General features: G+C 37.1%; 3 protein-coding genes across 10 annotated transcripts; 2 read left to right on the top strand and 1 right to left on the bottom strand.

Annotated features, from left to right (window-relative positions):
* Nucleotides 1-48,414: 48,414 nt before the first annotated feature.
* Nucleotides 48,415-148,125, bottom strand: WRN (WRN RecQ like helicase). Of its 8 annotated transcripts, none has more exons than XM_087814152.1 (37): nt 148,108-148,125; nt 128,210-128,326; nt 127,261-127,373; nt 125,182-125,327; nt 124,550-124,698; nt 123,657-123,806; nt 122,367-122,436; nt 116,385-116,499; nt 111,414-111,801; nt 109,279-109,359; nt 106,535-106,667; nt 105,164-105,239; nt 103,598-103,665; nt 103,200-103,319; nt 102,547-102,655; nt 101,898-101,966; nt 100,536-100,618; nt 97,174-97,280; nt 92,296-92,483; nt 88,891-89,065; nt 84,295-84,476; nt 83,074-83,175; nt 82,693-82,785; nt 78,394-78,535; nt 73,038-73,247; nt 71,445-71,615; nt 71,273-71,367; nt 70,393-70,468; nt 69,518-69,591; nt 68,054-68,129; nt 67,704-67,816; nt 65,636-65,750; nt 63,221-63,352; nt 60,814-60,976; nt 54,017-54,231; nt 52,253-52,342; nt 48,415-49,639 (listed from the first exon to the last, which is right to left on the bottom strand). In XM_087814152.1, the coding sequence occupies exons 2-37, from the start codon at nt 128,300-128,302 to the stop codon at nt 49,520-49,522; spliced, it is 4,602 nt and encodes a 1,533-aa protein (XP_087670278.1). In that variant the 5' UTR covers nt 128,303-128,326; nt 148,108-148,125; the 3' UTR covers nt 48,415-49,519. The 8 variants fall into 8 exon arrangements, with proteins under 8 accessions (XP_087670278.1, XP_016064568.2, XP_016064574.2 ...); XM_016209082.2 differs by lacking the exon at nt 148,108-148,125 and adding an exon at nt 146,733-146,873; XM_016209086.2 differs by lacking the exons at nt 73,038-73,247; nt 148,108-148,125 and adding an exon at nt 146,733-146,872 and having other exon boundaries at nt 48,416-49,639.
* On the top strand, nt 147,886-178,975 carry PURG (purine rich element binding protein G). Its single transcript, XM_016209081.2, has 2 exons — nt 147,886-148,752; nt 178,086-178,975. Exons 1-2 carry the CDS (start codon nt 147,886-147,888, stop codon nt 178,188-178,190), a joined length of 972 nt encoding a protein of 323 aa, XP_016064567.1. The 3' UTR covers nt 178,191-178,975.
* Nucleotides 178,976-241,254: 62,279 nt separating this feature from the next.
* On the top strand, nt 241,255-288,062 carry TEX15 (testis expressed 15, meiosis and synapsis associated). Its single transcript, XM_016208990.2, has 10 exons — nt 241,255-241,324; nt 248,027-248,177; nt 252,490-252,655; nt 259,836-260,073; nt 263,309-263,455; nt 264,569-264,734; nt 272,463-279,754; nt 281,695-281,753; nt 284,266-285,500; nt 287,930-288,062. Exons 2-10 carry the CDS (start codon nt 248,039-248,041, stop codon nt 287,968-287,970), a joined length of 9,483 nt encoding a protein of 3,160 aa, XP_016064476.2. The 5' UTR covers nt 241,255-241,324; nt 248,027-248,038; the 3' UTR covers nt 287,971-288,062.
* Nucleotides 288,063-288,358: the final 296 nt, after the last annotated feature.

The following is a 288,358-nucleotide window of genomic DNA, read 5'->3' as shown; positions in this document are numbered from 1 at the left end:
ACAGAATTTGTGAATGACAGAAATCACATGATATAAAAAAAGAAAACCTCTCCTATGTCCGATATTGACCATAAATCATGCAAATACAATGTTTTTCTCCTTTCTCAGACTTCTCCATGACCTCATTGTACTTTCCCCTTGAAAATAACTGACCTTTAGCAGCATTCCTTCTGAGCATGCAGGTGGCCACATGCAACTTTATTCTCTAGAACTAATGAATCTCTCTGGGAGGCAGGGGATTTGCTCTATTCCAAGGGCTTCAAGCAATGAAAGACAAGGCACTCCAGTGAACTTGAACTTTCTAAGTAAGAAAACACAGAAACATTATTTCTTCTCATAGCTAAGTCAAAATTTTTTTGTCCTTGACAATAAAACTTAAGCAGCTGCCATGGTGTCAGGCATGCGTCAAAATTTCTAGTGTTGGGGAAAAGTGAACTGATGATTCACATGCAGAAAATGACAAATGGTAGCATAGGAAACTAGCGTTTGAAAGGCCAGAGGCATGAATCTATAGACTAAGCCAAATAACTCCCTTAGCCTAAGTCTCTATCATTAAAAATCAGCTCAAGATGTACAATTATAAACTTGATGATTTTTAAATAAGAGAAACTGATCAATGTTTTCATTTTTCCCATTTAACTGACAAGAACGACTCATTCAATGGAGATAAAGGCAGAAATTAGGAAATTAACCCAAATAGTGTCTCGAAGCTGCACTATAGGCTAACAAAGAAGGCAAACCTGCTTGAGACTTTCAAAAGCACATTTTACTTACCAGCCCATCAAGCTAAGCAGAGAATGTAAAGATGGCTAATGAAGTGAAAGGGGGAGGATGGTGTGTAAAGAAAATAAACTTACTTATGAAAACAAAGCTAAAGTCCCACACTTTTGCTTTTTCCTGAGTCCTATTGGTATAAATATCTGATGAGACTAAAATTTTTTATATGTCTCCGTTTATTCTTCTGTAAAGTGCCTACAGAGGTCTTTTGTCCATTTTTCTACCATTTATCTTTTCTTACTGAATCATAGATGATATCTATATATGATGGTTTTTTACAAATAGTTATAAGTGCAGCCCTACAACAGTAACCTCAGCAAAGTTAAATAAATTTTTCTGAACCTCAGTTTTCTCATTGTAAAATGGAAGTCATTATACAAGCTTTTAACATGGTGCCTGGAAAATAGTAGGAATTCCATAAATATTATTAAATGAAATAATAAATATACACATTATGAGCTTGTTGAAAGGATTAAATTAGATAATATAAGTATCTAGTACAGTGCTTAGAACATAGACTCGCCCAAAAATTGGCTGCTCCTATCATCTAGATGGCACCATTCTAGATGCTTTTTGTTGTTGTTGTTAATCCTCAACTGAGGATACATCTTCCATTGATTTTTAGAGTGGAAGGAAGGGGGGGGAGAGAGAGAGAGAAACATTGATGTGAGAGACACACATCAATTGGTTGCCTCCCGCATGCTCCCTGGGGGCGAGGGAATGAACCTGCAACCCAGGTACATGCTTTGACTAGAATTGAACCCAAGATCCTTTGGTGAGTGGGATGATGCTCTAACCACTGAGCAACACTGGTCAGGGCTAGATGCTTTAATTAACTAATCAAAGCATGTAGCCCAAGAAGCTTTAAAATGTGAGAAAGGTAACATAAAACATTAGAACATATCCAATAAAGTCTGCAATGGTAAAAGACCAAATGTTCTTTCTTTAAAGCACCTAACTCTGTGTTGAACTCTAGCCAAACTGAACTAATTCTATTCATGAGTAATATACTAGCATAGACTTCACTTCGGCTTACCTCACAAGGCAAAACCACTGACTGCTGGGCAGCCCTCTCAGGCTCACCATCTGTCTAATGATAATCCCTTTGAATTATGAAGGCCATCATCCACACTGTGGACCCTTTTTGGGTTCATTTTGTTTTTGTTTTGTTTTTTAGTTAAATGCCATAATTAGTAGAAAGATATCCGAAGTAGGCTCCACTCTGACACCTCTCCAACTCTCTTGGCTACCATGTGTTTCTCTGAGCTAAGAAACTATAGTATTAAACAGATTGTGCTCTCTGTGGTCAAAATAACAGCTGACTACAAATGAGCTCCCAACAATTATGCTACTCCTCTTTTCCAGAATTTTTAAATTATTAGTTCCTTGGCACTGCCATTTTTTTTTAATATATATATATTTAAATATATTTTTATTGATTTCAGAGAAAGGAAAGGAGAGGGAGAGAGAGAGATAGAAACATCAATGATGAGAGAGTAATTGATCGAGCTCACAACCTGGGCATGTGCCCTGACCGGGAATCGAACCCCGATCGCCTGGATCCCAGGTCGACGCTCAACCGCTGAGCCACACCCGGCCGGGCGACACTGCCGTTTAAATAAAGTTTTGCGGGTGACTATTAACATAGCCTGACTGTTATTACTTGCAAATTCATTTAGTTCTAAGAATTCAAATTTTCAAAGCATTCCTGAGCACACTCTATGGTACACAGTACACAGCTGACTAAGACAAGTCTTTGCCCTTAAAAAAACTGGCCATCTAGTTGAATAATCAGATGTCATTTTTTTAAATTAATATACAGGTGTGGGCAAAAGTAGGTTTACAGTTGTAACACAAATAATACAATAATTAATAAATAATAATTCAAGAAGAAACTTTCACATACTCACAGCTGTAAACCTGCATTTCCCTACTCCTGCATGCGTTACCGCATGATGTCTTCTACATAAACGCAGACTTGTTATTCAAGTAAAATAAAATTCAAACAATGTTGCCACTTGGTCATAAAGCTCCTATTATATTTAAGGAAAGCATTCATTGACAGTCTGACAGATTATCATATTTTACTCCCTAATAGTATCAGCTAAAAATTCAGAGGATTTACAGAGCAAGGGCACAGCCCTGTCGGGAACCAGAATTCAAACTGAGCCAAAATGGGCTTCCTGATATCACAGGGGGAGCCTGCAACACAGCCTCCCAATCGCTAAGCATTAAGATGATTTTTACATTTTCTCTTCTAAAGAGAAGGTCAAAGCATTATTCTCAGGGTGAAAATTATATTCCACCTTGGAAAAGTAAGTTCTTAAAATGATACAGAAGTCATTAACTTGGGGATGCTTAATAGCATAATTAGATTAATTAAACTATGGTATGCTAATAGCACAACTAGATTAATTAAACTATGGGAGCTAGTATCATACAAAGAAAGTGATCAGCCCTAGGAATTTTGGGGACGTTTGAAGATTGGTTAAGAATATTGTGTGAAATCTTCAAGGAATCTGAACTCTCTTCGGGCCTCCAGCTTCCTCCTGATGCACCCCGCTGCCCTCACTTCTCGTGGACCCCCTTACTTTACTAGGGATGACAGTGGGGGGCTCCATTCAGGTGTATGCCCGCATAACTGTGCTTCAGAAAACTCAAGCTGTAAGTGAAGGTCAGTGGGACTGATGGAGCACAACAATTACAGCTCACAAAATACTTACTTTGCTGCTAATAGTTTCGTTTCTTTATTGGCGGGGTGGGGTGGGGTATAATTTCTTGGAAACTTAAATGAACTTCATGGGAACATTAAGAATTTCCAATACTGCAGACAAAACCACAAATACACACTCTAAAGCCGAAAGCAAGTAGTATGAGGAGGGTAGAGAAGCCTAGCAGGGAGGTTAGGAGTAGGGGAGGGAAGACTGTGCCAGGCAGAAAATAGCACATGCCAAGTGGCAGAGACAAGGTTGAGTGAGCATTACATGTGCAAGGCCCTGAGAGAAGCGCGGGAGGGCCAAACTGAGATAGGAGAGAGTGGCATGCGTTGAGATGGGGGCTTGCAGAGCCTTGTAAGCTCTAGGCAAGAATTTAGACTTAATCCAAATGACCAAGAAAACCACTGAGGATGTTAAGCAGGATATGACATAACCGATTTCATTGTTATGTTGTTGCTTAATATAAAAACAATATAAATTTTATACAGTCACACCCTACTATATCCATTTTCATTAGGAGGAACCAGCTATCACTGGATTAAGGAGCATTTTCCAGGTTTCTCAACAGCAATTTGAACCAGATAACTGACCATTTGAACCAGGCGATTCCTTGCTGTGTCTGGGGACTCACCTATTGTGTTGTAAGATGTTTAGCGTCATCCCAGGTCTCTACCTGCTAAATGCCGGTAGCACCCCTGCTCCAATTGTGACGGTCACAGCTGTATTTGGACGGACATTGCCCAGTGTCCCCTGGTTTCTGAGAACACTGCCCTGGACCGGTGGGCGAGGCGGTGAACGCAGTAGCCGCACTAGGTGGCTTGGCCGGAAGGGGTGACAGAAGGAATGGGGAAGAGTGCAGTAGGCTGAGAAGTATTTGGGAGGGAAAAGCCCCTGGGTGGGTGACAGATAGGATGTGGGAGATATCAGAGGGGAAAGGAAACGAAGTTGATGACCAGATTTGCAACACGACCAACTGCATGGCACCGTCTATCAGGTTAAAGGGTAAGAGGAGGGATAGGATTGTGGGGAGTTGATGAAAAAATCATGAATTTAAATATTTCGTATTGATTGAATTTGAAGTGACAAACACATCAAAATTAATAAATCTTGTTAAGAATTAGAAGTTTGGGGTTAAAATTTTCAAACTCCTGCCACATGCCTGAGCCTGGACAACCAAGCTTTTCCCCTCCCCCAGTGGACCCCATCCTTTCAACAAATGCCACCCCCTCTACTCACCCACACACACCCCCAGCAAGTCCAATTGGCTCAACCTGCAGAGCCCATCTAGATTCTGAGTACTTTTTAGGACCTCCACCACCACCACCACCTTAAACAAGACACCGCCATCCTTTACCGGAGTTTCCTCACTGGACTCGCCACCTCCACTCTTGCTTTCATCGAGTCCATTCCCCTCGGGGAGCAGAGCGATCTTCATAAAACATAAATCAGAGAATATTTTTGTCTACCTCTCTCCTGTGTGCTCTTACTGAAAGCGAACTTCTTACATTAGAAGACCCACACGTCGGCATCCCTGCCCCCTCTGAATTCCCCCTCTAGCTCTGTGGCCCTAACGCTGGTCTGCGCATCCGTGACCATGCAGGCTGGTCCCGCCCTGCAGCCTTCCCAGCTGCCTTCCCTCAGCCCAGGCCTCTGACTCTAGGTCCTTTATGACTGGCTTCTCATGGCTCAGGTCTCTGTTCAAAAGTCCTGCCCGGCTGGTGCTGCTCAGTGGTTGAGCCTCGACCTATGATCCAGGAGATGGGGGTTCGATTCCCGGTCAGGGCACATGCCCGCCTGTGTTATGGGCTTGATCCCCAGTCGGGGGCGTGCAGGGGGCAGCAGATCAGTGACTTTCTCATCATTGATGTTTCTCTCTCTCTCCCCCTCCCTTCCTCTCTCTGAAATCAATAAATAAAAGTTAAAAAAGAAGTCCTAGAAGACCTTTCCTGACCACTCTAACAGCTTCTTCATCCCACTCATTCTCTTTCCATTAGCCTCTTTTATTTTCTATTTGGTGCTTATTAGAATCTGAAATTATTTTTTTTCTGCCTGGTTTTTGTCAGTGTATTTCTAACTAGAAAGCACGCTCCATAAGAGCTGGAGCCTCAACTGTCTATTTTTTAAAACCTCTATTCCCAGCGTCTAGAACAAGGTATATCATTCATTCATTTGTAAATAAATCAATATGCCACAGACAGTTCAGATTCCACAGTTTCAAATTCATCTCATTTTTTTCTTGCCTATACCAATATTGTTCATCAGCCTAATGCTCTGTTTCAGCTAAATGGCATAACCACCCACTTGATGGCTAAAAACATGAGTCATCTTTAACTGCTCCCTGCTCTCGATTCACATGCATTTCTCAAGGCACTTTTATTATTCCTTGAAACTATCCATTGAGCCCATACTCTCCCTTCCCTTCACAGGGTCCCAAACATTTAAAGTGACCTCCTAAGGGGTCATGCTCTACCTGCTGTCATTGATTCTCGAGGCTACCCACAGAATTACCCTTCATAAAAGAGAAAATTTGCAATGTTTCTTTTCTTCTTAAAAAATATTCCAATTACAGGAAAAAACATTAAAACTCCTTAGCATGGCTTTTAGCAGGTCTTCCCAACCTGGCCCTCTACCTCCTTTTGCAGGTGTGTTTCTAGTTAGCTTTTAGACCTGCTCCGTGTGCTCCTTGAGGATGAACCTTCTTCCATTCCTCAAAAGCATCGCACACTTTATAAGGTTTATGTGCCTCGTTCCAGCTATTTCTGTGAACTGGAATTTCTCCTTTCTTCTCCCTTCCACGGAGTGAAATCCATTTATCTACTTCAAATCCAATGCAAATGCCCGATCCTCTGTGGAATCCCCTTATCCTATCTGTCAGAAATTAGTCATTCCTTCCACAGCCCTGACCTAAGCCTTTTTATTACAGCCCTTAACATCGTCTGACCTAGATTAAAGCAACTTTGTGCGCCATCCTAGTAAATTATGAGCGTCTTGAGGGATAGAAATTGACAGGTTTGTCTTCCGAAGTGTTCCTTGAAACCTAGCAAATTCTCTGAATAACAGGCTTTTGGTAGATGTTTGTGGAATTAAAATCAACATCTGAAGAAGCAGAGAAGCCTCTGGGATGGTCTCAGCCAGAGACTTACAGGCCTGCTCGGGTAGCTTTCCTGTGGCAGGTTCCCGCCTCAGCCTCAGTCGCCTGTTCACACCCCACCGTGACATCCTGTCAGCTTCTACCATCCCCATACTGATTACAGTATTTGAACATGCTAATCATATCATATAAGGTGCCTCAAATCCTTGCTCAAAGTACCTTTCTCAAGGTATGTGGGAGTAGAGGTTTATTTCGTTTGAAATCTCTGTTTAATGTGGCTCACACCTCACTGTAGCAGGCAAGTGGCTGACAAACGGTGAGGTCCGAGGCTCTGTGAGCTCCTTAGGGACTCAGGCTGGATTTTTAAAGGTTCAAATAGAAACAGCCAGACATCGAGGGCCTACTGATGTGGTGCAATCAGAAGCACACAGGCCCGCCGGTGTAGTGTTCTTGCTCAAAAAGTTGAACTTGAATCTAACAGATTCTCTGGACTAACTCCTGTTATAGAAAATACAGGGAACAACAGGTTGAGTGAAATAACATTAAAAAGAAGACAAAGAAACAACAAAAATGGGATAAATCCTAGGCCCATGAATTTAATTTTTGTAACATCAATGAGGAAATGTGGGGGGGGGGCAGGGATTTCTATTTTTTTTAAATAGTGTAAGAAGTTAGAAAGCAGTGTCAAAAAAAGAGAAAACATTAGAGCTTCTGGAAGGAGAAATCTATAGTGAAATGGGGGTAAGGGCCTGTGGAAATCAAAGAACACCTGTCTACCTCCTTGACTCGGGGACCCTGCTTGCCTGAGCTGTGGCCTCTATCAGAGGGAAGTGAGGGAATCACTAAATTTTCCCTGGCTTGGCCACTAACCTTTGGCAATTCTGCCCGACTTTCTGTACTTTGGTTTAGTTTTGTGCAAAATTGAGACTTTGACAATAGCTGGTGGAATAAGGGAAAGTGGGCTTTTCAGTGCACCCATCTGATTGAAATGACTTTCCTCCAAGCAGGTGACAACGCCGGTAACAGACTCCGTTAGAGTGAGTGAACTAGCGCCTGGCTCACTGTTAAGGAGCCAAGAGCAGCCCTCCCGACTCACCTCACTGTTACAGTGTGTGACTGAGAAGTTTTTAAAAAGAAACGAAAATAGTGGCTGCAGAGGACTCCCCCCAAAAATGTCCCCCATTAACTGACCATCCTGTTAAAAAATGCAATGTCTCTCTGGCTGGTGTGGGTTGAGCTTGGACCACACACCAAAGGGTCTCGGGTTCAATTCCCAGCCAAGGACACGTACCTGGGTTGCAGGTTCGATCCCCAGCCCAGGTTGGGGCGTGTTCAGGAGGCAACCAATTGATGTGTCTCTCTCACAGCGATGTTTCTGTCTCCCTCTGACTCTCTCTTTCTCCCTTCCCTCCCTTCCACTCTCTCTAAAAATCAATGAAAAAAAATATCCTCATGTGAGGATTAACAGAACAAATTTTAAAAATGCGATGCCTTCCTTATCATCACCATCTTTCTGGGCCCTACTGCTGTCACCGTTTACCAGCTCTTGCTTTTTTCATGATCTATCTGGATGCCAATGTATTTAGCTACGGAAGAGCAATCATGTGCTAATAAAAATTAAAAATAAAAAAAAGTGGAGGGAGATTGCTCTTTATTCCCCCAGCCTTCACCCTTCCACCCTCAGACAGTGCTGCGGGAAGAGGAAGCATCTTCCCTGTGCTTCCGAGCACGCACAGAAGAAATACACTCAGCTAACGTCGCAGAGGGAAATGGGACCACTGAGGCTGCTCCTTACTTCTAGGTGTCGCTGTGATGCAGCTCCACACACAAGCACACGGCTTGCAAGCAGCTGTGAAGTGGAAGAGCAGCGGGCTCCGGGGTTTGCCCCCAGAGGAACCTGGGGTGAGCAAGCTCTCGGAGCCACCCTGAGCGGGAAATCAGGCAGCCCGTCCCGCGTGGAAATCGGGTGATGGACGTGACGGCACTTGGTAGACTCGAGCTCTCTCAAATGTTAAGAATTTCTACTATAAGGGCTGTTGCCTCCCAGAATATGAAATGCAACCATAAAGTTGTATTTGAAAAAGAGACTCCTTAATATTGACCATGCACTAGATGAAAAGTCAAATCCCTATCAGTCTAGCAGTCAAAATGCTTAAAACGGAGAATGCTCCTGGCATGTGGACTTCATAAATTTGTCAACTACAATTACCCTTAACAACTGAATAAAATCACCTATCATATTGGTGAGCAGAATGCACTCGCCCTGGTGTGGGAGCCTCTGTAGATTGTTAATTCTCTGAAAGATAAAAGGTACATACTCATTTTCTTAATCAAATGGAAAAATACTGAACCCTATTAAGTAGGCCAGCATGGTCACTCTTAACAGTAAATTAGGACCCTAATTTTTTTTGTTCTAACAGCACCTGTTGCTAAGTGTTATCATACATCAGGTGAAAGTGAAAGGAAAACCCAATTTTTTATTCTATTTTTCGCAGTTGCATTTTCCTCTGACATCATAGTAATAATATCATCTGCATATTATTATTAATAATATAAGCACATGTGTAGACACTATTCTCTTTTCCACACATTAAATTATTTGTATTGTATACATTGACAGTAAACAGCTTTTATATCTATTTTCATTAACTTGGATTAATTTTCTCTTTATCATTTCATATTTTATCTACATCTCAGTTCTGAGGGTGAGTGTGAGAAACTCCCACCTCCTATTGAAATGGGGTTCCGTTGATTATAAGTTGGTGCAGCCACTATGGACAACAGCATGGAGGTTCCTCAAAAAATTAAAAATAGAACTACCATAGGATCCAGCAACCCCACTTTGGGATATTTATTCAAAGAAACCCAAAACACTAATTCTAAAAGACAGATGCACCCCTGTGTTCATTGCAGCATTATTTACAATAGCCAAGATCTGGAAGCAACCTAAGTGCCCATCAGTAAGGCCAGTGGGTAAAGGTGTGGTGCATATATACACTGTCATATTACTCAGCCAAAAAAAGAAGGAAATCTTGTCATTTGTGACAACATGGATGGACCAACAGGGTATTATACTAAGTGAAATAAGTCAGACAGAGAAAAACAATTACCATATGATTTCACTTATATGTGGGATCTAAAGAACAAAATAAAAACAAAACAAAATAAAAACAAACTCATAGATGCAGAGAACATTTTGATGTTTGCCAGATGGGAGGGGTTTGGGAGACTAGGTGAAAAAGGTGAAGGGATTAAGAAGTACAAATTGCCAATTACAAAAATAGTCACAGGGTGTAAAGCATAAGCAATATGGTCAAGAACATTATAATAGCTATGTTTGGTGTCAGAAGAGTACTAGACTTAGGGTGACCACTTCATAAGTTATATAAATGTCTAATTACTATGTTGTACACCTGAAACTAATATAATATGCCAACTGTAATTGAAAAGAAATCTAATATTTTTTAAAGGGAGTGCCCCAATACAGTGAAATGACACATATTTAAATGAATTCCAAAGGACTACAAGTTTATTTTAATTTATCCCCATCATAGTATATAAATTAGTTAATTGAGCTAAAAATATTACATAATTACTGAATCGAAATTTCTGAAGTAGGAAAGTTTAAAAATGGATGTCTTTCTTTATATAAATAGACAAAAAGATATTCTACTTCTAATTAATAGTTCATATCCTAGTTTTTCTTCCATAAAGTTAAAAATCTATAAGAAATTCTCAATAGTTTAAGTTCCAAAAAGATAAATAATCTCTATCATTTAATTTTCTAATACATATCTCTACTGAGATTAGTCAGAGTTTCAGGGTAATTAAAAAGAAGTGGGCAAATGTAGGTGGTTTATAATATCCACCAAAACCAAGAAGTGCATTCTATACCCAATGAAAACCCAATAGAAAACCCATGTCACCCTGGCTGGTGTTGCTCAGTTGGTTTGAGCACGTTCCGGTGCACTGAAGGGTCGTGAGTTAAGTTCCTGGTCAGGTCACACACCCAAGTTGCAGGTTCAATCCCCAGTCAGGGTATGTGTGGAAGGCAGCCAATTGATGTCTCTCTCTCACATCAACACACTGGGCAGAAACATGCCACAGCCCCCCACCCTCCCTGCACAAAGGCTGCTATAAACCAGGAGCTGTATTTGTTTCTCCAAAAGCTCTGAGCCCATTAAGAAAGGCACAAGGCACTTGGTAAATACTGTGCTTAGTAGGTTACATGTAATCTCAATAATTACATGTGAATATTTCATACCTAGGAAATAGTCACAACTACTCTATTCCACAATGAAGGAACTGAGACTTAGATGACTCAACTACTTTACTGAAGGTCACAGTAAAAAGCAACGAACTAAAACAAATGCAAGTCTGATTCCAGAGACCACTGTAACCACAACACTATATTCCCTAAATGTGATGAACTCCAATATAGAAAATTGTAACTTGTGTATTGACTGCCTAATTCAGGTTACTGATGCATCTCATTTTACAGCAGAGTGCATCTCACATTATACAGAATTATTCATCTTTTGAGATAATTACTCAAAAAATGTAAATCTCTGAAAATCTCTGCTGATTCTGAAGTTATGTGTATCAAAGATAATGTTTATACCAACTACGCATTTTGATTGCTGTTGTCAGCAGTAGTAGCATTACTTATGTATTAGAACATTCAGTTATCATTTAAATTCATGAACAATATGCAGCTCTAATTAAGTTCTAAACAGCTCTATAAGAGTCTTGCTAAATATTTCTGCTGTTTTCTTGATGCTATTTTTAAAGATTATCTTAATTTAGTGTTTCGAGTATCATACTGGAATTTAGAAAACTAGGTAGCCCTCTTCAGCTCCATGACTAAATTCCTCCTAAAACATGAAGTAGTTCAGTTTAAATGCCCTGAGCATTGAGAAATGTAACTGACAAATAAGTGGACTCGTGTGTGTGTGTGTGTGTGTGTGTGTGTGGTTTAAAGTGATTTCTAAATAGCATCATTTTCATTGTTAAGAACATATGGAACTAATAATTTCTACAATAAAAATAAATTTGTCTTAGTAACTGTTCGATAAAAAAAGGCACTTATTTACATACTTACTATCTACATAGCTGATTCATTATATACTTTTAAGTTCCCCTCACATGCTAAAATCCCTGATCCCTCCCTGTGAAAGCATGATGAAAATTCCAGGGTAGCCTCAGTTGGCCAACAAATACAATAGAAAGGATGCTTTGCAGGTGCAGGAAACCCAGTCTTGGAAACAGTTGCAATCCTGAGTTTGTCTTTATCTCTAATTACCTATCCCCTCATGAAAACGATGACATGGGTCAATTATTGCTTACTTATTTCCATGACACTAACTGTTCACCTCGGTGATAAGTCTCTCTACAAAATCTTTAGGTTTAGAGTTCCAGAATTGGGAGGAAAAATTGTAGGCATCACCTGTACACACCAACTGGCTCATTTTATAAATTAAAAACTGAGGTCAGAGGATATGATTTGCCAGAAGTCACTCCATTTATAAATTTGACTCTATTTGGTAGAATAACATGAGAACTAAGCTGCCAAAAAGAATCAGTGTACCCTTCTGGAGAAGCCCAAATTGTGGAAATTCTATATTAGCAAGAGGATCATGTGTGAGTTTTGATTATGGTTCCATCAGTTTCTAACCTTGGGCAGTTCATTTAAATTAATGGATCTCAAGTTTTCTAGTCTATAAGATAAGCAATTAAATGCCCTTGAAATCTCCAATAACCTAGAGAAGGTAATGATGTTTATGATTGTTGAACACAGAAGAAAACTTAAACACTACATTGAAGGCATGAATTAGACTATAATAACTAACACTTATTATTTACTATGTTCCAGATACTGAGATAGGCATTCTACATGTTTATTTTACTGAATCCTTATAACTTTGTAATAGATCGTACTACTACTTTCATGTTGCAGGTGAGGAACTGAGACTTAAAGAGGTTAAATAACTCAGCCAAGTTTCCACCTATTAGGTGGAGCAATTAGGATTTAAATGCAGGTTTGTCTAACTCTAAAGCAATGCCTTTTAATACCGCAGTGCCCTTTGGATAAGTCATTTTGCTGTCATATTTCTTAACCAGTCACCTTTCTGAACCTTTTTTTTTTTTTTAGAGCAAACGTTCTTCTCCATGACTCCAGATAAAACCCAATTCCTAGCTCTGTGGGCAGCCATTCACTCCATTTCCGTTCCCGCTGGCATCTGTAAATTAGCCTCTGGTAATTATCTGTGTAGGAAGCAGCAGGCAGTGTACAGAACAATGTAACTGTTGGTCAGATTCCAACATGGGAATTGAGCATCCTTGAGTCATAAATCAACGGACCATGGCCCAACTTGAGGATGTATTTGCTCAAGCTTTAAAAATAGGCTTAACTGCCATAGCTGTGGGCAAATACAACTCCATATACCTGAAACAGTAAACCTTCCATCTGCAAGAAACAGGTGTTCACAACTTGCCCTCAAAGACAATTGGTTCCCACTGTGTTTGACCAGATGGTGATATAATTTTAGGGCATCTGTCCTCCCTTGAGAATGTCTTGTCTTCAGTAACAAAAGTCATATACAGGGCCTAAAAATGTAGCCCTAGAAATAACTTTCACTCAAAAGTTAAGATTTAGATTCAGTATCAGGTGAATAACTTGCTAAGGGACCTAAAATTTCACAGAGTTGTGGGGGTGGTTTACATGCCTACACCGTGAAATACTCACTATAATTTATTTTAATCAGTGTTGTTCTTTAGAGGCACTGGAGCACAGGGGAGAGATGAAACTAAAATGACCCAAGAGAGTAGGTAATCTTGGGCTTAAACCAGGGGTTAGCAAACTACAGCCTGTTGGCCAATTCCCCTGCCATCTGCTTTTTAAATAAAGTTTTATTGGAACTCAGCCACTTCCATTTGTTTCCATATAGTCTATGGCTGCTTTCATGCTACCACAGCAGAGTTGAGTAGCTGCAACAGAAACCATATGACACATAAATCTTAAAATAATTATCATTTTGTCCTTGATAGAAAAAGTTTGCTGACCACTGGCTTAAGGCATGGTGCATTGAAAATCTTAGTGTACTTACTTCTTTAGAAGTTTCTTGCAAGAACATATGTATAAATGAAAAAGCAGAAGTGCTCATCGGCTTACCTATTTTACCTCACTTAAGAAACAGCAACCTAGCAATCTAGTATCAGCCCCTCTAGCATCACTTCCGTTAGCAGATGGTTACTGTGATGCTCCTGTAATGTCATACTCTACCATCAAAATGGCTCAGTCCTCCTGGTAGAGGGCTCTCTCCATAATCAATTAAACTTAATGAAATAATAAGGAAAGGGAAAGGAAGGGAGACTGACGGGCACAATGGACAACGCATCTGAGGGCAGAAAATATACTTCATTTATGTCACAGCTATTCCTAGGCCTGGTCATGCTATTCTGTTACAAAGTGTGTCAAAAATAGAAGACCATGTAAATGAAGTCTAGAGTTCTAAAGCAAAGAGCAGAAGACATGGTAGCTGATCCTTTGGTGTAAGTAGAGCTGGAAGACAAGTTCAAATAAATAGCACCTAACAAAAGTGAATCAAAGTAGCAGCACCCAACATAAGAGAACCAGATACTGAGAGAAATGATGGCTATCATTTTCTACCGAGGATCTAGTCTTCCTCTGGGACTCCTATATTCCAAAATACCTGTCTCTTCTATTCCTGAATGATCTTGGGATTCCACTGAGAAAGTACCAACACAAATTAGAGTGATAGGCCATTAAGGAAAAATCTAATTAATGTTTTAACTTCAAAACAGTAGACTCTCAAAATTCTAAAATTTAAAAGTTTACTGAAGCACAAATTGGTATGGCATACTCTGTAAAGTTCGTGAACCGAAATGAGTCATTTAAGTAATGAGCGCAGCTGACAGCCCAGCTCCCACATCTCCAAAGAGCTTTATAGTTCTCTGTTGGCCTTCTAGATGAAGCAACATTCATAAAGTGATTATAAAAATGGTGCCTCAAGGAAAGCCACCTGTTAGTGATCACGATAAAAGAGAAAAAGAAAAACACCAAGAAGGCTAAGAAAATGAAAGTCCTAAAGCCACAAAATAGAAAGCTTATGGATACTTTATGGAGACATATAGTGATAGTCATGAATGTGAGCTTTTCAAAGTCCTACTAGCTATGCTCCATGCTCGTGTCAGGGAGGGAGCAGAGCAGGGTGGGTATAAAGACAAGAAGAAATCTAGTCACGATCCTGTACATTTTGGAACTTTCTGTGTGTCCTATATACATTGGTTTGAAGTACCAAAGAACTGAGCAGTGGGTGTTGGATGCCCCATGGTAGAGGAAAACATACATAAATACCTGCCAGGTCCTAGGGGGGAATCAACCATAAGTCAAGTGCAGAGAGTCGGGGCAAGTGCAATCTCTACACACTGTATGGGGGCATCCAGTGAAACTGAAAGGATTCAGCACATTTGACAGCCAACAAACAGAAAAAACAGCATGAAGGCCATGAGGAAAATATAGCAAGGCAGTGAAGGAAATTGTCCTTCTGAAGGATCAAATGAACAAATATCTGGAAGTTATTCACTAGAGGGTCAAGCAAGAAACTTATATAACTACTTGGCATTCTCAATAAAATATTTAAATGTCCACTGTAAAATAAGAGAGTCCTGCTATATGGAGAAAATGGATCAGAATTAAAATTAAATGTGATGACACAGAGATGGGTCGGCGGGGGTTTAGGTCTCCACTGTAAGAACTCACTGGGACATGTTATCTGCTCACCAATTTTCATAATTTATTTTTATTACTATTTTTTTCATATCATTTGATGAAAACATGTATGCATCTTGGGGGTGTATACCAACTAATGGGTCATAGGGTATGTGCATATTCAGTATTAGTAGACACTGTCAATTTCCCAAGTGGTCATACCAATTTATACTTCCATCAGCGGTGTATGAGAATTCTGATTGCCTCCTATCCCCGCCATCCTTGACAAGACTTACCTCTACAGTCTATTTCAATGTAGCCATTCTACTATGTGTGTGTATATGTATGTACCACATCGTGATTTTAACTTGCATTTCCCTGATGGCTAGTGAATCTGACCAGCATTTCCTATGTTTCTTACCTTTTGGATATGCACTTTTGGGTTCACATCTTTTAGCTGTTTTCTATTGGTCATTCTGCCTTTTTCTTATTTATTTGTAGGCATTCTTACATATTCTGAATACAAGTCCCACCTGAGGCTTGCCTGTTCAGTTTCTTAATCATTCTTTTGATGAACACATTTTGAATCTTAATATGGTCCAATTTATCAAATTTTCCTTTATGGTGGCCCTTTCTGTGTACTATTTTGTGTACCATTAAGAATTTGTCTTAGACTCCTCTCCTCCCAGATTATAAAAATAGTCTATTTTTTTCTAAGTAACTTACTGTTTTACTCCTCATGGCAAGATCTGTGATTCACCTGGAATTTATTTTTGCGCATCATGTTAGGTAAGGGTCAAGATCCATTTTTCTGTGTTGATACCCAATTAAACCAACACTATTTATTGGAACTTGAATGGAGAACCTTAGCCTACTACAGTGGTCAATGATATATGGGTCATAATTGGCATCTCTCGGATGGTGAGTCTCCGTATCTACTGGTTCTGACCTCAGGCTAATTCTCGTGGATCCAGAGCACTCTTAGCGCAATCTTCAAGTCAGGGATGGAGTTTATGAAAGACATGTGGCAAATGGAGTTATGACCTAAGTCCCCCTAACATGATTAGTTCAATGGAATGCTAAAGCTACCCCAGGGATATTTTTCTAGTTTCTATGTATGTGATTGGAATAGATATATTCAGCAACTGACAGAACATCTACATTGGCTTCTTGGCCCACTGAGTAAGAATTATTATGCTAAGGGCCAGGTGAAAGTCCCTGGATCTACCTTCCCTACCAAAATAGGAAACCAAAAGTAATACTATATCCTTGTGGAAAATCCTGAGTTTAGTGCTCACTTTGGCAGCATATATACTAAAATTGGAACAATATAGGGAAAATTCTGAGTTTGATGCTACCAAGAATAACTTGAGAGATACAGGATTGGTGATTCCTTTGACTCACCATTTGGTATATTGCTTAAGACAACTGATTCTTGAAAGATAGCACTGAATCATTGCTAACTTTAATTGGAGCTGCTGTTCCAGATGTGGCCTCTTCATTGTGATAGATTAACAAAGCCCATTTTATCTAATAGCAGATATTGTTCTGAGAAACACTTTTTAATCTATCCCTCAAAGTAAAAAATACCATGAGCATTTTGCTTTCATTTGGCAGGATCAGAAGGATAACTTTTCAAAATTTTGACACAGTAGTACTTCACCTCTCCGAAATTTAATGTTTTACCATCCCATATAACATTGCATCTGTTTACCACACTGATATCACACTGATTGAACCTACTGAACAGGAAGTAGCTGGTAACAGATACATGCATGTTAGCAACTGAGAAATAAATCCAATTAAGAGGTTATTTCAATAAAGTTTCTGGGAGTCTAGTGGTCTGAGCCATAATAGGTTATCTCCTCCACTATGAAAAACAAGCTGTTGCACAGTAATCTCACCAATGAAGCCTTAATTAATTTTTATGCTTCACTTCAATTTTATGGAATATACACCTTACTTGGGTGGGCTACACTGGTCTATTCAGTGAGTGGCTCAAAAGTCTATCAAACATGAGTGGGGTAGGAACAAGACAAGGCTCTCCAGCTGTCCAGTTGCAGAGCAAGCAACTCTGCCACTTGAGCTTTGACCCAACAAATTCAAGTTCTCAAATGTGCACAGTCAGCCATGATGCAGTGTGAAGATTGTAGCAAACCACAGTGGAAAAACCAGAGCAAAGTCCTATAGAGCTTTAGCAAGTAACTATTCTTTTGATTAAAGCTTTGAGGTGGTTACTAGACCTTGGTGGAGAGTTCATGATTGACCATGAAACATCAAATGAACATGCAGCTGGAGTGACCCATCCTGGGTTGGGTAGTATCTGATCCCCTAAGCCATAAAGACTAAAGTGCCCAAGAGGACTCTATAATCAAATGAAAGAGGTATAAATGGGATTGAATTCCAATAGATATTAAGGCACAAAATGCATAAGTTTGCTTTCCTTCCTCAATGTACTTATTCATACTGTTCTACCATGTTGCCATCAACACATTTATGGCCTCATAAGGAGGTCCCTACATTAAGTTGATGGAGAAGATAAAAATATTTTTTCCTGGTTTACAGATAGCTCTGAATTATATGAGTAAATCAGACCTTCCAAGAACATTTGTTGCCCACTTTGTTGCGATGGAAAGACTGCCTGAGGTATGAATCTTTCTCAGTTCATGAGAAATGGCTGATGGTTTGGCCAGATGGTAAGGGACTTGGAAGCAACTAAATGGGAAAATTGACATAAAAAGAAGGCTTGGAGAGGAGTTTGTGGGTACAGAGTGTAGACTATTTGTATCACTATAAAATGCTAATCAAAAGGCCCCTTCTGTGAATGAGTCTCTCAAGGAGGACCTTAATATAAAATAGTTCTTATGAAAAGCTCAGTAAGGAAAACAAAGTATAGATAGGATAAAGGTAAATTGCACATAAATTGTTAAAAAACATTTAGGGAGTACATGATAAATATATAAGAGATGCAATAAATGAGTCTTATACATATGCATATATGTATATATTATATTTTATATATGTATATATATTTAGATATATATTATCATCTATATTCTATGTCTCTTAAATCGCACCCTCTCTACTTTTAATTCCCTGGGGTTTAGGTCTGGCTTCCCCCATGGGGTGCGGGATGTGGTCAGACTGTGTAACACAGAAACTCTCAGGCGACCCTCCCACCTGTTTTTAGCTTCCTGGCTCAATCTCATCTCCGTGGTACCTGTGTCGTCAAATCCTGGCCAGGCCTAAATTCTCATCAGCAGTAAACCAAGCACACCCTCTTCTGTTCTACATTCAGTCTTCCACAGATGTGTTGACACCTCCTGTCCACTGTTGCCTTTTCTCCTATTCTCTAAAACCTCATGGTTTTACTTATTTTACCATCAATTCAGTGAGAACTGGGAATGACAGAAAAATACATTAATGTCTTCAGCCCATCATTTAACAGCACTTCCATCCTTACCTTTTCCGTCATATCCTTCTAGCAAAGGTACCTTTTCTATACAGTTCTTTTCTCGGGTCCCTATATTCCTACTTGTTCCCTTTCTAGTCCACGTAATCAGCTCCCATTTTTTTCTTCTTGCTTCCTGCTGCTCTTGATCTCCTATTAACCTTTATCTGTGGAAAATGTCCTGGACATCAGATTCTAATAAAGAATTGACTAGACAAAGTAAAGTTGAGTGTATTTTGAATTTGATGGTGGTTCTCTGAATAAGTCATCTGGCTCCTTCCCATGAGGAGAGGCTACTAATCAAAGTCCTAGGGAGAAAGTCTGCTTTGGTTGCCAGCCCCTCTCTTATTTAGGGCTCCCAGGTCACAGTTAGGTCCAGTCAGCTTACCATTCCTGGAATGTTAAAGTCTCCATGGTAACTATTTCCAAGGTTTCTTACTTTTTCCATTGTAGCCATTTCCTAGAGTATTGAAGACTGCAAACTTTTCTGTAATTCTCTCTGAAATTTTTCTGCTTCAGGACATTATACTAATCCCATCATACATCAATCTTGAATTGCTAAAGGATTCTTTGGACATGCATACAACACAGTACCTACATATATACATATATTCTCTATCTGCCCTCACTCCCCAGGTGTTCTCACCTAGTATATGGCTTTAAAAACTATCTCTTTGCTGCTGGCTTACATATTGATTTTAAAATTCTGGCCTCCGGTTGTGTATATGCAACTGTCTACTCCACATATCTACTTAGTTGCCTAGTAGGTATGTCTTACCATGACCAAAAACAAGCCCCCAATTTTTTAAAATTTTTTTAAAAAAATATATCTTTATTGATTTCAGAGAGAGGAAAGGAGAGGGAGAGAGATAGAAACATCAATGATGAGAGAGTCATTGATCGAGCCCGCAACTGGGCATGTGCTCTGACCAGGAATTGAACCCCGATCGCCTCGATCCTAGGTCGATGCTCAACCGCTGAGCCACACCGGGCCGGGAGAAGCCCCCAATTTTAGACACTTCCTCCAACCTATTCCTCTCATAATCTTCCCTAAATTGCAGCTTCATCTTTCCAGTTGCCTGAGCCAAATATCTTGGAGTCTAATGAATAAAGACAATGTGATAGATACAGATATGAATATGAATATGAAGATAGATGATAATGGAATACTATTCAGCCATAAAAAAGGAAATCCTGCTCGGCCGGGCGTGGCTCAGCGGTTGAGCATCGACCCAGGATCCAGGTGATCGGGGTTGGATTCCTGGTCAGGGTATATGCCCAGGTTGTGGGCTTGATCCCTAGTCAGGGGCTTGCAGGAGGCAGCCGATCAATGACTCTCTCATCATTGATGTTTCTATCTCTCTCCCTCTCCTTTCCTCTCTCTGAAATCAATAAAGATATATTAAAAAAAAAAAAAAAAAAAAGGAAATCCTGCCATTCATGATAATATGAATGCATCTTGAGGCCATTGTGGTAAGTGAAATAAGTCAAAGAGAAAGGCAAATATACCATATGATCCCTCTCATGTGCAGAATCTAAAAAAATGAAACTAAACCACCCCCTTATACCATACACAAGAATGAACTCAAAGTGGATTAAAGACGTAAATATAAGTCATGAAACCATAAAAATCCTAGAAGAAAACATAGTCAGTAAAATTTCAGACATTTCTCGTAGCAATGTTTTTGCTGATATATCTACTTGGGAAAGGAAAACAGGAAAAAATAAATGGGACTACATCAAACTAAAAAGTTTTTGAAAAGCAAAAGAAACCATCAACAAAATGAAAAGACAACCCGCTGAATGGGAGAACACATTCATCAATGATACATTCCATAATGGGTTAATATCCAAAATTCATAAAGAACCAAGACAACCTAACACCAAGAAAACAATCCAGTTTAAAAATGGACAAAGGACCTGAATAGACAATTCTCCAAAGGGGCCATACGGATGGCCATACAGATGTGTATTCTATTGACACCATGGAATACTATTCAGCTGTAAATAAGAAGGAAGTCTTACCTTTTGGATTAACATGAATGGACCTGGAGAGCATTATGCTAAGTGATATAAGGCAGTCAGAGGAAGACAAATACCATATGATTTCACTTATATGTAGAATCTAATGAACAAAGTAAACTAACAAACAAAATAGAAACAGACTCATAGGTACAGAGAACAGACTGCCAGCTGTCAGAGGGGAGGGCGAAAAAGGTGAAGGAATTAAGAAAAAAAACCAGACACAGACAATGGTGATTGCCAGAGGGAAACGGGGGGGGGGGGGGGTGCGGAGGTAGAAGGAGGCAGAGGGGGGATAAATGGTGATGGAAGGAGACTTGACTTTGGGTGGTGAGGGCACAGTGCAGTATGCTGATGATGTATTACACAGTTGTACAGTTGAGACCTGTATGGTTTTATTGGCCAATTCATACCAATAAATTCAATAAGTAAAGTAAAATGGCCAAAATTAAATACATAAATACATATCTTTATGAAAAGAAGAGCTCACGGTAGAGTAATCTTCCTACTCATTAGATCTAAAACATACATAGCATTCAGACGCCTGAGAATTCTTTCTTGCATAGTATGCAGAATGGACCAACGAACTTTGTGTGACCACGTGTGCAAATAGATAGCAAGCACTTTGATGAAAGGCAATATAAGCGTTAAGAGTAATCACACCTAGATGGCTGGGGAACCAAATAAGGAGAGGAAAGCAGAGGTTCCTGTCATTCAAGCCAGGGACCGAGAAGCAGCCTCCTTAATGCTCAAGAAGGAAAATGGTAGTAACTGATTACTAACAAAGTGTGCAGAGTTTTCCCCCCAACATCTAAGAAAGAGATGAAATGCAGAACTTTGACCATGGTCTGAAACACAAATCTCTTGATATTAACAGCACTCAAAATTAAAACAAACCATCAGACTCCCTCTATATAAACCCTAAATGCTCAATAGGAGACTCTTAACCATTGGGGTTCATGTAGGTGTTCCCTAATAACTATTCTCCTTTGGTAATAAAGAGGTTGACTGGACCAAGCAGAATAAAGGGAAAGAGGAGGCAGTGGCAGCCTGGGAAAAACATGCAACGTGCTGAGGTAGGAATATAAGGTTCCTAACATTGGACACCTTCCAGTGATTATCAGATAAACCCATCTTGCTGGAGTCTTGTGGGAATGAGGTAATCAAAATTATGCTAGTGTTTATTATGCATAGAATGATGAACAGATGTTTTCAATCTCTGAGGAGCCAACAAGTAGGAAAGGGCACACACTGCAGCGTAAAGTATGTCATAGTGTTTCTGCAACTTTATTGTGTATCAGCATCACCTACTGAATCAGAACCTCTTGGGGGCGGGGGGGGACAGAATTTGCATATTAGCCAGCACCATGGGTGATTCAAATAGAGGTGGTCTATGGACTATATTTTTATAAACCCTGCACAGAAGTGAACCAGAAGGGAAAACTACCTAGAAGTTGAGGGGGTGTTAAATCTCTGGAGTGAGATACTGGTGGGAATTAAACAAGGATCCTGCTTTCTTAGTGACCTGTGCCAAGTTCCGAAAAGCAAAAGGAAGGAGATTTTGAGGTAAAAAAAAAAAAAAAAAAGTTCTTTTTTTTAGAATAAAACCTCATTGGGAACATCAGCAGAAGGTCAGTAAGTAAAAACGAAGAGGTCTAGACTGAACACAACATGGTTTAGTACATCAACAAATCACTTTACTCTTTGTACTTCTTTGGGCCTGGTTTTCTTCATGAATAAAATGATGTTAGCTTAGAATTTCTGGGTGCCCCTGTCTTAGTTTTCTATTAATTCATAACAAATTCCCACAAACTTAGCAGCATGAAACAACACATGTTTATTAGCTCACAGTTTCTGGAGACCAGATGCCAGGCTTGGCAAGGCTGGATTCTCTGCCCAGAATCTCACCGAGCTGAAATCAGGTGTTGGCCTGGGCTGCAATTCTAATCTAGACTTCAGGGTCTCCTGTCATGGACTGAATTATGTCCCCACAAAATTCATATGTTGAAGCCCTAACCTAGTGTACTTGGAGGTAGGGCCTTTAATAAGGTAATAAAGGTTAAATGAGGTCATAAAGGTGGGGCCCTAATTTGAGGACTACTGTCCTTATAAGGAGAGATGACAGAAATCTCTTTATCCCCCTACACACACACCCATCACATTTCCCCAAGTTCACCCAGAGAAAAGGCCATATGAGAACATAGTGAGAAGGCAGCTGTCTGCAAGCCAGGAAGAGTTCTCACCATAAACTAACCCTGCCAACATCTTGACTTCCAGAACTGTGAGGAATTAAATTTCTCTTGTTTAAGCCACCCAGTCTGTGATATCTTGTTATGGCAGCTTTGGCAGACTAATATATCTGTCAAGCTCACATGGTTATGGCAGAATTCAGTTCCTTATGGTTGTAAGACTGAGGTGCCTGTTTCCTTGTTGAATGACAGCCGGGGGTTATTCTCAGCTCCTAGAGACCACCTGCATTCCTTCCCATGTGGTCCCTTGGTTCTTCAAGTCAGCAATGGAGAAATTCTTGCACACTGAATCTCCCCCATGGTTCAAATCTTTGACTTTCTCTGTCTCTGACCTCTAGACCCAGATTTAAAGAGCTCATGATGTTAAATCAGGTCTATCCAAATTGTCTCTCTACTTTAAGGTCACTTGATTTGAATCTTACTTACACCTGAGAGAAGGTGTATCCTCAAAGTACTTTAACCTAAAATCCTATACACTGTAAAAATGACATGTAAAAGTGAAAATTCAATAAACCCAATTTGAAGAACCAGAAAACTGAAAGTATTTATCACCAGCATACCTACAAAAAAGGAAAGCAGAAGAAAGAGAGAGAGAGAAAACTTAGAATAGATTGAAAAGATATAAAACAAACAATAATATATAGGTTTAAAAACAAATATTTGGGTAATTACAATAAATTTAGCCTTACTAAATAGTCCAACTAAGAGCCAAACATTGGTAGTTATTAACAAAAATAACTTAATTCTATATTTCTCATAAGAAACATGCATTAAATCTAAAGACACAAAAAGGCCTTAAGTAAAAGTTGGAAAAAGATGCACTATGCAAACATTAACCAAAAGGGAGTTTGTGTACCTATACTGATTTCACACAGAGTAGATTTTTTGGCAAGAAGACTTACTACAGATGAGGAGGGATATTTTATAATGATAAACGTACCATTTTAGAAGGAAGTTATAACAATTTAAAATGTACACACGCATAATAGTATAACCTAAAAACAAATCAAGGAAACATTGACAGAACTAAAGGAGAAATAGGCAACTTCACAATCATACTGAGAGAGTTCAACATACCTTTATGAAGAGTGATAGGACAAGCAGACAAAAAACAATCAGTTAATAGGAAAAATTTGAAGAACACAAAACTGATCTATTCGTATAGAACACTGCCCCTAGCAACTGCTGAAGACACATTCTTTTCAAGTATATATGGACAACTTACCAAAATTAACCATATGTTGGGCCACAGAGTAAGTCTCAATACATTTCAAAGGATCAAAACCATTCAGAATATTATCTGATCATAATAAAATTAAACTAGAACTTAATACTAGGGGTATAAGAAGAAATTACCCACATTTTTCCAATTAACCAATACATTTCAAAACTACCCATGGATCAAAGAAGAAGTGACAAAATTAGAAAATACTTTTAGCTAAATGAAAATGAAGGTATAAGCATGCTAAAATTGGGGCAGTACAGCTAAATCTCTATTTAGAAGGGAATTTCGTCTCTAGGAACTATATCTAAAAGGAAAGACGGCTGAAAATCAATGATCTTATCCTAGTGAAGGTACCAGTCATTGAACTTGGGGCCCGCCCTGGTCCTGTCTGACCTCGTCTTAAGTTGGTTAGTGCTGCAAAGACCCTGTTCCATCCAAATAAGGTCATATTCATAGGTATCAGGATTAGAACGTCAGCATAACTTTTGGGGGAACACAATTCAACCCACAACACTAAGTATTGAAGATATGGCCTTTCTACATTTGCGTATAGGTTTCATGCTAACTCGATCAAAACCAAGGTAGATTTGTTGTGGAAATTGATAAGCTGAACCCGTAATGAAGATGAAAATAAAAGGGTCAAGAATAGTCAAGGCAATTTTGAAAAAGAAAAACACAAAGTCGAAGGACTCACACACACTCCAGCATGTCTAAAGTAAAAAGACCAGTATTGCCAAGAAGGAAAGCAATCGCAACTCCCCTACACTCCTGTTCAAAGGATAAATTGGAGCAATCACTGAGAAAGATTATTTGATAGTGAGAGAACACCAAGAATCAGAGCTCTTCCCCCATATCAACCAGTATTTACAAGGATACAGGTAACTGTGACACACAGACAAAGCAAGGAGAGACTGGTGGTCCCCAATCCACTCTCCACATTCTTTCTCGCCCCCTGAGGAGGCTGCAAGCCATGCGTATGGGCATGATGGGGTCACGTGTACCGATGGGAGCTCTTTCAGTTGTGAAACATCAACATTTTCTATTCTGATAATTAAATAACTTAGATGACATTTCTTGGAAGCCGTATCCCATAAGGATACACATTTCTGGTTTATTTACAAAGAGCAACATAAACTCTTCAAGTATGTGCTGCTAAAAAGCATTCCACAGATAAGAACTCTCATAGTAGTAAATACCATTAGTGTATCTGCCAGCAGGTCTTTCATTAGCATGTTTATAAGAGGGTTTACCTGGGTCATTTTTCTTTCTTCCCCAGGCATCCCCAATAAAGGGAGAAAATTGATTGCAGGACTGCTGTCAGATCTTTCCTTCCCAGGCAATATATCTGAAAACCGAACACATGTATAAACTAATGCACAGCAATTCAACTCCTATATTTCTATCCAACAGCAATGCACTATATAGACAACAATAGACATATAGCAGCCCTACTTGTGATTGCCCAAACTGGCAACAATCCAAGTGTTTATCAACCTTAGAAAAGAAGAATAAATTGTGACATATTCATAGGTGGGATTCTATATAGCAATGCAAGTTAATGAATCACTTCTATACCCAACAACCTGGAAGAACCTTGCAAACACCATGTTAAATAATAAAAATCAAGCATCAATGAGTTTTACATTATATACTACATGTGTAACTCCAGTCAAACAAAGTTCCAAAAAAGGGCAAAATGAATCTATTTTGTTAGAAGTCAGACGGCGGTCACTATAGAAAGCAGCTGCTCGGTGGGGGCATGGGAAGGGCTTCAGGGGTGCCGTAATGGTCTATGGCTTTAAAAATTGTGGTTACATGTGTGGATTCACATTGCAATCATTGGCTGTCCAGTACAGTTACAATCTGTGCACTTTTCTCCATGCATGTTATAATTTCATACTAAAAGTTTTGCTTTAATTCCTTACTACATATCCCACCCAAACACTCACCGCCTCATCAGAGTGAGTGACTTGGCTTATACTTCAGAGAAAATAGACGTCGTGGGTGAGAATGCTTCGCCCCCTGCCCTGCCTGACTGGCCGGCCCCCCTCCCTTCCAAACTCTCCCGCATCTAACCCTAAGCCCGCCTTCCTGCCAAGGGCAGTGGGGAGCGAGCCCACCCCCGCGCAGGGCAGGCCCGCCGTCCCTTTGCAGGATTACCCCCTTCAGGCTCATGCCACCAAGTACCCTGCTCTCACCTCGCTCCCCCTGCTGTGTCCTTCCCAGGGACATCTGCATTTCTCATTATGAAAAACCGAGCTGTGGTCCCAGGCCCCTCCCATTATTGCCCCCTGTTCTCCGGTCCTAGCGCCTCTGCCTGGGGGATTCGAGGGCTGAACCTCTGTCTGCTGTGCTCGCTTCACCTACACGTCAGCTCACCTTTACTACTCACGTCATTACAAGCCGACTTTGACTTTGTCCCTGCCGTTCCAGCAAACGTACCCTAGCCACCCGATTGCTAGATAATAAAATGAGAATTCCTCAGCCCTTATTTACTTCTCTAAAGCAGTTGGCTTCTTTCTCCCTCCTTCAAGCTCTGCACGCTCCTCTCTCTGGATTTACTTGAGCGTCCCCGGCTGTCCCTCCCCTGCGTAGGCAGTTTACAGTGTGACCGTTTCAGGGCCAGCAGAACGTCGGCCAGGCCCACCCAGGACAATCAAAGCCAACCAGTCAGGACTTCAGTTACGTCTGCAACATCCCTTCAGCTTTGCCATACAAGGTAAGGTGATCCCGGGAGAGCTTGCCCACACTAACAGGGCTGGGTCATCCAAGAGCATGAGTCACTGGGGGTCATCTTGGAACTCTGCCCACCGCAAGGGTCATGTCAGGAAAGGGCTCCTAGAGAATGGACGTCTGAAGGGGAACTTATAGGATTAATGTGAGACTTCACCAGGAAATAAGAAAGGGGATGCACTGATTCCCCACCCAGCTAAGGGGTCATTTCCTTGCCTCCCTTAAAAGCCACTGGAGGCCCCAAAGGTCATTGGCCCAGGTAGGAAGTTCTGCTCCAGCAATGGCACCTCCGAATGTGAGATTTTTCCCCTGAAGGCAATGTCCAAATGCGAGTAGAAGGTGGACAGAGGGGCAGAAAATCAAAATCTTGAAAGGAATATGAGGGCTGTTTTTTTACATTTATTGAAAGGAGTCAGGGCTTTGAAAAACTGAGAAATGTTGCGGTAGATATCGATGCACAGACAATGAACGCATGCTCGGGTCTAGGTAACGGGAGGACAGTGTGAAAGCAAGTGCAGGAGCCTGAACAGGCAGATCTGCCGTTTCCTTCCCCAGGTTCTTCCCCCATGTCAGGTTCGGGGTCCCAGCCTATGGGTGATGATGGTATCACCTGCTGGGCTCTGAGTTCCTGTGAGTAGCCCTGTCTGCACACAGAGCTGGATGCAGGTTATCTTAGCCTCGCAGCAACAGGAGGTAAATCTGACCTTCCGCTCTCAGGCGAGGAAACTTACAAAGCACATTGTTCAAACAGCCTGGCTAGTGAGTGGCCAAGCTGGAGTCAGGCCAAACTGTCTGACCCCAAAGGCTGCACTCTTAACTAGGATGCTTAACCCCCAGTAAATAACCCCAAGCACCAGCTCTGTGCCAGCTCTGTGCCACACAAGGCTCGAGGCTCTGTAGGCATCATCTCACTCGCACCTCAGACAGCCCCATGAGGAGGCGTCAGCTCTGATTTAGAGATCAGGAGAAAGGCTCAGAAAGCACTCTGCCCTAAGACATGTGTCAGAGCTGAAACTCAATTCTGGTCTAAGGTTCAAGTTTGGATTATTTCCCTTTCTAAGTATATCTCTTTTGCAAGTGAAAACAAACAAACAAAACGCTACAAAATCTGAAGCCTGCAAATCTGGACCAGGGGATAACTTATCTTCTTACCCCTTCATTCTCTATACTTCATCACCTTTCCCCTTTCTTTACTACCATCACCCCCACTCTGTTTCCTTGAAGCATCTACATGTAAAAGAATCCATCTTTTATACTTCGGGATGGATTTAAGACAATACGTTACCTAAGGATATGTACTTTTTAAAATTGATTTTTCGACAGAGGAAGAAAGAGAAAAAGAGGGAGAGACTGATTTGTCGTTCCACTTATTTATGCATTCATTAGCTGATTTTTCCATGTGCTGTGACCAGAGATCGAACCCACAACCTTGGCATATTGGGATAACACTAACCAGCTGAGCTACCCAGCCAGGGCTAGGGATATATACTTTTAAGTCTCATTCCAAGCTGTGAAATCAATGGCCTTGTCCCCAGTTAATGAATTTTAGCAAACATAGGCAGAAATTGGCAGGGGAGAAGACTCCAGGAAATTTGGCCATAGGTTGTGAGTTCACTTTTCCCTGGCTATATGCAATTGGATATCAACTAACTTCCTAAATAAAAATTATATATATGTGTGTGTGTATGTGTGTGTGTGTGTGTGACATTATACATGTGATACATATGTGATATATATTATGACATATGATATATATATATATTTTATATGTCAGAAGTTTTAGGGTTTTTTGTTTTAAGAGACTTGGGAATATTAAGAAAAAGATCCTGTTCTTCTGTCTTAGAGCTTCTTCAACTCTCCAGTTCTTATAATTCAAACAATCTTGAAATGTTAAATTCTGTTCTTTCAAGGCCACAAATCATATAGAATTACTATCCCACCTTATGACCTCCTGTCACCTTAATTATTTCCTAAAAGCTTTATCTCCAAATACAGTCACAGTGAGGGGGGAATGCAATTCGGTCCAGAGCCAGGACTAAGGGGTCTCGGAATGAAAAGCAGCTGGTCTAGTTGAGGAGCAGAATTTGATCATTACATGATTGTAGCACTAGGTTGGCTAAATTAATCTTTATTGATTGCTTTCTCAAATCAAGTTTCTTGGAGGGGCAGGAAATAAAAAAGCAATAAGCTTCTTTAAGGCACGCATCAAGCAGTAAATGCCCAAATTGATTATTCAATAGAAGGATTATTTTTTTAAGTCTTATCTCAATTCCACACAGCAGCCAATCTTGACATCTGTGAATGTCTTCCTGTTGTTAACTAAGTTAGAATCAGGAACTTCTGGGGGCAGAATCTGCGTTTCTGTGAACTGAGCCCGCCATCCAGTGGCTAATGTAGAAACTGCAGGCACACACAGGCCGCCCGCAGGACTTGTGCAAATGAGGGCCCCACAGCCCCCCTGATGGCCCCAGCAGAGGTCTGACCTGGCTCAACTACCCACTAACTTAACACTGAGGAGTCAAAAGACCGAAAACCAGGGAACTCAGAGCAAGGAACCTTCCTATATAACGCCTGATAGGAAGGCCTTAGAGGAAGAAACCATGTCATGCCTGAGCAGTGACCTCTAGCAGATTTAACCCCCTCTTCTCAGAAAAGCAGAATCCAATCAACAGTTTAGCCCATCCTCCCTGAAAGCAGGAATTGTGGGGAGAAATTCTCTTCACAACAGGCAAAAATAATAATAGAGAGGCCTTCCCTGCACCACAGAACACACCCCATTCCCTCTCTCTTGCACACACACACACAGCCTTTACTCTTTAACCTCAGTGCTGGAACAACCAAGTTCATAATGAGCTAGGAGTGTGGCGCTCTCTCTCTCAGGAAAGAAAACCTGTAGCTTGTCAGAGTAGTTTTGCTTCCACTTCTATGAGACCTTTCCATTGACACCTGTTACTGCTCTTTTTGTATCTTCCTTGGGCTCGTGTGGATGAGATTTTTGTACCTAAAGGCTCTGAAATGGCCAAAGTTGAACATTTAGTAAATTAACTTGCAGGCCAAACTGCACCATGAGCCAAGATTCACTCCCTACCTATTTCCCATCTCCAATTATGCCAGCTGCACTGTATAATGAGCTCACCAAGACATGTGCAAGGAGCACAAAGGAGATTTTAAATCCCCAATTCTTCAGAAATACTAATATGCACCAAATTTAAACAATCAGTATCCCCTCAAATGCTAAGTGTGTAGAGAGAAATTGGACTCCAGAAATAAAATCCTCTTATATATTATGGCTGAAAAAAATTAATCCCGAAAATGTTCCCCTCCCAAATTATTATTTTGCTTAGTCTTAGAGACTCTCACCTCGATGCCCCACTCGAGTCAGGCCCCTGCTTCAGTAGCCCTAGCCTAACTTTCACGGAATGAGCAGCAGCATCACCTCCCAAGTTAAATTAACCAAACTCAGATCTCTCCCTTAAACAATTGTCCAAAGAGTCAGAATAAAAAGGGATCAGAAGACAGGAAGCCTTAGCTCCCAGGCACAAAATGTAGAAACCAGAAACGACCAGCTCCTGTAACATAGTTACTCCAGACAAAAATATCTCCTCCAAACCCAGTATTTAAAACAACCCGGAATCACATTAGGAGAAAGAAACTATCAAAAAGGAAAATAATTCACTTACTCCGACGGCAGCCTCTCCCAGAAGGTGCATTTGCGACGCCTGCCTTTAGCATGTGGGTTCGCAATCTCGGGAGCTTCCCGGGCGAGATCTGAAACCGTTCCCCTTGGCAAGGAGAGGCCAAAAAAGAGACAGACCATCCAGATTGGGGGGTGGCAGGTTTAATAAACAAGGGAACTTACTTGGGAGACTTGTCTTGGGCGCCACAAGATGAGTAGATCTCCACACCCACCGACCCGCCAGAATCTTAGTTTATATAGAGGTCTTAATGGGCTCCAGTCACGTAGAACATCCACGTGGTCTCAATAACACTTTGCTCTCTCAAGGCTGTGTCCTTAAAAATGGCTCTGGCTGTGGGAATGGAGGGTGGAAACTACATTCCAAGGATCAGGAAGAAATGGGGAGCCTCTGATTGCTCAGGTCCAGTTCCAGGGTCAACTAGAAGTCACGTCCTCTCATGATCTCTTCAAACACAGCAAAAGAGAGAAATTTGCAAGATGGTGCTTCCAAGTCTCCAGGTTTTACCTGAGATTCCCTTTCTTCCCTGGGGATCCATTCCACATATTTTAAAGTCTTTTAATGTTCAGTTTCCCTTTCAGTTTTATGTTTCTGGGATCTTCATACTTAACTAGAGTAGATGGGAAAGAGTGATATTATAAACTGGATCTTCCTCAAACAACTGAACAATTTACTAACAATCATAAGAACCCTTCCTAAGCTCGATCCTGAAAGGAACACAGATCTGATATATTTCATATCTGTCTGATCTGACCCCTAAGATCTCAGTCTTTTTCCTAAATAGGTTCTCGTCTCCCTCCAGCTCAATTAACAGCCTTTTTATAGTTCGTTTTCCTTTCACTTTCCAAGTACAGACAGACTTGTTTTATTGTGCTTCATTTAATTGTGCTTGACAAATGTTGTGATTTTTTTAAATTGAAGGCAAGACCCTCCCACCAGCAAAAAAAAAAAAAAATAACAAGTCCCTTTATTGTGATACTCCCTTTATTGTAGTGGCCAGGAACCAAACCTGCAATATCTCCGAGGTATGCCTGTATTCCTACCCTGAAGTCAAACTTAAAACCTGATTTTATCAATTCTGTTCCTCCTTGAGTTTCAGAACAAACCTGATTCTTAGAAGTACTTGTATTCGAAGTACAGGCCCTTCAATTTTCTTCTAAATTCAGAGTTTAGCATAATTTAAATAAATTTCTTCTCAATCTCAGCAACAACCACAAAAAAAGAGGTAATAAGCTCACATTGATGACCCTTGAATTTACAACATTTGATACTCAATAGTTGTAAAATGCAGAGCTAACAGAACTTGAGGGTCCTATATGGGTTTTATGAGACCCAGTTTTTCAGGAGGTAGTTCTTTGCTCCCCATACATCAATACAGAGATAGTCTCTGGGACTGTGATTTATCTCATAAGCATATTTGTACTCTCTCTCTTCCAAGGCAGGGTTAATATTGTCCCCCTCTTTTATTACCAGCTTCAAGACACTGTCCTTCATGGATAAACCCGGAATCACATGGATAAAGGGCTTGGTGATTTAGGGAGCTCCCATCTGTCTCCTGACAACAACCACAAAAATCCCACCCCTGTCTGCGATCGTGACTCTGATTCTTGCTGCACAAGACACAGAGTCCAGGGTCGGGTTTCTGCCCAGGCAATAAGTAGCTGTGTGACTCTGTAGAGTGGTTTCACTTCAGGATCCTCTCTTGCCTCAGTTATAGAATAAAAGCACTGGACTGGACTCATCTTCAGCATCGCTTACAGCTCCACGTTGCCAAGTCTTTTTTAGATGAAGGGTGTATTTTGCCCATGTTAGGATATTATATGTGTGGGAAGAATGTAAATAATTAGGTAACTAACATACTAGAATTAACTTGCCGATTGTCCCATTATAGAGCAGTTAGCAGAACCTCAAAATGTGTATGTCATTAGACTGGTAAAATTTTGAGTTCAAAGTAGGAAATATCAGAGCATGAATCTTGTCCTGATATTAGTGCGCATCAGTAGAGTCCTGATCAACCAGTAGGCAGTCCGAGGCCCTCAGTGTGTCAGAAGAGGCCTCCAAAGGGGCAGGAGGCTCTCAAAAGAAAGTGACACCCGGACCTGGCTTGTCTGCATCTCCATTGCTTGGCCCTACAGAAAGCAAGGAACTGAACCGATGGTTTTACGTCCAATATGACCCAGGAAACCGTCTTTACAGATTCTTTTCCTTTCTTCTTTGGGCAGGTCAATCATTCTTTGGAAGCTGTATTTCTCTCTCAGGTTTCTGCACATTGCTGGGTCTGACTATGGCCTTTGGTCCCATTACTGTCCTCAATGTTTCAGCCCACAGTGGAATCCTGCATGGAGCTGAATTCTCTACGTGTACCACACACGGACACACTGATTCTATGGGGCTCCTAAGACTGCATTCTGCGTCCTTGAACTTTCCAAACCCCCTTCCCTGATGAGACTACTCCCTCCTTTAGTATATGACAGGTGTCACTGCATTTTAAAATGTGAGTTCTGAACACACACAGTGACAGCACACTGTCCATTTAAGACATCAAGGGGGCTATTTGGAAGAAAAGCTATTAGGGGTTACTAGAGGGCCTGACTCTATAAAACAGCAGGGTTAATGGCACATTTATCCAACAGCTAAGATCAGGAATTAAACCTTATTTCTCTAAAGAATAGCAAATAGAAACTGGGTCCCATTTAAAGAAAAGTTGTGTATCACCACTGAGAAGTGAAAAATAAATCAGTTCTTCAATCATATTTGCAAAGTTTCCTAGGGAGAAGATTCTGTGGCTTTTTTTTTTTAACCTACAGACTCAAACTCCACCTACCCTACTCACTATGCACATACCTGAGTTGAGGGTTCAATCCCTGGTTGGGGTAAGTATGGAAGACAAACGATTGATGTTTCTTTCTTACATCGATGTTTCTCTCTCTCTTCCTCTCTCTCAAAAATCAATTTAAAAATATATAGAAAATTCTACTTCTTACAACTAAAGATACAAGAGGAGCTTCCTCTGGAAAGTGCCATCACCCCACTAGTAGAAAAGCAGACCATTCTGAGCTGCAGGGAAACTGAGAGATCTGAGGCTGCAAGAAGCTAAAAAATGGAAGGTTATGGATTTCCTACCCCCTCACCTCTTTTTGTGGCTGCTAAAAAAGGAGCTCCTTAGGAAACCTGTCCAATTTCAGCCTTTTTAATTATGTTATTTAAAGCTTTTTAGATCACTGTCCTAAGGAAGAAAACTTGTTTTCACTGCTCTGATGCCCTGAAACAACAAAGGTGACCTCAAACCCTGTATTGTTACAGATCACAAACTCTGGTCCTGTAAGTCATGGGCATTTTCAACAGATGTCCCAGTTTCTCTGGAGACATAAACGCAGGTGGTCTAACTCCCAATACGTGGCTATACCACCGTGAGGGTCGAGAGACACTTTAATTCAATAAGACCGAGCCAATAATTCAAGTTTCAAGAAGGGAGACAGAGACAAACATGAAGCAAATCACACAGGGTTTATTTACCAGTTCCCAATGGTTCTTGGCACCAGCAGGCCACCCAGAGGATCCGCTGAAAGACACACACAAGGTCTGGGGGTGCGGCCGCGACGGCGTCGGTCACTGCCGCCCTCTGGGAGTTCTCCTAGAGAGGTGCAGGGCAAAGTAAGGCAGGGTCAGCTTTCCCGGAGCTGGGGATGAAGTCTGTGGAGGGCAGACAAGCATCCAAAGATGTGGCCGAAAAGCCCCTGCTTTTAACAGCTGGGTTGAAGGTGTGGTGCGTCTTCAGTGTGTCTTATCAGGGTCCTACAGAGCGCGGGCCTGCTTGGAAGCCAGGGCTACAAAGTGTTAATCTTATCGTGGCACGCAGGCCTCACAATTACACTCGGTCACACAAGGTGAAGTTACTTATTTCAGATCTAATACACACATCAAACTTATATTCCTGACTCTAATACACACACAGATCTATTTCTATAACACAGAAAGCCTTAAAGCAGAAGGCCTGAGCAACATCACACCTGGTGAAAACTTTTCTAATAAATGAACTCAGAGACATCCAAGTATTACTGGAGAACCACCTGAGTCAGAGGGGGCTCTCCCTTCCTCGGCTCTTATTATGCTCCTGAGAAAGAATTCAGATGAGTGACAGAAAGCAGTGTTGAAGCAAAGCAAGTGAATTTACTAAGGAAGCAAAGCAAATGAATTTATTAAGAATACATTTGGCATAAAGCACAATCAGACAACTCAGCTAGTCTGGGCATGCTGCCTGGTAGGGGTTCAAGAGTTTTATACCTTTTCCCACTATAGGTTTCAGGGTTCCCCTGCCAGACAGACTAGATTTAAGGTCCCGCTTTTACACTGTTGTGGCTTTCCCCAGAATTTATGAGAACATCTGGCAATTTTTCCTTGGCAAGTCCCAACACTGCTGACTTCTTTGTTCAATTGGGTGAGATAAACTCCCCCTTTTGTACCCCCCTTCCCCTCCTCCTTCCCTATTAGCTATATATCCTGCACAATAAAGAGAAAAATAAGTCCCAAAACCCTTGGAAAGTGAATCTTCTGGTGACTCTGCGTGGACACTAAAATGGATGTTTGTTCTGAAGGCAGGTTATCTTCTCAGTCTCTTCCTTAGGGCCATTACCCTGGGAGTGTTTGGAGGTTGGATTGATAAGAACAGGTTATCAAATAATCAGTAGATTGAAAGATGTGGAGGTTGGCTATTTACCAACATCTGAGAGAACTTTAGATGATTCTGCATAAGAAGAACTCTAGCAAATACGAGAAGTCCACACAGGATGCCCAAGGAACAAGCATTAAACAGGCAGAAAGCTGCTTCTCCCCAGGAAATGGAAACTAGTTTGAAAGGAGTGAGTAATTCAGAAATAAAGATGAATTTCATATTGAGTCTGAAGGGGTTCCCCTGGGGTCCTTTCAAGAAAGCTTGAGTTCTTTAAGAGCAGACTGGGAATAGCGAGTGAGTCACTCATTTCTCTCACATATTAAGCACAAGCCTCCAGGAAGCCAGACACTGGCAGGCACCATTTCACATGACAAAAGGCAGAAAAGCCTCAGTTAAATTCAGCCCTAAAGGGAGGCAGGTGGCCAGCACTTCATTGTCACAACACCCGGCTGTCACTGAGCGTGAGTCAGACTCTGAGCCCAGCTAGGAAGCAGCTGAGGGCCCCCTGAAACTGCATTTCTTCAGAAACCACAATCTGGTCAAGTGGTACCTTCCCAAGGTATACTTTTGCAACCCCTTTCGGCTCCTGAGCAGAAGCGGAACATTATCCCCCCTCCCCTGAGATACATGATTCTCCTGGTTTGTCTTATTGCTAGGACCTTTCTGAAGAGAATTAGTGTAATCAGCACCTTTCTCCATGTCACAAGAATATTTCCAAACCCAGGACCCAAATTCGCATCTCCAGGTTGGAACTCTCTCCTGAATTCCATTCCAGAAGTCATTCTTCTCAACATTGCTATCAGCACATTTCAGAAGTACCCCTAAACTCAGTAAAGATACAACTGAGTATCTTCTCAACCCAGCCCTACTACACCTCCAGTACCCTGCTTTGGTTAAAACACCACCACCCAACCACTCACCCAAAAAAGAAACTGGACACCATTCCAGGTTCCTCCCCTAACTCCAAAGCCTAACAATCATAGCATTTTTAATATCTTTAAAATGTGTGTCTTTTCTCTCTTCCCCATCACCTCATTGCTGGTTACAAAATTGAAGTTATTCCTTTTAGTTGTGATTTTTTTTTTAATATTTGGAAGGTTAAAAGGTTAATAATTTTTACATTGGGAATTAATTATTTCTATATTAAATGTGAAACAAATGAGGCTTTGTCTGGAACTATTGAGAAATGCGACCACTACTTTGGTTAGTGTCAGTAGCTAGTTAGTATTAATAAAGGAAGGGAGCAAAGGGAATCAGCCATTAAACATAAAAAACTACAGAGCTCAGTCAGAGGATTAGCCTGCTTCCCCAGGAAGCTGCAGCATTCATAGGCTCCCCAGGGGACCACTGCCTCCTCAGCTCTGCAGGCTAACCCGTGAAGCAGGCAGGAAGGATCTTCTCTGGTCATTAGCCAGGATTACCGAGGGAGGAATAAAAACAATGAAGGGGAAAGTCCTCTCTGTGGGGGCACATGCCCAGTAGGAGCCAAGATGGCTCAGGGGGAGTCCTTTTACATATGGACTGAATGTTTGCTTCCTACGTTGAAGCCCTAATCCCCAATGTAACTATATTTAGAGATAGAGCCTCCAAGAAAGAAATTCTGGTTAAATGAGGTCATGGGCTAGAGCTTGATCCAATAGGATTAGTGTCCTCATGAGAAGAGACCCCAGAGAGCTCCATGGCTGGCTCTCCTTCCACACTCACTGAGGAAAGGCATTCAGAGGACATAGCTAGAGGGCGGCTGTCAGCAGGCCAGAAAGAGTTCTCACCAGAAACTGAGTCAGCTGGAACCTTGATCTTAGAGAGCGAGGCTCCAAAACTGTGAGTAAATGAATCTCTCTTGTTTTAGCCACCCAGCCTCTGGTACTTTGTTATGGCATCTTGAGCAGACTAATACAGATGTGAATAATTCATGTACAAGAGAATGAAAACATGTCCAACTATGCAAAATCTCAAAACATTAACTGGGCCTGTACCTTTTTTCAAGAAGTTTCTGGGGGATGTGCTCAACCAAGTATGGGAGTAAGTTAAGAAATAAGAAGGTATGGAATCCAATTCAGGGAAGAAGCAAAAAGAATTTCCAGGATTATAGTGAAAGGAAAACCAATATTCTGAAACTCTCTTGGAGAGAATCTACCCAGATCAGGGCAGGAGAACTCACAGCTACAGAAAGTCGTCAAGGAAAAAAAGAGAGAGAGAGAAAGAAGTGGGGAGCTAAAGGGAAAAAGAGGAAGGAAGGAAGGAAGGAAGGAAGGAAGGAAGGAAGGAAGGAAGGAAGGAAGGAAGGAAGGAAGGAAGGAAGGAAGGAAGGAAGGAAGGAAGGAAGGAAGGAAGGAAGGAAGGAAGAAGGAGGAGGGAGGGAGGGAGGGAGGGAGGGAGGGAGGGAGGGAGGGAGGGAGGGAGGGAGGGAGGGAGGGAGGGAGGGAGGGAGGGGGAGGGGAAAACCAAGTGAACAAACAAATAAATGAGCAAAAAGATGTAAAGAAAGAAAGGAGAAGATGATCCTATGTGTTTAAATGTATTGAAATGAAGTTTATATTTCTTAAATATGTAGTTTGGGACTAAATTAAATAGATCAATAGAAGAGTTAGAAAATTTAAAACAAATGATATATTTAATACATAGAAACAAAAGTTGTATAAAAGGAAACAAATTTACAGTAAACTACATAGCTCAGCTGAGAACAAGGTTTCCATAGTTATAATAACATAAACATAAATATTGACTTATCAATGATATGGGATGACAATAGTAGGATGGGGTGTTATATGTGTGGAGGGATGGGTAGGGTATGAAAGAACTAAATTCTCATCTTCTGTAGTGGAAATTAGGGAGGGGCAAATCAATAAAGAGAGATATAAGTACGTTATTTAGAAATATGATGGTAAATAACAAAAGGAAGAGCTAAAAGAGTCAAAAGCAAGAGTTAGAGTGGGAACGACTAGGACCTTGTCAAATATTTTACTTTGTGTTCTCTGTTTTATTGTTTTTTAATTTAAGAATAATTATTTTAGGGCATCAACAAAAGAGTGCCTTGCTTCAGAATTAGTAAACCACCATTTTTAATATGAAATACAGGTTGTTTTTATTTGTCTAACAGCCTGTTAACAGAAAGTACATAGTCAATGGCATTTTTAAAAGAGTAACCCTTTGATTCATGAAGATTCCTTATTTAAGTAAGCAATAAAATCAGCTTTTATTTCTTTTGTTTCAGATGTTTAAAATCGCCACAAACACCTTTTTTTAAAAAAAATGGAAAGAAAAATGAATTCTCTCATGAGTTGTGTGGCTTTAATGCCACAAGCCATGAGTGGCAATAATATATACCTAATCCTGCTACCTAATTGCAATCTGCAGTTATTACTTAGATCAACTATTCAAAAATCAAATTTGGAGGTTTTGGTAAATGTTACCCAATACTTAAGTACTTAGAAACCCCCACATTGTGAGTCGACTTGGTTACTGAGGGGTATATAATACAATCACTTGATCTTAAAGGATTCACCAAAAATTAATATTACTTAAATTTAGATGCCTTTTTGTCTGTCTATATTGGAAAGCCTATGAATATTGTGACTATGCTATGTTGTATAGAAACTTGGACTACATTGTCCCATTTGTTTTTGTGTTGGAAAAGCTCCTGCATTTTTTTTTATAAAAATAACATAATAAAGTACAATTAAAGTAAAATAAAATAAACTGTGCTTTATTCATTTAAAAAAAAACTTAAACTTTTCTGAACATGACATTTGACTACCTCCAACTCAACTATCTAATAAAGTTTGTGTGTCTGCCCCAAATTGGAAACTTAGAACATCAATCCAGAATTGCTGAGAGTATAACCTCACAGTTCTGCCATCCATGCCGATCAAAAGCTCAGGTTCAAAGCATGATTTTATGGATAATTTTGCCTGATGATAACAAGACCATTCTTTCTTGCAATCAGGGAGCTATATACCGGGACCACATCATTTTCAGTCCTCACGGAATGGCTTATGCTGAGTTAATCTGTGACCTTGTGCCAGCAGCCTTCTGGCATCCCCCACCTAACACATCCCTGATGATAACAGATTTGCTATCAATCATCTTGTGATGGTTAATTTTATGTGTCAACTTGACTGGCCAAAGGGATACCCAGATAGGTAGCAAAATGTTCTTTCTTTTTTTAAAAAAAAATATATATAATCTTTATTGATTACAGAGAAAGGAAAGGAGAGGGAGAGAGAGAGAGAAGCATCAATGATGAGAGAGTCATTGATCAAGCCCACAACCCGGGCATGTGCCCCGACCAGGAATCGAACCCCGATCCCCTGGATCCCAGGTCGACACTCAACCGCTGAGCCACGCCTGGCCAGGAGTGAAATGTTATTTCTGAGTGTGCCTATGAGGGTGTTTCTGGGAGAGATTAGCATTTGAATCAGCAGACTGAGTAAAAAGATCCCTCCTCACCAATGTGGGGGATCATCACCCAATTCACTGGGGACCAAAATGGAACTAAGTGGAGAGGAAGGGAGAATGCCCTCCTCTCTTCTTGAGTTGGGACATTCATCTTCTTCTGCCTTCAGATATCAAAGCTCCTGGTTCTTGGTCCTTCAGACTCCAAGACTTACACCATCGCAACCCTGGTTCTCAGGCCTTCAGACTTGAATTGTACCAACTTTCCTGGTTCTCCAGCTTGCAGATGGCAGACTGTGGGACTTCTTGGCCTCCATAACTGTGTCAGCCAATTCCTGTAAAATATAGATGTGTATATATATATCTATACACATATAAAAATATGTGTATAGATATATATATATCTATATATATACATATGTATGTGTATATATATACATATATATGTATATATGTATATGTGTGTATATATATAGTTCATATATATATAATTAATATACAGAGTGTCCCCAAAAATGCACACACACTTAACAGCTGATAGCTCAATTGATGTTTTTTTCTTTTCAGATTTAACCCATTGGAATTAATAATTATTCACATTGTATATACATTTTTGGGACACCCTGTGTATAGTTTATATATATAATTAATGTATATAGTTTATATATATATGTATAATTAATATATAGGGAGTTCTGTTTCTATTGGCTGTTTCCCTGGAGAATCCTTACTAATACACACCCGATTCTGAAATGTTCTTCTAAAAAGATATAAAAGACTTCAGTATATAAACAACTTCCGTGTGGAGTTTATATACTTACTTGATGTTCTGCATGCTATAATACATTTTGGGGCATTCTTGATGACTCACAGTCACCTGTTATGTTAAATGGTCCTTCTGTCTCCAATTTTGCTGTCACCTGTCACTAGCAGTTTCTTTTCTCTTAAAATGTCCCTTCTAATTTACTACAAAGCACCTGCCTCCTTAGCACAGCAGGCAGCACGTCAGTCTCATAATTTGCTACAAAGCTTTATTTTAAGGAATCAATTCTACGAGCTGGTTCTACACAGATGGATACTCCAGCAGGCCTCCCTGAGGAAATGCTCGCTCCCAAATGGATGGTGGTTCTTAAAGAGATTTAGCTGTATCTCCGAGCCCAGCCTCTTCACTGTCAAACCCCTCCCCTGATTCCACAGCTTTCAGGTCAAACTGTCACCTTTTTAAACTACTTCTAAATACCTCCTGCCAATCCCTCTTTGAGTAGAAATCTGTTCCCCACACTTCCTTTTTCTTCAGCTGTTAAGTGTTTATGTATTATTGAAGTTATTTCCTTCAATATCAATGAATCTTCTTCCAATGAAGGGTTGATCTCCCTTTCCCAAGGAGCTGCCTGGCTGACTTCCCCGGCCAAGGCCAAGTCCTAATGCCTTCATTTCAGAGTCTAGCCTCAGTGCTCGCTGGCCCACTGTTGGGTTGCTTGTATAAGAGATCAAGTTCTCCAACGAGCATGCAACTAAGCGCACATGGTCTACCTGCTTTTTTACCAAAATAGAGGTGCCAAATCCTGGAGGCTGTTGGGTGAGGAGCTGGAAGATTGAGTAGAAGCAGGACATCCTAGGTGATTGGCTACGGGCATGTTTGCCTTTCTCTTGTTGGTCCTAAGTTGGAAGCAGAGACAAAATTTAGAAGAGCTGTCAGTTATGGTTCAAACCCTGGCTGTTTGAGGCCAATTGTTAAAGGGGTTATTATTTGTCTTCCTGGACTGTCTGCTAGAAATCAAGGTTTGACTTCCCACATGTCTTCTCACAGCACTCTCAGCACCTGGGAAACGAGTCCGTCCGGGACATGAAGGGGAATTGGTGTCATTGTAGAGCATGTTCATGTACTGAAAATATCATTCTTAGGGAGCAGAAGCTCCAAGAAATTACTCCTCAGAAACTACTAACAATAAAAATAGGTTTTTTAAAGTGCTGATTCCAGATGCTATTATGTTGGCTGCGCTGAGATAGAAGCAGCTGAGCCAATGGGGAGCAGCCCCCCAAAGGCTGATGTGATGACTGTCAGGGTAAGTGAACCATTAGAAATACATACCCAGAAATGTCCGAGTAAGTGGGGGTGGCTAGGTGGCTTATTGTTGGGTCCCAGCTTCATCCTCACTGAAACCACAAACTTCAGCTTCCTTAAGTTAAGACACCAGTGTAAATGCGTGAGACCTGGTTCCTGAACTGGAATTAGACCAGAGCATGGGCCCATCAGTAAGTTCCTTTGGATTTGAGAGCAGCTTCTCTAGTGTTCTAGGCTGAAATCTCATGATCCCTGGGCCAGGGGCCTCTCCCTTGAACTCTGACCAACTCTGGAAAGGGGGAGGATGCCGCCACAGTGTCCTAGGCAGGGTCCCACGGCCCTCCCCACCTACCAAGGCTGATTTCAGATTGGAGCATAAAGCATCGTTCCACCTACCCATGTTGTCCTGGGGGACACAGTAAAGTTTTATTACATTTCCTCCCCATCGCTTCCAGCAAATACTCTACAGAAAGACACAGCTCATGCACTGAAACCGAGCCCTCCCACTCAAAAGGAAGAAAGTGGGCGAGGGACAAAGCCGGGAAGAGTGACACCCAGTAATAACAGAGTAGTGAAAGCTGAAAGCAATCTTTTCCATTTACACTCGAAGTAAGACTGTGAAGAGGAAGCATCCATTTTTCAAGTGATTGGCTCTTTATAACAAAGTATTCAATGCAGAAAAATGTTTAACAGTTCAGAAAATAGCTTTAAAAGTTCACATACAGGAGCATCTTCTCAACATGTTTCTCCTATAAAAAGATTGTACACCATTTGTGGGGAAAATAGGCTATTTTCAAAGGTCGAAGAGCCAAAAGAAAGGCATCTCTAAGATTTTCTAAATGCCGTAACGGAAAATCCTCTTTCTTGCCCTGAAAGTTCCCTTCAGAATGTGAAGCATACATTTACTCCGAGAGTGGACTACTTTGAGATTTTGAGTTTTCTACTTTTTTTCACAGTTCTCTTAGCAAAACATTGAGGCTCTCCTGGCCTCCTCTGACTCAGACAGCTGAAAACTTTGATAGATTAAGGTGGGTTTTGGAAACTTGCTGTTTTTGACTAACAGTACAGTTAATCCCCATATTAATTTTTAAGAAGTCATTCTTACACAAATTTAGCTAAAATTCAGGTAACCTGAACCATACTTACAGGAAGGATTCTATGACCTATAATCCTTGTGTGACAACAGGATTTCTTTGTTTCATCATTTGGAATTCAGCCTAGAGAAGCCTAGAAATACTACATGAAATGATTAACACTAATTAAGATATGTCATCGGTGTTCGGAAGCGAATTAAGTATTAGTTTTACACACCGAGTTGTGCGTAGCTGTCATTTCTGGAGAGAAGGTTCGTTTCACTTTGGTTTTCTTTATTTTGATGTTAGAAAATCCTACTTTTTGCAAGGGAATATTGTGTTGTTTTGTTTTGTTGCTATTGAAGTTTTTTTTAACCTACACAAACTGGAAATTTCATTGAAGAAATTGAGAAGGTTGAACCATTTAGCCAAGAATATGCTCTAAGTTTTCACTGGGCACAGGGGATGGGGTGCGGGGTGGGGGACACACTTCATAATTTCCTTTCCTTCTTAACCACACTCTGTTTCTAACACCACCATTGAGGCTGCCACAACCGGGGATGACACCCACATCTCTAAATGTGGCATATTTTACTTCTTTTATTTACTGTTAGGTGACAGTAATGTTGCTATTCCCATAGATATTAAAAAAAAAAATGGGTTCACTTAGACAGACATTCCCAGCCGCCATAAAGTAATTATACAAAGCAAAACCCCAGTTCCACGGGCATTCTGGGACCCAGGGATTTCAGAGTCATTGTGCCTCCAATTTAGTGACTTCTCTCCACCTCAACAAGGTTTGAAAATTTTCTATGACCTGTTTCTGTGACTGGCTCCATTTTATGCAGGATTATGGATCCCCAGGCAGGCATCGCTCGGCAGGAAGGGGCTCTGAGAGCAGAGGGAAGCGTCAGGCCGCAGCTCTTCAGAAACCGCAGGAATAAATTGATGCGCGCCTTCGGTCACAGGCAGGACGGGTACATAAAAAATTATCACTTCAGCTGTGCTTCTGTTTCCTAAACGAGAGTCTTGGAGGCGGCGGACCCTGCTGGGATGGCGAAGGTGACAGTTCACAATTTCACAGGCCCCAGGGCTAAGAATTTAATTTTCTTTTCCATCCAGTTTTGAAGTGGCACTGCTCTCCTTTCCCCGTGAGCACAGAGAGACTGACATAGATGCAGAAGACAGAACAGGTTTGCTTCAGTGCTGGAAAGTTGCCTTAGTTCCGCTCAGCATAGGCTTCGGTGAAATGCTAGGTGCAGTCTATGTTGTGCTAAACCAACAATATAACTCAGGTGCTAAGAGGGTGTAGAGGAGTCAGCAGAAGTCTCCACTTGGGTGGAAGCTTCGTGGTGGAGATGCCACGGGCCTGGGCCTTGAGGGGAAAGCAGGGCCTCGCTGGACGGAGCATTCTAGGAAGACAGCAGCAAGAAGGTGCTGGGCACCCATGGTGGGCGTGGGGCTGGGTGCAGGTGCACGTGACCTTCTGAACTCCTGGAAGCCAATAAAACATCCTTCAGTCACTTTTAGTCCTAAAAATAGCCTCAATTCAAAAACTGAAATACTCAGTCCCATATAATAGTGGAAGTTCCAACATTTAGCTTAGTGTTATATGTTCGTCCTTCAGCTTTCCGGCCCCAGGTCAGAAGTGGGGAGGCAGGTGTGCGGTTCTGCCCCCTGCTCTCTCCCAGCTGCTTCTTCCCATAGGGAGAAGCTGGAATTTCAGACCCCTCCTGGGGCGGAAGCAAGGGACTCCCGCTTCACTAGGATTCCCACGCGGGTCTGGCTGTAAGCTCCGTGGGCTGTGGGGGAGCCTTCCATGGGCCCATCACAAGGCCCTGGAAGTTCCCATGACCCCAGGGGCCTCAGCAACTCCCTTTGGCACCCAGAGGTAGTGTGACCAGCCTCCTCGTGCTGGGTTTTCCTCACTCCACCAGTCAGCCCTGTACAACAGGCCCCCAGGAGGCCTTCCACCAGGTCTCTCCCCCACTTGGCCCACGTGTGTCCACAGGAAGCAACACACATCCTGTGTCCCCACACATTCCAGGGGAGCAGGCTGCTCCCGGCACAAGCACCTCCCCTGGCTCTGCCACCACAGCAGCTATTAGTCCCTCCCCCACCCTCTGGATTCCCATGCAGGTGTCAGACCCCAGGTCCCCCCACCCCGTGTCTCCCAGCTGTGGGGAGCATGCTTCAAAGCTATCTGGTTGCCCCATGGAAGCCCTTGCAGCAAGTTGAAATTCGAATAGCACACCCTGTCACCCCTTTTCCAAAGAAGGCCTTTGTCTGTGCATGTGGATCCATCCACGGATGCATGGATAGATAGATAGATAGATGATGGATGGATAGAATAAATGACATTTATTTAATAAATGGGGTCATATCACTTTTAATAAAATGTATTGAATTTCACTTGAAATTAAAAAATGTAAAAATCAAATTGATCTTTTCTTCACAAGAGATATTATTTCTTAAAATATCCTTCTAAGGATAAGAAAAACGATTGATGAAAACTTAGTTTTCAATCATTAGTTCATTCTTACACGCTTCAATTTTTGACACAATACTACCACTCTGATACAAAAGAATGTTTTCCCAATTCCTTGATTTTCTTACGTTATTATTTAACATGGCCCAGGTTCCTGCCATACACTTTGTATTCCGTAGACATCATTCTTAGAGGTTTTAGTATGAGATCTCTGTTAAAATGGATTCAGTGCACCTCCTGTCATTTTATTACAGCATCGCTATGCTTATGTCCTTTATTTTGACTTGTCGACTTTTCCTAGATTCATTAGCAAAGAAATATTCATGAGTGTTGTATGTCGTGCATTCTTTTATATTCAGCAATGTGTGCCAGAAGCCAGTGCTGAAGGACTTCTTCATTGGCTATAATACTCTTGGGTGAAAATTTGTTTCTCTTAGAATTTTGTAGACATTTTCCATTAAATATTGGGGAAGTGAGGGAGCAGCAGAGGACAGTCTGATTTTCTCCCTTGTAGTTGATTTGCTTTTTTCTGTTAGGATACCTGAGGATTCAAAGTAGAAACTAAAACAAACAAACAAACAAACAACAGAGTTATTGCAGGACCAAGTGTCCTCTGCCTGTTTTAATCACCCTCCCTAAGGAGGAGCAAAGGTCTGCAGGCACATCCCCCTCTCCCCCCCAGCAAGGCGGTGCTGCTCAGATCCCTGTGGCTGGTGGGACAGCCCAAATAGAAATGTGCCTCTTTCCAAAAGTTCTAGCACAAAGAGAGTATTTTAAATAGAATTTAAAAGGAAAATGAAGGTTTCTATAAAGGAAAATCTAATCTCTCTCAATCAGAATATTCAATTAGTCAGAACAGTACAGTCTAAACATTTGGGACAAGTCACTAGAGATTAACCAAAGAATTTAAATGCATGCATGCATAGCCCAGGGGCACACACAATAGTGTGGTGGTGTGGTGAGGGCCTGGGGAGGGGTCAATAGGGGATAAAAGGGGGACCTCTGTAATACTTTCAACAATAAAGATACATTTTAAAAATATAATAAAATAAATTTAAAAAACTAATGCATAAGTTTTCCTTTTGGTTCAGGCTTGATTAGAGGAAAATCATTAATATATACCAATATGAGCCTAAAGTTTACCAAGTACATTTGACTTATGGGGAAAAAATGAGATCTAGGCACTAGTCATCTTTAACAAGGTTTATAAATTTAAATATTGTAACAAGTTTCTAATACTGCTTAAGGGGGGAATCAATTATGATTAAATAAAAACTGATTCAATATCTAAAATGACAAATTTATCTTAAAATAATTATAAATTATTACAGTACAAACTTTTACCGAAAGAGAGCTTTTACCCCCTTCTAATTGTTTTAACCCCTCGAGCTACTGCCCTCTGAAGTGATTATAATTCGGCTACTTGGAATATTTTGCGAGGACTGAATACATCTTCACTCACAAGACTCTTCCCACTGAGATTATTTCTATCAAGACCACAGCAACAACTAGATTTTACACACTAACAAGCGAACAACAGCAAACCTCTAACTGAAAACCAGAGTTAATTCTGGGGGGGGGGGGGGTTATAGGAATTTATTTTTCTAATTGCATATCTTTTTTTCTAATGAACACGCACTGTATTTGCAACTTTGCTTTTAAATTTTGTATAAGGAAAGTTGGTGCCGAGCTGCAAACAGCCTCGTGTTCCAGGCTGAGGTTTTTAAAGAGCCCTCAAAAACGCAGGCAGGGCATTTGCAAACATCAGGAGCTTACTCTTGGCCTGATTCTCCTCCATCCCCCTTTCCAGTGAGTTCAGCATCTCCTGAATGTGGTCTACATAGGGAAGAAATAAAACCTCAGGAACCCACAGAATGTGTGTGAATGGGAAACACTGCTCAGAGAAAGGCTGTTTAAATGGCCCACTATACAGGATAAATGTAAACAATGAGAGACTCAAGGTGTTTTAGTTTGCTGGAGCTGCCATACAGTACCACAGAAATTTGGTGTAAACAAAAGAAACTTATTTCTCACAGTTCTGGAAAGACAGAAATCCAAGATTGAAGTGTCAGAAGGTTTGGAGTCTTCTGAGGCCTCTCTCCTTGGCTTGTAGATGGCCGTCTTCTCCATGTCTTCTCCTGGTCTTTCTTCTGCATGCATGTGTCCTAATCTCCTCTTCTAATTAGGACACCAGTTATGTTGAATTAGGGCCCACTTTAATTTCCCCTTTAAAAGCCCTATATCAGAAAACAGATTCTGAGGCAGTGGGGGTTAGGACTTCAACATATGTACTTGCAGGAGGAGGGGGGCACAACTCAGCGCACAACACATGGTTATCCTGGGACTACAGTTATCACAGGTGGGGATGGTGGCCTGAAGGTAGGTCCCATCCAGGGTGGTAAGCAGTAAGATACTTAGCATAGGCTTCAAAGGTGCTCTCTACAGGAATTCAATTCTACCTTCAAGACGCTTCAAATGCAGGTTTGGACACTAGATATAATCATGAGATTTGTTAAATGAAGACCAAGCATTGCTCTCATGCCATCTATGAGACTGTGGATTGAGTTCTCTATGTTGTGGGGGTAGGGTAGGTGGAAAGAAAAAAAAGTTTAAGAAGCTCCTTTCTGAACTGTAGGGAGCCACAGAATGTTCTCAAATCAGGTCAAAGGAATTTTTTCAAAGGAAGATTCCCAGTTGACAACAGAGAAGTAAATCCTATTATGCCCAGCACTTAGGAACTAGAGAACAGGCTTAGATTTAAATTCCTGCTGCTCTATAAATAAACGAACAGATTCCAGCTTCTCTGTGGTCCACAGAAACTGGCCCAGAGTAAATACCTCTCTCCCTTCAAATCCTGATGCATTAGCCACATACCTAAAACCAAAACCAGAAACCAATGGTCTCATTTCCCTGTGTACCATATAACCTGAAATTACCAAAACGACCAGTAGAGGGTGGTGTTGAACCAGTGAAGAAAATGTTCCTTTAGTTACTCCCAGCATGGAAAGGAGCCAAAGGAACAAAAGGAAGTCTTTCTTGTTCATTTGTTGTTTTCAGTTTTATATCACACACAATGCAATGCAATGTACAGATGATGAATTATAGAATTGTATATTTGAAACCTATGTAATGTTACTGACCAGTGTCGCCCCAATAAATTTAGTAAAAATTTTTTAAAAGAAACTGATGGCTTCTTGCTAGACGCTTTAAACTGTATAAAACTCAAACAATAAAAATAATAAGGGAGGAGTATTTTAATAATATTTCCAGATAATTGAAGACATTATTCTTTGAAACTACATCCGGTGTGTAATCTGAAACTATACCAATGAATTTTTTCATACTCTGCTGTGTTAAAATCCTTTGGTCCATTGTGAACTCTAAATGGATCATTTACCCATGCGTGATTTTATAAGATCGTGTATTAATCATCTGGAAAATATTGGTTCATTGAGTTATGCAAATCTTCTAAATGTTGATAAAAATCATTATATAATGTAAAAAAATTAACACTGCCCATCTCGTTAGAAAAGTCAGTATGAATAACATTTTTAAAGTTTATTATTTAAAAAATGATAGAAATAGTGTAGAAAATACAATTTTCTAATGCAAATGGTCTCCTTTGTTGTCTTCTTTTTTCCTATTTACATGGAACCAAAATGTTTCATTTTCGCGGCTCTGGTTCACTAATACCATTTAACAACGTGTACAAGCATTGTTTAAAGATAGTAAAGACAATGTGTAAAATCACTGTTTTCTTCATGTACAAGACAGAATCTGGGTAATATAGCAATGTTTTACATCACATACACATCATCACTGCTCACCTACCACTCTGTTATCTGTACCGTATTACCACACAGTACATTTTCCAAATATATTGTTGAAATAGAGGTTAGAAAACAGGGCAATACAAGTTTCTTAAAGCAATCTTAAAGAGTCAGCATTCTATAACGTACTCCCTCAGAAGACTCAGCTTTATGGGAACTGCACAAGGCTGTTTTAAGATGCCAGCTGATTAGTGATTAGAGTAATTTTTAACTCAAATATTACTCCCCACTCTTTTCAGAAATAAAATATAGCACCTCTCTTATGGTACAGCAAGACAAACATAATTTTTCTGGCAGCTGCCATTTTAACTAAAAAGACCCTTCGGTTTTGTTTTGGCCATTGATTTCTTGCTGGTATCAGCTAAGGTCTCATTTCCTTCAGCAAACCAAACCGGCAATTTTCTCCTCGAGGTTGCGGATGAAGTCTATAGGGAAGAAACAGAAAAGGAAATATTTGTACTGTTGAAAATGGGTGTCAGAAACAAAACTAACATAGATTACTGAATATACAACTACCACCCTTCCCTTGCCAAATAAAACAAAATAGTGAGATCTATAAAATTTATTTCTGGATCAAAAAGTAAATAAATAAAAGAGATACAAATTCACTGTATCACTGCTTTAGGGCCTAAAATTTAGGCAATTTACTTGCCATCCTGTTGTGTATTCTTAGACACTCCAGTGTAGACACTCACTTATTTCAGGTCTATGTCCCATGGTGTATGTGCTTTGAGATAACCAAAACGGTGAACTTAATGCTCTGAGGAAGATATCTGCCTGGGCGCGCGCGCACGCGCGCGCGTGTGTGTGTGTGTGTGTGTGTGTGTACACACACACACGTACACACACACACACACACACACACAGTTATAGAGTTATATCAGGCATCTGAAAAAGCATATAACTTCTATATCTATAATGGTAGGCAGACTAGAAGAGTGGCTCAGTCATATCAGTACCTTGCAGAGTTATTGAGACATAGCAGATATGCAAATAAATTTGCTGAATAAATTTTAAAAATTGTTTTTCATTTCATAGACTCGAGACTCTGCTAAGAACTGGAGATCCACTTCCAAGAAAAAAAGACAAATGTACCCACGCACAATACTTTGCACAATTTTAGGGGCCCGTGCACCAAATGAAGCCTCAGGACCCTAAAAGTCCCTGAAAAAAAATGTTTTAAGAACCAAAGGCAGTGATTGTATACTAAATAATCTGCACATGAAAAAAATAAGTTTTAATAGGTGTTTCATAAGCCTAAAATGGTATTAATTTGTGTTGTCTTGGAGGATCTGGTCTTCAAACTAACATGACAGAGAAATCACCCTACTGTTGGTACTCCTTGGAACCCGACAGTTAGCTTAGTTATTGGAACTATATGAAGGGCTTTATGATAAGGTGGCCTCATCTAAGTTTTAATGTCTGTTAGCCTAAGGCACAGAAGTATAATTTATTCCACTTCAAAAATGAACACTGTATCTATATATTCTTCATTAACTGCTTGCTATTTTATTATGTTTTCTATGTTTAAAAATGGTTTTTAAATATTTAAGGATGGAGGGGAGTAAAAGATCCTTGGCAGAAAACTCTAAAACCTTATATTAAAAAAAGGTAGAAAGTGTCTTGGCGGGTGTGGCTCAGTTGGTTGAGTGCTGTCCCTACACTGGGAGGTCGTGGGTTCAATTCCTGGTCAGGGCACATACCCAGGTGGCAGGTTTGATCCCCAGGTGGGTCACATGCAGGAGGCAACTGATCAGTGCTTCTCTCTCACATCAATGTTACCCTCTCCTTCTCCCTTTCTCTCTAAAAATCAATAAAGGTAATAGCTTTGGGTGAGGATGAAAAATAAAATGAATAATAAAAGTTAAAAAGGTAAAGACTGTTCACTGTTCCATCTAGATTAAAGAAATCCAGCGTAGGACTACTCATACTTCAGCAAAAGCTAAAAAAACCTGGTTAAGATATCACCTTTCCTCCAAAGTATTTGTCTCCTCACAGGGAAGAGATGACCAGGAGAGGAGATTATTAGATTTACTACAATGTTTGCCTTAGAAATAATAAATATTAGGGATATAAAGTAGCACAGATAAAAGGCATCTGGATGGACATAAAATTGGGCCCCAAATATGTATTCTTCCCTAAAGACCTCAATATCAACACCCCTTGCAGACACAGACAGCTACAGGTGCTTACAATTAGAGCTGGACCCTGAGTGCATTAGGGGTAAGATTATAACGAAACCTAAATAGTGTGAAATCTAAACGGTAAGAGCAGAGGAAGAAACCCTAAGTCTTGTTGCAGCCAAATACCATGAAATAAGTAGGGACTTTGAAACCAGACAGAAGTAGGTTTAAGTTCTAATGGAGTCAGTCACTTGCTAAGTGTATGACCTTATGAATGTTATTTAAGCCTCAATTTCTTCACACAGAAAATAACAGTACATAACATGACTAGATTATTTGGAGAATTAAATGAGATTATATGCAAAATATCAAAACACATTCTGATTTACTCATTACATTCTTTAACTGGTAGCTAATATCCTTTAACATCTTTTATCTTCTGTAACATTTCTATAGAATGTGATCTTCAGCATTTTGCCTGTAATTATAATAATGATCTTATTTCATTGAGAAAGGGGGAGGAAAACTTACTTATATTGAGTGTCTTTTGAGTCTCAACAATAAGTACCTGGGGAGACTTTAATTATGAAGTCTAGGTCACTGAACAGGAACAATGCCTGTCCAAGAGGACTTCCTCCATCAGTAGACTAAAATCCCCAGCAATCATAGTAACATTTTAAGGTGACATTTACATCTTTTTGATACTCTAAATTCTAATAACAAACTATCATCATTAAGTTGAGGATACAAAACATTAACTCATTTGCTGATTATATGTGCACATGTATATGTAAGCAAATAGAGTGTATGTTATATTCGTATTTAATTTCATCTAACACGAAGATATATATAAACAGATTAGTGTTCAAGCCTAATGTATTTGTCACAAAAACTATTTTACTAAATCAATTTTACCTGTAAGTGAGAATCTGTAAATAAATCTTCTACTTCTGGATTACTGGATGGTTGACTCCAAGAAGTTAGTGAATTTCTGTGACTCTTAACCTTCAGTGAAAAATCACAAGATGTTTTGCATCAATCTTTAATATTTTTAAGGCACACAAAATAGTTACAGCATGTACTATTTTCTTAGGACAACACTATGCCTAAAAAAGCAAAGCTTAAGAAAATTCTTACTGAAATACTGTCACGGATGGATCTTAAGAATATCACACTAAGTGAAATAAGTCAGATGGAAAAAGTCAAGAACCATATTATTTCACTTATATGGGGGATTTAAACTAAAAGCAGCAAATGAACAAACAAGAAAAACAAAAACAAAACCTCACAGACACAGATAGCAGTACGGTGGTTCTGAGGGAAATGGGGACGGAAGGATGTAACACTGGGGAAAGGGGTCAAACACATGGTGATGGAAGGAGGTGTGACTTGGGATGGTGAACATACAATACAATATACAAATGATATATTATAGAATTGTACACTTAAAACCTATATAACTTTATTAACCAATGTCACCCCAATAAATTTAATTTAAAAAGAAAATTATTATTCTGAAGTATTGAATTTTAACAATGATTGCAATAATATTACCCATAAAGCATTTTTCTGAGTATCTTAAAATAGTTTGTAAGTAATATTGTATATTTTAATTTATACTGAAACTCAGTGGCAGGGCAGGAAATTCTCTCAGGAAGTCAAGAAAAATAAGAAGTAATAAAGTGATACAGGAGAAGAGGATTCTGGGAAGATGGGAGAGCAGCAGTATAGTTTAATTCCTCTGAATCCCAGCACTAAGACAGATAGAACTAGATAGAACAAAAATTCATCATCTCATCATCTACATTTACAACGAAAGAAAGTTGAAAGGTATCCTCAGGAAACTGAAACTATAAGGAGTTTAACTGTTGGAAAGCCTATAAAGATTACATCAGAAAGAACTGAAATGGAGTTCCTAATTCTCCAATATAAATATTAGCAAACGCCTACAACCATGCTGAGTTTATCAACTAGGAACTAAAATAATTTTTTAGTTAATTAGTAGTTTTCACAAACACTTATCATGGAGTTATGTCATTTTAGATCTGGAAGATATTAAAGGCCAAATTTTCAAATTTATACAGTCACTTAACAGAGTCACATTGTCAAAGAATATCATTTTTCTCACACCAGACACAGAGAAATAATTTTCAAAGCACTGGTTTTAATAAAACATGTCATCTAAAATAATATTAACTCATGGTCTTTCTCTGATTATGCAAAAGTGCACTGAGATATGCTCAGGACTATGAGCTACAATTATCCTGTACCTGAGACCCTATAACAGCAACAGAGCATGATGAATGAGAGAATGAAACACTAACCAGCCGGGGAGGCATTTATAAGGGAATCTGTTCTTATTGTCACTAATCACATGAACTGTCATATCCTTAATTACACCTATAAAAGAAAGATAATTTCCAGGCTATATAACATGAGGAAGAGAAAAAAATTACACTAACATTCCACACAATAAGCTAAAAAGACTATATTCACCTTTTGTCATTTAAAAAGTCACTTTTCTCAGCTCAGAGTGATGAAAAGCATCAGAAATATAGCACACAAAAAGTAACCTTCCATCAGAATGTATGACAGTTTAAAAAATATAGCATTCAAAGGGTTAGAATATGCAAATTGAACAAGCTGGCATTTTATGAAAATTCTACATATAATTAACACCTTGGTATCCGGGCCTACTTCTCCCTTGCTTCTCTTAGAACTTGAACAGCTCGCTTCGGAGTTGGGGAAACATCTCTTTTTGTTGGAATCACATGAAGGTTGGCATGACAGTCTGTTGTCACAATCTTTTTCCAGGATCTCAATTGCCATATGGATAAGGTACGTGTCAATGTTTTCAGGAACAAACATTCTAATGAGTTTAATTTTATTCAACTCTGTAAAGGATGAAAAAATAAGATTTAAAAATAAATTACAGAGAACATTTGAGAAAACCTATGAGCTAGAAATGGTAAAATATTTTGGAGAAAAAAAGGAGGAAGGTGGCCGAAGGTGTTCCTCTTTAAAATGCCGCTAGTCCTACAGAATGGAAATGGGTTCAAATGTGTCTCTTGCTCCTGTACCACCTACACCCTTTAACTACAAGATCCAAAATCAGGTCAGTGCCATCAACACTGCATAAACTATATTTCACACTGAGAATCGAGGCCACTATTCCCAAAATTGTTTCTAAAAGAATTATGTACACTTCAAATCCCAAATATCAATTATAAGTTAATCTTTTGAACATAATTTATTCTTAAAATAGAAGCTAATCATGCCTATATAAATAAGATGCCAATAAAAGGATCCTTTCGATGGATACTGTAGCATAACAAAACACTTGAATTACTGTAAATGCCTATTAGTAACTAAACGAGTTTCCTGGCAGAGATATATCTTATTTTCAGAATCAAGGAATTTTTCATTTTTGTAATTTAACAGAGTTGATTTGGACTGTGTCAGTCTCTTCACCTTTACAAATTGTGTAACCACGACCCACAAAGCACTCTTCATGCTTCGAGTACTTCCTCCCAACATCACATTCATCTGCAATTCTCCAGAATATGGTAAAACTAAGTAGTTTAGAACCTATTCACTCATCTTCATGTGGTTTACAAAACTGGTATCCAGCATTTCTGACACCCAATTCACATTGACAATCAGAAACCAAGTATTTCTAGCCCTGGCTGGGTGGCTCGGTGGGTTGGAGCATCATCCCGTACACCAAAAGTTTGTGGGCTCAATTCCCAGTCAGGGCACACACTCGGGTTTCCAGTCCAATCCCTGGTCAGGCTACATTAGGGAGGCAAACAATCCATGTTTCTCTCTCACTCTGATGTCTCTCTCTCTCAAATCAATGAAAATATAGCCTTGGGTGAAGATTAAAAAAAAAAAAAGAAACCAAGTATTTTTAAATGACATTCTGAAAAGAGTAATATAAATTAATAGTAATATAAACTTAAATTACTAGTTTTCAGGTTTACATTCTCCTTCCTTCCAAAGTTCTTATCTTGCTACTCCAGGGCTTCCCAAATAAAACTGCAGATTAAAATAAATAAATAAAGAGGAAGAGAAGATAGCACAGCTAATAGATGTTAGGACAGTGGGCTATCTAATTATTTGGCATATATTGTTTCTAACTTTAAAGTTTTAAAATGTAAAACTGATGATAATCTAAACCTTGAAGAGATAAGATTACCTCTAAATGTAAAAAAATCAGCAATGTGATTATCATATCTATCAACCAAACTAAAATTTTATCTGTCCCTTGGTCATTATACCACGCTAATGCCACTGAAATTCTGCCACTTTTACCACTTCATCAATTTAGCATCAGAATTGAGAAACGCTGTGAATATAAACTACATACCTGATTTCAGAGCCTTAGTACAAAAAAGTCTCATTAACAATTTTTGTGTTCGTTAAATGTTGAAATGACAGCATTTTTAATACATTGGGTTAAATTATATGATTAAATTCATCACATCTGTTTACTTTTACTTTTTAAATGTAGATAGCAGAAAATTTAAAATTGTATATGTGGTTCACATTATATTCCTTTCTGGATAGTGCTGCTCTAGAAAAACCATTCAAATTTTCCCATACTCTAGCCAACGAATACACTACATTGTACTAAATTCATTTTTTTTCTGTGGATATTTAAATATTGGATGACCTAACTATACATCCTAGTTTCATCATATTGTAAATGTAAAATTTAGAAACCAGTTTTTTGGGATACAGCCATACAATCTTGTCCTACCATAGCATCACTGACTAAATTAATTATTTTGAAAAGAACAAATAAGATATTTTATTCCATTTGAAACAATTTATTTCTAAAATTAGAATGTCTTCTTTTCATAAAATTATGACATATATACATTTGCCTTTGGTATTAAACCACTATTAGTGATTTAATAAATATACAGTTGTTATACCATAATTATAACTTCAAGATATAATTAGAAAATTCATATATTTATTTATACATAAGTACTTTCTATATTTTTACCTTAAAGTCATCCTATAATACACATATGCAAATAAAAGTCACCCTATAATATACATATGCAAATAAGTGGCATCTAGCTTTAAAGATGCATATTACTCTGCCCTAACTTTCCATGCAGGTAAGTGCTGAATAGTGAAATAATAAAAACTGGCTGTACTCCTTCATTGCTTTAAAAGAGATCATATTACCCCTACTTTTGTGGCAGGTCCTTTGGAAGCCATCCCTAATTTTCCAGGCACATGCACACAAAGAATGGGAGAATGAAATTATTCAAAATAATATCCAGGCACCTCATTAAATGTCTTGCTTACTTCATTATTAAGCATTGTTAGAATCTCAACTCCATAAAAGAAGCTTAAAATTATATAAATATGATAAACTATAAAAATAAAAAGGTACAGAATTCCTTTAAATATTAATTTACAAGGTCAAAATCTACTTAGCAAATTAGACATAATTTACCAAACACTCTATTTTTAGGTATAAGTTTATGCCATAATAAAATATAGAAAACTCTCAATTCAGGATTGTGTGAAATTTAAATGCCAATCAAACTTGTTCATTAAAACACTGAGTTAGAAAACATAACTACAGGTAAAGATAAAAATAATATCTCTGAATCATTAGTATACTATATATATCCTCATTTCTTAATATAATTTATAACACATTTCTGCAATGAAAGAACAAATAGTTCTTATCAAGGAAAAAAGCAAATTCAAAAGTAAAATTCCTTATCAACAAATAATGTCTTACAGGCTATAAATGTACAATCAAAAGAAGTAAAATTTAGAGCTCATGGTTTTTGCAATCATAACTTCCTCAATTTTGGCTCTGTCAGTAAACTACAATATACTTTTTCATATTTTATGTACAACCTATAGACAGTATATTGACAGAAAGATGAAACAGGTGTTTAAAAGGATCCTACATTGTTCTTTGGAATTTCAATTTAATATTTATCTCTGAATGAAAATTTATTTGCAATAAGTATACAGTAGTAAAGACTAATGTTTTAGTCACTGATAATTACAAGTGTTTTTCTCATCTCCCTGATATTTGTTGAACCAGGCTGTGCAATTATAAGTAGAGAATTTTTCATGTTTATATATTCTGCCTGATTTTAATATTTCTCAATTTAAAAAGTTGTAACATAAGAAACTAAAATTTCTAAATTCAGAATGTAGAAGATACTACATATAGTAGAAAATATTTAAAAATACTAGATATATAAGGACAGTAAATTGAATATAATTAGGTACATTTATTTTACTCATCAATTAGAGGTTTATAAACCCCAATGCTCCATCAGGATTAGAAGCTGCATATTTCTTTCCTTTCAATAGTCGGCAGTACAACTTTGACATGGTATAGTAAAAAGGAAAACTTGCTCTGTCATTACCCTTGACATGGATTTGAAACAATTTGCAACTCTCTAGGGTTCAGATTGCTCTCTCTGAAACAGGGTGGGAGTAGGAAAATGAAAATATAATGATTTCCAATTTCCTTTCCAAATCAAAAATTCTATAACTTTATAACTATGTGATTTAGAAAGCAAATTTGCAGCCCCTCGAATCTTCTCCATTACCAAATAAACTAGATGTTGTCGATACTTGGCCCATAATGAAGTGAAATTGGAACATCCATTTTATGTCATTAAAGAATATTTGCCCAAGAATTCAATACCTGAAAAAAAAATAATTATAATGTGCCTGAATTATTGAAGTTATTTGTAAAATATACAGTTTTGAAACTTCCCTTCTGCTGTATTTATTTACTAACTTCATATTTTCTTAATTAGCTTCTAAAAGAATAGAGTATTAAAGCAATCATAGAGGGTATATTTAAGAAGCCATCATGTCTTACCATCTTCTTCTTCAGTCATCACCATGTTCACCATCACTGCCACCACCACCATTTATAAAAGAGTTAGCTGTTCCTGGTATGGGCCGAGGATTGGTTCCAGGACCCCACGCTCAAGTCCCTTATACAGAATGGCACAGAATTTGCATATAACCTACACACAACCTCCCATATACTTTAAATCGTCTCTAGATTACTTGTAACGCCTAATGCAATGCAAATACTATGTAAATAGTTAGTATACTGTATTGTTTAGGCATCAACTTTCTAGAATTTTTTTTCCAATATTTTCAATCTGCAGTTGGTTGAATCCACAGATGGAAACCCGTGTATCCAGGTGGCAAACTACTTACCAAGCACCAGAGCACTCTCTGCAGTATCTAATTATTTCTCACAATTCTGTAACAAAGACATATTACTCCTCCCCGTTTTAGAAAGGAGGAAACTGAGGCTTAGGGAGAGTGGGTAATTTGCCCAAGGTAACAAAGCTCTGAAATGGAAGAGCCAAAACAGAGTAGCTGTTTTTGCTCTTGTCAAAACAGATTAGCTGTTTTTGCTCTTACTGACTAGGCTAACACCATCCAACAGTCTTCAGCGTTTAAGGAAAGCAGCTAAATGATAGCAAACATGACTGTCAATAGGAAAAACTGCCCCTTCCAGAGAATACTGCCTACCATCCAACAACTTATCAGACACACATTTCTCTTGAGTTCTGAGAGACCATATGTGTGTGTATGTGTGTGTGAAAAAAATAACCTTTGACTATTTCACTTTACACTGGAGAGGGGTATTATATAATCACAATTCTAACCCTACAAAGTGACTACTGTTTTCCTTCCTCTGTCTTATTTCTAGTAAAATGGCTGCTAAAATTAGAAAGATTGGAATGTGACCAGGAGAGCTGTTCAGTTTGCTCATAAGATGTTTCACAGCTAAATTACCTTGAATATTTTATCACAGCCCAAAATCTGGCCCTCACACTTTCAGAATTACAAACCTAATTTAACCTTAATAGATCCAAATTAACCCAGTTCACAAAATGCCAATTTATTAATTTACAATTATGAATTCACAATTATCACATAGATAAGTACGCAGATTAGCACAGCCAGTGTATATTTTCCCTGTAGGCAGATCTACATGAAAGATCAAACGATGCCAAGTGACAGAGAAACAAAATTTGTTGTTAAGATGGTTCATCGAACAAAATTTGACATAACTTTTTGATAGGCCCTTAATATACTTGAAGTCTCATTGACCAGGATTAGAAATTGCATATTTCTTTCTTCTAAACAGCTGGCAGTACAACTTTAGCATGGTACAGTAAAGGGAAAAACTTTAGTTCCCTGGAATTTACTTAGATGACTACTGCCAAAACTTGCCTGTGTCTCCTCTTCCTGTGCTTCCACAGTGGATCAAAGGAAGGGATGGAGGTGTTCTTTCTTAGACCTTCAGTCAAGTCCTGCTCAAGCCTAGAATTAACACTGCCTTTTAAGGCGACTTGCATATCTTTGTTCTGATCAACTTGGTATTGATTGTGCTTTTAAAAAATGATCTTATTCCTCTCATTTCCGAATGTTTGGAGGAAATCATATAGTTATTCCCAAGTGGGAAAGAATTTGAGATAATAAAAAAATCTGCATTGCAGCTTTGGAGATAAGCCTTTTGGTATGACCACTGCTCTGTCTAACAATCTGAGTAAACTTATCAGATTTATTGAGTTATTAACATGCCAGTTTATATTGATACATTTAGGAGGGGAAATCGTCTAGTGCACCTCATCTTTACTTCTGTAAAAAAAAATGGACCATAATTTAAAAATACATTTAAAAATGTATGCAGGGTAAGCAAAGTGAGCACAGTTGAGGTTCTGTAGCAAAGTGAGACAGGAAACCCTTATATAAGGGCCTAGAGAACTTGGTCCCTCCCTTCAAGGTCACAGTGATGATTAGAAAGGCTACTGCCCTGGCAGTCTGGCTCTCTGGTTAGAGCGTCCGACTGCAGACTGCAGGGTCCCAGGTTCAATTCCGGCCAAGGGCACGTACGTACCTCAGCTGCGGACTGGACCCCCGGCCCTGGTCAGGGCTCATGCGCGAGGCAACCAGTCGATGATTCTCTCTCTCTCCCCACCCCTCACACTCTCTGAAAAGCAATGGAAAAAATATCCTCGAGGGAGGATTTAAAAAAAAAAAAAAGGCTACTTAAGTGAAACCTAAAACAAAGAATCAGAAAGATTTGGGGAAAAACTAGGAGTCAGTACATTTTGGCAAATGACTATAGGAAAAAACTGGGCTTTTGCCCCAAGTGCTGAGGTAGAAACTGGTAAAGGTCGCGAGCGCACTGTTTCTGAACGGGCGTGTGAGTCGCCATCTGATGCTGGAAAGAAAAACAAGAATTTCTCAGACTCAGACTTTCCCGAGTAATAATGGGAGGAAAGATTGTTTTTCTAGAACAATAAAAATCCTTACAAAAGTACAGTTTTCACAGTAGCATAAAGGGTTGATGTTAACATGAAAACTACTGGCGGGTTGCTTGTTTACTTCATCCGGGTTCAATGGCTCAAGTCATTAAGGCTGCAGACTAGGGTGGCGGTTATCACCTGAGTTGATGGGAGGGTTTCGGATAACATCAGTAATAATCTTCTGAACCTCTGGAGTCAGGCCTGCTCGCTCCATATCGACTGGGTAGCCAGCTTTCATCGCTTGGGATAAGTGTATGCCAACTGCTGCGAGAGGCAGGATCCTGTTCTCAGCTACGCTCTCCTGGAGAAACAGCAGCAAAACCACCAGTGAGTTTTATAAAGTCTCCACTACACTGTATGAAAACACCATGTCCAAAACCTTCAGGTAATAAATGTTCACTGAGAAACAATGTACTTAACCTTCATTTATAATTTTGATTTTAATAAACAATTTCTTTAAAACGACCTACATTATAGAACTCCACAGATTCTACTTTTTACAATTATTACATTAAATACAACAAGATCACCCAGCATCAGCCAAGACATCGATCCTCATCTTTGTAATTATTCACTTTGAAAACCTATTAGTGACAGAAAGCAGTCATTCTATGTTCAGTCTAAAAGCTGCCGCAACCTTTGAAGATAACCCTTTAATCCAATAATTTATATACCTGAAATAAATCATGTGCCTGGAATTGAATTAAACATCAATTTTGTTAAATTTAGGACAATGTTGCATATTTCTGTGGCTTTTAAACAAATGTAGCTCCAAATCCATTTAAGATATGTATTAGATATAACATTCTTTCAAACACTCCAAGAGTTTAGTCACTCAGCACTAAATTATTTCATAATACTCTCTTTTAATGCATCCTGAAAGTCTGAATTTAGATTGTATTTGTGTAAATGTTGATACTTCCATAAACTAGAGCCTTTAAAGCAATATTTTCATCCTTCAAAGGTAGGTTTTAAATTACTTTCATTAAATGTCTACCCTTTCTACTCGACAGTGTGCACCATGTGTGCATAATATCAGAGTTATTTGATACCAGGCATCAAATTACCTAAAACTAATTGTATTATTGCTTCTGATTAATTAGTCCTTAGGCATGTTTAACTTTGTGGTTAACTGAGAAGACCGTCTTTCACTCCTGGGAAATAGAGATAATTACACCATAATACTACACAATAATATACAACCAAATAACTGCAAAAGACATAAATGAAGATATGATTCTCTTGACATTTTTAATCATGAGTATGTAATATAATACATAAAACCTCATATTGTGGCTCAGTATTAGCATGCACTTTATTCAGAAAATTTGAAGGCTATCCCAAATTTTCTTAGAAACTATATTCAGTTATACCATACATGTAGGGGCAAATTGTGCATATACAAGCACACTTAACATGTACACTTAAGTTACTATTTAAGAGGCGAACTTAAATTCCTATTTATCATGTAATTTGTTTCAAATATGGTACACTGGAATTATTTGGTTTCCTGTGTAATGGATTCTGTACTTTTAATTAAGGAATTTGACTAATTAGAACATCTATTAAGTAATTAAGAAAAGCTATGAACTATTTATTCTTATTTATATTTGACCTTAACCAGTATAAAAAGTGTGTAATGCAGCCTAGTGGATGAAGACCCAGACTAGAAAACCAGGCACTGGCCCATTTGGCTTGCTCTAAATCAATTTATTGTCAGAGAGGATAGGAATTCAAGTTAGTTAAATTTCACTGGAAGCCTCAATCTGTCCTTATTCCACTAAGACTCTCTAGTTTGTACAGGGTGGGGCAAAAGGAGATTTACAGTTGTTGAAATGGAAAATAATACAATAATTAATATATAATATAAACTCTGTGTTTCATGTACTCACAACTGTAAGCCTACTTTTGCCCCACCTTGTATATTAAAAAAATATTCAAAGGCCCTAAGGATTTATGCCAGAACAGTGAAGAAACATTAAATGTGGCTATTTTTCACAGCAATTAGATTTTTTTCAAAGAGCATCAGGCATGGTTAAAAAATAGAACAGCACTAGAAGATAGAGTGAAAAGCAAGTCTGGTGAACACACAAGCATGCCTGTGTCACAAACACATTTATGTTATTTGTTTTTCACACTACTCTACATCTTTTTTTTTTTACTTAATGTATCTTGGAGATTATTTCTTATCAATACATATACTAATGGTTTTTTTAACTGTTAATCTGGTGTTTTTAAATGGTCTTAAAATATGGCTTCTCTAATATGCCTGAGCTATAAATGTGTTTATCAGTCCCTCTGATGTAACCTCTACAAGATAATCATGGTCAAACTATACTTGCTGTTTTTACTTAACTGAGAGGTAGGCTGAGCAGGAAAAGAGAATGACATTCTGTTCCAAAATTAAGTATAAAATGAAACAATATAAAATACTGTAGGATTAGAAGAAATTTATCCCAAGTAACAACTTTGGATATGGAAAAGCTGATAAAACATGTGCTTAGATAAATTTTAAAATTCCCTCGAATGTGAGTGTAACACTTACCAAAGACATCTTCTTTTCCTGGAATAAAGAATATGTGATGGCTGTGGACAGAGGAAGTGAGGCTTCTTTGTCTTTCGCCACCACACTTTTCTCATGTTCTTCTTGAGGTTTTGTACTTGAAAAGAGGTCCGTCTACAAAATTTTAAATGTAGCACAAATGATGACTAATAATATCAATATGATGACAGAAATATCAATATAATCAGTAGGCAATGGGAAAAAAATAATACAAATAAAATCTCTAAGGAACAAAAACTCCCTTTTTATGAGGAGCTCCAAAAAGGTTTTGGGTTTGTTGTTTTTTTACATATTAATTTTAAAAGGCAAAATAAGGCTAGAGGGAATAGTTTTTAATAAAATATTTGTAACAATAAACATGGTTGTAGAACTAGAAATTCCCTTTAGCCAATAAGAGGGAATAAAAAATGAACTATAATGTAGACCATTCTGCCTCTAAATATTAAGTCCCCTAAAACCCCTGGAAGTGAATATTAAATGAATGAATAAAAATAATTAATATTCAAATTTAGGAACTATAACCACAAATTCTGCTAAAGTATCTTAAGGGAAAATGTCACAACTACATACATATAGTTTAAGATACATACAAACTATGGCTCTTGAAGCATTATGTAAATTCTTAAATATGATTCATTAAGACATTTAAAAGAAAAAAAAGGGAGAAATGCCTAAAAATAAGATTTACGAAGAAATGCCAGAAAGGTTTGGAAAACACTTTTTTTGCCTTGGGTCAGATAATTCAAATTCTAAAATCAGGCACCATATATATGATGCCACATAGATGAAAAAGTCAACAGAAACATTTCTATTTTTCACCAAGGAGTAAACCAATATTCAACTAATATAATTTTTAATTATAATTCCTAAATGATAGGATATAGATACAAAATTAAATTTCTTTCCCAAATAAAAGCTCATATGCTTCCTCATGTATTTATATGTAATATAATGAACCACAAAGATAAATAAACTTATCAAAATGATTCCAATATTATTCATCAAGGGACTAGGCTCTTTAACTTTTTACATTAGTTGTTACAGGTTTCATGATGACTACAGTATGTGGTTTCTATCTACTTTTTATGTATAGTTAAAAAAATAGTTATCTATGTCTTCTTAGGATTTTTTAAGTAGCTGGACATTTTAAAAACATCATAATTCTCATAAAATGTATTTCTACAAAGTGATTTTAACTTATTTTTCCTAAATGGCCATTCTAATGGGTTTAATACCCAAGTCCTCATATTTATAACTTTTTATTTGTATTATGACAGTATTTAAGTTTTGCTTCAGAGTTTTTAAATATATTAAGAGCTTAATGAAAGTGGTGAATAGCAAAGCTCACTTAGTAAACACTAAAGTTTGTTAAATTTATTTCTTTAGTAAATGGTTTCAATTTGTACAATAGTGCAGGCATAATTCCTAACCACCAGAAATTAACAATCATTTTCTCTATCTAGAAGGTTTAAAAGAGTTTCATACCTGTCGTTTGAAGCACTGATTTTTTTTGCCCTACTTCAATTTACTCTTCTGAAGAGGGCTTGGGGGATAATTCATTCATTACAAAATAAAACCACTAATTCATGAAAAAAGATCCTACCATCAAGTGTCCAAAGAGAAAAAAACATATTCAATTACCACTGGCATGGTATTCTTTATCACATTGTTAAAAACATCTACTGTGAAATATAAGGAATTTTCATATGATGTCTTGTATAAGCATATGAAAAAAAAAAATTTAAGTTACCTAAAATAATCTATATTAAAAGAGCAATATGTTACATACAAAAAGCAGAAATTTTCTACTTAGAGATAGATTTCTAACATGGGATCCAGTCACCTCCGGTGCTGGAGTCTGCATGTGGAGTTTAAAGAAGAAAACCCACACAACTCTGTGGAAATGGTCATATATGGTGGAGCAAGAAGAAATAAAAGGACATGAAGAAAGCGCTATTAAGATGGAGAGAATGCCATGAAACCTGCTTAATATCAAAAGACAGCATGACTGGCAGGGGAGAGTAATTAGGGAACACAACAAACAGTAAGAAAAGCAGTGGCTGAGCCCCTTAACAACTGATAGCAAGGACAACTCTGCAGCTTTAACGTCTATCTTACATTAGAAAGTAAAATAATTTATCAACCTAAAATACAGTTCTTATTCAAATTTAAAAATAAAACCTCCCAACAAAATAGAAAGACATGAATAGCCTGGATAACTACTTTAGTATCATCTTAAAAACTAGGTAACTGACATGTTCTTATTAACTAACTTACTGTAGAAACAATCTGAATTCACTTTCTAAGTATCTGGTGGGAAATGGAAATAAAGGGAGAAAATGCTGCCTTTGAAGGGTGTTTCTGAAATCGTGAAAAATGTTTATTCTTTCATTTTACCTGAACACTATTCATCTGACAGAAGTGTTTGATGACTTCCAACAGAGGGGGCAACATAGTAGCCTTGCCTTCAGAAACACCATCGATCTTTGTCACATTTTCAACTGTAGTAGGTCTGTCATTTTTAAAAGATTTAAGTCAATAAATCGCTGAAACATTATCACTCCAACAACATAGTTGATACTTAGCTGTTTTAGTAATTTATGAATAAAAGCACCACCACCACCGTCACCACAAAAACACAGTACTAACTGGTAAACAGGCCACTATCATAAATAGACTAATGTTTTACTCTATTACTGATCTTATCATTATTATTATTTTTATAGACATGAAAAGAAAAACTATGAGGCACTCACTGAGACAGCTAAGCAACTCAGAAAATCTCATGCAGTATTTATATAAAATGTTTACCTGTAACAATAAACCTAACTACTTTAGCCTTTTAACTCAATATTTCTTACTGTATCCAATATCCAAGAGACTGTATAACATCTTCTTTCTAAACTATGCCAATCTAATGATATTAAATATCTTCACTGAATATTACAGTGTAGTCTTAGAATATTTATTTTTAATGAAGTAATTGTTATAAGATATAAGTACTATGTAATATTAGAAAATCCTGCACTAATGAAACATCTCTTGGATGAAATTTAGTGACATAAACTCTTTTTTAAATAATATTTTATCTTCAATTACAGTTGACAGACATTATAATACTAGTTTCAGGTGTACAACATAGTGATTAGACATTTATATAACCAACAAAGTGATCATTCTGATAAATCTAGTACCACCTAATACCATATTCCCTATGGTATTCTTTACAACTCCATGGCTATTCTGTAACAACAATTTTTTAAAAGGAGGCATAAAAGACAAACAAAATTACCAAGCAACTATTCTTTGGAAATAACTTCTTCTGAATATGTATTGACCACATAGTATTTAGTAGGCATTGTGCTAGGTTCTTTGAAAGACACAAAAAGATGAAGAATATATTACTGTTATTCAGAGTTTGAAATCTAGACAATATAACAGAAGTATGTCACTAAGAACAAAAAAATAAAGCGTTGTGTGATAAGTACCATAGAAGCATCTTTAAAATTTGTATTTAAATTTAATTTAAATTTAATTTTAGAAGTCCTTTATGAATTCCAGAGAGAGGAATTACTTTGCTAATACAAACATGGAAGGCTTTTTGGAGAAAATAATAATAAAGCCAGATTTTGAAGAATTTCCTAAAAGGAGTTTTGGGGAATCAAAGAAACTACAAGGCAGAAGCACTATTATAAATAAGTATATGGAAGTTGAAAAGGGATCTTTGACAAATGGTAAACCATTTAAAATTCTGTGATTCAGATGGAAAAGTAGGTTTAAGTCCAAAAGTGGAGGGCCTTGAATTGTAAGCTAAAGAGGTTCAAACAATGGGAAACTAGTTAAGCAGAAGTACACATGAAAAAAATTAACTTGGTAGTCATGCATCAGATGAAAGAGAGAGAGGCTGAGGAAAGAGTGACTAGAGAGAGGCTGAGGAAAGAGTGACTAGTTAACAGGCTTTTGCAACAGTCTAAGGGTAATGGTCTGAACAAACATGGCAATATTAAGGGAGGGAGGAAGGCAGAGACAGACACACAAGAAACATTTAAGTGAAAAAGTCTAAAAACTATTTAAATAAGAATAAGAAGGGGATATAGGTTAGAGGAGTGAAAATAGCATCAGATGTTTTAACCATGAGTGATTGGGAACATCATGGTATGACTAATGAAAATAAGGAGTTCAGAAAGAAGAGCTTTGGTATTAGCATGAAATCCATGTATGGAGTGTTGGTGGACTATGACAGACTGTCTGTGTACTGGGTCTGATTGCTGAAGACATGTGGCTTTTATTCATGCAGAAACATGGGACTAAAGCTCAGTGAAGAGCTTACTGGTAGCAGCACAGAAGATTTGGAAGTCACCAACAGATGTGACAGCTGGAGCCATAGTCATGATCACTTAAGATAGGTTTTACAAATCTACTACATTAAAAGAAAATTAGGTTAGAACATAAACAAATAGTTTACCTCATTTTGGCCATATCCACCAGTATCTTATTTGTTGCCAGAATAGCTGGAGGAATATCCAATTTATTGGCATGTTTCTGCCTAGCTTCTAGCAATTTGCCATATAATATAGTCTGAACAGAGAACAAAGAAACAACTCAATATTTTTTTAAATGGTTTTTAGAAGAACCCAGTCCTTCATTTTTAGAGCTTCAGCTATTACATTTCCCTTAGGATGAAAAATAAACCGAACTCTGTCTCAGACTCTTGACTAAAGAACAATTTTGAAAATACGGACAACAGAATTTCAAGCATGCATAGAATCCTAACTATCCTCTCAAAAACTACCTGCTGTTTTACAGAAGTCATACCTGCATCTCCTGGTCTTGAGCTGAAATAACAGGTTCTGAAGAGTTGTAATATTTTCCCGGTGACTGCACCATGATGCTAAAATATTGGAAAGAAAATAAATAATAGAAGCTTTTCTTTCTCCAAGTTCATTCTGTATTTCACCCCAAAATGGGAATGTCTTTTCAAGTCTTATACTAACTTCTATTCTTCCAATACCAGTAAGACAAGTGTGGCTTACATGACAGCCTAGATTTTAAACATTTGTAGTCAAACACATTCATCACAATAGTAAAATTAAAACTGTAATCTGAGTTCATTTCAAAATTGGTGTACTTAAGAACAGCATCTGCCCCCTTCTCCTCCTCAACTAAATGCTTTCAAAGAAAATACTCCTTATCTATACAGAAGTCAGTAACACTTTTTTTTTTTTTTTTTGCCAGGAGGGATACAATCTATGATTCTTTATGTGATATCACTAATCTTCAGTATGAGATTAATCAAATTATTCACAATATTCTTCAAAATGAAAAAAACAAAAATAAGCCAAAAGAAGTAATTTTGCTGTTGACTCCTAAAAAGGATAAGTAACCCCCAATTAGCAAGCAACATGGCATAAAAGGCACCAGGCAGCAAACGAGAGAAAACCAATTTCTACCAGCAGCACATCTCATCAAGACCTGTAATTCTGTACTTTCTCCATACTTTTATTAAGTCAGCAAGTCAAATACTAAACTTGAAAATATAAGGGTGGGCAAAAGTAGGTTTACAGTCATTCATATGGAAAATAATACAATGATTAATAAACAACAAAAGAATAAACTGTTTTGCATACTCACAACTATAAACCTACTTTCGCCCACACCTGTAGTGCATCACCTTTATTCTCTACCAACTCTAATACCTACCATTTTATGTTGCCATCAAATCCCTTTTTTAAAAATGGGAGTAGAAGCATATATTTCACATAAATACAATGAGTTAGTGTTTAGATAATATGTATTTCATACAAACACAAGTAATTAGTGTTTAGATGCTAGAGGTTGACAAATATAGATCTGAAAGTCAGCTCTGGCATTAGCTGTATGCTGCTAAGTAAGTTAGCTAATTTCTTAACCACTGGTATCTTCAGCTATAAAATGAAGATAAATAATAATAGCTAAATCATAGGTTGTTGCAAGGATTAAATGAGCTACTAGATATAAAATGCTTAGCTCTTAGCATAGAGTATGACAAACAATAATACCCAGAAGTATCAGCTATTATATTAATATTACTACTCTCATTTTATAGGTTCGCTTTAATAATTACAACACTGGAATCTTATAATTTAACTTCCTTCTGCCAGTGAAATGGTCAAACATCTGCTAGGCCTTTCTCAAGAAAGAAGGAAAGGAGGGAGGGAGGGAGGGAGGGAGGGAGGGAGGGAGGGAGGGAGGGAGGGAGGGAGGGAGGGAGATGTATAGAAAATGAAAATTGAGCTGTACCTTTCTGTAGGAACGTTACTCCCAGAAGAAATTTTATCAGGTGCTTTGTAGGAATACACCTTCTCCAAGTTAGACTGATTTTAAACATAAAAAGTCCATTTTAAAAAATTAGAAGTTTCAAAAAACTTAAATATGAAGAAAATAAGATACATCTCACAATGACAATTTTTCCTCTGACTAACCAAGTTATCAAATAAATTACCTGAAAATAAGCTCTTGAATTATTAACTTCTAGGGTTCTAAAGCAGTTAGAAATGCAACATAATGTCCCATTCCTCCCAAATCTATAGAAAATATATAATTAAAAGAATTATCTGAGATATAGCAAGAGCCCAAGTTACAAAAATGATTCAATTACATTCTGCATAACTTCAATAATGCAGAAAAAGTTCACTAAAAAATTTAATTCAGCAGGTTTTTCTACTACCTGTGTTCTAAAGTCTGCCTGTGGGTATTTAATCTGTAATAGTTATCCAAGATCTAAAAACAAAGCAAGAATGTGTGCATGCGTGTGTGTGTGTGTGTGTGTGTGTGTGTGTGTGTGTGTGTGTGTAATTTTAATGAGATCATTTAGAAATCAGGCTTATTTTTCTATCCACTAAGTATCATAATATGTAAAAAAATAAATTCCAAGACAAAGGAGTTATAAAACAGGTTTAAAAGTATCAAAGTGTTACTTTCTCAGATACTTCTAAGTGTTCTATTAACCCCAGAAATTATATATTGCACATTTTATTCTGCTCATATCACTTCTTTCCAAATTTTATATTTTGATATATATGGCATTTTCCTCTTTGATTACAGGAGAATTAAAATATAAAATTTTTAAATAAAAAAGGAAATAAATAAGAACCACCTCTTTAATAAAAACAAACCTTCTTCTCTGCAGTTAATTCAGTTGGTACTTGATAAGAGAAATGCTGTTCAGTGCCTGAAGACACAGTTTTAGAACTGAAAAATAACAAAGTTCAATTATTGTGAATATTAAAATGTAATTATCTAATCATCGTGTCTCCATGCTCAGAAAGACAGGTGAGATTATATTACTTTTAGAACTGATGATTTTTAAAACTGATTTTTTTTTCCAGAAAAAGCTCTGGAGTGTTTTAAGCTCTTTAAAGTTAAGTTTAAAACTGAAGTTTTTTAAGTTTAAAAGAAAAATGATAATCTAATGCAGGACATAGTGATTATAGTCAACAATACTATATTATAACTTCAAAGCTGCTAAGATCTTAATTTTCTCAACACAAAAACAAATAATTATGTGACCTTATAAAGAAAGGTGTTAGCTAAGGCTACCGTGGTAATCATATTGCAGTAGTTAAACGTATCAAACCAATATGCTGTACACTTCATACTTAAACAATGTTATGTCAATTATATCTCCATTTTAAAAGCCTGATCAATGAGTGATAACATGTGAAAGTACTAAAAAGACACGCAACAGGTGTACCCCTTTCCCACCCTCTACACATAAGCAGGAAATATGGCATGTGGATTCTTCAACACTGATCTCCACGCTGCTTCTTTAATCAATGGGAAAGCACCTTTCTCAATACTATCCTCAATTACTTCCTATCAACCAAGTGTTCTATGATTTATCTTTCTCCCACTGACCCATACCCCCCAAATGACTAAAAACTATATGCAAAAATGATATATTTACCCATTTTACCTGTGTGGTGCCTGTAAATTGAATATAATTTGAATCATTTAAACAAAAAGCCCAAATGTTAAAAAAAAAAAAAAATGAACCTGCGATGAAACTTCCTTGGACACAATTCTTCATTAGCTTGAAGGACAAGTCTCTGAGGAGATCCCATGTTGGCTTTACGAAGCCAATTTCTACCCTATTGAATGCAAGAAGAATCTTTTAATGCATAGTGAGAAAAATTAAATCAAACAGGTAGCCTTCCACATTGTTTACCTTTTCTGTAAGGGTGCAAATCTTTGTAAATCTGTTATGCCCAGGAACTTCTACCAAGAATCCCTCGGTCATGAGGTGAAAGGAAAAAGCCCTCCACCAACTCCTTGTTTGATCTTTGCCACTGCCAAATAATTTATGACTGCGATATTTATCTGGAAGACGTTGTGAATTCTGAAATTGGGAATAAAAATCAGTATCTAAATACACTTATTCATTCAAACAGGATAAATAAAACACAAAACTGTTTACTGATTTTTTTTTTTTTTTATTGAACACTAAATTTCAGCTTTAAAAACCTACAAAATATTTATCCTGCTTGCTCTGAATACTTAAGTCACAAATAAATATATAATCAAAATAGTGTTCCTTTTGTGTCTTAAAAGTAATGGGACAGCTTGGATGGACTTGGAGAATATTATGCTAAGCGAAATAAACCAGAGAAAGACAAGTATCACATGATCTCACTTATATATGGAATCTAATGAACAAAATAAACTGATGAACAAAACAGATCCAGAGACATTGAAACATGCAACAGACTAATGTATCTCAGAGAGAAGGGGGGGAGGGCGGAAAGAGATTAATCAAAGAATTTATATGCATAGCCCATGGACTAACGTTAGTGTGGGGAAGGCCTGTGGCAGGAAAGGGAATAGGGTGGTGGGGGCAACTGTGGGGGGGGGGCACATCTGTAATACTTTCAACAATAAAGATTAAACCTATTAAGAAAAAGTAATGGCAGGAAATTTCACACATAATTTACATGCATTTCCCAATGTATAGGTTTGGATATGTTTGGAATATTTAACCTTTGCTATTTAGACCTTTTAGGAACATACTCACATTACTGTTTAAAAACAGTGATCATAGTCTGCAGCTCTAGAATGGAAGCATGGGTGTTAAGAAAAGAGCAACAACTCAGTTTCCACTGCAGGGCTGTTAGCACTGTGCTTTTGTTCATGCTGCCTGAAGAGTTTACTTAATCATTCCTGATTCAGCTACTTCACTCAGATATACCAGGAAAAGCAGGTACATGCTAAACAGTTGCTGCTTTTGAGATATTTTGTCCTAAGAGAGGATTTCAATGGCAGACCCTTAGCCGTCAAGTTCTGGAAATGTGGGGGAAGCTAGACTGTCATATGCAATCTCTTGTCCTCTAATGGAGATGACTTGCCCCACCCTCACTCTCTATAAAGTACTTTTCCATTCATTTTGCCCTCTTACTACCTCTTTCATTCATACCACACATTTAAATACTACTTTCAAATGTACATAGCAGTATATGAGCATAGGGCTTTATGGAAAATTGCTCCTACCTAATGTATTTGTGGTGAATACGGCAGACTGTAATTCAAGGATCATTCTAACCTTCATCCACTGTAACTTCTGGACCTGGGCAGCTACAAACACTATTTCTCAAACTCTCTTTTAGCCAGGGTTCTGAATATAATTTAAGTTCCACTCATCAGAGGCATTTACACAACATCTATAAGCAGAAGGTGAAGCAAGGAGGCTCCTCTGCTATTTTTGCAGGTGCATGATTGTGGAGCTGTTTGTTTTTACAAGAAAGTGTTAGCAAAGAATCCAACATACAACTGCTAGCTTCCTAAGAATCAAGAAGCATCCATTTTGTTGAAACAGATCACAGCAGGTTTGGGGTGGTTCCCACAGCAAGAGAAATAGAGCCTTCCTGGGTATTACAGCTCCTTCTTCAGTGCAGTCTGAGCTCAGGTGCCCTGTTGGCAGTTTCCAAAATTGACAAATAGCTTCTTGATCACAGAAGAGGCAGCAGCTCATAGTGGCCTATTTTGTAGCACAATCATACCAACAATACTATAAGCTATTTAATTAAAGGTACCCAGTAGTAAGTACTTTTCTGTTTAAATAGAGTAATTATGAACTTTCTAATATAAACAATGTATTTTAGGTTATATTCATGTTTCAAAACATTCATCCCTTGAACATGACAAGAGGTGTTTTCTAAATATTTTAATATAAAATGCAGTCTAACTTTTTCAGAAACAGGTACAACCTGTCATTCAACATTTTCACATTTCATCTATACTCAAATGCAGGTTTATCAATCAATGCATATAAAAATTCGGGGATCAAATAAAGTGAATTTATAGGTTGAGTCCAGCAGACATAACTCAGACGCTGTAAGACTATCACGAATGCATTGCTTTTATTCAACTGATAAGAATGTTATAGTTACAACTTTATCATTTTGGAATGCTAAAAATGTGAACCGATCCCTTCACTCAAAGGAAATCTAGGCTGAAATTAGATTAAATTGGGGTAAATTCTCATCAGAGACATATCAGTGCCTTAATACTGAGCTTAAAACACAGGCTTCCAATAGTTCAGTCAACAGAATCTGTAACATGCATTCTATTAAATCTTAAAAATAAAAATACAAATAGGATTCTTTTTATTAAAATAGCTAAATAACAAGGTTTAGTATCATGATGATTATATTTACAAAAATGTTATTAGAATGAAATTTACAGATATAGAAACACACAGGTACAACATGGCACCTTCCCCCTTGTTAGCAATCCCTACCTACGCTAACTGACGTTGGGTTGATTTGAGTAGAGTGTTTAAAATCAAACATCATAGAATTTCAGAGCTGGAAGGAACAGTGGAACTCTCTGACCTACTTAGTCATTTTTACTCATATTGCTAACAAATAATCAGAGGCTCAAAGATGTTAAGTGGTGGGCTAAGGTACTAGAACTAGGACTAGAACTCTCTGACCTACTTAGTCATTTTTACTCATATTGCTAACAAATAATCAGAGGCTCAAAGATGTTAAGTGGTGGGCTAAGGTACTAGAACTAGGACTAGAACACAGGCTTCCAGACGACTAGTTCTAATCTTTTATTACTATTACACACACACACACACACACACACACACACACTATTATACATACACATACATATACATATACATTTCCATACACACTGATTGTAGTTAGTACAACAAGACTGCCTCGGTTCAAGTCATAGCTCTGGTACTTGGTAGCTTTTTGACTCTGAGCAAGTTATGTAAATTATCTGTGCTTCTATTTCCTGAGCTGCTACACAAGTAGCTTCTCCAGGGGACATGTGAATATTGAGAAACCAGGACAGAGCCTGGCTCAATAGCATTAACTTTTTTGTTTTCATTAGTTAACAATTGATCCTTTAACTCAACTTCAATTTCTTATCCAAAAGCAAAACCCATGACTTAGTATCTAGTTAATTTTTCTTGGAATACTTGCAATGGCACACTACATCTGCCAGGATTTACCCTTGTAGTAGGAGATTCCATTGCTTGAGAACTAATAACACCAAATGTATTAAGTTCCCTATCTAGTGCTTACTAGCAATCTGGACATTAAAATTATTCCTCTAGCCCTTCCTTTCATAAGCAGGAAGAAACCTGAAGAGAATGAACACATTTACTAGTATGAAGCAATGAGATTTTTTTCTAATCAGTAGGAACTGTCCCTTCCCCTTATGATCAATAATCCTTGTGAAGACTGTGCACTGTGTAAATAAGTTTACACTGTCTTGTTTCCATGGCAATCACCATGCACAGAAAGCTGCTATAGACAATACAGAGATTAGGGTATTAATTTTAAGGAGTGGCATATTTTACACACACATCCCTTACCAATCAGAAATTTTCATTATAGCATCTCTAGATCATTCAATCAAAAATAAAAACTTAAAGCTGCATGTGAACAGAAACAATATATTATATTTATATAATAAATAGAAAAAAACACTACAATAGTTCTCAGGAAAGCTCCTTACTCACCCTTCTTCTGGCACAAAGTAACAGTATGACCTAGGGCAGGTCATTTAACTTTCTGGGACTCTGTACCAAAAGTCTTAGGAACAAACAGCCTCTTTGCTTTAAGTATCTATACTTTTATGAAATGTATTCAAAAGGAGAAATTATCATCTCACTCTTTTCCTTTAAAAAATCATCTTGAAAAAATAAGGGGCACCAATCTGGCATATCAAGGATGGCTGAGTATTAAAATAAAGACAGGTGACTATCTAGAGTACACAATGCAAAATATCACTACCTGGTAAAAGCAAAATCTTTGCACCACTATCTGATAGAGAAAACAAACAAATTTGCTACTTCTCCAAATTAACTTCTTTAAAAATCACATTGCTTTTTGTAGTTATGCCAGACACACACTTACACACACACCTCCTATTGTCATTCCATGTCTGAATGCCAAAATCTACTACTATTATCACCCACAAAACAGAATGCTGCAGTGATACCTTCACAGAGGCTTACTTCTCTAATTTCCTAGCTATTAACAAGCATTCTGTCTTCAGGACTTAAATAATGTTTTATGTCTACTCATATGTCCCTTATCTCTTTCTGTGCTATACTATACCTCTTTCTTCCCAAGTAACACCTTCCATACTAGAGGGTAAGTCTCACTAATTCAGCTTTGGATTCCCCACAAAACAGTATAGTGCCCTATACAAAAATATATGTTTAATAACTAGTGAAAAAGAAGAAATTTTAAATCTCTATGTTCTTAAAATACAAAACAAGCCCATAGTTTATATTTTTACTATTTTTTTCTTTTGCCTCTTTTCCAGTTCCTACAGGCCAAAGAAGCTCACAGCTGCCACTTCAGGGTTTAAGAAATTCATTTCTGGAGCTGTTAATCTATGTACAAAATAAAACCAAAAAATAAAGTAACAATAATTATCTCTAGGAATATAATTAAATCAGAAGAAATCATTTGTCAAGAAAATTAAATGTTAGACAGTTTGAAAATCAGAAAAAGTAATTAACACTACCAATAGTTTTCCAATGGCTGTCTACAGTCAAACCACCTTCTATCAGAAGTGTCATCTAATTCTGGAACCATGATAATGTGATCAAGAAAGAGATTTTACTTAATCTCTAGTAATGCAAATTAATGACTGTGTTTCTGTTTTCTCATCTATAAAATTAAGATACCTGCATATCTTACCACTTTTTCTCACAGGGTGTTTAAAGATATTTATGTGGTGAGTTGTTTAGACAGCTGAACAAAGTTCCTGAGGCAACATTTCTACTATTTAATTTCTAACTAAATTTGTGCTTCAGAAGCAGAATTTTAAACTCCACTCACAAATACCTGGATGGGCTGCATAATCACTTATACTATTTAGAAAAATCTTGTGTAAGAAAGGAGAATCATGTGCTGCTGAAATTATATTTGTTATATATACATACAAATGTTATCTCTTTAAATAAACTTCACAAGTTCCTGGTTTAAGACATTTATCATCTTACAGATAAAAATTATCTACAAAGATATTAATTTTGTCTAAATTAGTTAAGGTGGACAATTTACTAAATTCCCAAAGGAATTGCAATTATAAATTTTAAAACGATATCCCAGTAGTTACCAAGATCACTGAGATGGAAAGGGGGGCAGGGGAGGACCTGCCTTATTTTCACTGTGGTTAATGTCTACAAATTTTCATTAAGTGGTACTTTTTAAAAAGTTTTACACCTTTACCTAGCAAGGGTAATATAAAATTTCACAAAGAATAAACTTCTTAATTTGAGGACTCCCAGAAGAGACTGTCAGTATAAGTGGTCTGACTTGGTTTTCAAAATAATAGGTGAAATCTGATCCCTCTTGTGACCAGTTCAAGTTTGTCTAGGAGCCCACTTCCACTTATTTGTTGATACTGGATACTACTGGATTATGCCAAATTAAAACAAGGATAATTTTTATAAATTATACACTCAATTGGGATACACAGGTTTTGAAGATGACAAAGACAGAAGAAACGTTCATAGATCTCAATAATACTTAATAAATCCCTTGCAACTTAAATCATTTTTATAAAAAAACAAAACTCATACCAGCTAAACCCAAGTTCCTTAAGCAACACTATTATTAAATTTCTAACCTAACTGGTGATTTAAAACAAATTTTTAACTCCACTCAGAATCTTAAAATATCAGTACCCAAAAAGTTAACATTTTCAACATATTTCACTAAAAATATTAATAACTGACTAATTTAATACGTCCTTTTCTAAGCAAAATAAAAAACTCAGAAAATATTTATATGAAGCATTCAAGTATTTAACAAATAAATGCTTACCTAAATTATTTCTTTAATTCTATATACAAAGTGAGAACTTTAATCTCTACTTTGAAGTCCATTTTTAATAAATATACATATTTGCAAAGGATTCGATCCCACTTTTGATTTAGTCAACTACTATCAATTTACAGTACTTAGCTTTGCTCTACAGAATTCCAAATCAGGAATAAAATCATACAAACAAAAGGACTACAGAAAAAGCTCTTTAACTACCAGGGTCGTGACTTATTCATGTTTACCTGCAGTTGTCAGTGTAATACTGGCACATTAATCACTCAAAAAAAGTAGCTGATTAACCATTTATTTATTGGCAAAGAAAAAAAAAAAACTTCCTTGGAACTCTAAATACTTCTGGTAAGAAACAGAATAGAAGAAAAGGAAAAATATACTGCCAAATATTGTTTTTACAAATAATCGCTGAGATTAAAATTTCATTCAAAGAATTTATTACTTTCCAGGGCACCAAAAGATACAATTTTGTTCTACTTGTCCCTTGTCGCAATGAAAGTTAACTTTTCTTAATTATCCTAAGAAAAACCAGTCTAGGGATTATCCAACCGCAATGTAATAAACTTGCTTCCAGACTGAGTTCAGAGCTGAACATCAGCTTGAAATATGAAAACAGCAGTAGATGGGATACACACAGCTTTTGTCAAGAGTAAGGAATGCAGTCCTTAACTGGAACTTAATATGACTCTCTGAGTTTCCAATAACTCATCTAAAGCCAAAGCTACAATTGTAATACAGCAAACCTCTGAAGAAAAGTGTAATGGGACTAAAAAAACTATGAAGGTGATTCACAGATATACTTACAGATCCTTGGAGAAATAAAATTGGAAGGCAAACTCCAAACATTTCTCCTAAGATGCTAATGGCAGATAATAGCTGGAACGCTTGTGGACCAAAGTCCTGTGATATATCATCTGAGTCATCAATGGAAAAGCAATGATACAATCTAAATAAAAATAATAATCTGTTAGAAAGCTTAGCTAAAGCATGTACCTTTAGAAATAAAAATATAGTGTAATAATTAGCTAAGTGTGGAGAAGGCCTGGGGCAGGGGCAGATGAGGGGTGGAGAGGTTCAATGGGGGCAGAGGGGAGGAACATCTGTAATACTTTCAACAACGATAAATTTTTTAAAAATATCTCAAATGTGCCAACTTCTTCAGAAACTACAAATAAAGTTCATTACAGCCAAGAGCATGTGAAGTATGTAAAACATGAAACACAAGCTATAATATAGCATCACAGGTATGTTATGCTGATGGTTCTCAACCCTAGTGCCTTAGAACCCAAGTTTCACAGGAGATACCTCAGACCAAAGACAGAAGGAAAGGAAGAAGCTCATGCAATCAGAAAGCAGAATTACAGCTCGAAGAGCTCACATTACTGATTATATAAATACTGGACTTCTGTGTTAGGTTTTGTTGGAAGGAGAAGTTTGGTGCCAAAAAATCTTTTTAACTTAAAAACAAATCTATGCAATAAATTTTTAGTTTAATCTTGAACAACTGTAAAATATGATACAGAGATAATAAACTTTTCATTTACTTCCTTTTCAGAAGTTAAATTCCTAAGACATCCTTCAGGTAGATTTGAAATTATCATTAAAACAAATGTGAGTCCTTTAAAGCAGGTTGGGAACAAAAGGAATCCTGAGAGAAAATCAACTAATACTGTTCAACTACCTAATTCAATTGCTTTCTTTATAATAAATATATTTGAAGAAGCAATAAGAATATATTCAGTATTCCAGATATAATTTGTTTAGGAAAACAAGACTAGGCTTATTTATTCTACTAACTTCTTTCGTAGGATACTTATTTCATTAATTTCCTTTTCTAATATAAGTATTTAAGTTCCCACGAAGTACCATCTATGCTGCTTTTTACAAGTTTGAATGAACATTATTGAAATCATCACTAAGTTTTAAAAATGTTTTAATTTCCAGTGTGATATTTTCTTGATAAGTGAGTCATTTTAAAGTGCTGTTTTCAATTTCCAAGTGAATGAGAATTCGTTTACCCTCTATCTACTTCTAATTCAACTGCATTCTGGAGAGAATATGGTATGTTTCATTCCAACACACTGGAAACTTTTGAGACATGCTACAGTATAGTATAGTACAGGAGTCAGAGAACTTTTTAATAAAGGGTTAGAGAGTAAACAGTTCAGCTTTGTGGGCCACACAGTCTGTGTGCGGCAGCTACTCAGCAAAACAGACATAGATAATACATAGACAAAAGGGCATGGCTGTGTTCCAAGAAAATCTTAGTCACAAAAACAGGCAGCAAGTTTGGTCCACATCCATAGTTTGCCAACCCCTGCTCTGATACATAGCCAATTTTTTATAAAAATTCCATGTATGTGTAAGTGTAGTCTCTAATTCAGTGCCTCCCAGCCAGTGTGCTGCAAATGGATACAGGTATGCTAACAGCTTAATAACTCAGAGCTTAGGGGTCTGGACAGAACCTAGATTCAACTAGCCTCGGGAGCTATACAGGTATTACCATTAACTATGTAGGCATGAAGAAAAATGGCTGAGATACATTGTTCTAATTGCTTGGTACAAGGTTCTATACACAACATGCCTGATAAATCAAAACTGTTCCTATGTTGACCAAATTTTCAAGAACCTACTAATTTTTTTGATTGCTTAACCTACCAATAATTAAAAATTTATATCAAACTCCTTCTCTGATGGTGGATTTGTTGGTAACTTCCAACCATTCTGTAAATTTGTGCTTTATACATTTGTAGAGTTGTTGTTGTTTTAAGGTACACAGAACAAGTCTGGGCTCTTGGTGACGGGACCATTTATCACTACAGAGAGAATATCTCCATCCTTAATAATGTGACCACACCTAGGTACACAGTTAATTCAACTAGGTGTACCATTTGTTTTTACTTTATTTTTTCAATTAATAGACAGTAAAATTGACTGTATGTTTGTGTGTGTGTAAAGTTTTACAAATTTAAACACATCCATGGAGTCAAACGCATAGACTCATCTAACCACCCCCACAATAGTTACCACCACCACAATCAGGACATACCACAAATCCATCACTGCAAAATACTTCCTTGTGCTATTCCTTGGTAATCATACCTCCCCTCTCCCTAGAACCTCTGACAAGCCCTGATCTTTTCTTCTTCCCTATATTGAAGTCTTATGTTTGAGAGAATATCATATAAATGGAATCACATTGTAGAAATGGCATTATTTCTTCTTGTAAATGCTGGTATAATTTGCTGTTGGAACCACTTGGGCTAGGGAATTTATTTTCAGAGGTTTTTTTGGTGTTTTTAGACAAGGATCCAATTTCTTTAACAGTTGTATGATTATTCAGAGGTTTTCTGTTTCACTGTGGGTTTTGTTTGTTTGAGGTGATCAGGAGTTACTACATTTCATCTCGTGCACTGAGTTATTCACAGTGTTTCCTTATTGTGCTTTAATGTCTGTTGGGTCTGTACTGAAATTCCTTTCATTCCTGATATTGGTAATCTGTGTCTCCTGTTTTTCAGAAGTTTCTATCAATTTTATTGACCTTTTCAAAGAATGAGCTTAGGAGATCATTGATTTTTTTCTATTGTTTTTGTTTTCTATTTCATTGACTCATGCTCTTATCTTTCTTATTTCCTTCCCTCTGCTTCCTTTTAGCTTGCTTTGTGCTTACTTGCTTCCTAAGGTGGAAGTTTAATTACTGATTGGAAACTTTTTTCTATTATAAGTATTCAATGCTCTAAATTTCCCTCAGTATTGCTTTAGCTGCATCCATACATTTTATATTTTCATTTCATTCAGTTCAAATACTTTCTGATTTACCCTGAGAATTCCTCTTTGACTCATGGATTATTTAGTAGTATGTTATTTAATTTCCAAGTGTTTGGGGACTTTCCTGTTATCTTTCTGTTACTGATTTCTAGTTTCAGTCCATCATAGCCAGAAAACATACTCTGTATGAGTACAATTCTTTTAAATGTGTTGTTTTTGACCCAGAATATGGTCTACGTTTGTGAATATTCCATCTATGCCTGAAATAAATGTGTATTCTGCTGTTGGTGTGTGGAGTGTTCTATAAAAGTTAATTAGATCCAGTCTGTTGACAAGTCTTGTTCAGTTCTATCTTCTTACTGATTTTGTCTACTAGTTCTATTAATTACTGAGAGAAGATGTTGAAATCTCCAACTATAATTATAGATTTCTTTATTTCTCTTTCCAGTTCTGTCAGTTCTTTTGTTAAGTATATATCCACATGGAATTATGTGTTCTTGGATATGATGGTTAACTTTATGTGTCACCTTGGGTAGGCTCTGGTACCCAGTTGTTTGGTCAAACACTAATATAGATGTTGCTATAAATGTATTTTGTAGACATGATTAATGTTTACAATCAGTTACTGTGAATAAAGATTACCCTTAAAAATGTGAGGGGGTCTTATCCATTCAGATGAAGACCTTAAAGAGCAAAAACTGAGGTTTGCTGGAAAACAAGGAATTGTGACTCAAGACTGTTAATATGGAAATCCTGCCCAACTTCCAGCCTGCCAGCTTGCCAACCCCTACAACTAAATAAGCCAATTCCTTAAAATCTCTCTCTGTGGGGAGAGGAGGGTGTTTCTCCAGAGAACCCTGACTGATACATTGGCAGAACGACCTTATGTAATGTCCTTATTTACCTCTGGTAATATTCTTTCTCCAAAATCTCCATTGTCAGATATTAAAATAACAACTCCAGCTTTCCATTAGTGTTTTCACTATTAGTTTGTATCCTTTAAATACCTGTAGATTTATTATGGACAGCATATAGTTGGGTCATATTTTAAAACCAATTCTAATAACTTCAGCCTTTAAATGGTATTTTAGACCATTTATATTTAATGTAACTTGATATGGTTATATTTAGGTCTTTTACTTTATTGGTTTGTCTATTTATAAAGCAAAATACTCAATATTATTTGCTTTATCATTTATTTAAATAAGCTTATTATTTTGTTTTTAAAAACTATAATACATATCATTTGACAAAAATCAATTAAAAATTATTTGCAAAGGAAGAAAAACAAAGAAAAGACTTTTAGAATATCCATCTAGAAAAAGAAATCTTTACCTGAACTTGCAATTATCACAACATTTTTCAGTTCCCATAATACCCAAGGAGGCCTTTCGTAGTTGTTTGTCTTCAAAATGAGACAAGATGATTCTACCCAAGAGAAAATTTAAAATTAAATAAAAGAACAAAAACATATATGTTAAATTCATTGCTGAAAATAATGAGGTGAAATCATCATTAATTGATTCACCTGGGACCTCATTATTTGGCTTCAGTTTACTGAGGCAAAAAGAAAGTTGTCTTAAAAATTCAGCACATGTGCAATACCAACAAAATGTTCTTTCTAAATACCTCTAATCATTTTGCAAAACTTTTTTCTTAAAAGAGCACCACCCATAAATCTATGTGATTAAATTATATAAAATAAATAATACATACTGTCGCCTACATCTGCTGGAATGAAGATATTTTTCCATCTTTGCCATCATCTTTAATTTGTATAATCGAAAATTTTCATTATGTAGCTCATTAAGTCGCTTCCTGTCAATTAAAAATATCACAGGAATATGTAAAATTGCATTAGTGATTTTGTTACAGGAAAAAGAGAATAGTAAAATGAACCCTATGTATCCGTATTTGTATGATTCTGTGATTAAGATCTACTGTTCCCATTATACTGTAAGTCCTATGGAAACAGGTACCATATCTGCTTTTATTTATTTATCATTGTGTCCTGGGCATGGAGCTTAATGGTTGGAACATAGTGGGCACTAAAAAAAAAGGGGGTATTGTTAAATGATTAATAAGTTAAAATTGTAATGGATAGGCACTCTAATAATTTTAATAAAATGGGCTAATATGTCCATTCAAGAGCTCAATTTATTCAGCTACATGGAAGTGCATTTTGAAAATTCTTCACTGTGGCAGGCCCATCATCAGTTACCACAGAGAAGTTTTTTTCCTGAAAAATTTCCCCCTATGGATGAGGGAATCAGTGGCTAAACCTGACACTGAAAATTTTTCAAGGTGAAGTTTTCCTTTCCAATATAAATTTCATAGAACTTAAGTGCCAATGAAATACTTGTTTTGTATTTACGTAGAACGGTTTTCCTGTATTTAAACACTTAAAAAATTTTTCATGACAGCCAATCAGCACAGAGCAACATGATTATCACACGCTGTCAAGGACAGGGGCATGCTCTCATAGAACTGACAAAGGAAACAAATAGTAAAGATAACCAAACAGCGGTGAGCAGAAGTTATTTGGAATAGGCACCACTATAGCATGGGATGAAAAAACCCAGTGAAACTGGTGGTATCTGAAGTAACTGTGGCTGAAGACAAATGGAAACCTGAGTGAACCTGAGGAGGAGAAAACAGCTTATGGGTGCACAACATTAGGAAATTATTGCATAGGATCTGTTACATTCCCAGTAGAGTCCCGATTTAGTTAATTCTTCACACTAAATAAGGCATGGCTGAAATAGGTCATCTCCTCTGGGTGGCAGCACCTACCACAAATGTTCTTAGATGTTCTCTGTATTGTATCATTTCAAATGCACTTGAATACATTACTTGAAATTTTGGATGCTGCCTCAAATGCTTTAAAGCTTATACGAAAAGAAAGAAAAAAATCTACAAGTGTGAAAATGTTTTTACCTATTTAAGTTAATGTCTGCTGGAGCCCAGAGTAGGTGACAAGAACTCTGAAGTCCATCCCGGCCAGCTCTACCCATCTCCTGGTAATAGGATTCCATTTCCTTAGGCGCACCATAATGAATGACTTTGCGAACATCAGCTTTATTAATACCCATTCCAAAAGCTATGGTAGCTACGACACACTGAGAGTAAATAACAAGATAATTTGACAAAGTTTAGCAGAACTAAAATCTTACATTTTTACCTTTTAATTAGAATAATTAGTTCATTAACTAAAGTCCTTGGCATAAAACTGAATTTAATATAATTTCAACCAATCATTTATAAATTAAAAGATTACCTGTCCTGCCCTGGCTGGTGTTGCTTAATGGTTAGAGTGTTGGCCCTCGCACCTAAGAGTAAAGGGTTCGATTTCCCGTCAAAGGCACTTACCTGGGTCAGTGTGTCTCTCTCACAATGATGTTTCTCTTTCCCTCTCTCTCCTCCTCCCCATTTTATTCTCTAAATATCAACAGAAAAAAATTCCTCAGGTGAGGATTAACAAAAAACAAAATAATTTAAAAAAAGATTACCTACCCAATCTATAGATTAAGGATTAGTGACCATAATAAAATAGGACTTCTATTTCCTCTCTATAAGAATTAGCAAATAAAGTGGTTTCTCTCTCCCTTTAAGTACAAGACACAAAACAGTCTTAAAATAATTATTACATTAAATGATACTTTGTGTTATTATGAAGTTTCAAGAGTTCTTACCCAATTGCACAGTATCTTTATATTTTCTAGCACTGTTCTAAGATGAAGCATCTCATTAAAGATGGTAAAATAAAACATGAATTTACCTCTGCATCTGTAAAAGGATAGAATTGGTAGAATACCTAATATACAGCAGTATACTGGGAAGAAGATTTACATAACTGGAGAAATTTCAGGGAAGAATTAATGACAAGAACACAAAAAACTAAACAAAAATTTTAAAAAGTATTAACAATAAGAATTCAAGAAGTTGTGCAAGAAAAGCAACAATAATATACTACATGGCTTAGTAATAAAAAGCATTTACAGAGAAATAATTATATATATATGTACTTGAATATATATTGATCTAATTAAAATTTTGACATTAATATTGAGAAGAAAGGGGGTTAGAAATATATGAATAGGCTGAGGAGAAGGGAAGGAAGGGATATGAAAGAGACCTAAACTTTCATCTTTCATAGCAGGAAGTCAAACAGATGATGGCTAAAACTAATAAACAAATCCAATTTTTTTAAAAACCTAAGTAGTAGCAGTATAAGCAAATTACTGTAAGATATAGCAATAAATACCAAAATAATAAACTAAAAGAGTTGGAATGGGAAATAAAAGTAGGAAAGGGATGAGGGGCTGATGCTTTTCATTGTAAAACTGTAGAGCTATTTAGTTCTTTACATACATGCATTATTAATAAAAATTAAAGTGCCTTTAAAAATGTGTTAATATGGACTAACATTAGCCAAAAAAGAAAAAAGAAAAAAGAAAAAGAAAATGCTGAATGAAAGAAAGTACAATAAAGGTGAGAAATAAACACAAGAATGGAAATATATCAAGAAAAGGTTTTAGTGCTTAAGACTAGGCAAATTTGCTACATAAGAGTGAATAAGCAACAGAATTCTAGTTTTCTTTTTTAAGTGTTATTTCTTACTCAATTTTTCCAGCTTTAATGAGTTATAATTGACATATAACATTGTGTAAGCTGCCTGGCCGGGCGTGGCTCAACGGTTGAGCATCGACCTAGGATCCAGGCGATCAGGGTTTGATTCCCGGTCAGGGCACATGCCCGGGTTGCGGGCTGCAGCTGATCAATGACTCTCTCATCATTGATGTTTCTATCTCTCTCTCCCCCTCTCCCTTCCTCTCTCTGAAATCAATAAAGATATATTTTTAAAAAACAAAAACAAAAACATTGTGTAAGCTCAAGATGTATAATGTGATGGTTTGATACACATACATATTATGAAATGATTAATAAGGTTAATACTCAACACATTCATCATCTCATATAGTTCATTGGGGGGGGTGCATAGATAACTCGTAAGATTTAATTTTCATCATCTGATACTATTCTTAGATGAGACCAACCTATTCTCTCAGGTGTAAGTAAAAATATTTTATCAAGTAATTAATTCACAACCTCATTCCAGAAAGAGAAGGAATTCAAGCCATCTTAAACCACAAATAAAATACAAAAGGACATAAAACTGAAAGTTAAGATTAAAAGTAAAAATGAGTGATCATAGAGTAAAACTGCAAATCTACATCCAAAGGTGGTTAGATATGGTTATGAATAATCGGAAAGAAAAAAATGTTCTTCTAAAATTATAAAATAGAAAATATTAAGATTCTAAACATCATTCAGTCCAAGATAATAAGAGCCAGGGAGGTGAACTGGGAAAATGAACTCTACTTTTAGGCTCACACTAAAGTATAAATCAACTGTAAAGACAGGAGTGTGAATATTTGGAATTCTGTACATGTATGCATTCAGTAGGCACTCAATAAATACTCAATGGCAAGTAATCAATACCAAGAGCACCATACTATTCTATATAGATGAGGAAATGTATTTTCATTCTCGAGAAGGTGTCTGGGAACTCTCACTTCATATGTGAAGCTTTCTCTCCAACCATTCTAAACTATTCACAATGGCAAAGAAAGACTACACTGGTCAGTGGTCAGACACAACAGAAACCCTGATGTCAGCCTAGGGTGACACAATCAATATTAATCTCTTAATTTTCATAATGTGGCTAAAATTTTGCAACATCCTGTCATAAAAAGGGAAATATGACAGCATATACATGCATATACCCTTCTCGATATTAAGTATAATTAGTGACCACTGTGAGGTTTTTAAAACCATACTTCAAAGCAATGTTTCAATGAAGCTGTATATTGGCAGGAAACCCAGATGCATCCAACAAGTTTCCCATCACAACAAATTATACACAGAGAAAGTCTGTACTCTCTCATGTCTCTTAGGGCATGTTTTTACCTAAATGAATAATTAGTAATACAGCATACTAGAGGAAATCATTGGTCAGCTAATGGCTCAAACATGGACTGTAAAGATTCAGTAAGCAGCAGCTAGTACGCTTTATCTGATAACTTTCAAGCTCCTGAGATAATAAAATAAAAATATAAGCATTTAAGGCTGCGGGTAAAATCTCTATTCTAGCCAGCTGTGATAGCTGTTCACACCTCTGAAAAGAGGAGGAAGAGAGAACAGGTGCTATCGGGCAGGTGCGCTGCACCACGGCAATGCAGAGTGCATTTTACAGAGTGTGCACACGCCACACCTGAGGTAACTGGTCTGAACAGTACTGCTTTGGGGTGGTTAACAACTACAAATAATAGGGAGTGCTGGAGAGAGAGGACATGGATGACCTATTGGACAGAAAAATGCAAAGTAGAAGTTCATCTCTTAACCTGAGAGGAGGACTGGTCCACAGGCTTATAGTGACTGTGGATACGATGTCGACAGTATGAAGTTGTTGATTTAAACCTACTAATGTGACTTGAATTTAAATCTTCCCCAGTGTTCTGTATGACACCCATGGAACCAGGATTCCAATCACTACAGATTGAAATCATTGCATAACTGCAAATCACTACAGGAATCTCAGCTGTAGCACCTCGCAGTAGCTTCATCGATACCCTTCCTCGCTTCAGTTTTCTCCTTCAAACCAAACCTGTTTAGTGCTGCCAGTCGTATGTTTCTATAATACCATATTATCTTGCTCAAAAACACAGAATAGATGGTGTTCAAACTCCATTCTGTGGAGCTCTGGGGATTATAAGATATCCACAAGGACTATCTTAGAGATAAGGAGGCTCTTGGACCCCTTTCTCACTCACATCAACTTCAATAAGAATCATTCTACTTTAACCTGTCTTACCTACTAGATAAAATTTCATTTAAATAAAATATTATAAGGCTAAAGTAGTCTGGACAACGTAGAGGCACTTCACACCAATCTCAGCCTGCCTCTACAAGTCTTAAGGCCCTCTGTAACCTGGCCAACCAACCTACTCAATTTGCTGAGTCTCTAACAGTTCCTCCGTGCCTTTATACCTTTACTCTAAGCCATTCCTACTCCACACTCCCTTTCTCTCCAACCACTCCAAACTGTTCACAATTTCCTGCACTCTCATATCACAGTGCTTTGCACATGCGAGCCCTCCCTTCTGGAATTCTACCACCAGTTCCTTTTCCCTCTTCACCGAATGGTCTTGCACACTTGAAAAACTTCTACTCACTTGTTCAGACTCTACTCAAATTGCTTCTTCCTGGTGGACTATGCCCATTACAGAGCCTCCCTAAATAGCTAGCATTCCCTCCTCTGTGCACCTCAGCTCTATCTACAGGCTGCTAGTTATACTAGTGTATAAGAGTTTGTTCACATATGTATCTCCCACATTATACTTTGATTCCCTTTATTAGAGGAACTATTTTATGCTCAATACAAAGAAAGTATTCAATAAAGATTTGGTAAATAAATAGGAAAATATCTGTTTCCACTATGGAGAACAGAGTGTCATGATGATCGATCTTCACCTGAATTTCATCTCTCATGAACTTATGATGAACCTCCTTCCTTAAGCTAACAGTCATGCCTGCATGGTATGCTCCACAGGCTAACTTCAGTTTCCTAAGTTCAGCTGTCACTTGTTCTGTCATTTTCCTGGAAGGACAATAGATGATAGTAGGACCTTCAAATTCCCAGGTAGAACTAAAAAAAAAAAGAACATAAAAACAAATATGTATATGCATGCTTCACACCAGTTTAAATTTCATCTTATTTAATTTTCCTTAAAAAATTTTTAATTTCATTTCATTTTAATTAAATTTTAAATTTTAATTAAATTTTCCTTTTAGTAAAAGACTTAAAGGAGAAAGCATACAGAAAACAATAATATACTTTACATAAAAATCTAAAACATTATGACAAGCTGAATGTGGAAATGAATTATATTAAACCCCAAACATCTTTGAGTCAGTTTTTGTTCAAATTAAGGTTAAAACCAGAGACAAGTTTATTTATTTAAACAGAAGCCTTGATAAAAACCTAGCAACTATTGGAAATGCAATTTCCATCCTTTTGGAAATACAAAGCACCAGTTTAACAATCTTCATTTACATAAGGTAAGTAAATATTTACATAGGAGAGTAAATAAAATTTACATTACATTATTCTTATTCTCTCTTACGATCATAAAATTGAGTTTCTATGTTTACAGAAAAAACAAAGGCTTTCTTGTAATATTAAAAGATCATTTTTACAGTCCAAAGAAGTATTTACTAGTCATCGTGAGACTATGACTCTTATAGAAAACATCTTACAAAGTCTGTTTTAATGTATTCGCAAAGATATATGCACCCCTCTGTACATTGCAGCATTATTCACGGTGGCTAAGACATGGAAACAACCAAAGTGTCCTGCAGTAGAAGACAGGATAAAGAAGGTGTGGAACATGTACAGGACGGAATACTACTCGGCCATAAGAAAGGGTGAAATACTTCCATTTGCAACAACATGGATGGGCCTCGACAAAATTATGCTAAGTGAAATAAGTCATTCAGAAAAAGCTAAGAACCATATGATTTCACTCATATGTAAGATATAAAACTGAAACTCATGGACACAAACAGCAGTGTGGTGGCTGTCAGAGGGAAGAGGGTGGGGTTAAGGGGGTCCTAATATATGGTGATGGGAGAAGATATGACTTTGGGTGGTGGGCACACAGTGCAATATACAAATCTTATAACATAGAAACCCACACCTGAAACCTACATGTTCATATTAATTACTGTCACTCCAATAAATTTAATAAAAATAAATAAATAAAATTTAAAAAAGAAAATGTTTTAGAAACCTGTGCTTATTTATTAAAAGTGTAAATGATGATTTCCATAGACCTTATTTAATTCCTTAATATATTCATTTCCATAAATACATTCATTTATGCTGATTTAATGAATACAAAAAGAGTGTACTATTTTAGATATAGAAAAAGTTATTTAATTTCTAATACATATACCCTTTGATGCAATTTTAAGTTTAATAATCTATAGCAAAAGTATAATAGTGAAAAAACTCTATGTTCATCATTATATGCATTCAACTATAAAATTCTAAGCAAACATTAAAAATTAAAAGTATATGAAGCCTTTAAGAAGGACTAGGGTAAAGTAATGAAAATCATAAACAGAGGAGGGGAAATCAGTGAGTAATTGCAGAGTATTACCGAATAATCTACTCAAGGCAATTTTTAATAGTGACCAAATGGGCTTCCATATCAAGAACTCACAGTAGATAACTTCATGGAATAAGATAAAATAATTTTTTTTTTTTACAATTATTTTTAAAGTACAAAATCTCACTTAAAGTACTTTTAAGAAAAAAACTGTTGACCAAAATGTGGGTATCATAATATCCTATACATTAAGGCCCTAATTTAAGAGGACACAACATAGCAAAGATACTTAAATGAAAGGAAAAATCTGCAGTAACAATGGATATACTGTGAAACTACTTCTACATAAACTTAACAGCACTGAAAACTACAAGTGTATATCAGTACAGTGCAGACACAGAAAAACTTGTAAACCTGAATGACAAAATATCAACGGTGATTATAACTGAGGAATGGGACGGGAAGACTGAAGAGTTTTTCAATTTATATGTATCTATATTGTTCAAATTAATACTAAGATGACATATCACTTTTTACATTTTTTAACAATGTACATATGTAGAAAATACATAAAAATTTGAACTTGTATAGCAGAAAAATCAAAAGAATAAAGATGACTCACTACTTTGCCAAGTAGTTTACTAAAGACTGTTATTCCCTCACAACCATTTCCTGGGGGGGACTGATCTTCACCTAACCGTAAATTAGATAGGTGAGGGAGGCTTAGCTATCTAATTTAAATGTATCATGAATATAGAAAACAAAAGATTAGGAGAGTAGATAACGATCGGACTGAGGAGACTCTAGCCTAGATTAAACAGCCTTCTTTACGAGAAGGGTTCCCGTTGAAGATGGAAAGGAAGGGAAGTACAGTGAGTAATCACTTCAGAGAGATCACCAACAGCCAGAATATATTCAGTACATTCTTGTCTTATTCTGAATATAGGACACTCGAGCCAGTAGCAAAACCCTCCATTTAATAACCCCCAAGAGTTATTACAGACTTACTACAGTTATTATCCATTAACCTAGAATGGATCTTCTCTTCTGTTTATCCCTTTCTGAAAAGGAAAACACTAACGATGCTCTTTAAACACTACTTGACTACATTTATTTTGTGTTTGTATTGGTAGAACAAAGACTATTTCCATGTATACTGACCTAAAAACACATTTCATGACTAGAAAATTTTAAGCTTTTCACTGAGCAGACAGATCAGGAAATAAGGCTGAAAGCTTCTTAGTATATAAAATGCCTGCAAACAAAATAAGGAGGAAGAAGTACTAGTGACAGTTTCTTCACCAGTAAAATGAAAATAATATTAGCTTACTGAATAGTTATACAGATTCAACTAGATCACTCACATAAAGTGCCTAGGGTAGTACGTGGCACATGATATAGGCTCAAAAGTGTTTATTATTAAAATTACTTTTAAAAATTCCCTAATACTCAAGTTTGTCATATAATTAGTGAACTAGATAGAATTCAGATATGAGACTCATTTGTTTCTGTTGTTTACTTGTCAATTATTAAGAGTGTATGTCCTACTCATACAACAGTATGGAGTATAAAAATATTAGAAGAATTCATTTCTTCACAATTTGACTTTTCCTCAGTCACTATCTTGATTATGTATCTTGAACCAAAGCTAAGTAGAATTTGAAGTATGTTAAATAAACATTAGAAAGAAATAGTAAAAAATAATAATAGTAATTTTTTCAAAAAGGAAACAGTTACCAAAATTTATCAACCATGAAATCTTCACCTTGTTTTTTGCACAAGAAATTGCTTCAGATCCTGAAGGATGTTTCCTGTTTTTCGTCCAACTTCTAAATACAAGTTTGGTCTATCAAAACCAGTACAGGTAATCTGCGGATTCTTCAGGTTTAAACAACGTACAATGTCTTCCCGGATGGAGGAACTTGCAGTAGCAGTAAGAGCAACTACTGGAACCTGAATGAAGTACAACAATTTTTCGAAAAGCAGAGAGCTCATTAATTCCTAAAAATTCTACTGCCTTTTTACAAAGAGACTAGAAAACAATGGCAGGAGAAACAGTGATTAAAATGCAACTTTCACGTTACTTTTTTTGAGAAGGAAAAAAATCCCTACTTATGTGTTTCTCAGCCTCTAAAATACATTTACTGTTTTAAAAATCAGGAATCATTTAAATAATATACTAAATCCATTCGATTTCAAAACATAATCTACCTTGTCTTATTAAATTAAGGCTACTTACCAGCTATCTACCTCTCCATTTACTATTTTTAACATTTATTTAATGTATTTATAATCATGCTGCTATAAATGGGGGTATCATTATGCCTTATTTTTTATTAATCTGTAATCCTCAAATTATAAACCCTTTCATTCACTGAAAATCTAATTGTATATATAAAGCAATGGGTCTTTTCTTGTCTCTGATATTAAATATATTGGTTCATGGCTTCTCAGATCTAAAAGCAAAACTCTCAATGACCTGAATATCCTCTCTCCAGTTTTACTAAATTAAATACGGCATACTATAAATAAGAAAAGTGCATAAAATGAAACATCTATTATTAATTGATTCCTTGAGCAACCAAGTCAGGTTCTATTTTCAGCCTAGCACAGACTTTTTGACTGTATTAGCAGCCAAAGCAGGAGGCACGGCACATACCAGGAAAAGTTATGAATATGTAATCTTTCCAAAATTCTAAAGTAGGATCACAACATACCTCCCATTAAACTAGATTTACCATTTTTGTCCCTATTATCATAAGGAGTTATAATCCACTATGCTATTATTTCATAATCAGAAAAAATGAACTGAGTCTTAAAGTTGTTCCTAAATCATTAGCTGTTCTACATCCAAGAATACAACTTTTTTTTTAGAGAGAGAAGGGAATATCGGTTTGTTGCTCTACTCTATTTATGCATTCATTGGTTTTCATTGGTTGATTCCTATGTGTCCTGACCTGGGATTGAACCCGCAATCTTGCTGTATTGGGAAGACGCTCCAACCAACTGAGCTACCTGGTCGGGGCTCTTAAAATATTCTTTTTGGCCCGCTACAAATATAGTAAATAATATCCTCATAAAATAGCTCTTAGATACACCACATTTACCCCTAACTAGATGTGAGATTTTGAGCTACTTGTTTCACTCTCTATACTTTGGTTTCTTCATCTATAAAATGGCTTCAAATAATAGCAACAATCTCATAAAGTTATTGTGAAGACCAAATGAGATAAAACATCTTATGCACTGAACATAATGCATAGTACACAGGAAGCACTCAAAAAATTTCAGCTATTACTGTTATTGCAACAAGTGAAAAGAATTCCATACAAAAACTTCAGAGCCACAGGCACTACTCCCAGATTTGCCACTGAATGGCAAGGGTTAACTTCTCCTGGCCTCGGTTTTTTCATCAAAATATGAGACAGAGAAGGCTACATGATGTTAGATTCTGTTCTAACAAAAATTCCTACTTTGCCACTAGGAACTCCCTATTCAAGTGACCAGCTAACAGTGAAAAAAATCATTATAAATTCAGTCTTTTGTCTCCAACACTCTAGAAAGTCAGTTAAGAATGTTGCTTCCACAAATAGAGAATGGAATAAAATAATAAAATATATTAAAGAAACAATAGTTATTTACTTTCACTTCAGAAATGAATAGAATCTCTTCTCTTAGAAGCTTGTTGTGATTTATGACATTTCAAATTTATAAAGTAGGATGAAGCTTAAAAATAATATGTAGGTTGGTTATGAGAAAGGTGACCATACAACCTGGTTTGCTGCGACACTCCCAGTTTATGCTGTCATCACAACATAATTATTAACAGCTTGTACCCTTAATTGTCAAAAGCGAACTGTTATGGATGATAAGTTATACTGTTACCTATATCAAGTTCTTAACTCATAAAACTCTTATTCTTTAAAAGCTGGCAAAAATTTGTTTCCTTGGTAATAAGTGTCAAGTTTTGCTAAAACAAGCACTAAAATAAAAATTAATCTTGTGACTATAAATTTAGGAATGATATAGTCATATACTTCAATGGTGTTGGACCTACAGATTCAGAGAATTATAACTATTCCATCTGCTTCTAAATTGGGTCATGTTGTTAATTCTAACTTTGTAATCCATAATACTAAGGCAGGACAGTAAGAAGTTAGGAAAATTCCTAGGCAAGTAGAATGGGGAAACTGAGACAAAATAATTTAACAAGGACAATTTGAACAACTTACAGACTGCAAGACCTATCTTCCCTGACCAAGGACACTTAAGAACAAATGGTTTATGCTTCTCCTCCCTAACCAGAGAATAAATAGCTTAAATCACCCTGGTTGGGGAGACAGAGAACAAAGACCCAATTAATGCCACTTGTACCAGCCAAACCCAAGGACAATGAAGTCGGGGGAACAAATAACAAAAACTCAATTAAAGCAAGACAGACCCAAGATCAAAGTAAAACAGTGAACCTGACCAGAGAATAATCCCAAACTCCCCTACACGCTCATTTTAATGTGTCAGCATATTAAAAATGTACCTGTAAAGCTGATTAATATTCTGCTGAAACCCTCCCCTAAGTTTCTCAACCACAGAAGAGAGATAAACCGCTCAAGACAAAGGATGCCAGTGTGGCTTCTCTCTGGAGTGCACCCATGCCCCTTCGGGCATGAACTTTTTATTTTCTTTCTCCTAAACTCTAAGGGCCCCACAAGCCTTGCAATCAGGAGAGCAGTGGGCAGCGGCAGCTTGTCCTGGGTTTACTCCCTGAACCTGTCTCCAAGGCCCCCTTTTTCTCTAATTTTCCAGTGAGGTAAAAGAGGCCCCACCTTGGCTCACTTCTTTCACTGTGACTTTTACTTCCCAGGGAGCTAACAGCAGCCCTGCCTTGTCTCTCTGCTTTCCTATTACGTTTCTAGGGAGCCAAAGCAGAGCACCGCCTAAGCTCTCTTCTGTTGCTTCTTCTACCCTGAGCTCTTCCTTAGTTTCACTGTCCCCAGCTTTAATAAATATACTCTCAAAATCGCCTGGACATGGATCATGAAATCTTTCCTGCACAAAGTCAAGAACCCACACACTACTAGCGGGCCAGAGGCAGACCAGCTCCGGGCTGGTCCTAGTCAGTTAACATTCTGATGCCTCATTCACTCATTCCAATTAGTTATTGAGTGTGTACTGTGCACTGATCTTTGTGAAAGGACTCAGAAGAAAGCAATGGAAAGAACTGACTTGTCTGGTGGATCTCACATTTCCTCTTATTTGAATTTTATAGAACTTTTAGACTGATGTAGAGCTTTCTGCCTGGCTTCTCTTTCTTGAGACTCATTTTGTCTGACTCTCTCCAAAATGGAATCTTGTGCCAAACAGTTTAGTGATTTCTACGCTATTTTTGAACTTATTGAAATAATGTATGAAGCACTGCAGGTTTATACCAGTTGTCCCAGTGTAACTGCAATTGGAAGGAGGAAAAAAGACACTGAGAACAGTGAGGAAAATGCAAGTCACACAACCACCAGGTGGCATTTCTCACCACTTAGCTAATAAAAGGATTCATGAAAACACTAGGGGAAAAAGATTTTCTCAGCCATTGCTTGACTAACGTTCTGGGCAATATTGAATCATTTCAAGAAATGAAAATAATCCAATGGAGTCCAAAGCCAGACATAATAATAGACTTAATTCAACACTAAAACACGTTTAAGAACTGCATAAAATATTTAAAACTCCTCTAACACAATCCTTCTAGAATCAAAGGCCTAGGAAAGGATTATAGGAAGCAATTTTCCTAGTTTCCAAAAGCTTACCTAAAACCATTCTAAATTAATGGAAAGCAGTCCTCAAGGTACACTGGCCCCGTGACTGTCACCATACAAATATCTTCTTTCTCTATTACATGTACTAGTAACAATATTGATCTTTCTATATTATTTGTACTGTTCCATACACCATTTATTGTTTGGCACTATTACTTCTATTTTTTTTAGGTATGAGTCTAAACTCCTTTACTGGACTATGAGCTATTTTAGGGCAGAAACTAAGTTTCATATTTCTTTCAAATTGTTTGCTTTAGAAACTAGCAGTGTCGTAGTGTATAACTGTTGCCCAACTCTACTGCTCACTACCTCTGAGAAAGTTACTTCTCTGATTCTCGGCTTTCTCATCAGATTCATTTACCCACTTATTTACAGAGTACCTGTCATATGTCATATACTGTTCTAGAGTTTATAAGCCAATACATCAAAACTCCTCCCCACAAAGAATATTCTAGTGGGGACCCACAGACAATAGACAAAATAAAATACGGTAAGTTAAACAGTGATAAGTGCTATTAAAAAGTAGCAAAGGAATATGAGAAATGTTGAATGTTGGAGAAAGGGTTAATTTGAAATTTTTCCTATGGTGGCCTAGGAGGCCTAAGTGAATAAGAAATATTTTAGCAAAGATCTGAGAGAAATAAGGGATCACACCATGTGAATTACCTGGGTGAAAAGTATTCAGGGACAGGAAAGAGTGGGAACAAAGCCCTGACAAAGGAGCATGGCTGGTATGTTTGACAAAAGTCAAGGAGAAGAGGGTAGCTGGAACCTAGAGAATGAGGGGGCAAATACCAGGGGATGGCGTCAAAGACACGGTACTTGACGAAGCTTACCAACGGGAACGCTGCCTTCAAGGAGCCCAACATCCTGAAGGAATCTCTAAAATCATGTCCCCACTCAGAAATACAGTGTGCCTCATCCACGGCAATCAGTGTAATACCTATAAAAAAAAGAAAGAAAGAAATGGGGAAAATAAATTAAAGTTCGAAAAGAAGGAATAATTTCATCTAAGTCAGTATCACCTTCTTCACTTAGAATACATCACTATTACACAAAGAATAATAAAATCAAACTATTTGGTTCATATGAAAACACCAGCATAGGTAACATCAGATCACACCAAAAATCATTACTGAGAAGCGGGGAAATAAAGAGATTAAAAGTATACAGATAAAAGAAGGAAACATTTGTATATTATTCAAACAACGTATTTACTGGATTTCAGCTTTCATCATCATTCCTCAGAGAAATGAAATACTTATCATTACCTGTCCTCAAGACTATCACTAATGAACCATCTGTAATGATAATACCCTGAAAAAAGAGCTTTTCTATTTCTCTTTGGTAATACTTTTAATTTTATCTCATTGATTAGCCATCAAGAGAGAGAATCAGCACATTTCTGGTGAGATTAAGTGTGTGACTATCCATGACTGGTCACATATTATATTACACAGAGTTCCTCTAAAATGCCAGTATTAAAACATGATAGTTAATAGTCTCTAACATTTATTAGTTACTCTGAAGATTAAATTAGATCACTCTCACATAAATGCTAATACAGCCCAGCCCACGTGACTCAGTGGTTGAGCAACGACCTATAATCCAGGAGATCACTGTTCAATTCCCAGTCAGGGCACATGCCAGGGTTTCAGGCTCAATCCCCAGTAGGGGACATTCAGGAGGCAGCTGATCAATGACTTTCTCTCAGCACTGATATTTCTCTCTCTCTCTCTCCCTCTCCTTTCCTGTCTCTGAAATCAATAAAGGTATATTTTTTAAAAATAAAATAAATAAATAAAATCTTCCTTAAAATTACAGGTTTGGCCCTGGCCACTGTGGCTCAGTTGGTTGAAGTGTCATCTGGTACACCAAAAGGTGGCGGGTTCAATTCCCAGTAAAGGCACATACCTAGGTTGTGGGTTCGATCCCCCATCGGCGCGCATGCAGGTAGCAACAGATTGATGTTTTTCTCTCACATAGATGTTCCTCCTCTCTCTCTCTCTCTCTCCTTCCCTCCCTATCTCCCTTCCTCTCTCTAAAATAAACTTTTTTTTAACTTACAGGTTTGACTAACTACCTTTTAATGAAGCTGAACTCTGTCCCTCACAACAAGTCTAGGCAAGCTTTTGCCAACTTTCATTTTAAATGTGCAAGTCCAAGTGTCTGACCAGGTCCTATAGATATTTCGTTTAGGTATACCTATCACTCAAGCTTTATTACATGCTTGTAATTGTCTTTTGTTAAATGACAATTACAAGTGTGTTTGGTTTTAGGAATCTCCATATAAATTATGTTTGCTGCTTCTGTTATAAATCCATACTACTTAAATAATGTAACATTTATCATAAAACTTTACAATTTGATTAGCTAAATGTCAGACTACTGTACAAATAAAATTCTGAGTATATTCACTTTTGAGAGCATTTTACAATTTCCTGCAAACAAAAGCCAAAGAAAAATATTTCAAAAAGAATGTATCCCCTTTTGTTCAACACTGAGAGTCAACCAAAATGAGCATTTTCATCTATCATATGCACAGTATTGTGCTGCAATGCTTACAGCGTCCATAATTTAATCTACTATGAAAAATAAAAATAGAGAATTAGAACTACCTGTCAAAGGATCCAAGCACAGACTTAAACTGATTATTAACTCCATCACAGTAACAAAGAAAATGCTAAAATAGAACAAAACACATCCAGACCACTATGGACACTGACTCCAGCTTTTACAATAAATCCAGACAATTTATGTCTCTAAGGTAGTTAGACTTAATCTAAAGTAAAATATTCACAAGAACTTCATACAACCTAATAGGAGACACACTAAATTTGTTTCCCATTAAAGGCAAAAATATAATATTCCAATAAGGAATTTTAACAGTTGATGGAAGCTCTCTTTGGCAATATATTTACTCAAATGTTAATTTCTCCCCTCATTCTTTTGTTAGTATTTAACACATACTAAAAAGACACAAATGTGTTTTAATTATACCGTAAGAAAAAACGTTAATTGCTCTCCTAGAGTTACATGCAAGTAACCATTAAATGAGGTATTGCAATGTTGAAAACTCTGCCTATGTGAAATTATTTTAATATATAATTATATAAGATTATATAATATTAGAAAACTAATATTGGTTGGTTCAACTGAATGTCTGAAATGTGTGCATTTGCAATAGAAGCCTTGATAGCTACTCTTGGATAGCTGAGCTTGACCATCAAGAAGGAAAAACCAGCCCAGATGGGCATGGCTCAGTGGTTGAGCATTGACCTAGGATCTAGGAGATTGTGGTTCGATTCCCGGTCAGGGCACATGCCCAGGTTGTGGGCTCGATCCCCAGCAAGGGGGGTGCAGGAGGCAGCCGATCAATGACTCACTCATCATTGATGTTTCTATCTCTCTCTCTCCCTCTCCCTTCCTCTCTCTGAAATCAATAAAGATTTTTTTTTTTTAAAAGGAAAAACCAGACAAAAAATTTTTTTAAAAAAATGGTGTCAGCTTTTGACTAATTCTATATTTAAATTTTCTAAGAAAAAAGTTCTAACTTATTACCTAATTTTTTAAATTAATCATACTCACTGGTGGCACATAATCAAAAGTACTGTGGTTTCCAACCTTGACTACACATCAAAATTACCTGTGAAAAGCTACAGATGCCAGGGCCCCAGTCCAGGCATTAAGTCAGAATTTTCAAGGTTGAGGATCCTACATTTTTCAAAAATTTGAAAGGTGATTCTCTTGGACAACAAGAGTAAAGAACCACTACATTGATTTAATTTAGATTCAAAATATATAATAAAGGAAAATTATAATTTCTTAGAATCTAAGACTCAACACTCATTCAACAATACACTTAAATGCCTACTATGTGCCAGGCACTGCACTAGGAAAATATAAATAAATAAGAATGGTATTTTTTTTCCTTAAAAAGTTTATAATGTAGCAAAAGACAGCATATATAAACAGGTAATTATAATACAGGAGCCTAATTTCTATGGCAGAAGGAATTATAGAATTCTGTGAGAGAAGACAGGACAGACACCAATTTGGAGAGTCAGAGATTTCTTGGAAAAGTTAATGTTTGAAATAAACTTTAACAGAAGTGAAATCCAATATTCATCCATAAGTTTAACTTTAAAGAGTAACTTGATTCAATAAATACTTAAAAGGATCCTATTTTATCACTTACCAATATCAGCCTCAAGTTGCTGAAGTAGGTACAAGTTACCTGAACAGAATTCTGGAGTCAAGTATACAATCCGGTATTTCCCTCTATAAAAACAAAACAAACAACAACAAAGCAGTGAATTATATATTTTAAATGGCTGAATTGCATAGTATGTGAATTATGTCTCAATAAAGCTGTTTAAAAAGAACTCAAGCATTGGGGCATTACAAATAAAACAGTTATATTTCCTCAAAAAAAACACAAACAACACAATAAAACAAGACAGGAAATATAATACAATAAAGAAAACAATAACCTAGTGAATTACAACTTAAAACCGTAATACCTGATAAATATTTAAATAATACATTATGCTAATTACTAAAAACTAAATGAATATTATATACATATACACACATATACTGTTCTTTGATTTCACTTCAACCCATCCACATAAAAACTGACAATGCCTATCAGGGAGCACTCAGCATTAAGTTTCTCTCTAAAATCAATAAACACATCCTTGGGTGAAGATAAAAAAATATTTTTAAATACCACTCTGGTATTAAAAAAACAAGCAGATACATGCATGGAGGATCCCAAGACATGATGCTGAATGAAAGAAGTCTTACAGAAAAGAGTTCCCATTGTATGACTCCATTTACGTGAAGTTCTAGAACAAGCAAAACAAAAGTGTGGTAGAAAAAATTAGAACAGTGGTCTGCTTTACGATGAAGGAAAAGTGGGGACAGAACATAAAGGAGCTTTCTGAGTGACAGTAATACTGTATATCTTCATAGGAGTTTCGGTTACATACTTATATGCATTTACTCGGCATTTGCATATATGATATTTGTTATCAATACTCGGTAAATACATGTGCGTATGTGTAGTAATATACACATAAGTTTATATATATATATATATATGTTATATATATATATATACACACACATATTTCTCTGTGTGTCTGACAATTTTATTCTAGTAAGGAATTATGTCATAATGAGATTAGTTGGGCAAGAAATGTAGAATCTAGTCCCTGCTCAGCTATTTATTCATTGAGTGAGTGATTTTTTGGGCAACTTACTTTGAGCCTCAGTTTCCTCATCTGTAAAATGTAGTAAAACCAGATACTCTCCAAGTTCTCTTACAAAAGCAGAGTTTTACAATCCTATGATTACAATGCCAACATTACAGTCGAGAATTGTAATCTTTCAGTTTGAAAGATTTTTAAATTAATAGTTCTGTAAATACACTATAAAAAGAAAGTACATTTTTACATCATGGACATTTCGTTTATGCACTAAATACAATTTTTTTGTATACAAAATTCTCTCACACATCCCAGAAACCTGATCAGAAATCATATAAATTACTCACAATTTAATATCCTTTAGAACCTTTTGCGACTGTGCTGATCCCAGAAAACAAGCTGAAATGTTGGACATTCTATAAGAAAAAAACACACATTCTGGAGCCATGTACACACTATAAATATCAACTTCATTCTGAAGCGAGAAGGAATAAAGAAATATTCTTTAAAAAATATATTCCTCTTCTTTGTAATCCTCACTCTTTTTATAATTCACTAACTTGATAAATTCCTTCAAGGGCCCTATTAGAAGGCAGGTTAAGGTGAGTTTTTTCAAAAAGATTGCAAACTCGAGTTAAAGATGTCTAAAATGTTTTCATAATTAAGATATAGGCTTCCATGTATATACTTCATACCGAGCTAAAGAGCAAGGGTAACTGAAAGAGAACAAAATTCTGAGGTATGCAATTTAAAGTGGCATAAAGTTTGCTTTAAAAAATTTTTTTCTTGCGGCCACCTGGTGGCCTTGAATTACAAAGAACTCAAGAAAGAAGATAAGTTCTTCCACTAGCATGTCACTTATTACTTATAAAAGTAAAACAACACTTACAGAAATGTGTTACTAGGAACTAGATTTTAAAATACATAATAGATCAGATGTTTCCTTCACAGAAGAGAAGAAAAAGGTGACAATGTGGCAAAGAAAACATTACTTACTCAAGCTGGAGCACTTGGTCTTCCATCAGAGAAATAAGGGGAGAGATGACAATGCCGATCCCGCCTACATAAACAGGGGGATACTGGAAGCACAAGCTCTTTCCATAGCCTTGAAATAAAGATAAAATGCTCACTGAAATAAAAATAAAGCCTTGGTACTTTGATTTCTCCTTACAATGCACCTGAATGAGTTGAAGGATCACTTACTAATATGCTATCTTCGTAAGAGGTAATTCATGCACAAACTTAAGCATCTACTCTCAGTTCACTCTCTTCTATATTTTACACCGTTTGTGTTTGTACAGTTGGCCCCATTATCCATGAGGGGTATGTTCCAAAACCTCCAGGGGATGCCTGAAGCCATGGATAGTACAGAACCCAATACATACAACCTTCTTTCCTATACACACCTATGATAAAGTTTAATTTATAAATTAGGCAGAGTAAGATTTTAACAATAACTAATAACAAAGTAAAACAATTATAACAATATACTGAAATACAGTTATGTGAATGCAGTCTGTCTCTCAAAATATCTTATTGTAATGTACTCACTTGAAGGCAGCACTTTATGGCTTCTCTCTGGCATATCCAAATTGCCAGCATCACTACTCTTGTGCTTTGGGGCCATTATTAAGTAAAACAAAGATTACCTGAACACAAGCACTGCATTGCTGTGGCAGTAGATCTGATAACAGAGACAGCTACTAAGTGACTGACGGACAGGGAGCGTCTACAGTGTGGATACACTGGACGAAAGGATGATTCACGTCCTGTACAGGACAGAGTGGAGTGAGACTGTGAAAGATTTCATCCCACTACTCAGAATGGTGAGCACTTTACTTATGCATTGTGTATTTCTGGAATTTTCCATGTAATATTTTCGGACCATGGATGACAGACAGTAGGTAACTGAAACCACAGAAAGTGAAACCTTGGATAAGGGGGAAATACTATATTTGTATTTTGAGAGTTTAATGAAAGATTAGGCATTTAAAAATCTTTAAGTTTTATTTTTAAAGGATTAGGTTATTTCCTTAAGTAAACTTACCAGTTGCCATGACAACAACATTATCTCTTCTTTCTTCCAATACAGAATGAATCACTTTCCACTGAACCCTGGAGAGTGAAAACACAAAAAGCTATTTTGTTTTACTAAGAAGAAACCCAAGAGACAAGTGGAAACCCATTTAACTTCTCCACTTCCTCCAATAGAATTTCTTTTACATTTCTGAGCTTCAATACAAAAATGTACGTACGAACCCTAGAACTTTAAATTTAGGTTACATGGATACGTTACATGTGCACTTAAGATTTGTAACTGTACATACATTTAAAGTTTGACCATTTCCTTGTATGTAAATTTCACATCAAAAGAAAAATAAATAAATAAATATTGAAATATAGTTAATGATTTATATGCTGAAGCACTTAGGGGAAGTGTTATGATGTCCACATTTGCCTTGAGATGCATTTTAAACACTGGATGGATCAAGGAATGGGTAGAGATGATCAATAAATATGTGATAAAGCAAGTGCAGTAAAATGTTGAATATACAGGTATTTTTACTATGAAGTAAAAAAACTCTTTCAACTTTACTGTATATCTTCAAACACTTTTTAAATAAAATACTGAGGAAAAAATCAATTGGAAAGGTGATCTTCTCATGTGCTAACAACGTATGCTTCCTTATCTGAGTGCTTATACAGGGTACCTAATTTGTGAAAATTCATTGATCTGTACATTTATATGCATTTTTCTGTATGTAGGACATAATTGTTATTTATTAATTTTAGATCAAAAAGAACAATTAATTTTTCCATGGATTAAATTTTAAATTCCCAGAAGAGAAAAAAATCCAATCTAGATATCTACATTCTTATTAGCTGTATTCAAATTTACTCGTTCCACATCTCACATTAATATTTGTAAATGTGCCCCCTTCAATGTAAATATATTTAAATACATTTAAAATAGTAAGATTATCACTGTTCTTCAAACTGCTGTCTTACAAATTTCTGTTACATCAGTATGCTTTGGATAATAAGATGGACAAAACAGGCTCCTTGATATTTACTTAATGAAAAACAAGTCAGCATTAAATTAAGATTAATTTACTAGTGTATTTAAACTAGTTTCTACCCAGAACTCTCTATGGTAAGGAAAACCATTTTTCATTGCTTATAAAAATAATTTACAGGCATGAATTTTATATAAATATTACTTCAAACTAACTTTGTATTCACTTATAGGAAATACAGTGTCACATATATAAACTATAGTAAAGTTGTGCTGTTACTATTAAATGGATGGATTATTCGCTTTTTTCCCTTGTGAGGAATATAGTAAATATGCAATTTAATTAACTGAGACTATGGTCCTGGCTCAGCTGGTTGGGCATCAGCCCACGCCCCGAAAGTGTACCAATTCGATTTCCTGAGGAGGCATGTGCCTGGGTTGCGGGTTTGATCCCCAGTAGGGGGCATGTGGGAGGCAGCTGACCGATGTTTCACTCTCACATAGAAGTTTCTCTCTCTCTCCCCCTCTCCCTTCCTCTCTCTAAAACTTAATAAAAATAAAAATTTTAAATTAAAAAAAATTTGAGATTACACTCACGGCTTAAAACTGGAATGGCCAAAGTAGGTCTTGAGGCAAATAACTTGCTCTGCATTCGGTCCTGGTATTGAATGGTCTTAAAATAAAATAAAATGGGTACTTATGTTAAAATAGAAGTTAGAGGGAATAAAAGTTTTATTTTATTGGCTTCTTGTAAAGAATATAGTGATAGGAACCAAAGGTTACTGTTTTCTGTCTTTTATATCCCTCCAATTGGGTCCTCTGGGTACCAATCATGACTCTAGGGAAACACCTTGATAATTACCTAATTCTAAGGATTAGAGCTTCGTTGTGGTTCACACTTTGCCAGCACTGTTAAAAAAACGATGTTTTGGAATTTGCTATAACTTCTAAAAATCAACATTAGACCCAACCATAGCAAGTGATATATCAATCCAAATTTTATAATATAGCCGTTTTCAACTTACGGTAATCACAAATTACATTACAGTTACAAATGAAATCCATAGATAAAATAAAATCTTCATCTTAGTTACCACTCCACCAAATCTTTGACCAAAATTCTAACTGCAAAGCACAAGGGAGTTGTGTTAACTTTACCCAATTGATTTTCATTTTCTGCTCAGGTTGAAGGGTTCAAGAGTGGCCAAGAAAGAACCACCAAAGAATCAAAATAATTCACCTCTAAACAAATGAAAGTTCATTATACTTCTCAGCTTTAACAATTCTAAACAGAAAAGTAAATTGATTTGGACATATCGTATGTGTATTAATAAGAAAGCAAAGGGGGGAACATTTTTTTAACATCTTCATATATTTCCCACCTATAAAATGTACTTTAAATTTCCACATTGTAACACTGATGACATCTAGCTCTAGAGAGAGTTCTACTTTTGAGAAGTCCCCATAGTTTGACATAAAAGATGTGACTACTTACACTTAAATAATAGTAGGTTCACTTAGTAGATTCTTTACTATAGTAAGTATATAAAGCATGAAAATCAGTCTATTTTGCTATTTGACATTGTCCTGCTTGTTTTAAGTAATAAGCTCCTGCAAAACAGACACTATGTACCTATGCCATTTACAATAATGTTTATTATCAATAATTAATGATTCTTTACCAGTAATTTATTATAAGTTTGAGAAAATACAAAATTCAGGATGAAAAGTTTCACATCACCACAGTCACCAAATGACACAACACTTCTATTACTCTACTTTTATAAACAGTAAGACTGTGCTTTATGAAAACCAAAGCACTACGGGATTTCATGACAAGTTTATAGGAGTTAATCAGCTGTATGCCACGAAATCCTTGAGCTCCAAACCATTTAAAAACTGGATCCTAAGCTAAAGTCAGTGGTAGGCATCAGAGGGGAGTCCCTTCAAACCCACTACAGTGCGAACCTTCATTATCTTCCTCTTCAACAATTTCACCCTCATCTCCGTCTTCTTCAGAAGGAACATCCAAATTTCTTTCCACTTCTGTGCATTCTGAATGAGTTGGATCTACTGTGCCACTATTTAGGTTTTCTAAAGACTGAAAGTTTAAAAATAATTTTAAAAGCAGAACCAGAGACAGTGTCATATCTTTTTCACCGAACACAAAAAGAGTATTATTAACACAGCCTACAATTTTGTTCAAAGCTGGCAGATGAGCCAAGCAATACTACAAAAGGACATGTGTGCTACAGTTTAAATATGTGCTCAAAAAGGGTTTCTAAAGCACAAGGCCGAAGATGGAATACTTTCAGCATAAACAGGGGTCATTAATAGCATATAGCGAACTGTCCCTAGGGAGAGTTATAAATTTTGAATTTAGATAAGTTAAAACATTTTTTCTCTTCACCATACTTCAGTGTCTTCAATTCCTAAGCAGATGCCGGTTTTGCTGTTATTTTTGTAACAAGTTTCTCTATGTCACATGTCACTCATATTCTTCTTGAGTAAGCATAAGGTTTAAACTATAAGCAAATCATAAATGTGTTTTTGATATTGTCAAGACAACAACAACAAAAAGATTCAAATAATTTTAGAAAAGAAATATTACAAATGTGAAATAAAGTTTTTTGTTTTTATTTTGTCTGACAATCTCTGATTTCCTTTCTTTTTTTAATTTTTTTAAATTTTTATTTCAGAGAGAGGGAGAGAGAGAGAGAAACATCAACGATGGGAGTCACTGACTGGCTGCCTCCTGCACGCCCCCTAACGGGGATCGAGTCTGTAACCCAGGCATGTGCCCTGACAGGGAATCAAACTGTGACTTCCCAGTTCATGAGCTCTGACTTCCTTTCTTAAATGAAGATTATCTATTTAAAGACTGCTAGGATATTTCAAAGTTGTTTCATTTGTAAAATTTTTTACTGAGAAGTGACAGGAAGAATTATTAAACCACAATTCTAATTTTCTCTTTTAATTAAAACTTCCATTTAACAAATTTTGCTTAAAAAAATTTTTTTTTAAATGTATTCGTTTCAGGCCTGGACAAGGAAAATAGAAGTTCTGTTCCTGATTGTTTATTCAAGATAACAAACATACTTAGAAAAGCATTTTTAAAAATAAAGTTCTCTCACATGAGCATCCAGGTTGCCTTCTAAGAGGTTCAATATATAATACGTTTATAGAAGTCTGCAAGTATCCTATAAATGCAACACCTCAACAGCACTCTTCAGAGAATGGTTAACTAATAAAAGAATATGATTGAGCATTTATGTTCTATTATTACTATTAGCTAATAATTATTAAACACTTACAAAATGCCAGGCTCTACTAAGCTCTTCAAAAGTAACACCTTAAATAATAATTACAACTGTTGCCCGGCTGGCTTGGCTCAGTTGTTGAGAATCAAGCTATGAACCAGGAGGTCACGGTTAGATTCTGGTCAGGGCACACACCCCAGTAGGGAGTGTGCAGAAGGGAGCCATCAATGACTCTTATCATTGATGTTTCTAACTCTCTCTCCCTCTCCCTTTCTCTCTCTGAAATCAATAAAAACATATTAAAAATAATAATCACTACAAGTGTTAACTGAGTATTGAAAAGGCTAAGAAACTTGCTCAAAGTCACACAGCTAATAAGTAGAGAAGCTGGGATTAGAACCCACATCTAAATTCAGAATCCACATTCCTAATCACAGTCCATTACTCTGCCTCAAAACTAAAGAATCAGGAACTTAATCTCATTTCATAAAAATAAAAAAAAAATCACATGGACCTAAAAATGAGAAACAGTATGCATAACTGTGAACATCTGCACTTTTATTTTTACTTAATTTGGCTAAATTCAGACTTTTCATTCTCACTGCCCATCCTTGGTTCACAAGACCTGAAAAAGAAATTGGAGGTTGGGCAAAGAGGTGGAAAATAAACAAATTATAAAATAACAATTTCATTTTGATAACAGGAGAAAACTGAACAATCTAAAACACTAGAAAACTATATGTAATAAATATAAAATATTCATAGTAAATAAAACCAAAGAAAGATAAAAGAATATTGAATGTATAAATATAGAACTTCCAAGTAAAAGGGGATGCACATGAATGGGAAGAAAGAGAAACCTAGCCCTGGCCAGTGTGGCTCAATGGTAAGAGAGTCTGCCTTTGGACCAAAGGATCGAAGGTTCGATTTCCGGTCAAGGGCAGGTACCTAGGTTGCAGGTTTGAGTCCGTTCCCAAGTAGGGGTGCAAGTGGGAGGCAACCAATCAATGTGTTTCTCTCACATCAATGTTTCTCTCTTTCTCTCCCTCTCTTCCTCCCTCCCTCCCTTCCACTCTCTCTAAAAATCAATGGAAAAAATATCCCCGGGTAAGGATTAACAGCAACAAAAAATAATGAGAGAGAAACCTATTTCAATAGTGGAGAGCTGAATCGCAACTCACACTCCAGGAAAAAATTAAAAGATTAAAAGATTAAAAGAAAGTGACCTAAAAGGGAACACAGAAAACATATTAGTATGTTTTCTAGTTTGTAAAAATTAGTATACTACGACTAAAACATTATTCATAGACCATAGAAAGATATAAAGAACTATGCATTGGAAAACAAAATCTAATGTTACATAATTGATAGCAATATCATTAGGTAATATTTTACCTAATTAAATGTCCTTTAGAAAGAACTGGAAGTAATTTTCCATAATTTTAAACATACCTTAAGCATCTCCATTTCCAAATCTTCATCACTTTCAATTATACAAGATGTATCTTCTTCATTATCCTTGGAAGATAAATCCTTTTTTTAAAAAAAAAGGATTTCTAATATTAATTTCCAGTTTAATTAACTCCATACCTCTCTTCTACAAAATATTATCTTCTCTAATAGATACATTTATAATATTTACTATATTGGTATGTTCAGGAAAGAGGGTGGTAGGGAGGAAGAATGAAGGAGGAGTAAACATAGAAACAAAGAAAGAAACAAAGAACCAAATCAAAAGAAAAAAAAAAGAAATATAATTGGAAAGATAAAAAAAAAAGACTTGAAATAAAGCCCACACTCTAAATGAAAACACAAAGTGACAAGTTCAGCTATCATTAAACAATGTCAAACTGTGTTTCCCAAATTTTTTGAGTATAAGAACCTCTTTGCAAGGTTGAAAATTCTGTACAAAGCCAGGAACAATAGTTGTTCTTATCTATCCACTTATTTTTAAAAGATCCAAAAGCTACTATGATTATTAAAATACCTTTAAATAAATCAATATTTTATAAGTAACATCAAAATATATTTGAAAAACAGTTCCAAATAATTTATTTAGCTATTGCTGATGTTTAGATACGAGGAACCTTTACAAAAATTTGGCAATCCCCAGGAAGCAGGTGTGGACAGCATGGGAATCTGCACAAAAGAAACCCACATAAGAAAGATCGCCCCAAAATGTCTAATCTTTAAGTTGTAAATAGGAAAAGAAAGTATAGCCTTAATGAGCCTGAAAATATTAAGCTTTAAAAAAAAGATTTTCAAGTAAGTTTTATATAAGGAGAGAAAAACTCTTTAATATTTTAAATAGGGTCTTTCATGGATAAAGAAAAAAATGCTAATAATTACTACACAATTAAATATGGCAATCATTAGGGTAAATGGTGTCAGTCAGATCATGAAATCATAATCATAATTCTGTATCATTATATGAGACATCATTTTAAAGTACATATAATATGAAATTTCTTTAAAATTAAAGAGTAACATAGATGTTAGCAAAAGATATTTCCCAAAAAGGGAATCTGTTTTATAAACCGTTGGTATGACAATAATTTGAAAACAATTTTAAAATAAAATGCATGTATATTCTGATAGAAGTGATAACTAATAAAGTAACCAAAATATAGAGAATTCTTCAAAAACTGAGACTTTGATTGCCATTAGGAAACTAAGGGGGAGGTAACCATATTAAATGATTTTTAAATCTAATTTTTAAAAGCTTAAAACAATTAGTTATTGTAAAAGAAAATATATAAAATTATCCTGAATGTGGGAATCTTAGGTAATTGTTTCAACTAATGAAAAATGAATGAGATTAAACTATAGGGCTAAATGTCTCTTTTTATGATCTGTCTTTACAATAAAAAAAATATAATGATTCCTCTAATATGACTTCACTATTTCAAAAAAATAAGCTTAACTTAGCCAGGAGAAAACAAAATCCTGCAAATTAAACTAAACTAATCAGAACATAATAATTAGATATCTAAACATGAAGCTGAAAGAGAAGATAGAATGTTTAACAATAACCTATCAAGAAAAAAATATAGGTTACTAACTCTCCAGATTACAGTAAAGGTTAGTGATAAGCAAAAACATCAGCTTATTAGAACCCCTATCACAACAGCAAGTAAAGAAAATCTGTACAAAGAAATAAAACTACTCTCAAAACTCAAGTTTGGAAGAATAAACACTAGTAGATATGTAAGGAATCCAAAAAAAGCAGAATTATCTACTAGGTAAAAGGCAGGAGAAATGCTAAAATAGCAAATTCCAATAAATGTGTGCTGACACTATAAAATCTCTCCACTATACAACTATAAGTCAGAAGTAGCAAAATATGGTTCACAAGCCAAATCCAGCCCACTTTTTGCTTTTGTAAATAAAGTTTTATCGAAGCACAGACAAGCTCATTTGTTTACATTTATCAATAGCTGCTTTCAAACTAAACTGGCAGAACTGAGTAGTTAAAACAGAGATGGTGTGATCTACAAAGTCTAAAATATGTACTATGTGTCTGTCCCTTTACATAAAAAATTCGCCAACCCCTATGGGTGAATGAAAATTTTCTCTTTACTTAGTACCTCAGGAGATTTGCAAGTAACATCACTAAGATATTTTTCCTGAGCCTGCTGTTCCAAAAGTTGGAGTTCATATTCTGTAATATCTAAAGACATCAAGCAAACTTCTTCTGTATTCTCTTTCAACTTATTGTCTTTGAGTCCATCTTCAAGTCCATCTTCTTGTTTTACTTCATTTCCAAACACATTTTCTCTATCATGTGTAATTAAATTATCAAGTGCTGTGTCCCATGTCTCATCTTGTTTCTGTTGTACTCCACCAGCAGCTGGATCTTCCAATGGTACTAAGCTAAAATTAGTGCTGGGCCTCAGTTCAGTCTCAGTAGAGCCAAATATCACCTTCCTCAGTGAATGCAGATTATCTGAAATATCCTTCAATAGCAGAGAAACCCTAAAAAAAATGTTAAAGGTTAATTCCACTTTAATTGCATTAACTATAAGGACAAGTTTTGATGCTTTTGAAAAAATAGAAGCTTTCTAAACTGATCTTCACTTCAAGGACACACTGTTCTATTGTGTTTTGTTCTGATTTTTCAATTACACATTGGATTAAAGTTGCTCTTCATTCCCTATTGCCCGCTATAGACTTATAGCCATAGCCAGTAGGCTACTCTCTAATACAGCAATGCACCTCTGCAATCAACATTTGACTTGCATGCTTATTAAGTGTAGCAATGTTTGGTCCCAAACTAATTGTTTATGCCAGTCATACTTTTTATGCTAATTAATTTAATTAAATGTAAATCACATCAATGATACATGCCCACTAAAACAAAAAAACCATTTCCTTAAATTCTAAGTTGAACATGTGGAAATACTTAGTAAATTTCCTTTTAAAAATAAGTTCTCTCTGATTAACTATAGTTCAAGTAACTATAAAAGTTTGGAGGACAAATCTGAGGGCTCTTCATTCAGATTGCTTCAAAGGCTTTCAGTTTTCACTCCATTTTAAAGAAATTGAAATTGGAAATTATAGATGATACACATGGGTATATTTTTAAACAAGAAACACTCTGCACAACTCCAAACATCAGGCCTATATTTAATGAAAAAGCCATGGTGTATAACAAAAGATTAGAAACACATAAACATTAATATGTTAAGTTAAAAGAAAATGTTTATGAGCCCATGTTTTACTTCATTTTTTTTCAATTTAGTGATCAAACTAGTCCCACTGCAACACATAAGAGTGTTTATATTATGCACAACCCAAGGACACGGACAATGGTGGGGAGAGGGACTGGGGAGGGGAAAGGGATGGGGTGGAATGGGTCATTGGGGAGAAAAAGGGACATCCGTAATATTTTAAACAAAAATAAAATTTTAAAAAATAAAATTAATAAAATAAAATAAAATAAAATAAAATAAAATAAAATAAAATAAAATAAAATAAAGAGTGTTTATATAATTCAAAAATGATATTTTGTATCTTCTAACATCTCAAAACTAGACACGAATTTTTTGGAAAAGAAAAATAAAATTCCCTTCAGTAGGCAAATATAAGATGTGAGAAAATATGAAGACGATGTATAGAATATATATGAACTGAATTTCTTAACTCCTTAAATATAGTTGCTAACGTAACATTTTAACTAAGTGACTTCAAATGGCTACAGTATAACCAAACCTGGCTAACTGAACAGGGAAACCACTGCTAGAATACAACATGAGGCATACTATCTTATATATTGGTTATAGGGCTTATTACAGCAATTTTTAGTTACTTAATAAAAGCAGAAATTAAAGGAATTATATGTTTCAAGTCTACGACTCTATAATGCATCATCTGTATGTTGCTCTGTGTATCTACCACTCAAAGTCAAGTCTCCTCCTGCCACCATGCTGGGAAAACCACATGCAAAAGAATGAAACTAAACTGCTATTTGTCACCATACACAAAAATTAACTCAAAATGAGTCAAAGACCTAAATATAAACAATAAAATCCATAGAAGAAAACATAAGCACTAAACTTATGGACTTTGGTCTTAGAGAGGGTTTTATGAATTTGACCACAAAAACAAGGGTAGCAAAAGCAAAAATAAATGAATGGGATTATAGCAAACTAAAAAGCTTCTGCACAGCAAAAGAAATTACCAGCAAAACAAAAAGGCAACCAACCAAATTGGAGAAGATATTTGCAAACAATACCTCAGATAAGGGGCTAACATCCAAAACATATAAAGAACTCAAAAGACTCAACAATAAAATAAAAAAATCATCCAATTTAAAATGGGTAAAGAACCTGAACAGACACTTCTCCCAAGAAGAGTTACAAATGGCCATCAGATATATGAAAAGATGATCAATGTCACCAGCTCTAAGGAAAATGCAAATCAAAACCACAGGAGACACCACCTCACACACGCTAGAATGGCTGTTATCAACAAGACAAGAGATAATGTGCTGGAGAAGTTGTAGAGTAAAAGGAACCCTCATACGCTGCTGGTAGGAATGTAAATTGGTACAGCCACTATGGAAAACTGTATAGAGGCTCCTCAAAAAACTAACAGAGGAACCATAATAGATAGCCTCTTCTGGGTATCTTCCCAAAAACTTTGAAAATATTTATTCGTGAAGATATATGGGCCCCTATACTCACTGCAGTGTTATTCACAGTGGCCAAGACATGGAAATGACCCAAATGTCCTTCCATGGATGACTGGATAAAAAAGATCCAGCATATATATACAATGGAATACTACTCAGCCATAAGAAAAGATGAACTGCTGCCATTTGCAACAGTATGGATAGATCTAGAGAACATCACACTAAGTAAAATAAGTCAGACTAACATGACTTTCAAAATTTTATATTTGATTCAAATCAAGATTTGTTCATTCCTGGGAATAAACTATCAAAAGTCTTGAGTTATTTCCACACTAAAAATAGCACCGTTATTAACAGCACTCCAAAGTTGCGCTCAAGCTTAAGTTGACAAAGTCTACATCAAATAATCAAAAGCAAAATTAAATTCAAACCTAAAAACTCACTAACTCTAACACTATAAAACTCTTCAAATCTTATAAAGAACGTTTATCATTATACACAGGTATACAAACATAAGACCTGTACATAAATACGTTAATAGAAACAGATATGTGCCCCAGTCTGTTAAATGCATGGGAAATGATGTAACATATAAATGTAGCAACAGTGACACACAGATAGACAAGGCCTGTAAGGGCGCATTTATCCTACTCTAACATCAGAGAATAACACGTTTCAGGTAAGATAACTATTTACTCTTAATACATCAAAAGCAGCACTGCCTTCTTCAATAATGCACAGTGTATTTTTCCTTCCTTCTTAGGATTGTTATTATGTACATTAGTGGCCTGCAGACAACCTCAGCACCCAGCAGAATGTCAAGTACATGAAGGCAATACAACAGATAAGTACTGAATTTAAATCAGTGAATAAGCAGGATTGTACATTCCAATGCCTTCCCAGGTCCCCTGAAGCATAAAGCTGTTCCCTTCTGTAACAAACCTCAAACTGCTCTATTTTAAGAGTTCTTAAATCTTTATAGTTTTGTTCTCTCCTTCAGAAACAGTCAACTGTAACTTCTGTCTACTGTCACGTACATACCATTCCTTATCCATACCTGATTTTCATTTTAACTGGATATCCAAGCTTGTCAAACTGTATCTATAAACAAAAAGCAATTATGCTCTGACTGTGGCCTCATGCACTCCACTGGAAACACAGTAAAGTGAGCTTGAATTCATGTTTCTGGCATGGATTGTGGCTGTTCAAAGGCCTTTTTCGTTCCCTTCTGGTTCTGAGGTATAATCTAGATAAATTAGGCATTACTGTAGACTTGTTAACAAAGAACCTGAAATTAGAGATTTAACTAGTTCTTGTTTTGACACTAAAACTTTACAAGATCTATCTTTACTAAAAATGAATCTAATCTTTTCCATTCTCAAGTTTTAAGGAAACCTATTTATCTTTGGCATCACAAAGCAAAGCACTCATGGATATTTTAAATGCTAGAGCAAAAATCAGACATGCACGTAAACATCATATAAACGGTGACTTTTAGTCTTTCATGAAGGAAAAAATGAATAAGAAATGGCCTTATTGATGTCCTTCCCCATTTGAGAGGTACACCTTTCCACAATTCTCAAAGTTACATAAAAACGACTTCGACAAACTGCTCGGAGAAAAATGGTTTTGAAAAAGAGCTGAATTTCTAAATCATATTTTGAAATCTCTCAATCAAAATATATCACAAATCTCATCCAACAAAGAATACATTAACATTCATTTGTCAGAGTCAGAATTCTATTTTAACTAATTGCTTCATATTTCTACAAAGTATTTTTGCCTCAAAATTATATTGCCACATTGTAATCACTCACTGTTCCAGGGAAATCCTGCTTTTAGAGATTTAACAAAGCCATTCAGCAATTAGGATGAGGTTAAGGCCTGGTTCCAAAAAGAGTTAGCTATACAGCACCAGCCAGTAGTCCCATGTCTATTAATCCAGCTATCTCAAGTTGTCTAGTTCATTAGCTATAAATGATCTTTAAAATCTGAATGCCTCTTGCTCTGATAGCCTATGGATTAGGTAGAATTCTTATATAATAATGGGATAATAACCAGAAATATGAAGCTACTAGGTATATGAATTGCTTTTATTTTTAGATTTCAAGTGAGCAAACTATAAATACAAATGAAAGATGCCTAAAAGCACAGAGAAAAAGACAACTTTGAATCTTAAATATTTTTCTTCACATGGACTTACTAATTTTATTTTGCTTTGTTTCATAAAGCACCCTACAAAGCAGACAGAAAAGCCTTAAATCTTTTGATGCATAATTTAACCACTGGAAAGATATTTCTCAAATTCATACATTGGTCTGTGTGGGTGTATCTGAGCAAGCTGATATGAGTCTACCTTAACAAACAGCAATTCCTCATATGCATTAAGAACAAACAGGATTGATTTTAAAAACTGATATTTAACCTCTGTGGATTTTCCAGTTTTCTAAAAGTGTCAGGGAGATGCCTAGCCAGATCCATCATCTCCTCAGAGATTGAAGTCAATTGTTTCTTCACATTAGTAGGTAGTATTTCTTCCTCTGGAAAAAAAAAAAAGAACATCAACTTGGAAACCACAAAGCAGGGATATTTATTTAGCCATTTATTTAAACAGTATTAGGGCTCACAGTTTCATTTTCTTTCTTTAAATGAGCTGCAACAACAACAAGAAATCCTTATCCTATCTCCAAATCACTTGTCACTTTACTTCCCTTTCAAATTTTTGCTATTTAAATTTTAGAATAAATTCAAAATGATCTGCATTCATACATATTACAACCCAGTGGTTATCAACCACAGCAGAAGGAGAAGGTAGAAATGAGAATCTGAACCCACGTGCATTGTTTTAAATTCAGAAATTAATATAATACCATGTGGGCTGCTTATTAAACATAGTTTGGTAAAACATAGTCTTACCCAACAGCCATTCGTTACTGCCCTCATTATCATAGGTCATCACCAAAATAAAATGCAAGCCTTCCTAATCACTGATCATCTTCCAAACTCTCAACTTCATTCTGTCTGGCTCGCCAATCTCCCTCTATACCACAAAGCCTGCTCTCAATCCCCAAACCCTTTCCCAGCTGAGAATCTCTTACTCTCCGTTACCACTTCTCTTGTCCTTCAGAAAGTCCAGCTCTTCAGAAGCAAACCATGTCAACTATTCCTGACTACTGCAGTAACCTTATGATCTAAAAATCACACCCTCTATTCACTGATGATTTTATCACCTGGTTCACTGTCTTTCCCTTCACTACTGCTCCTGTGATAATTCCTAGTGATTGGAGTATTCACAGAGAAGCTCCACCTAAAAGAGTGGCATTTTCAGTTCCATGATCCCTCCATTTCCAACAACCTTTCCCTCAACTGACCTCAGCCACCCATTCCCACAGTCATTCCCCTGACCTTGTAACTTCCAATGAAGTCACCACTTCTGAACTTTAATTGTAAGCGTTCCACCCTCTGAACCCCAGCATGCTCTCTTTCTTTCACACTTTCAGAACCAAACCCATTGACTCTACCTTTTCCTTGCCCACCCTCCTTCCTTCCCACTCCCACCCTTCGCCCTGTCTCTTGCTTACTCTTATTACAGCAATCACTCGCCTGTACAGACTCGGCTCTTTTGTCCCTCCCTCCCTCCATGGTGCTTACCTGGCTAAACCCCTACTCTAATTAAAACCAGCTTTTTTACCTACTTGATGCCTGGATCCAAGAGGCTGAATATAGTTGAAAATAAAAACACAATTATGATGACTCACCTCACTTGGTTTTAAATTATAACACAGATCTTGCACCCTCAGTAATGATTATTAATCATTCTGCATTTTCCACTTTCCCACTCTCAGGGTTTCTATTTCATACCTCTTCTTCTCCCCAGCCTCCAGCATCAGCTTGTCCCTCCTTTTACTCAGGGAACAACCCACCTCTTATTTCACTAAGAAAACAGAAACAAGAAGATGAAGACTCTCTCATCTTCCCCCCCTCAACCTGCCTGCATTAGTATCACTACTCCCATTACAGCCAAACCTCTTGAAAGAGTTGTCCATACCCACTGTCTGACATTTTCTCCACGCATTTTCTCCTACACTGATTCCAAGTAAGATTTCACCAGGACTGTACAGCTGCTTTTGGAAAGGTGGCCAGTGGCCTCCCACTATCAAACCTAATTGTTAATTATAGTTCCTCATCTCAAACTCTCCAAGGTATTTAAAACAGTTGGTAACTTCCTCCTGCTTAAACAGTTTTCTTCACTTAGCTTTCTGAACACCACACCTCCTACACTTGCTCCATGATTACCAAGCCTCTGCAGGCCTCTCTGCTGTGCTCTCATCTTCCTGGCTACGCAGGTGCCCCTGATGCCAACACCTGGGCCTCTTCCGTGCTTCATCCCATTAACTCTCTATTCCATCTCACCCAGTGACACTATTTCACTACCATCTGTATGCTCACGATTCCCAGTTATATCTCCAACGCCCACCTTTCCCCTAACTACAGAACCCCATTTCCAACTAGGTATCTTCTTAGACATCAATAAGCACTAAAATTCAACATGTCCAAAACTTAAATCTACATGTTTCTCACCAAAACCTACTCCTTCCCGTAATCTTTCCACTAACTGATCCTTCCATTCACTTAGTTAATCCAACCAAAATATTTTCATTGTTTTCTCAGTCTCGACATCTCACCCCTTATGGCGAATTCATCAGCAAATCCTTCAAAATATATACGGAATCTCATCTCTATTGCTACCAGCCTAATCCAAAGAATTATTATCTTGCCTAGACTATGACAACAGCCTCCGAACCGAAGTCCCGGCCTAAATGCTTGCCCACTTATAGTAGCCAGAAAAAATCCTTTTAAGATAAAAATTTAATCATGTCATTCTCCTGCTCCAAACCCGGTAAGGGCTTTCCCATCACTTACTACTGTATTTATTTTAATTAATAAAATATGAAGTCAGATTCATAGCCTATAAGGCCCTAAATGATCTATCTGGCTCAAGCTACTTTTCTAGCCTCATTTCCTACTCCTCTCACCCTTACTCATTTCACTTCAGTTACACTCTGTTCCTCACACAGGGCGAGCAATCACCCTTAGAGGCTTTGCTCTTTCTTCCCCTGTGCCTGCTATGCCCCTCCCTCAGATATCCATGTGGTTCCCACTCTCTCACTTCAGTCAAATGAAGTGAAGGAGCTTGCTCTGTTTCGTTGGGTGAATTTCCCCAGCAACGGGAGCAGTGCCTGAACCATATAAACACCCAACAAATATGTTAAAGGAACAACTGAATACTCCCTTTCCAAGCCAAGCTTCTAAAAAAATAATTGTTTACACCTGCTTTCTCACATTCCTTAGATCTTAGTCCTCTATTCACGTTAATAAGATTTCCACACCCGTCATTCCACTACTGCACTCTCGCCAAGGCTATCGCACCTTCGTGTACCTGTGGACACTTTTCTGTTTTAATAGCACATGCCCTAAATGACCACTTTCTCATTGAAATGCTCTTCGGTGACCCAGTATGCCGTTGCTGCTGTAGTAAAAGATTACAAATAATTGCCATGTTGTCAAATCAAATGATTATTCTAAGCCCTCAGTTTCTCAAACTCTCAGCAGAATTTAAAACAGTTGATAACGTCCTCCCACTTAAAACATGTTCTCCACTGGACCTTCTACACCGCACATCTCCTCATTTCCTCCTAGGCCTATGACTCCTCTGGTGTCCCCTCCTCCATGCAAACGTTAAAAACTAAGAGCTCCTCAAGCTTCTTACACCAATTCATTATCTCCAACTCTCAATTCTTTACTTTTAATGCACACTGTCTTCTGAGTTATAGACTGTACATCCAAGTGCCTACTGGCCACCTTCACTTTGCTATCCCACAGGCTTCCTTCCTTTAACATACCTAAAGCCAACTCAGACTCCTCATCCCCAAACCCTGCACCTCCTCTGCAACGTCCTTCATCCCTACTGCTCATGCCAACAACACAGAGGTGGTCCTCAACACACAGCTCTCATCCTCACACCAAATTCTGTCTACGGCTCCATTAAGTCTACTCTGAATCAATCCACTTCTTTCCATCCTCAACACAGCCATCCAAGCCAGGTCACCAGCACCTCTCACTGGGATAACGGGCAGAGCCACCTAACGGGTCTTCTTCCCACTGTGACCCCCTGCCCTCCTACAACCTATTTTCTGCTCTACAGCGCAGGTTGTTATTTAAGGTAATTCATCTTACTTCTGGATTTAAAACCCTTGATAGTGCTTGGGAGGAAATGTAAACTCCTTAACGTGGCTTAGCTGCTCCCCTTTCTCTGCTTCTCCCTCATTCCTCCCCTGTCATATTTGATAGTTCATCACAATGAACTACTTTCAATTGCTCAGAGATACCATGATTTCTCCTACCCCTGAAACTGTGCACTTGTTACCTCCTGTGCTTATGACACTTTTCCTCTATTTTGAGCTAGCTAACTCCTGCTCATATTTCCGGTCTTGCCTTAAACGTCACGTTCTCTAGAAAATATTCTCTAATACCTCCAAATATGCACTGGATGCCTCTCCTACGTGCGAACCATCGCACCTAATTTTCCCACAGCGAAAGACTCATCCACCCATACTGCAACTGCCGTATTTGTTCATCTATATATCACACAAAACTGGAGGTTTTCCTCTCAGGAAACAAAGTCATGCCTGTCTTGTTCACTACTGCATTCCCACATCAAAAGCGCTCAATGATTTTAATAAATAAGTAAATACATATTTAACTACTATATCATTTTGTGCTTATCAGCTACCATCTTGGATATAAGCTAATATTTAAGAGCCGTGAAGCAATGTGTAAATAGCCTTTTGTTTTCTGATGTTCTGATCTATTTTTATCCTTTAATAAGAAAAAAGACATAATCTTATAATACAAACCAGAAGTGGTCATTTGAAAATATCATCTATATATGCATGGGGAAAATTCAAGAAAAGTAAGGTTAACACCTCTTACTTAATAACAGGAAGGGAGGGAAAGAGGAAAGCAGGGGGAAAGAAAAAAGGAATGGTAATCTTTGTTACAATTCACTGGTCAAGTTTATTCATTTCAGATGTCACAATATACTTACACATACAATGTAACAACAAATAAAAGTGAGGGTCAAAGAATGTAGTATTATAGTTAAAAAAAAAAAAGTAGTATTGCAATGACAGGTACAGAGATACCAGGACTTCTAGTACTGACTTATCAATATGTTACTGTAGTTTTGAAAAACATCTTACACATTCCTCAGAAGCATTTTCATCAAAGACAAAATTGAAAGTATAACCTACAAGTAATTCTGCAAATCAGAACATCATGAATTTCCTCCGTTGAATTTAAGCCTATGATGAGTTAAGTAAGTTCTTATATCTTGTTCTCTAGATCAACTTCAAAACCACATCATTTGCCTTAGTTAATCAAGATAATTTCTCACCACGGCACCTTTGGCTACAGAGAATCAGCAGGCACTCATGGGAAGTGGTTTTCCATGGAAAGAAAGAGTATAAGAAATCTTCTACCTTAACATGTAAAGGAGGGTCTACCGTGGAGGGTACGGATCCCTTCTCATGGCAATTATAAAGGATATTATATAATCTCCTATGAGAAGATCATGCCACAGTTTTAAGTTTATTTAGCAAAATCAACTAATTTAATTAACATCTTAACAAACACGATTATTTAAAATCTCCAAAAGGAAGCGACAAGAATAGTAATAACAACTCTATACAGAACAATATAGGTGCTTGGAAAAGTATGTCCCTTTTAGTGCCCACAACTATTCTATGAAATAGATATTACGCTGTCACTCACACTAAACATGGGGAAACAGGTAATTTCAGGTCATGTGGCTGGGATTCCACCACTGGTCCATGGGACAAGCCCATGCTCTTCCACTCTACTACATGTCTGCTATCATCAACCTATCGAGATATTTGAGAAAGGCAGTGGAATTGAATGAAGTGGTCATTCTTTTTGGAGAAAAATAGTCGAGTTATCCTACCCTGGAGAAAAGTTAGAAATTTAAACCAGGGCACTGTAAAGTATCTTATACAATTTAAATATTTATAGCAAGGATGTATAATCTCCAAACTGGAAGACAGCTAGTTGTATCACTAATGTTATCAAAGTCCCAACTATAGAAGCCTAATAAGCAGCAATGCTACAAAGTAAAATCGATGAGTCCTGCTTTGCCGCCAGTAACATACCTAGAACCCTAAGCCTTGGCCAAATAGATGTTGACCTAATGTCAAAACTGCTCAAACACTCAAGAAGTTGTAATAATACTAAATGCTTTGCACAGGTGTGAATATTGTCTTTTTGGAGGTAAATCTCACACAAAAAAGTAAATTCAAATTTTATCTTTTATTTTTAGATCATAACATACCTTTATTTATGGAAAACAACTGCACAGCATCACCCAAAATTTCTAATTTTTGATAAATGATGAGGCCAGCCTATGGAAAAACAGAAAAATGAAAGTGCATACTAATGATCTCCAAAATTATGACCCATCTTTACAAAAATCCAAAACAATGATTCCCCAAGCACCCAAAAAGCTGAATTCAACCTATTATGTTACGTGAAGATTTAAATGTCTTCATTTATCCACCACACCAACTGTGAGAATGGAGAAAGTAAGCAGTCTATGCTTTAAAATGAAAGTTTAAGTTCTCATGTTTTAACATCTAGTATCTCAAGTAGGTATCCAATCAAATAACTTACAAATGGAATTTAACAAAATATAGTCAAGTAAGAGAAGTATGTTTTGACTATAGATATCCATTCCACATATCTCATTAAATTGGCCAAGAATGTTAATCAGTGTATAAACAGCCCCTCTTCTAGGTACTGTTGACAGGAACAATTAAGTCATATTGATTTTTCATAAATAAAAATGCTATAGAATTTGAGCTAGTTCTCAACAAGTTTTATGATTTTTTAACAGAACATGAAGGACAGTTATCAACCTATTTTCCAACAAAATTGAATTTTTTGTTTATAAATAAAAGGAGTTTCTATTCCTAAAAACAGATGCAAAAGAAAAGGGAAACAACAAGATATTCATCTACAAATGAAAGTATAAATTAGGGAAAAAGAAATTCACTGGGACATAAAATATACTTCTTGAAAAAAAACCTGATAGTGCTACATATATAGATAAGCCCAGATTTCACTATGTACGAGTATATAAATATGAAAATGCATCTGACTAACAGCAGTGAAAGCTAAATCTAGAGGCAATTTTTCTAAATTTTACCACATTTTAAATATAAATACAGGAAATAAGGCCAGCTTCAATAGAGAAACTGACTTGTAATTATTTTTATTCTGAAGATGCTTATAAATCAAGCACATCATCAATACCACTTGTGCATACTCAGTCTTGGCTTACTCGCCTTTCGTGTTTTCGGAGAACTCACACTTTTTACGTACAGATTGGACATTATTTTGGCTTCATGACAACAAAAATAACCAGCATGGAACAATCTGTTGATTGGTACTTGTTAATTAATATTGAGAATTAACAGCTTCACTAAACGCCTTCCTAAGCATTTTTAATGCCAAACTGATTTAATATATCTTAGCTGAGTATGTGACAGTACCACAACAAAATTTTTCTAAAGTATTTTAGGTTTAAAAAATACATCATAGTCTAAAGATCTTTGGTACATACATAAGCATCAGTAGCTGCATACAGTTTCTGGTCCTCAGTGAGAGGATAATTTTTCCAATTGCTACAACGGATAGACTTGTCTTTCAGAAGCTGTTTACCGAAGAGGTGTTTAACCAAACCATTGAGGCTCCAGGTCTCTAAACATTTTAGCTAGAAGTAATGAACAAACCAACACAGCAAAAATTACTCCCTTCTATTTTCATATATTCCTAAATACCACCAAATGACCATGCCACAAATAAAGTTGGAAATGTTATACCAAAATATAAGGCACATACAGTCCTTAATAAATTTCCTGCCATTAAAAACCTCATTTGCAGTCTACATTATAAGAATTTAATTCTGGAATTTCCTCAGTGTACTTATTAAAACTCTTGGACTGTAACAGTATTGTTCATGGAAAAAACATTGAATAGATTGGTAGGCTTTCAACTTCCCAGCCAAATGAGTACTTGGCTAAATATGAGAATTTAACCTAATGACCACATTAATAAAATATGTGAAATATGGGTGATGATGGAATTGATGGTTCAACTTGTAAGAGCATCATACCACAAGAGCTACAGTATCCCCTTCCTTTATAAAAAAAAAAAAAAAAAAAAAAGGTATTGGGCATTGATAGAAATTGATTAAAGAGATAAACTTAATTTAAATTTGAAAATATATGAAACAAAGTGAAGTAACAGTAATATGACGGAGGTACTTGCTTAAAAAAACTATTTGCTAACGCAATAGATTAGAACTGAAGGTTTTTGTTATGAAACACTCATTTGGACTTCTTTATTACAAAAACATACAGCTTAAATTACTTTTTTCAAAAAGTCTAACATTCAGATAGAAGGGACATTCTGTGAAACACAAATTTATCTTGTTTGTGAAAATAATGTATGTACCTTTTCATTGGCAACATCTGTCAGTTCCACAATGCTCTTCAATTTGATGTCAAAGTCACGTAAAAGTTTCCACTGATCTCCTTCAATTCCAACACCTACCTTTTTAATTGCTTCATTTTCAAGCAACATTTTTAATCCCTGAGGAAAAACTATAACATTTTATTATTATTATTCTCTTAGGTTCTAGCAAGTGTGATGGATTTATTTTCTACTCTGACACATTATATGTTTATATTTAAATTTATGTTCATGTTAAGTTAAAATTCAGAAACACATTCACCTTGAGTATTTCTTTTCTTACCTAAAGCAAAAAGCCCTGACTGATGACAAGAAAAACAACTAGTTTGAATGCTACCTCTGCTAATACTAACAGTATATTTCTGGTCATTCTGCCCCTCTAAACTTCAGTTCTTTACTCTGTAAAGCAGGAATAACATCACCATCTGAAAAGATGTGAAAATTAAATAAAACAGGGATATGAGTGAATCAGGTGGAACATAAATACTTAAACAAATGTATAAGGTAATGAAAGAAGTGCCAGCTAATTCAAAAGCTTAACTTTATGGGGATAAAGTTGACATAATATAATTATCTACCACATAAAAATGAAACAAAGAGAAGAGATTACCAACCTGACATAGAGGAAACATGAAACAAGTAACATTTGCTCTCTGACACACACAGCTGAATTAGTGCAACTCTGCTCAGTTTCCCTTTACTGTATATTGGTGGCCATTCCATGTCAAATCCTATCGCATCTCCATCAGACAAACTCATGCTATAGGGGGAAATAGTGTAAATTAATTACATTAAAATGTCAACTTCTGCATAACTAAAGACATCCTTCAAAAAGTTAAAAGACAAGCCACAGTTGGTAGAAGATATCGGTAATATATATAACTGCTAATGACTAGCCAGGAAATATACACAATTCCTCGAAAAGTCAATTTTAAAAAAGACAAGTAATCCAGTAAAAAAAAAAGGAGAAAAACATGAACAGGTAATTCCCAAAAGGAAATGCAAATAAATATGTGAAGACATGAAATATCACTAGAAATCAGAGAAACGCAAATTAAATCTATACAATATCACATCTATCTGATTAGCGAAAATTAAAGACACACAGCATCAAGTGCTAAGAAGGATATCTATTAGTGGGACCGCTCATATACTGGTGAATGTTTAAACTGATAAAATCCTCTTGGCAAAAGCTTTCACAATCTCTAGCTAAAGATGTATAAACACTATAATCTGGCAAGTTTTTCTCATAAATATATTAAACTCTCATATGTGCACAACCAGACAGAAATGTCTAAAGCTGTTCATTACAATACTGTTACTACTGACAAAAATAGAAAAAAACTGCATTTCCATCAACAAAAGAATGGACAAATTGTGGCATAATGAAACAATATTATATAAAGGTTAAAATAGAACTATATATACCAAAAATTCTGAAAAACATAAAATGTTGAGTGAAAAAGACAAGTGGCAAAGTATGCACATAAAGTGAGAGCATTCTGCCCTGGCCAGTGTGGCTCAGTTGGTCAAGCGTCCTCCTGTGCACAGAAAGGTCGCTGGTTCGATTCCCAAGCAGGGCATATACCCAGGTTGCAGGTTCGATCCTGCTCGGGGTACATGCAGGAGGCAACCAATCAATGTCTCTCTTTCACATCAATGTTTCTCTCTCCCTCTGCCTTCCTCTCACTAAAAAAAATCAATAAAAACATATTTATTAAAGTGAGAGCATTTTTTTAAAGTTTTGAAATAGGCAAAATAATAGTATGTGGTATTTTGAAATATAAAATTATGAATATTATAGAAAACATGTGAGGGAATACAAACACTGACCTCATGATAGAAGTTATCTCAGTAGGCTGGGGAGGAGAGAATCAGAAAGGGCATACATGGGGCTTTAGCTGCATTTTATTATTTCATTTCTTAATAAAGATTTGAAGAAAATGAGTATTAAGTTTGATAAAGCTAGGTGGGATATACAGGGTGTCCCAAAAAAATGAATACGTACTTTAACAGCTGATAGCTCAATTTTGAAAATGAAATGTATTTTAATAAACACTGCCTTTATAATTATCCAAAGTGTGTGTATACATTTTTGGGGGACTCCCTATATATGTGTTTGTATTACTATCTATTACTGTTTATATCTGCCTATTTCACAATTTTTTTAAATTAAAAATATATTTTAAAGAGCCTTAAACTGACTTAGTGCAGAGTCTTAATTTAACAAGACAATTTTTAAAAATACTAACAAACAGTCATTTCAAATGTTATTTTAAGGATCATTTGCTATAATTGTGAACTAAATGAAACAGAGCCCATCACAACCATTTTAATGAATATAAAGTGGTACTTAAGAGTGTGAATAATTCCTGTTTTTTTCCCTAAATTGGTGAAATAAACATAATGTATTCAGTAGTTCTATATATAACATCTCACGTGTTGACAGTAAAAATATCAGCTAAAGTAATATAAAAGCTTATGAATGAACAGGCAAACAAGTAATTTAATTCAGTGATTTTAAGTTTTGATTTTAAAAAGAATTAAAACTTATCAATGATATTCTACATATATGAATAATTACCCATTGAACACACCTCCACTGCAAAAGTCAGTATACTTCAAATATTACCACATTAGTAATCTTCAGAGGGTCCAAATTCCAATGAAACTAGGAAATTCAAATCTCTTACCTAATATCTTCTGATAGGAAAGAACAATCACTAGGTTCATAACTGTACACAATGGATCCAGTGAATTCCAGGAAGGGGAGGTCATCTTCCAAAACACTCTTCTGAATAGATGCCTTGAGTTAAATAAAATTCCAAAAAGGTACAAATAAAGTTCATATAAAATAATAAATGTTCATTGAAATAATAAAGCTCCCTGAAGCATTCAAATTATAGTTCTAAGCTTTATTAACTAATGCTTTATAGACTGATGAAGTCATAAGGACAATGTAACAAAGATAAAGCCATCCACTGTAAAGTTATTTTTCTAACAAGTTTATCTGCAAACTTCTAATGCTATTCTCATAAAAACATTTATTTTATTGATCGTTCCTGTAATTATATTAGTATTCTAGCTGTAATAATGTTGCCATAAAAATGCTGAAGACTGGTTGGTGGATCTTGTATCTATGAGGACCTAAACTTGCTCAATCATAGAAAATTCAGCAAAGTAAATACTGTCTAAATTACTGCAACAAACCAGTAAGGTCAACCATGCAAAGTAGATAAAAAAGGAAAATACAGAGTAGGAATTCTGATTTTGTAAAGCCAATCAAAATGTAATTCCACCTGACCAGTGTGGCACAGTGGCTGAGCACTGACCCAGGAACCAAGAGGTCACCCACCAGTTTGGGGTTCAGGCTCCATCCCCAGTAGGGGGAGTATAGGAAGGAACCGATCTATGATGTTTCTCACCAATGTTTCTATTTTTCTATCCCTCTCCCTTCCTCTCTCTCTAAAAATCAATAAAAATATATTTTCTTTAAAAAACATAATCCCATTCACCCATTCAATAACTAAATTCTGGTTCATTCACACAATAGCTACTATAAATTAATGACCTCAAGTTTAAAAGGATCAACTCACTTTACAGGCAAATTTACATAAAAGGAATAACTGGTGAACTGCATACCTTACTTTCTTCTACAGTACATCTTTTATTCTGCGTAGACATCCATTCAGGAAGTTTCCGCTGCTGTAGAGTTTTCAATTGTTTTTTATTCATTTTTAAAAGGCTCTGTTGCAAAATCTAAAAAACAATTACTTTGTAAATAAACAAAGCACAACCTTTGAAGAAAACTCAGAGAAAGGCCTGTGGATATTATTAAAGAACCAAACATACACATGTAGTCAGTTACAGCATGTAGGCCCAAATATAGGATATAAGAGCTAGAATCGCAAAAGAAAAAGAAACAGATACAATATGCCAGATCTAATAACTATATGTTTAGCTAGTTTCTTTTTTCTTTTTAAAATATATTTTTATGGATTTCAGAAAGAGAGGAAGGAAGAGAGATAGAAACATCAACCATGAGAGTCCCTGATCAGCTGCCTCCTGCACACCCCCGACTGGGGAACAAGCCCACAACTCGGGCATGTGCCCTGACCGGGAATCGAACCCAGATCTCCTGGATCCTAGATCGATGCTCAACCACTGAGCCACGCCCAGCTGGGCAAGGACTTTTATATTTTAAAGATCCTAAATGTACACTCTGTTCTCCTTGGGATCAGTGAGTCCTCAGGAAGGACTCCTTGCCAAGTCTTTTCTTAAGGTCAGAAAAATTTCCCCTTATTATGGGTTGAACTATATCCTTCCCCCCAAAAAAGGTAGGTTGGAGTTCTAATCCTCAGTACCTCAGAATGTGATTCAGAATGTGATATAATCTGGAGATAGAGCCTTCACTAGGAGTAATCAAATTTAAATGAAGTCATTAGGGTGGTTCCTAATCCAAAATGAGTGATATCCTTACAGAAAGGTGAAATTTGGACACAGAGAGACATGCATAGAGGGGAGATGATATGAAAAAATACATGAGAAGCCAGTCATCTACAAGCCATGGAGAGAGGGCCTGAAACAGGTCCTTCCCTCACAGCACTCAGAAAGAACCAACTCTGCCAACAACTCCAAAAACTGTGAGACAAGGAATTTCTGTCAAGTCACCCAGTTGGTGGTAATTACAGCAGCTATATAGTAAACTAATATACCTCTACTTACTAAGTTATCAATTGCCATGTCTATTTTTTTATTTCCTTCTACAGCATTTCCTCACATGCTAGTGAATTTCTTCCTGCATGAATTTCTTCTCCTAGTCTCTATTTTTTTTTTCTTCCTGACTACCACATCTTTAATTTTATTCTGTATTTTAAGATACTTCTTCCACTTAATTTGCAAGATGTTAATTTCACTCTCAACAGTGATATTCCTCTTTCAGTTTGTCAACAGAATTTTTATAAAGTTGAGATCTTTATTTAGTTCTAGGAAGCTTCTTTGTCCTCTAGGTGAGTCTCCCTAAATGTGCTTACTATTCCTTTCTTTTGCAAAAATTATAATCTAAATATTTCAAAGATCTGTTTCAATAGGAGTTTCCCGTTCTGTCCCTTCTGTTGTTGTTTCCAATGATGCTGGAGTCGTCAGGTGGACTATTATTTTACTTGGCCCGTATAACTCTATTTACCATCAGCAGTCACCAGCTTTTAGGGTACCTTGGGAAGCTGCAAACAAGCGACCAAGAGACTGTATGTTTTCTACTGAAGCATCAGGAGGCTATTTCTCTATTCACAGGTCTCCAAAGATGTAATCTTGAGGTCTAGCCCACCAACACATTGAGCCCATCAGTACAACTCCTCTGGAAGTTCTCTGACAGGAAAGATCAAGTAAGCTTCCTAGGACCAGTCAGTTGCTCAGTTCATTCAACAAACAGCTATTTAATTTTCAGCCATATTTGTTCTATCACACTAACTCCATTGAGTATTTTATTATGTTTCAGTTCCTTTCTTACCATCCAATTTTCCTTTTCCACCATTTTCAGTACTTTTATAAACACATGTTCCATTGAATCCATTGATAAAACTTATAGGGACTTTAAATTCTTTTTTTTGTTTATTAATTATTTATCAAGGGTCAACTATTCAGCTTAGTGAGCTTGATATCTGTTGATTTTCTTCAAATACATGACTCTCAATTGTTCACTTAATTTACAAATGAAGGGCTATACCAGGAGTTGGCAACATTTTCAAGTTCATGGCACATTCAGAAAATGAATATATTTTTATGGCACATTGGAGAGGGTAACTGGGAATGTGAACATAAAATTTTGTAAAACTTACATCTTCTTTATAAAATTAAAATTTTCAAACTCTTTAAATAAAAATCTTGAAATTGTTTAGGTGAACACAACTTTTGTGTATTAGATTTTATACTTAAAAAGGCTAAACACAACTCCTGATTAAGACCTTTTAACATTTTCTTAATATTCCATATAGCAACCACCGCAAAGAAGCTTTATTAGCACCCATGGTAGCAAATGGCAAAAGAGGGGAAGGCTTTGCTCCAATACACTGAAAACACCTTTTTCATGATTAACTAGCATTCCAACAATTCAATCTCTTTAAATTGTATTTCAAGAGTACTAATATCTTTAAATCTAATAGCTTCTCTAGTTCTTCTGAGAAATATGTAAATTCTTTCTGATAATGTAAGTAAGCTTTGAATACAAATGATTTTTTTATATCAAGTATTTCAATATAATGATAAAGTTTTGTCTCAGGCACACACTGACTTTAATTAATTCTTCTTTAGGATTCCAAGAACACCAATTAAGCATCACTTCTAAAACTATATTAACTTTCTCAAAGCTGAATTTTTGCTCTGAACCCATAAACTTTGTCAGTACACGTTCATTTATTTCCACATGATCATCGCACTTTTAAGTTAATTCAAGTGCTCAAAATGTCAGTTAAGGATATCATTTTTTGAAGCCAATAACTATACTTCAACAAATCTGCAAAGTAAGAATCATTCCCATAGAATAATTTGAATTTTTCCTTTTAGTTTATAAATCTTCCTTTGGACTGTCACACACGTTAGCAATGAAATAGCTAATCCCATTTAGTCACCTAATGCTGAAAAATAAGGCACTGTGGCAGCTTGGATTTCATTAGGTTCGCCATTTTTATGACATCATTGAAGGAGGAATTCAGAATTATGGGCAAATTTTTAATATTACGAGAGCTTCTCTGTGGATAAGACAACATATCCTTTTTTTTTTATATTGAACTTAACGTAAAGCCTTTATACCCTCCTGTTACTGCCAATTCTAAACTTCCACTGTTCCATAATATCTTGTATATTTCAAAATATTCATTTTTTTCACTTTGAATACTTCATCCTCAGTTGATTTTGGAACTTCTCTGCCAAGCAAATAATGTCCTTCCAGGTGTTTTTCTTCAGCCTTCTAACTGAGGGCCAATGCCAACATTTATAGATTCATATCTGCAACGAACACCTTTTTCATTAAATAATCTTTCGGATTAATATTGCCTTTATGTCTTTGACAAATCTTCAACATATCTTCTAATAGAACAATTTAAAATGTCAACTTTTCCATTTCCTTTTCCTTACTGCTGCCAAACAAAATATACCATACAGGCAGGAACAAAGAGCGGTGAGGAATCTGGGCTTTTCTAATTGTGCAGTCCCATAACTAGCTTCTTGAGCTCAATCTGGTTATCACTTTTATCAGTCTCTTAAAAGAATTTTGTTCTTATTTTGTACTAAAGATGATTTCAAAAGTTAAAATCTTTTATTTCATAAAATAGGGGTTTTATGAAAAGGTACCAGAGTGTTTTGTTTGACACTCCTACTTCATTTAATTTAAGCTGAAAGGTAAAGGATTATGGGAACACCAGATCCAATTCTGAGATAATCCTTTATTGACTATTCATTTATTAAATATTTACTATTATGTTGAGCTTATGAATCAAATGGCTTTTTGGCTTTAATCAATATATTAGACATTATAGTGAAAAAGGAAATACCTGTAGAAATTAAATATATTTGAATATAAAGTACTTTAAAATACTGTAGGTCTTTAATTCCTTGGGAAAAGCTTTTTGTCAATTTTTAGTTTGTCTGAATTCTTATGAGTATCTTTTTAACAAAGGAGACTAATCAAAAACTGAGTGTACTTAAATATTTATTTTCATTTAGTTTAATACTAAATTTTTTAGGTAAACATAATATATTTCTGGGTAATTAAAAATATTTCATATGAATTTTGGCAGTTAAAAAGACCTATATTTTCTTTATTGAATCAACTGAATTATATGTTCTATTATTAATTATTTATAGATAGAAGCACTAATTCTTTAAATTCTAAAATCAAACATAAAATGAATTCTATCAAAATCAGGTTTGACAAACTGTCACATCAAAAGCCCATCATAAAAAAATTAAAAATTAAATAACAAGCAAAAAAAACCTAACAAAATTGTTTTCCATTAAAGAACACTAAGTCTACAATAATCAGCTAACAATCATGCTCTTTTCTATATTAAGAGTAAAATTATAAAAATTAAGAAAAATAGCCCGGCCAGGCGTGGCTCAGCAGTTGAGCGTCGACCTAGGATCCAGGCGATCGGAGTTCGATTCCTGGTCAGGGCACATGCCCACATTGTGGGCTCGATCAATGGCTCTCTCATCATTGATGTTTCTATCTCTCTCTCCCTCTCCTTTCCTCTCTCTGAAATCAATAAAGCTATATTTAAAAAAAAAAAAATTAAGACAAATAAAATTAAGAGAATTTTATGTACACAAACACATAACTTTCCTGATGACTAAATAATATATACATACATAATTAAAGTAATAATTAGATAGGAAATTATTTAAAAGCTAAGTCAGGAGAAGTACTACATGATACAGCCACAACACAACTCTTTTTTACCATGTTTACTATGCACAGCCATATATTTTACTGAAGTAGTTTATAAAGGATCTACATAAAAAATGTTCAAATATAATTTCACCTATTCTAAATCTTTGAATGTTTGTCTTACAAAATGCTTGTATATGTCCAAAAGCTATAAAAAAATATGCAACCATCAAAATCTTGCTAAATTACCTACAACCGATATCACTATGCTACAGCACAAATTGGAAGCCACTAACTTTGCTCCAGCTAACTCTTGCAAAAATCAGAATGGGCCCAGTGTTGCTAGACCTTCCAATTTTTCAACAAAAGACAAAGAACTGGATGTTACGATGCTATCTTCCATTTGATATCAATTTCCGAGACCCACCTCTCAATTTATAACCTCTGTTGTGGACAGATCAATACTAATAGCTGGTATGGGTATCCCTAAAAAAAGTTTAAGTCAATACCCTTCACAAATCATTCTTTGAGTGAAGTACTTAGGTACATTTTTGTAGGTACACTACAGAATGAGTGGATCTTAAGTATGGAGCACATCTCTCCCCACCTCCCCCTTACTTCTGAGCCTACTGTGTCAACTCATACTGGCCTAGAGCATTACTCCACTCTATGGCTTCGAGAATCATACTAGGAGTGACCACCCAGCAAATTATTTACTTTCCCAAGCTGCAGAATTATGATTAAAAACCATGAACCCAGAGTAGGGCACTGGCCGTTCTTCCAGTCCATCAACTATCAGTATCAGCCATAAGTTTAAACAGTCAAATTTTTTAACAACTGGTTTGATGGTGTAGTAGAAAAACTAGTATATCTAACCATAGCCTAGGCTAAATGAAAGATAAGCCATCTTCCTCATGAAGGCAGGTCAAGGAAGTATTTTCATGCAATACAAAGATTTCCCTCAAAATACTTCTCTAGTTTTCATATCATTTTACCCATAGATTCATTTATAAGAATCTTACAAAAACAACCAGCATTCCCCAGAAAGATTTATATGCAAGGATAGTTATCCATATTATATATTATCATATTTAAAATATACATTATACAATATTTAAGTATAAAATATACACTAAGTATATAAAATATATATTTAAAATGTAATATAGAATATTTATAATAATAGAAAGTTGAAAACAGATCCTATGTCCAACAATGGAAAAGTGGTTAAATAATAAATTACCCCATAAAACAGGACACTGTGCAGTTATTAAAAACATGTTCTTATAATTTATCAAGTGAAAAAAAACAAGTTAGACTAATTTTACAAAATAAATATGTGTGTATTTGTGTGTATGTGTATTATATATATTATGTAATATATTAAGTATATAAAAATGTTATATATTTTTAAAAGTCTGGAGAAATATATACCAAAATAATAATGGTTATCCCACAACTGCAGATGGTTTTTAATTTTCTTCTTTATACTTATCCACATGTTCCAAATTTTCTAAATGAAAATATGTTATTCAGCAAGGGAGGGGAGGAGTATGCCAATAAAAGGAAAGATTTTTCTTCAATGAACAAACAAGGCTACATTTTTTTATACTATAGAACAAGAGTCAGCAAGCTTTTTCTCTAAAGGGTCAGACAGCAAATATTCTAGGTTTCATGGACCAATTGTCTCTGTCACTATCACTCAAGTCTGTCACTGCAATATAAAAGCCATCAATGACACTTAAATAAGCACAGCTATGTTCCAATAAAACTTTATTTATATACAGTGAAATATAAATTTATACAAATTTTATGAATTATTATTCTTTCAAATTTTTTGTGAACATAAAAACCATTTAGCTCATAATCAATACAAAAATAGCAGCTTGTCAAATGTGACCCACTAGCTAGTTTGCTAACTGCTGCTAGAGAACACAGACAAAATGCTCTAAGACTGGAAAATGTCCAATGCTGATGTTACTAAATCTACGATAGCTAGTTTTTAATCACCATAACACATTCATAAAATATTTAATAATTATACAACTTTTTGGTAAAGCCATTTTTAAAATTAGTTGCAAAATGGACCTTATGATAGCTAAATTAGTTGGCTTGCTATAGGCTTAGTAATATTAGTCAACTAAATTATAACATGTTTTGAAAGAAATTCATCTTAAGTGATTTTATTTGACAGCAAAGCAATTAGTAAGACAAACTGTCTACTGAAGCCACTTCTAGTTCACGTCAATAAAAATCACATCAGTAAAATTTAAGTTACAACAAATTTAGGAAAATTAAGACCAATCACATTCCAAATTAGCTAATAAGTGATAGCTTTCTAATCATCTAGCTTTTAAACCATACTCTAGACTTCATTCTGGAAGACTAGAAATTCATTTCAAGAGCACAATATTCTTTCCACTTGGAATAGTATTATCTTCTAAAGAGTGGACAGATTTAACACTAGTCTCAAGAGAAAATTGGGTTTCACTGGATTAGCTCAGAGATTTCTTTGTCCCTAAAACCTCTAAGGTAAGGAAATTAATACCTACTGTTACCACAGTAACTAATTTCTTAAGGGCTAAACTGAATAAAGTATCCCAACCTTTCTGAATTGCATCCAAAAAAAGAAAATCACACTGGTAATTTAAATGGCACATACAAATAACAATTTCAAGTCCAGGACAACATTATCAGTAAGTCGTTCAATGCTTAACTCTGATAGGCACTTACATGTTTAACGCGGATCAATCTTCACTTTCTACCTAAAATAGTTCAATTCTATTTTGTTCAAAATATGTAAAGGCTAATCTGCTGAAATACACTGTTTTGCTAACAAAATGTCATAAAAGAGCAGTCATGGTACATAGCTATCATTTCAATTTTCTTGATTTGGGTATTTACGCAAATTTTATAATATCCGTTGAGTTTCACAATGTTTCTTTGAGGAAGAATGCTATATTACCAACACTGTGCACAAAAGAAAACTAACAACAAAGGCTAGCTGATATTGCAAAAGTTGAATTAGAGTGGAAAGAAATCACGAGTTGGAATCAGAAAACCTAAGCTCTAATGTTGCTTTGGGTTAAGGAAAATTATCCAAAAGTTAGAAGTAAGACAAAGAGAGGGCAGTATGTCATTTCAATGTCATATAGGAGCACAAACCCACCCAAGGATTATTTCATTAGGAAACATCTTTATGTGATTCATCATTTACTATTGATTAAAAACTCAGACTTTAGGAAGTAACATGTTAACTTATAAGTCCTTGATAAAGATGCAACTGAATTCTATCCAATAGATAAGATCATCTCAAAGGCTATGGTTATTATTGCCCTATAGGATGGCTTTGCATTTAAACCAGCAATCTTATTCCAAACTTCTTTATCTAATGTCTACATGTGATGGTCAGTTTTATGTGTCAACTTGACTGGGCTAAGGATTACCAGCCCAGAGCTGGTAAAACATTATTTTGAAGGAGGTTAGCTTTTGAATAGGTAGACTAAGTAAAGAAGAATACCTTCACCAATGAGAGTAGATATTATCCAATCTGTTGAACAAAAAAGCAGAAGAAGGGCAAATCCACTCTCTGCCTAAGCTGGGGCATCCATCTTCTCCTGCCCTCATACAACCTGGTTCTTGGGCCTTTGGACTGGGAGCAGGACTTACATCATTGGCTCCTCTGGTTCTCAGGCTTCCAGGTTTGGACTAGAACTACACTACTGGCTTTCCTGGGCCTCCAGCTTGCTGATACCAGATCATGGAACTTCTTAGCCTCCATAATTGCATGAGCCAATCCCTTATAATAAATATTTTTCTATATATCTATATATATCCTATTGATTCTGTTTTTCTGGAGAACCCTGACTAATACACTATATAATCTATGTTCCTCTTTGAACCAATTTTATCTCCTGTTGGTTTCCTCTTTAATGAATTGAATAAATGTGATGTGTCCATTTTATATTTGTATGGGAAACAGTCTTTAATTTTTGGAAAATTATACTTTGACACTTGGCCACTTAGTATTCGTGTGACTTTGGACAAGTCACTTTACTTTTCTAAATTTCCATTTCCTCATCTGTAAAAATGGGATTAAATTCCCATTACTTACCTTATTATACTACAATATTATTATATATATACACCACTTGCCTTACTGGCCATGGGACTGATGTGAACATAGTGTTAAACCTGTTATCACATCTTTTAAACTTCAGTTATACATGAGTTAGTATCCTGATAGAAGTAGCGATAGATCTTTTATTGCAGTTATACCTCATTCCCTTTAGAGTGCTAAGAGGAATCGAGAATCTGTGGGTTGAGATAGAGATGCCAAAACCATACAAACTAGACAAAGTATATAAATTTATCCAAAGTTAATTAAGCACTGAAGTGCTTCACGGGTAGAATGTTCTTTTACATGATACATTCAAATAGAAAAGAGAAAATTGATTCATTTATCTTAGAAGACTTCATTCTTTCCCATTGTACCTGACCCAAGGAGTACTGAATTTCAGCATGCATCTATTTTCTTTCTCTAACAACACTTCACAAACTACATTTAGGAGGTTTCAGACTACAGTCTACATTACATATGAATAATATTCATATACTCATCTAACTTTTCATGTATGTAGAAAGAATATAGAAAAAAATTTTCAATGACTGATAAATTATAAGACTGGATTAATAAGTGTTTTCAGTCCTGGACAGTTTGACTGAGTAGTTAGAGCATCATCAGCCTGAGGACAGGCCCAAGGGTCGTGGGTTCCATTCCTGGTGAAGGGCATGTACCGTGATTGCAGGTTCTCCGCCCCAGTCCGGGTGAGTGCAGGAGGCAACCAACTGATTTGTCTCTCTCACATCAATGCTTCTCTCTCTCCCCCACCTCCTCCCTCCCTTCAACTCTCTCTGGAAATCAATGGAGAAGATGTCCTCGGGTGAGGATTAATAAATAAAAATAAGTGTATTCAATAACCTAACACAGAAAGCTTATAAAACCAAAGCAGCTTAAATGCTTCAGCAATTTAATTTGGTTAACAATGCCCTAATTTTGGTTAGACTCTTTCGGTTTTACCTATACAATTAAGGCATTTTTACAAAGAGAGGCAGCTTCTAGTCAAAAAGCCTTTCGAATGTAATCAACAATGTAATGAACTTTTAAAATTCTAGATTTGATATCATTTATTATATTACATATTTTCAGAAAATGTAACCTCACCCTTTGAGTATATCTACAGTTACCAATATACTAGCAACTAATATATATATATATATACACACACACATACACACACACACACACATATATGATACCATTATAATTAGTTATTAATAATAGGAAAGAAGCAAAAAGGGAAGCCAGACATTATAGGCATGTCATTTGGGCAGCTTCATCAGGAAGCTGCAATTTTACACTCCCCAGGAATCCAACAAAGGGAAGATAGACCCATGCCCAATGAAGTTGGGGTGACATAGGAAAGGTACTTGTCTGTCAATCACACCTGGGTATAGAGATGGTTGGCCAGAATGCGCATGGCCCCTGCAAGCACTCAGGAACATTTGGGAATACATAATCTCCTAAACAAAGGAATTCACTCTCTTACAACTCTTGCTGCTCTTGTTGCTCAGGGCACGCGCTCTTGGCTCTCTTGTATTCACCCCAATGGCCCACAGCCATGTGGACTCCCCACCCAATGGACTAATGGCCTGCAGCGGGAAAACACAAGCTAAACTAGCATGGTTCAAACTGGACCTGGCTCCAACATGGAAAGGAAACTCTGGACACTGGCTCTGATTTTAGCTCTACTGAAGACACAGCTACACTTCTATGAATGGATTAAGGGAAATGGGACTTTGGAAACCCAAGGGTGTGTAATTCCACAGAAATGAAGCTTTCTACCATATCTCATCCTCCCGTGGGAGCCTCCGAAATGCTTACTCCAGCAGTACCCCAAAAACCCCACTAGAGCAATTGGGGGAGATGAGGCCCTCTCCTCTCCTATAACATATATGCATACATATCATCTATACTTTATTGTAGAAGATATAATTTATACAGTATTATTCTGTATTGTTTTTGAGAATTGATTTCTACTTTTCAATGCCTAAGAGAAATAGGAAAGGAGAGAAAAACAAAGAGGAACCAGAGAATCCACGACAAAGCCCTCATTAAATTCCCTAAAGAAGCTTTCAAGACTTTCATTAATCTATTGATAGATTTCTGCTAATCTTAGTTTCCCTCCAAATAACCTAAGTAAGCAAACTAAAAAAGCTAAATAAATCCGCCTTAATTAGCATTTGGTTTGGCTACAGCAAGTCACTGCAATTTTAAAAAGTAGCAGGATGATATTTTGTTTTGTTTTTGAGAGAGAACTATTTCTACCAAATTTTCATTAATGTCAAATATTGTATAATATATAATTTGTATTAATAAAGTATAAATTAAAATTTGTGTTAATGAAGTCAATTGAAATAAAGTGTAAATGGAGCCAGCCAAATAAATAAAATGTGACTAAAATGCGAGCAGCAGGGGAGAGGATAAAGCCTGTGTCTATGCTGTCACTGTGAAAAGCCACACTGCCCATAAGCCACAACGCGCCTTGACCTGCACTCAATCCACGGCACAGTGAAGTGCTTTATAACTGAATTTCACTGTCCGGCTGAATAATTCATTATTTTTAATGAATTTCCTCTGTTCTGTAAGTAGCTATAGCCAGTCAGCAAAATCAACCATTACAAACTGGGAAACTGCAGAGAAAGTTTTCAAGTAAGTCCATTTAAAACTTGCTTAGTCTGCCTATTTTTCCTTTTATGTTTATTACTGTTAGTTCCTATGGCCTGAGATGAAATTTTATAGGACTCATTATCAAGTGGACACTGATGGTTATCTACCCGGCACCCATTCCACCACGCACCTTTTTTACAGTACCATAAATTTAACTCATAACGACCAGTTACCCACAAAGTCAATGTGGGTAAGAAAAGCTTCCTCCACTCCAGGCTCCCATGGTAAACCCAGCTGATCTAAAGGTAACCCCATTCCCCTTGCCACAATGATGATTCAGAAACTCAGGCATAAACTAAGGCGTTCCTCTGGATTTGGTTTAAGAAAATATATGATTTAATTCAAGCCTATGATACAACAGGGGGCTGGTAGGGGGGTGGGACGAGGCTGTTGAGAATGGCACTGTCTTGCTCTTCTTGTAAGAAAGCTACCAGAAAAGATGCCCTCTATTTGAGAAAGTGAAGCCACCTTGATGGAAGTCAGCCTGAGGACAAGGCCCACACACAGAAGGCAAATATGAGAAATGGAGTCACAGTCAATGGACTAAAGCAGTCTTCAAGTCAGCCCTACCTCAGCCTTCAAGTTACATTTTAATAACAAATTTTGTTATTTTTTAAGTCTGTTTGAATCAAGTTTTCTGTGCTTGCATTCTAACTAATACACAAACACAAATGAAAATAAAAGTATGTGGCCAATCCTTTTCTTCCTTTAATCCCTTATCTTAAATTAAGTTATAATGATAAACAGAATAACCATACATTGGTTACAAAATTTTCATGATTTCATAGAGTTTCAAAACCTTCTTAAATGAGAATAAAAATAAAAATAACATAAAATAGCAATTAAAAAGAAAATTATAACAACTAAATGGCAGTGATGCTTAACTTTTGGATGCAAAGCCTTGCATTGGATGGAAATTCATCACTGCCAGGTAGAAAAATGCATAAATTTTACAGTGAGACCAAGTTAAGTGTAGGAGGACAAGAGAAAGATAAAAATGGAGACTGGGTGAAAAAGAAACTGGAAAATTAATACACAATTCTGAAAGGAACCATAAATTTACCCGATATAGTTCTTCCATAAGAACTTTTAATAGCCTCTTCAGACAGGGCAAGTTCATACAAAGTGAATAAAAGGAAAAACCACTAATTTTATGACACCTCTAGGAAGACAAAAGTTATCTTCCAGTCCAATTATCCTCCTACTCTACTTCGGTGCCTTCAGTTTATGAATGAACAGCAAAAGCAGACCAGGTGCCAATCAGTGGATGATTCCTCATCCTGCAACATCTAAATTTCTAGGAGAAACAACAAAGCTTTGCTATTTATTCCAGTGGCTACCATTTTTCCTACCACAGACTAGGAAGATCCCATACCTCTATCTTCTTAGCCTCAAAAAGACCTAAAGAGAGGGTAGATTTCTGCCCTCCCCTGAAGAGCTAGCCTATCAGACTAATTGTGGAAGAGATCATAAAAATGCAATGACAAAAACACTGGAGCCAGAAAGAAACACAGGCTTGAAATAGGCTCAGGAGGGAAGGTCACTGGTTCTACCTATCTGGGGAAGAATGTGAAATTATTCCAATTTCTTATTTCTCCATGAAGAAGTTATTCAAAAATCTTCCCTTCTCAATCCTCCCATATATTAAGCATTTTATCAAAAAAAGAAAGACAATCGCCTTTAAAAGAGGCTCAGTGCTATTACTAACAAGTTTTTACAAGAGGTAAGCTCAACTTTTACCAAAAAGCTAAAATCTCCTAAAATAAGTAATTTTTCTCCAGTAACTCTTCGAGGGCATTATCTATTTGAGTAAAAGCAGCAAATATTCCTGAGATGACCAGATTCAAGATGAGCATACCCAAATTAACTACTTTTCTATATATGAGCAAGAATCAGTTAGAAAATATAACTAACATATCTAAACTCAGTAACAGCAAAAATGACAACCTACTGAGAAACAAGCCTAACATAAAATATATAAGAACCATTTTAAAAACTAGAGACGTTTACTAAGACATCAAAAAATAGCTAGATAAGATATACTGAGTTCCTGGATACTTAGTCTCAAAACTGTAAATATATTAAGTCAATACACTAAAGAAGCAATATCAAGAAAAAAATGTCAGCAGGATTTTCATGAAACCACACAAGTTTGTATTAAAGTTCTCTAGAAAGAAAAAATGCTCAAGAACAGTAAATAATTTTTTTCACTCTACTAAATATAAACTAGCGCAAAACAACAGTAAGTATAATAATGTGGAACTGGTATAAAATGGAAATATAAATCAATGGAATAAAGTAGAGCATGTCCAGAAATAGATCCATGTAAATTTAGAAAGCTGACATATGATAAAGGAAGCATTTCTAATCTTTAGGAAAGAACAAAGTATTCAATAAATGAGTCCAACAAAACTGCCTGTAATTCCAATACACCGTTATCAGCAAAAATTAAATAGATTAATCATCTACAATTTTTGCAAGAGAACAGAAACTGGCTCACCATTTTCAAATACGTTTTGTAGAAGTTATCAAAATTTTAAATATGCATTTCCTTCAAGACAGTAATTATATCTCTCCCACGGAAATACATGCACATATGTACAAAGATATAAACAAAGGATGTCCATTATATCAGTCTGTAATAGCAAAAATTCTCGAAGCAATTAGTAGGGTAAATTAATAGTTAAATAAACAATGACATATCCATAATATGGCAAAATAAATAGTAAAAGAATAAAATACAACTATATATATTAAGGTGATAAGTTCTGTACATATGTGCTAAGTGAAAACAGGAAAACTAGGTGTTAGTAATAGTTGCCACTTAAATTTTAGAATATAAAATTAAATTCTGCATCTATGTAAATGCAAAGAACAATCCAGGAGGATACATATCAGTTAACAGGGGCCCTTACCAGGAAACGAATAGAATTGAGATGAGGTATGTGAAGAAAGAGTTTTAACAGTTTGTTTCTCAATAAGCATGATTTCTCTCTCCCCCTCCCTGCTTCCTTCCTTCCTGTCTACCTCTTTCGTGCAACCTGAGAATAACTTGAAAGCCCTCTATAAATCATAAAGTCAAAAGTGACTTACAGTTTTCTAATTTGGGATCCTAGGATAAACAGCATCTCATGGTTTTAGTAAAATCAGGAATGAAAGGGGCAAAAAGAGGCTGACTACCTCCACACTAGGAAAAAAAAGAGAGTAACAAACCCATTTAGCCCTCCCCACCTCAGCCCTCAGGCCCTCAATTCGGAACAGCAAAGCTTTTTGAATGGGAAGACCTCAACACCAGTACCAGGAATGAAATCCAACTGTTTTAAGGCCAATAGGGAAATCCCATGCCTCTTGCCACATGACTGTCTCAGGGATAAGACTACAACCCAGGTCTCAGTTCTCTCCTCTCCATGTCCTGTCCGTAATTACTAGATCCAAGGTGGTCCAATTATAGCAAAGCTCAGGATTCTCCTTCCATGGTATGGGAAAGAATGCTTTTGCTCCTGCTAGATATGAAGAAAGAAATATATAGCATGGGTGCTGCACACACAGTCATCTTATAAGCATACAAGAAATCACCCTGAAGATAAAGCACCTTCATGCCTTCTTCATGGGAGGGGGCCAAGCACAGGGCCCGAAAAATAGAGCTCTGACTGAACTTGCCTGAAGCTCACTCTACCTCAGGATTGTTTCTTAATTAGGCTAATAAACAACCTTTCATTGCTAAAGCCAGTCTGATTTGGATTTTCCATTAGCTCCAACTGAAAGCATCCCTGTTGACCTATTGGGAAAGTAAAACCTAATGACAATTCTTGATCTGATTTTTTGAAGCCTGTATAGCATTCCATTTTCTTTATCTATCTGTATTGGTATTATATCCCCATTGATACTGATATTCCTATTGAATATTAACTATTCCCTACTGATGACAGGTTGCTGAAAATTTTATCACAAATAATATTCAATGAACATCCTTGTGTGTACTTTTAGATATTCATATTATTTCCATAGGATAGATTTCTAGATATGAAATTATTAGGTCATAGAGTAATCCTTCTCTGCCTACCTTCTCACCAATAAATTATTCACATCTCTGAGAAATAAGCAAACGAAGAAGCCTACACAGAAAACCAAAAAACTTCTATAGGAGCTGCATTATAAGCCTTTGGTGAAAAATTTCAAGCTGACAGCTAAGGAAAGATGCTTTATGTCACCTGCCACTCTTACGAGAATACTTTGGTCAAAGGACAAAAGTCCATGAAGGGCTTATGGGCTGACTATGAGTTACCATATAACCATATGTAACTCAACACCTAACTTTCCAGTGTTAGGTATAGATCAGGTTGATGGTAAATGACTTGGGTGTTAAGGGACCATTATCATCACCATCACCATCAGTATTATAGCCATTTATATATATATCCTATCTCTTTTCTCCCTTTACTTATCTAGTGGGTCACAACCTTTGATGCACAATATCTGAGGAAGATAGTTTCTGTTTTCTGACTAGTTTTCCTCCAATAATCTTACCTACACCTTGCTCCACTCATTTGTTCATGAGGATATCGTATCACTACCAGTGACTGAATCCTTCCATAATCTCATTTCCAATAATCTTGCTCTCCAATCAACATCTCCTATTTTTCAAGTTCATTCCCTCTAGGAATGCAACTCAAACAATCTTTTGACCCAACTGGGACCCATACTCCAATGATCCTAGTACCTTTTCACTCTGCTCACCCTAGGTAGTCTTTATTTCCTCCCTGACAAGTTGTTTTTCTTTTTTTCCCCCAATTTAATATTATTTTATATTAGTTTCAGGTATATAGCATAATGGTTAGACATTTATATAATTTAAAAATTAATCCCCTGATATGTCTAGTACCCACCTAGAACCATACATTGTTATTACAATATTATTGACTATATTCCTTATGCTGTACTTTACATCCTGGAACTATTTTGTAACTACCAATTTGTACTTCTTAATCCCCTCACTTTTTCAGACAGCCCCACAACCCCCTCCCCTCTGGAAACCATCAGTCTGCTCTCTGTATCTATGAATCTGTTTCTATTTTGTTTATTTTGTTCTTTAGATTCCACATATAAGTTAAATCATACGGTATTTGTCCTTCTCTGACTTCACTTAGCATAACACCCTCTAAGTCCACCTATGTTTTTGCAAATGGTAAGATTTCATTCTTTTTATGGCCAAGTAATATTCCATTATATATATGTACTACATCTTCTATATCCAGTCATCTTTCCCTTGACTGGTTTAAATTAAAAAGTTGTAACCATTTCGTTGCATATTCCCTTCACCTCACAGCCCATCTCTGGCTTCATTATTCTCTCTTGGCAAAGCTCTAACCTGGATTAAAAACAAGTTCTCTGCCAACTCTGTGCCTATAACTATGCAGGTGAAAGAATGTAGGTGAAAAACACAACCAAGATGACTGATCTCATCTTCAATTTGTGACCACCAACTTCAAGTGGGTCCTTAGTCTTCCTAACAATTCTACAACTTTCCACTAATCTATTTACGATCCTCCCCTCCTATTTCACACCTCCTCCTCTCTACTTAAACCTATCATCTCTCTTCCCCTATCCTCACTCTCAGCTTATGACCTTGCTTCACATTTCACTTAAGTAATCAAGAATTTACACAAACTCCTATCCTGGAAGAAGCAGAAAAGAAACAGACTCATAGATACAGAGACCATTTTGATGGTTGCCAGATGGGTGAGAGGGGTTGGGGGGGACTGGTAAAAAAGGTGGTAATACCACTGTAATTAGATAAGTATTAATATCAGAAAAGGAGCAAAGGAAAGGCCAGGCATGATAGGCAAGCTCCCTCAAGACACGGGGGGAAGGGAACTGGACAAAGGGAAGATATACGCATGCCCACTAAAGTTCAGATAACTAGGGAAGGTGCTTACTGTCAGTCACACCTGGGAATAGAGGTCAATGGCCAGAATGGGTGGGGCCAATGCAAGCACCTGAAAATTTGGGGTATATAATCCCCTACTCTCTTGGTTCCTCTTCGCTTCCTGACGTTCTCCTGTGTGGCCCACAGCCATACAGACCCCCACACACAATGGATTAATGGACTGCAGCTAGCCTGATGCTGGACTAGGCCTGTCTCCAACACGGAAACCAACGAAACGACACTGGCTTTGCTTCTGAAACCCTCGCTACACTACTTCTATGACTGGACTAAGGAAAATGGGACTTTAAAAACACAGGAATTTAATTCCACGCAAATAAAATTCACTTGTTTTACTGTGTGAGTCTCAGAATATTATTTTTCTTGGAATATCGTAAGAAGTCCACCCCCAGCAGCACATAGTGGGGAAGAGGACCCCCCAACTTGGTCCAATATCAACGGGACTAAGAAGTACAAATCGGTTATTACAGAATAGTCATGGGGAGGTAAAGTACAGCATAGGGAATATAGTCAATAACATTGTAATAACTATATATGGTGTTAGATGGGTACTGGATTTATCGGGAAGATCACTTAGCTATATAATCACTGGGGTGTATAGCTGAAACCAATATAATATTGTATGTCAACTCTAATTGAAAAATAAAAAATTATTTTTTAAAGAGGCATTAAAGACTGAATTATTTCAACTTAAGAAATCTAACACATAGTACTTTGCTAAATTACACATAGCACGTTCTTTCTCTCGACTTTGTTGTGTAAACATGGAGTGGCTCGATTTCTACAGCAGTAAAGACCGCATGGAAAAGCACAATCCTTAGGGCAACCAGTCGCACAGGCTGGCTCTGAAAAGGCCTGCAGGCAGGCGGGGCGGCCCTTTCGAGGGAGCCCGGGAGGTGGAGAGGAGATTCCGCTCCTGAGGAAGCCCCCACACACCTCGCAGAGGCCTGCCCTACGGGCCTGAGCACCGCCAGCGTCGGAGAAGGCTGGGCTGACAGATACCCCGGGGTCCCGAGCCGGCGGAAGCAGGGGTGGGAGGACACGTTACCCTGAGAAGAACCAGTTCAACGGGTCTTCTTCAGCCGGACTACTTGTGGGCCACAGCAGCACGGCCTGGAACCCATGGCAGCCAGGCTAGGCACCAATTCCACAGACTTGATTCCCGCTCCGCCGAGCGCACGCAGCAGCGTCCCGCCGCGCACACCACCCAGCAGCCGGGGGAGGCCAGCCTCCCCCAGCCCTTTCTCCGGGGTCCGCCGGCCCGCCCGCGAGCGCTTTGCCGCGCCGCTGGGTTTGCAGCGGTCCCGGCACCGCCCCGCGCTAGGCGGCGCGCATGCGCGGGCACTCTCGCTGCTGCGGAGCACTTCGGGAGTTGTAGTCTCCGTGCGGGCGCCGCGGGCCGCGAGAATCCTACATCCCGACAGAACCTGGAGAAGTGAGAACACTCCGGCCGCCCCGTCCTTATTCCCCGCTTCACACCTGTCCCGTCACCTCGCACTCACGCGCCGGGCTTCGATCAGGGCGCGCCCCGAGGGAGAACGCGACATCCCCACTTCCCATCAGCGGGTTGTGCTGGAGGAGGCGGGGTCCACTGCCCGCCCCCCGCCGCCTCCCTCCCGTGCCGGTGTCGGGCCGGTGCCCGAAGAGAGGCGGCGGCGGCCCCCGCAGCGGCCGCGGGAGGGGCGGCGGCGGCGGCGGCGGGCGCCGCAAGCGATGCCCCTGCCGGGCTGCTCCGGCGGGGGGGCTGGGCTGTGCGCTCGGCGGCGGCGGAGGGGGAGCAGGCGGGGGGCGGCGGCTCCGGCGGCTGCAGCAGAGGGGCCGAGGGCCGGCGGCGGCGGCGGTCGTGAAGGGCATCGGCGACGGCGGGGATGGCAGCGCTGATGTGAGTGTCGGCTGGCTGGGGACCGGGGGCTGCCGAGCCCGAGCCGGGCGCCCGGCGGCGAGCGGGCGTGGGAGGCCGGGGCGGCGGAGGGATGCTGCGCGCGCCGTGCGGGACCGGGGAAGCCGCCGGCCGCCGCCGACCCTCCGCCTGGGGCCGGGCGCCGGGGGGCCGGGGCCGGAGCCGCGGGAGCAGATCCCGGCGTGCGGGTCGCGGGCGGAGGCGGCGGCGGGGGCGGCGCAGGCCGAGGGGCGTCCGCGATTGTTCTCAGCACCCCTCCCCCACCCCGCCCCGTGTGTCTGTTTGTCACTTGCAGCTGAAGATGGAGCGAGCCAGGCGGAGGGGAGGCGGCGGCGGCGGGCGCGGGCGCGGAGGCAAGACCGTGGGGGGCTTCGGCCTGGGCAAGAGCCGGCTGTATCCCCAGGCCCAGCACGCCCACTACCCCAACTACGCGGCCTTGGCCACGGCCAACCAGGCGGGGGGCGCGGCGGAAATCCAGGAGCTGGCCTCCAAGCGCGTGGACATCCAGAAGAAGAGGTTCTACCTGGACGTGAAGCAGAGCTCCCGCGGCCGGTTCCTGAAGATAGCCGAGGTGTGGGTGGGCAGAGGCCGGCAGGACAATGTCAGGAAGAGCAAGCTGACCCTCTCCCTGTCGGTGGCGGCGGAGCTGAAGGACTGTCTGGGCGACTTCATCGAGCATTACGCCCACCTGGGCCTGAGGGGCCACCGGCCCGAGCCGGGCCACGGCAGAGAGCAGGGCGCCCGGAGGAGAGCCAGGCGCGCGGCGCCCTCCCCGCCGGCCTCCGTGGGGTCCGAGGAGCACCCCCACAGCGTCCTCAAAACGGACTACATCGAGCGGGACAACAGGAAATATTACCTCGACCTGAAGGAAAACCAGCGGGGGCGCTTCCTGCGGATCCGGCAGACGGTGCTGCGGGGCGCCGGCGTGATCGGGTACTTTGGCCACGGTCTGGGCCAGGAACAGACGATCGTCCTGCCGGCGCAGGGGATGATCGAGTTTCGCGATGCCTTGGTTCAGCTCATCGAAGACTACGGCGAAGGGGACCTCGAGGAGCGGAGGTGTGGGGACGACGACCCGCTGGAGCTCCCCGAGGGGACTTCTTTCAGAGTGGACAATAAAAGGTTCTACTTTGATGTGGGCTCTAATAAATATGGCATTTTCCTGAAGGTAAGTGAGGTGAGGCCGCCTTACCGTAATACTATTACTGTTCCGTTCAAAGCTTGGACAAGGTTTGGGGAGAATTTTATCAAGTATGAAGAGGAGATGAGGAAAATATGCAACAGCCATAAAGAAAAGAGAATGGATGGCGCGAGGGCCGGTGGAGAAGAGCAAGAATGCCTCGGCTAGCGTGGAATGGAACTCCATCAGGCAAAGTTTAAGATCATAAATTGGCTAAAAGTACTGATCCGTAATCATTTGAAGAAGTTTCTCCTCTTTTTTTTTTTTTCTTTTTTTTTTGGCCCTTTGTTATTAGTAGTAATACCTCTATAGTTTAGACTTCAAGGAGTCCGATGCTCGCGTTATGTTCCACATAGGACACTAATTCTTACGGGAATTCCCACCTTCCCGGAGCTACATAGTTTAGCTGCTTCATCTGCTCCAGAAGTACTATTGAAGTACGCAAGTCAGCACAAAATGCCACCTTCTGACCTTCTAAACACCATAACTAGCATTTGCATTGCACTAGGACACTACCCTGCAAAAAGATACATACACTTAATACTATTTAACAAGTTCCCCCCAAAAAGTGCCCCATTCCTACATCATTAAAAGCTGCTAAGCTTACCTGTAGGACAGTTACCGCAGAAACAAATTGACCTCAAGTACAGTATAACTATATTTATTTAGAAAAGTACGAGTGGAAACATATTAATTTTATCCATTGGATAACTGAATATTAAGCGGTACCATTAAAGAAATCTTAGAGTTACTGTATTACTCCGTGATTTAAAATTTTGTGGTAACCCTACAGTAGATAGGGTTTGATACAGCTGCCATATCAAAGCCATGGGAGAGTTTTAATTGGCTATTCTAAGTTAGCCACAATCCCATCTTCACTTCTGTTTACTGTATCATAGGTTTCCATTGACTTTCCCAAGTTTCAGGAATTACTTTTATGTCACTCTTGAGGGGAAAGCTTCATCCTGTGGCTTTGCCATGGAAATTTTGGTATTTTAGCTTTTCGTGCTAATTTGAAGGTTGTGAGAGGTTTTTTTCCCCAAAATATATCACAGACTTGAGGTGTTATATTTTATGCTTCTCCTTTAACACTATTTCAGAGGGGTTGGTGCACCAGTTAACTGATACAAAAATACATCTGTAATAATATATTTTAGTAGCACTTTTGCAATTGCTACCCTTAAAACTGAGTCAACACTTCCAGTATAAACCTGATTTTTACAGGTGTTTTAATTCCAGGAGGGGGGGAAAAAAGGATTTTTCTAAAAAGCATTTAGAATATAAATTTTCAGCCTGGGAAAAATATTATTTGAAAATTGGTTATAAGTATATTTGAAAGGAAAATTCAGGCATTTTCCAAGGTGCTCTTTATAATACTTAAAAAGGTTTACTTTACACAAGACTAACCCAGTTACATATATTAAAAATTACTTTCCAGGAAGTGCCACAGCAATTTTTCAACACCTAAGCAATTTTTTAAACAAGTGGTTATAGTGTCTATGTGTACCAACCCACACTGTATTAACCGACTAACTTTTATCTGTTGAGCTGCATTTTATTCTGAATGAAATTATTGTCTTTTATCTTGGCTTTTTCCCCTCCCACACAATAAGTCCATATAATCATGTAAGGGTCAGATACTGATTTCAACCCCCAAATATAGCTCTCATTGAGAGCTGGCTGCATGGATTGAGATCAGAATATAGCTCTTCTTTTATATGCTATATGTAACTCAAGGTTATTTTAACAATTTCTTTCTTCAGAGATTTGTCCTCAAATACGTTTAAGTAAGATCACTAAGCAAGCTTTATGATATGAATTAAGAAAACTAATTTCACTGATTTATGTGACTTAAAAACAAGCATTCAATAACCCGGACATATATTCTTGTGTTGGTTTGCAGATTACATTTCACATTTCCTCAAGTAGTATGGAGGAATGTCATTAGTTCATTATAGTTGTGGACCATCTGGATCACTATGGAACAACGGAAGGTTAGAAGAAAATGTTAGTACTAGAGTTAATAGCACATGGTGGGTGTTCAGACTCTAAAACTATCAAGGATATTTAAACAGTCCTACCTGTAAAATAACTATTGTAGGCTTGATAAAAGTAGTTTTGGGTATATGAAGGAGTGGTGTGCACTTGAATTACTGTACTACTGATTGTTATTGCTGCCCATCATAGTGCCTATTAATAATCAACCTGTCAGATATTGGCAAACTGGAGCTGTGAATATTCTAGTATTTGAGTGTTCCTATCACTACTGCTGTGACTGTATTCTCTCTTAAAACCTTCCCTTCTAAAATATTTATATCCGTTAAGTCTAAATGATTTCTGTTTTGGTTTTAGTCTGATAAGATTTGAGTGTGTGTCTATACATATGTATATGTATAGACACACCTATATGTGTATGTATATATATGTATGTGTGTGTATATATGTATTATATATACATACACACACAGTACTATGTCAGACTTAAAGATAAATATCTTTAATTTATTGTACATAAGTATTATTAGTTTAATTTTGCACTAATTATTTAAGAAAATTAGTTAAGCAGCCAAATTTTCTATATTGTATGTATACTTCAAAGTTTTTACCACCTCAAAACTACAGATTGAATAGATGCATATATACCATCTATTATTACCGGCAATTGAATATGCTTTAGAATCATTAAGCCTTCTGCCAGTCCTTGTTTCATTTTTTCATAGTTTGTATTCATTGAAAAATTGAAATTATGCTATGATTTTTTGATACTTAAAATTTCCAATCAATCATTAGCCATAATCAAATAAGATCTAGATCAAAACTCTGGTATTAGGACGTGTATGCCATGTATCTTATAAATAAGCTACTATTCTTACCTGTGCAATATCCACTTTATTTATTGTCATTTGTGACATAAATGGAGCTGCAGTGTACATGGTATTCTTCAAAATAACAGGATTCCTGCCTTGAAGACATTAAACTCAAGGCAACTGGATGTTAGAAGTCAAAAAATGAGCATTAAAGTTAGTAACCAAAATTACTAGTTCACTGTATAATTGTAAAACACTGGTGATGTTTGCACATAATAACCCAAGCATAATGTGGTACAGACTCAAACTGTAATAATATAAGCTAATAGTATGAAATTTGGAAACGGGTTCCTCATAATTGTTGGTAGTGTGCTCCTAGCAACTGAAAGCAACACTAATCTGTTGCTTATATGCAAAAGATGCAATGTATTATAAAAGTATTAACGTTCTGCCACATTTTATAATTTTTCTTGTTAAAGCCCCAAATTGCCATGTCCCTTAAACTTGAGTCAAACACAAGCTTATTTGCACTAAAGAGCATGGCCAAAAAATAAATGACAGGGTGGAAAAGCTAGTTGGAACCTCTTGAAATAATTGGTTCTAATGGGAGAATTTCACATTTGTCTATTTGAAAGCTATATGATCCAGGCAGACAATCTGTCAGTTCACTAATTTAATAATGCACTTTACCTTTTGTATATAAAAGATGTACATTTATGCCACTTGACAGGTGGGATGTGTTTCAGTAACTATGTAGTTAGAATCTATAGGGTGATCTCTTGCATGCATATGTTTGTGTTGGAACTGCTGTCGTTTCCATTAAATCAGTGTAATGGAAAAGGGTAGAAGATGCTTTTGAAACAAATCCCAATACCTTTAACAAAGAATTTTAAAGTAGAGTTCATATTTGTATTTTTAAGGACTAGAATTAAAAAAAAAACCACAACCAAAAACCTATTTCTAGCCCAGATTAATATTACAGTTGAGACTATATCTAGTTGAGACTCCCCATAATACCCTGAAAGTTAATTTTGGGAATTTGTGCTGACAAATTTTTTTGAATGATTCTGTTTCATTGTTGATATGTGTTAAAATAACTAATGAAAAGACAGTACATGATTGTATTAGAATTAAAAGTATAGTTGGCCGATCTGGTGTCATTAAGAAAACACCCAACTAAAGAAATAAAATTTCAAATTGAGGAAATGCAAAGAGCCCAAGAACAATTACTGAGATAAATACTATTTCAAAATTTGCAGAACAAACTTTCACCAAACAAAAATGGTATTGGGGGACTTAGTGTATCCTTTCATCCTAAAAACTTCCTAAGATGTACATTTGAAAACTAGATTATTGTTGCTTAACAATAGGTTGTATGTACTTTACTAAGAAACACTGTGTACTAACAATCCATCGAGGGTATACTATATTTACTGCATTCATTTTATACCTGTGGATCAGAATACATTATGGATAGTCATCCTACCCTAATATAATCATGCATTTATGTTGTAATTTTGCAGATATTTTCAGTAAAATAAACATTTATCTGAGCTGCACAATTCAAAAGGATGAAATTGGGACACACTCGTAGACCCTCGTTTTCAATAAGCAGCTGCCGTGGAAAACATGCTGTCCTTCCTTTAGACTTTGTTTATGGTTTGTTTTCACATTTAAGTGAATAGGGCTTACTGTGAATTTTTAAGTGGTGTCCTAAAAGTCATTTTTCATAAGTGTAAGATTTCTTTTCCTGCTTATTTCTAAATGTCCTTCATTAGAACTATTTTTAAAAATCAGATTCCAAGCTTTATGTAAGGACTTTGCTTAGTCACCGCGGTGTGAAGTCTGTCTTTACCAAAGCACCAGGTATCTTTGGCAGAATATAATCTAAAGGAAACCACCAAGAGAAGTTAAAGTTCATTCTATGCCAACAGAATGATACAGGTATAATATTTATCACTGCCAAATAAGATTCTTAAAATCTTTCTGAAGTTTCCTTAAAGATTCCTGGAATTTCAGAGAAAGTGGTGGCTAATGGCTAGCCCATCAAAGAAAGAAAACAGGACATTAGCATGCTGTGAAGACAATCCACAGTCCCCAGTGTAGCAGTGAGGCACAGGGAAAATGTGTCTTCCCAACTCATTGTCATGTGAAAACTGAGTTTTTAGATTACAGTTACTCTGTCATAAAGTAAGTTTACCCAAATTTATGTAGGTGAATCTTAGAAAAACAACATGTGTTAGTGTATTTTTTGTATAATGTAAAAATAAAAAGCCTTTTTTCTTAATTTGACATGACTTTTTAAGTAATTTAAATTTATTTTTGGTTGTAGGTTTTTAATCAATATATTTGAATAGGGAAAACATAATATTTACATTCTACAGATGGGTAGAAAGAGAAAAGTAGCAGACCAATGTTACCAATTTCTTGTGTATCTTTCTAGAGTTACTCTGCATATACAAGCATATGTATACATACATACATCTTTTTAAACACACAAAAACATATCACAGACAGTATCCTGTACCTAGTAGAATCCATTTTAGATCTGCCATTATAAGTGACATTTTTTCCTTGTACTGAGATACCATACTTGATCTAGTGAACATGGCATTTAATTTGAACTGTATTATTACACCAAGGGAACCTCAAGGAAACTTTGAATAAATCCCACTGGTATTTACTTAAAAAGCAAATACTATATGTATTTATTAATTTTTAAATGTGTAACTCTCCAGTTTCCTTTCCCTCTGCCTAACCAACCCTCTTGCCTTCATATCTTCCCCCTCTTCCTTCCTCAAAAAAGTGTTGATCTTTTTCTTGAAGTAATAGGGATCAGGACCAGCAGGATATTAAATTATTTAATCAAGTGTTATTTTAGATTGACTATTTTCTCTAATGAAAGACACCCACAAATTATTAGTCCATTTTTACTGGTTCTGTTACTATTATTTTATATTTTAGAAAAAAGCAAATGAGTTATAAGAGCAAATGAGTACTAGAACTATAGGAAAAGGTAATGTTATGACTCTGTTGAAATGTTTTGATATATTAACATGAGCTTTTATGTTTTTGATGAGAAAGGCATAGGTTATTAATGAATAATTCATTTAGCAACTTAGTCAAATCCAAGACTAAACAAAGGGATAAAACTAGTCCTGACTGTTTAAAGCAGTGATTCCCTATTGAAGCCCCCAGGGTCCATCAGATATCCTTGGGACCAGAAGGTACCATGACGATTTGGGGAAAGAGTAAAAACTTTGGGGCTATGAACTTACAAGTACCACTAAACCATCTCCATTCTCTGCTGGGAAAATATAAAATAGCAAATATAATTGTTTAAACATGAAGTTAGCATAATTATTATTCCTAAAAATGTGAACAAAGCTGCTTTAATAGTTCTCCAACCTCTCCCCCCAAAAAATAATTATATTTTTATTCACATCAAAGGGGCATTTAAGGTCACTTTTCTAAAGACCACCAAGAAAAATTAATATCTGAAAAATTAAAGGTTTTTGTACTTAAATCCTGAAGGATACTATCTAATCATAAGTTAAAGTAACCAGGGTAAAAGATCTGATACTGTTAGGAATATCTTAAAGAATATATGGGTTGAGAAAAAAAATTTTTAATTGATTGGTTTCTGTAAATTTAACAAAAATGTTAAAAGGGTTAAAAAAATGTAAGCATTGGTTTAAACTTTAGAACCGTATCTCCATAATTGGTGGCATGATTATTTGTTTGTAAAGTGAGAGGGGTGTTGGTAGAAGACAGGATCCTCTGAAACATATTTTTAAAGCATAAAAGTTTGCTTTTATTTTAATGACAACTAATTATGCTTTGTAGAATCTATAACATTGATAAAGATCTCCAGGTATTTCCTTGTTTAAGTTTAAAATGGTTTATGTGTGTTGTTCCTCATTTAAAGAGAGGAGTCAAAAGGAAGGAAAATTCACCTTCAGGAATGAGTTTTATTTAAATTTAGGCTAAAAAATATTAACAATTTCCAGTACTAATCAGGGAGTTTCTCATGTTGGTGCTTTGTGGTAAATTATGTTTTAAATGTTTTCTTTTGAATATCCCTTATGAGAAAGTTCTTATTTTTATTGAGGCCAGTAGCATCTACCAGTAAATAAAAACTTACTCATAATGAATTAGTACTGCTACAGTGAAGTTAGTTTGTGATGTGAGTATGAAAAATATATATATTCACTTAAATGGAATATACAGTTTCCTTTTGAATGTTGACTTTTTTCTCAGATTGAACAGGAGTTGCCTGTCCTCTCATTTACTCCATTATACTTGGTATCTGTGTTATTCCAGTCAAAGTCTTCACTGTTTCCAGGAATTTGTTAAGGCTAAAGAAAAGGGAAAGTAATCCCTAAGAAAAGTGTTCAATAGTGTTTAAAAGTTAGAATTGCACAAAGTGTAAGATTGGGGAGAGGGGCACTTTTGTTGGGTTTTGCCGTTATCAAAATAATGGTATAAGTCTGATTATTTTATTTGATGTGATTAAAGTCAGAATTTCTTTGAGACTCCCATCTAATGAAATATTTAGTATTTTCTTTTTCTTACAGAAAATGGTTCTGTAGCATAATACTCTTCTTCAGGATATTATTTGTTATTTGTTGTGGATTTGATGAGGTTGTTGCCTAGAGGTAGCTAAGGGGACATCTGTAATATTTTCAACAATAAAGATAAATTTTTTTAAAAAAGAAGAAGAAAGAGAAGAGAATGGTAGTGGCTGGTTGTTTTGCTTGCCTATAACAAAAGAAATCAATCTAATAGAAATGAGAAGAAATAAGTCATTCTCAAAACAATCCCTATTCATTTAACCATTAAAAGAGCATTTGAGAAAGAATAATACCTAATTCTGCCAAATGTATGGCCTGACCCAGAGCAAATGACTTAACTTCTGTCGAATGGCTTCCTTATATGAAAAATGAATGAGACTGGGCTAAAACCTAAGGTTCCCTCCTACTCTAAATTTTTTAAATGCTATATCAATGGAGTGTGAAAGGAAAAAATAGATGGAGAATACCAGAATTGGAAAGTGTAAGAGATTCTGCCTTTATATTAAAAACCACTATAATAATGCAGAACCTGTGATGATACCCAAAAGAACACGCAGAAGTTTCAGTTCATGTATATACCTGTTTAACCACACAAAATAAAACTTTGTTCCTATTTCTTCTTAAGACCAAGTTGTTGTATACTAACTACAAAGCTGTCCTATGCTTTGATTTTTTAAGAAGTATTTTTCTTATCTATATGAGGTCTTATTCTTTGGAATCCTCACTTGTTTCTACACATTCTATAATCATTTCTCATATTCTGTATGGCAAAGAATTTTAAATATCAACATCACGTCTTGAAATGCCGTTGCTTCTGAAACAACTATAAATTACGTTGCTGAACAATGCACTGCAACCATCTTTGCAGTGGTACCTGAGGCTCGAGTACTGCTTTTGACCTCTTTTTTCCTTGGCCCTATTGGGCATTACAAATAATGACATTTAGCAGAGAAAATACGGAAGGACTCTGAACTGTGAACACTGTGGTTCTGCTTTAGAGGACCTTTACGTAGTAGGGTGTGCAAAGATAAAACACCACAGTGGGTTTTTTTATTTGCTTTTAGCCTTGAGAAACTGCAAAGGTTGATGATTGGAGGGGAAGAAAAGCAGCACACAAGGTTTCTGTCTTAAAGGCATTTATTTAGGCACCCCGGTCCTCCAGTCTGCGGTGCCACCACCACCGTCAATAGAGAGGATTTAAAAAGAGTGACACCATTCTCCTTAGGCGTCTCTTTTTGGTGCCTATTTATTTATCAAAGACAATATTTAAGAGTAACCGAAGTGTATTCTGCAGTGTATATACACGTGTATTTTGTTGTTTTCCTTCCTCCGTTTCCTCGCTCCATACTCTGTAACCTGTTGGAAGTGGGTAAGAACACGCGAGGCCCTGCTCCATACTGTTTGTTTGTTCAGACGACAATTAAAACAATAAGTTTTCTTTAACTCCAGTGGGATAAACTGAGATGACTGCCCTATTTACAGGCTGACATTTTTCTGCATTACTCTAGGCCAGTGGTTTTCAAACTTTAGGGTGATGAAGATCACCTAGAGGGTTTGTTGAACCGTGGATTGCTGGCCCCCCACCTCCAGAGTTTCTGTTCCCTAGATCTGGGAGGTGGGGGGCCCAGAGGACCAAAAATGTGCGTCTCTCACACATTCCCAGGTGAGCCACTGCAGCTGATGTGGAGACCACACTCAAGAAGCCCTGCTGTAGGTTGATGTGATTTTATCTTAGCTACAAAAGAGAGTGAAGGGGGAACTTGGTCAGAACAGCTGTGGCATCTTGGTAGAAAGATTCAGAGCTACTCCTTCTGCCTTGAGAAGTTCACAAATCATAAAACAACATTCTTTTATAAATTGACTAGAGTTTAGGTAAAAATTATTTTCTGTCCTTTTTATCCTTTCACTATATTTAATAACTTTTCTTAGTTCCCTCTGATTTTTTGACGGCTGTCTGGAGAGAATTCTAATAGGAATGAGCAATTATGAATCCATATGTGAAGAGCTTAGCTTTCAAATTAATGGAGACAGCATGTTTTTAATTTATTAAATAATGAGTGCATAAATCTTAGTAAAGAAAATAATTTCTATACCCAAGATTTATTAATTACAAGTTGTAGTGAATATTAAATATTGGGACTTACAGAGAACTTAGAATTAATTGTCATGTAACTTTTACATTTTCTGACATGTCACTCAGATGGTTCCTAATTACTAAAATAGGCTAAGTAAACAGAAAATAAAGGCTAAAGCTTAAAATGCTATTTCAAGATATATGTGATAAGAAATATACTAATTTCTTTTAAAAACATATATCTTCAACATCTTCCTATGTCCTATCTATAAGTGCAGGATAGAGGAGAGAGATATATACTGCAGTGTATTTATGTACTTTTTAAAAATTAACAATTGGACCCATTGAGCATATTATTTGAAAATGTAACTAATATATTTGAAAATAACATGTGCTTGTCAACCTGTAGACATTCTATAATTAATGTGTTGATCAAAATTAATAAAGCCATATTTTATATATAAATCTACACTATATATATGACTACACATAACCTCTTACTAGCGGTCATTCTAGTGGATTACATCCTATTAGAAATACTAAGTTAAATCATTCATAGATATTTGGCAGTTCTGTAAGTTCATTAATTTCTTTTTGCAACTACTACCTCTTCAGTGATTAGTGCTCCAAAACAGTGAATGAATTCCTAATTGTGAAAAAAGATACACCCTGGCATAATGGAGATAGTAATCAACTCAAAAGGATCATTACAGGTAGTGTAACTTTCCTTTAATGCTCTACTATTGCTACAACTTAAATTTTAGATTTTAAAAAATTTAATTCAGAATTATAATTTGAGTAGGCTTTAGACAGAATAGAGATTTATGGTAGATTTATAGATTTCAGCTCAACATGAGAACAAACTTCAAGAAGCAGTGTCACCTCCATGTTACCGGAATTACTCAAGTCAGACACTAGACAAGCACTTGGTCTGGGATGCTAAAGGGAATTAATAAATCAGGAAAAAATTATTGTTATTACCTTAAAGATTCTTTTCATCTCTGAGAGACAGAATTTGGGGAAATAATACTTGGAACTCTTGTATGGAGGGTCTCTGTTAATTTACCAAGTTGAATAAAGAAGTGTGATTTCAATTTTTCTAGTATTATTCTGAAAGCATATTAAGAAATACTTTTTTCCTCCCACCACTTGTTATTGCAAAACATAAAAAACATTCTTCAAAATTTCATGAGTTTTGCTAATTAAATAAATTAGTCAAGATAGGTTTTATTAAATTTGCATTGCAAAATTAAGTCTAGCTTTTCTAATTTTTATAAGAAATTTTTCATTCTTAATCATTTTTTAGAAGCAATTATATGAGGGAATAAATTTAGTATTTATATTGCTACTTCAAAAGTACATACTAAGTGTTTATTTGGAAAGGCATGAGATAATACAGTAAATTGGAAAACCAAATGATTGGATATTAGCAAATAAAGTTTAACTTTATAAAAATCCAGATTAAATTCGATTTAAAGGTTGACACAATAAAATATTTTCATTCTCCCATTTTTTTCTTGCACTACTAATTTAACAAGATGAAAGCAACAACATAGTTTGCTAATTTCATCTTAAATTTTCTATATTAGAGAGTGAGTTTCCAAGTAAGTTGATTATTGCTGCAAGTAATATGTGATTCTCTCCTGGAGAGTTTCAAGTTCTGTGAAGGGTGGAAGGGTAGCTGTAGCGATAATACATAAATTCAGGGATCTACTATGAACCGGTATGAAAGTCGGTTCTCACTTAGAGGGTCCACTTTTTCTTGTCACTACTTGCAGTCATCTGTGCTTTCTCCTGGTACTGTAACATTTCCAAATTTCTAGTGGACAAATAATACCTTTTAGAGAGAGACCTAAGTTGAAATGTATTACACCAAAGTCTATAAGCTATGTCTGTATTACACATTTCTAAATATTTAGCTAAGTAAGTTTTACTGTGCACAAATTGTGTGTGTGTGTGTAAATTATAAAGAGAGCCCAGTCCTTCCTCCAACCCTTCCCTGCCCCTGGAGAAGTAATGACAAATTGGTTTCATCTTGTTTGTTACTACAATTGATTGACTGCCATAAAGTGATATGTTGAGAATTTGAAATCTGCGTCCAGAAGGAAAGAGAGAACAGCATTCGTGCCAAATGTTTGCTATTTGTCATCCCTTCTTTAGAACTGTACAAGTTCTCGTTGTAGCTCTAAAAATTTGAATCTTAGCCTGACAGCTGGCTCTTGCAGCATTAACTACCATTTGACTCACCTCAGAACGTGTCTCTTCTAATACTTCAAGGAGATTGCTTTAATCCAACAGGCCCTCCTTTTAAAACAGCAGAGAATCTTCAGTGCACCTCTGAGGATCTCAAAGAATCATGGCCATGATGATGTCATCACGAACACCCTTAAGCATTAAACTCTATATTTGCCTCTAATGAGTTCTAACCTCCATTAAAATGACAGCACTTTCTCCCTTTAAAATTTAGTTTCGTCATTCTCAAATATAGTGTTCACCGTGTATTTAAAATGTAAGTTCTTGCCCCAACCCCAGAGATTCTGATTTCATTGGTCCAGAGTGGGGTTGTTATTGTTTGTGATAGAAGTGGTCTGGAAGCCATTCTTTGTCATGGACTTAGACTTGCATCCTTTCTTTGTTCCATATCACTTTTCCAGCTGGAATTGTCCAGGCTTTAATACTGTTAGTCATAATGATGTTGTTATAGTTATGCTATTAAGTATAGGTCATATCTAGGGCTCACTTTAAACACAGGCTCAATACAGAAGGCCAAATATTTAAGGTTTTGTACTATCATTTTGTCTAACTGGGCAATAATCACAGGGAATGCTAGTTTCTCCCCCACCTCCTAAACTCAAATTCAAACTACTTGACATTTAACCACTGATTATATGTTCCCCAGATTTCACAACCAAAACATTCTGAGTCTCTATAGCCTTACTCAAGTTCATAGGTGATTTGTCTTTCTCTTTCTCACAAGTTGACCCTCCAAGTCTCAAATGACTTTTTGTGTGTGTTTTTTTTTTTTAGATATGTTCTTACAATTTATTAGAAGTAGAAAAAAGATCCTTAGTCAGTCTGAATACCTCACTCTCTGGTCTTGTTCAACTTTTTTAGTTGTAGTTAAAAAAAAAAAATGCACATAGTGTAATTTACCATCGTAACCATTTCTTATTTTATTAACCATTCTTAACCATTTCTAAGGATTCTGTTAAGTATATTCACCTTGTTGTACAACAACTCTCCAGAACTTTTTTATCTTACAGAATTGAAACTGCATCGCATCATCCTCTGGCAACCAATATTCTGCTTCTCAGCCTTTTTTTTTTTTTTTTTAAATAAGCAAGATACAGTATTTGCTTAGGCCCTTCTTCCATCAATAATGGGTTTACAGTTATTGCCACTTAGCTGTTCAAGTGTAATCCTTATAGTATTCTGTATAGCTGTAATTCTCACAAGTAAAAAGGTTTATAATTAAAGGCAATTGTGCTTCTGTTAAGTCTGGGTGACTGCAAATAAAAGGTATTTTATCCTGGAAGCTTTCCACTGATTTACAGGGAAAGCTCACCCTTCTTTCCCCATGAGACCTAGAGGACTCCAGAAGGACATTTTGTCTTTGTTTGTTTATTGAAGGTTTGAGGTTAGAGTTACCAGGGCACTTAGGAATAAAGCCTGAAATTTCTATAGATTTTTGCTATGTACATTCTAGGATTGTTTTTGCATTACTTATATAGTAGATTGGAAATTTTCCTGGAATTTGACAGTGTTATTGTTGAAATGATTTAAAAACCTTGGCTTATATTAGTACAGTATAACACTGTTTACCTTTACGCAGCATTATTAGAAACATAATTTGGGAGGAAATAGGCATAAATAAAGTGCATTTACTGCAAGTGGAGTGTTTCAGATGTTATTTTCAAAATCATTTGCAGTAAAAAAAAAAAAAAAACCAAGAAACATTCTTAAAACTCTTATTTTTTCAAAAGTAAAAAGTTTATCTTCTATTATTAAAATTTTTTCAAAAAATCAATGAAGTTTGAAATCCTGCAAGCAGTATGCATCTAAACCAGAAATGCTATAATTATGAGCACTATGCTTGTGATTTTGATATAGAAAAATATCTACCTTTTCTTGGCCTAAACTATCTTGGAACTAACACAAAAACTAATTGATTGAATGAGAACTGAATCTTTCTTCACTTTATGAATATAGCAATTTATAATCTCAATGTATTATGATTTTTTCAGACAAATGCAATTTCTTTAGAGTAATTCAAAATAATTCCATAGTTTTCTTAGCACCCAGATTTTTTTTTAATGATCTGCTGCAACATATTGATAGCATTTATTTCAAAAAAATTCTTTATGATTGACTCTCATTACTCCTTTGATTTCCATGATAAAATTAGAAATGTGTTCTCAGTAAGGAGAAAAGGATTTTGAGTTGAAAAGATTTAGTGGAAGAGTTGTGGTGCATCTGTTTCAGTAACTTGCTAAGCAATTACTTTTTTTCTTTGCAGTGTTCCATCACTATTTAAGATCTCGCTTCCTGGCTCACCATTATCACTCCTAAATCACAGAAATTCACTTAGCACCATGCAGCCCTCAGGGGACATGCTGTGGGCAGCCGAGAACTTAACTTCTCTGTAGTCTCTAACATAAACTAGGCACTAATATTTTGCCAGTAGGACTCTTTAATATAGTAAATCCAGCCTGAAAATTCCCCAAGTTCGGAGCCTTTTTGGACAATTACTTACCTACTTCATTAGTGATAATATTAAATTTGCTTAGAATAAAGGATGTCTGTTTGATTTATAACTAAAGCTAGTTTGCATTATTGCACTTCAAGTATTGTTAAACTACTGCTAGTTAAGGGATCCTTTGGGTCATTAGGTAACTGTGCTATTTGGTTTGTTAATCGCCATTTATTGTTTGACTCATGATTTTGAAAAGACCCAAATATTACATTTAATAACATACCAAGCTGGGATTCAAGCAGTACCTTCCATTAAGGTGATTTGCTTCTGACTTGAGACATATTACATAAAATCTACATTCTATTTCAGAGACTTTTTTTATATTTTATGTGGAAAAAAATTTAGGTAAGCACAAAACTTGATTCTTAAGTTAGATTTTCAATCATTCAATTCTAAATAACTTAGTCTTAATCATTTTGTTACAAAATAACTATAAAATGAATGTGAATGCTAAATTATTCTCTATATGTGTCCTATAATTAATAAAGCCAAAACAATTTTAGTTGTGTATTATTTGGACTATTATTTTGAGCATTCGTGGCATTTAAAGAATCTCGCCTTTGCCCAGCCAGTGTGGCTAAGTGGTTGAGCATCGACCTAGGAACCAAGAGGTCACAAGTCAGTTCCTGGCCAGGCACATGCCCAGATTTGGGGCCCAATCCCCAGTGTGGGGGTGCAGGAGGCAGCCGATCGATGATGTTTCTCTTTCATCCATGTTTCTATCTCTCTGTCCCTCTCCCTTCCACTTTCTCTAAAAATCAATTTAAAACCATATTAAAGAACCTCACCTGTGCCCTCCTGGCCCCCAGCAGGCATAGAGGCCAGGGCCCTGTGCCCTCTTGCTGGGCGTGGGGCGAGTCGTGTGCCTCCTGTGGCCCCGGCTTGCCTACCCCTCGGTTGTGGGGACTGGATCAGAACAGATGATCCCTAAGAACCCTTTTAGTTTCTGTATCCCTAGAGTCAAGAAACTTCTCTTAAAGTTACCTTCGACTTCCTTCTGTGGCCTTTTCTCATTTTTCTCCAGATCCTCTTCGTTTCGCCTGGCATTTATTGACCATCCTTTCCTTGGCATCCTTCAGATTTAGTAGTGGCTGCTTCGCCAAAGTGTTTCAGGGCACTGTTGCTCTAAGTTGCCCAGACCCCTCTTGACCCTGCCACTTAATTTTATGGATCTCTTTTGGCCTTGTACGCAAAGCTTTAAATAGGCCATTATTCCAGTTCCAAAAGATTTTTTTTTTTAGACACAGCCTAAAACTTGATTAAATACATTTAAAATTTTAAACATAGTTTCCCATATAAAATCCTATCATATTATGTTGAATTTAAGTTTAAACTCAGAGACTGTTTCTTCCTCTTTTCTGTTCCCCTCTGTACCTAGCACTGTGCTGAATCATCTCTCTCCTTAAAAAACCAATGTTCCTGTTCTCATTTCGCCTTTGAATTCTTGCTGCTTCAGGACAAATCAAAATGGCCACAAGTGGGAATGAAAGTGATAATTTAAAAACCTGATAAGAAATACTGTGTCACTTTATTTCAAAGAATGACTCACAAATTAGGGTGGGGTAGAATAGGGGATCTTTTGTTTCCCGCACATCCTGAATTTTACTTTAAAATATTCTTTCCCTTGCTTTATACATAAATGATACTGTTCCATTCACTCAATGGATGTTGAGTGGCTACTCTGTGCCAGACCCTATGCTGAGGATTAGAAATACAGTAATTTACAAAATAAAAATATTCCACTGCCATTGGCTTTAAGTGCCATGTCCAAAATTATTTGATTCAAAGTAGCTGTTGGAACTTAATCAAACTGTCATATTTTTATTCAACAGATATTAATCTGATTATCTGCCACGTGTCAGGCAGTGTGTTGGTATATATGAGAAGTGTGTTTGAAACTATCTATTATAAAATGCTGTATGTTATTTTCCCTTTAACAATTTATCCTTTAAATATGATTAATTATCTACATTCTGTTATAGTGCTCAAAATATATTCATTGATGCAAATTTAGAGAACCACTGCGATACTATTTTAAACAGTAATTCAGTCTTCTCTTGATGTCCTAGAATGAAAATGATAATTCTGTTTCATCTCATGTGCCTACTCTGTTCAAGCTGCAATGACTTCCTGAGCTCTAGGTTGGAGATGATTGTGAAGCCCCACGCGGGCTCGTCATGAAAGACTGCTGTGCTTTCTGCGCGACCGTGGGGGAGTCAGTAGGGGAGAGGCTGAGGAAAGCAAGGAATAGCAACAGTCATATCACATATTTGCCCTCCCTTCCCTAGGCTATTGTATTTGTCTCTATTTTCATTTATTTCACTCTCATCACACATAAAATATCTTCACAAACTCCTTTTCTGTCCATGTCTGGTTTTACAGAACTCCATCAGTGTTATATCAACTATGAATATTTCACTAATTCTAAGCCAAGTGAAATAAGCCCGATTCTACTGTGACTGTTAGTAAATCAGAAGTCATAATAATTTTCACTGTAGATACATTGCATGAAGAGCCAATGAGGTATAAATTCAATTACTTACTAGTACAAAAGATTCATTTGCCCTGAAGGTTTTTCCGTAACTGGCCATTAATTCTGAAATATTTTCTAATTAAATTAAATGTAAAGAATATGGAATTTTAAGTTATAATAATTTGCATATAATTTCACATATTTTTCAAAATTTTTTTCACATATTGCATCTCATTTCATTCCAATGGAAATTCTGGCTTAGGTTAGCTTAGCTCAATATCACTGACCTTACTTAGGTGGAGAAAGCAGGGCCAGGAAGGTTAAATGACTTACTAAGATCACTTAGTGACATAGTCAAATACCAAGGTTTATAAAGAGCCCACCACTCACTGAAGTCCTCGAAATAACACTATAGAAATTTTAAATAGTTAACTTCAAATCAGAATTTGGTACAACTGAACACATGCTTTTACAGCTAAATTAAATAGTTGTTTTTTAATGTATTCTACATATTTTCCTGTTTTTGTCACATCTTCAGGTTCAATTCTGCACTCAATCAGCTATCAGGTTTAGCCCTGGCAGAAGACACATCAAGTCATTATATTGATATTCAATGTACACAAACCACTTGCCTAGATTCAGCCTCTTTGCCTCAGATCATTGAGTCTTTGATCCCTCTCTATTGTTTAGTCTTGCTGCCTGGGCTTTCCACCTTAGTGAACCTTCCAGAACTCAATCCTAATGACTAGAATACAGGTAGATTCCTTCCTGTCCTGTTGACACAAGTCTTGTCATGGCATCTGCATTGCACTGTAACCTCAAAAAAAAAATGTTATTTTGAAAATTTAAGAGATAAAACTACAGTACTTCATTTGTAAGTAAGTTTAGTTAATAATCAAAATTTAACAAGATAATTTTTCTCTATACTCTTATAAGCAATAGATAAATGATCACATAATAAGTTGGAAACAGGCTTTCCCAAAAACTTGTTTGAAAGGGATGTTCTAAGTTTTTGTCGAATTAATTCAAGAACCCACATCTTTTTTCTTTTTTTTAATATATCTTGATTGATTTCAGAGAGAGGGATAGTGATAGAAACATCAGTGATGAGAGAGTCCTTACTGATCTGCTGCCGACTGGGGATCTAGCCCGCAGTCGGGCATGTGTCCTGCCCGGGAATCGAACTGCCATCTCCTGGATCCTAGGTTGATGCTCAACCCCTGAGCCATGCCTGGCCGGACAGGAACCCACATCTTTATATACATTATTATATGGTGATTATAATTGTTAACCATGAAGGTTCTAGAGCACCAAGGTATTCTCATTCACACACACAATTTAACCATGCTCACTATATTATATTTATTTAAGATTCAATAGGATTCTGTTTCAATAGGGTCAAAAACATTGTAGTTAAAGCTCTGTCGACTGGAAAATTCCATTAAATAAAATGACCTTGCTCCCAGCATTCCTGGTTAACAATGGGTTAGTAGCATCATGACTGAGGAATTAGCAGGCTGAATTCTAAATTTTGATATGCTGATTGAATTTTTCTGTCCCTATATTCCTATGGCCATAAAAGTTTCATATTGGCTCAATCTGCACAAATTGTCACATATTTATAAATGTAAAAAGATCACTTTGCCTAGAATTATCAAAAAGGAGCCTCATAGAAGTTCCAAGTTTGCTCTTTGCTATGACAGGAATGAAATGACAATAATTTTAATCCATTTCCTTCACCCTCTTAAGCAACAGCAGTAATTTCACCTGTATTTTTCGGTGCTGTGTCCCCTCCTCCCCACAAAGTTACTGGGCAGTCTCAGTGGTCCTAGTCCAGAATGGTAAAGAACATAGACTTTAATGTCATCCAGTCTTGGGTTCAAGTCCAAATTCTGTCACTGTGAATTTGGGGGGCAAATTATATAACTTTATAGAGTTATTGTGAGAGTTTGTTCAGTCAGTATTCAGTTTATATTTATTAATGACTCACTATGTGCTGGGTGATCATCTAGGTCCAGAGGATGGATCATTAACAAAACAGATAAGGTTCCTTGCTGTCACAGAACCCATAGTCAACCAGAATTCTCTGAAAGAAAATTCAGTGTCATAAAGTACATGAAGCTGTTAGCAAAGTTTCTGTCACACAATAAGCATTTTATAAATATTAATAATACCCACCCAGAAAATGGGCCATTCCCTCGAAAGTGTATCAAAATTAATGCAAAATTGGAAGAGAGCCTCCTTTTACACAGGAATGCTCAGGTATAGCATAGCAAGGGAGTTGGGTTATCAACTTTTGAAACTGTTTTCAGTCTAATATGAAAGCGCACAATTGTGTAAGCAGGTATTTCTTGGACTGAAAACAAAAAGCAGTAACGTTATTTAAAAAATTATAAAGTAGACTCCATCTGCTCATCAAAAAAATGCCATTAAGAAAATGAACAAGCTACCCACAGGCTGAAAAATATCACAGCATATTTTTATTGCTGAAGAAACTCAGAACTGCTTTGTTTCCTCTTTTAAAAGATGATAATTGGGCAGTTTGCCAGGTTTGGGGACCACTGGCCCCACTAATAGAAGGAGTAACATTCACCTGTGTCCTCGTATTGGTGTAGGGATCCATAGTGACTTGACAACTTAAGATTTTCTTGTCAAAATCTGCCATCAACTTTGATTTTTTTGCCTGCAGGAGTCTTTGGAGTAATGTAACACCTTCATTTTATAACATAGGAAAAAAAGTCATGTGACTTGTTCAAAATAATTTAACTAGTCATTGCAGAGCTTGAACCAGACCTTATTAAGTGGTCCTTCCACTCCCCAAAGTCTTTTACTTTGCTTCAAAATCAGACGGAGATGGTGAGATTCATTAGAAATGTTTTCTTCTCTCAGCTACAGGAGTTTTCTCACCTGTTTATTACAAAATTATGTTTGTGGTTCATTTTGCCTCTGAGAAATAGCTTGAGAGTTGGTTTCAGGATAGTAAAGGAATAAAGGAACCATTATCATTTAGGCCCATTGTCATAAAGAGGCTCCTGCAGACCATCATTTTGACACTGAGCATTTCCTCGTTTCATATAATCTTGAACTATATTTTTCTCTATCTTCTACCACTTGGTATTCTGTTTTCCTTCGGTACTTAATAAGCCTTTAAACCTTTCGCTATCTCAGATATGTTTTCATGAACCATCACACAGCTATCCATGCTATTAACTACCTACGTTTTTATTGTTCATTCTAGAGAAGCAAATGATGTCCTTTAATGTCATTGAGTTTTTAAAAGGAAAATTTTAAAGCTAAAAAGATAGGTTATCTTGTACCAATTTATTGTTGTTTTACAATTGTGTTTATTTATATTTAAGTGATTTTTATGTCACAGTAGCAGTAGCAGCAATGACTTGTGGCTTAAGGATTTCAGAGCAATGTGTTTTTTGTTTGCTTTTTTCTTTTACTAAATAAGGATATCCCTATGCTTTTCCTTCTCCATCATACTGAATTTATAATGTGCAGTAAGAAGTCAATATGTGAGGTAGGAAATGGCAATTTGAGGGAAATGAAAGCACTCATTCATTTATTCAACAAATAGTTACTGAGTTTCCTCTCATAGGCCAGGCTTTGTGCTAGGGAAATTGCTTACTTTTTTCTTTTTTTCCCTTCTAATCTCAAGTAAAGATGATGAATAGCAAAATTATATATTTTAAATGTTTTTGTATGTAATGTGGATTTATGACAGCATAAACTTTTGGTGGCTTTGATTAGAATTACAAAAACAAATAAATTGGAGAAACAATTATCTGACTTTTGATTACAGTTTTATTTTGCCCATGAATACTTGTCATTTCTTGTAGATAAATTCTGTTTAGTATATTACTATTTTCTTCTCAGAACCAGTGGAATATTTTTACTTACTTATTTCTAGAATTGTCAGATAGTGTTACTAGGTTATTTCTGTAGGAAATTGGGAACTCATGAGATATTTTGACTCTGCATGTAACCTCTTTAAAGCTGATGAACACGTGGCCCCTAGATTTGAAATAGTGAGGTAATCATAAATTAGGCCCCAATCACTGGCATTCAAAATGATTTTAAAATGTGATACAACATATATATAGTTGATTATGCACCAAGTAGCGTAAGGTAAAATCTTGTTCCCTTCCCACCTAAATGTTCTGAGTTAATAAGCCTCCTTTCAATGCTACTTGCTCCACCAGTATCTACTCATCCTTGGAGAACCAAAAAAAGATTGAAGGCCATACTGTTATAATCACTTTTAAGTAGCATTTGAACCAAGTTTGTATTGATTTTACGGCTTTATAAACCAGTATTTTCACAATGACAAATCTGACTTGGAAAACCTTTTCTGTCCTAGGGTACTTTTTAAACATAAGATGTTTTAGATCCCTTCTTAGAACCGACACATTTACTATAGTCCATAAAAGAATTTGTCTTCTTTTTTCTTCAGTAACAAAATGCCTGTTTTGGTTCAGTGCCCTGAGATAAATTCCACTTTCTCTGTGCACTGTTAATCATGGATTCCCTTCTAGGATATGTTGCTCTCTAGGGAACGGTGTGCAGAGAGAAGTTTTGAAATGCAAAAAAAAAAGAAAAATGCCATCCAACCTCTTATGCTTCAGCAAGGATATTGTGCTTGCCAGCAATGCTTTTTAATACTTTTATTAAGATATAATTTACATAAAGTGAAACGCTCAGATTTTAATATACCATTCTGTCAGTTTTGATAAGTATCAACACAAGTACATTTTTCTCACCTCAGAATATTCCCGTGACCCCCTTCCCAGTAAACACTCCCAGTGTCCCCCCATCCTGACTTCCAAAAGCAATCACTGATCTGATTTCTATTGCCATAGGTTAGTTTGTCTATTGTGGAATTTCATATAAATTAACATATATTTTTTATATTTTGTTTTTTTCACTCAGCCTAATAGTTTTAAGATGATCCATGTTGTTCATTTTATCAATAGAAAGTTCCTTTTTATTGCTGATGATATTTCTTTAAAACTGGCAAGAAATAAGCAGATCTTCACCGAGTATATAAATTGACACATACTGCTATTAAAATCATGGCAGCAAACATGTAATAATGGAGGGAACAAAATAACCTCTAATATTAATTTAAATGATAGTACTCCTAACATTCAAGCAACTCTCCCACCTTTATTAATGTTATGTGCATTAACAGGTACTGTTTGGGGAAACTCTAAATTATTCTAGTAAAAAAAGAGATACTGGGCAAGTGCACTTCAGCAGCTGCAATGGCCACAGAACTGTTATTGTTTCTTCACTTTTATTTCTGCTTTGACCTTTGGAAGTAAATGTGAAAAATAATTTCAGGTGAGGAGATACTTTTAATGATATCTCTATTATCAAAACATGCTGGAAGGAATACTTTCATTGTTTATCAATATGATGATACCTCAGTAGGTTTTATCACTCTTAAAATCATATAACATAGACCTTATGAACTTGGCTTTATTATTAGACACTCACTGTGAGTCATAATTTGTATAAATGAAAAGAGAGAGATACAATGGAAGCAACACCCAGATTGTATTTTTGCTTTTCTGAAAGTTCTAATTGAATTTTGCAGTTTTAAGCCAAGATTCATTGAGATTCTGGGCAATAAATGTAAGCAAAGATTATACTATGACTAGTGGGCCATAGTAAATTGCATGCTAGTAATTCTAAAGGGTGAATTTCTATTTTCTGCTGTTGTCTTTTTCAGTAGAATTCTATTCTTACTAGAAAGGAGTCTGAATTTTGACACTTTCTTAACTTTATGGAAAGTTAGTGTGTCATTTCAATGTTTATACAACTATTTGGCAAGGGAAAGAATAATCGTATAGCACTACAGTGCTTATATCAGTTTTATGGGGAAAGGCACTCAAATGAAATAAGAAGTTCTGCCAGATTACTGAGAGAATATTATAAAGTTTCAGATTATCCCCATTCTCTGAATCCCTCTCATTCACTTATTTTCTCTTTTTCTTTTTTTTGCCTTTCTACCTACCACTAAAAACACATGCTTTCCTTCTTCCCTGTCATACTTATTTTCTCCAGGTTCCTAGATTATTTTACCATGTTCATATTTCATTCTGATAGCTCAAAAAATGCTGCGTTGAAACATCCCTTTAATGTGACCTGCTTTAATGTAGAATTTATCCCAAGTCTTACTTCTTACAAAAAGGCAGTTACATTTGAATTACCAAGAGAATCTCATTTCTCTAATTTAACCCATAGGAGGACTTGCAGAGCTATCATTCTAAGCTTCAAGGATATATATTCTAAACTATAAAGATGATTAACTACTTTTGAGAAGTATGCAAGAATTCTCTAAGCAGTTTATCATCATTTTAGTTGTAGTAATTAATTTTAATTAACCGCCAATAATTTTTGTTGCCATGTGGAAAAATGAGACTATGGCCCTTGTTCCCATTTGAGTATGAGTAATGATATCAGTTTAGTGCTGGAAGGATATGAGCTTGATTTCCAGTGAGTACACGCTGCTTAAAGGGTTTTGAAAAGCCCTAGCTAACCAGAAATTAAAGCTGATAGTAAATCATCTTTTCTCCTATGTTTTTATGGTTGTGGCTAGTAAAAACTAGATTTTTGCTTTCTAATTTTGGAATTAATGTTTTTGTTGCTTCTCAGTCAAAATGTTCTAGTTAGTAGCTCTGTTTTTATTAACGTGTATAGCAATTTAAATTAGAGGATCCAAACTTAACATCATAACCATTTGTTTTTCCACTGATGTGTTTAAAACCAGAGCTCTGGTTTTTACAAAAAATAATGTTACCTTCCTCTCTTTGACATTGGGAGTGAGGTCTTGAACGTAAGGCCTGCTCTTGAAGACGCACGCTTATGTAAAGTAACAGGAACAGGAATAGGAGCGAACTCTGAGCTCCTAATTTTGCTGACAATATAAAGTCTTACAATATCCACATTATATTGACATAATTTAAGTAGATGTATTCAGGATGTAAAAGGTTTTTCATGGTATTGTTGCAAAAGAAGTAATGGCAGTTTAAAGGCAACTTTTAATATTCACAAGTGTGAACGACTGTTCAAAAGTTTTAAAACATCGCACTTTTTGAGTTTAACTATCCTTTTTTCCCCCCTTAAAAATAAAATAAACTTTGAGTACCCTACAGATTCCCATCTTATCAAAGGAGGAACCAGTTAGCACAGTATAGAATTTTACAGCTTGGAGAGACTTGACGTGATCTAGCTTAAGCTCAGCGTTCACCTGGTTCACTGAAACCACTGTCTTCACAAGAATCCTACCTTTTCTGCGCTAATCTCCAAGAAATTAAAGAACCACTAGTTTCCGATTCCTTTTGCTGTACATGTGTAACCGTCTTTCCATTCCCGTCTGATATTTTCCACGTTCGTGCTAAGGAAGCTGTGAGAATTATTTCTTTGATTCTTTATGCCTGAGTTAGCTTAAGGAAAGATCAGCTTATCCTCTGCAGAAGCACAACTTCTAATTTAAACACAGGGCAAAAGGAGAGGTGAGCAATCCAAAGTTTTAGAAGTGGTTGTAGCAACAGTCAGTCCTGTCATTGGTACTGTGGAGGACACCTACCGTCTGGGCCTTGCCTTCGTGATTGAGGAGTGAGTGCGACCCTATTGTGGATGAGCGAGCCCACCTGCCCTGTTGCAGTGGAGGAGCTCGAGTGGGAAAGCACCGCCTTCCAGCGGGGGGAGGTGGTGGTGAGGGCTGGTAGGTTGAGGCTCTTTGTTCTGTTTCTCAACCCCATTTTCTCATTCATTAAATCACTAGATATTTCTTTTGCATACAGCATGAGCTAAACACTCTGCTATGTCTGGATATACAGCAGAAAACAAGATCTAGTCTTTGGGCCCAAGGAGCATGTGGTATAGACACTTAGCATAGGGCAATGCTAGATGACTGCCTACAGCACCGAGAAGATAACGTAAGATCTTTTAAAACCTGCATAGCTCCACCACTGCACAAGCAATTTATTAACTTTGCCTTCCTCATGGCAATACAATGCGAAATAGCTATTATAATTAATTGCAGGGCATTTTGGAAATGAAAAGTGCTGTAAAAGAGCTGAATAATAGAAAACAAGCTTATATTGTAGGAAGGAATGGCTTTCATAGGTATGTTCAGTATGTATGTCATCCACTATAGGGGTGCTACCAGGGAAAAGCTAAATTAGGTAAATACAATAGCATACCTTTTGCAAAGTCAAGAAAATATCTGTATATTAGCAAGAGAGATTGTGGAATCTTATATTAGTTGGGGTATTACATTAGCTGAATCAGGTTGGAATATCACATACACTGTGTAGCTTCCACATGTCTACAGCTTCTATTAAGAATCTGCATTTTAATGTTTATTTGAACTATCTTGAACAATTTTTAAATGCTGTCACTCTCCAAGACTACTTCTTACCAACAAGGGATTCTATTTTAATACTCAGAAACTATAAAAAGATCTGTTAAATTATATAGAATGAACATCTAACCTTTCTGTGATTCACCTATCAGTATCCTGGGTTTGGGGGAGTTGTTATCAATGATTTATCATGCCTGATCCCTTCTGACTTGACTTATGTTTTTAAAGTTTGTTAATTCTCTCAGAGGACTAGGATACCAACTTTTATGCCATTCTACATCCTCCGAAGATGAAAGATTTATAGAATTGGGCACTTCTTTTATATAATCATTCTTTATACCCAAGATTGAGATTCTCAAACCATAGGCAATTGAAGTGGGTTCTCTCTTGATGTCATTTAATGTTCCATGATGATGAACTGCTCCTAATTTTAACATTAGCACTTTTATGTTTTTACCAGCATTTTCACCCTAATTAAATGAGGTACTACCTCACAATGTTTAACCTGTGGCATAATAGAAGACAGATGTCCTGTCACTGAGAATCATGATCTTACATTCTGCCTTTCCTCTGAACAATATGATGGGGGGGGGGGGGGTCTCAGTTTATAATGAGACATGTCTCTAACTTCATCACATTCAAACAACAAAAATATTTAAAATTTAACCTTATATGCATGCCACTTATTTTAAAATATGTTAATATAATTATTACTTAGTAAAGAGATCTTAATTTTTATTGTCTTCCCCTGCCTTAACAAATTCATTAATATGGAGAACTTTCACACACTTTTTATCTGTTCTATATATTGGTGTGTTCGTCTCTAATATCCTTTTGTTCTTATTATATTATTTCTACACATTTCCATTTAGTGTTTCTATTTAGAATAGAGGTAGAAGCATAAAAATTAATAGCCCATGCATCAGACATTTTCAGTGTGCTTAATAGGAATGAGCAATTAAGGCTAGAAACCTCAGAGTTTCATACTGTTCTCAAAACTCAGTTATTACATGTATTGTAGCTTCAATGATTAGAGAGAATAAGTATAATATGTAATCAGATTAAAACAGGATAACTAAACCAATGTTGTTTTTAAAGTGTATATCTGTGCATTGCATGGCAGAGTATTACTAAACCTTACCTAAATAAACTCTCACGATGTTTTTAGATTTTATGAGAATGCTTTGGCTAGACTTGGATTTGAATCTAATCATAGCCAAGTTATTTTCTTAAAATACACTATACTCTGTTTAGGAAGTTGAAATTCATCATCCTGGTTATATTTGTGCCAAGCTTGTGAAACTGTACCACTGTATACTATTATGAAAAAAGGTAAAACTTTATATGTACTTCTATTTTGAAAAGTAGCATTGTATACATTTTTTAAAATGGTAACTTGTGGCACTTTGGTAAAGGAATGTGCAATTATAAATGTTTATGCCATTTAAATTTTTTTTAATTCCCAGGAATTACCCTTACTAGGCTTTAAATTAAAAACCAAACCCAATTTTAAGACTAGTATTTTTTTCCTACTGGTAGTTCCTGTTTTTCTAATTATGTGGAATATTTCCCTTAAACCATTCTTTGCACTGAGTTTTAGCTTTCCTCCTTCATCCTAACCTCAAAAACCTTTCACTTAAGGCACATTTTAAATTAATCCCATGGTAATTGGAAAAGCATTTTAGGTATCATGGCCATTTAATTGTGTGCCTCACTTCAGTAACTTTCTGACAAAAATAACTAAATTCTTGAAATATAATAAACATGTAATTAGTTTTTGTTGGTCATAACCAGTTGAACAAGTTGATGTCCATATAATTGTAATTTATCTTAAAATCTGAAGCTGCCGAAACAACTAAGTACACGGTTGTGCTTAAATACCCGCATATCCTCCAGAGAGCTGATGAGAAGAGAGAGAGTTCTGTACGATTATGGCTATTATTCATACTTCTAAGAGGTTACCAGTATGTTACTGTGACACACTCATGGATGGTAGAAGCAAAGTGAAAACAAATATAAATGCTTTGACATTAGATGTTGGCATCAATACAGATTATACATAAGCTGCTGCAATAAAAAATATTTATTGTGCTTGTATTTTAGAAATTCATCTTAGGTTTTTTATGGCCTTTTTCATGTGAGGCTGCACAATCATTTTAAATGTGAAGACAACAGAATATAGAATGAATGAAATGATGGCCCTGTTGGCCACGAGCTTAAATATTCTGTTGAATTTTTGAGGGGTATTGGCTGCTATATATTATGACATAAGCTAGGTCGTTCAGAAGCAACACATGAGCCTTATGTACAAATCACAGCATTTAGAAATTATACGTCTTTTCCTCTCCTCACAAAATGAATTCAGAATTTACAATTCAAATTTTATCTTTTTAAGCTCCTAATTATTAAAAATTACCTAATATGGATTAAAAGATTAAATGAAGTAAGTACTATAAAAGAATGCTAATTAATTACAAAACCCATATATTATCCAACTTATGATATTACAAAGCCTTAAAATATTTTAGTGAAAAATTAATTACCTGGAAATGAAGGCACTTTATTACCTTGAACTCATTATTTACCTGTATAGAATTTGTCTAAACTCCCTTAACATAGTCTTTATCCTTTTATAAATTTATCCTACTTGTGTGTTTTTCTAAAGCTTCTTATATAATGTAATAAGTCAAACTATTTTAACTTAACAGAAAATTGTATAACATAACCAATGAACAATACAGAAATAAAACTCAAGAGTAACAAAAGTGATGTGATAGTGGCAAAACCGTTAGTCTAAGTCTACAATCACTTGAGGTTACAATGTCAAATTTTAAGGTTTTTTCATTGAACGATGTTAGACAGCTTTTATTTTTTATTTTTTAAAAGCTATCTTGTATTGAAATGTTGGCCCAATATAAGGGTAATCAAAACTATTAAGCCAGCCTGTCACAACTCAATTTTGTTTTAGCTGAGGTTTTTGTAATGTAACCGTAGACCATTAAGAAAGGAGTTCTGCTTCTTCTGTGCTCAAGGCAGCCATGCCTGGTGAATCATCAAATTGGAATCGGCAATGTGGATGTGCCGCTGCATATAGCTATTTCTCTTCAGAAAATTACTAGTTGATTATACAATGGATTTGATTCAACAGAAAAGCAATAGACCATTGTTTTCAAAAGTTAAATTTTTTTCTCAAGTAAAACCGTACATCTTCCTGACATTTATAAGGATAGGCTAACTTTTCTCCAAGAATGTTTTTCAACAGAAGAATATTTCAAAGTGAACAAACTTTGCTTTCCTTTTTGTTCAGGAGCAGTTCCTTTAAGAAAAAAACATTTGTCTATTATTTTACTTCGCTTTGATTTTTTTCTCTGTGGTGACCATTCTCTCACTAGTTTAAAAACTGTTTTATTAAATGTAAATGCTGCTTCATAGACACAGTTATCATTGTGGAAAGGAGTCAAGTTCACTAGAGGTCGGTCTTCTCTTACCAAGGACAGACTAAAGATAAATTCCATGCCAGTTCTTTGGTTTGTTTCTTTGTTTCTTTTTAAAATAAAATATATTAACCCAAAGCTGTGTTAATGTCATGGCATGAACAATCTTAAATGTAGATCTACTGAGTATTTTGTGATGCTGAGTAACAGACTTTTCTCAACTTTCTGTGATGCTAAATATTTTCCTTAGAAGGTTTTGTTTAATGTTAGATTGTTGTTCTGAAAGATGTTGGTCCTAGTGGGATTTTTTTTAAACTGGGAAAACAAATAAACGCATGTATTACAAATATAGAAATGGTGAATTGTAAACTTACCGTATAGTACTGACTATTTTCAAAAATGTTTTGCTGTTAAAATATACAACATAAAATTGCTGCTGGACTGTAATTGAGTACTTTTTCTTAAACAACCCTGTTATCACTATTCCAGAGTTAGAAGTTGGGCAGACACATGATTGATTCATGTGTCTGCATAGATGCTTCAAGGTATATTCTTCTCTTGGTGGCTACAAATATATTTTCCTTGACATCAACACATTGAGATCTGAATATACCTGTATCTATCTATTGTTATTGCACATTTCTTATACAGCAATCTTCTAATATGCCAAAACTGGCCTAGACCCAACTTAAAATTGAGGGTTTGTTACATGCTTTCTAACAGAAAGGTTTTCAATGATATTCATGATGGGTTTGTACTGTGAAAATAGTGACACTCCCTTTAAATTTTCACATATGCTAAATTTAAATTAATATTTTTTCTTTAGCTCACAAATTACCCTAAATCCAGAGCGAATATCAACCCTTTTCACTGTTGTCAAATCCAGCATAAGGAACAGCCCTATGACACTACAAAAACAGTTGAGGAATAAGGAATGTCTCTTATGTTACACTTCGGAATAAAGGCTTTGCGTGAAAGAAATGAACCGAAGCTCATCGAGGGTGCAAGGCTTCCGCTTGACATTCCTCCACGGAAGGGAAGACAAGTGTCAACGCCACTGGCATCCATTTCAAACTGATCTTATGGGGAATATCTTCCACCACACTGGAGTACTTCTTGACTCTATCAGGGCTTTTTGTTTGTTTTGTTTTTTTAATTTATCAAGTTTTTCAGTTTTCACAAAACTGTTTGTCAGCATTGAGGTAGAGAGACATAAATTTGAAAATACTTTCTAAAGAGATCATGTAACTATATAACTCTGAATTTAAAAATTGAGGAGTGATCATTTCAGTCCACTGCCTCGAACAAGAAACATGTTTCTAAATCTGTAACTGCTTTAGTGTTAACAGGGTACAAAGTGTTTTTTGTCCTGTATTGTACTTAAAAGGTTCTCATTGATTGGTGATTGTATCGTACTGTATGAAAACGAATCATAAATTGCCTTGTATTGTTTCTAATGGACCATACCACGTACTTCTTCTGTTTCCATGTTCCAAGTTTTTCAGTGATGCATGTTAACAGTTAGGTCCTAAAATTTGTGGTGCTAATTCTTCCATATCCAATGGTGCTTTTGTGGATGCTAACTGCACACATGCTGAACAAAGCTTGAAGTTTAAAACTTTCTTCCCTTCCTGTTTATATGAAGTAAAATAACTTGAATATGTCTCAAAGTATCACTGACAATCTAATAAACTGGTTTATATGTGTGTACTATTACTTTGGAATCTTAATTATTTTTCAGAAAGTAGATTAGTCCTACTGGGCTCTCATATCAACCAAAAGTTGATCTTACCATGTGTTTATTTTGTTATTTCATTTGTGCCCCAAAATGTGTGCTATCTTTGGGAATTTAAATCCCGTTGGCCTAGCTACTAAATTCAAGTTTAAATCAGATCTATAAAAACTAGACCTATCAGACCTGGAAAATTAAGCAAGTTGAGAAGACCAAAAATGTGCCATTAGAGTGCATTTGTTTATTTTAGTACTTTATTAATAATGTTTTATCATCTGGCTGAGCCATGAGCTAACATTTGCAAGTATACTTTCAAACATTTATTGCAATTCAAATGGCAAAATGAAAAGGTTATTCGTGTATGCTGATATGTAAAGTAAATTCCCACTCCACCTATATGAAAATAAGGGCAAAAGTATAAAATCAGAACTTTCCAGGACAGACCGATTTCATATGCCAGAACGGCATGAGCCCATTTCATTTTAGCATCTGCACTGAGAAGCCCACGGCGCTGCGACAAGGGAAGCTGCTGTCCTCGTGGAGGCAGAGCGTCGTTTCTCCCGAGCCAGAGAGAAATTCAATAGGAAGGCAGTGTGCAAATTTTCACTCTGACCTTGGTATTTTGCCTAACCCATGAGTAACCTTCAATTTAAAAAGAAAAGATCAAATCTATTAAAGCTCCTCAAGCAACAATCATTGATCTCAAGCAGATGATCAAACCTATCCATCTAATCTAGTGGGCCCAGCAACTGGAATGTCATTCTCATTCCACCATCGTTCTTTGTTATATACAGAGCAGAAGGTACAGTAATTTTGCCTTAAGTAGTTACTGAATCATATCTAACTTCTAACACTAGGCAATGAAGTTTAGAGAACAGAGCCAGTATAAACACTGGGCTTGCACTTCCAGGACTGTCTTGAACAAATGCACTGTTTACTAAATCACAGCCTCAGGCCAGATATTTCTATTGTATATTTTTGCAAGTGTCTTTACAGCATTCCATTTTATGAAACTGGCAAATAACAAATGTGCTGCAAAATAATTCCAGGTTTTCTTTAACCAAAAAGAGAGAGAAATTAGGTCTAGGAATATTTTAGAGTATTTTCATTTTTGTGGTAATATTTTGGTGTTAATCAAAAGAAAAAACTAATTCTAATTTTATGAAAGGACGAGAGAATAAATGAGAATAAATAAATTGATTTAGGGGAAAAATGTACTTTTTTTAATCTACATGAAAAAAATCTTGAATTTTTATCCCCACACCAGATTTATGTATTATTGTTCATCATCATATTTGTCCCACCTAAAAAAAATATTTTCACAAATTTTTTTGATTTTTGTATGAAGTTCTTTTTAAAAATCATCAGCCTTAAATAAAATGATACACTTTGTAGGTTGGTTATTTAGGAAAAGTATGTAGTTTCTCCCTCTTTAAATGAAACCATTATTTAGACTTTTCTAAAGTTACAAAATTACATTTGTCTTTATAGTTTTATCAGTAATATTTTGATAAGTTGTATTTGTTTCTAAAATAATAATTTCCCTTGAAGATCTTAAACTCAAGGATTTCATCTATAAATCCTTGAATAAAAGCACTTTCAACAAAGACCCAGATGTTCTCTATTGCAGATCATTTTTTGAAATAAATTTCATGTACATTAAAAGTATAACCCTTACTCATCTCAGGAAACGAATTTTCCTCATCAGGAATTGCTTTGAGTTTGAAAATGGCCAATAATAATCTTAACTTTATTTTTTTTAAAAGAGCCAATCTATAATCTACATCATTTCAGAGTTGTCTTCATACATTCTTTTTAAAACTATTGAAGTAGGTGCCTACAGAGTTCATACTAAGATTGAAGTCACTTTTCTTAAATCCCTCCCCCCCTCCATCCTTGGGGCAGTGAAAAGTCTCCTTGAAAATAACTATAATATAATTCACACAAAAATAAATGAATGGTGCTAGTTCATATAACTGAATAAACCATAAAATGTGGTGATTACACATAATCTCCCAAATTAATCTCTTATATTCTGGGAGAGGTAGCTAAAGCTTACACTTTTTGCAAAGCATGTTTGCCTTCATAAAAGACTTAATGAAAGACTGACTCATGAAGATAAAAAGAACTTTGACTGAAAGGGCTGATCCTGGGTTTTGTGTATTTAGAAACTCAGTTTTGTTAGTTCATTCTGGGTAAATACACAAGAGATTCTTTTAAAACAAAGTCATAAAGAAAGCACTTAGAGCATCAGATGTCCAGTGGGGAAAATTAATTTACAACAAAAAATAAAGTGTTACTCCTACAGAGTAGGACTGAAAAGAAACTGTACATAAGAATTGGACTGTAAATTTTGCTTTATACTTTTAAAGTTATTTAATGATAAGCATGTGTTATTTTTATAATTTTAAAAATGATTTTTTATAGGAAGGAAATAAATGCTAGATATATTAGAATACCTATTTCAACTGATCAGTGCATTCTCCTTCTAGTAGGAAAATCTATTTATAAAATTGAATTAATGTCATAATGTTGCTTGACAAGTATAAAGTCATAAAGGGAAATAAGTAATATTAATGAAGAGCATCATGTTACAATGGGCTACATACTACAGACCTGCTAAGGAAACAAAAACAATCACATCAGCTCATCAGAGCAGTCACCCCAAGGGAGAGATGGAGACCACTGACAAATCCTTATGCTTTGAATCTTTTCTTCTAGATTCCATGTGACACTTGCAGTGTGAAAATGTTATTGCTTATATAATATAATTAAACTACATATTGTTTTATATTATAATAATTTCAGGCCCTTTAATGATATACCATTTTATAATTACCATTCAGCATTCCGCATTATCTTATATAGTCATTATATATTATTGCATCATTATATCATATCATTATATCATTATTAGTAATACTTATTATTAATCATTAATCATAATTATCATTAATCATTACTGCCATTATGAATATCATTCATCATTAACAACAGTTCCAAATACAATACCCCTCTGACCATGACCCTTCTCAATAGAGATTTTGGAAACATCCCAATTCAGAAATAGCTACTAACGAAAGTTCAAGGCCCTCCTCCCTTGCCCTCAAGGCAGACCTTGCCAGTAGATCATGGCATTCTTTACAAAGGACCAGATACAGCTCTAGAATCTGTCTCAACTAAGCACTCCTGGTAACCACCAGTTAACTAGACTTAGCATACAAGATCGATGTATTTGCCAACCTGCCTTAGATGCCCATGGGCACATACACAAACCATCTGTCTGGGTCCTTCAAGAAGCAGATGCCAAGATAGGATTAGGTGTGCAAGAGATTTATTAGAGGAAATGCCAGTGAGGAAAAATGGAGAAGGAGCTGGTGGAAGAGCCATCAGACAATGATGAAGGCATTTCTGCTCTGAAGAAAAAAGAAGAAACTAGGGAGGGAGTAAGGAAGTTACTTCTTAAACTTCAGCACAGTTCTAAGAAAGTTCCAGCCAGGCCTGGGGACAGTCTTTTTTGACTCTGCAGAGATGGCCAGCACCTTACAGGTACAGGCCCGCTTAGTGTCACTGCCACACTCAGGCATGGGCTGGGAGCAGCCATGGGGAAGCACAACCTCAACGCAAACGTGGTGACAGATTTCAGAGCACAGTGGCTGGACTGTGAGTCAATGAAGGGAAATCTGGGAGATGCATTTTTATGGCCACCACAGGCTTCTGTTTGTACTGCACAGATCTACATCTCCTCCTAAGTTGGAGGAGCACCTTCTCCATGGTTCCTACAGGCCTTTCTTCCTGAAGAAACAACTCAGGAAGGGGAAGTTAGTAGGAGAAAGCACGGTGCCTGGTGCTGCCTTTGGTCTCAGGGCCGCAGCTGGAACTCATCCTCTTGTCCCTCCACCATCATTCTAAATGGCACCTCACCCTCAGCCCTCCCCTTGGCAGGACCCACTGGCTTACCTGGTGGCATGACTCAAACCTGCAATCCTGAGTGCTCTGATCTCTGCCCTTCTCAGGATGAGGTTGCAGCCCAGCTCCACTGGCAGATGCAATGGGGCACAGAAGTACCGAGAGACTGCATGAGTGTCAGGTGGGTTCCACCCACATTTCTTCCCCCCTGCCCTCATTGTTTAAAGCAACACCATCTCTTCCTACTGATGAGGGTCAATGATCCCTGCTCATGCTGTGATTCCTCTCCCAACCTGCTGATTCCTAGGCATGAGGAGCCCAGAGGGCCGAGGCAGTAACTGGCAAGAATGTGACCCCACTTGGGGACCAGAACCTCCAATCCTGCAGAACCCAGAGCTGAGGGGACAGGAAGCACAAACTCCCCCAGTGAGTCACTGGTAGTGATGGTGAGGTCACTCCTGCATCCACACTCTTGATTCCCAGATTCATGTGGTCTTCCTATTGAGTGCACAGCACTACATAGAGGTCTCTGGTTTCATGCACATACTGCATCTTGAAGGATGGCATCCCATACTTTCAGAGAACTGACTCGAGTTGGTGCTTCTGCTGTGCCTTTAGAAGGCTGTTTCTGCATTCCATGAAGCTGGCATCTTCTGGATGGTGTGATAGTCATAGTCATGTCATAGGCCTACAACATCTACCTCCTTCACTACAAACTGGCTGGATGCCTCTGTCTCTCCTACCATGGCCACTCTGTTCCTGTGCCCATCCTGCCAGTTCCAGGTGGTTAATGGTACTCTGATTCATGTCAAATGGCTGAGTCATTTTGTCTACTTAGTTGTTCAGTGCCTCTCCCGTAGTAGATGCCTTCTGGTGGACATTAAAATGTGAAACAAAACTCTTCACAGTTCGTGCCCACTCCCATGTGTCCATCCACATGCCTCTACCCCATACTGCTGTGCCCCAACCTTCCAGTCCTTTTCCTTCCAGGCCCCTGACCAGATAGCCAGACCAATGACCACTGCCCAGGATATATAAATATTTTCACCTGGGGACACTGCTTCAAGCAAAGTGGATGACCAAGTGCACTGCTTGCAACTCTGCCCATTGTGAAGCTTGTTCCTCTCCACTATCTTTCAAGGCCACCACACTCATTTTCAGCTTGCATTCTCATACCTAGACACCTCATCCACAAACTAATTTCAGGCTTTTTCTTCCTTCTTCAGTTGGTTGTATAGGAACCTTCCTATGTCCATAAGTATGAGATGGGAAAAGGACACTGGTGCATCTGTTGAGGGTGATAGAGGGCTTTGGGCTGTCTGCTTATGCAACATACTCATGATCTCTGGTCCTGCTCAGGCTTGACCTTGGATGTATCATTTCCATCTCATGATAAACTACCACTGGCCCATCCAACTTTATGACTAAGAAGGTTCAACAGAATCCAAATAATAATGGGCCATTCTACATCCATGGTTCAAAACTATCACCTCCACCAGGGCCCAGTAGCACTCCAAAAGCTGTTTCTCAAAAGGTGTCTAATCATCTGCTGGTTGGCATGGTCTTATTCCAGAATCCCATTATTATTCTCCCACTGGGGCTTGGCTAAAGCTCTATGTTTTCCCTGCATCTTTTCCCAACACTGATACTTCCAAAGCCATAGGGTCTGCCCAACCATATGGGCCAAGCAGCAGGGCTGCTGCGTGGGCTACAGAGCCTTTCATGCTCTGAACCCTACTCAACACTGGCAGTTATCTGTGCCATACAGTACATGGGCCAGAGTGATATTCTTAACAGTGGAATGTATTGTCTCCCAAGACCAAAAAGCTAATCAGGCTGCTGAGCTTCCTTTGTGTTGTGGGATGCAAGATGCAACAATATGTTTTTTACTTTGGAGAAGATACCCTCACCATTGGATTTCCTAAAAACTTCACTGAAGTGGCAGGAGCCTGGATGTTCACAGGGTACATTCTGGAGTTCCAGCTTCCCCAGCCTCTTTTTTTTTTTTTTTTTTTAATATATCTTTATTGATTTCAGAGAGAGGAAGGGAGAGAGAGATAGAAACATCAATGATAAGAGAGTCATCATTGATCGGTTGCCTCCTGCATGCCCCCAACTGAGGATTGAGCCCGCAACCCAGGCATGTGCCCTGACCGGGAATCGAACAGCAATCTCCTGGATCCCAGGTCGATGCTCAACCACTGAGCCACGCCCGGCCAGGCTTCCCCCACCTCCCTATCCTTCCTCTGATCATAAGGACGAATGAGCCACGTAGCCTGCACTGCAGCCTGGGCCTGCTGCAGAATCCCTTCCTACTGAGGGCAGCACCAAAACTTCCACTTCACCGAGTGCTGTTGCTTTTCTCGATTTCGAAGAACTACCCTAGCAGTTTGCCCCATTCCCTGTGGTTCTTGTCAAGGTGTAAAATCTTAGGTCCTGGGAAAGTTAACTTTCAGATCCGTTATCAAGCAAAATACAGTCCAAAGTGTATTCCTCTGGCTCCTGCCTGTACATGCTATTTCTTGCAGCTCTTCTGGTGCATAGTCTCTTTCCTTCTTAATGTTTCCCAGCATGTACCCATCCAGATTATGCTGGGACTGAACCCTGGTTATCAGACAGGGAGGAGGAGAGGGCGCCTACTGAGGGAAGCGCCTGTTCCTGGTGAGGGAGCGGTCTCTACAGCATCTTTTAGCAGGGTAGAAGTGCTCTCTCTTACCAGACAGGGGAAGGGTGGGACACCTCTGCAAACCTTAAGGATTTGGTAGGCAGGAGATAATCCTGCAGAGATAATACACTCAAAGGCATCCATCCGCATGTCTCCATCCCAGTTTTCAGGGTCCCAGAGTTTCCCCCACCAGCAGCCTGACCTTGGCATAACAGATCTGTTTTGGCTGAACATTCAGACACCTGGGGATCTCTGCACTTCTGTCTGAGCTTCAGCTTGTTCAACTGTGTCTGCTCTTTCACACTACAGGAGGTAAGCTGTCAGAGAGACCCTCTGGCTCTCACGCTTAGCCATTAACTGCTTGTTAGGGCTCCGGATCTCGTTATTCCTGTGCTGGCATCAATCTAGCTTAGCAGTAACCAGCCAACCCTGCTGCCTTTGAGGACGTAGTTCTCTCCGTGGCTTTCAAATGCCTTAATCATCACACCTGCAACAGCGGGTCTCCTTTGCCGGGTCACTTAGAGGTCACCATCCATGGAATGTTTAACACTTGAGCCACCACCTTAGGCTAGGGACTATCTGTGCCCGGCCTATCAACCAGGTTAACACCCTCTTTGCCCACTGGATGGTCAGTGGGTAAGTCCCAAGTCACAGCCTTTTCTTGGATCATTCTTGGCACTGCCCGTGTTTGTCTAGGTCATCTGAGAAGAAAATGTTACCGTAAGATGCGTTATGGAAGGAATTTACTGGGGCAAATGCTTGCGCGGAAAAATGAGGAGCTGGGGGAGGCTGGGAGAGCCACCGAGCCATGCTGATCTGGCCCCTGAAGGGGACAGGGAAGATCCTGGACAGCAGCGCTGCTCTGAGGAAGCCTTGGCAAGGCCCACAGAGACCCCTCAGGCCAAGATGTTCTTCAGAGGAGTCCTGTGTCTTTCAGAAACGGGTCTGCCTTCGTATCCCTGCCTTGAGCAGTCACTGGGAACAGTCCAGGGGAGACGGGTGTTGGCGTAAACACGATGATGGAAGTCGGAGCACAGCAGCTGATGCCTCTGGATGATGGCCCTCCCTGCAGCAGGCCGGGAGGCACGTCCTCATGGCTGCCACGCCAACACATAAAGGCCTTTGTGATCACAAAGAGCTCGTCTCAGCCACTGATGAAGTGCTGATGCTTATTTGACCAAGTTTGAGAGAGGGGTCATTTTGGTCCTTCTCAAAATTGACGGGAAGAACTAACCTGACTGGAGCCTGAGCTGACCAAGAGTAATAAATTTAATAATATTAAAATATTTGAGTACTCTTTCAACAGTCAAATTTCTACTGCAAAAAACAACTACTTTAAAACTTTTAATATGATTGTCTAACAACTACATTGTACACCTGAAACCAATACAAAATAATATTGAAAGTAAACTGTAATGGAAAAATTTTTAAAGTTAAAAAAAGTTTTAAAAGTTAAATTTTAAAATTAAGTTAAAAAAATTTTTTTAACTTTAAAAACTACTTCAATATACAAATATCTCACATATATATTGTATATACATCTTATACATTGAAAGAAAATATTTCTTCCAATATTAAAAAAACCTAAATTTGTACAAAAAGTGAATATAGAGTGATTTTTCATGTAATCAAAGGATTGTTTTTAAAAGATGTGCTATATGATGTATCCAGTAGCAAACCCTGCCAGCATATTTCTTTAATCATTTAAAAGTCCTTGATTTTATTAGATCACAAAACTTACATATGTATTTTTAAATCAAATAGTTCCTAAATATATTACTTAGAAAGTAAAGGTCCTCCATAATCTCACTCTTCAGAGATTACTCTTGTCAACAGTTCAGTGAAGAGTGTTCCAAATTTATTTTTATGCATATATTAACATATACATACAAATTTTAAACAAAATGGTATTTTACTATACTCAATTACACAACATCCACACTACTTTTTTAACATTGCTTCTTCCACTCCTCATAGGTTTTTGTTTCTCAAAGGCTTTTTAAAGTAACATATTTTTAATTGCAATATACTACTTCACATAAAATTTACTATTTTAAACTCTATACTTAAATGGTTTTACTATATTCACTATGTTGCACAACCATTACCACTGTCTAATTCCAGAATACTTTCATGTCCCCAAAAAAGAAACCTTTTATCAATTCCTCCCTTCTCACAGGACCTGTCAGCTACTAATCTATTTTCTGTTTCTATGGATTTGTCTATTCTAGACATTTCGTATAAAAGGAATCATCCAATATATGGCCTTTGTATCTGGCTGCTTTCACTTAGCACACATAATGTTTTCCAGGTTCATTCACATTGTAGCATATACCAATACTTTATTTCTTTTTATACCTGAATAGTATTTCATTGTATATGTATACGGTATTTGTTACCCATTTATCAGTTGATGGAGATTTGTGTTGTTTCTACTTTGGGGCTATTAAGAGTATTGCTGCTATGAAGACTCATGTATGAGTTTTTACATGTACACATGTTTTCATTTCTCTTGGGTAGATACCTAGGAATGGAGTTGCTGGGTCATATAGTAACCCTGTGTTTAGTTTTTTGAGGAACTATTGTCCACAGTGACTGCACCATCTTATATCCCCTCCAGCAAGCAATTTTTTTTATACTTAAACTATCTTAGGCATCCTTTAGTGTATAAAGATTAATAACATTATTTTAACAACTTTATATTCCATTTTATGAAGACATCAATATTTATTTAACTAATCCCCTAGTAATGGGCATTACATTGTTCTCAGTTTCTTACCATTTCAACTAAGCCACATAAAACATATATTATGAATATTTTAACAAGTGAAGCTACTTGGTCAAAAGAGATGCATGTTTTAATTATTTTATTGAGTTATAAGTGACGTAAAATACACTGTATATATTTCAAGTATACAATTTGGAAAGTTTGCATTTTGTATACAACCATGAAACCATCACCACAATCAAAATAATGAACATATTCATCACCTGCAGAAGTTTCCTTCCCTTCCTCACACCCATCCTCACTCCTTCCCCTAGTCCCAGGCAACCACTGACCCACTTTCCATCAATATAGATAAGTCTGCATTTTCTAGAATTTTACATAAATAAGTCACACAATATATAATCTTTTTTTTTCTGGCTCCTTCCACTCAGCGTAATTATTTTGAGATTCACCCAAATGTTTGTGTATCAATAGTTCATTCCTTTTATTGCTAAACAGTCTTCCATTGTATGGATATACTAATTTTTTATTTATTAACCTAGTGATGGACATCTGGGTTGTTTCCAGCCTTTAGCTATTAAAAATAAAGCTGCTATGAAAAGTAGTGTTCAAGTATTGTTACGTACATTTGCTTTCATTTTCTTTAGTAAATACCTAGGAATGGAATGACTGGATCACATGGTAAGTATATGTTTAACTTCTTTTAAAAAACCATCACACAGTTCTCCAAAGGACTCTTCCCATTTTACAGTCCCACCAGCAATTCCTCCACATCCTCGCCAATACCTGATAGGATCAGTTTTTCTAAATTTCATCATTTTCCCTCTAGATATAGTACAATAACATTTGCACAAAAGGAGGGAAAAATATTATACATTTGTATTTGCTTTCATACAGAAAATATTCCTGGAAGGGCATAGTAGAAATAACTAACAATTGCTGCCTTAGGGAAGCAGAACTATGGATAGATTAGGAAGGAGACACCTTTACTGTATACACTTATTTTTTCCCCCCTGAAACCATGCACTATCAATTCAAAAATAAATTAGAAAAAAATGAATTCAACCAAAAAGAAAATTCCAAAGGAACAAGCCATTTATTCAAACAAAATGTCTCATCTCACACTTTCTCTGATTCCACACTCACAGAAGCGGCCACAAAAGCCCTTTCCACTCACCTTCAGGATCTTCAAAATTAGTTTCAGGCAAACTTAATTTGTACGAGCTCTTCTCTCTCCCTCACTACTTCCCCTTCCCATATCTACTTTTTGTCATTTCCAGTAAAGCATTCTTTTCTCTCTCCCTCGCTACTTCCCCTTCCCATATCTACTTTTTGTCATTTCCAGTAAAGCTTTCTTTTTTCTGTTCAGTGCCATTAATCCCTTCATGGTCTGTCTGTTTGTTTGTTTGTTTGTTCATTTTGACCTTTATCTCTATGAACACGGGCCAATAATAACCGAGGCTTCTTGCTCTTAGGAGGTAAGGGGAGAGAAGGTTAGAAACAATTATAATCTAATATATTTTCTTTCCTTCTTTTTACATCTCCTTCTTAGCATATCAATTTCAACGTCTTGATTTAATAGATGACCTCCAGCACCTAAGAGAGGGCCTAGCACATACTTTACACTCATTGTTTATTGAGCCAAATGGAAGAAATGAGTGAAGTGGAAGCTCTGCACCCCTCTCTCCACACCTCGCCCAGCGCATCTCTTCCATCTGGCCATTCCTGAGTTATATCCTTTTATAATAAACTGGTGATCTAGTAAAATAAAACAAAACAAGACAAACAAACATATCCCCATAGTGGGCAAGCATCTAACAACATGTGTCTCCAGCCAAGAGTGGGGTATCTCCAAGTGAGCTTTAGGGGAGTTCTGAGGACTGACACAGGCGCTGGGGACCGCCTAAAGTTTGGAAGTGGCAGCATTCGTTTTAAAGTTGCATAGGAAAAAATAAGCTGATCTCTGAGCTGATCCAACCCCCATCCACAGGGCTTTCCAAAAGTCAGGTCATTAGCATAAACTCAGGTGTAGTTAAAAAGGACTTGTTATGAATAATGAAAGACACTTGATCGCTCATATTACACTCTCATCACTTAGGAAATTCAAAGGGTTTTATTAGCTCAGTGCCGGCAAAGGGACAAAGACCAACACTATGGGGATATTAATGAAATTGCAGAGAGGACTCTCTGCGCTTCGAGTTCTCACTGAATTCTCTCATCTCTCTGTCTCCCATTACTGTTGCAGGCCAAAGCAATTTGGCGTGGTATGTATGCCCTCAACACCTCTCTCAAATCAGCTGGAAGGCTAGGGCTGCTAAATTGGAAGAAGTCCTTGTCTTTTAGGACACTACTTCTATAACTTCTTGATTTGTAGGTGCCAAAGCAGAAGAGTGAAAATTAAAAAATTTCCTGACAGTCCTCAAAGGAGACCAGAGTGAAAGGTTAAAAACACCATCACCTACCAAACAGATTCAAGGTCCTTTCCTCCATGCTAATAAAGTGTAGCTACAAACAAAAGGTAGATCATCACCATCTATATTCTGCCCTCTGGCTCCTGCCCAATAAGCAAAAATCTAAATACTGAAAGTCACTAATTATATTCTGAATCCCCCAGATAGCGAAACAGCAAATACGTATCAGCAAAGAGCTTCCAGCTGAAGCCTGCTTTCTGTTGAGCAGAAAACACCCCCTCCTACTTATTAAGAGACTACTGTATCATTTATTTATCACATACCCACCATGTGCTAAGACACTATGTTATTTTCTTTCCCATAAGTGATTTCCTTTCATGTGTCACTTTTTGTGTGTGTATTTATTCATTCATTGCACAACTGGGGGGGGGGGGGGAATCCTAACAGGGATTTATCCCTCCTGACTTGCTTGGGTCCTAACAATGAGGACAGAGAAAATGAAGGGTTCGTATAATCGGCTTTGACTTCCTACAGATGGAGTATTGTTATTGAAATATAATTTCTTTCTTCGTGTAGCAGTCCCTGGTTTTACAGGATGGGTTCGTGGCTGAGCTAAAACCAGATGCACGGCACCAGTCACTTAAATTCTCACTTGTTAATTATCCCGGGAAACATCACACCCCACACGTATGGATTTGAAATCCCGGGCCACGTTCCAGCTTGTGAAAGGTGAGGTAGAAACAGTAGCATGTCTCACCACTGAATACACGAGGGGCACTTATGTGGTTTTGCCCTGTCAGGACTTAAAGTGGCATGTGCTCCTATGTGCAAATTTGTTGGGGATTAAAGGGAAATAAAAGAGGATGGCTCACGGGCATCACTGAAATCTAATTTTACATTTTCATCCCTTTTGAAAGAAATTCCGTATCCATCAGCTGTTGATCCCTACCCCCCAATCCCACTTCCCAGGCCTAGGCAATCCCTAATCTATCTCCCATCTCTAAAGATTGCCTATTCTGGACATTTCATATCAATCAAATCAAGACTCATGCATGTTGCAGCATGAATCAGTACTTCATTCAAAAAGAAAGCTTTTTAAACGTCCAAAAACCAAATACATTCTTTGTGAGGTAATGGACAAGGCATATTAAAGATAAACGTGTAATTTAGTTATGTACCAAAATATCTTGTTTTGATTGAGTCGAGGTAGGAATTTTTTTATTTGCACATTTTGATAGACAGCTGTATAATTTAAGTTCGGAAAATGATCATTAGAGAGAAAGACTAAAGCAGGCAGGACATGTTTTATATCTTACATTTGGTAGAATGTTTCTCCATGCCTGACAATGCACAGATATTATGGGAAGTTAATAGTTTTAATACACTAACAAAGAGAAAATCCTAAGGGCTGAAAAAATGAGCGCTTGAAAACTGATGAAGACATTGCTTTTCTTGGATCAAATACCCAACAGAGGCCTGGAAACTCATTTCAGGGTAAGAATATTCAGTTGCCTCATAAATAAAGCAAGGTCATAGGCTTCCATTGTGTAAAGGAATGTGAAAAATATCGTGCCAACTGTCAGCTGCCCTGAGGGCACCAGGCAGCAATAATATCTTTCGGCAACTCACCCCTAACTCCTCTCAATTTTTCATCGGTCCCTTCATGGTTCTTTGCTCTTACCTTCCTGTGACTTTCGGGTGCCTTCTCTCCCTATCCTTGAGCCGCTCTCCCGGGAGCAGGTGCATCTTGCAGGAAGACAATGCAAGTAACCAGGCACAAAAGGCCCAAGTGACTTCTTCTCCGTTGCCTAAAGAGACAACGAACGGCATCACGGTGGGCTTTGCTGCGCTGTACACTGGGCCAACTAAGCCTTGATTACGGCTTCAGCAAGTCAGGGATACCAGAAAATAAAATAAACAAGAGCCATATGTTTCATAGTATCGTCCCTCCCCTTCCCTTTCTTTCCCTCCCTTCCCACTTCCCTCCACCGCCCTTTCTTTCTTTCTCGGTTTTCCAGACTCTCTAGCCGCTCCAGAGCGACAGGAACAATAGAAGGACCCTTAGTCTGAGGCGCGGTTCCTAAGGATACAGGCCTCAGGATTCTGTTGATCCCCCTGTGCTGCACGAGCAGACGTGGAGAGCGCCTAAAACACCTCACCGATCAATAAGTCTTGAACTTACCCACTTCTAACTTTCTTCCTGCGATTTTAACAAGTCACTAACTGCACCAGTAAAATGCTCATTTGGACACTCCGCTAAGTAGTAGAGCAACTATGGATCACGATGTAGGTAATGGCAGAAACACCATCTGGGTAGGATCGCCAGCCCTGGTAATCTATCAGAATGCACTGAGGCTGCTCCTTAATCTAAGGAACAAACACATAATAATACTCATCTGTGCTGGGTTATCTTAAAGCAAATTACAGACACCTGAACATAAGAACTGTACCATAAACTTTTCCTCCCATTGAATGTCAAGTCCCCACCCCGAGTCTCATTTGTGAGCTTCTGTGTACTGTGCACAGCATGCAGGCTTTTCCAACCTCAGGTTCAGGGATGTTTTCCATATGACTATGGTGAACGGGAGGATGAGCTGCAGCAAGAACCGGGGAAGTCAATCTTCCTTTCCTCTGCTCCTCACATTCAACCAGCTGTGAAATCCCGGCCATTCTCCTGCCATGAGTAACTTCACGTCTGCTCCTTCCATGTACTTCCATGGCCAGTAACCTAGTTTGGGCCCATCGCCTCTCAAGGGGCTCTGCTAGGGCGCAATGACTTCACCTAACTGGACTGCACACAGTAGGTGCTCAACAAATACATCATGGAGTAAATCAGCTGAATTACAAACTGGAATCAAAATCAGAAAATAAAGAACAAACAAAACTGGGGTAATCATTTAGCATTACGCCTTTCAATATATTTAAGAAACAGCACTGCAGATTTCAATGGAGAAATCAAAATTGTTACATAATAATCCAAATATCCATGGAGGTGTGCCTACTAAAATTCATTGTTTAGAAAGCTGTCCAATGACATTAATCAAAGGAAAGAGGTTGCTATTTGCTTCCATAAGACTACTTTTAATGAGGACACGTACAAAATGTGTCCAGTTCAATAAATAATTACTGAGCGCCTACTATATGTTAAGCACTGTTGAAAGAGCTAAGAAAGCACAGTGAACAAGACAGGAAAAAGTCTCTGCTTTCACGGAATTTACGTAGGTTTACATCAAACTATTAATGCTTCTTCTGTTCTTTTATTACTTTATCACTAGCTCAAAATGGAAACTGTTGGAAACTTAGAACCGCTTTTCCTAAATTGTGTTAAAGTTTGTAAGTGATATGCAAACATAATTTGTGTTATGAAAATATGCTTTCAAACCAATCTTGAAGGGGTAGTCTTTCCTATCCTATTATCAATCCTGCACTACCATGAGGACTAAGTCATTTTAATAGGATCAAATAGACCACAAAAGGGCAGAGAAAACTATTAGGAGCCTTTTGCAGTAACCCAGGCAAGAGCTGACAGTGGCTTGAAGCACAATAGCAGTGGAAATGGTGAGAAGTAGAAGGACCATCAATATGTCCTGGAAGTGGAGCCATCAGGGTTTGGAATATATGTGAGATATGAGACCAAAAAAAGGACCTAATTGTCTGAAAAATGAATCCCTTCCCCTCAAAGAGAGAATATATCTCTAAAATTATAATGCAGTTTTATATGCTATATATGTGAAATATGGAAACATAGTAACTTTGTATTTGGCATTCTAAATGCTTCTTGTACACTCTCATTTTTCTTCATGTGTCTTCGTCAGGTAACCCAAGAACCTGTGTTACTATGTTACTCCAAGTACACATGTATAGAACACCTAAGTAATGGGTTGGCTTACCCAAATTTAAGACACATTATTTCTTGCTCTCATTCTAAACTTATTTTCTTTTCATATATCATGCCCTACTGCATCAATACTATCATCCAAAAGTATGTTACACATGCTGTAAAAAATTACATAAATGGATGGATATTACTTCAATTTTTAGGGACTTTCAAACACAAAAATTGTCTCCTGCAATCTCTTCAAAATGGGATGACTAAGTGGTGTAAAATAGTGATGGTGAAAGTGTTTTCAAAAGACAACTCCTCAGGAAGACAATGTTATTTAAATCCAAGGCATTTTTGGCCTATCATTATTAGTGTTTTAATATCAAGTCACGTATATTTGTAGGCGTTTGCAAGTTAAATTTTCCGCAAGAATGAGCTCTTCTCTGGCATGTTTTACATATGCCTTTGAAGCTCACCAACCTGGGTTCATATTCCATCTATGCTGCATGTGTGATTTTAGACATTTCCTCGTTGTACAGCCAAGACAATAATAGCACCTACTTCATTAGGTTATTAGAGATTAGATGATGTGCTCATCATAAGCATTCAATAAATAATATCTTCTATCATCATCACCATCAGCAGCAGCAGGCTAGCAGAGTCTGTTTGTATAGTTAAAACCGTTGTTTCCACCCAATGCAAAAACAACCATTCATTACAGTCAATTCATTTTTAAAGAATCATTTGACCTAGTACAAACAAAGTACCAGTTGTCTGATAGATTTTTCCCTCACTTCCACAGATAATTTTTTGCCTTATAGAGGAGGAGACAATGGAAAGTGACTTTTTTTTCCTTCCAGCCAGTGTTTTCTCTCTTTGTGAAAATTGCTACCAACAGGAATCATCACTTAAACAACAAGGGATGGTTCTTCTCTTTCAGTGCAACGCCTGCTTGTTCTGGACATTAACAGCCCGCTGACTAGGTAGCGGTGGAGACAGGTCAGTGCAGTGCTTAGCATTTGTGCTTGAGGCATCCTCTCACTCTCATCACTAAATAGTAGAAAGTTGTTGCACCAAAGCCAATTCATTTGTTACTGGTGGAAGTGGAGTTTTGGGGTGCCACAGGGAAGAGAGTTTCCTGAGGCCCCCATGGGATGATGGAGTATCATGGGAAGCTTTATTGGTGATGTAAAGTTAAGGGGGTTCCCCTTCAAGGCCCCATCTCTGTCTGGCTTGCCATGGAAACAGTTCAATCTTGTCTTCAGCAGGGCAACAATTAAGGCCACTGTCTAGAATTTCTGCTCCATATGAAAGTCCAGTCCAGTCCACTCCACATCCTACTAGCTTAGCTTGGGTTCCCAGCTGCAGTTCACGTGCTTAAGGTCACATGGCAGGCAAGTGCACAGCAGGCAGGTGTGGGTCATGGAGCAAGAGAGCAAGAAGGAAAAAGGGCACAAGAGAGGGAACTCTTTGGGGGTTTTACCCTTCCAAGACTTTGTGGGCTTGCAATGGAGTTCACCTCCCTAGCCAATGGTCTTTTTCCCAGGTTAGGCTGACACACAAGCACCTTCCCTACATCACCCTGACTCTACTGCGCATGCACCCATCTCCCCCTTTGTTTAATCCCTTCCCCTGGTGATCTGCAGGGGATGGACCAGTGGTTCCCTGGGGAGCATGAAGCTGTAGCTTCCTGGTAAAGCTGCCCAGATGACCATGCTTATAATATCTGGCCTTCCCTTTGCTCTTTCCATTATTAATATTAATAAACTAGCTAATTATGATGGTTACACATGCATTGCAAAAACAGAACAATACAAACAAACAAAAACAAACCCAGAACATATTTCAGCTTCGAGAAAGCTTGACTTCCTGCCCATTTTACCTTGGAAGGATGATTTCAAACAAAACTCACTTTTTCTATGAAGATAAAGCAAACTGATTTTGCCCTTTGACTTGTGTGTTCTGTGGATTTCTTAAACAAAACTCAAGCTATAGCTACTATCTCTCTTGTAAGTTTAAAGAATGCCATTCTTTGCCCTGGCTGGTGGGCGCAGCTGGTTAGGCATCCTCCTGTGCACCAGGAAGATGCCAGTTCGATTATCAGTCTAGGGCATGGGCCCGGGTTGCAGCCTCAACCCCCTGTGGCACTGATCAATGTGCTTTTATATTAGTGTTTCTCTCTCTCTCTCCCTTCCTCTCTCTTTAAAAAAAATCAATAAGCTATTCTTTAAAAAAGAAAAAAAAAAAAAAAAGAATGCTACTCTTTGTGTGCTGTGCCTTATAATCAATGTTCCGCATTGGGGAGAGGAAATAGCGCCCATTCTGAATGTTGGTTTTAATCCCAAACATCAGCTTCTGAGCCAGAAAATGTCCTGACTTTTCAAGCTTGTGGAGGTAAGGGTGAATGTCATTGCTTAAGAAGTCTCACCTTAAGTCGTTATTCTTCACTTCTCTGCACCTTTTCCCCAAAAGCAAACTCTCAGCTTGACATACTTCTCACTTGGAAACTGTTCATTCACAGTATTTACAACTTGTTTTCAGGATCACCTTGATTTTTCACTACTGTATCCCTGATGCCCAGCACAGAAGTGTTTGTTCCATAAAAATAATAATGCTGAATGAGTTATTGTTTTTTAAAGAAAGATATGTACGACGTAAGCATTTCATCAGAGAGAATTTTGAGAGATAAATCACTCCGCCCGAGTACTTGTAAACAGACAATACAATCTTGCAAATTCCTATTCTTCCACTTGTTCAGAAGTGACGATTTATTGAAGACAATGTAAGCAGAACAACCTATACCTATGCTAAGCACTTGCTAAAATCAGAGATGACTCCCCCCCTTTTTTTACTAAGTCAAATTTTGATTCTTTTTAAATAAATTATAGGAAAAAGTTTAAAAATCCCGAAAGACTCAGACCAGTAAAAAGAATTTTAAACACCTATTTATTCTCTAACCAAAACAAAATTAACATCCAGGCATAACCACACTAATTTTAGCCTTCTGCTGGGAGGAGTTCTTCATTTTTTCTGTGTTTAATCAGATGTAGCGCTCCCCACACTCTAACTAAAAGGTGAGGACAGTGCTTCTCAGCTGCAGCAGTTATCCCTGCTTCAAAGGTGGAAAACATTCTGGCCCTTTTTTAAAAACTTCTGATGCAGAAAAGATGGGCAATAATGATATCTAACCATAGTTCTATTACCTCAGTTAAAAAGGGTTGAACGGTGGGTTCCTCTATATTCTTCAGTACTAATATTAGTATTTATAATAGTTCCAGTACTTGTACAGTGTTAATATTAGCATAATTTATATTAACATTAATATTAATATGAGTGTTCTCCAACCGGAAATCCCATATTGGCCTTACGTGAGCAAGAGGTAAATTACTATTTAGTAGACCACTGAGTTTTGAGGATTTATCTGTTACAGAGCATTACTTACTCTAGCATAGTAATTGGTATCAAAACTATAAATTAAGAGCCACTAGAGGAGAACAGTCTCAAGAAGGAAGGACCATAAGTTCCTGAATGATTAAGTGGAAGGCCCCTGACCAACCCAGAGCACCCATCTGGGCCATATGTAGCTAGAAATAAACTTCTAGAGGTTAAAACACTGAAGAGTGTCTGTTGAGCCACTGAGTTTTATCTATTAGAGCAGCTAACATCACTTCCCCTAACTAACCAGGCTTGCTGTATGATCTCTAGTCTCTTTTTGGCTGCATGGTTCTGCCATTCTCCTGCTTCTCTTTGGAGACCAGCTCTCTCCACTCCCTATAATTTTGGCTGGAACATGGAGCTTCCTTGAAGTCAACTCTAGCTTTGACTGTACATAATCTTTCAGTTCAAGTACCCATAATCATCTAACTGCCTCAGCTCTCATTGTCACAATTCCAATTCCTCGAAAGCCAAAATCTAATTGACCCTTCTAGAATCGGGTATCCATGACTTGTCTTAAGAGCTGTGCTAGGGGTGCATGGGTCAGAGTGGTGTGTTCCAGGGGCTGTGGGCAGAACATTATCCCAAATAAAAGCACTGTGGGTAAGAAAACAATGACTGCCAAATTTACTACAGAGGCCATCTTTGCATCTATTACCCAGGAGCCCACATCCAGACACTTACCTCCCTGAAATCTTCTTTCAAATCTGTCCCTAAAAAGAACAAGGCCTCAACAGGACACAGGTTTCTTGTCATATACTCTAGGTTCTGATTTATTAAGGCCAGCTGGATTAGTTAAGACTTGAAATAAATGATACTTACACTATACTCACTTTTAATAAGAATTATTGTCTGGAACCATTATTATTTCTCTTGCCTCTTCCACTGAAGGATGTCTGAAGACTTGAAATAGTAGAACTCCTGAAATGACAATAATCCAATATCTATAAGGGAATTTCATGCACATGTAACAGGAAGTATGACTTCTACACTCCATACAGCTAGCCATGAGGACAGAGCAAATCTTGAGCTCCCCTGGGAAATCAAGGTGATTCTTGGACTTATTTTGCAGTTCTAAGGGGCTTTGGGGACATGCTTAAGAGGTATCTGCCACTGCCTCTGGTATTACATGCAGGACTGAGGCAAAGGAAAGGAGTAAAGAGAAGAGGGAACATGTGGGAGAGAAAGTTGGTCAGGAGAGATGGGCAGAGGGACAATAGAGAGAAAAGGAAATAGGCATATTTGAAGGATGGGAAATGAAAGATTATTTCCAATAACCCCTTAAATGAAGGCCACCACTGCTCTGTTTAGATGAACCTGAGGTGATATCTTCCTTTACCTTTCTTCTCTAAATTCTGCCCCACCCCCTCCCCACTGCAGACACACACACACACCCCAAGAGGCCATCTTATTACATCCTAATATGTATTTCCCATCCACAATTCATTTCAGTGTCTTGTACTCTCTTTGCTCCAAGTTATTTTTCCTTCAAGTTTTAAAATGGTTTCAAAATTACTTTTTCAAGGCTCAGAAGAGTGAGGACACTACAAATCATAACATCAAAGCTTGGAGTTGTTTGACTTGCCAGTGGGATGCCGATAGTGTTTATAGATCCATTAGTGTCTCTGATTTTGAGACTTAGTCTACTTTCATTACTTAATAAGTCTTTCCTGTACTAAAAATATAATCATCTTTCTACAATTGACTAACATTAGCGCTATGGACTGAACGTGTCCTCCCAAAATTCACACGTTGAAGCCCTAATCCCCACTGTAATGGTATTTGGAGGTGAGATTTTTGGAAGGTAATTAGGTCATGAGGGTGGAGCCCTCTAAATGGGATTAGTGCTCTTATAAGAAGAGACACAGAGAGAGGAACTCACTCTCTCTCTCCACCATGTGAGAATTCAGCAAGAAGATGGCCATTTACAAACCGGGAAGAGGGACCTCACCATGAACTGAATCAGCCAGTACCTTCATCTTGAGAAATGTGTGTGTTTTTAAGCCTCCTAGTCTGTGGTATAGCAACCCAAACTGACTAAGACAATTAGGCTAAGAGGTATTCAGGGTAAAACAAGATTGTGTCCACTCAATAAGAATCTGAAAGAAATAGTTCCTTTGTGACTCATGGATGCCTTATTTCTCTGTCTCCACAGTATTGCTTTTTTATAAGTTAATTTCATATAATGGTTTTAATCCACCATTACCACAATTGACTTGATCTCTCAGGAAACAGGTTATAAAGATGAAATTTTAACTGAATTATTGTTTTCTTTTAAAAGGCTGAGGTAAATGGATAGGGTGAGATTGCACAATATTATGAGTGTATTTAATGCCACTGGATTGTACACTTTAAAATGGTTCAAATGGTAATTTCATGCTACATATATTTTATCACAATAAAAAAGGCTAAGCTTATATTAAAAATACACAGACAAGTCAAATACAGCAGTGAAAGAAAAAGCCATTGATCAATAAAAGGTTATATTAGTCAGAGCTCTTTGGTTCTCAAGCACAAGAAAGGAAACTGAAATTTGCTTATGCAAAAAAGAGAATGTATTGGCTCATATAACTTAAAAGTAAAGGAGTAATTGTTTGTTTCAGGCATGGTTTGATTCAAATATTAAACATTTTCATGACTTCTCTATCTATTGGCTGTGCTTTCCTCTACATTATTTTCATTCTCATGCAACTTCTCCCCAGATGATGGTAAAAGTAACTACCCACAGCTTCAGGCTACATCTTATCACCTTAGCAACCACAGCAGAAAGAGAGTGGCTCTCTCCCGATAGTTCCAATAAAAATCCTAGAGCTAATTTCATGGTCTGGCTTGGATCAGGACTAATTCCTGAAGCAATTACATATCTAGGGGGATGGAATGCTCTAATTACCCAGGCCGGGATTTGTTCTCACCTTTAGAGCAGGGTAATAGAATCAGCCCCATCTAAACCACCTGAACTGAGAGTGGAGGACGGGTGGCTCCCTAAGGAAATTGAATGTTACCAAATGAAAGGACCGTAGATGTTGATAGGTGTCCAGTAAAGGTACAGAATAGACTCAGACATGTTTGCAAAAAATAAAATCTAATAAAAGCATTTAGAGACTAAAGGCAGAAACAAAATTCCCTGACTTTGTTGGGTAACATTCCATTAGGGTAGGGTGCTGTCTGGCTTGCTAGTTTTTTGATCCTGCAAATTCTTCCATAGCTACCCCTCCCTCCCCCTCCCTCCCTCCCTCCCTCTCTCTCTCCCTTTCTCTCCCTCTCCCCCCTCTCTCTCCCTCTCTCTCTCTCCCTCTCTCTCTCTCCCTCTCTCTCTCTCCCTCTCTCCCTCTCTCTCTCTCCCTCTCTCTCTCCCTCTTTCTCTCTCCCTCTCTCTCTCCCTCCCTCTCTCTCTCTCTCCCTCTCTCTCTCCTCCCCCCGCCAATTCCTTCCTTTTTGGCCAAAATTCTTGAAAGGCTTGTGACTTCCATTTCCAATTATCTTCTGAAATCATGAAACAGACTACATCTCACTCCCTTTTTCTTTTCCCAAACGGTCACATAATGGGCATCCAAACGCTACCAAAATGAGAACATTCCACATGTGACTTATCAGTTGAATCTGTATTGTTGGCCTCACTTCATCACCTCCTCAGACAGTTTCTGTGGGTGAAGAAGGAAGCTGACTTTTAGTGTCTACAATTACATACTTGTACCTACTGTGTATTTTCCTTGTTTTATCTTATTTTTCATTTACAATGTAAGTTCAGTATTATTTTATATTAGTTTCAGATGTGCAGCATAGTGAATAGACAATCATATGATTTACTGCATGTTCCCCCAATATCTCAAGTACCCACCTGGCACCATACATAGGTATTACAATATTATTGACTATATTCCCTTTGCTGTACTTTACATGCCCAAAACTCTTTTGCAACTACCAATTAGTACTTCTTTTTTTAAAAAAAATATATCTTTATTGATTTCAGAGAAAGGAAAGGAGAGGGAGAGAGAGAGATAGAAACATCAATGATGAGAGAGTCATTGATCCAGCCCACAACCCGGCCTTTGTGCCCTGACCAGGAATCGAACCCCGATCTCCTGGATCCTAGGTCGATGCTCAACCGCTGAGCCACGCCCAGCCGGGCACCAATTGGTACTTCTTAATCCCTTTACCTTCTTTACTCAGCACCCAGTACCTTTCTCCCATCTAGCAACCATCAGTCTGATCTCTGTATCCATAAGTCTGTTTTTATTTTGTTTGTTCATTTATTTTGCTCTTTAGAATGCACATATGAGTGAAATCATATGGCATTTGTCTTTCTCTATCTGACTTATTTCACTTAACATAATACCCTCTAGGTCCACCCATGCTGCGGCAAATGATAAGATTTCATTCTTTTTTATAGCTGAGTAATGTGGCACTGATAATGCAAATGGCTAACACACTGCAGGCTCATTTGTCTTTGTCCTTGGATTATCACTACAGACACACATCACACACACACACACACACACACACTTCTTAATGTCTGACCCTGACCAGAAATCACACAGATGGACTAGAAGACAACTGCACTATGGTAAGCATAGACCCTAACCATGTAGCTAACAGAAATATAAAACTTAAATCCTTGCCAACATCCCAAAATTACTTTATTTCCCATCTTCACAAAAATATTGGAAAACATAATCACTTGATTTAAGTGCTGAGCAGAGGAAATAGCCCCATGTCTTGATAACGCATCACCTTTGCCTCTGTGTTAAACTGAGGATCTTGTCATCATTATGTCATTGGACCAAACCAAAGGTCAGGAAGGGGAAGGCTGACTCCTGAGAACCATATTTAAAATACACAAATACGATCTTGAGTACCTTCATGAGAGAGCAGACAGGGCTGTCTTTTCTCACCAACCATCTACTAGCCCAAGGAAAAATTCACCTACCTTCACCTTGGAAGTCAGAAAAAAAATCCACAGAATTTTAGCATTACATTAAAATATCATAAATTTAAATAGAGAGCAGAAATTGTCAGGGAGGGGCAGTCATTATGAGGACACTGGAATAGGGAAGGAAAGTCCCAAATGAACTCACTGTCACTGCAAAGAATTTTAAGAGGGAAAATCAGATTGAAATGAGGAAAAACAGGCAAAAGGAGTTAACAGGAGACAAGCAGGTATATTTGTGACTCCGTCTAGGAGAGATGAAGAAAACTGATGCCAAATAGATATTGTGCCTATTAGGGAAGAAGTAACGGAAATGTGGTGAGAGGGGGTTCATAAAGCAAGAGGATCCTGCCGTGCTCTAGCACGAAACCACATCCTATAACTTAGAAATTGGGAAGAGATGAGAGGAGCAGGCTGGGGAATAGCTCCCTCAGTCAAACCTGATTGAATAGAATATATTAACTAAAGCTGTTCAATGTCTTTCCATCTCAGGTTTAGAATTTCTCTCCATCTCTTATAATTTTGTAGTTATACCATTGTAACTAGCTAATTATTAATAATAGGAAAGAAGCAAGGCGAAGGCCAGACATTATAGGTATGTTCCCTGTAAAACACTGGGGGAAGGGAACTGGACAAAAGGTAGATACATGCCCAGTAAAGTTGTGGTGACATAGCAAAGGTGCCTGCTGGCAGTCACATCTGGAAACAGAGGTCATTGGCCAGAATGGGCAAGGCCACTGCAAGCCCGTGAAGATTTAGGATACATAACCCCCTAAACAAAGAAGTTTGCTCTCTTGTGCTCTTGGCTGTCTTGGGGCTCGTGTGACTCTGGGCTCGTGGGGCTCTTTTGCTCCTGCTTCCTTGAAGTCGCCCACATTGGCACGGCCATGTGGACCCCACACGCAATGGAGTGATGGACTGCAACTAGCCTGATGCTGTACTGGACCCAGCTCCAACGTGGAAAGAAAACTCTGGACACTGGCTTTGCTTTAGCTTTACTAAAACCCCAGTTATACTTCTTCTATGACTGGACTAAGGGAAATGGGACTTTGGAAATGCAGAGATGTAATTACATGGAAATAAAGCTTTCTACCATACCTCATCCTCCTGTGGGGGCCTCCAGAAAGGCTGTCCCAGTGGTACCCCAAGAACCCCACTCCAACTAACAACAGGAAAAGACGAGCCACTGTTTTCTCTGATAACAGTGGCAGTTTGAGGCATATCTGAACTACTGGAGATCGGTTCTGGAAAAGGTCATGATCAGAATTTATGTTCCAGGAAAATTACCATGTCATAGTTATCTTGTAGCCCTTCCCCTAACAAAGTGGCAGTCCCGTAGTATATATTCAATAAATGTTGAATAGCTGAATGTTGTAGAAATGCAATCAGAGCCTTTATTGGATCCTCTTGGCTAATCCTGAGGTCAGCAGCAGCTGAGGTGTTATATCCATTACTTGCTGAAGGCTTCTGTTGTGTTGGTCTCTTGGCCTATTGAGAGTATTGCTATCCGTTAGGAATGTCTGCGGCCCTCACATGGACCCATACTACTTGTGTCACCCCCACCAGCCCCCACTACACACACACACACACACACACACTCACACACACACACAGACACACACATTTTCTGGTGCCAATGACCAGGGCAAGTGTAGGGTGCTTAGGGTTTCTCATTTACTGGTGCTCAGGGCTTTCTAAAAGGGGACCTGGGGGGTGGGGAGAATTGGCTGATTTCATACCTAGTTGTTTTGCTAGAGGCTGTGTCATACAGCTGGCAATGTGTTGATTTACAATGGATATCTTTGAAATGGATGCCTCGGCAACCAAAAGCTTAATGTCGCCACTTACACTGCAGCTTCCTAGCTCTTCTCTGCCTGAGGGCTTTCTCTGGCCTCAGGAGCTGTTCAGCCTGGGCACAGAGCAGACCAGAGGTGCCACAGGAACAATCCTCAACTAAAGAGGGGCAGGAGTTAGGGGATAAAAAACCCCATTCCTTGCTCATGGGTGAGGCAATTCTGAGGTGTGGTCTATACAGTCTCACAGAGGGTCCTTAGCACACAGAACCATTTTCACATTTCCTTAGCTACAGATCAAGTCATCTCTCCATCACCCGCTCATTTAAGGAGTCCTTTACTGACTTTCCTCTCATCCCTGTCTTATATTTCTCCACTCCTTCAGCATGCTTCCTGGGATACCCTCTGAATAAACTACTTGCACCCAAATCTTATCTTAAAGTTGGCTTTTGGGGAAGTTCAAAAACTAAAATTGCTGATATGTAACCTATGAAGTCAAGCGACTTTCTCTTATTATTTCCCTGACCTTATAATTCCTTTCACAGAATCTAAAGTTATTAGTCAGGGAGAAATATGGCTTTGAATCCCATGAGACAAACGTTGTTATTCATCACAGTGAATAAAGACTGAATAATAATCAGATTCCATTGGTTATAAAGTCAAAGTAAAATATTCATTTATTTAAAATTTTTGAGACATTTGAACACCAAACTGTGTTGAACCAATCATTTATAACTCATTTCCAAGAGTCTTGTAGTAATACTAGTATTAATACCCAATATAGATCCCATTTATTTTCACCCAAATCACTTACCCTTTCAGCAGTTCCATTTTTCTTATTTGTGAAATGGAGATAATCATGCTTGCCAGCTCCTTCACAAGGACATTGTAAGGATTAATGAGTTAATGCTGGGGAAGCACGTTTCTGCCTTAGATGAATGTTGCTATATAAATGCAAATTATTGCATTACAGCTAGGCTTACATGTACAAATGCAATGAATTTTAGATCCTAGATTCTTTCATAACATTGAGAAGTAATTCTAATCTGAACACAGTTTCCTCAATTTTTTGTTCAAGAGAAAAAGCCATCAGTGTGAAGGTTAACCAGGAATGTTAGAGCTGCTCCTGATGCTTTTCCCCGGACCTTCTCCCTCTCCCCTAATTGTTAACTGGTTTTGCGTATGTTGTTTCCTTAGCTACTGATCAAGTCATTCCTCCATCACCTCCTGTGCTACCAGGTGTTCCTATCACTCCTGGAGCCCTTTGAGGCTTACTTAAACGAGCTGTCTGCTTCTATTGAAAGAGAAATATTCTGTATCTTACTTTTTCAATTCTTACAGGATCCTTCATTCTCCTAATACACCCTTTGGAAGCCTAACTAGGTGGATTGTGGGCCATGGCCAAAGAGAAGAGAAGTGAAGTTCCTAATATCCCTTTGATCAAATTTCCCCCTGCATAAAACTTGGACAACTATCCATGATCCGCAGGATGACATCCCCACTCCTTAGCGTGGCATTGTTTCGTCTGCCCCTCATCCAACTACATGGCTCTTTGCATCCTCTCTGCTACCATCATCCCACCTTACAGTTCAGAAGACCTGGATTTAGCCCTTTTTGTCTTTTACTTCTTTAGGAAAACAGAATTATACCAGACAGACAACAACAAACGTGCACAAACGGATATGTTCAGGTCTCTTAAATCACCAGGTCTTGTACAAATGTCCTGCAGTGGTCAAACCCGTGTGTGCACACAGAGCTCTAGTCAGCTCTTTAATATTCCAATGAAATATACGTGGACAGTTAAAGGTCCCCATACATTTGAAGAAAGCCAGTACCATGAAACACAGGGCCTAGAAAAGCAATTCCTAGGAAACATATTATAAGGAGCAGGTGAAAACTTTATAATATCCTCAAAGAAACAGAGAAGGTACTTCATCCATGAAACAATATCCAATTCCTATGAAAATAAAATCAAAGAAAAAAGTGTTGCTTCACAAAGTGGCCCCCATACACAAAAAGTAAGGAGATACCAAAGAAAGAGGCACACTATTCCATATTGGTGGGTGACAAGTTTAATAAGCAAGGGAATTTATGAGGCTTGTCCTGAGTGCGGCAAAATGCATAGATCTCTGCACCAGCCCTCCAGAATCTTTTTTTCTTTTTAATGTATCCTCATTGATTTCAGAGAGAGAAGGGAGAGGGAGAGAGAAACATCAATGATGAGAGAGTCACTGATTGCCCGCCTCCCACACGATCCCCAAGCCCACTACCGAGCGCCCTGATCCCTACCCCCTAACCAGGAATCCAACCTCGATCTCCTGGTCAACCACTGAGCCACGAGGGCCAGGCAGCCCTCTATAATCTTAAAGTTTATGTAGAGGCCTTGCTCAGGCTCAGTCACTTACACTGTCCAGATAGTCTCAACACCACCTTACTCTCTCAAGGCTGTGTCCTTGGAACAGCTCCCACTGTGCGAACAGAGGGCAGAAGGTACATTCCAAGGACAGGGGAGTTGGGGAGGAGCCTCTGATTGCCTGGGTTTGTCTTGCAGGTCAACTGGCGGTCATGATTACTCCTCCAACAGAAAGCATTTAGAAATTAAAAATATGAGAGATTAAGTTAAAACTTTCAATATAGAGGCTAGAAGATAAAGCCAGAAAACTCTCAAAACATACAGCAAAAAGGCAGAGATAAACCAGAGGAGAGTATTCTGATACTTACGAGTTTCAGAAAGAAAACAAAGAAAATGTAAGGGAAGAGATTTTCAAAGGAATTGTATAAATTTAACTAAGTTTAAGCCTGAACTCAGTTTCAAGATTAAACCCGTCCTTTAAATTTTCAGGATAATGAAGAAACACCTACCTAAAGTATAGCCAGCCTTGAGATACGAGAGTGTTCTCGGACAATTGTCCTGTCTATGTCTCTTGTCATATTGGCTGTGTGAAACTCTTCTCTAGTAGACTCAGCAGGAAGGACCCATAGGAACACCACCCAAAAAACTCTGAGTTGTTGTGTGATAATAATAGTTTGCAGGGCCCTATGCCCTGCTGTATTTGAAAGTTTATGTCCAGGGAGCAGGGGTCGGGGTATGGGGTAGAGGAATGGGGCTCTGCCATTCACCGTGCAGATCCTCACTTATTTTTGCCTCCATTGGTCAAGCATCTTTCTCCCATCCTCCATCCTGCCTGATGTCCTCAAGTGGGCAGCTTCTCTCATTCAGTTTCTTCAGATTATAAATCTCTAGTATCCCGCAAAGCCTGGAGGAAAGGCTGTTGCCTAGCCGTGAAACATGGGGAAAGGGGACTGGAATCTGTTTTATCTCCAGATTTTCAACTAATCATTGGTTTCAGCACCATCACTTACCCCTACCTTCCACTGCTTCTGGTGCCTCCAGGAACTGCTTTCTGTGGCTTGCTCTTTTTTTTTTTTTTAATTTTTTTAAACCTCACCTGAGGACATGCTTAAAGAGAGGAAGGGAGAGACAGAGAGAGAGAAACATGCATCAGTTGCCTTCCTCACGTGCTCCAACCGGGGATCAAACCCACAGCCCTTTGGTGCACAGGACAGTGCTCGCCCCTCTGAGCCACTCCGGCCGGCGGCTTGTTCTTCCTGTCCTCCTCCTTTACAGGCAGGAAGGTTTCAGCTTTTTCTATTCCATTAAAGTTACTTATCACTTTTCCCTCTGTTTACCATTCTCCAAAACTTTCTTGACATCCCTAGTCCACTGTTGTCTCTTTTTCTTATTTGAGTGAATTCATATATTTCAAATTCATTTTCTGTCATTTTAATGGGGCCTTGAAAGGAAGCAGCTATAAACAAATCTGTTCAATATAAGTTTAAAAAGAAACTCTCTTCTATTGCTTGAATAAAAGTCTTGTGTTACTTTCTATAGCAGGGCCTTCAGACATGCTATTTCCTCTCTAGAGAAGGCTCTTTCTCCTTTCTTACCTCCAGGATATCCACGCACCTGATGTAGTAGATTGAATCGCGTCCCCCAAAAGATGTGTCCAAGCCAGTACTTTCGAATACAATTTTAGTTGGAAATAAGATCATTGCAGGTGTAATTAAGTTTAAGATCTCGAGATGAGATCATCCTGGATTTAGGGTTGGCCCTAAATCGAATGACTGATGTTCTTTGAAGAGAACGGAGAGGGAGATTTGAGACACACAGACACAGAGGAGAAGACTCAGAGGGGAAGAAGTTTATGCAAAGACGGAGGCAGAGATATGAGTGATGCAGCCAGAAGCCATGGAACTACGGGAGTCACCAAAAGCTGGAAGAGGCAGAGAAGTATTCATTGTTTGAGACTTCAGAGGGGGCATGACCCTGACAACACCTTGGATTTGGACTTTTGGCCTCCAGAACTGAGAACAAAGTTCTATTGTTTTAAACCACCAAATGCTTATGTGTTGTGGGAGCTCTAGGAAACTAATACACCTGGATAATTTCAACTCACTCTGCATGTTTCTGCCTAAACATCACACTATTATAGGTAACCCCAAATTAAATACACCTATTATACAACTTAATTGCATTCCTTTGTTAGTATTACAACACTTTTCATTGTGTAATTACTTGTATACCTCTTTGTTTTGTATCTACCTCTCATGAGGGGCAGGGCTATATCAGTCCTCTTCATTCTTATGTCTCCCAGCCCTGACGTAGTGCCTTATATGAAGCAGATGCTCAGTTCATTCATTCATTCAGTCACTCATTCAGCCATTTATTATTCTGGAATGTCTTCATATTTTTCTATTCTACCCATCCTTGATGGTACAGCTGCAAAGCATTTTCTTATTCCAACTATATTACTGATAGCCTAGACCTGTAATAGTATAATTACTTTTGCATGTTACCATAATTTATCTCCTCCAAATTTTAGCTGGAAAGAACAGGAAAGTCTTTGTAAGGGAGGTGCCCTTTGAGCTCCCTGTCTGCCCACACACACACACATACACACAGCATCTCTCATAGTAAACACATAAATATTTGTTGGTAGTGATAGCAATGGCTCCTTCAAGAGTCAACACTCATTTATCATGCACTATTGTTAAGCTATCTTCTCCTCCGCATCTTAATCAAGCCTTAGGAGGCTGTCAGAAGCAGATGCAACATAATACTCCCACCGCATCTCTGGTAGGGGAGAAACCGGTGACTCTGTGGGCTTCTGTGTCTGTAACTTTTAATCACAGTTTTACCAGGTATTCCTGAGGTTGAAGCAGGGCATCCTCTAAGTTTTACTCTATACCTCTTTTTAATCTGTATACATCTCTATTTTTGCATCCAGCACAACTATATATTGTATATGTATGTGTTCATATTATATAACTATATATTGGTGTCTTTTTCTACTAACTTATAAGCTCAAATAGAAAGACTGTGTCTTATTCATCACTGTGTCTCTCCCCTAACAAAATGCCTGGCGTAGAATAAGTGTGCAGCACGCATTTGCTGAATAAGTGAATGGTTACTTAGATAACCTTGCTCTGTTCCTGACAGTTCTCATTCTGGATAATTTCGAAGAGTCGAATACTTTTTAAAAGCTATGGTTATATGTTCAGCCATCTAAGGTGCCTGTAAATCAGGCCTTAAACTGGATGGGTGTTCATTAATTCTCAGATCTACGTCCAGTGTTCTATTTGCTTGGGTTTCTATGAATAGACGTGGTGTGAAAATATATCCACAGTGAGGCAAGACAGGAAGAGCTACACCTTCTTTTATACCTCTAATATTAGAATGTGGACACATTAAACCTAATGGCAATTAAATAATGAAGAATACAAGCATGTGACCAGAAGAAACCTGCCAACACTAAAGAGTCACAAACCACACACACACACACACACACACACACACCAATTCAATAGACACAATGCGGAAGACCTACTGTCTCCGCCCTGCTGATGTCCATATGCCTGTAGTTTGCTCTCCTCACTCACCCAGAGGTCCAACTACCCAGGTAAAGTCTCTTGGTATAGCTCACAAATATATCACTGTACCTCTTCAATCAGTGTAGTGGACTTGTATGGGATTCCACCCATATCGCTTCAGGTTCCTTTTACCATTTCTAAAGGCCCTCCCCCCACCCCAATTCTGTTTTTTCTTTTAACAGCCCACACCCAAGACTCTCTTCAGAGCACTGCCCAAGGGCTACCGGAGTCAATCAACCCGCTTGCAGGAAGGAAGATGTGCTTGGGAGTTTGCCTATCCCCAGAGGGGCCCGCGAGTGAGCGTAAGAAAACCTATCTTCCTTGTCTTGAGTGGGTCTAACTTCCAGGGTAATTTACAGGGCAGAGGGCCTGACAGGGACATGCTGAAACAGACTTTGCACACTTCTGCTTCACTTCTCTCTCTTCCATTGTGCTTCTCCGTTTCCATAAGTCTCACCTGGAAGCACCTCATTTTTAAATCACTTGCTTTCAAATCCTTGTCTCAGTGTCTGTTTTGGAGGAACTGAGCCTAGAACAGTTGGTTCTGAAAGGGGTGCTAGGAAGCCGAGTCTAAGCATAAGTTCCTAGAGTTGGGTCACTTGTTAGCCAGATGGCCACCAGGACTTCTTCACTGGCTTACGTGAAATATTGACAGCCCTGTGACACTGTAGAATTGCACTCACTAAGGCTTTCACCTGCGGTGAACCTGGATAGGACACAGTGGGAGGAGAGGCAGTGGCTTGTGTCATTCCTCTGTTGTTTGAGAAGTAAGAAGGAAATGGTAATTAGAAAGACTGAAATTGGTTGTTTCTGGGCATCACTGATGCAAAGAGAAAATGAGAGGCTCGGGTGTGAAAGTGAGAAGGCTTTCTTAGCACCATTTAAAGACCGTTCGGCCCAGCAGGGCGTGGCTCAGCTGTTGAGCATTAAGGCGAGATCCAGGAGGTCGCAGGTTCCTATTTCTAGTCGGGGGGCATGCAGGAGACAGCAGATCGATGACTTTCTCATCATTGGTGTTTCTATCTCTCTCTCCCTCTCCCTTCCTCTCTCTGGAACAGTAAACACCTTTTCTTTTTTTAAAATGCTTATGAAAAGCAGCATTGGGGGTAAATGCATATTACATACATACATACATACATACATACATACATACATACATACATAAAAATAAAGGCAGTTTGAATTCCAGAAACCAGAGGACATAGCATGCTAAAGACCAGGCCAGTACCTGATTGTAAGACTAGCAGAACTTCAGAGAAGGCTAAATTTGCAGCCTCAGCCAGTCTCCTAGAACAGAGTCAGGGCCTTGTTGGGGAAGGAGTGTGAACCTGAGACTTGGAATGGTGACATCTGGGTAGATGCACTTGAGAACCTTGAAACCTCTGGGTCTGCAGAAGTGGCCACTATGCCCCTGACTAGAGGATAACAGCCCACCCCTCACCTGATGACTCCATAAGGCCACAAGTGAGACAGATGCCTTGTGCTCCTCAGACAATATTTGCCCTCCTCAAGTCTGACAACCTCCTCCCCTCCTGGCCACTAGACCAATAAGGGACAAGTCTCACTGTGGCCTGACTAGGGAAGTGCTGACCTTACCACCAAGAGAGAAAGAGTATTCACTGATGGAGCTTCAGGGAGTGGCTAACGTTCCTGGGAGTGAATGTTGAGGGTGCTGGACTTGAGTTGGGGACAGTATACTAATCTGGAAAAGGCAGAGTTCCTTAATACAAGGCCATTATCCTATCACTCAGGATTTAATGTCTTGCTAATGGAACCAGACCTAATGAGCTGTTGAGATGGCTTTTAAAGTTTGTGGGGGGAAATGACCCACATTAAAAGAAGTGGGGATGCCAGAAATGCCTTGGCAGAGTGTTAAGAATGGTATTTAAAGGCTCAGAGATAAGAACATGTCAGAATGAATCATTTACTCAAGGCTCAAGGACTCACTCTGTTCCTTGTGAGGGCTCAAAAGATACTCCTTTTACTTATTTGATAACGAATGTAGTAATGATGAGGACACAGCACTCTTGAGAGTGTACACTCAGTTGAGACACTCCATTGCTCAGGGCCAGTGGTTTCATATGCTCTTATGGAACTGTTCTTAATGACAATGGGAATAATAGAATTCTGGAATAGTGGAGGCCAGGTGGCAGATCTCAACCACCAGAGACAAGGCGAATTTATAGTAAAGTTTGGCAAGGTTGGAATGGTTCATGGGTGGGTCAATTCATTGGCATGAGCCGCAGATGCAGGAGTGTTCTTGAAAGACAGTGGTGAGGGGAAATCCTCTTAGTGGGCTGAGTTTCAGGTAGAGCACCTGGTCATCATCCATTTGTGTGAAGAGAGAAATAATCTGGAGTAAGGATATCATGGACTGTTGGGCAGATACTGTTGGGAAATACCAAGTTGGGGGGGGGGGTAAGGGAAGGCAGTGGGAGCAATCCACCCCAGCATGAATAGTTTAATATGAACATTGTTTAGCATTGCCACTGAACAGTGATAAGAAAAATATGAACTGACTTGTAGGCATTTTTATAATTCTTTGTAAATTCTCTACAGACAACACACACCCTTCTTGCCTCTACAAGAATGGACCACCCCTATCACTGTCCTCCTAGTTCACCATTGCTTATAGGCCATGGTGAATAATTCAGTTGGTTGGTCAGAGGTATGGAAGGAGTAAGATTGGAGACATGACAGTCTGGGAGCCTATAGGAGTGAGCCTAAGTATGAGGATCTTTGTATCTCCAGTGAATGCCCACCAGAGTGAATCCATTGAAGAAGAGGCATTAAACAGCTAAGGATTTGCCCCAAAATGTCAGATTTCTATTGCCAGCCACCTGGTGCCTGAAAAATGATGGCCAAGATGGAGGCTATGTAAAGCCCAATAGCATACACTCCCTCTCACCAGGCTGATTTGAGTATTGTTGCTGCTAAATGTCTGGTCTACCACAGCAGGGACTGACACTGAGCCCTCAATATGATGCTTTCCCTCAAGGAGGCCAATCAGCCCCATAATGACAAGTTGATTGATTACAAGGAATCCCTTACACACTGGAAGGGACAGTGATTGATCTTCACTGGGATCAACACATTTTCCTAGTCTGACTCCTTCCCACACTATCTTGGGGTACCGCATAACAAAGCCTCACTTTGCATAACAAAGAGAACCAATTAAGAGCAAAGGAGTCACAGCTTGGGCCAATAGCCACATAATCAATTCATTATGCCACCGACAGCATCATGAGGTGCAGCTTGCCTGACAAGGAGTTGGAGTGATCTCAAAAACGCTCTTAAAGATGCAGGTATGGCACCAGCTTAGAGATGACTCCCTGCAAGTTCAGGCCACTGTCCTTCAGGCTGTTTTACCTTCACTTGGCAGCCTTTATATGGTGCTGTGCCCTCCATAAGTAGAACACAGAGGCCCGGAAAACCAAGAGTGGAAATAGAGGCGGTGCTGGTCACTTTCACTCCTAATGACTCAATTGGAGAGTCTGCCCTTCTTGTCTCCAGAAGTATAGGTTCCGTGAGTCTACATATCCCAGTTGCCAGAGGGGAAATGCTTCTACCACGGGACACCATAAAAATCTTAAACACAGCTACAGTGGCCACATGGTCATTTAGGGGGAAAAAAAATTGCCACACTGGCAGGGGCAATTGACCCTGTGCATCATGAGAAGATAGAATGGGGCAGGAGGAATGTCTTTGGAGTTCAGAGGATCCACTGGGTCAAGTCCTGGTGCTCCCATGCCCAGTTTTAACCCTAAATGGACAACTGCAACAAATGACCTGGTAAGAGCCTGGTAACTAAGGACGAGGCTCCTCAAGGATGAGAGTCTGAGTCACCTCAGAAGTAGGCCATCTTAGACCAGAAGAAATGCTTGCTAAGGAGGAGAGAAACCAAAATGAATAGAAGGGGGAGATGATGAATATCAATTATGACCTCAAGACTAACCCAACAATGGGAACTTTAGCTATCTCGCCAGTGTTGCTGCAGTAAGGTTCCCTCCAGAAATGTGACCAACCACCATTTTGAAGGAAACTGACAGAATGGAGTGAACTTAAAGTGCGACTCAAACAGATCTGAGTGTTAGGATATGTAGGTGGTAGTGACCACTATTGGTATTATACTAGGATCCCTTACAATCCCTTAATTCTGTGTGCCCTCCCTCATTTCCCATACTCTTTTGTTTTTAATGGCTTGCACATGCAACTTCATTCATACAACTTACTGAAAGCTATTGTAGCCTCTGCCCATACTTGCTGAGAGACCAAAATACCTGGAAGTTTACATCCCCTTGGAGAAGCCCTTAACCAGTGACCAGCTGGTGAGAGAATATGAAAGCCAAGCTTCCGTGCCTCAAGTTTCCACAAATTCTGGTGTAATTTACATTTCAGAGCTCCCCATGGGATCATGCTAGGCTAGTAGTATACCTACGGTAGGCAGAATTCTAAGGTGGCTGCCACACCTATGTATAATCACCTCTCCTGAGTGTACAAGGACCTGCGAATATGATGGAATAATCCTCCTGTGATTGTTACATCATATGGCAAACATGAAGGGATTCTACAGTTGTAATTAAGCTGTAATTCTAATAAGTTGACTTTGAATTAATAAAAAAAGAATATCTGAGGTAGGCCTGACCTAATCAAGTGAGCCTTTCAAAGAGAGCTTAGGTCTTTTGGAGAACTGGATCCCACTGAGGAAGTGACTTCTGTGGTCTGGGAAGGAGATGATGGTGACTAGACCCTGGAGACGGGGTTGGGGGAAGTGATCAGATTGCAGATAGTCTTTGGAGGCAGAGTTGACCGGCTTGCTGATGGCTTAGATAAGAATTCCCTCAATAGTATCCCTCATAGATCTTCAGACAATTCAGTTCAACTGAAAATTAAGTGACAGAATTCACTTTTAGACAGCTTGAATTGACAGAACCTTCTTTTCTGTGGTGAGCTAAATCTACCTCCTATGACTCTGACATTTGGTCCCAGCACCAGTGTGGAGTAAGCCCCTTACAGTTGGCCTTTTGATTGCAATGTAAGTGCCTGACATTAAGTTTCTGATTGCTGAGGCAACTACTTCAAAGCATTCACTTCAAAGACTCCTATCTCAAATAAACATCTCAACAGCCACCTGACTAGATAGAGCCAGGCCATCCTACCCCCAAGTTTTCCCTGGTTGACTTAGATAACTGACTACTTATTTTTCCCTTCCCATTCTTATGTTTTAAATTTGCCAATAAAGAGCGAGCCCAGGAAACCCTAGGCAACCCCCTCTACCCCAGTAAAAGAACCCCAGACCCATGTTCTCTCTATCTACCCAAGACCTCACTGTGTGACTGCAGGGATATGTGCCATGTGCTCTCCAAGATCTGTGACTAATAAACCTTCCAAAGTTCCTTGATTGTTGTTGCTGAGGTCCATCTTGCAACCATAATAACCACAAAGGCTGGTCCAGTTACAACATTGGCTTCAAAGAGGAAATGCCTGTGGGGGCTTGTGTTGGCCCAGGAGAGTGCCCTGGGCATTTCTAGCCAATAGCATCGCTATCAATAGGCTGAGACCTGCACAGAACATTCAGTCTCTGAAATGGCTCCCTCTTCCAACTGTCAAATGTCAACCACTGCTTGCTCATGTCCTACCCTTTGCAGGCTCAGCACTATCCATTTCTCAAACCCTTGAAAACCTAATCTGGCAAGAAATAAGCTCTCCCCAGCAGTGAATGGAGGTCCCAACTTACAATGGTATGAAAGCAATATGGTTCCATAGTAACCATCCTACAAATTTTGAATTTTGATCTTTTCCTGGGCCAGCAATGTGCAGTAGATACTCTCTCATGTTGCTGGACAGCAGCAATGAGCCACAGCTTCCAATCATCCACGGGATCACAATGGAACCTGGAATACTCTACAGTGTATTATCAAATGCATTTTTGACTTAATATTTTCAACTTACAATGGGCTTATTGGGACGTAATCCAGTCATTAGTCGGGCAGCATGTGTAATTTATATATCAAAGGTGAAGAGTCCTGGATATGTGTGTGAGCACTGAGCAGCAGCCTGCCTATAATCTTCATGCCCAGCAGATAAAACTCATACTTGCTCACCACTTCCAGGTATAGGTAGTCTGTCTGATTTGCTACTTGTGTTCTCTGCCCCTATGCAGCTTCCTTGTTGGAAACAAAACTTGGCCCTGAATCCCAGTTTGATAGACTATAACCCAGATGCTCTTCACCAAGTTTATTTCACCCATCTCTGGGACTCTTGGTATTCCTTGCAATGACTCCACTCTGAGTCCTCCCCTACTTATGATCCTGAAAACCCATCTCATGCTGAGAATCACTGCTGTCCAGAAATCCTGCACACAATCTGTGCCCATTGACCTCAGAATCCAGATTCCTTTCCTGGAAAGAACTGCTGATCTAGAGTCACCTGCAGATTGCCACGTGCCCACGGACTTGTTATGATTGCACAATGTGTTTCCAGGAGGAGTCTGTCTCCGCTGGTTTCTCCTCAACACTGCCACTTTCTGGCCCTGGCTCCTTGATCCCGCTGGTCAAAATGTCCCAGCATGCTATGCAGCTCTGATTGTGAATTATGACATATGACTGAAAGAATGTTAGATCTCAAAGGAATCTTGAAGGTCATCTTGTCCAGTGCTTCTCAAACTTTTCTACTAACCACCTCTGAGGGAAAAACACACAGCAGTGGATACCTTCCCTTACAGACAAGAAAACAAACCTAGAGTCTAAGTGCCTTGTTTATTATGATTAAGAAATAACTACCTGACAGCCCTGGCTGGTGTGGCTCAGTTGGTTGGGCGTCATCCATGCACCAAAAGGTTGCCCACTTGCATTCCCAGTCAGGGTTGCAGGCTCGATCCTGGTAGTGGATGTGCAGGAGGCAGATGATGGATGTTTGGCTCTCACATCAATGTTTCTCTCTCTCTCCCTAAAAACAAATTTTTAAAAAATATTTTTTTAAAAAGAAATAATTACCTGACATATAGTATAGCATTTTATATACCACTAAGAGTCACATTCATTTGGATCTTTTTTCTGTTCACTTGGATTTATTGTCAACCTATGGGAATTTTGAGGATTAGTGTATACACAATTAAAATTAACTTAAAAAACATTTATTGATCTTTATCTATTGGGGTATTAAAACAATGATGTTTAAGACAACTTAAATTTTTTTCAGTTTTATTGAGATATATTTGAGATAACATTGTGTACATTTAAGGTAGACAATGTGATGGTTTGATACATGTATATACTGTGAGATGTCTACCACAAAAAAGTTAACACATCTTTTACCTCCTATAATTACCATTCTACTGTTGTTATGGTGATAAAAGAATTCTTATGAGGTTTACAAAAAATAAGTTAACAACTCTGCTTGAATAGAAATGGTAACCTTGATAGGCTGATAAGGAAGGTCACCCTTTTTCAAATGGATTCAGATGAATAAAGTTGATATAGAGAGTATAAAGGAGATGTTAAGACTGTGTATGGTAACTAAAGTAGTTTGGCAGTTTGGTTCTAAGCCAGAGTGTATTTTTGTTAACTGGTCTTTTCAAAAAACAAAATCATGTTGTACTATATTTCCCACAGTTCCTTATCTGAAGAGCAGAAGATTGTATTTTAATAAAGGTTAGTAATACAAAAACGATAAGAAGTGATTGAGAGCAAGATTGAGAACAAAAGATAGAGATGAGACTGGAAGGATGAATAGCATTCCTTGAAAAAAGACAACAGGAGATCCTGATTGAATATAAATAGTTTTAAAGAAAGATGCTAGGGTGTTGTATTAGTCTGTCTGGCTGCCATAACGGAATACTGGATAGCTTAAACAACAGAAATTTATTTTTTCACAGTTCTGGAGACTAGAAGTCCAAGATCAAGGTGCTGGCAAGACTGCTTTTTTCCTGAGGTTTCTCCTCCTGGCTTGTACATTTACACAGTGGAATACTACTAGGCCATAAAAAAGAAAAGAGGAAAATTTACCCTTTGTGACAGCATGGCTGGACCTAGAAGACATTATGCTAATTGAAATAAGTCAGAAGGACAAATACTTATATGATTCTACTTACATAAGGTAGCTAAAATAGTCAAACTTATAGAAGCAAAAAATTGAATGGTGGTTTTCAAGGGAGGGGTAGAAGTGGAAATAGGGAGTAGTTGTTCAATGGGTATAAAGTTACCATTACAGAAGGTAAATAAGCTCTAGAGCAGCGATTTTCAACCCTCTTGATCTCATGGCACACATCAACTAATTACTAAAATTCTGCAGCACACCAAAACATATATCAATTTTTTGCATATCTGATCAAAAAAATAGGTATAATTTTGATTCATTTACTGGCTGTTGTGTTGGCTGTTGTCATTTTTATATTTGACAACCTAGGGGAAAAGAGGTCAGTGCCCCTGACCAAATAGGTATTGCATGTTTTAAAAATTCTTGCAGCTCACCAGTGTGCCACAGCACAACTGTTGAAAAGGCTGCTCTAGAGGTCTGCTGTACAATATAGTGCTTATAGTTAACAACATGGTATTGTGCACTTAAAAATCTTTTAAGAAGATAGATCTCACGCTCAGTGTTCTTACCACAGAAAACAAACAAAGGGACACCAAGAAACTTTTGGGGTGATGGATATGTTTATTATCTTTATTGTGGCAATGTTATTACAGGTGTATGCACATGTCCAAACTCATCAAAATGTATACATTAAATATGTGCAGTTTTTAATATATCAATTAGGCCTTACTCTCAATAAAGCTGAAAAGAAGATAGTTATCAGTTCTATTATCAAATTATTTCAGTGTATGAATTGAACACTTAATAATTTTTATAGAAATAATGTTCCAAATATTATTCAGTCATAAAAAAAGAAGGAAATTCTGCCATTAGCAACAACATGGATGGACAGACCTTGAGGGCATTATGCAAAGTGAAACAAGTCAGAGAGACAAATGCTGTATGTTCTCACTTATATGAGAAATCCCAAAAATATGTGCACACACACACAAACACACACAGAAACAAACAAAAACAACTGCACTCATAGAGAAAGAGATCAAATCTGTGGCTACTAGAGGCAGGGGGTAGGGGGAGGGGAAACTGGGCGAAGGCTGTTAAGAGGCACAAACTTCCAGATACGAGATAAATAAGTAGGGCATGCTGACTACAGTTGACACTGCTGTGTGGTATATTTAAGAGTTAAGAGAGTAAATCCTAAGGGTTCTCTTTGCATAGAAAAAACTTTTTTTTTTTCCTTTCTTTTTTTGTATTTATACGAGATGATGGTAATCTTCGTATAGTACCCATCTTACAATATATGTAAACGCAGTCATTATGATGGATACCTCAGACATACAGGGCTGTATGTCAATTCTCTCTCAACAAATCTGAGGAAAAAGAGAAATAATGTTCCATTGTATCACACCATTTACAGAGGAGACTTACACTGGGATGCTTGCCTTCCCTCTCCACCTCCCTCATTGTGCAAGCCCCTTCCCTTGCCGGCACCTGTGAGTGGTAAATCTTGCGAGTGCACCCACGTGGTGCGGGTACCCTGAAACTGCACCTTCCACCAAAGCAGCTCCATGGGGTTCACTTCACCAAGTTGGATCTCCGAGGCGAAGGGCTACTGCCGCCCCCGTGTGGGTGGCTTGTGGCCCGTCATTTTCCCGATTTCAACACACAGGTCTGACTTTGAACCCTGCAGGCCCTGGGACTTGAGGTAAGTTGTTAAACTCTCCGAACGTCAATTTTACTTCCCTAATATTACAATAATAATTCCTATTTTCAGAATCAGAGTCAGGATTTGGGGTCCTGAATCTTATACAGTTTTGAGGCCTCATGTTTAAGGAAAAGATTAAAAATTATGAATTCACAAAATTAGGTCTGAATAAGAAAAGATATAACAAAGTACAGATTTAAACAAATACAATGACATCACAAAATCCAAGAAAATAACACACTATTTTAGCAACTATCTGACACACCTCTAATAGATTTTCCCTTTCGTGTTCAGACTTCATTCCCTCTGAATGCCTCTTCGTATGATGTGAACGGTGTACTACCATTTTCTTTTCTTTTCTTTAAAAAATGTATCTTTATTGATTTCAGACAGAGGAAAGGAGAGGGAGAGAGAGAGATAGAAACATCAATGATGAGAGAATCATGGATCAGCTGCCTCCTGCACGCCCCCGACTAGGGATCGACCGGGAATTGAACCCCGATCGCCTGGATCCTAGGTCAATGCTCAATCACTGAGCCACGCCCAGCCGGGCTGTACTACCATTTTCTATAGATAAGAATAGGAAAATAATTTAGTCTTCCAGCTTGTCTGGTCAATTTTTTATTTTACTACTGATAACTGGGATATAAAAACATGTGAATTCCTACATACATATTTGCTGTTTGAAGCTGTTACAGGTTTGTGTCCTACAAACACATGATTTCTGATCAATATTGGTGTTGGGCAATGTAGGACACACTTAAATCATTATACAACTTTTCACCATATACAGAAGGGACCGTGAAACACAAAATTATATCACATAAACTCAAACTGAAGTATCCTCAATTCAAGGTCCCTAATACTGGCATCCTAAAATTGCCTACAGCCCTTTCAACACCACTCCGAAGGTAAAGGTAGGAGAAGTGAAGTTGAACCAGTACTCTAAACCAATTGCCGTTAAAATATCTTGCTTTTGCAAATTTTAATCAAAACATATAGCCATGCAAAGACATAGTGCAGCCCCTTTCAGGATCTTGGGAGGAGCCATGCAAGTGAAGATTCTGAAACTTAAGTTTCACTGGCATCATGGTAAACCTGTTCCTGCTTATTTCATAGAATAGTTGTGGGGAATTATGAAATAACAGGTTAACTATTCACTGTTTTATGTAGTGCTTTATAGAGTTCCAGTCACACCAGAATGCTCCCTTTTTGTTGTAGCAGAAATTTTTGCATTTCAGGGCATATATCTTTTTCCTAAAGGAAAAACAAGAGTAATAATCATGCTTTTGTTCCTGCATACTATGTAAAACTATAATAGAAACCTAACAACATTTATGAACACGATTACTTCTATTTTTTCTCTGATAGGCAGCTTAGTATATGATACTAAGCCAAATGAAAATAATTTTTAAAAGGACCATGTTCATGTAAATATATTAAAAGGTCATGGCAACATCTAGAATGTTTAGAATTCTGTATAAATGTATCAAACTACTCTTGCTTAAAAAAAGAGATCGCCTATATGGATTTTTTCAAATGTTTTCAAGTAAGAGAGTTCTGCATTTCTAAAGACAAAAGCACAGATTGAGATTTTAATTCAGTGTTTCAATAGAACACTAAGAGTTGTGCTGTATGTATGGGCCTTTCCCACAGTCTGACTGGTCTTGATTGTGCAGGCAATGGCACAGGCATGGGGTGGTTTGGGTGTGGCCTGCACTACTGCAATTAGAGAGCTAGAAATACAGAATTTTTCAAGTTCAGAAGGTTGGTTTGCTCCACCCCGTTGAACAGATCGCTCTGTACAGTACTGTGTGCACAGCTTCCCTGTAGTGGATAGAATGACAATTTGCCCACGTTCATCGAAACTGGAATTTACTCAAGTATTCATTTAACATTTAACAAATATGACTATCTTCGGTATTACATTGAGCTTCAGGGATACAGACATGGGGAAAATACAGTGCCTTCCCTCAAATAGCTCACAGAAAATTGGAGGAGACATAAGAAAATTAGTGATTGCAATACAGTGTTAAGTGTTACAATAGTGGTAGGCACAGACACTATAAGATTACAGAGAAAATACTATTTATAGTCTACCGTGGCTTATTAATAGGCATTACCCCTGTTTGAGCCTCAGAAATTCTGTCATTTTTACCTTGAAAGTGGGGTTGACAGATAAAAATATAATACACCCAGTTAAACTTGAATCTCAGATAAATATTACATACAACATACTTACACTGAAAAACTATTTGTTGTTTATCTGAAATTCAAATTTAACTGGGCATCCTATATTTTTGTTTGTTTGTTTGTTTTTTGCTAACTCTGACCACCCCCCAACTGTGATTTGTCCGAGAACTCCAGGGGCTTAGTAAGTACAAAGGAGTCAGTTTTGCTTTTGGAAGGATATGTGGTGAAAGAACGGAGTGATCAGTATACTACTGGGCTGTTCTTTTCTGCAGCCCAAGCATTTGTCACTGCCAGTGCTTCTCCTTTCACTTCATTTTACCACTGAAACAGCAATTCCTTCATTACCTCTGCACCCTTGCTTATGCCTGTGACGGACCCACCAATCATGAAGCTTCTCGCAGAAGCCTTAGAGATTCCTCAAGAGAAAACAGTCTTTTTCTCCAGTTTTGTTTTCCAAGCTTGTGCTCCTAAGACTACAGAGCACCATGGATTACCCATACTGTAGTGGCTGGTTCAGGAAGAGCTTTCGCACTCAGCCCAGGCTAAGTACTGATGTTGGCCATTGTCAGCACACTTTCCCTTCCTGCACAAGTGCTCATCCTTGGGGATCCTTCAGGGAGCTCTCCTGCTAGCATACCCCAGGGGGACCACCTCACTTCATCAGAAAAGTTTTATATTGACCCAGAATTGGTAAAGGCCTCCCTCTCTTTGCTCTCAGGAAGTTCATTGGTTCTAGAGTAAATTTGTACATTTTTCTCCCCAGTGTCAAGATTTTTACACCAAAAGAGTATTGGCAGATGCAGTCATTTTTAAGTCATGGAAATGTCACTACTATATTTTTTCCCTAGGGAATTGGGTGCATATTTGCCTTTCAATTACATAGCTACTCAAGTGATTTTTTTTCTAGATCATTTACTATATGGAGAAGATGTTAGAGATTTTTTGTTTTATTTTTATGAGGTAAAATTATGTATATATAATGTATATAACATATATAATGTATATGACATATTAGTTTCAGTTGTAAAACATAATCATTTGATTTTTGTATATACTACAGAGTGATCACCACAATAAGTCTAGTTACCATCTGTCACCATACAATTAACCCCTTTCACCCATTTTGCTCATTCCCAGCTCCCTTCCCCTCTCATAATTACCAATCTGTTTTCTGTATCTGTGTTTTGTTTTGCTTTGTTTCATTTCATTTTGTTTTGCTTTTTAGATTGCACATATAAGTGAAATCATACAGTATTTGTTTTTCTCTGTCTGACTTATTTCACTTGGCATAATACCCTCTAGAAGTTTTATGGTTTCAGGTCTCTAAGTCTTTAATCCATTTTGAATTAATCTTTGTGTGTGATAGAAGATAGTGATCTAGTTTCATTCTTTTGCTTGGGGCTGTCCAGTTTTCCCAACACAATTTATTGAATAGACTATTATTTTCCTTTCCCATTGTATTTTCTTGGCTCCTTTGTCATAAATTAATTGACCATAGATGGGTGTGTGATGCTGGAAACTTTCAAATAGTAGCTTTCTTGCCAGAAAATTAATAAACTAATCATTCAAGAGAAGACATCATTTGCTTGGATTTGTGTCAACAGCATTTGTTCAGCAGCCATTTCATGTGCCTTGGAACTACAGTAATTAGCTCAAAAATGTCAAAGACCAGAATTTATGAAGGTTAGAACATTATTAGGAGCTTAAACTTTGACAAAACTATCTCTACTTTGGGAATTTGGCAAGAAAATTACTTGTTCTTTTCAAACTTTCAGTTAGTGTAGTACAGTAGAAAGGAAGTCGGTTTTACAGCCAAAGCTCTTAGATTTGAATTCTCCCCCTACTGCTTATTAGCTGTATGTGCTTGTGAAATGACTTTATCTGAGCTTCAGATTCTCCAACTGCAAAATGAAATTAATGCCACTTTTCAGGATTGCTGTGAGGATTAAATGAGAATATATGTAAAGAGCATCATGTCTGGTAACATGCAAGATGGCAGTGTCCCTCCAAACACATTACTAAGCCTTAAAGGGCTAGAAAATCAACTTGATTCAACCTCTTCAAAGTATCATTAGTTTTATCTTGTCTTTATGATGAATAGAAATAGAGGTAGAAGTAGAGAGAAGAAGAGAGAAAGAAGAGAGAGAAGAGGGATGAGATCAATATGTCATGATGCAAGGATGTTTTGTGTTAAAACACTGAGACAAACAAACTAATGGTGAAATATATCCAGAAAGTGACACTGTTTTTCTGTATAGAAAGATGCTAGTTCTTGGCATTCGTCTTCAATCTCATTTCAATGGAGTAAATGTGTGGGGAGTAAGGGATTCCTTTCTTTTTCTTTCTTTCTTTTTTTTCAGAGAAGAAGAGAGAAACATCAATGTGTGAGAGAAATATCGATTGGTTGCCCCCCACACCTGCCTGGAGGGGGATCAAACCTCAACTTAGGCATGTGCCCTGACCCAGAATCGAACCTGCAACCTTTTCCGTGTACAGGACAACGTGCCAACCAACCAAACCACCCAGCCAGGGCAGTGATTTCTTAATAGAAAGAAAGCAATATGATTTACTTACAAATATTTAATCAAGTTTGGGCAAGTTACCTAACATCTGTGGACCTCAGTTTACAGAATCTCTAAAATTCTTACCAAATCTAAAACATTTGAATGCTTGGGTTGTTGATTATACTTGAAGTTCACCATCACCTTAGTGAAATCCTGTTATTGTTAACCCTGCAAACTTTTGCTAAAACAAACAAACAAAAAACGCATTCACATTGGTGACACCTAGGGGCTAGTCACACCTAGGAAAATGAATCACAGTTAACTGAAGAAATTATTTTTTAAGTGCTATATTTAAAATTAGAATAGAATTTCAGCATAGACAAGATTTCTACCTTTAAGATTAAAGGTACTAAATAAAGAAAAATTGTCATTCCAATAAAATGGGAGGAAGAATGAGTTGACAGTGTTTGAAGAGCTCTCAGCCAGAGTAGATGTCAAACCAGCATACCAACTCAGAAAACAAGAAGGCTGTAAATTCCAGAGAGGACCAGTCAGACTGGGAGAAAACATGAAATTCTTACCAATAACCAGTGAAATCCAAGTAGAAAAAAATCAGCAGGATATTTGTCGCTTTGGAAACTAGCCAAGATGATTTACCAATAAAGGGGGAAAAGAGATCAATCTCATGAAATGAAAAATAAGTATATGACAGAACAAAGTAGATCAAATGATTATCAACTGCCATTGAGTAGCATGATTCCTAAAATAAATAAATAAATAAAAATCAAGGCTCAAAGGAGCAAATTGCTGCCTTTGAAATTACTGAGAAACAGGTGAAGATGCAAACTAAAACTAAAATTATACGGAAAAAAGAGGCCCTGGCCTGGGAACTCAGTTGGTCAGAGCATCTTCCTGATACACCAGGGTTGTGGGTTCGATCCTGGGTCAGAGAATCACAAAATATAAATTGTTAAAAACATCAAACATCAATGGAAAACAAAAACTCTGACACGTAACATAGATGTATTGACTTTACATTAGTGTACAGTATTAAAGTATTGGTAATTTTACTTCATAGTATTTAAGTTATGCGCTATCAAAGAGAAGAGTAAACATCACTCAAGGACTTCACCTCCTTTTCTCTGGAAGGGTTTAGTGCATTTTTTAGATGTACATGTGATAGTTGTTATTACCCTGTTATTGTCTTTATTTGGCAATTAAGTATGGTTTAAGGAGACAGGTATGGATGCAAAGTTGACAAGGAGTAGGGTTATGATGATTAATTTAATGTCAACTTGACTGGGTCAAGGATGCCCAGACATCTGATCGAACATTATTCTGGGGATGTTTCCAGATGAGTTTAACATTTGAATAAGTAGACTGAGAAAAGCAGATTGGCCTCCCTAAAGTGAGTGGGCCTCATCCACATAAATGTAGACCGAAACAGAATAAAAAAGCTGAATAAGAGGGAACTTCTGCCTGACTGCCTTGAGCTAGAACATTAGTCTTTTCCTGTCTTTAGACCTGAACCAAAACATTGGTTCTTCTTGGTTCTTGAGCCTGCCAGCTTTGGAGCTACACCTCCATCATTGCCTCTCCTGGGTATCCCATAGCCCACTTGCTGACTGCAGTTCTGGGGAATTTTCAGCCTCTATAATCCTGTGAGCCAATTCCTTATAATAAATCAGTCTCTCTCTCTCATATATCCAGAGTTATCTCTGAGTAACTCTGATTAATATGACACCATTTACTCCTTTTGAGAAAAATACTATAGAGAGACATAGAGGAATGAAAAGAGGTAGGACTTATGAATAACAACTTATTTTACTCTGTCCAAAATATTCCACTTTGATGTAGGAATTCTCTTCTTTTAAGAAACTCTTTTAGAAAGTCCAAGCCTGTCTTAGAATTGTATATTCAGAACATAATAGTATGCTTGCCAAGATTCAGATCCAATTAATTCTAGCCACCTCTATCGACATTCTCAGAAAGCAGTGATAACAGCAAACGCAATGTGAAATGCATTTCTAATGACTCGGATATTTTGGGTGTGACATGCAGGAATCTGGGAGGACAAGAAATAGATCAGTCTCTTCTTCCATTTGAAGAGGATGACTTTAGAAAGGACAGGAGGCTAAAAGAAGTGAGTACCTCGCTACCTCACTGATGCTGAAAAAAAAGGTGTGTATTTCTGGGCCAGTTCTTACAAAGGGGCCATTCTGGTACATTTCTTGATGATTCTACAACTTAACTCATTAAGTTTTGTAAGGACTTTCTATGTTCCACAGCTAATGGCCAGCTTCCTTAGCTAAGGCTTGGGCTTGGAGGTAGCAAACACATCACAAGTTTTGGGGATCTAAAAAATCAAGGTTTTTAAGATTTCTTGTATTCAGAAAATTAACTGTTGATAGCATGGCCTGTGACAGCTCGATTCGAGGACTGTACAGATCACAGAATCCAGGTACTGTGGACCGGTTCTTTAGATTTCATTTCACAGCTGCAGGCCTGAAGCAATTGGCCTTATGACAAGTCGATTATCGGGATGTTTCCCGGCCCAACATCTTTACCCGCAAGTAGTGAAGGACGTTTCAGGCCTGCGATGTACCAGAACGGCCCGTACATTAGAAATGAAGACGCCTGGAGGCTGATTTAAGCGAGACCCACTCTCCAGTTTAGGGAAGAGAGCCCAGGCCTCGGTCGGCGTGGAAAGGATGCCGGCAGCAGGTATATTGCATTGACTTAGTCATTTATCAAATGTTTCTCGAGCACCTACTATGTGCAAATACCCTACGCACCGAATACCCATCTCACGTTCGGACGCCGAACCGCAATATGGAGTCCATCCCCGCCCAGCCCGATCCCCAAGCTTCACGTCGCCCCCCCACCCCCCACACACAGACACCGGGCTCCTTGCCCCGCCCACGGCGCAGGCGCAGGCGCAGCCCCCTCTGAGTACGGGAGCGTCGAGCGCAGTGCGCACGTGCCAGAGGCGCCCCCTGTGTTCCTGAAGCTTCCTGAGGCGCCCCCTGTGTTCCTGAAGCTTCCTGAGGCGCCCCCTGTGTTCCTGAAGCTTCCTGAGGCGCCCCCTGTGTTCCTGAAGCTTCCTGAGGCGCCCCCTGTGTTCCTGAAGCTTCCTGAGGCGCTGGCAGGAGCTCTTTCTCCCCCTCGAGGAGCTTCAGATTCGGAGGAACTGACTGGGCCGAGAAGGTAGCTCAAGGGTTTGCGGGGACGGTGGAGGAGGAGGCGAGGCGGTTAGACGCTAGCAAGGTTCTCGGTGAATTAAAGAGGGAAAGAACTAAGGGATTCTTGTCATGGGCCCAGGGGTGGGCGTCCGAGGGGCCCGGGACCTCCGACACCGAATGCGAAACACCAGCTTTTCTCGGGTGGGTTCGCCCCCACGCTCGCGCGCCCTCTAAGCCTTGTGAGGCACCACGAGATAGCCCGAGCCTCGGGCAGCCGCCCGGGCGCTCAGGCCGCGGGAGGGGAAGCGCTGCGGGTTAGGCGCGGCCTCGCCTCGCCCCCGTCCCTCCGACCCTCAGTTCTCAGCTGCCCCAAGGCAGAAGGGGGCGCCCCGAGTCCGCCGTGCGCCGTGCGCGGAGCAGGGCGCGTGGAGCGCGCAGCTCCCCTTGGTTCGGCGCCTTGGACGCCCGGTGCTATTTCCCGGGGGGGGGGGGGGGGGGGGGCGGTGCCGCGCCCGCTGGGGGCGAGGACGGGGCGTGGCCTCGTGGGGCCGCCACTTGGACTCCGGCACCACCCGAGGCTCCGGAGCGCGGAGGCGGGGAACGCCGCCGGGGTGACTGCCGCCGTCGCCGCGCCGCGCGGCGCTAAGCCGCCCGGCCGCCCGCGCGCAGTGTCGCCGCCTAGCAGAACCCGCGCTCGGAGGATGCGGGCCGGCGCTGGCCGCCCGCCGTCTCGCTGCGGGAGCCGGTGGACGTGGGGGCGCTCGGGTAGGCGAGGGCGGCTCGGGAGGGGGCCCCGAGGTGAGCATCCCCCGCCGGCTGGGCGGCGGGCGGGCGGAGTTATGCGCCCGGGGATGCGGCCGCCGCGTGTCCCTGGCGCTTTGGCCGTTGTAAAGGCAGAGTGGAAATTTTGCGGGACTGCTTCGCCTTGGTAGTTCTTGACTTTTTTTGAACATAGTGACACTTTTCGGGCCCCACAGTGCTGTGGGTGCAGAAAAAGTCTCCTGACCGTCAGGTAACTTACTATGAGCCATTGCCTAAGCCCACCCATACTCCTGTTTTAAGGCAGTTTCCATCCTTGCCATGCTTGTGGTTAGGTTTATGCCATTTGTTTGGAACGCTCAGTTTGGGGTACACGGTGGCTCTGTGGAACGAGCTGTTTAGTAATGATGTTACAGAAAGTGGAAAGGCTGAGGGTTATCGGTAACTACAAGGCTTTAAAAGATACCTCAGTTCCCCTAAGTTTTAAAAGTGCATTGTTTGCTTTTGGGGATGGCAGGTGAATATGGGACTGTTTCAAAAAGTATAAAGTCAAGGTAACACAATTAAAATATGCTTATTTAAGTTTTTAAATTTCCTTTTTCACTGTTATGTGTTAAGTACAGAGGGAATACGAGTGATGCAAGTTTTAAGGAAAGTGATTGAGTTCACATCTAGAAAATGGTTATTTTTATTTATTAGATATTCTTAAAAGATTTTAGGCTTCTCTCAAAATACATCATTGCTGACTGGAAATGATGAGGGTATTTGAGACCAAGGGGACTGACGGAGTAAAATCAGCATTTAGGGATATTTTCAATGCTCTGTCATGACTCACTTTCTTCAAAGCTTCTGATTTTTTTAAAAAATGTCCTTACTGTGTTGTCCTGATATTTAAAATTTCTAAACTTCCTTAGTTAGAAAGATGTCAAAATTTTTGAGAGAATGCCTAAGCATCTTGATACCCATGTACATTTTTTCATTTTAAAAATTTATTAAAGAATTCATATGCCTAGGAAAAAATTAATTACCTGTAGAATTTAGTTGTGAACCAATAGGAAAAATAGCATGATAACTTTAGTTACATTTTCTGAAATTTAAATTCTAGTGGCTATTGACTTCAATTTTAGTGTATATGTCAGCCATATTTTATTTTTATAACTTAATACCTTAAAATTCCATCATTTCACAATGTTGCATATGGAATCATTATGTCATACACCTGAAACTAATGTTATATGTCAAATATATATCAATTAAAAATGTTTTATACAACCAGTAAAACATTATAGTACTTTTATTAATAAAGTATCATAGTATTTCAACTTAATTGCAAGTGACTTAGAGGATCACTTTTTCTCTCAGTACATTAACTAGCGTACTTGGACACTTAAATTATATATAAAGTTATGTTTTACTATACTGAAGGATGGCGTACTATACCTGGATTGCAAAATTTTTTAATTAGGGAGAACAATCACTAGTTTTACAATACCCGAAGTTAATTTTAGAAAATTGGAAATTATGATTTTTGGTAAATATATTACCTTGGTCTGCTTTTCCTGTATTCCTATTTCCTCTCATTTATTTCAAAATACCTTTGCTTTCATGAAGGATGATTTAGTGGATTTGAAGCACATGCATGTTATCCTGTTAGATGTGGTGGAATCTGATTAACACTGCCAATCCTAAATGTGCTGCACAGTGGGAGTAGTTTTCACCTAAGTCTTACCTTTTTATTTATACTTTTTTAGTTATCCTTATGTTCAAAAAGGAAGATTTTTTTTTCCAGTTCAATTCAACAAATATTTCTGGAACACCAGTCTTTTATTGATTTGATGTGTTAATAAGTGATATGCTAGGGTGATTTGTTTGTACTGAGTAATAATTTCAGTTTTATAAAGTTATTAGCCCAGTAGTAGGGTTAGATTGACAGAAGTTAACTTTTTAGAAATAGTTTTATTTTACAAGGTGAGGTAAAGTTGCATAATAAGGTGAGCATAGTTCAGAAAATTTTAAACTCATAAAGTAAATTTGATGATTGCTTTAATGAGAAACTTTGCCTATTAAGATAGTCCCTAAAGTCCTGTAGGAATTCTATATCCTTGGAATGTATAATCCACATAATACAAAGCCTTTGTAATTACCGCTCTTTGAAACTAATGAAAGCTGCTCCTGAGAGTCTGCCTTTAATTACAACAGCTGAGACTTTGGCAAAGATGCAACTACCGCTTTCACCACTGTGGCTGTGAATATATGTGGACAATTAAATCCTAATCAGAACCTAATTTTTGTTTTGGATAGCTTTGGTAGTGCTTATTGGATCCTAGACATACAAAAAGTATTTTGATTTTAGGTTTCTCTAAGGGTTTAAGCCACTGAAACTCAAATTGAAGGTTTTGAGGACAATAATGCAGTTAAGAGGACATCACTGACTTAAGTCTCTAGCTAGTCAGGATACAAATCGAAAACCTGTGCGAGCACACATGCATCAAGGGTAGAAAACACTTTCCTGTTGCCAATGAAGGTAAAACGTCATTTTTCTCACACTTTCTTTTTTAATAAATGTAAAAGTTAGCACTGGTGTAGTTACAGATTGAACAGCAAGACTAAAGTGAGAGAGAAAGAGTGTGTGTGTGTGTGAGTGTGAGTGTGAGTGAAAGGGGAGATAGGGAAGAATGAGTAAATAACATTTTTTATATTAAATCAGGATGAACCATTGTAGTACTCTTGTTTAGAGGTTCTTAACTTGGGATACACGGACTTCAATGATTACTTGAAGCCCCTAATTGTTTGCAAAAAAAAAAAAAAAATGTGGATTTTGTTGAGGAAAAGATACATGGCTTCATCTCTAAATGGTGTGAGAAATCCCTCCCCCAGAAGCAAATTTAGCATCAATGAACTTTAGAAGTTGTTTTTAGAGGAACACGTTTCAGTTTTATAAACGGAAATAGCTAGATAGTGGCAGAGCTAGGACTCAAGCCTAGGTTTTTGACTGCCAGTCCTTTATGTCTTCCCTTAGTCCACATTTAATGCACCTTGTTGTGACCACCCCCTTTTTTGCCATTTTAAAAATTCAATTTACTGCTATCAAAAGGTGATGTTGACTTTAATCCTTTTTGCCTTCACACCACTGTCCTGAGCCTTCATTCCAGGCCATATAGACAAAGAGGACCAGCACCATGTGGACAGCAACCACTACAATAATAGCAGCATAAAAACAGCTGTCCTTATTGAACATCCCAAACATGCCTTCAAAAATGTAAGATTTAGTGGTGAAATATAGCCCAATAGGTACAGTGATCATTAAAGCTGTGAAGAACAGTAGAGTCTTAAGGGTAGATGTTAATGAACTTCTAATTTCTGACTTTGGGTGGCTGCAGGGAGTTCAGCAAGGCTTTATCAAGGCACCCTATGGTGTTGCCACCTGCAGCAGGTCCTCCTAGACCAGGGGTGGGGAGCCTTTTTTCTGCCAAGGGCCATTTGGATGTTTATAACATCATTCAAGGGCTATACAAAGTTATCAACCTAAAAATGTGCTATGAAAAAAACCTCCTAGATTTATTGAATTTTGAGTCCTGCCTATGGTTGCCTTGGCAGGGCCAAACCAAATGATTTCTCGGGAAGTACATGGCCCATGGGCTGGATGTTCACTACTCCTGTCCTAGACAGGCTGGGCTCAGTGGCCACACTCAGTTGGCTTAGCGAGCTACTGGTTGAGGTAGGCCATCATGACCTCTTTTTTGCTAGGTCAGTGTTCTTTGTTATGGCTTACAAGTAAAACCTTGTTTCAAGAGACACTTCAAGCTCTCATAAGTTGTTTTTTTTAATTGTTGACAGTATTACAGGTGGCTCCTCATCTCCCCACCCCTTTGCCTCCCTCCACCCAACCCCTGTCCCACCCATGGGGCTCTTAGCAGAGACTATGAGCATAAAACCGATTATCATCTGTAAAGGGAGATATGAACAGATATTTTTAATGTAAGTAAGTGAAAACATTGCCACACATGTTGTGCCATTAATATAATAGAACAGATCAAAAACAGACAAAACTTTTATAAAATCAACGAATTCTTTGCTAATAGAATTACACATTGTAGTGATGGTCAGGGAATTTTAAAACTCCTTTGAACTTAGAATGATAGTTTTAAGTTACATCTTTTACATTCTGTGCTGAGTGTTTTGTATGAAATCATATTTAGCCAAGGAATAGGAAGCAGCTTCAATGAACAGCAAAAGAACAAATTTTAAAGAAAAGTTCCACAAATCCATCTTTCTCTCTCTCTCTCATCTAATTTTTGGTGTGTTTACCTTTGTCTATCAAGCCCATTTAAATTAGTTAAACCTAGTATTTTAGTTTTTCCAAACTTATACCTACCCATCTGGCATATTTTGCCCATACAGATACAAGCACTTTTATGTATTGTTTGTTTTCTGTGAAAGCTAAAAAGAAAATAGGCCTTCACACAGATTTTTTTTTTAAAAAGTAGAGAATGTTGAATGATTAACAACATTAAGCTGTAAGGTTTAAAAAATTATACCTCCTTACGTGATTAAACATGCACTAATAATAGCCAACACTTACCTAGTACTTTACTATAAGTCAATCATTGTCCTATGTGTTACGTATATTAATTCAGTTAATCAGTACAGCAGGAGAGTGTCAGTTAACTGAATTATATAAGTAGATTTTTGTTATTTTTCCCATTTTTATATATGAGAAAATGAGGCACAGAGAGATAAGATAACTGGTCCAAAGTTGCAGTTAGTAAGAGACAGAACAGGATTCGAACCAGGTGAAAGGACTTTACCAAACTCACTAAAAATATTTATCTTTAATCTAGGGCATGAATAAGTCAAGTAATTTTCTTATTAAAAACAATCTATCTGAGCTACTTACTCTAAATTTTTTAAGGAAAATTATTTGCTACAAATTTGTTATCTGAAAAAAATCTAATGGCAACTTATTCTGTTTTGGCCACCTTATATTTAATGTGACTGTCCAAAAGTAGGACTAAAATTTTAGTCTAATAGAAGAATAATATCACAAAAGAAAAATGACTTAAGTTTATTTCTCTGGTTAGGGTGATATGACAAGTATTCTAGTTTTCTTCTTGGGACTCCATATTCAAATTTTGCCTTTAAGTCTCCAGTCCATCTACTAGGTGTAATCCCTACCAGGTTTGTTTCAGTATTTTAGGCATTGCATGATTAAACTGCTTCTACAGAATTTTCAAGAAAACTTTGTTATTTAAGTCAGGTAGAATCTTAAAATAAATTTGATGTTGGAAATAGACCAGTTATATTAAAATCAATCCTTGATAGAAACATTAGTAAGGATGCACATTATCAGCTTGTTGCTGGTATGAAAGAAGATTGGATAATTGCCAGTTAACCGTCCTTAAATTTAAATATGGGGAAAAAACTTCAGTTTTATTATTTTTTTAATCCTCACCCAAGGATATTTTTTCCATTGCTTTTCAAAAAAAGTGGAAGGGAGAGAGAGAAAAACATAATTGATTGATGGCCTTCCACAGGTGCCTGACCAGGGCCAGAGCCTGTAACCAAGGTAGGTATGTGCCCTTTACCAGAATCAAACCTGGGATCCTCAGTCCTCAGGGCGACGCTTTAACCACTGAGCCAAACCAGCTAGGGCAAAAACTTCAATTTTTAAATGAATATTCTGCCTCTTTCATGAAAAGGATGTATAATTAGATAAATTTATTTAGGAATTATATTTGTGTATTAGTGTTTTCTGGACATGATTCCATTGAAAATATACATGATCCACTATTAGTTATCTTTTTTAAAAAGATTATTTTTTTTATCTTATCTTTCTGGCCTCAGTCATACATTTCTTACTTTTAGGTTTAGCAGGTCATAATAGGTGAATAATGGTTGGTAGCTGTATTTTCCATACCAAGATGTGTAGAAAATGAAACTGCTATTGAATTCTTTGGACCAACACAAAAAAATAGCTTAATATTTTAAAATAAGAAGAATATCTTGAAGAGCAAGAATGACTCACATTTTAGCCCAGCCAGTGTAGCTCAGCCGTTGAGCATCGACCTAGGATCCAGGAGATTGAGGTTCGATTTCTGGTTGGGGCACTTGCCAGGGTTTCAGGCTCAATCCCCAGTAGGGGGCATGCAAGAGGCAGCCGATCAGTGACTCTCTCATCATTGATGTTTCTATCTCTCTCTCCCTCTCCCTTCCTCTCTCTGAAATCAATAAAGATACTTTAAAAAAAAAAAAAGAATGATTCACATTTTAAATTACAGGACAATCTGAGGACTACTGTTGGTTTTTAACTAGAAAACAATCCAGTGTGGGAGGAAAAGTTGATTCAGTGTTGGTTCAGTCCTAGTTAGAAAGTTACCAAGCAGTGCCTCATGTATTACCTGTATAGTTATTTGTCCTACATTAATAAAAATGAGTTGTGTGGGTTTTTAGGTGTGATCAGTTTTAGAGATTATTTTGTTTGTTGGGGAAGGTCATTGATAAATTTTCTACAAGAATTAAACAAGGTGCTAATATTATTCTTTCTGTTCCAAGAGTTTTATGTTTTTAATTCCCTTGAAAATTGTATGTCATTATCTTTAATCATCTGATTATTTCTTTGTATTTCCCTAATGTCTTTTAAAAAGCCTTATAGCCATAATAGATTAGCTGCTAATCTTATCCCTGTGCTTTTATAACAATTCCCTAACTCCTTTTACATGTAATTTTCATCTGCTGAGCTCAAAATGCACTCAGTTTGGGATTATATTGACTGACTGATCTATTCTTCATCTTTCACAGCCCCTAGCACAATTAACTTCCATGTATTACACCCTTCTAGCAACACATCTAATTTCTAGGACTTTCCCTAGGCAGTCATCTCCCTTTATATCAATGTAGGGAGGACAAGAAATGGCTTTAGGCTGGAAAAGGATTTACTTTCTTGATGTTTTCATTTGCTTTTCACTGTGTTTTCAATACAGTAACTTACAGGAAGGTATTTATATTTAATAGTTGGGCTCACTAGTAGTAACAATTACCCTCTTACTGTGTTCACCTATTAATATTATAAAACAAGATTTATATGTAGAGGATGTAGATTTATATGTAATCCAGGTTATTTTTCTTGTGAAATAGGTTGCAAGTTATCCTTTGATTGTTTTACTCCATGGTAGAGTGGTTCTATTTTGGTCAAGTCAGTCAGAACTTGAGCATTTAAGGCTGAAGGAAGGCCTAAGACTGGAGAATTGAGTTAGTGAAGAGTTGAGCTATTTTCTCTCCTTTCTCTGTAGCCAGGATGACCTTGGCCTCTTTGTGGAACCTGATCTATTTTTACCAAAGCTCCTAGACTCCAAAGGGAAACCAGGGGAGTCCTAACCTTTGGGGGCCCCTTAACTTTAATTATTCCCCTGATGAAAAGCAGCTGGACTGGAAATACTCTTTCCCATAGCTTAGGCCCTTGGGATAGTCTTTAAAGCATTAAATTACTTTTAACTTGACTCTCATTTGAGTGTGTATAATTAGATACAAGATCCCCCTTGGGCCTGGAGGGAGAGTCTACCCCAAAGTTTTAGAGAAATTCACCCATACAGAACAGGACATTAAACAAAAGTAGGACTTCTGAGCCACCACAAAATCATGGAAATCTTTGAGTACTAGTTTTTGCTTCTAGTTTAAGAACCCGTCATACTGGAGGTTGGTAGATCCAACATAGACAACTGAACTCGGGTGCTTGTGATAAAATAGTTAAACCACATTGTTTAAAAGATAATCCCTCTCTTGCCTATTTTCTTTACCCTGAGGGCAACAGACTAAATGTCAGCAATAAATATAAATGAATAAGCCTTAAGAAATGTGCTGGTAGCCCTGGCCAGGTAGCTCAGTTGGTTAGAACATTGTCCTGATAAAACAAGGTTGCAGGTTTGAGTCCCAGTTAGGGTACATACAAGAATCAACCTTTCCCTCCCCTTTCCTCTCTCTCTAAAATAAATAAATACTTTTTAAAAAATGTGCTGGTAATCCTCAGACCTTTTCCTTCCTGGAGTGCCCAAATTTTATTCAGCTTGATAATCTAGATTTGTGGTTCTCAAAATGTGGTCCCTAGACCATCAGCATCACCTGAAAACTGATAGAAATCAAAATTCTTTGACCTCAGTTCAGTCATACTGAATTGGAAACTGGAAGTGGAACCCAGTAATCTGTATTTTAATAAACCCTCTCAGTGATTGTGATATATGATAAAGTTTGTGAAACACTAACTCTAGATATCAGGAATGAACCATGGTTTTTTGCTTTGCTAGTCCATTGCTTTAACATAAATACCTTATTACTCAACTGGGTAATATTGCCTATGTGAACACCAGGAGTAGGCAACCTCTGTTAGTATCACATTAAATGGTACCCAGAATCAAAATTGTTGGTAGCCTTCACAGTGCTTTTCTGCTCCTTGTCTTTCCTTCTTGCTGAGTGCCTGGAACAAGGCAGCTGCTTGGTAAATACTTGTTAAATGAATTCAGTGCCTGCCTCCATCAGTCCCTAGAAGGTGAAACCACATTCTTTCCTTTTGGATTCTTTCTCTGTAGGAGTGTTAAACCAGAAAGTGAAGTTCCCAGTTAAGAATACTTATTTCTCCTAGTAGTGACACTGGTTGGAAGAGATTGCTGGTATTAAAAATAAAAAAGAAGAGGAGGAAAAAAGAAATGGTTCTTATATAGCTGATTGGATGCTTTCTTCAGAATTATCTACCTGTATTTATCAAACTTAGCTTACACCAGAATCACCTGGAGAACTTGTCAGGTCATGGATTGCTGGACCCTGCTCCTAGAGTTTCTGCTTTAGTAGGTCTAGGATGGGGCCAGAAGATTTTAATGCCAACAAGTGCCCAGGTATAGTGATGCTACTGGTCTAGGGACCACCATTTGAGAACCACTGCCCTTAGTTCAGTAAGACCAGAAATATAGGTAATTTTATGAATGTGAATGTTAGTTCCTGGTCCTTGCAGAGCCAATGTTCCATAATTGGAAAGTATAGTATATATCTGGATAACAAACTTACTGAATATTTTTTCTAGAGGTATCAGTTAAGATATTTTTTAATACAAGACCTTTTAAAAATAAAAGGAATTGTATTAAAAATGGACTCAAAACTCACCTACCTGAATAACTGAATTTAATTGAGTGGAATAGATTCTTTACCCAGATCTTGCAACGCTGATTACTACATTTCTCTGCTTCTCTGCTTTTTTTCACCTCAAGTTTTGTTGAGAGTTTAGCTAAGCTACTCCATTGTATTGCCACCTCAGCATTCATTTTGTTTGGCCAAGCAGCCTGCAGTGACCTTAAACTGACACTAGTCTTCTCCTGTAAGTGCATGCCCTCAATAGTAGCACTCAGAGTCACAAGCAAATGGAAGTTCCTGGTATGACTTCTCCAACAGCCCTTGTGATCAACGGTCTCCTCTGTCTCCCATTCCCTGCCCCTCATTCCCCCCTTAGAAAAGACCCCATGTCGCTTACCAAAACCCTGTTGTTTTGGTTTGACTTAACCATTCTGGCCTTAGCCCAGGAATCCCAAAGTGCTGCACCCGTAGACTCTTATAAAGGCAATGCTCCAATTCTAGCCCCTCTCTCTATATTCTGCCTTGACCTCCCATGTGTCTCTGGAGGCATGTTAAGAACCTATGAGTAATAAGCTACTCTATTTCAATTCCTCTTGTTGGTTTGTTGTTGAATCTTAACTCACCATCTGGCACCCTGTACTCCACTTAATAAGTGTTAATTTGACAAATTCATAACAAGCTTACTTAATTTTCCAATATAATTTTATACCTTAACATGTGTTCTTGTATATCTATTTTCTGGCCTTAAATACAACAGGTTCCTAAAGAATGGGAAAGTTGACATTTCTTTTGGATTTTTTTTCTCACAACTAAACACAATTTTGTAAACTTGACTCCTTGACTCCTTGTCACTTGTGTTCTTATGTAACACATTCTGAGCATCTCCTGAAACAGGTTAAAATGCGGTAAAACTGAGGCTTCCCCTCACAACTCTTTTATAAGCTTTTTTCCCCCTTGCTGGATGGATAGTTTAAAGAAGAAAATCTGAAGTATATCAGTGAATGAATTCTTATATTTAATTGTTACGTTAGTTGAATATTTTCAGCCATACCCATATAAATGCATACATCCCTCTGCAGATTAAATTCAGAGTTACTGTCCCAGATAGGTTCTAGAAAAGAAAAAAAGTATTGACAGTTTTAGTTTTTCTTTTAATGAAATATCTCCCACAAATATGTGGAAAGGCTTACCAAATCAGTACCTTCTGTTAAAACCTGTGGTTGGTGTTGCTCTGTAATTTCAATATCCCCAGAGCCATATTATTTTCTCCAATTCCAGGGTTTTGTTTGCCACAGTTTTCTTATTCCAGAAAAATCTGGAACACCCCTGTGGAAGTGCCTTTGTGTTAACATACTTCCTTGAATAGTTTTCATGAACAAATTAAAAGACAGTTTGTCACTTTTATGTCCTCATATGTATGTTTCTTATACATGCCATTCATGTTAATTTACAAATACTGACTTAAAAATTGTCCTTTAACTTACTATAATTATAAAAGACATGCAAATGCCACTAGTACATGTTACCCATATAATTATTACTAAATATTTTATACCATTATTGATATTCTTAGTGAATGCCAGCTCTCATCATGGGAATTTGTGAGGGATAGAGGCCATCACTGTCAAATTGCTCAGAATTTCTAGTTCCCAAATTATTTGATATTTCATTATATACCAGTCTCTCATCCTTAGTACCCTTAGATTTCATGAGTATAATTACCCCAATTTAAAAAATATTCTCTACTTTTCTTTCTTTGGGTCTCCTGGTCAGTGACACTTCATTAAAGCACTTTAGTAAAACATAGGCAAATAATATGAGATGTTAAGCATGAGATGTTCTTTTGTTTATATACTGAGCTTTAAAATGTGTAGTAGTGATATTTTCTTTTTTATATATGCATCTACAATGTCTGTTTTAAATTCCTTTTTTATTTTCTTGAATGCTTAACTTGGAGAAAAGAAAGAATCTAGAATTTGGAGACAATCCCAAATTTTGCTGGATGTTTCACTAATAAAAAAGTATCTTTTTTTAAAGAATGTATAGCATTTAAGGTATGGATTAGTACCATATATTTATTACCATGGAATCAGTAGTAGTATTTTGGTGTTTTAGTATTATCCTGAAATCAAGACATAAACATGAAGCTTGTTATAACAGGTCATTAAGATTTGGACTAATTATAGTTTGTTGTTATTTCATTGGCAATACAATCAGAGTCAGGAGTTAAATGCCTCTAAAAAGAAATGTAAGAACTGATTGAGATGGTGTAGTGGTTTAGAATCCAGACTTCAAGTTTGGATTGGGTAAAGCCATTTAGCAGTTGAGTAACCTTAGGCAAGTTTCTTAAACTTTCTAAGTGCCTAAGTTTCCTCATCTGAAAAATAGGAATAATACTACCAGTTAGTGAAGATTAAATGAGATACTCTGTATAAATTACCTGTATGGTATATAGCATGAATCATAACTGTATACAGTGACTGTTAATTAAAATTCTGATATAAAACTATCAGTTACTTAGTGTTTAGTATGATGGGTTTTGGGGCGGGTTTTTTTTTTTTGGCAATATATAAAAATCCAAGAGCAAGTTCATCTGTCACAATGTCATTTTCTCTGCTAGATGGCTGCCTGAAAGTGGCGAGCTGATTCTGAATAGCAGATGAGAATGTACTGAAGTGAGAGAAAGCGAAGGCTGTAATGACGAAAGAGTGAGAGAGTAGAAAAGAATGTAAGGGTATGAGAGAGAAGACACTGGGACACGGAGAAAACAGATCCCTCCTTCCCTGAAAATGAAATAGGAGCAAAAGGGAAGCAGAAATCAGGAAAAAAGATGAACAGAGAGAGAGGACAATAAAAAGATTTTTCAGAGCCCTGGCCCGTGTGGCTTAGCTGGTTGGAGCACCGCCCCATGCACTTGGAAGGTCATGGGTTTGATTCCTGGTCAGGGCATATGCCTGGGGTACAGATTCGATTGCTAGTCTGGGCATATGCAGAGGCAACTAATTGATGCATCTCTCTCACATTGATGTTTTCCTTTCTCTCCCCCTTCCTCCCTCTCTAAAATCAATTTTTAAAAAATTTTTAAGAGATTTTTCTGACCGTAATTCTCTACATATTCTTGTCTTTTTCTTTTTTTGGTAGATATTCTTTTGTCACTTTCCATGTATGGACTGAGTCCTGATCGTAATCATATGATGGTAGATTTCATTGAAGAGTGGTAAGTATTTCAAATAATGGCTTTGTTTCTGCTATTACTTATATTACTGTGTTGATTTATTTCAACCCACTTTGGGTAAACACTTCTTTATAATTGATGTATAAATAACTTGGCATTTAAAAGGATGCATGAAGAATGTATATATTTTTTATACATTGGAATACTTTTCGAGTATGTACATATTTATCCTTTGGGTACTTATTTTGTAAGGAGCTATGGTTGGTACAGAAGATAGAAAAATGGGTAGCCTGGCTGGGCATGGCTCAGCTGTTGAGTGTCGGCCTAGGATCCAGGAGATGGAGGTTCGATTCCTGGTCAGGGCACATGCCAGGTTGCAGGCTCGATCCCCAGCAGGGGGCATGCAGGAGGCAGCCGATCAATGACTCTCTCATCATTGATGTTTCTGTCTCTCTCTCTGAAATCAATAAAGATTTTTTTTTTAATGGGTAAATTATAATCCAGTGGAGAACCTCAGCCCATATAAAATTCACCTTAATTTAGCATAGGTATTGAATCTTTGAATACCTAATTTGGAAAGTCAGGCCAATATGCAAATATTGCTTAGAACATTCGTAGTACTCAAGATTTAGAATTGCTTTTTGAACCAGTACATAAGTAGGAAAAGAAACTTAGCATGGGGATATAAAGTACAGCATAGAGAATATAATAAAAAATATAGTAATAACTATGTATGATGTCAGGGGGTACTAGACTTGTCAGGGGGATCTCTTTGTGAGTTATGTAAATGTCTAACCACATTATTGTACATCTGAAACTAATATAATATTGAATGTCAACTGTAATTGGGAAAAAAATTTTAATTAAAAAAAAAAAAGTACCAAAAAAAGGAAAAAAATGGGGGGAAAAAAAAAAAGAAAGAAATATAGTTATTTTGTAGCCAGATTTTTACATATTTAATCAAAAGTAGTAGTATTGTGGAATTGCCATTTGACCCAGTGATCTGAATTCTAGGAATATATCCTAAGTATCCTGAAACACCAGTCAGAAAGAATATATGCACCCCTATGTTCACAGCAATGCTATTTATAATAACCTAAGTTCTGGAAACAGCCCAAGTGCCCATCAGTAGATGAGTGGATAAAAAAGCTGTGGTACATTTACATAATGGAATACTATGCAGCTGTAAAAAAGAAGGGTCTCTTACCCTTTGAGACAGCATGGAGGGACCTGGAGAGTATTATGCTAAGCGAAATAAGCCAGTCAGAGAAAGACAAGTATCACATGATCTCACTTATATTGGAATCTAATGAACAAAATAAACTGATGAACAAATAGATCCAGAGACATGGGAGCATGGAATAGAGTAACGGATCTCAGGGAGTGGGAGTCAGAAGAAATTAACCAAAGAACTTATATGCATATATGCATAACCATGGGGACAGAAAATAGTGAGGTGAAGGTATAGGGGCAGGGACAGGAGCAGGGTGGAGGGGGTCAATGGGGGGAGAAAGGAGGGACATCTGTAATATTTTCAACAATAAAGATAAATTTTTAAAAAACATTTATTGAATACCTACTATGTAAAAAAAAGTAGTATTGCCACATTTGGTCACCCTTGTATTAATCAGATGGGTTTTAGGTTATATTTGGTTGATTCTAGAAAAAAACATCTTGGGATAGGAATTGGCCAACTATTGTTGTTTTTAAAAAAGCAAAATTCCCATAGTCATAGACAGAAGTACTCTAGGCAAATAAGTTTTCTAAGTAGTTTGAAAGTTAGAGAAGGAATCTAGGCTGTTTAACTTATGAAGCTATCAAATTTTTATGGCATCAGGTGGGCCGGAGTGTCGACCCATGCACTTAAGGGTTGCCGGTTCCATTCACGGTCAGGGCCACATGCCTGGATTGCAGGGTTTGACCCCCAGTAGGGAGTATACAGGGGCAGGGGCAGCTGATCAATGTTTCTCTCCCCCTCCCCCCTTTCTCTCTCTAAACATGTCCTTGGGTGAGGATTAAAAAAACTTTATGGCATCAGCTTGCATACAGTATAAAATTTCTTATATAAGCCTGTGTGTAGGACCACAGAGAAAATATAAGTAGAATCTGAAAGTGGTAGAGAGAGGGCTAGGTATAGAAGGCAAAACATTTTATAGTTTATAGTACAACAAAGCCTTACTGAAAGCTGATGAGAAGAGTAAAGTTTGGGGACAGACATTTATTTAGTGGCAGAATCAGGACAAAAAACCATGTCTTCTGATTTCCTGTATAGAGTAATTTCTCTACTATATTATAAGTACTTTTAAAAAATCTTTTTCAAACAAGCTTTATAAAGACAATTTGGAAAGAAAGTGAGAAGTTAAACTGCTAAGTCATAAGTATGAGCTATTAATCTTTATCCAGGTTTCTCTCAGCTACTTATAACCAGGCCCAAGAATTTAGATTGTTCCCCTGTCCAATGAACTTACAAAAAGTCTGGAAACTTTGGCTAGAAATAAACAATAAAGATTTATTTAAGGGTTTTAGGGTTTGCAAACAAGGAAAACGACTAGGCAATACCCAGAGTGTTCCAAAGAAGGAAGGAAAGCTGAATTCTTACAGTCAAAAGTACATTCTTGAGAAGAATAAGTCCTGAATTCTTAGCCTCTGGATTGGAGATGGTAACCCTTTAAATGACTGGCAGTCTGGATAATGGATGTCAGGTGGTCTGGATATGTGAACAAGACTGGAAAGTTCAAAAGTTTAAGTTCCCAGGCTAGTTAGAACAAGAATAGAATCATCTATTCATGCCTCAACCTACTTGATTATAGTAATTTAGCAGCCTGACTATAGTAACTCCATTTTATTTCTTCACTTTATTTCTTTGCTCTCTAAAGTGGCTGTACCAATTTATATGATTACCAAAAGTATACATGAGAGTTCTGGTTGCTCTGCACCTTTACAGCATATTGTCAAACTTAAATATTTGCTGATCTGAAAGGTGTGGAAAGAATAACTGACTGTGATTTTAGTTTTTGTTCACTAATTGAGCATGTTTTCATACATTTATTGGCTATATGTGCTTTTTCTTTTCAGGTCTTTTGTCCATTGTTCTTATTGGGATGTGGATTGATCCATTTGGAATGTATTTTGGTGTAAAGAGTAAAACACAGCTTTGTGTTTTTGTTTTCCAGTTGGCTAGGCACTTGTTTTAACACAGGTGTATGCAGAGGCAACTAATTGATGTATCTCTCTCTCATTGATGTTTCTATCTCCCTTCCGCTCTCTCTAAAAATAAATAAAAACATTTTTAAATAAAGTCAGAGAAAATTCAAAATAACCATGTGAGATGTAATTTGCCCCTCTCAGACTGGCAAAATTTAAAGCCTGCCAGTATCAAGTGTCAGTCAGGATGTGCAGCAAATGGAACTCTCATACACTGCTGGTGATAGTATAAAAACTCAGTATAATTAAAGATTGAGAAATTAGACTACACTTAAAGTTCTTCTATGGGAGGAAAATGCCATAAACAAAATTAAAAGACAAAAATATTGCAACACTTATGACAAATTAGGAACTACTTTCTATATAAAGTTCTTATAAATCATTTAAAGACTATCAGGTAGAAAAAAATGGAGAAAAAGGAACAAGTGATTCACAGAAAAAAAGAAACGAGATGACTCAACCTCACTAATAATGAAAAATGCAAAGTAAAACCATCAGATTCTGTCTTTAATTATTTGCAAAGATAAAATAAGAGAATATTTGCTTATATAAGTAAAAAAAAAAAAAAAATTGAAACAATAATAAAGGCCAGATAAAGATGAGTTATTAAGAGACTAAGAAAGCACTACTTGAGAAGTGGCTAAAAAGTCAAGATTATGAAGTCACAAAGCTCTGGAAGAGCTGATTGGTCGAGTATCAAATGTAGAGAAGTCAAGCGAGTTATGAACCAGAAATGTACTAATGTAAGTGAGAGACTGATGTGGACATGGATGACTGAAGATTGCTGTTTAGGTCGAGTATTGGTGGTGGAAATTAAAGACTGAAGAGGAAGTAGGACGTGATCTAGATAAGGGCAATATGGCCCTGGTAGGTTTTATTTTGTTTTTTAAATAATCAGGTTTGAGCCTATTTAAATGCTGTTGAGCAAGACAGAGAGAAGCAAAGTGGTTAAGGGATGAAATTCAGAATATAGTGTAGAGATCATTGTGACAACAGGAGCGTAGGAGGAGAAAGAGCCCTGAAATGGATATCATGAGACCTAGTATTATTTCAATTCTTTGACACTTAGTTGCTTCATCTATAACAGGAGTTAGCAAACTTTCCATAAAAGGCAAGATAGTAAATATTTTAGTCTTTGTGGGCCATAATGTCTGTATCAGTTTATTCAGCTATACTCTTTGTAATATGAAAGCATCCATACAGTAGATAAAGGAATAGGTCTGTCTGTGTTGCATTAACTATGGACCCTTGAATATCACATAATTTTTAAGTGACATTAAATATTATTCCTGATTTTTTTTTTGTCATTTATCTTGTGGGCCCTACAAAAGTAGGTAATGGACTGGATTTGGCCCACAAGCTGTATTTTGCCAACCCCTGATCTGTCAAATGAAAATTTGGACTAAAATATATATACACATAAAATATACACTTAGTGGACTTAATCTCACTAAGTGTGTATCATACGTATGATCTGATTTAACCTTTTGTTTATTAGAAGTAATTCTTAGTCTCAACTGTTTAGAACTCTCAAGAGCTTAGAATTTATGTGTTTGTGACTGAAGTTCCAAGAATATTATTTATTCATCATTATTGTTCAAGAACTCTTTCCTGAGATTACTAGAAGAGGAATGATTTTTGTCATATGTGCATACCATAATTACAAAAATTTCATTCAGTAATTTAAAAATACTTATTTTTTACTTAAGTATATTTTGGGATGGAAAATAAATGGAAAATCAGTATTATATGGCACAAATAGAAGGTAATAGTAGCCCTGGCCAGTTTGGCTCAGTGGTTAGAGCTTCAGCCCGTGGACCAAAGGGTCTCGGGTTAGATTCCTGGACAAGGGCACAGATCTCTGTTGCAGACTTGATCCCCAGCCCTGGTCAGGGTGCAGGTGGGAGGCAAACAATTGATGTGTGTCTGTTACATTGATGTTTCTCTCTGTCTCTCTGTCTCTGTCTCTCTCCCCCTCCCCCTTCTTTTTCCCTCCCCTCCACTTTCTCTAAAAAATCAATGGAAAATATATCCTCAAGTGAGGATTTAAAAACACACACAAAAACAAAAGGTAATAATAAAAATAAGTTAAAACATAACAGTACTATTTGCCAGAAAATCCTGAAACTGAGGCATTGTTACTTGTTGTTAAAGAGAAAGCAAATTTTTAGAGATGTTAAAGGTAACAAGCTGATGAATGTAAAAGTTTGAAAGAAAAGTGAAAAAAACTTTGTCAGTAATGCTTCATATATCGACAGTCATCCTGAGTTGCCTTACATTCGAAAACCTTTTCATAACTGATAATAGTTAAATCTTATTAATAGAACTCTAGAGTTCTCTTAAGTTCAGTTGAAATAAAAGTAGTTTTGTTTTTATTTCTACTGATGATTGTATACCTTTGTGTGCAGTAGGTATAGATCATGATTGATTGAAGAGTTTTTTGTCATAAAGTCATTTTAATAAATTATTCTCCCTTTTCCCCCTTACAAAACTACCAGGTGACTATGGCAGTGTTGGTAGTTATCTGGAGCTGGTAGGTCTTAAGTGTATTCTTATTAGGAGTCAACACCACTAGTGTCTATTAATGTGGCTAGATGAGAGAAAGACTGATTTTCTTTTTCTAAAGATGTCTCTGTCCTTTCCCTATTCTGATCCACGATTGATTGGGAGATTGCAAGATCACCTTTCATGAAGGGAGGTGGAGTGGAAAATTCTTTATGAACCTTCAGTAGAATCTTATCCTTTATGATCCTTCTGTGGACTTTTGCCAGCTCTTACTTTGGATTGTGATGTAATGTTTGAGCTAAGCAGTTGATAGATAACAGGAGGCCTATGAACTGTATTATGAAATGGTATGAAAAATACATGTTTACGCATAGGTGGGCTCCATAGCTTTCCTTTGACACCCAATATGAGTTCTACTTGAAAGGTTAAGAATCATTCAATGTGGAGGAGAGAAGAGGGGTTGGGAAAAGAAGGGAGGAGGGAGGAAAAGGAATTTGTTATTACTAGTATGATAATATATAATGTCTTAAACCATTTGTAGAGTGATAACTTAGGAACAAGAGTCAATGAGTGACTGTTTTAGGCCATCAGTTGTTGGGTTAACCATGCAATAATTGTTGGCTTACAACTTTCGTAAGTTTCTTCCAAAACCAGAGATTCTGATTTAGATAATATTGTCTATTCACAGAGGTGTCCAGTAAAAATACTGTAAGAAGTAGAGTATTTGGCAAGAATTTTACCAAATGTTAGTAAAAAAGTAAAAAAAAAAAAAATTGGTATTTGATAGTTATTAAGCTTTCAGGAGCACAGAAGCTTTTTCTTACCCAATTACAATTACATGAATTACAAGGAAAAAGTCTATTAGAAACTCTAAAGTAAATATTTAACCTTGCAAATTGAGATTGAAACCTGTTGTGAGTGTGACCAAGAATATAGCTTTATTTAATTACATGTAAGAACTTTTAAATGATTTTACTGCCATTGCCACTTGTATATTTATTAACTTTTTGCTTAATAACTTTGGATTGATTTTAGGCCGCCAAAAAAATGGAAATGAAAGAGATTGCTAAATACAAAACACTGTGGAAAATGAATTCAACCAGTGAATCTTTTTTAGTTACTGGTGCAAAAGACAATCCTTTGAAGAAATTTACCATTCCCAAGATCAGGAGGACAGCTGGGAAAGGTAATATTTCTATGGAAGATGGGGTTATTTCATAACTATTACTCTATTTCTCTGCTTCTTAGTTTATGTTTATCTTCTATTTTGACTATAAAATTAGCTTAAGGAAGGCCTTTAATACCTTAAACACACATGTACTTTTGGTTGCACACAAAATGAAATAGACATGTCTCCTGTCCCTCCCACTAAGTACACCTAAAAATACTGGACATCATACATAAAACAAACATACGAAGACTTCAAAAGGTGGAGAGATGACCACAGACTGGCTAGGGACCCTGAGACTCAAGGAATGACATAGCAGTAAGTTCTCTGGATTTTATTTTCGTTTCCTCCCTATCTCAGATGGTATGCCCACAACCCAGGAATGCCAATTGTCATAGACCAAAAAGCCCCAAGAAAAGTCTGGTTTTTTGCCAAGGACTGGGAAAGGGACCTCCTAGAAAGATAGAAGCCTATTTGACAGTAAACACCCTGCTCCTGCAAAACAGTGTGGGGGGGAGGCACAGCCCCTGCACCCTTGTCAGCAAAGGTGACTTCCACCTATGTCTGTCCCCTTCATGGCAGTAACAAGTTCTCCTCCCTGCCATCCCCTGCCCTTGCAGTGTCAGTGGATTTCCACCCCTCCCCTGTGGTGATGAATCGATCCTTCTCTCTGGGAGAAGAGCCAGTAAAGACCAAGTGGGAAGTATAGAAATCTATTACACCCACCTGTAACAAGGCGTATGTCCCCCTCCAATACTGTTAGTGGAAGCTGAGTAAGAAAGTGGACTTCCACCCCTTTATCATGGTACCAAGGCATCCCCCCAGGGCATCAGTGGAGACCCTGTGGAAAGCAAGGACTTCAGCCCTGCCTGATGGTGAAGAGTTGACACCCCTTCCCCTTACTGGCACACTTTAGTCTACCAGGTCAGTTTTAGTAGAGGATTGTTGAAACACAAGATTAAATGTGACCCAGAGTCTCTTGACAATACTTCAGTGACCAAGATGTAATTTTTTTTAATCCTCACTTGAAGATATGTTTATTGATTTTTTTTAGAGAGAGGAAGAGGGAGAGAGTTGTTTTTTAGAGAGAAAAAGGGGGGGAGAAAGAGAAACATTGATGTGTGAGAGAAACATTGATTGGTTGCCCCTTGTATGCGTCCCAACTGGGGACCGAACCCACAACCTAGGTATGTGCCCTGACCGGGAATTGAACCCCTGACCTTTTAGTGTACAGGGTGATGCTCCAACTGAGCTACACCAGCCAGGGCCAAAATGTAATTTAAATATACTTATCTTACTTATTATCACCCAGGAAAATCTCAACTTGAATGAGAAAAGGTAATCAACAGATGCCAACACAATGATGAAACAAATATTGAAATTCTCTGACAAGGCTTTTAAAGCAGCCATCATAATGATGTTTCAACAAGCAATTATAAACACTCTTGAAACAAATAAAAAACATAGAAAATCAGGAGAGAAATGGGAAATGTAATGAAGAACCAAGTATAAGTTTTGGAACTGAAAAATATAATAATTTATATAAAAATTTGTTTGGATGGAGTCCAGAGAAGAATTGTGAAGACATTGGGAAAAATCATCAAATTTGAATATAGAGCAATAGAAATTACTCAGCCTGAACAATACAGAGAAAACAAAAAATTTAACAGAGCCTTAGGCAACTGTGGAACAATAATAATAGATCTAACACCTTTGTCCTTGGAATCCCAGAAGTAGAAGAGAAAGAGTGTGGAGCTGAAAAAGTATTTAAAGAAATATTGGCTGAAAATATCCCAAATCTGGCAAAAGGCATAAACCTATACATTCAGAGGGCTGAACAAATCCTAAACAGGATAAACCCAAAGTAGTCCATGCCACAGCACATCATAACCAAACTTCTGAAAACTACAGAAAAAATCTTGAAACTTGAGAGAAACTGCATGTTATCTATAGGAGAAAAATTATTTGACAGTTTATTTCTCATTAGAAACTATGGAACCCAGAGGAAATGGCACAGCATTTTTCAAGTGTGGAAAGAAAAGAACTGTCAACCCAGCGTTCTGTCCCCAGCAAAACATATCCTTCAGGAGTAGAACTAAAATAGACATTCTCCAATAAAGTAAAACTGAAAATTTTCATCAGCAGATCCACCTTAAAAGAACAGCTAAACAAAGTTCTCCAAACAGAAAATGACAAAAGAGAGAAGCTGCGAACATTAAGAACAAAGGAAGAACAATAGAAAGAGTAAAAATATAGAGAAATATAGATCATTCTCCTCTTGAGGTTTCTAATTATATTTGACAGTTGGATCAAAAATTACAGCATTTTCTATAGAGAATGAGAAACATAGGCATAAAGAAATAAAATGGCAATAGATAAGTACCTATCAATGATAATCTTAAATATAAATGTAATAAACACTCCAATCAAAGGACATAGGATAGCTGAATGGATAAGAAAACAAGACTCAAAAAACAAATACATGCTGTCTACAAGAGAACCACCTCAGAACAAAACTCACACAGGCTGAAAAAAAAACAAAAAACTTCTGGAGGACTTTAAAGGAGAGATTGACAGCAATGCAGTCATAGTAGGGGACTTTAACGCCCCACTGACTTTACTGGATAGATCTTCCAGACAAAAAATCAACAAGGAAACAGTGATTCTAAATGACACACTAGATCAGATGGATTTAATTGATATTTACAGAACATTTCACCCCAAAGCTGCAGAATATACATTCTCCTCAAGTGCACAAGGGACATTCTCAAAGGTAGACCACGTGTTAGGACACAAAACAAGTCTCTACAAGTTCAAGAAGATTGAAATCATATCAAGCATCTTCTCAGACATTTACACCAGAGAGTACTATGCGGCTGTAAAAACCAGGGATCCTTTACCTTGACACAACATGGTGAGATGTGAAGAGTATTATGCTAAGCAAAATAAGCTAGTCAGAGAAAGACAAGTATCACATGATCTTACTCATATGTGGAATATAATGAACAAAATAAACCGATGAACAACAACAAAATTATAGCATTTTCTGACTTATTCTCAGTGAATATAGAGGAAGTATTTAAGACTATTATAAAGCAAGATGTTAACCATTGGAGGAAACTGGATAAATGGGATATAGGATCTTTCTGCACTATATTTTACAACTACTTGTGAATCTACAGTTATCTCAGAATTAAAACTTTTTAATAAAAATTATAAATAAAAATGGAATTTAAAAAATGTCCAAGTAACCCATAGGAATGCAGGAATATGAAATAGAGAATTAAACAGCTGAGGGAAAAATAAACAATTAAATGGCAGGTTTAAGCCTTAACATATCAATTATATTAAATGTAAATGATCTAAATATACTTTTAAAAGTCAGAGGTTGACACAGTGAATTAAAAAAATGTGACTCAACTATATACTGTCAATAAATTCACTTCACATACAGTGCTACAGGTTGGTTGAAAATAAACACATGGAGAAATACAGGCTATGCAACCAATCAAAATAAAGTAGGAGTGGCTATATTAATATCAGATAAAGTAGACTACAGAGGGATGAAAATGATCAGGAACAAAGGGGGATATTACATAGTGATGAAAGGGTCAGTCCACTAATAATAACAATCCTAAATGTGTATTCACCAACCAACAGAACTTCAAAATACATAAAGCAAAATTGATAGAACTGAAAGAAGAAATGGACAAATCCAGAAGCTATAGTTAATTACTTCAGCTTTCCTCTCTCAACAATTGATAGAACTAATATAGAAAATCAGCAAAGACATTGAAGAACTAAACAGTGTCAACCAACAGGATCTAACTGACATTTTTACATTACCCAACAACAGCAGAGTAGACATTTTTTAAGCTGCCATTTGATACTCAAGATAGTATGTTGGGCCATGAAACATATTTCAGCATATTTAAAGGAATTAAAGTCACACAAATATGTTCTCAGACCACACGCAAATTAGAGATTGATGTTTCTAAATATTCATGAGATTTCAAGAGAAATTAAAAATAAATTGGACTGAATAAAAATGAAAACGCAACATCAAAATTTGAGGGACAGAGCATCGTTCACAAATTTATAGCACTAAATACTTACATTAGAAAATGGGAAGGGTTTCAAAACAGTAATCTAAGGTTCCACCTTAAGAAATTAGAAAAAGAATAACATACGATAAACCCAAAACAAGCATAAGAAAGGAAAATCTCAAGTACTTGGTTATTTTGTGTCGTAGATCAGATATGCAATTGTCATTGTACAAGGATATCATTTTAAACACAAATAAACCACTTGTCCTTTTCTTTATCTTTAGTTTACTTGTCACCTTGTTTCACCAATACTAGAGAGTATAGTTTCATACATGATACTCTTAACCAGTGCCGGCTTGATGTAAAGTGTGATCTACAGTCGTCATGGCAGTTTGGGGATACAAAACTGGTTCACAATGAGGATCTGGAAAAAAATTTTACTTCTAAGAGGTAAGTTACTATGGCCTAAAGAAGTTTGAGATTTCTTTTTGTTTGTCTTTACTGTGAAGTCTTGTATGAATTTGTTGTTTCTACCATTTGAGGTTTGATAAATATTACTGAGAAAATAAGAACAGATTTTTATTCATTATTTTGTTGCCTTCTTACAGCCTTTTGTAATAGTGAAAAGCTAAATGTGAGATTTGATTAGTAAGTTTTATACATTAACTAGCCAGATTTCAGACACTCCTAACTTTTTAATCTTGATAAATTTTTCAAAAGCATACGTCAGCACATTCATTAAGCACCAATTTTGTACATACCTTGTGCCTTCTGCTGTATAAAACAGCAGTTAAAATATTTATAAAGTAACTTTTCTTAACCCTTCAGAGAGTGAGTTGATGTTTTTATTAGGCAGGATTATATCTGGCTATTTCTAACTATTACTCTAGAAGCACTATTTTTGACACTCAGTTTTTAAAAAGTGCACCTTCTCCTCTTTGGGAAGGCACTTTTCCATTGTTATTTTGATAAGAACCACAGCTCAGATCATATGTTTCATGCAGCTGTGGTTTGGAGGGAAACTGTACAAAAAAAATCAGGATATTGGAGTGCTTTTGCCCATGTTCTGCTTAGATCCAAGAAGCCTTTAAAATTCAGATTTGGTCAGAAAGAGCCTTTCTGCTTGTGGCCTAGTTTCACAGATCAGCTTTACAAAATTAGCTTTGTGGACGAAAAGGGGCCACATGCTCACCTGACTAGCTCAGGGAAGGCCTGCATGGCGGCCTTGCAAACTCGGAGACCTAAAGTAACCACAAAGCATGGCCTGAAATTAAAACTCTTTTTTTTTAATCCTCACCTGAGGATATTTTTTCCATTGCTTTTCAAAGAGAGTGAAAGAGGGAGAGAGAGAAACATCAGTGACTGGTTGCCTCCCACAGGTGCCCTGACCAAGGTCCAGGATCAAGTCTGCAACCAAGGTACATACCCTTGGTCAGAATTTAACCTGGGACCCTTCAGTCTGCAGGCCAACATCCTTGGCCGGAATTGAACCTGGGACCCTTTAGTCCATAGGCCGACGCTCTAACCACTGAGCAAAACGGGCTAGGGCTGAAATTAAAACTTTTTAACTAAAAGCATCCTTGACAAACATCAGTCTTTACCTTAACTGAGCCTGTCTGTTGTCTTTTTGCATCTTCAGTAACACATCTTTGGACTGTCAAAGTAATTTTCTTTTTTCCAGACTCCTCAAAACACAGGCACCGCTCTACTCTGTGAGACCACAAATCCCCTCATTGTTATTGAGTTAATTGTTGACTATTAACTATCCTGCACCCACCTAAGTAAAAGAAGTATGTCTATCATTTTACTTCTAATCCAATCCCAGAGGTGGCCCCACGCTTTCTCCCGCCTCCCTAATTTATCACCAATGGACTTTATGTAACCCACTTTCATCTCCTTTTTTAATTGTAATGTATAAAACAAAGTACAAAACTGCCATTCTCAGGAACATTATCTCAATCTGTTGAGATTCTGCTTCCCAGCATGTGTAGACTGTTGGCTCAAATAAACTCACAAAAATTCTTCACAGATTTGAATGTTTCTAACACTTTACAGCTTGAAGGAAAGAATTTTTTCCAGTATTAATGTGAATGGGGTTTAAATGGAGAGATTTAATGGGAGGTAAGTATGGCACAAAGCACAAATATATTGCCTTCTACCTTTCCCAAATACCTCCTTTTGTGCACCTTCCACCTGGTAAGTGGAACTACAAGTTTTTATAGTAAAGATATATTTTAAATGCAATCTGGGGGAAGAAACTGATTTATCAAATTGGAATATAATAGGTAAGGGTAGCTCCAAATTCAGGGCCTTGGGGGATGGAAAGGTTTGAGTCTTGTTGCCAATAGACAAATTACTAATCACAACCATTGTCTAAACAATACTTTGCTATGGTTACTAGCCTTTGGAATTTTGAGTGTGAAGAATTCTAACTAAGTGCTAAGTAAGGGCCAGTTAACACTGACCATTTTTGTGTCATTCTTCAGTGTTCCAAATTTAATTGTCTCCACAATGTATTTTGGGTGATAACTTAATTTTGTAGCCATTTATTGCCTAATATTGACTATATGGATCTATATCCACACCTGTTGAAATGAAAGCATATTACTCACATTATGGATCTGAAGTTAGCAGCAACAACTGGATGAGATTTTGGGTTATTCCCATTTGTGAACTGAATCGAAGGTGTTTGGTGTGGGCATGAGCATTTTTTAAAGTGTTGGAAGAAGAGTGTGTATAAAGAGTAATCAAATGAGTAGGCTATAATTTCTCTAATAATTCTAAATCATCTTACATACTTAGACTAAGCTATTCTTTATCCCATTCCCTTTACCTTTATTGGCTTACTGATGTCAAGCCTAGTCAATACTGATGTGTTAAACAAGAACTTTCACTGTTGAACTTTTCTTAAGAAGAAAGGGTTTATTGAGCCAGTGCTAGCCAGAAAAAGACCAGGTCCTGGGGCATAAAGTCTAAACCTCTAAGCAGCAGGGCTGGATGGAGAAAACAACAGTGTCTGCGGTCCTGGAGTTGATGGGCCTTTTAATATATCAGGTAGGCAAAAGAAAGATTTAAGTTGTTTTGGAAGTTGTATGAGGGGGATTCAGCCTGACTTTGCTGGATTTAAAGATGGAGGAAAGGTGTAATGGACCAAGGAAAACATAACTTCTGGAATTTGACAACAGCCTTCAGCCAATAACCAGCAAGGAAATTGATGTTAGTCCTCCAACTCTAAGTAACTGAATTCTGCGAGCAAGAAGATAGATCCTCCCTTAGAGCCTGAGAAAGGAACGTAAGTCCAGATGATACCTTGATTTTAGCCTAATGAGACCCATATTGGGCTTATGACCTACATAACTGTAAGATAATGAACTTGGTTTAAATCCACTACATTTCTGGTAATTTTTTACAGCAACAATAGAAAACTAATACACTATCTTACATCTGGACCTTTTGTGTGAGTTAGGAAATTTCCTTTTTTTACACCTTTTTAAAAATATAATTGATATATAAGTTTATGGTGTACAATGCTATGATTTGATGCATGCAAAATGTTTTACTACAGTGAGGTTAGGTAACACATCCTTTACCTCACCTAATTACCATTTTGTTGGTATAATGAAAACATTAAAGTTCTCTCGAGGATATGTTTTTCTTTTAATTTTTCACTCGAGGATATGTTTCTATTCTAGAGAGAGAGGAAGGGAGGAGGAGACAGGGAGAAACATTGATTGGCTGCCTCCCATATGTACCCCAACTGTCGGGGGTCAAACCCACAACCTGGGAATGTGCCCTAACTAGGAATTGAATCCTCAGCCTTTCAGTGTGTGGGATGATACTTCGACCAACTGAGCTACACTGGCCAGGGCTAAAGCTCTATTCTTATAGCAACTTTCAAGTTTACAATACAATATCGTTAACTATAGTTGCCATGCTATAACTTGGATCCTGAGAACTTACATCTGAAAGCCTGTACCTTCACGAACATCTTCCCTGTGCCCCTACTCCTTAGGCCCTCACATCCACCATTGTACTCTGTTTCTGTGAGTTGGATGTTTTTAGATTTCACGTATGAGATCATAATGGTATTTTTCTTTCTCTTTCTGATTTATTTCACTTAAAATAATGCCCTTAAGATCCATCTATGTTGTTGAAAATGGAAGGATTTCCTTTTTTATGGCTGGATAATATTTCATTGTATATATACCACATTATCTTTTATCAATTCATCTGTCGATGAACATGTAGGTTATTTCCAAGTCTTGACTATTGTTAATAATGCTGAAATAAACATGGGAATGCAGATATTTTTTTGAAATGGTGAATTCATCTCCTATCCTTTAGATACATACTCAGAAGTGGGATTGCTAGATCATATGGTGGTTCTATTTTTCTTTTTTTTCCCTAAGGAATCGCCATACTCTTTTCCACAGTGACTATACCAATTTATATTCCCACCAACAATGTGTGAGGGTTCCCTTTTCTCTGTAACCTTACCAGCACTTGCTATCTTGTCATTTTGAGAATATCCATTCTAACAGGTGTGAGATGATACCTTATGGTTTTGATTTATAACTCACTGATGATTAGTGATGTTGAACACCTTTTCATGTACTTGTTGGCCATAAGTAAATTTTCTTTGGAAAAATGTTTATTCAAATTCTCTGCCCATTTTAAATCAAATTGTTTGTGTTTTGCCATAGAGTTGTATGGATCCCTTACGTGTTTTGGATATTAATCAGATATATGGTTGACAAATATTTTCCCCCAATTCTGTTTGTCTTTTCCTTTTATCAGTTGTTTCTATTTGCTGTTCAAAAGCATTTTAGTTTGAGGTACTCCTACTTGTTATTTGCTTTTGTTGTTAGTGCTTCTGATGTCATATCAGAAATAAAAAATACATTGGAAGGAATAAACAGCAGATTAGGGGAAGCTGAGGATCAGATCAGCAAATTAGTAGACAGGGTAGAAAAAAATCAATCAGAAAACCAAAAAAAAAAACAGGGTGCTGGGGGACAACATGAAATGTAATAATATTCATCATAGGAGTGCCAGAAGGTGAAGAAAGTGAGCAAAGGATAGAGAACCTGTTTGAAGAAATAATGGCAGAAAACTTCCCTAACCTGGTCAAGAAAAAGTCACACAAGTTCAGGAGGCACAGAGAGTCCCAAGCAAGAAGAACCCAAAGAGGCCCACACCCATACACATCATAATTAAAATGCCAAAAATTCAAGACAGGGAGAATCTTAAAGGCAGCAAGAGAAAAGGAATCTGTTACCTACAAAGGAGCTCCCATAAGGCTGTCAGCTGATTTCTCATCAGAAACTCTACAGGCCAGAAGGGAATGGCATGAAGTATTCAAGGTAACGCAAAACAAGGATCTGAAACTAATACTATCTAACAAGGCTATCATTCAAAATAGATGGTGAAATAAAGAGCTTCCCAGACAAAAAAAAAAAAAAAGGCTAAAGGAGTTTATCACCACCAAACCAGCATTGCAAGAAATGTTAAAGGGACTGCTGTAATAAAAAGTAGAAATAGAAGGAGAGAGAAACATAGTCATAATAAATTAAAATGGTAACAGGTAAGCACCTATCAATAATAACCTTAAATGTAAATGGATTAAATGCTTCAATCAAAAGACATAGGGTAGTTAAATGAATAAGAAAACAGGACCCACATATATGCTGTCTATAGGAGACCCACCTCAGAACAAAAGACTCACACAGGCTGAGAGTGAAGGGATGGAAAAAACTTTCCATGCAAATGGAAATGAAAAAAAGGAAAAGCTGGGTTAGCAATACTCATATCTGACAAAACAGACTTCAAAATGAAGGCCATAACAAGAGACAAGGTCACTACATAATACTAAAGGGATCGACCAAACAAGAGGATATAACCCTGGTAAGCATATATGCACCCAGTATAGGAGCACCTAAATACATTTTTTAAAAACTTCTGGAGGACTTTAAAGGAGAGATTGACAGCAATACAGTCATAGTAGGGGACTTTAACACCCCACTGACTTTACTGGATAGTTCTTCCAGGCAAAAAATCAACAAGGAAACAGTGATTCTAAATGGCACACTAGATCAAATGGATTTAATTGACATTTACAGAAGATTTCACCCCAAAGCTGCAGAATATACATTCTCCTCAAGTGCACAAGGAACATTCTCAAAGTTAGACCACATGTTAGGACACAAAACAAATCTCTATAAGTTCAAGAAGATTGAAATCATATCAAGCATCTTCTCAGGTATTTACACCATGAAATACTATGCAGCTGTAAAAAAGAAGGATCTCTTACCCTTTGGGACAATATATACGGAACTGGAGAGATTTATGCCAAGTGAAATAAGCCAGTCAGAGAAAGACAAGTATCACATGATCTTACTCATATGTGGAACCTAATGAACAAAATAAACCAATGAACAAAATAAAACCAGAGACATAGAAAAATGGAACAGACTAAATCTCAGAAGGAAGGCAGGGGTGGGAGGTTGGGTGGGGAGAGATTAACCTAAGAACTTATATGTATATATGCTTAGCCCATGGACACAGACAGTAGTGTGGTGAAGGCCTGGGGGGGGGGGGGGGCAGATGCAGGGTGGAGGGGATCATTGGGGGAGAAAAAAAGGGGTATCTGTAATGCTTTCAACAGTAAAGATAAAACAAAAAAAGAATGTAGATTAGATTGTAATCTTTTCTGAGGATGATTTATCTTACTACTAAGATAAGAGTCTGTAATCAAATTGTCACTTATTTCTCCCTGCTATTATCTAGATCCCTGAAGAATGGAATTCCCTAATAATTGACCATATATATGTGTATACATATGTGTCTCTATATATGCATATCCTTTCCTTCATAACACAAATAAGAATTTGAGCTCTGGAACTTAATGGACAAAGTTGGCATATACAATTCCAACTGTGTCACTTTGCTACTTGGCAAGGTTCAACTCTTTGAACATCATAGCCCTCATTTTAAAAATGTGTATAACAGCCCTGGCTGGTGTGACTCAGTGGTTAGAGCGTCTGCTCAAGCACCAGAGGGTCTGGGATTGGATACCTGGTCAAGGGCACGTACCTGGGTTGCAGGTTTTATCCCCGGCCCTCGTTGGGGCTTGTGAGGGAGGCAACCAATTGATGTGTCTCTCTCACATAGATGTTTTTCTCCCCCTCTCTCTTTCCCTCCCTTCCTTCCACTCTCTGAAAAGCAATGGAAAAAATGTCCTCAGGTGAGGATTTTAAAAAATATGTATAATAATAACATAACAATAGCAACTCAATTTGGGGGAAGTTGAGCACGAAATTTAAAAATGCATGTAAAGGTTAAGTCTTAACAGTGTTGGGCATATTAGCAACATTCAGGAAATGTTAGCCCTTATTGATACTGGCTTAAACAAAATATAGTTCATAATTCTGCACAAGTAACTATCTAACTACTTCTTGAATTTCTTCCTTAGATGATTTTCAGCCTAACTTGTTTCCATAGGACGCTGTCACCCCTGAATCTTATCAGTAATTGTCTTGTTTTCTCACTGTAGTAAGTGGAAATATTTATTTTCTACTCTAAAATTCTGTTAATATTCTTATTTAACTACATGTTGTTTGTTTTGCTTTAGGTCAGAGATGCGTGAGAATGGAAGACATGGCAGAGAACTAGAAGAACATTTCTGCTTTTTAGCACTTCCTCAGAGTGATGTAGCTGAGATATATAAGAACGGGATAAGTACCAAATCATCTACATTGAAGATATTAGGAAATCCTCTTCTTGGAATTTATATATTTAAACATGTTGATGTTGCTCTGAATTATGCTCATAGTAGAAGCAGTAATGTAGAAAGTATTATAATTTTTAAGGTAGGTAGCCTAAAACAAATATTAAATATTCAGTTTGTTTTAAATTGACCTGAACATATGAATTATTATTAGTGTTTTTAAGTTACCTTATGTAAAACAAGTAATAATTATATTTACTACTGTCATTATCATTATGATCATTCAAAATTTCCTCCCATCTGACTCTAATAGGCTGGGCAGCATAAACCAAAACTCCAAGTAAGCAAAGGCAGGCATTACCATCTTTGTCTTCCCAGTGTATATTTTTTTCTGTCCTAATTGACCCTCTTTCTTTCTTTTGTTCAGACCATAATTAATGTCAGAGTATTTTAAGTGTCCTTCAAAACATTGGTTATAATTATTCTGACTTAAGCTAAAGTTATTAAACTCTTAATGTTTATTTTAGTTAAGAGTATTATACACTGCTAATTTTTTAGTTTTGATCATTTTGCCATGCTTATGTAACATGTTAACATTAGGAAAAGTTGGCTACAGGTATATGGGACCTCCGAACTATTTTTCAACTTTTCTGATGGTCCAAAATTATCAAAATAGTCTTATAGTCAAATTTTAAGCAACAACAAATTGGTTAAGATACACTTTTTGGGCGCAGCCAGGCATGGCTTAGTGGCTGAACATTGACCTAGGATCCAGGAGATCACAGTTCGATCCCCGGTCAGGGGTGTGCAAGAGGCAGCCGATCAATGACGACTCTCTCATCATTGATGTTTCTCTCTCTCTCTCTCTCTCTCTCCCTTCCTCTCTCTCAAATCAATAAAGATATACTTAAAAAAACAAAAAAGATACACTTTTTGGTTAATTGCAGCTTTGCCAGGATTACTAAAATCACAAGCTAGTCGGAATGCTCAGTTGTGTAATTTAGGATGTGTGTATATTCATGTAAAATCATTGGTTCATTTGATATAATTTCTTACATTTTTAGACTTCAAATGCTACCAAATTCATAAAGCATAATTTATTTTTATATTAAAAAGTAATACACACTAATTTTAGAAAAATTGGAACATACTAAAAAGTTCTAGAAAGCTCATTAATAACCACAGATACTTTTACTATACTTAGTAAAAGTACTTAGCCTTATTACTTAGTCCTCTGTTCATCTATATGGATATGTATGTATAAATGTAATTAAAATCTATTTTTACTTTATATGCTATATAACTTGCTTTTTTCATTGATTATAAAATGAACATTTCCATGTCATTAAATAAGTAGTCTTCTGTAACAGCCTTTTGACTGACTGCATAGTATTCCACTATACAGCTCTACCATGAATTTGTGTGACAAATTTTTTAATGTTGGGGCATAAGTTATTTGTTTTTTTGTTTTTGTATTTTTAAATACTACTTTAATCATCCTTGTATGTACATTTTTACACACACCTATGATTATTTACTAACAATTGGTTAATTTTTAGGTGTCAAATTAGGAGTCAAAGGTATATATACTTTTACAACCTTTTCTATGTAATTCCCAGTTGTCTTGAGAAAGGTTGACATTTTTATCTGCAGCATGTGGGAATGTCTGTCATCTCACACCCTAACTAACTGTGTATTATGCTTTAAAAAAAAGTCCTTGCCACTCTAATATGTGATAGTTTTTCATTGGTTCAGTTTTTTCTGAACATTTCGCATATATTCGTTAACAATAATTAGGGAATTGCTTGTTAATGTTCTTTGCCATTTTCTTTTTTCCTAGTTATTTGTAAGCATTATCAATTTATTAAAGCATATTTTAAGAGCTAAGCTTTTCTCTGTATAATGTTCTATCAATGTTTTCATTTTTTCAAGTAAACCTTTTATTTTGGAATAAATTTAAATTTATAGAAAAGTTACAAAAGTAATACAGACCGTTCCTGTATACAATTCACCCAGCTTCCCCCAATGTTAACGTTTCACATAACTGTGGCACATTTGTCAAAACTAAGAAACTAACATTGTGTATGTCAATTATATCTCAATTAAAAATAATAAAAAGAAAAGAAACTAATATTAGTACAGTACTGTTAACTGAAGTACAGACTGTATGCAGTTTTTGCCACTTTTTCCACTAATGTTTTTCCCTTCCAATATCCAAATGTAGTAGGATTCCACATTACATTTAGTATTGTTTTTAATTTTGAGTGACTGTATTAGCATGTTAAAAAAATAACAGTAGAATTGCTAACTTTAAATAAAATGTGGACTTGTTTTCATATTAATTCCATTTTCTTCGTCAGTGTATTTTATCACTTAATTATGTTCATTTTTTAATTTGACACTTATTTAGTTAGTTAATCCTTACCTGAGGATATGTTTTTATTGATTTTAGAGAGAGAGGAAGTAGGGGGAGATCAGTTGCCTCCTGTACGCACCCCGATTGAACCTGAAACCTAGGTATGTGCCCTGAAAAATTGTGGAATTGAACCCACAATTTTTTTGGTGCACAGGGCAATGCTCAACCAAGATACCTGGCAAAGGAATACTCCTTTATTTTTTATGTACAGTTTTCAAATATTTTACAGTGTAGTCTATGTTTTTGGTTCATGGTTTCTTCGCACACATGCTTAGAAAGAATTCTCTCTTTGAGATGAGATAAAGATTTGCTGATATTTCTTTCTATAATGTTTGCATTACATAAATATATAACTTATCTGGTATTTATTTTGCTTTATAGATTAGAAAATAATTTATTTTTTCAGTTTTACATATTTATTAATCTGTTTTTGCTTCACTCATTTCCAATGGCACTTTAATATTATACAGTATTTTTATAGATGCTTGGACTTATGTGGGCTTTTTATTTTTTTTCAGTTTTCTCTCCCCTGTCTGTCTTTTCTTGTAGGAGTTCTATTCTTTTAAAAAGTATTCAATATCTGGAAGTGCAAGTCACCTGTTCTGTTCCATCATTCTCTATCTCTGACTGAAAATTTTTTTCAAAAAAAATTAGCAAAATTTTCTGAGGTATTCTTGTTTGTTTAATCTTCCAGATAAGTTTTTAGACTAAAACTCATTTCTAAAAACAGATTTTCTGAAATTTTTATTGGAATTACTATAGTCTTAGACTTTAATTTGAGGGAAACTGACATAAGTACAATAAGTCATCTCATTTATCTGGTACGTGGATTATTTCTTCCTTCATAGTTCTTTTTTTTAAAAAGAACTAGCTTCACAACTCTGTGTATCTGAAAGTTTAAAGTGTCTTGGTGTATTTTTATGGACCTTCTTTTTGCCTTTTTTTTTTTTTTTTTTTTAAGGTTCTCTTTGGAAAAGTGAAGAAAATTCAGCCTTCAGTGGATAAAAACAAAGTTTCTTTGGATCCTTCTCCTAACTTTGATTGCCATATGTCGAGAAACACGCCTTCTCTGAAAGATACCATTGAGCTACAAGCCTACAGTTCAGCAGTATGTTAACGTTTTAGTTCATTTGACTACTTGAAGGTCTCATGGTTCACATTGTATGATACAAGACTTAAAATAACTTCCCAAAATACTAAAGGAAAATCCCTTAACTCATTCAATATAATATGACCTTAAATAAATAAATAGTGAAAGATGTTTTAATACTTACCTGAGAATTTTAGTAGAAAGGTTTTCAAATTTGTATTTAACTTTGTTCAAAGTACAGTGTCTGCTTTTTTTTTTTTAATCCTCACCAAGGATATACTTCATTGATTTTAGAGAGAAGGGAAGGAGAGAGAGAGAAATATAAATAGCTTGCCTCATGTACCCACCCTGACCGGGGATTGAATCTGAAACCTAGGCATGTGCCCTGAATGGGAATTGAACCTGCAGCCTTTCAGTATATGGGTCAATGCTTCAAACAATTGAGCCACTAGACCAGGGCAAAGTACAGTGTCTGCTTTTATTTAGATGTTCCATAGATTAATTTCTGTCTTGCAAAGCATGCAAACGTTTTTTAAGCAAGGCTATTTTGAAATAATGTTATTGATCCTTTGTATTTTACAAAAGGAGAAATGACTTTTATATTGGTCATTACATGTGAAACTATCATTTTCTGTCATGTGTTGCTGAGACAGTAGACCTTTAATCTTCTATTGAAGATTATATTATAAATAATACATATTATATATAATCATATATATGATTAAATGAAGCTAAACCTTCTAGAAATATATATATGCCCCCACATGTAAAATGCATTAAGCTATGGGTATTTTCCTAATTAACTTTTCCAACCAAATAAAATATAGTATTTACAGCATATGCAAAACATTAAACTTTTAATGGAAAAATACTTTTTAAACTTAAAAACAGATTGTGTTTGCTTCTGCTAACATTGGTAGCCTACCAAAGAAAAAAATATGTGGTGGGTAAAAAAAATTCGTACATCTTCCAAAAAAAAAAAAAAAAAGGTTGAAGAAAGCAGGAAGGGGGTGGATATGGAAACATGAATAAACAACATCGTGCAGTTGCATAGTTTTTTTAAAATATGAGCTTATTCAAGTCTTAAAATTAATCAGCATAAAAATGTTCTTTTTCTTCTTTATCTTTCAGGTATACTTCTATGAATACAATGTTTTTTCAGATCCTGTAGATAAACCTAGGCAGTGTCTTCCATATGCAGTAGTAACAGTAAAATTTATTGGTCAAAAACTAGGTAATGGACACCACCTTATGACATCTTTGAGATTCCTCTCAACAGGATTTCCTAAGAGGGCTGGTAAGATACATATATTATTCTACTTCAGTAGTTAGTATTTGTGCTAGTCTTACAACTTCTGGATATTATTTTCTAATACATTATGAATCTCTAAGCAAAATGGTTGTTGTGCTTTACCTATTTTCAATTTTCTGTATCTAAAATTATATTGCAGATATATTTGTGACTTCTTTTGCTCAGTATATTTGTGTTAATTCTTCCATGTTGATGTATAACTGTAGTTTCTTCATTTTCATTCATATATACGTGTACACACACACATTATTCCATTTTCTGACTGTATACTATTCCTCTGGGGATATTTAGACACTTGTCCAGTTTTATTCATATTCCAGACATTGCTGTTTTAAACATTCATGTTAAATGCCTCAGTGCATATGTGCAAGAGATTTTTTGTAGAGTATATATCCACATCAGGAATTTGTAATGCAATTCAAAGACAATGTGAAATAGTTTTCAACAGTGGTTGCATCAGGTTACACATTTTACTCTACATCCTTGCCAATGCATATACTTTTTTTTAAAGTTTGTTTCTGCCCTCCTAGTGAGTGTGATATGTTGTTATTATCACCTCTAAAAGAAACACTGTACCCTTTAAAAACTATCATATCCCTTTCCCTTCATTCCTCCTACCTATAAGCAATCACTAATATGCTTCTGTCTCTGTTTTTTTGCCTATTCTGGGCATTTCATGTAAATGAAGTCAAATACATTGCCTTTTATGACTGGTGACTTTCACTTAACAGTGTTTTCAAAGCTCTTACATGTTGTAGTATGTATTAGTACTTTATTCCATTTTAAGCCATAATGTCCCATTGTTTAAATATATTACATTACACTTACCTATTCATCAACTGATGGACTTTTGGGTTGTTTCCATTTTTTGACAATATGAATAATTCTGCTATGAATTTTCTTGTACAAGTTTTCGTGTAGACCTGTGTTTTCATTTATCGTGGGTATATAGCTAAGGAGTGGAACTGCTGGATCCTGTGGTTTACTCTGTGTTAACCGTTTGAGGAATTGCTATACTGTTTTCCAAAGCAACTGCACCATTTTACATTTACACCAGCAGTGTATGGAGAGTTAGAATGTTTCTGCTTCCTTGTTAATACATGCTATTATCTGACTTTTTTATTATAGCCATTCTAGTGGGTGTGAAGTGAAGTTTTCAGGGTTGAGTTTTATACTCCTTTGTTGAATTTATTTCTAAGTATTGTATTCTTTTTATCCTGATGTAAATATAATTATTTTTTTAATTTTGTTTTGTATTGTTCATTGCAAGAATGTAGAAATACTGTTGATTTTTGTGTGTCCTTCAACCTTGTTTATCTCAATATTCTAGGAGTTTTTAGTAGTTTATTTATGCAATCAGGTCATCTGCAAATAGGGATAGTTTTACTTTCTTTCCAAACTGGATGCCTTTTACTTCTTTTTCTTGCCTCATTTCCCTGGGTAGGCTCACCAGTGGAATGTTTAATAGAAGTTCCGGTCTTGTTCCTGAACTTGTAGAGAAAGCTCCCATCTTCCACTGGTGTGATGTTGGCTGTGAGGTTTTTTTTTATGTCCTTTATCATGTTGAGTAAATTCCCCTCTATTCCTAGTGGTCGATTGCCTTTACCATGAAAGGGTCTTGGATTCTGTCAGATGCTTTTGCTAGGTCTTATTGAGATGATCATGTTTTTATTCTTCACCCTGTTAGTCTGGTGTGTCACACTAATTGATTTTCAGATGCTAAGCAAACCTTGGCTTCCTAGGATACATCCCACTTAATCACGGCACATTCTTCATTTTATACGTTGCTGAAGTCATTTGGCTATTCACTTGTTGACCTTTGTGTCCATATTCATAAGAGCTTTGATCTGTAGCTTCCATGTGATGTCTTTGTCTGGTTTTGGTGTGAGAGTAATACTGGTCTCCTAGAATGATTTAGGAAGTATTCCTTCCTCTTGCATTTTTTTGAGAAGAGTCTATGAAGAATTGGCATTAACTTTTCTTAAAACATTTGTTAGACTTTACTAGCAAAGCCATCTGGGCATGGGCTTTTCTTTGTGGATAGTTTTTTTATTGCTAATTCAATTTCTTTACTTATTGTAGGCCTCTTTGGATTTTATGTTTCTTCTTGTATCAGTTTTGATAGTTTTGTCTTTGTAGGGATTTGTCCATTTAATCTAATATGTCCATTTTATCTCATTTATTGGCACCCTGTTGTTCATAGTATTTTTTATAGTACTTTTTATTGCTATAAGGTCAGTAGTAATAGCCTTTCATTTTTATACTAATTTGAATCTACTGTCTGTTTTGTTTGGTTTGGCTAAAGGTTTGTCAATTTGTTTATCTTTTCAAAGAACCAACTTCTGGTTTCATTGTGGTTTCTTTCTTTTTTCTTTTGCTAATTTTCTTTCTAATCTGTATTTCCTTCCATTTGCTTTAGGTTTAGTTTACTCTCCTTTTCTGCTATCTTTAGAAGGTTAGTGTATTGATTTAAAATCTTCCTCCTTTGACGGTGTATATTTATAGCTATAAGTTTTACTGTAAGTACTGTTTTAGATGCATCACATATGTTTTGGTACATTGTGTCTTTCATTCATCTGAAAGTATTTTCTAATACTTGTTTTGATTTCTTATTTAACCCAATGGCTTTTTAGAAGTATGTTGTTTAACTTCTGTATATATGTAAATTTCCCAACTTTTTTTCTGTTGATTTCTAATTTCATTCCAATGTGGTTGGAGAATACAATTTGTATTATTTTATTGTTTTAAATTTTTTGAGGTTTGTATTATACCCTAGCATATGGTCTGTCCCAGACAATGTTCCGTGTGCACTTAAGAAGAATGGATATTTTGCTGTTGGATAGAGTGTTCTGTGGATGTCTGTTAGGTCTCTTTGGTTTATAGTAAGCCCAGTTTTCTAGGTGATCTTCTGCCTCGTCATTCTATCCACATTATCCCTCAGTTAAAAGGCTTAAAAATTGAGACAGTAGGTAAAGACCTTTCCCTTACTCCAGCCCATCCATAGTCTTACAGCTTATTACTTTAATCAAAGGAAGACATTGGTCAGGATGATAAACTTTGAGGAATACCTATACTATGCCCAAAGTTAGGGCTACATGTACTGGTCATCACCATACTCATCTCCCTCTAGAGTACTCTAAGCCTTTGCCATACTGTACACAGTAGCCATTAGTTACATGTGGCTATTAAAATTAAAATTAGTTAAAACTAAGTTAAATTAAGACTTTAATTTCTCAGTTACACCAGGCATATTTCAAGTGTTCAGTAACCATGTGTTTATTGGCTACAATCATAGATAGCACTGATAAAGAACATTGCCATCATCACAGAATATATGGTACTAATAACTGTTTGTTAGTTTACTTCATTGGTTGTAATTTCATTTTGTTACAGTGTCTTATATTATTGAAAATGTTGAGTTTGTCCATTTTTCATGTGTTAGTGAGAATTCCAAAAATAATAAATTTAAAATGCCTTAAGTTTAAACAACTAGCGATTAAGGTTCTACTGCTTATAAACTGTGATCTTGGGAAAATCACTTTTAATTTCACTTCCTCACCATTAAAATGGAAATGTTGTGAAGATTAAATGAACAAATATGCATAAAGACTTAGAAAAACCGTACTTGGCATTAATCACTTTATAAGATACTAACATTATGTATATGTTAATATCCATCTAGCATACATTATGAAATTGAGATCATTAAATAAACTTCTAATTAGATTTCTTTTGCCATGTTGGTTTGTATTTATCTTACGTTTTTTATTTTATTTTTCAATTACAGTTTACATTCAGTATTATTTTGTGTTAGTTTCAGGTGTACAGTATAGTGGTTAGATAGTCATATACTTTATAGACTGTTCCCCCCGATATTTCCAGTACCCACCTGACACCATACATAGTAATTACAATAGTATTGACTATATTCCCTGTGCTTTACTTTGCATCCCCGTGACTGTTTTACAACTACCAATACATAATTCTTAATCCCTTCACCTGTTTTACTCAGTCCCCCAAACCCTTTCCCCTCTGACAATCATCAGTCTATTCTCTGTGTCTGAGTCTTTTTCAGTTTTGTTCATTTATTTTGCTCTTTAGATTCCACATATAAGCAAAATCGTATGGTGTTTGTCTTTCTCTGACTGACTTACTCACTGAGCATGATACCCTCTAGGTCCATCCATGCTGTTGCAAATGGTAAGATTTCATTATTCTTTTTTTTAATCCTCACCTGAGGATATTTTTTTCAGAGAGAGTGAAAAGAAGGGAGAAGGGGAGAGACAGAGAGAGAAAGAGAAAAACATCAATGTGAGAGAGACACATCAATTTGGTTGCTTTCCGCACTCACCCCCCTGACCAAGGCTGGGGACCTAGCCTGCAACAGAGGTACATGCCCTTGGCTGAAATCAAACCCGGCACCCTTCAGTCCATGGTCCGATGCTCTAACCACTGAGCAAAACCAGCTAGGGCAAATTTCATTCTTTTTTATGCCTGAGTGATATTTCACTTTATATATGTACCACAGCTTTTTTATCCTCTTGTCTGTTTATGGGCACTTGGGCAGCTTTCAAATCCTGGCTATTGTAAATAATGCTGCAGTGAACATAGGGTTGCATATATTCTTTCAAATTAGTGTTTTGGGTTGCTTTGGTTAAATACCCAGAAGTGGAATCACTGGGTCATAAGGCAGTTTCACTTTTAATTTTTTGAGGACCCTTCATACTGTTTTCCATAGTGGCTGCAAAAGTCTGTATTCCCATCAGTAGTTCATGAGAGGCCCCTTTTGCCCACATTCTCACCAATATTTGTTTGTTGACTTATTGATGGCAGCCATTCTGACAGGTATGAGGTGATATCTCATTGTGGTTTTAATTCGCATTTCTCTGATGATTAGTGATGTTGAGCATCTTTTCATATGTCTATTGGCCATCTGTATGTCCTCTTTGGAGAAGTGTTTATTCAGGTCCTTTGACTAATTTTTAATTGAATTGTTTGTTTTCTTGGTGTTGAGTCTTATAATAGATCTGCTATGACTCCCAGTTTTGGTAGGGTGGCCTTACGTAGTATGTGTCATGTGAGACCCAGTGGCACAGTCTCCTTGATCCACTGATCTGGGTGCTCTAGGAATGTCCCTTGTTTCGGTTATTTGGGCCCTCCTGTTCTAATTGAGTCTCCATTGCTATTGGCTCATTCATGCGTACTGTAGACCCTCAGGCTGGCTGACCGTGAGGATCAACCCCAACCAGTGTATGAGCTGCTGTACAGGTGCTGACCACACAAAGCAGAATTCGCTTCAGCAGGATCTGGTGCCAGATCTCCCTTTGGATATGCCACTTGTGAAGCTAATTTGATCTGTTCTGATGTCTGAAACTGGCCACTTGGGTGTGTTGGTTCTGGGGCCTTTTGGGGGAGTGACTCTAGTGCAGGCCAATGTCAGATGCTTCCTGCGACTGGCCCTGGGAACCTGTTTGGAGCTACAAAGCAATCCAGTTTGTGGCTGCCTCTGCTAGGACCTGTGCATGTGCAGGAAGGACCAAGCTGTGCACCAAGGCAGGCTTTTACCAACACTGGGCCCAGGGACAGGTCAGTAAATGTCCCAAGGCACTCCAAGATCTGCCTCTGCCTGCCAGCTTAGTCACTGAAATAGCCCCTGGTGGTACTCAAGTTGCTTGAGGCAGGTTCTCAGTGAGTTGCAAGGTAAGGGCAAGTGGTGTTCACCAGACTGATACAGGTTCAAAGTTAGTGCCAGTGCTGGGTGTGAGGCCACTCAGCAAATGTCGTAGGGTATACCATGTCCAGCTGCCACCCACCCAGTGCCCACAGACCTTTGTGGTGGGGAAGGATGTCAGGGAGTTGTCAGAGTGAGGCCAGCACAGTTTATTAGGGTTGTGAAAACAGACCCAAGATTTGCCGAGCACTAAAAATTCTTGTATGTTTATGTTAGCTATTAGTACAAGTATTTCAGAAGAATAAACTGTAAAAGTGTATTTGCTGGGTGTAGATGATTATACATTTTGATAAACACTGTAGATTTACTTTTTCTGAAATTAGTGCCAGTTTATAAACAGTATAAAAGAGTGCTTACATATGCAGACTACATGCCAATCTAAAAAGTTTTAAAATGTGAATCTTGTTCACTTAGTGGGGTTGGACATCTTTTCATGTTTGTTGACAACTTTAATCTGTGATTTTTTTTTTTGGTACGTACTATGCCCACTTTTCTATTGTGTTCTTTTTGTTAACCTTTTGAAGATTTCTATATATTTTATGTACTCTAACATATTTGTAATTATGTACTGAGTTGTCTCATTCTGGATTTTGTTTATTGTGCATTTTGACTTTTTAAAAATATTTCATTTGTATGTAACTGACTTCATTTTTAAATTTTTGTTCTTCTGACATACTTTTTCTATCCCAAGATTATAAAACTATTCCTCCATGTTTTATTGTAATACTTTTATGGTTTTTATTTATTTACAATTAATCTGATTTTATTTTGTTACAAGGAGTTTTATAGGAATCTACCCTTCCTTTTTTCTGTTCACTATAGTTCCCACTCTTAAGAATTACATCTTTATTTGTGGTCATATTTCTACTATAGCTTACTATAATTAAAAAGTATAATCACAAATGGTTATAAAATTTAGAAATTTTCAACAAATCAGTCTTTAATATATTGTGGGAAAGAACCTCATGGTACTTCTCAGTGCTATGATTATAACTTTATACATGTCGTAAATCTTAGAAACAATTTCTCATCATTAATTTGTCTTAATAAAGGTATTTTTATGGTATTACTTAGCTATGAATGCTCTCTGAACATTTTACTTGCTGGATATGCACTTTTTAAAGTTCCTTTGTTATTATAAGATTGCATGAAGTTCTTTACGAAATTTTAGAAATACATTTTTATAAATTATAAAAGAAAATTTGGTTTTATTTTCTAGGTTTTTTAGGTTTTATTTACATATATTATTAGCAGATATGCTTATTTCACTATTCTTTTGGCTCCTGGGAAATATTTTGTGGAATTTTTTTTTTTTTAATCTTCAGCTGAGGATTTGTTCCCACTGATTTTGAGAGAGAGAGAAAGAAGCATAGATTGGTTGCCTCCCATGTGCACCCCAATCAGGGATCAAACCCACAACCTGGGTATGTGCCCTGACCAGGAATTGAACCTGAATCTTTTGATGTATGGTACAGTGCTCCAGCCAACTGAGCCTCCCAGCCAGGGCTGTGGAACCTTTCTGACCTCTCATTCCTCATTTCTGCACCTCACTCCCCTTCCTTTCCTGGTTCTGTCCTCTGGCGGTAGAGGGAAAAAGCACAGTGACAGTAGGTGGAGGGGCACAACTCTGCCTATTAATGTGTAGGTACTGTCAAATATCTGAATATTGGAAATTAATATTAGAAGTACCTGGCCTGTAAGCAACATTTTTGTTCCTGTTTAATTTTTCTATTAATTAGTATTTGACAGAATTCAATGTTTTTATGGCAGATACTTTCTTTAGTAAGGTCTTAAGGAACAGAGTTTCATGCTCTGTCATTTATACTTTATTGGTTTGTTCCTTTTTCTGCTGAGAACATAGTTTAACCATCATTAGGTAATTTGAAGAACTTTCAATTAAAATTGTTTACTTCTATTTAATAGAGTAAGATGTAGAAATACTTTTTCTTCCTATTTTTCCTATTTTCTTTTTATTTTCACAGAAAGAACATGCTCTCTGAATAACTGTACCGTTGCCAAAAGAATTGGAAAAGGAAAAGATGCTACTATCATCTTTGAGCATTTCAGAAAACCTATTGATGCCTTTGTTCAGGAAAAGTGTTCATGCAGTGTGCTAAATTCTGAGATAAATTCTTCCAACTCAAATATTTCTAGTTCCTATGAAGATGTGCAAAATGGAAACATTTCTGTACTTGAAACATACAATGGACAGATGAAGCACAATTTAACAGAATGTAGAGACACTTCTGAAGTACATGCATATGATTCAGGTCTTTCATTTATTCCCAGTGATACCAGAGAAAGTGTTAATGGTGACCTCTTGTTAAATTTGACACATCTTAAAAATGTTTTAAGTGGTCTTCCTGCTGCTTTCCCTCTTCATAACAATATTGGCTCAAGCACAGTTATTACTTCAAAACTCATCAAAGACCCAAGACTTGCGAGGAGAGAAGAAAGCATGGAAAAACATAGTAACATTACAGGTTTAAATAAGAGTTTGCCATTTAAGAAGAGTTTAGATTTTGTTAATTCAGAAATAAACCTGTCTGTGCCAACTAGTTCTGCCTCCTCATCAGAAGTCATGCCTGGAGATGATGCTAGTCTTCGTAATTGTTTGGATGCTCCTTGCTTCAAAATTTCTTTTGATGGTTCACAATCTCAGGCTCACAGCATGGGCTCTAAGAACTGTGATTATACAACTCCCAATAAAACTAGCATGGCACAGTGTCAGGACCAAGACAATTGTTCCTTCCCAACATGTTTGTCAAATGTAGTTTCAAAAGTTGAAAACCAAAAACAAAGTGAAGAAAAAGCCCAGAGATCCCAACAGAGAAGTAACATCCCACTTTTAATCAAACAAAATAGTGAACTACATAACTCTCTTGAATCAGTGAGTACTCGTACAAAAGGGCATAACAGTCACATCTCTCAGGAATCACAGTCTTCTACCTTAAAAGTTATATGTCAGACTGGTCGCAAAACATCTGCAGATTTTCCATTCCAGAGGAAAGAAAGCATACATAAGTATATTCAAAATACTGGAAAGTTGAGAAACTTCACTGGCCTAAAAGACAATTCCAAACATTTAGAAAAGAAAAATTTGTGGAAAGAAATTGATTATTATTGTAGTAATGAAACAAAAATTAGTCCAATAGATAATTGCATTACTTTGCACCAAGAATACAAAGAGGATGGGAGTCTTGATTCTTTTGGAAAAAATCGTGATCAAATATTAATCACTCAAGAGTTACAAATACCAAAATCTTCCACAAAGAATAAATATAAGCTAGGTTATCTACCATTGGAATTACAAAATAATATTACTCCAAGAGTGCAAAGCCTTTCACAAAAGCATCCTCAACACTGTTTGGACAATGAAGACAACGGTCATACCGGTTTTGCCATTTCTCAAAAATTAATGGAACTGAAATTGGAAAAAACAAATCAGAACTGTATTAGCATTATAACTGATGCTTTCCAGGAAGCAAAAGACATTCCTCAGGCCAAAGAACTGCCAATGGATACAGTTACTTCATCTCATGACATTAAAACAGCTCATAACAATTCAAATTGCAGCATAGCTAGAGAACGTACATGTGTCCATAGGAAAAATGAAAGTGATCCAGTGTCATTAGAAAACATTCAAAGAGACCATAAAAAAACTTCCCAAATGGACGATAAAGGTCCAGATTATACTCTGTTCTGTAATGCACAGCTGAATAATGACATACACCTGAATGTTGATTTCAAAGAACAAAGAGCTAATGATAAAAAAAAACAAACTGAGGCTAAAGAGGAAAACATTGCTTCATCTACAGAAAACAACATAGAAGATGTATGTGGACATGAGAAGCAGGATTTTCATACAAACAATTTTATTAATATAGATGAAAGGCAGGAGAATAAAAATTACAATAATGTAGAAATTCTGGGTTCTGAAGGATTGTCTACATTTTATTTGACTTGGGGGGAAAAATATGTATCAACAGAAACTTCATTATTGGAAACTGAAGATACTATCACTGCCGTAAAACAAAAAGATACACAAAATACCATGAGGAGTGTAGAGCATTTGACTACCATATGTCCCAAAATCTCAATGTGTGTACCCTCAAATGCTGCAATACAGAAAGACAGTGCTACGGTGTCCACATTAGACACAAGTCATGAAGATCACCAAAGATACAAGTTTAAAGAAACTTGTTCTGAGAGTCCATATTTGGGGTTGTTAGTAAAACATAGAGCTTCTGATTGTGAGGTGGGTATGGATAAAGACACTTTACAAAACTCCTTTCATCAGTCAATACGTGACAACTTAGTTCTTCAAAGTTTTGAATTGGAAAATGAAATTGAAGTAGAATCAGAACAGTGTGATGATGCTTTTCTATATCAACAAGATACTCATAGCCATGGAAGCATACTGTGTGAAGAATTTGGGGCTTCGTATGAAGCTCTGAAGTCTCGTATCGATTGGGAATATCTATTAGGAAGCAATAACAGGGAGAATGAAATTTTGAAAAGCACCACAAGAAAAGAGCCTACTAATCAGCGTTACTCTGATTCTTCCTCTGCACAAGAAGACGAAGCAGAGCTCTTGAACCCAATTTTACTTCCAGATCTACAAGTTACAGTTGCTAATATACTTAGGCCAGGATTCAGTTCCACTGTTGAGTCCCTTGCATTGAAAGATAAGTTTTGCAAATATATAACTGAAGCCACAAAACCAGAAATAAGTGAGGAGGAGGGGAAAGTTCCGGGATTTGAAATTTATTCCCGGTTTTCTGGTGAAAATTCAGATTACCTATGTGAGGATGAATCTGGTAATTTAAGCCAAGAATCAGGACTAGTGAGTAAATCTGAAATCTCACTTTCTTTTGACTTAAGTCATAATACACACATGAATCACACGCCTGAAGAACAAAACAGTGGGCCTTTGCCCACTGAACTTTGGAATGTCACAGCAGTAAATAACAAAAGCAGGTGTTTCCTTACAAAGTCAAACACTAACTGTAATGACACTGGAAGTGACATGGATACAGAATCGAGAATTAGCAAAAGAAAGCCACATACGCCTTTTAGGGGCCAGAATGAACCACGTCATGAAATGTGTGAGAAAAAGAGGAAGCTAGCCAATCCAGACTCATCTGAACGTTTTTCTTCGTTATCCAAAGGACGAATTAAAACATTTTCACAGTCAGAAAAGCATATTAGGAGTGTCCTGGATATTCTAAATAGTGAAGTATCTTTATGCAAAAGCAAATGCCTTTCCAAAAAACTTGACAGAGCTCTTCTTTACTTAAAAAAAGCTCATAGACGAGTTAACACATCTTTGGAGCTTATAGCTAAAGTGGGAGAAACTTCAAGAAAGGGCCCGTTACCAAAGTCATATGCAATAATATGCAATAATTTTTGGGAAATTTGTGACCTTCAGGGTTATAGTTCTTTTTCTGAAAGAAGATATTATTCCACTAAGCATTTTTTTCCAAAAAGAAAATGTGACAAACCAGGAGAGAAAAAAGCTTTGGGATTTGAAGATGATAAATCATTAACTCACGTATCGAAGTACCAGTCTTATAGAACAAGTGGAGAGAGGATCACAAAGTGCTTTTCTAAGAAAAATATGGCCAACAGTGTCTCCAGAAGTCACACCACTATTCATGTGAGAGAATTTTGTGATCAGGAATATCCTGAATCACAGTTAACTCTGTGTTCCACATCCCAAAGTACAAGTCAGTCAGCTTATGACAATACCTGTATAAGAAATCCAAGATCATCAGAACCTCAACCCTTTTCTGGAAAAATGGGGTGTCTGTTTTCCCCAGACTGCCCAGATGAAAAAGTAACTAAAAAAGAAAATCAGATTGACATAAAGTCTTCATCTAACATTAATAAATATGAAACACCTGAGAATCATATAGCACACACAGATGCAATAAAAGGAAGTGCTGAGGCTAATGAAGTAATAGATAAAACTAATTCAGTATCTTTACGTTGCATAAAAGAAAACAACGTAAGTTTTAGCGCAGACCAAAATTATGATGCAGCTTGTATAGCTCACACAAAGGTGAAAACTGACATAGTTATTTCAGTCTTAGAATCAAATGTCAAGCACTTTTTGAATGTTGATAACTACAAACCAGATAACCTTACTTTATCTGGTTACAAAAGAAACCTGGAAGTAAATTTATTAGAAAAATGGACATCTCCTACTGAGAGTTCCAAACCAGACACTATTACAGGAAACATCCTTAGGGACCCATTAAATCAAACTCTAACAATAAGCCAAAAATGTAATAGTATTCCTCAATTGTTACCAACTGTTCCTGGGACACACACCGAGGAAGAATCTTCAGAACCTTGTTTGGATAAACAGAGAACTTTTGCTGTCGGTTCTTTTGCAGCACCCACCAATGTACCACACTATCAGCAAGGACATGGCGGAAAGGAGCTTCTGAAGACAGAACAATGCTCTTCAAGTAGTTGTGTCCATATAGACAGGAATGAAACAAACATTACTGAGAATTCTGAGTCGGATCTTATACCAGTAACTGAAGAAAGTAAAAGTTATGGGGAAAATACAATGAAGAGACCTTTTTCCAGTGATAGTTCTCAGCTCTTAAAAGATGTTATAAAGGGTTCCTCCAAAAGATATGTTTCAAAGAAAGACATTCTGGACAGAAAAATGTGGAAAGTGAAACAAACTGAAAAAGCAAAAGATTCAGTTCATACAAAAAGCATGAGTAAAGGATCAACTGTTATGAATGAATACAGAAATAAAAAGAATAAGATTTTAGGAAAATCCTATTTAAGTGAGGAAACAATTAAAAATAACCGGATTGATTCTCATCTAAGCGTTAAAAATACTAAGGCAATTCCTTTGAATAACACAGTTTCTAATCAGCTTAACAAAAGAGAAAAGGAGGTGATTAAAGTTAGTAATGAATCTCAGTTTGACTCCACCTTGCAACCAGACATTTCAGGAGTGAATCCTGTATCTGTTTTACATGTTTGCTCTGAAACCTCCAAAGTCACTACTCCTCAGAAGAACCTGACATCATACATGAATAAATTAAAAGAAAAACATTGCTCAGCTAATCATTCAGATGTCACAGCTAGGCTAGCTCAGATTTTGAGGAGGGCAGATGAGACATCATCTTTGCAGAGTCTACAGGAAGAAACTAAGATTTGTCAAAATATTCTCCCTTTATTTGTTGAAGCTTTTGAAAGAAAGCAAGAATGTTCATTTGAGCAAATCTTGATTTCAAGAGGACTGTTGGTAGAAAAAAACCTGTGGAATAATTGCAAACACAAATTAAAACCATGTGCTGTTGACTCCTTGGTAGAACTCCAAATGGTGATGGAAACTATTCAATTCATTGAAAACAAAAAAAGCCTCTTAGGAGGTGAACCGACATTCCGAAGCTTGCTTTGGTATGATGAGACATTGTACAGTGAGCTGCTTGGCAGGCCACGCGGATTTCAACAACAATCCAATTTCTATCCTGCTTTTCAAGGAAGGCTAAAATACAATGCATTCTGTGAGTTGCAGAACTATCATGATCAATTAATTGACTTATTGGAAAACACCAAAAAGGAAAATTCATACTATGCATTCTTGAAATGCAAACGACAGATTAATGAGTGTGAAGCAATATTAAGGCGTTGTTCTGATTGCTTTGACTTTTCTCTTTCTGTTCCATTTACCTGTGGAGTTAACTTCGGAGATAGCTTAGTAGAACTAGAAACCTTAAGAAAAAGTACGTTAGAGCTGATCTGTATGTACGAGAGTTCTCCTAAAGTTGATTATCAATTTGGAAAACAGGACCATTTGTGGATTATCGTTGAAATGATCACCTCAAAAGTTAATTTTATCAAGAGCAATGAGGCAGTAGGTATTAATATATCTCTTTATGGCCTGGAACATATCTTTTTTGATGCTGCAAAGAGTCTTGTTTGGAAAGAGAAGAAACAATCTTTCAACAAAAAATACTCAGGACAGAAGAATAAAGAAACACTACTCAAGATGAATCAATCTTCTTTTTCTAAATTGCAAAAGATATATGATACATTGTCTAAAAATTTAAGCAGTGAACAAATTTCTAATATTGGGCATGAGGAGAATACTATGATGGCTTCCAGAAAGTCAGATGATCTAATCAACAAAGCAACAGTTAGCATAGAAAACTGTAGATTTACCAGTACTTTGCTTTCACACCCAGATATCAGTGGTATTAGTGAAATACTGGATCAAGCTGAATTTGCAGACTTTAAAAAATTACAGGAACTCACTTTGAGATGTACTGATCACTTAGCAATTTTAAAAAGGTACTTTCAGATGCTGCAAGAGGATAACAGAGAAAATGTTTTTATCACAGAAGAAAACGTTTTGGACGTGGTTGGAAACCACAACCATGAGGCTATAATTTTAAAACCTGCAGCCACTGAAACCTATATTGAAATAGCCATGCTCTCAGAAACACTTCACTTTCTTAAAAACTCAATGGCAAAGAAACTAGATAAACAAAGGTTTCGAGGGATGCTTTGGTTTGATATGTCACTTCTTCCCGAGTTGATTCACTGCCAAGAAAAAATGGCTTCTTTTTCATTTCTTAAAGATAACTCAACAGATTGCCTTTGGAAAGTGATAGAAACTGCTATTTCTGAACTTAAGAAAGATCTAGATGTTATCTACAAACATAACGAAGCTGCTAATTGCTCTTATGCTCTTCATTTGTTCTCAAGAGAACTTCAAGAACTTTCAGAAATTAAAAAACTTCTAAAGAAGTCTGAGTATTCTGCTTCCACATATATTGACTTCATGCCATGTATAGCATCCATAAATTACGGGAGCACTGTGACAGAGTTAGAATACAACTACAATCAGTTTTCTACATTGCTCAAAAATATATTGGTTGCCCCGCGGAAAGATTTAGGGAAAATGGCCCATATTGTGAAAGTCATGAAAACTATTGAACATATGAAGATAATATGTACTAAGAATGCCAAATTTACCATTTCCTTCATCCTGTGGCAAATGCTGCATAATAGAGAGAAGACTTTCCAACTGAAGAGAAAAGAAAAAATGAATGTTCATGTAAAACCTAAGAAAAATATCAATAAATCCAGTACTTGTAGGAAGGTGCCCTCAATTTCAGAGAGCAGAATGAAAAATGTTTCAGATTCTTCCAGAAAACGACCTATCACTGTAGACAACTATCAAGACTCTCAGGAACAAAAGAAAAATACGACTGTTTCCAGCTGTAAAAAACAAAAGGTAATGAATGTTTAAAACAAAACCTATATAGTATTATTTTTGAAAACAAGTCTAGCCTTTAAGCAAGTAAGTAGTTAGCAGAATTGTAAAAATTGAGAATAGTTTAAATACTGCCTTGCAAAATGAATATATGAAAGTATTGGTTTCAACAATTTATATTACCTGTAAAACATAAATTATAATGTATATGAGACATACCTTGAACATGTCTTTTAAATGTACAAATTAAATAAATTATTTAACTTACAAAACCTTTCTTGAAAGGATTTGAATTTTAATCATTTTTTTTAAGGGAAAGCCCAATATTACCAATGTGAGTTCAGTGAGTGACCAAGTGTTTATTGAGCAGCCTCTACGTAACAAGGCTGTAGTTAATGTAGTGAATATTAAAAACTGGCCAATGGAGCTTGTGTTCTGGACCATTATCCACATGGAGAAATAGGACAGATATTTTTTTTAAATACTTTTTTATTGATTTTAGAGAGGAAGGGGGAGGGAGAGAGAAACATCCATGTGAAAGAAACATCAGTTGGCTCGAGCCTGCCACCCAAGCATGTGCCCTGAGCAGGAATCGAACTAGCGACCTTTTGGTGCATAAGATGATGCTCCACTAACTAAACCACACTGGCCAGGGCAGGACAGATATTTTTAAATATATGATTATGAAGATATAGAAATCCTATATAAACACATTTTATTTAACAAATTTTATACAGCATTTTTTGTGTGCTTGACACTGTTGTGATATTGTACAAATACTAACCTTTTTTATTCACAAAGCCTTATGATGTAGGCACTATTGTTTTCTTATTTAAAGGTAAGGAAACTAAGACATAGAAAAGATAAATAACTTTCCTAGTGTGACAGTTATTATTAAATGGGAGAACCCAGATGTCAAACCAGGCAGTCTGTACTAGCTAGTGCCTCTACTTTGCTCTCAGAGGCTTCTCTTAAAAGTTTTCAAGAATTTCTCAGTTCAGAAGTATAGAAAAACCTATATGCAAAATGAAAGGTAGGATTCTTTCTCAGCTTACTCTAATTGTATTCATTAGTTAAACTAGTTCTAGAGATTAGGAAGCTAATCATTATGTTTCTAGGAAAATGCATAATAAACAACCAAGTTTTGGAAGTATGTTTATCATACTAAAAAGGTGTAAGTATTGAGAAGAAAAGCAAAAAAGAGAGAGAGGTGGTTTATTTGTTGATTTCGTGGAATAACAAACCTAAAGCCTGGCTTTAAAGGAAACAGACGTTATCATCTGAGTGTAGAAATGAAGAGAATATATAAGTTCTGGAAAACAGCATGAGCAAGGACACAATGCTTATTGACCTATCTTGAGAAATGAGTTTAAAATTAAGTCCTAAACAGAAAAATTAACTTAGTGGACAAGCTAAGGATGGAGAAGATTGTTTCAGATTATTAAATGTCTTAAATATAAGCCTAAGGAGTTTGAACTTAATTCTCTACATATTGACAGATAGTGTCCTGTGAAACATGTTTTTTCAGTCATTTAAAGGTAGAGATTCTGAGTACACTTAGAAGTAGTAAGTCATCCAGGGCTTAGACAAGGGTGCTGTTTTGCAGAATAAAAAAAGGAAAATCCATGTTTGATATTACTTAGAATGGGGCTTAGTGACTGGTTTACTGAAAGGTCTAAAAGAGGGAGCAGTGGGAAATGGACTCCAAGATCTATTATAAAATGTGAGGATAAAAAGAATTTTGCACATTTTTTTTTAAAGTGTCTCCAAACATTAATGAAATATGGGAAGTCCAGCAGAGTCACTGCTTTTCAAAGGGGAGGGTCATTAATGAGTGTAGTGTTAGTGTATTTTAGATGATGACAGAACAAGCCAATTGCAAATATCTGATATTAAAATAATAATTTATATTGTATTTTAAACCATCACCAATGCAGCTTTACTTTGTATCTTTTAAACAGGTTAACATGAAAGATGTCACAAAAATCAACAAAGAAAAGACAACGTTAAAGCATGCAAGGTAGGGATTGCCGTTAGTCCTATCTGAAGAAAAACGAAACAAAACTGAGCACATATTAAGGAACAAGACTAAAACATTTATTTATATACCTGTGTTGGATCATACATGTAATTTAGGGGACAAGAGTAAGCTAAGGAGGGAGAAGAGATTGTTTCAGATTATGCAGCTTCTTAAGCAATGCCTAAAGAGTTAGAACTTTATTCTGTAAGTATTGAAGGGTAAGGTCCTGTGAAATGTATTTTCTCAATGATGTAAAGGGTAAGGAGATTCTGAGTACAGGTAGAAGTCATAAGTCAGCCAGGGCTTAGAAAAGAGGGATGGTTTTACATAAAAAAAGTAAAATTCATATTTGACAAGATATTACTTAAAGAATTGGTGGGACTTAGTGACTGGTTTTACTAAAAATGGCGTAAAAGAATAGGATAAGTGATTAGATTGAGTTTTCTAATCTTGTGGACTTTATAGACCAGTCACATTTCAAAATTGGTTAAAAGATATAAATTGCCAACTTATATTACTAAGTGGGAGCTTAGTCATAGGCAAACACATATTATAAATACACCAGTGTTGCATAAGAGGGTGTTTTAACACTATACTATACAAAGAACTTGATTTCAAAATAAAGCCTAGCTCTTTAAACTGAGTTATTTTTATGAACATCTCACTACATTATGTTTTTCTTATTTTGACATGAAGTGGCTCCACTGGACTTGCTGATCATCTCTTGTTTTATTTAACGCTGTAAGATCTTCAGTTTATGATAAGCTTCATTTTTTCCATTTTTTCTTTTGTTTTGTAAAGGAGAGTGAGTAATATAAAATAAAAAATATATGATACGCATCCTCATTTCTGTCTCTCTTGGTTTTGCTTTTCATTAAAACATTTTTTACATAAGGTAGGCTATTCCTTTTTTTAACATATATGTATTTTTCTTACTGATCTTTAGAGAGAAAGGAAGCAAGAGGGAGGGAGAGAGAAATGGATGTGAGAGTGAAACATCAATTGGCTGCCTCCTACCCTGTCAGGGATTGAGCGTAGGGCCCACAAACCCCAGCATGTGCTCTGACCAGGAATCGAACCAGCAATCTTCCAGTGCACAGGACAACACCCAACCAGTTGAGCCACACCGGTCAGGGCAGTTTTGCCTCTTTAAATACAGCAGTTTAGCCTAGAGTGACTCAGTTGGTTGAGTGCTGTCCTGTGCAATGAAGGGTTGCCGATTCAATTCCTGTTCAAGGCACATGCATGAGGTATGTTCGGTCCACAGTCGGGGCACATGCGGAAGGCAGTCAGTTGCTATTTCTCTCTCTCCCCCCCCCCCTTATCTTTCTCTCTCTAAGCATGTCCTTGGATGAGGATTTTTTTAAAAAGATAGATACAGCATTTTATTTCCTGGCACACGTGACTCTCAGTAGGTATGCAGTGGTGTAAAGCTGAACAGGCTGTTAGAAGGATAACATAAACCAGCTCTGTAATCATCTTGGTTTTGGTAACTAACTATAGGTGGTATTTACACTCAAAGAATCAAACTTTGTTTCACTTAGCAGGAAAATGGATTATAAGGTTAATAAAAGGTGCTATCTTCATGAAAGAGTATTCTCTAAGAGAATACATAAGAGGACAGATGATGCAGGCAACTGTCAGTCATAAGGTGGAGGCATCTCTGAAACATCATTGGGAATGTGACAAAGTCAAAATTGTACTTTCTTGACATTTTCAAAGTCTTGTATGGGGTTGGATGATCTAGGTTATCATTAAAGTGCTTTTTAAGGAAACTGGGAGTAAGTAAAATGTGGAGCTTTTAGTTTCATTAAGTGGAATATACAAATTCAAGGCCAAAGATTAATTTCTCTTGATTGTAGAGGAATGGTTACGTTTTTCTTTTCAACAGATGAGACAGCAAAAGATAGAATTACCTTGGGGACCTGTATTAACTGTTTGGCTCTGTACATTCCCATAATGGATTCTTCCTTCAGCCAGCTTGAAACTAAATTTATGTAGGAATGCAAAGGATATTAAACTGGCAAGGAATTTTGGAGGCCTGCTTTTCCTATTCTCGACCTTGAACAGACAAAATATCTTAACAGTTAGTGATAACACAAGATCTTCGTGGGCAGGGCACATCTGGTAGTTCACCAGTTATATATAGCCACATGTAAGTAAAGAGGAATGTCAGTGGGTTGGAGGTATATGAATTAGAAACTACACTAAAAAAAATGAATAGTGATGCTTTTCCACTTCTAAAAGCCTCTATCAGTAAATGTCAAAAGCATAAAATTCTTTACAATATTGGAAGCACTGTATATTTTCGAAATATGTATTTGAAATGTGGAGTATCTAAATTCAAACCAAGGTGGTAAAACGGGAAATATAGTACTTGTATACAGCCAATAGAAAGAGAAAATGTTAATCTTAAGAACTCTTCTCCTGAATAAAAATTTCAAATATATTTATATTAAAACTTTGCAACTGTATATTTAAAATTGTTTTATGTATATGTTACACTTAATAGGACCACAAGATCTCATCCCAAAAGTGAAAGTGAAATAGGACCAAGTTCATCTAACAACCAGCAGAGAAGCTTTGGATCTCCAAAAAAGGTTGAAATGCAAAGATCACTACCTGGCTCACCTTTACCTTTAAAGAACTTAAAAGACACTTGCACGTTGAAGTCGGCGGGAAAAATAGATTTAACTAAAGTTTCATCTGATGCTTCAGAGAATTTCTCTGGACAACAGGGAAATGTAAATAGCATGAAGAAGAGAGATGTGAATTTTAGTGCTGCTGAAGCAAAAAGGGATAAGAAAGATTATTATTTTGTAATTTTTGACCAAAAAAGTATAGATGGCACCTTTTCAGAAGACCATGAAACACCTTCACAGAAATTTCTTAGCAATTCCCTAGATCCCTCAGACATAAAACCAGGAACTGATGCTTCTCTTCTGCCTGCTGCATCAGTGCCCTCAAAGCCTATTTTCTGTTTTGTGAGGGATATCCATGCCAATTTAGAAATGAATGACACTGTCATTGAACTTCAAGATAATGAAATATTAAATTCATCTATTAAAAATTCTACAGGCACTAATTCTCCAGAACCCATATTTGTCCAAAACAAAATACCTGTTCCACAAATAAATGAAACACAACCTGCAAAAGCTGAGTCAAAAGAAAAATATATGAAAGACACATCGAAGCCCAGCACAGTGCCTGTTGAAGCATCTGAGAACATAGCCCTTAATGTCAGTCAAGCAGCAGAACAACAGAGTAATGAAGATTCAAAGGCCCTAACTCAGAATGCTGCCACATATGAGCACGAGCCTCCACAATATGGATGTACCCCAATATATAATGCTTCTGAACACTCATTTGGAACTTTATATCCTTCCTATACTTGGTGTGTTTATCATTACAGCAGCAACAATGGCAGTGCCATTACCCAGACATACCAGGGCATAGCATCGCTTGAAGTACAGCCACTTGCTCCTGAGATGTTGACTGCAGTTCCAAGTACTGTGCAAAATACACATTCTGATCTTTTGTATTCTCAGTACTTTGATAACTTTGCTGGGGGGCCACAAACATATGACTTTATGCCAGAAAATGGGTATTTTCCATCTCAAATACCTGTTTCTTACAATGTCCGGCAGCCAGCTTTTTCACAGTATGCGTCCTATCAACCATTACCACAAGCTGCATACCCTTACCCTCCTGACTCAGGTGTGCTTTCACAAGTTCCCTGGACTTACGGTGAGTTTCGCAAGTTTTAATGCTTGCTTCATTGAGTTTTCACTTTTATCTTTTTATATTTATAAAATGGCATTTACAACAAGTGGTGATACATAGCAGTCATTTTTCTGTGCAGATGAGTAGAATTGTTCAAATACCAGACAGTTAAATTATGTTGTCAGGTGAAAATCTAATTGCCAAAAGATGGAAGAAAAAGAATTGTTAATATCACTCATTTGTTCTTCAACAAAGCCTAACTTTTAGGGAATCATTAAGAAAATTATAGTTAACTCATACCATGAAATATAATGTAATCATCAAAGGGCTTACTGAAGTTTTAATGACAATTTTTTAAAGCTATGTCATGTAAGTTTACCTATTTAATCAAAGAAATGCATATAAATACTGATATGAAGTACACCACCATTTCAGCTTGTCTGCCTCTGGGTAATAAAATTTGGGGTGTGTGGAAAGTGTTTTTCTGTATTTTTCTACTGGGAGCATACATTATTGTAATAAATGGAGAAAAATAGACTAAAAAACCAAGGTGGGAAAAGAAACTTCAATCCAATAAAGCAGTCTTTCTCTTTCTGTCTGTATTCTAATACACTCTTGGCAGAAAGGAAAATGGAGTTAATTGAGATGTGTTGATAGGACAGCACGGTAGTTTGCCACTGGAACTTGAAAATATTTTTCTTCAATGTAATTCTGTTTGTAAAATATTATGATTATTATATAATATAGATTTTTAAATTAAATTGAAATACATATTTACCAGAGTTAAAGCAAAATTTTAAAACAATTATTAATAATTCTGCAAAAACTAGTTATTCTCTAACACCCAAATAGTCTACTGTTAGAGTTAAAATATGCTCTTAATAAAGTTGACCTCTTAATGTCTTAAGCAGAGAATTGTAAAGAATTTCTTTTAAATTTAAAAATTCTCAGCCCTGCATTTTCTTACAAATTGATAAGTAGAAAAAATTAATTGAATGAATTTCATCTGTCTGATTTGGACAAGAAGCAACCTATTAACATAATTTCTAATTAAGAAATCTGATCAGGACAGCATAGGGAATATTGTCAATATCATAATAACTATGTATGGTGACAGATGGTTACTAGACTTACTGTGATCACTTCATAAGGTATAAAATGTCCAAGCACGATATGGCACACCTGAAACTAATATAATATTGTATGTCAACTATAATTTTTAAAAAAGAAAACAAAAACAACCCCTGACCTAAGGGAATTTCACAAACAAGAAAAAAAGAGAAATCTGATCACCGGAGCACCTCTGCATTAGAGTTGACACTGGCACCTAACACCTAAAGGATAAATTCAAATTAGCTTGGAATACAGGGCCCTTCACAGTCCTGTATATACAGTATAACCTCATCTCTCACCACTTCGACCTCTGAATGCAAGCCGCATTGAACTCCTAACTCCCATTTGACATTTCCTCTTGTACTCCCATGGTACTTTTTGTGTGCGTGTCTCACATAGGCATGTGAGTGTTGTGTGGTGGTGTAATTATCTGTTTATCTTTCCCTTTCCTCTCTGCCCCACCAAATGAATTTAAACAGGACTGGAAATTTTTCACCAAAAAAGCAATCTGAAAAAAACTCTGAAGGAGGGAGAAAGAAACAAGAGTGGGAGAGTATATACCCCTTTTTGGTTAATTTGATAGATTGCTGCTGTTGCTGTAATGATAAACACTCTAAGCATGGATGTGGCAAACCTAGGAATAAAAGTTGACATCTTGAGTGTAATTGTTTTGTAAAGATTCTCATAGTTGGAGCTTCCTTGTGTTCTTAATAATTAAGTTGCTTGTGATGCTAAAAAAGATATCTCTGGAATCAAGTCCAGCTTTGATTCTCAAAATTTTTAATTAGTACCTCCTTGGTTATATTAGCCAAGTAAAAATAAAAATAAAATAAACTATTCTCTACTTATTATAGTATCCAAAAGTAACTCTAAAAAAAATTAGGAGGCAATATAAGCACATCATTTAGTTTTTATGAGTGCAGATAATCCCACACTTACAGAAACTACATCCTTCTAAAGATATGAAAATCCCTGTGGCCCACTTGCTGTTTAGTTTTATTCATGATGCTGTCGTTCAACACCTTAAATGGAACTAAAGTAAGGGACTAAATGAGCCCTGTGTGCCAGACACATTACATCATTTATTCCATTTAATTCTCACAAGATACCTAAGAGAGAGAGAGAGAGAGATACTGTTGTTCTTTTGCAGATGAAGAAATTCTCCTTGGGGAGCCTTAAATCACTTTGTCAGGATCCCCTCTCTAGTAAAGGGCCAATGTGCCATTTAAACTTTGACATCTTCGGCACTAACTTATCTCAGGTCTTTCCATTATACTGTTATGTACCATTAGTCTGCACCGTTAACTTATCTCAAATCTCTATGGGGTTTTTTCTTCCAGTTTCATGGCAACATCAAGAACTCTTTCAGCAAGGACGTTGAAACAGTCTTCTGTCCACTGAAATAAAGGAGATTTACAAGTTTTTCCAAGTGTATTTTACTTATATACTTTTATGTTAACACTTTAAATATATGTAAGTGTGGTAGGACATATAGATCATATAGCCTTTATAAAATTGTTAAATGTAACAGTGTATCATATAATGCAATGGGGAATCAATTTCTGATATCCAAAATACCATAATTATTCCCATGCAATTATTTTAGTGAACTCTGTACTAGGCTGTTTTCAGTACCCACCTAGCTATCAGAAACATTAACAATATTTTTTTAATTATTTTTTGAAATGTTTCTATACAGCTATTACAATTATATAAAGATTTTCTTTGAGATTATTCTAATGGAATAAGGAGAGTTAAATGTAACATTT

This window comes from Miniopterus natalensis, chromosome 2, assembly GCF_054644295.1.
Source record: "Miniopterus natalensis isolate mMinNat1 chromosome 2, mMinNat1.hap1, whole genome shotgun sequence".
NCBI classification, from domain to species: domain Eukaryota; kingdom Metazoa; phylum Chordata; class Mammalia; order Chiroptera; family Miniopteridae; genus Miniopterus; species Miniopterus natalensis.
The sequence above is the reverse complement of the archived record's forward strand: the minus strand, read 5'-3'. Positions and strand labels throughout refer to the sequence as shown.

Bases quoted from the DNA above. Each gene is read 5' to 3' on its own strand.
- WRN (XM_087814152.1), bottom strand. From the start codon at position 128,302: ATGAATAAAAAACAATTGAAAACTCTACAGCAGCGGAAACTTCCTGAA. The intron at 73,248-78,393 runs GTAAGTATATCT...GCTACAAAATAG, and splicing joins TTTTATTTCTCCAAGGATCT to GCCACTATGAGCTGCTGCCT. The intron at 71,616-73,037 runs GTATGTTGGATT...TCCCAATTTCAG, and splicing joins TTCTTAGGAAGCTAGCAGTT to AATTCACAACGTCTTCCAGA.
- PURG (XM_016209081.2), top strand. From the start codon at position 147,886: ATGGAGCGAGCCAGGCGGAGGGGAGGCGGCGGCGGCGGGCGCGGGCGC. The intron at 148,753-178,085 runs GTAAGTGAGGTG...TTTTTTCTTTAG, and splicing joins AATATGGCATTTTCCTGAAG to CTCACAAATTACCCTAAATC.
- TEX15 (XM_016208990.2), top strand. From the start codon at position 248,039: ATGGAAATGAAAGAGATTGCTAAATACAAAACACTGTGGAAAATGAAT. The intron at 279,755-281,694 runs GTAATGAATGTT...TCTTTTAAACAG, and splicing joins CCAGCTGTAAAAAACAAAAG to GTTAACATGAAAGATGTCAC. The intron at 285,501-287,929 runs GTGAGTTTCGCA...TTTTTCTTCCAG, and splicing joins ACAAGTTCCCTGGACTTACG to TTTCATGGCAACATCAAGAA.